The following is a 288358-nucleotide window of genomic DNA, read 5'->3' as shown; positions in this document are numbered from 1 at the left end:
TCTTGGTTTAGTATTTAGAGTTTATTATCATTAGTAGATTTCTTTATTGATATGGTTGCTCCTTTTTTTTATGTATAGATATATATTTTGTTTTTTCCTTTTTCTATTTCTGTGAGTGTGTATGTGTCGGCTTCTTTGTGTGACTTTGTCTGTATAGCTTTGATTTTACCATTTGTCCTAGCATTCTGAGAGTCCGTATTTGTTGTTGTTGTTGTTTTACTACAGTTTTTAGCGCTTCTTATCATTGGTGGATTTGTTTTTTGGTATGGTTGCTCTCTTCTTTTGTTCTTTCTTTTTTTGTTTTTTTTATTACTTTCAATTTTTTTATTTTTAATAATTTTTTTTATTTTAAATATTTTATTTTATTTATTTTTTTAAATTTTTTTCTCCCTTTTCTTCTGAGCTGTGTGGCTGACAGGGTCTTGGTGCTCTGGTCGGGTGTCAAGCCTGTGCCTCTGAGGTGGGAGAGCCAAGTTCAGGGCATGGGTCCAACAGAGACCTCCAGGGAAAATGTAATATCAAACGACAAAAGGTCTCGCAGACATCTGCATCTCAATGCTAAGACCCAGCTCCACTCAACGACAAGCAAGCAACAGTGCTGGACACCCAATCCCAAACAACTAGCAAGACAGGAACACAACCCTACCCATTAGCAGAGAGGCTGCCTAAAATTATAAAAAGGTCACAGACACCCCAAACCACACCACCGGATGTGCACCTGCCCACCAGAAAGACAAGATCCAGCCTCATCCACTAGAACACAGGCACTAGTCCCCTCCACCTGGAAGCCTACACAGCCCACCGAACCAAGCTTAGCCAGTTGGAGCAGACATCGAAAACAGCCTGCAAAAAGTAGACCCCAAACATGGTAAATTAAGCAAAATGAGAAGACAGAGAAATACACAGCAGATGAAGGAGCAAGGCAAAAACCCACCAGACCAAACAAATGAAGAGGAAATAGGCAGTCTACCTGAAAAGGATTTTGCAGTACTGATAGTAAAGATAATACAAAATCTTGTAAGTAGAATAGAGAAAATACAAGAAATGTTTAACAAGGACCTAGAAGAACTAAAGAGCAAACAAACAATGATGAACAACACAATAAATGAAATTAAAATTTCTCTAGAAGGAATCAATAGCAGAATAACTGAGGCAGAAGAACGGATAAGTGACTTGGAAGATAAAAGAGTGGAACTAACTACCACAGAGTAGAATAAAGAAAAAAGAATGAAAAGAATTGAGGACAGTCTCAGAGACCTCTGGGACAACACTAAACGCAACAACATTCGAATTATAGGGGTCCCAGAAGGAGAAGAGAAGAGAAAGGGTCTGAGAAAATATTTGAAGAGATTATAGTTGAAAAATTCCCTAATATGGGAAAGGAAACAGTCAATGAGGTCCAGGAAGCACAGAGAGTCCCATACAGGATAAATCCAAGGAGAAACATGCCAAGACACATATTAATCAAACTATCAAAAATTAAATACAAAGAAAAAATATTAAAAGCAGCTAGGAAAAAGCAACAAATAACATACAAGAGAATCCCCATAAGGTTAACAGCTGATCTTTCAGCAGAAACCCTGCAAGCCAGAAGGGAGTGGCAGGACATATTTAAAGTGATGAAAGGGAAGAATCTACAATAAAAATTGCTCTAATCAGCAAAGATGGCATTCAGATTTGATGGAGAAATTAAAGCCTTTACAGACAAGCAAAAGCTAAAACAATTCAGCATCACTAAACCAGCTTTATAAAAAAATGCTAAAGGAACTTCTCTAGGCAGGAAACACAAGAGAAGGGAAAGACCTACAATAACAAACCCAAAACAATTAAGAAAATGGTAATAGTAACACACATATCGATAATCACCTTAAATGTAAATGGATTAAATGCTTCAACCAAAAGACATAGACTGGCTGAATGGATACAAAAACAAGACCCATATATATGCTGCCTACAAGAGACCCACGTCAGTCCTAGGAACACATACAGACTGAATGTGAGGGGATGGAAAAAGATATTCCATGTAAATGGAAATCAAAAGAAAGCTGGAGTAGGAATTCTCGTATCAGACAAAATAGACTTTGAAATAAAGACTATTACAAGAGACAAAGAAGGACACAACATAATCATCAAGGGATCAATCTACGAAGAAGATATAACAATTGTAAATATTTATGCACCCAACATAGGAGCACCTCAATACATAAGGCAAATGCTAAGAGCCATAAAAGGGGAAATCGACAGTAACACACTCATAGTAGGGGACCTTAACACCTCATTTTCACAATGGACAGATCATCAAAAATAAAAAAAATAAGGAAACACAAGTTTTAAATGATACATTAAACAAGATGGAGTTAATTGATATTTATGGGACATTCCATTCAAAAATAACAGAATACACTTTCTCCTCAAGTGCTCATGGAACATTCTCCAGGACAGATCATATCTAGGGTCACAAAGCAAGCCTTGGTAAATTTAAGAAAACTGAAATCATATCAAGTATCTTTTCAAACCACAACACTATGAGACTAGATATCAATTACAAGAAAAAATCTGTAAAAAATTCAAACACATGGAGGCTAAACACTACACTACATAATAACCAAGAGATCACTAAAGAAATCAAAGAGGAAATCAAAAAATATGTAGAAACAAATGACAATGAAAACACGACAACCCAAAACCTATCGGCTTCAGCAAAAGCAGTTCTAAGAAGGAAGTTTATACCAATACCATCCTACCTCAAGAAATAAGAAACATCTCAAATAAACAACCTAACCTTACATCTAAAGCAATTAGACAAAGAAGAACAAAAAAAAAAACCCCAACGATAGCAGAAGGAAAGATATCATAAAGATCAGATCAGAAATAAATAAAAAAGAAATGAAGAAAACAATAGCAAAGATCAATAAAACTAAAAGCTGGTTCTTTGAGAAGATAAACAAAATTGATAAACCATTAGCCAGACTCATCAAGACAAAAAGGGGGAAGACTCAAATCAACAGAATTAGAAATAAAAAAGGAGAAGCAACAACTGACACTGCAGAAATGCAAAAGATCAAGAGAGATTACTACAAGCAACTATATGACAATAAAATGGACAACCTTGAAGAAATACACAATTTCATAGAAAAGGACAACCTTCTGAGACTGAATAACGAAGAAACAGAAAATATAAGCAGACCAATCACAAGCACTGAAATTGAAACTGTGATTAAAAGTCTTCCAACAAACAAAAGCCCAGGTCCAGATGGCTTCACATGCGAATTCTATCAAATATTTAGAGAAGAACTAACACCTATCCTTCTCAAACTCTTCCAAAATATAGCAGAGAGAGGAAGACTCGCAAACTCATTCTACGAGGCCACCAGCACCCTGATACCAAAACCAGAAAAAGATGTCACAAAAAATGAAAACTATAGGCCAATATCACCGATGAACATAGATGCAAAAATCCTCAACAAAACACTAGCAAACAGAATACAACAATACATTAAAAGAATCATGCACCATGATCAAGTGGGGTTTATCCCAGGAAGGCAAGGATTCTTCAATATATGCAAATCAATCAATGTGATAAATCACGTTAACAAACTGAAGGTGAAAAACCATATGATCATCTCAAAAGATGCAGAAAAAGCTTTTGTCAAAATTCAACACCGATTTATGATACAATCCTCCAGAAAGTATGCATAGAGGAAACATACCATAACATAATAAATGCCATATATGATAAACCCACAGCCAATATCTTTCTCAATGGTGAAAAGCTGAAACCTTTTCCACTAAGATCAGGAACAAGACAAGGTTGTCCATTCTCATCACTATTATTCAACATAGTTTTGGAAGTTTTAGCTACAGCAATCAGAGAAGAAAAAGAAATAAAAGGAATCCAAATCAGAAAAGAATAATTAAAGCTGTCTTTACCTCTGTTTGCAGATGACATGGTACTATACATAGAGAATCCTGAAGATGCTACCAGAAAACTACTAGAGCTAATCAATGAATCTGGTAAAGTAGCAGGATACAAAATTAATGCACAGAAATCTCTTGCATTCCTATACACTAACGATGAAAAATCTGAAAGAGAAATTAAGGAAACACTCCCATTTATCATTGCAACAAAAAGAATAAAGTACCTAGTAATAAACCTACCTAAGGAGACAAAAGACCTGTATGCAGAAAACTATAAGACAGTGATGAAAGAAATTAAAGATGATACAAACAGATGGAGAGATATACCATGTTCTTGGATTGGAAGACTCAATATTGTGAAAATGACTATACTACCCAAAGCAATCTATAGATTCAATGCAATCCCTATCAAAATACCCATGGCATTTTTCACAGAACTACAACAGAAAATGTTACAATTTGTATAGAAACACAAAAGACCCCGAATAGCCAAAGCAATCTTGAGAAAGCAAAACGGAGCTGGGATAATCATGTTCCCAGACTTCAGACTATACTAAAAAGCTACAGTAATCAAGACAATATGGTACTGGCACAAAAACAGAAATATAGATCAATGGAACAGGATAGAAAGCCCAGAGATAAACCCACGCACATATGGTCACCTTATTTTTGATAATGGAGGCAAGAATATAAAATGGACAAAAGACAGCCTCTTCAATAAGTGGTGCTGGGAAAACTGGACAGCTACATGTAAAAGAATGAAATTAGAACACTCCCTATCACCATACACAAAAATTAACTCAAAATGGATTAAAGAACTAAATGTAAGGCCAGACATTATCAAACTCTTAGAGGAAAACATAGGCAGAACACTTTATGACATAAATCACAGCAAGATCCTTTTTGACCCAACTCCTAGAGAAAGAGAAATAAACACAAAAATAAACAAATGGGACTGAATGAAAATTTAAAGCTTTTGCACAGCAAAGGAAACCATAAACAAGATGAAAAGACAACCCTCAGAATGGAAGAAAGTATTTGCAAAGGAAGCAGCTGACAAAGGATTAATCTCCAAAATATACAAGCACCTCATGGAGCTCAATATCCAAAAAACAAACAACCCAATCCAAAAATGGGCAGAAGGCCTAAATAGACATTTCTCCAAAGAAGATATACAGATTGCCAACAAACACATGAAAGAATGATCAACATCACTAAACATTAGCGAAATGCAAATCAAAACTACAATGAGGTATCACCTCACACCAGTCAGAATGGTCATCATCAAAAAATCTACAAACAATAAATGCTGGAGAGGGTATGGAGAAAAGGGAACCCTCTTGCACTGTTGGTGGAATGTAAATTGATACAGCCACTATGGAGAACAGTATGGAGGTTCCTTAAAAAACTAAAAATAGAACTACCATATGACCCAGCAATCCCACTACTGGGCATATACCCTGAGAAAAACCATAATTCAAAGAGTCATGTACCACAATATTCATTGCAGCACTATTTACCATAGCCAGGATATTGAAGCAACCTAAGTGTCCAACAATAGATGAATGGATAAAGAAGATGTGGCACATATATCCAATGGAATATTAGTCAGCCATAAAAAGAAACGAAATTGAGTTATTTGTAGTGAGGTGGATGGACTTAGCGTCCGTCATACAGAGTGAAGTCAGAAAGAAAAAAACAAATACCATATGGTAACACATGTATATGGAAACTAAAAAAAAAAGAAAAAAAATTGTTCTGAGGAACCTAGGGGCAGGACAGGAATAAAGACGCAGACATAGAGAATGGACTTGTGGACCTGCGGAGGGAGAAGGGTAAGCTGGGACGAACTGAGAGTGTGGCATGGACTTATATATACTACCAAATATAAAATAGATATCTAGTGGGAAGCAGCCGCAGAGCACAGGGAGATCAACTCAGTGCTTTGTGACCACCTAGAAGGATGGGATGGGGAGGGTGGGAGGGAGACGCAAGAGGGAGGGGATATGGGGATATATGTATACATATAGCTGATTCACTTTGCTATATAGCAGAATCTAACACACCATTGTAAAGCAATTATACCCCAATAAAGACGTTAAAAAAAAAAGGGGGCTATTATCTTAAAGAATCAAGGACCTGTGTGAACTACTCTCAGTAGGATAGCCACCCAAAGACAAGTTGTCTTCTCCCTAGCACATGCAATAGTCATTTCCACTTTGAAGCTAAGGATCATGATGTTTCATCTGCTCACAATTACTCTATCTTCCTTCATCTTCTTATTCACAACCGGTGATGCTTGCCTTTCTTCTAGGACCCACTCAGGCTCTACTTTCTCAATGACTGGCCTCAAAATGCATTAATGTTCAGGAACATTCACTTTATTTCATATGTCTTCAAAAGTTCTACCTGGACATTTCCCTCACAATGTCCATCAATTCCTTGACTTTCAATTATGTTTACCCTAATGATGAATTTAAAGATATGGGAGAATTATACTCTTCAAATTGAAGCTGAGGTCACTGTCTACCACCAAGGGTACTGAAATTTGCCATATCTGATTATAAAAATATATCTTAACCTGGAGAAATCCAGGGATCCTTAAGGGCTGGCAGTGAGGAAAGTAGAAATAGGTGTATCTCAACAAGGAGCCAGTGAAAAAGTGAACACACCATTGTCAGATTGAAATGTAGAACCCAGTCTAAATTTGTACTTTAAACACAGGGCCAGGAAGTTGAAAGTTAATAATGGAGCCAGGTTTTGATGAGGCAGTGAATCATTAAAACCAAGGATGTAGACAAGAAACAGCTCAGATTGCTTCTTGTATGGATGGACTATAGTACAGTGGTGGTGGGTCTTAAAATTTAGTTCAAGACAGTCCATATTGAGGGCTGAAACCAGCCTATATTCAAGCATTTCTCAATGCAATTGAGTTCTATATTTTCTAATGGGAAACTAAACAATTATAACCAGGAGATGGAACTAATATTACCTGAATGCCTTCTATATGCCAAGCACTTTCTACATGTCATTTCCACTAACTCTCTCATTGGCTTATGATATAGATTATATTAACTCCATTTAACAAAATAAGAAGCTGAAGTTCAGAGAGGTTAAGTGATTTGTCAACACTAGTAAGTGACGTATCTGCAACAGGTGATTTTGTCCAACTCCAAAGTACGTTTTATTCCCACTACTCTAGTTTGTCTATCTATGAGGGAGTTATCTCAAGGAATAAGGTATATTTATTTCTTGTTTGTGGTCAGATAGACATACGTTCGCGCAAAGCATCATTGCCTCATGTCTCATGTTTGCATGTTTATGTGTTTGACTGTTTTAATCTGAGGTTAAAGCTCCAACCTCTAAATCTTTGGTTTGGAATGCCTCTTCTCAGCATCAGTTCCTGACTTTTCTGTTTAACATTTATAGAAATTAATTTCAATACAAATGAGACAAATGAGTGTGTGTGTGTGTGTGTGTGTGTGTAAATAATTACAGTAATGTCAAAACAAACTGATAAAGGAATTAATATGACCTGCATATACTGGACATCAGTTTAGCCAAATATTTTTGCAAGAAGAAGCAGCAAATTAAGCAGCCACCCTCTTCTTCCACCTCCTGCTTTTATTCCAGGACCTTTTATTATCCCCCTGGTGATTTTGAAAGCAGCTATAAAGTTTCAGGTAGTCCGCCTTTACCTAGGTATTCCCCAGCCTCTGAATTGCTTTACAGATTCTGGATGGATCTGTCACAAAATGAACACAAATAGAATGAAATTAATAAATAGAGATTAAAATTGGTTAAAAATACTACTATAATGCTGTAATAGTGTCAACCCATTCCTTCCCCAGCAACCAGAGATTACAGTTGCTTGAAAAAACAATAAAAAATAAATATCATGCTTTAGAACCTTTGGGAAGTAGCTAAATCTTCACAAAGCAAATGTTTCTAGAGAAACCTTTGGGTACAATGAGACTTTTGGAAAAAATAATTTGATCCAGTTTCTTTTTATAGATTCTCACCATGGGGAAGGGATGATTTCTGCTACCATCATGCTCACCTGGGATGAAGGAAGACTAGAGTTTGCTAGCAAGCCCTGTTACAACTACGGTTATATCTTCCTTGCATTCTTATGATGAGACTGTTTTTATATGGTGAACATATTCCAAATGTAAACAAAGAAAAATTATGCTGAAAGCTGCTAATGTTAAGTTTAGAGCTTGCAGAAAATATCAGCTAGTGAAGAACAGCTGCCAGAATAAGACACTTGTACTCATAGAGATGATTTTTCTTATAAAATTTGAAAGAAATTGTAATGATGAATCATGAGCCCTGATATAAATAAATTATGACTGCAAACTGCCAGATACAGAAATATTCTCATTAAAGTCCATTGTCTTTGAAGACAAAATTGCCTCATTTATTATTTCAGTAGACTCAATCCAATTTAGAACAATTAAAGCCCGCATTATCAAGCATGCTTGATATGCACCGAAAATACATTAAAAAGAGAAACAGGTGCTGTTCCAATTTAATAGGATCAATCACTGACTATCTACTCTATGAAGCATGCAACTTTGTTGTGGAAACAATTTAGAGAGTCTCACTGAATGGATGCCAATTTCCAATCAGCCTAGGACAATGTGGCATTATCCTACGCCAACTGGTTCATTCATTCATTTATTCATTTGTTCAATCAACCTTCTACATTTCTACTGCACCCATTTACAGACAAAGCAATTGGCCAAGCATGATAGGAAATGCAAAGATGATAAAAGCATTGTCATTTAAACTCATGTGTATTCTCTAGGAGAGTTGAAATATTGGGTGGGCCAAAAAGTGCCTTTGGTTTTGTAAGTAAAAATAAAAGACACATTTTTCATTTTTGCCAAGAACTTTATTGAACAACATATTCACCCTTTTGTTCCACTACCTTCTGCCATTTTTCAGGCAACTTCCCAAAACTTTTTATCTTTTTTGAGCAAAGAACTATTCCAGGTGCCTTTTACAGTCTTCCAGGGAACTGAAATTTTTTCCATTAAGAGAATTTTGGAAAGACCAAAGTTAATGGAAATCCAAAGGTGAAATGTCTGGTGAATACGGCGGATGAATCAGAACATCCCAGCCAAGCTGTAAGGTTTTGCCTGGTCATCAAAGAAACATGCGGTCTTGCATTATCCTGATGGAAGATTATGCATTTTCTGTTGACTAATTCTGGACGCTTTTCATTGAGTGCCACTTTCAGTTGGTCTAATTGGGAGCAGTACTTGTTGGAATTAATCATTTGGTTTTCTGGAAGGAGCTCCTAATAGAGGTCTCCCCTCCAATCCAACCATATACACATCACCTTTTTTGGATGAAGACCAGCCTTTGGTGTGGTTGGTGGTGGTTCATTTCACTTGCCCCATGATCTCTTCCATTCCACATTGTTGTAGAGTATCCACTTTTCATCACCCATCACAATTTGTTTTAAAAACAGAATGTTTTCATTACATTTCAGTAGAGAATCGCATGCCGAAATGTGCTCAAGAAGATTCTTCTCGCTTAACTTATGTGGAACCCAAATGTCAAAGCGATTCACATAACCAAGCTGGTGCAAATGATTTTCAATGCTTGATTTGGATACTTTGCGTATGTCAGCTATCTCCTGCGTGGTATAACGTTGATTGTTTGCAATTATTGTTTCGATTTGATTGCTATCAACTTCAACTGGTCTACCCAACCATGGAGCATCGTCCAGCAAGAAATCTCCAGAACAAAACTTCGCAAACCACTTTTGACACGTTCAATCAGTTACAGCACCTTCTCCATACAGCGCACAAATCTTTTTGTGTGTTTCAGTTGCGTTTTTACCTTTCTTGAAATAATGAAGCATAATATGCCAAAAATGTTGTTTTCTTCCATCTTCAGTATTAAAATGACTACACAAAAATTCACCAATTTTGATGTCTTTTTAAAATGCACGCTGATATGACAGCTGTCACATACAATCTAACAAAATTGTTTCATATGAAGTTAAAGACAACGAAGTGCTACTAGAGCCATCTTACGGAAAAAAACTGAACGAACCTTTTGGCACACCCAGTATATGTACTGAAATAAAGGTAATTTAAGATTGAAACTGAGTTACATATGTAGTGCCAAGAAGTTGAAAGGAAGGGAAACTAAGTTTTTGATTGAAGAGGCCAGGGGAACCTATCAGAAATTGACATTATGTTAACTGGGGACTGAAGATTATAAGATTACTACATTTTTTTAATATTAAAGAAGAATATTACAGGTGGAACCAAGAGTGGAAAACAGAGCAAAGAGGGAGTAACAGTGAAGAGTTCAATCTAGAATGATGGAGAATTTAAAGAAATTTGTGGTAGATAAGACTGAAAAAGTCAGCCAGATCAGAAGTTTAAAATCAAGCAAATGGTTCTAGATTCATATTAGGCACAACTGAGAGTGTGTAAACATATTAATGATGTGATCAGAATGAGCAGGAGTGTATAGGAAGTTATGCATGTTCTAAGTACTGGGGTAAACTTTAAAAGAATAAAAACAGGGCTTCCCTGGTGGTACAGTGGTTGAGAGTCCGCCTGCCGATGCAGAGGACACGGGTTCATGCCCCGGTCCGGGAAGATCCCACATGCCGCAGAGCGGCTGGGCCCGTGAGCCATGGCCGCTGAGCCTGTGCGTCCGGAGCCTGTGCTCCGCAACGGGAGAGGCCACACAGTGAGAGGCCCGCGTACCGCAAAAAAAAAAAAAAAAAAAAAAAAAAAAAGAATAAAAACAGTATATACTTCTAAATTAATATGTGGAGAAGTGGGGTATAATGGTAAAAAATATACAATCAATCTGAAAGCAAAGAAAAAAGTAACAAATTTTTAAATTAATTAATTTAAATGGAATGTTAATAAAAATAATATACAATAAAATTGTGGAATTAATTAAAAATACACATATTAGAAAAAGTAAAAAATTTGGAAATTAAAGAACTTAGCTGCCAGAATTCACAAAAATAGCAGATACACCTGGAGAATGTTGAGGGGAGAAAATCATAGACATGACACTTACTTATAAAATAAAAAAGAAACAATGGTAAGGATAAACAAAATTCATATTTTGAAATATCTAATTAAAATGACATAATTCTGGTAGGAGTGAACAGTAAGAATGTGAGAGAAGGTTTAAATGACCAAAGTCAGAAGAGACAAAGCAAACATTGCTACAGGTTTTTCAGATATTAAACAAACCAACCAATGAAAGGGTATTATGAAGCATTTTATGCCAAAAATCAGAAAATGTATATTAAATGGATTCCCTGAACAGTTTTCAATTTGCCACGAATATCATATGCTAAGTATAAAGGACTGTGCCTTTAAGACCCAAGTAGACTATCATCTCTTGGCCAATTAAGATCCCCCACAAAACTCTAGGTAACAAAACTTTCGAGGAAATTATTTCCTAGACTGATCAGCAGCCAGCCTTTGCCTGTGGGTCTTATTATCTTGATAGTTTCTGTTAGTTTAGAGTTTTAATTTTCCTACAGACCTTTATGTTTACACTTCCAACAATATTACAGTTATTTCCCTGTGGACAGGCAGGACTGTGAGACCAAAGCAGGTAAGGTGACCAACTATCTGGTTTGTTCCAAACACTCCCTGATGTAACCCTCATAGTCCCACCTCTTGCAAAACCCTCAGTCCCACAAAAACTGGGGCTATGATCATCCTTGAAGTAGGATGATATGTATTTTTAGAAACTGTGGTTTCTGCTATGGAAAAACACGTTAAATATATCTATAAATATTAATAACTAATATTTTAAGGTGTAATGAATATGAAATAGTGCTCATCAATCTTACCTGTTCTAATGCTTTTCAAGTCAAATTATTTACTTTTTTGAGATCTCCTTTTGTAATTTGGTGTATTGCAACATCTAATTATATAAATACTCAAATATTTAGTGAATCCCTCACTTGGTAACCTAGGAAATTTAAATTTTTCTTCACAAAATCTCTGTGCATGTACGCTGCCCTGAAAATATCCATACAAGTTATCAGTGGAATAGCTAGCATTCAGACAAATGTATCTGCCATTTATCACATCTGACTGAGGAATGAGCTTCATTAAATGTTACTGACTTTGCCTTCTGAAATGTTCCATCTTGATCACCTCTTCCTACCTCCTGTGAGAAACAACGAAACAGTATGTTCATTTTAAAGCTCCCGGAAAACTCAGCAAGAGGTGAAAATTCAAGGGCTTTTGTGCTTCTAATTTTTATTTAGGCAATGGAGAGGGTTATTCATATAGACTACTTCTCACCACAGGATGGAGAAGATCCCTTTTTAATATGACATTACTAAACACAATGAGAAAAAAACCATACAGGAAAGATTCTATAAATGATTCTGTGGGATATGTGATAATATGGAAAAGAGGTCCTGATATATTACTAAGTGGAAAAAATAAGGAGATTATAAAGCGGTGTGTGAATTCTGATCTTGTTTTTTTTAATATATGTATAAGTGTGTTACCAAGTCTGTAAGAAAATTCACCTAGGTGTTAACATGTTATTTATTGCTAAGAGGTGTGATGTAACTGGAGAATTTTACGAAATTCATTTTGCTTCTCTATTGTTAAAAGTCTATAATTCATATAGTTTTATATAAAAATAATGAAAATTACTCGACTAACCAAATTATAAAAATTACTCATTTCTGAATATTTGCATGACTAATTCAAAGCAATACGGTATCATCCAAAGTGCACTGGATAACCAATCAGGTGACTTTAATCCAAATTCTGGCTCTAGTTCTTAGTGACTATGTAAAAAAGGTGAGCCTTAGATTTCTAGGGGGCTTAGATTTCTCATTTGCAGAAATTAAAATGTCTCATATGGTTTCTGGAATATGAAATGAGATTACATATGCAAAGATACTTTGAAAGCGCAACTGCTTTTTAAATACCTAACATTGTTTTGAAATAATTGCTATTTGTGGTTTTTTGGCTGGATTCAATTTTCTTAGATTAAGATTTAAGTTTACTGCTGGCTGCTTTGTATATTTGAAAGAAAAAATTTGAAAGCTATTTTAAAATACAGAAAACTTCGTATAAAAAGTCTTTAGTTAAATCCTTAGTGGAGAATAATATGTTCCCAATAAGGTATACATGTATTCCTTTCCTTAATTTTTTTTATTTTTTAAATTTTTGGCTGCGTTGGGTTTTCGTTGCTGCACATGGGCTTTCTCTAGTTGTGGCAAGCGGGGGCTACTCTTAGTTGCAGCGCGCAGGCTTCTCATTGCGGTGGCTTCTCTTGCTACGGAGCATGGGCTTCAGTAATTGCAGTGCATGGGCTCAGTAGTTGCAGCATGCGGGCTCTAGGGCATGCGGGGTTCAGTAGTTGTGGCTCGCCGCCTCTGGAGCACAGGCTCACTAGTTATGGCGCACGGGCTTAGTTGCTCCCCAGCATGTGGGATCTTCCCGGACCAGGGATCAAACCCATGTCCCCTGAACTGGTAGGCGGACTCTTAACAACTGTGCCACCAGGAAGTCCCATATTCCTTTTTTTAAAAAATCCTAAGTATATTCTCAAAAGGTATTTTTCCAAGCATTATGTATTTTTTCTATTTTGAATATATGAATGAATAATTATTTCACAGAGCTATATGGTTTTAAAACAAAAATGAATCAGATTAATTTAGATATTTTTATTCACTATCAGATTAGCAAGAAAACTGTATGGAAATTTGAAATACGTTCCCAAATTTCTTTGAAATTTTTGTCTTAAAAAATAACTATCACATCTTCCACAACCACGTTACTTGGTACTACTGGTAGAGACGGGGATGGCTGTGCCATTTGTCCTACTGTGCATGTGTTTAACTCCAAGTGAACATAGATATATTATGCAATGAAGCCTTGGTTTTATAAATATTTAGGAGAAATATTTTGAGAATCTGGTCCCCAGGCTGTTGAATGGCAAATTTTTTTTAATTCAGGCTGATTTTACTGGTTATAACCATAATGTCTCTCTCAACCTCATGTCTATTTCAGCTTTTAATATTCTAGATCTATAGCAAAAAAACTCATGTCTTCTGATTTTATGCTTTTCCCTAATAATTGGTCAACAACATGTATTTGTATGCAGAGGAATTAGAGTACTTCACTAATTGTGAGAATAAAAAGAAACAGAATGTGAGGTTACTGCCATTTACAAGTCACAGATCTATAAAACAGTCAGATTTCCCCATGTAATTAAGGAGAAAACATCCTAAAGATTTTCTTTTTCCTGGTAGTCTACTGATATTGATTCAGTGCTTCACTGAATCTCAAGAGTTCATCCTCTATCCCATTATTCACCTTTCTACAGAGTATATATATAGCCCTGATTGTGTTATGTCTAATTTAGGTTCTAAACTTGCTGGTCTGGGACTAAATCTGAATTCCTTATGCAGAGGGGAGCTGTGTCAAATGGAGATATTTGAAGATGCTGAAACTCCTAAGATGCTGTTTATGTGGTCTCTAAGCCATGTTCACTAGAGACACTTCCCAGCGGTATTTTATCAGATTCCCACTAATTGACAAAAGTTGAGAGCTGGATTGCCATGTTTCTTGATGTTTATACAAACTCAAATCTACTCAATAACCTAAGTAAATATTCTTTCCACCTTGTAAAGAGTTCTTTCTGATTAAAAGCATGTCCCTAACATGATGTAGAGGTGACGCTATATTCATTAGAGAAAAATGGTGAAATGTTTCCACCCCCATCTCTATCTCTAAATATTTAGCAGAAATCTTGATGATGCAAAGTAGCTTTTCACACTGTCCTAAAATCCTTCATCTGCACTAATTTTTACCCTTTGGTAATGTGCCATTTGATTCTCTTTCATGCTTAAAATAGAATTGCATTGAAAAGGAACAAACATGGGTGGTTACAATTAATGATCTATTACTTGGGTATCTGAGCATAAAGAGACTTCATGACTCAAGGGAATAAAGAAAAGTACAAATGAACACTTTTAATCACAGCCCAATTATACTTGTCCAGGAACACTGTATTGTTTATAGAAAGTTTCTTGAATACCACATTACTGTTTGAAAATTAAGTCCTTTTTTCTTTTCAGATGTATCTCATATTTCATTTCTTTGCAGTGTTATGCATTTATCTCTCTTCATGCTGGAACGCATGACTAGCAATAGCATCAATAAACCACATATGAAAGAATCACTAGAGATCCATGAAGTAAAAGAGAGAAAATTTCACAGCGATATTCCCTGTGCCTAGAACAGCACCTGGCACTTAGCTGAATAAACGAACTCATCATACTCCATTTGCCTCCTGTACTCCAGGGATACTATACACTGTTTAAATTCAATATATGTATTTTCCATATGGGTGAACTCAGCTTAAAGATATCCTACATGCCTAGCTTTTCATCAACAGATGCTCACACTTTTTATTGTAACTTTTTAAATTTAAGTTTTTTCTTAGGTTGTGCCTACTCAGCTATATTCATTGGCCATTCCACAGGTAATATTGGTTTTATGAATTAATCATATTATTCATAAAGTTTTGCATGGTTTTAATAGATTCTTTGAAGCTGTGCAGTTTAATCCTCAGTCTTGACCTACTATAACTATCTAAAAATCCTCTTTGAGTACTTTGTGCAAAAATCTTTCTAAGCAATTTTGGTGAAATGTTACCACTCAGTGGAATGCAAGCAGGCGAGTCAGACATTTTTCTCACTGTTAAGCATTCAAGATGGGGGCTTATTCACAATGTTAGTACTCTGTTTGCAAAAGAAGGCCCAGATATAAAGTGAATATTTTAAAAATAGAAACCAAATTTAATATATAGAGTAAGAACAGGTAATATACCTATCCTGTTCTTTAGCCCTTAGAAATCTTTGTGTTTATTCAATGATACTGTAAAAAACAGAATTTGTGTAAATTTGGCAAACACAATGTCCTATACATTCTCTAAAATAGAATACATGCGCCTCTCAAAAAGAACTATTTGAAACATGACTAGAAAATGGAAGAGTCTCTTTTCAATTTTCAGAACCTCCCATTAGATGTGTGCTACACAAAGGCAGCCGGGTTTCAAGCCTCGGATTTAGGAAGAAATTGTCTTCACTGACCCTGTGAATTACAATGCCTAAAGGTTCAGTCTTCTTTGACATTTGGTTAACAGTTTATAAAATCTTCATCTTTTATTTCTGATATGGACTAGTTGTATCATGAAATGAAAGCTGTGTTTCGTACTCTAAGGGATACAGAGATGACATGGTTAGCTTTCCTTAGGTGATATCCTGTAAAGAGAGAGGCCATGTAGAGAGAGAATATTTATGTACTACTGAATATAGAAAATGCCAACAACGTGCCAGAGAGTCCAGAGAAGGAAAAGGACGAGTCTCCTGGTAAACATCTCAGAAGCATCTGAATTTAGTGATGAATGGATTGGGAAAGGATTAATGAACATTGTAGTAGGCATGCCAAAAGAATCTCGTGTTTAGGAGAAGAAACTGGTACAAATAAAATCACAGAGGTGTGAAAGAATCATGGACCACATTCAGAAAAATAACAAGAAGCTAACCTAAAGGAAACATAGCCCTAGAGAAGTTGAAAAATGAAGAGACTAAATGACATCCATAAATATGTATGTGCCTTCTATAAATCAGGAAATGAAAATAACTGCTTGGGCATTGCATACAGATATCTCTGTATGAAAATATCCACATGTGAGTGCAGGAAATGTGGAGAGAAAAAATGACTGCATCTGAAATAGGTCAGCTGATTACGCAGCACCTGGCAAAACCTTGGTTCATAAGCTTATTTTGGAAAGTTTTCATTCTGTCCAAAGGAAAGGATAAGAAGGGATGCAACAAAGGAGACTGAAAGGTCTGAAAATAGCTTGGTACTTTGCCAGAGAGTGAAGCAATGCAAGTAAATGTGGAAAAATGAGAAGAAAAGGAAAGACTGAATATTCTAGAGTAATAGCATCAATTCTGTACAAACTCAACAGTCTACTACAACCAGAACTATGGACAGATTTATCAGGAAGAGTGATTTGCAAATGTCAATTTGAAAAAAGTGGCCTGTATGCCCCTTGCATAAATAAGGTTCATTAATTACAAACACTGATTCTTCTCACAAGTTATTTATATGAACCTAAAAACAACCTAGTTAAAGAGCTAGGGGAAATTTTCTTACCATCCAGAAAGAGAGGTTGTGATATTCTTGCTTTTTTTTGTTGTTAGTGTATAAAGTTGTTATTCACAAAAATGCAAGTGTAGCTCTCAACGAATTAAGTGGAGGGAGATGAAACTTCCCTGAAGTACTCTGCAGGTGAGAATGACCCTAAGTTAAAGCCCAACCCAAATTCACATACCAGTACTGTTTTGATAATAACTATGCCTGTCTCTCAGCTCTCCAAACTAATTACTTTCCATATTAGTAAAGAGAATTGCCTAAGAGTTAGAGAAATCCATCCCCACCCCATCACTCTTATATTGACGTAAAAATGTTCTCAGTTTAAAATAAGGTGCCAAAAGAAAGAAAAAGTCTCAGAATCCCACAATTCAGAATAAAATTTGGGGAGTATATAGACTATCAAATGTTCAATCCAATCAATAGAAAATGAAAATTAAATATTTCACATATATATGTGTTCAATTTTGTACAAATGTGAAGTTCCTGGTAAAGACTTACTGAAAAACACAGTGAAAATTAGAAAAGAAAAAAAAAAAATCCTCACTTGCATGAACTCTTTCGGCTGAAGCAGTATTTACTTTTCAACTATGCTAACAATGGAACATATCTATGAACCACTGAAAACATTAATGCAGTAAACCTTCACTAATTAAAGTAAAGAAAGAAGAGGAAAAGGAAGCACTGCCATGAGTAGAAATAATTCCAAATTGTATAACGATTTTAGAAGAAACAGATTTTCCAATTACTCTTCATTTTAGAGATGAGACTATGAAAGATCACATCAATGTAAAGAAAATATGGTAATAATTTCATGTGATATTCACACACAGCTGATATAAATTATTATCCAATATTTATTTTGTTTAAAACATTCCTTAAAATGAGCACCCAACAGTACATTTCATATATTACACAGAGGTGTGTTTCTTTGAGAAATTGCTATCAATATAGTAGTATGATTATTACATTATTTCAGGTTGCATATTATTGATTTCAAAGTTAAATATTTTAAAAGTTCAGATGATAATTGCACTTTTAATATTTAAAAATTATATATTTCTTGTTCTTCATACAAACTTTTCATTAACGAAATTGAAATTGAATTTGGGGAGATACACTAGTCCAAGGAAAGAAGGAAAACTATGCAAGCGGCCACGTTTCAACAAAGGATATGCAAGTAACAAACATCAGCGAAAAATTCTGAATAATCAATAGTCTGTAAATATCAGCCAAGGCCTCAGTTTCTTGACTTGAAGATTAAGAGACCCTGGAATAAAATCTGTGTTTTTATGCCAACTCTGCACATTTCTTATCAGTAGAGAGACAGTCTGTAGATTAAAATGAGCACTCTGATGCCAGACCACCTGGGTTTAAATCCTGGCTCTGCCAGATACTGGCTGTAGAGTCTTAGGCACAGGGCCTGCCAAGCCATGCTGGAGTCAGACAAAAATGAAAATGTCTCTATGTACATGTATCTAAATATTCCTCCCTATTCTGAACCAAGCAGAGAAAGTTAATACAGCTTTTATATGTATACACACACATAGGTCTTATAGATATACTGTATATATGAGTTTATATATATATACACGTGTGTATGTGTGTATGTGTATAGATAGACGATAGATACATAGAGATATATCTCTGAATTACCAAATCCATTTGAACACCACTGTCAACCTTCATGAACGTGCCCAGCAAGAGGACATGACAACCACGCACACTCAGGGAATTGATTGGAAACACCTGCTCTGGTTGTACAATCTGTACAATCACACTGGGTCATAAGACAAACACAACCTGTCTTTATTTTAAATTTGGATATTTTGCTTATCATGGATTTATTTTTTGATTTTTAATTCATTGCTTTAAATATTATTAATGTAGATTATTGGGTTTGTAGGCATTATTACATTTTTCACGAGAGTAAAGTGCCTCACTTGACTCAGCTACTTCTCGTCCCTATTTAGACAAGTTATTTAACTGTTCTGTACCTTATTTTCTTCATCTAAAAATGAGTTAATGCTTAGAAAGCACTTAGAACAGTATTTGCCAGCACTTAGTATGTACATAAAAGATGTTATCATTATATTATTATTCCATTAACCTTTTAATTAATATGTCTACTATTATTTTTAGAAGACTTGATTTTCCAAGGAATAGCTTCCTGGAGTTCTTCATTTACTGGAAATATGACTCAAAGTAGAACTGACCTCAGAACAAAGATTAGGATTATAAGGAGACAATATAGCCATTCTTAGCATGTCCTCAACATGCATAAGAAACAGACTGTAGGCTATTGGATTTTCATAAAAGTCCCTGGTCATAGCTCCTGAGAATTTAATGGAAGAAATACAACAAAGCTTAGAAAGAAGCAGAGGAATCAACCTCTCCTTCTGGGAACATTCTCCCAACAGGTTCTTTTTAAATATTTTCAAAGTGTATGTGATGATGTGATAATTACTAATACTATGATGGAAAGATATTAGAGGAAGGAGTATGAAAGCAAGAAAATGACACACCTAAAGAAGGTAAAGTCTAGGCTTCTTCTATGGGCTTAGCTACCTCTTCCTGCCCCCAAGCCATCCAGGCTCAGGGATGTCAGAGCCTGGCTAGGCTTCTGTGGAAGAATTAGAATTCAGGCCCTTCCCTTTGGGGAAAACAGGCTCTATGACATGATTATCAGCCTGACAAGAACATTTAGTGTAATGTCAAATAAGATATTGTTTTCCAACAGCTTCTACAGGGAAATATATTATTCTTAAGAATTTAGACAGAAATAAAAGTGTTATTTATGTTTTCTGGCAGATCTTATTTCTTTATTTTCTGCACTTTGAATAGCAGAGTTCCCTTTCATGAATATTCTAATCAGGTTGAAGATTACAGCCATAGCAGAGAGTTCCCCACAAATGGCAATACCCGAGTAGAGTAAAGCAACAAATATCTGCCTTTGGCAGCAGGAGAAACTTCTGATTTTTCATAAATAGCTCCAGTGCATCTTGGGTATTCATATCAGGAACCCTAGACAGTTTTAAAGAAAGAACTGTCATGTTTTGCTTCCACATTTGCCATTACACCAGGCTGAGTTTTATATTATCTGGCTGTTCTCTCAGTAATTAGATCATTTAAATATATGAAAAATGTAAACTAGGACTCTACTGCTTCTAAAAGAATGAACTAACCTTGTGAATGACTGAATAAATGAATGACCCATTGACAGAAAAAGTACAAAAGTCTGACATGTTTTCTTATTCTTGACACCACCTGTTAATCTTCCTTGGCAATAAAACCTTCTCAGTGAAAAGGACAATTTTTTGACTGGTAAAAATAAAATTAGCCTAAAATGTCACTGGAACATTTTTGAACTGGGAAAAATATGCCAACTTGAGGAAACATTTTTCTGTCAAATATTTAGCTAGAAGAAATGACAGAACCAGCGAATAATAAAAAGCTCCACATTTTTAAATAATAGAGAAAATGTTCTGAACACCTAAAAGTATACAGGAGAGGTTTGCAGAAAATCAATTACCTTTAAATAATCATTTAAAACAGCCATTTACATTAAAGTCATTCAGTATAGATTCATAAGGGGTGTGTGCCCTAATGATAGTGTTTAATTAATACTGCTTCTTACCCTTTGTGGCAGATAATGAGTTGAAGTTTTTAAACATATGAAATTACATAGCAAATCGATGTGTTTTCTGAATAGTTACTTCATGGATATGGACAAATCAAATACGTTTTATCCTCTGTACACATTCAAGGTTATATATATATATTATATAATTATATATATTATTCATATAATATATGTATATATTACTTTCCATATGGTAGACATACAATAGGAGTTTAGTAATAAATATAACATACTCTCTGTTCTAAATTAATTTATATCCCAAAGAAGGGGACACCCAGGCAATTACAAGGCCACCTGACATGTGCTGTGACAGCACCTAGGAAAAATTAATCTTGGCATGAATGGGTAAGGAAAGTTTTCTTGGTGTACATAATGGCTAGAAGAATCATAACAAATGAGAAGCTAATTAAAAGTCTGATTAATAAGTAGATAAGAATATCCCTAAAAATCTCAAATTGTGTTAAACATGCCAATTGTGGTGCTTGTTACAACGACAGGGTCTTTTAAGAGAAACCACCCCAATCCATTTGTCAAAGCTACAGCTGTGGCCCAAGTGCACCCATTTTCTGGACTCCACTGTGGCCTCTGCCCTGGCCTGGCAGGGTGACCTCTACAATAACAATGAGACGTCAATCTTGTCACTGCTCTTTAAAAAGTAAAACAGTTGGCAGTTTGAAAAGCTGCCCAGAGAAAGACCAAGAGAGAGAATAGAAGACATACGTAATCTGAGATTGTAAGAAAATACACAATGGATGTTGGTAAAATCTCTGTGTAGATACCAAGTTGAGGGTGAGGCAAAAGAGAAGCAGTGTCAGAAAAAGTAACTGCTGAGCCAAAGGCAGAAGAAAAGAAAGAAGGTCTCAGCTTTGGGTCTAGTTTTAGTCTCCATACGACCCTCTCACTTCAATCTCCCTCACGTTTCCTAAATTCCCTGCCTCCTGACTGATCGTTGAAATAACTTTCCAATATTTAAAGTAACGTGAGTGTCAGTCCCTTGAAGCCAAATAGGTCTAACTCTAACAGAAGTTATCAGCCTTCATTATAATCTATAGAAATGTATTTTAAGATCCCCAAATCATTTAAATTACCTTACTGAGAATACATTTTAAGGAAAGGGAGAAAAAAAGAAAGCTTAAAACAATAAAGATGTGGGACAAGATCACATAACTTAGATTAAGGGAGATTATATGTGTTCAATCTTATTTGTAAAAGGAGAGGAAACATATCTCTTGGTAATATCTTGGTGCACACACTGACATTTAAATGGGTATGGAAGAACCACGTTTATACTGAGTTCCTGCTCACTGGTCAAAACTGCTAGGCATCACCTCGGAAAATGGCTCTGCAGTTCATCTGGCCAATCTGCATAAAAATATCAATTATCATGGTCCAGTGACCACATATTTTCCACAGATGCTTTGAAGTTGTCATAACAAATGAAACATTGAGTTTCTCACTTAAGTAGACAGAGACAGGCTCACTCCTGATGCTTGTTTATTTAGCCTCAAAGGGTAAGAGAAGGGAAATGGATTGACATTGAGCAACTACTGTGTTATACGCTGGGTGCTTTTCATTGGCCATTTTACCTAATCCCAACAGTACCTCCATGATTTAGTGTATCCTTTCTCTGCAGATGGAAACAGTGACATCAGAGAATTGTCCAGAGGTCACATTATTGGCATTTGAACTCAAGTCTGCCTAGCTCCAAATCACCTATACCATGCTGCCTCCCAAACTCCTGGACAGATTTTCCATTTTCATGCTTTGTTTAGCCTCCACAAATTGCTTTATCCTGAAACGCTAGAGACAAAGGGCACCAGGAACTGAGGTTGCCACTATGGGTCACACAGGCACAACCATGACACTGAAGAAGGAGATGTTTGAAAAGAGACTAGAGAATGTTTAGCTACTGTGGACAGACTCTGCTGGGGTGACTATTAAGTCTGCATATAGAAATTCTCATCTAAGAAGGGAAGACTCATAATCCAACACAAGCCAAACACTTTTGGATAATGGCTGTTACAAGTTAAAAAATGCATATATTACTCCCTCAACTTTCCCTCCCTTCTCTAAAGAGAGAAGAAAGGGAATAGGATAGTCTTTCTTTTCCATTTTTCCTGTTTTACACTGACAATGTCCCTATGTCTGTGAGGGTAGGGAGACACAGTCAGTCTTGCCCAAGCCTATCCCTTGAACTCTATGTTCTGGCTCCCAATTCTGGGGAACAAGAATTTGGGCAGGGTACAGTCAGTATGGCCTGTCTCTGTACCATGATAGCTAGGTTTCATCTAGGTAGCACAAATGTCAGGATATGGCTGAGACAGCCACATGTCTTGGACTTCAGTTCTTTCCCACGTGGCATGTTCTGGGTCTGGGAAGTCCAGGATGACTACCTCACACTCATCACTGGTATCTGGACTTAGGCGGCAGAACAACTGGCAAATAACCAGTATTGCTTTCTTTTTGTATATCCTCTCCACAAGACCATTTTGGAATTCCTCACCAAGATGGTCTCAGGTAATTGGACTTCTTTTTTTTTTTAATTTATTTTATTTTCGGCTGCGTTGGGGCACGCGGGCTTTTCTCTAGTTGCAGAGAGCAGGGGCTACTCTTTGTTGCGGTGCATGGCTTCTCATTGCAGCAGCTTCTCTTGTTGTGGAGCACTGGCTCTAGGTGCATGGGCTTCAGTAGTTGTGGCACTCGGGTTCAGTAGTTGTGACTCGCAGGCTCAACAGAGTGCCGGCTCGGTAGTTGTGGCGCATGGACTTAGTTGCTCCGTGGCATGTGGGATCTTCCCAGACCAGGGCTTGAACCCGTGTCCCCTGCATTGACAGGTGGATTCTTAACCACTGCGCCACCAGGGAAGCCCAGGTAATTGGACTTCTAATGTGGTGTCCAGTTTCCCCTAAAGAGAGCATTTCAAGGGACAAGAAGTAAAACACAGCAGATTATTAAAGCCTGAATCTAGAAACTGGTGAGACTTCTGCTCTAGTCTGTTGGTCAAAGAAGTCATAGGACTCACTCATATTCAATGGAGGTGATATAGACCACCCCTCTCAATGGAGAGGTTGTTCAAAGTGCGTTGTTAAAACTGCCATACCTTATTTCCTGCAACTTTTCCCTCCATTCTGCCTGTTTCACTATTAGTATGGATTCCTGACTTAATGAATATTTTTAAACTTCTTTTAAAAATTAAGAACCTACTATGTACTACTCACTGTACTAATATGACAAGGGAATGAAATAGTGTACATAATTGATGGTTCTACCCATTACTAACTTAGTATCTTTGTAACAAATCTATTAAGCAATTCACGTCTCCTTCCCTGATCCATTTTTGTCATCTGTAATAAATATATATGACTGGGATGTTTTGACAACTAAATGAGATAAAACAAGTAAATTGCCTAACACAGTTCCTGGTATAAACTAGATTGTAAATTGTCAACCTTCCCTTCCCTAAATTAGAGTTAGTTGTGGTTTATGTGTGTAGTTTGGGTATCATAAGTGTGATTTGAGGATGGAGAAAAAGGGAAAGTAAAATTTTATTTTGTCAATGCCAGTATCATAACAGAAATAGAATCCTTCATGCTCCATTTCTAGGGAGTATGGAGTAGTAATGGATGGGTTTATTTGAGGACATTGAGAACCCAGCAAATATACCATCATTGAATAAGGGCATGAGAGAAGGAGCTTCTGAAAATACTCAAATACTAATAATTATTTGGGTCTAATACACTGTGTTGGCTTATGCACAGTTCTTTTCTTTTTTATTACAGTCTTCTTACATTATAGTGATTTTAGGTACAAATGAGTCCAAGTATTTTTTTACACTTTAGTATCTACAATTAAAGAATAGAGAGCCTACATATTTATTTTATTCTGTTTTCTACAGGACTTATTATTGTGGTACTTCACACATAGTAAGAACTCAATAATTAATTGGTCAAACTCCTAAGGCTTTTTACTTTTGGTAAATGGCAATAAGACATGAATAACATTGGGCTTCCCTGGTGGCGCAGTGGTTGAGAGTCTGCCTGCCGATGCAGGGGACATGGGTTTGTGCTCCAGTCCAGGAAGATCCCACATGCCGCGGAGTGGCTAGGCCCGTGAGCCATGGCCGCTGAGCCTGCGTCCAGAGCCTGTGCTCCGCAACGGGAGGGGCCACAACAGTGAGAGACCCGCGTACAGCAAAAAAAAAAAAAAAAAAAAAAAGACATGAATAACATTAATCTAGATACTGTATGACTTTGCAGAAATGGATATATTTCTCGATGATAAGGTGCACAGTTTCATAGGTACAAGTTAAAGCTCTACGATATCCACTGGATTGATACTGAAAAACTGTAATATTCTTCCTCCAGCATAAATTCATTTTTATAAACAGACAATTTGATCATGCATAAACAAGTCTGAATTGCTTCCTTGCTTTTTATTTTCAAATTTAATAGTGTGGATTCCTATGGTTTGCATAATTTGTAACTAAAGACATTTGCCTAAAAGAAAAGTAACTTTCTGATGAAATTCCAGTTATTGTATAAATTTAATATATACATTTTGTATCACAAAACTCATTTCACAATTTCTTATTATTGAAAATTTAATTATGAGATGTAGACTTTAGGAATAATGTGTATCATTTATTTCCAAACCATGAAAGAGCCATTAAAACAATGTAATTTTTATATTTCAAGAATATTTTTAGTGTGTGTACATAGCTTCCACAACCACAAAAATCACATCAGCATGAAGCAGAAAATAGAAAATTTTAGGTAAAGTAAAAAGAATATTAAAAGAAAATTTTTATTATTAAATTTTCTTACATAGGCTGTGACTTGCTACCTTTCTGTGGTATTTTTTTTTTAATTAGTCCAATTCTATATGGGGTATATAGAAAATTTAGCTGTCATTGAGATATTGAAATACAGGAGTCTACTATTTAACAAATGAAATGCTAAGCAATGAAAATGGACTAATAATTTTGAGGGTTTTTATTTGTAGTATCTGTCAATTAGAATGAATGCTCCTATTGACAATTAGTAATAATGTAATCCTTTTAACTGATATTTTAAAACTTAAGTTACATAATAAAATTATTTATTTAATAGAAAAAAGAGATTAAACATGGACACTGTCAAGCAGAAATCAGATGATAACGTTAGGAATATTATAAGGGAATCCTTTCCATTACTAGACATGTGTTCCCTCTAATTCTATGAAACATTCACAATACACTGGCTAATGAACACTATATGAAATTTAAACATAGTTCCTGCCTAATAATTATCTAAAATAATTTATATGAAAAATCATCCTCTTATTTAACTAAAAAATTGTTGGTATGCCAGAAACAAGATGATTAATGTAGAAGGAATTGCTAAGAGCCTTGAAATGGCTGGGTTACAATTACAGAAATATGACCCTGAGTCTAAAATACAAATAGAATTGCACATAATCAAAGTGTTTTCTATTTGAATCCGAATTTTTAGAAACCAGGTCAACTGTACCTAGCAGTTTTCTGTTGAGTCCAAAGAGACTTACTTCAGCTGAGTCTGTCATTGTTAGTTTTCATAAGTGAAAAATGTGCCTTTCACTGTCCCCTCATTCCTGTTGTTCACTCACTTTTAGATAAACTATTCAAATACCACCAGAGCTACTAAAATTGAGAATTCAAAAACAAATGTCAGTCCTAAACAATGAATTAATCTACACCTTTTTTCCCCAGCTTTTTTGAGGTGTAGCAAATATACAAAAACTGCATATATTTAATGTATCCATTTTCATGAGTTTGGACATATGCATACACCTGTTATATCATCACCAAAATCAAGGTAATAAATACATCTGGTACCTCCAAAAGATTAATAACACCTAATATGATGTCTACCCTCTTGAGTTTTAGAATGCACCACATTGTGTTAATTATAGGCACAGTTTTATAGCAAATCTTTTGAACTTATTCATCTTGTATAACTGTGATTTCAGACCCACTGAACAACAAGTCCCTACTGCCCCCTACATCCAACCCCTGGCAACCACCCGTCTACTCTCTATTTCTATGAGCTTGATTATTTTATGTACTTCATATAAGTGAAATCATGAAGTATTATCTTTCTATGACTGTTATTTCACGTTAGAGTAACGTCTTCCAAGTCCATCCGTGTTGTCACAAATGGTAGAATTTCCTTCGTTTTTAAAGCTGAAGAATATTTTCATTGATTTTTTCTATTGTTTTCTTGGTCTCTATGCCATTTATTTCTGCTCTGATATTTACGATTTCTTTCCTTCTGCTAACTTTGGGTTTTGTTTGTTCTTCTTTGTTTAGTTGCTTTAAGTGTAAGGTTAAGTTGCTTATTTGTGATTTTTCTTGTTTCCTGAGTAAGACTGTATTGACTTTCTAAGACTTACCTCTTAGAAATGCCTTTGCTGCATTCCATAGGTTTTGGATCATTGTACTTTCACTTGCATTTGTCTCTAGGTATTTTTTGATTTCCTCTTTGCTGGTTCTTTGACCAGATAAACAAAATTGATAAATCTTTATTGAGACTCATCAAGAAAAAGATGGAGAGGGCTCAAATCAATAAAATTAGAAATGAAAAAGGAGAAGTTACAACAGACATCACAGAAATACAAAGGATCATCAGAGACTACTATATGCCAATAAAATGGATAACCTGGAAGAAATGGACAAATTCTTAGAAAGGTACACTCTCCCAACACTGAACCAGGAAGAAATAGAAAATATGAACAGACCAATCACAAGCATTGAAACTGAAACTGTGATTTAAAAAATACTCCCAACAAACAGAAGTCCAGGACCAGATGGCTTCACAGGTGAATTCTATCAAACACTTAGAGAAGAGTTAACACCTATTCTTCTCAAACTATTCCAAAAAATTGCAGAGGAAGGAATACTCCCAAACTCATTCTATGAGGCCACCATCACCCTGATACCAAAACCAGACAATGATATCACCAAAAAAAGAAAATTACAGGCCAATATCACTGATGAACATAGACACAAAAATCCTCAACAAAAATACTAGCAATCTGAATCCAACAATACACTAAAAGAATCATACACCATGATCAAGTGGGATTTATCACAGGGGTGCAAGGATTTTTCAATATTGGCAAATCAATCAGTGTGTACACCACATCAACAAATTGAAGAATAAAAACCATATGATTATCTCAATTGATGCAGAAAAAGCTTTTGACAAAATTCAACACCTATTTGTGATTAAAAAAACTCTCTAGAAAGTGGGCATAGAGGGAATATACCTCAACATAATAAAGGCCATATATGACAAACCTACAGCTAACATCATAATCTATGGTGAAATGCTGAAAGCATTTCCTCTAAGTTTAGGAACAAGACAAGGATGTCAACTCTCTCCACTTTTATTCAACATAGTTATGGAAGTCCTAGCCTAGCCATGGCAATCAGAGAAGAAAAAGAAATAAAAGGAATCCAAATTGGAAAAGAAGAAGTAAAACTCTATTTGCAGATGACATGATACTATACATAGAAAATCCTAAAGATGCTACCAGGAAACTACTAGAGCTAATCGATGAATTTGGTAAAGTTGCAGGATACAAAGTTAATACACAGAAATCTGTTGCATTTCTATACACTAACAACAAAAGACCAGAAATAGAAACTAAAGAAACAATCCCATTTACCACCACATCAAAAAGAATAAAATACCTAGGAATAAACCTACCCAAAGAGACAAAAGACCTGTACTCTGAAAACTATAAGACGCTGATGAAAGAAATCAAAGACTACACAAACAGATGGAAAGATATACCATGTACTTGGATTGGAAGAATCAATATTGCTAAAGTGACTATACTACCCAAGGCAATCTACAGATTCAACACAATCCCTATCAAATTACCAATGGCATTTTTCACATAACTAGATCAAAAAATCTTAAAATTTATACGGAGACACAAAAGATCTCAAATAGCCAAAGCAATCTTGAGAAAGAAAAACTGAGCTGGAGAAATCAGGCTCCCTGATTTCAGACTATACTACAAAGCTACAGTCATCAAAACAGTATGGTGCTGTCACAAAAGCAGAAATATAGATCAATGGAACAAGATAGAAAGCCCAGAAATAAACCCACTCGCCTATGGTCAATTGATCCATGACCAAGGAGGCAAGACTATACAACAGAGAAAAGACAGCTTCTTCAATAAATGGTGCTGGGAAAACTGTATAGCTACATGTAAAAGAAATGGAACTAGAACATTCTAACACCATACACAAAAATGAAACTCAAAATGGATTAAAGACCTAAATGTAAGACCAGATACTACAAAACTCTTAGAGGAAAACATAGGCAGAACCTTCTTTGACATAAAGCGCAGCAATATCTTTTTTGATCCTTCTCCCAGAGTAATGGAAATAAAAACAAATGGAACATAATTAAACTCAAAAGTTTTTGCACAGCAAAGGAAACCACAAACAAAATGAGAAGACAACCCACAGAATGGGAGAAAATATTCACAAACGATGAGACCGACGAGGGATTAGTCTCCAAAAATTACAAACAGCTCATGTGTCTCAATATCCAAAAAACAAACAACCCAATCAAAAAAATGGGCAGAAGACCTAAATAGACATTTCTCCAAAGAAGACATACAGAAGGCCAACAGGGACGTGAAAAGATGCTCAACATCACTAATTATTAGAGAAATGCAAATCAAAAAACTACAATGAGATATCACCTCACACCAGTCAGAATGGCCATCATCAAAAAATCTACAAACAATAAATGCTGCAGAGGGTGTGGAGAAAAGGGAATCCTCTTACACTGTTGGTGGGAATGTAAATTCACCCAGCCACTATGGAGAACAGTATGGAGGTTCTTTAAAACAGTGGTCCCCAACCTTATTGGCACCAGGGACTGGTTTCTTGGAAGACAATTTTTTCACAGACCAGGGGGAGGGGGGATGGTTCAGGTGGTAATGTGAGTGATGGGGAGTGATGGGAAGTGGGAAATGAAACTTCTCTCGCTCGCCCACTGCTCACCTCCTGCTGTGCAGCCTGGTTCTTAACAGGCTGTGGACTGGTACCGGTCTATGGCCTAGGGGTTGGTGACCCCTGCTTTAAAGAACTAAAAACTGAACTACCATATGATCCAGCAATTCCACTCCTGGGCATATATCCAGAGAAAAACGTGGTTCAGAAGGATACATGACCCCAATGTTCATTGCAACACTGTTTATAATAACCAAGGCATGGAAACAACCTAAATGTCCATTGACAGATGAATGGATAAAGATGTGGTACATATATACAATGGAATATTACTCAGCCATTAAAAAGAATGAAATAATGCCATTTGCAGCAACATGGATGGACCTGGAGATTATCATACTAAGTGAAGTAAGTCACACAGAGAAAGACAAACATCATATGATATCACGTATATGTGGAATCTAAAAAAAAATACAGAATGAATTTACTTATTAAACAGAAACAGACTCACAGACTTAGAGAATGAACTTATGGTTACCAATGGGGAGGGGTAGCAGGGAGGGATAGACTGGGAGTTTGGAATTGACATGTACATACTGCTATATTTAAAATAGATAACCAACAAGGAACTACTGTAAATAAATAAATATAAAGCTGAAGAATATTCCATTGTATGTATCTACCACAGTTTCTTTATCCATTCATCGATCAGTGGACATTTAGCTTGTTTCTATATCTTAACTATTGTGAATAATGCTGCAATAAATATGACAGTGCAGATATTTCTTTGAGATATTGATACCAATTCTTTTGGATAAACACCCAGGAGTGGGATTGCTGGATCATGTGGTAGTCTTATTTTTCATTTTTTTGAGGAACCTGTATACTGTATTCCACAGTGGCTGCACCATTTTACATTCCCACAGTGTACCAGGTTTCCAATTTCTCTATGTCTTTACCAACATTTGTTGTCTTTTGTTTGGGGGCATTTAAAAAATTTTTTTAAATTTTTTGTTGAGGTATGGCTGATTTACAATGTTGTGTTGGTTTCTGGCATATGACAAAGTGGTTCAGTTATATATATATATAAAATTTTTCATATTCTTTTTTATTATGGTTTATTACAGATATTGAATATAGCTCCATGTGCTATACAGTAGGACCTTGTTGTCTATTTTTATATAGTAGCTTGTATCTGCTTATCTCAAACTCATAATTTATCCCTCCCCACCCCCTTTGCCCTTTGGTAACCATAAGTTTGTTTTCTATGTCTGTGAGTCTGTTTCTGTTTTGTGCAGCCACTATGGAAGACAGTATGGATTTTCCTTAAAAAACTAAAAATAGAGTGAGCATATGATCCAACAATTCCCCTCTGGGCATATATCTGGAGGAACTCTAATTCAAAAAGATACATGCACCCCAAGGTTCACAGTAGCATTATTTACAATAGCCAAGATGTGGAAGCAACCGAAGTATCCATCAACAGATGAATGGATAAAGAAGATGTGGTGCATATATACAATGGAATACTACTCAGCCATAAAAAAGAATGAAATAATGCCATTTGCAGTGACATGGATGGACCTAGAGATTATCATACTAAGTGAAGTAAGTCAGACAGAGAAAGACAAATACCATATGATATCACTTATATGTGGAATCTAAAATATGATACAAATGAACTTATCTTTTGTAGAGTTTGTTTTTGATGACAGGTGTGAAGAGGTATCTTATTGTGGTTTTGATTTTCTTCTCTCTGAATGTTAGTGATGTTAAGCAACAACAAATTATAACTGCGAGAGAAACATGAAATACCTCCTGTGACCATGAGATGTCACAAATATAATACTAAGATTGACTGTTAAATGCCAACTCCCTTTACTAGTACAAGGGAAGTGCTTTTATTTATATTGCACACAATTATGTCCCTTGGCAACATGAAACAAAACTCAACCATTATAATGTCTCCTTAGCACTGAGAAAAAAAAAAATGTGGCATGTCCCTGGAACTGATCCCTGAAAAGCAAGAGAAAGTCCAAATATTTGATTGAAAACAAAAAGGAAAAATAAAGTTGTATTGTAACAAAGAGAGATTGAATTGCAGGCAGTGCTCCAATTTGTAGCTAAAACCATTTGGAATATATGCTCTTAAAATTCAGCCAATTGCTCCTTTAAATTGAAAAATGCTTTGAAGACAATGGTAGAATGAAGTAAGTAAGATTTAGGTAAGTAAAATGTCTGTTATGTTCTTGGAGAAACTAGACTGATATAAATGAAGCAGTTAGAAAATCTAGGATAGTTTGTGATTTGGTGCTAAACTATTTAGTACAAACTAAACTCCTAGGTCCCTAGGAGTTCAAGAAAAGGAAGAATTAATGTAGCATAACATGACTTTTGAAGACTCCAGAGGCTTGAACTCTGAGTCTTAAAGATGACTAGAATTTGGAGAAGAAAAAAAGAGTCAGAGATGTTTTTATACATCTTCTGGATGGAAAAGAGTCTGTGGGAGAAAAAAGAAAGAAGGTAACTAATTTTTTCATATGTATAATATCTTGGTTTGCTTATCAATAAAAAAAGAAGAATTTTATAAAATTGTTGTGAAAATTTAAGGGTGACAATATGTGCAAAGTATTAATACTATGTCTGAGACATTTAAGTCTAAGAACTTAATAAGACAACTGGCTTAATAGGATTTCTTCAATTAAGAACCAGCTTAATATGAGCAGCCAGTGTTAACTAGTTGCCACATATAAAAAACTAAATATGTTTTCTGTTAGGTAGCTGAGTTTTCTGTTACTAAAAGTGACAGAAGCTATTTGATTATTTATTAGATCAGTGTGTGAAGCAATGTCAGTGTTGGGTGGAAGTTGGATTGATTGATTTCTACCAGTTCTTCCTTTAATCTTGCATTCTTCGAGTTAGTATAGCTCTATTATGGATCAGCCTGATGTTTCCTGAGAATAAGAACCATCCTTAAGCTCTGGAATAGACTGGACAAAACAGTGTTTCTTATGACAAACTTCCTCAGAAACTTACAGCATTTACTTTGCTGAACTGCTGTGTGTCTTTACTTTGCTGAACTGGTGTGTGTGTGTGTGTGTGTGTGTGTGTGTGTGTGTGTGTGTGTGTGTGTGTGTGTGTGTGTGTGTGTGTGTGTGTGTGTGTGTGTGTGTGTGTGTGTGTGTGTGTGTGTGTGTGTGTGTGTGTTAGTGGGGGAGATGATTACTAAGAGAGAATTATTGTTTGGGGTTGAATCTACATTTTTAGAGGGAAATGGTTCAGTTCTACATTAAGCACTGACTAAAATTTTTCCTCTCCATTTTATCCAGATTTATTTTCATAACATTGAAAATGTTTTTCTAGACTCCTTTCAGAAACAACTAGTCTAAGAAAAAAATCATGATGTGATTAAAAATGTCTAAATATGAATAAAAACTCTTCTTGATTAAGTACAATAATTAAATGACCTACTCACAAATTGAATTAATGAATACATTTCACACGGATCCTTATTGAAAAACCTGGGGTTTCAAATATTTGTATTTATTTTATTGAACATAGCCTAATAGGTTTCTAGTTTTATATGACACACATATAAGATAGCTATATCCAGTTTCCAAATAGGACATGACTTTAATTATAATTCCAGAATTCCATGTCAGTAAGGGATTCATTGATAATATGTCTAATATGGATTACCATATTCAACAGAATATTATAATATTAATCCAAATATAAAAAAACTGCAGTTAGGAGCTATGAAGACTTAATTCACTGTTCTCTTTTTTACTTACAAAAGAGAGGAATTTTCTAATAAAAATTTATTATGGTGTCAAGGTATTAACGACAATAATACACCATGGAAAAAATCTTAAGCAATACTTTTTTTAAGTTAATATGAAGTATAGATGAAAAGAATGCTCTAGGTTAGAGGTATATGAACTTTTTTCTTTACGGGGCCAGATGGTAAATATTTTAGGCTCTGTGGGCCATATGTCTCTGTTGCAACTACTGAATTCAGCCATAGCTAACTGAAGAAAATACATAGATGCATAGGTGTAGCAATGTTATAATAAAACCTTATTTACAAAAGCAAGTGGTGAACCAGATGGATTTGGCCCACAGGCCTTAGTTTACCTTAGTTCACTTAAGGTGAGCAGTTAAACATATTTCTTATACAAAATAATGGATCCTTAGATCCATAGTTTGAGTAGTATATTCTGCCAAATCCCTGAGGGTTTAGTTGGGAGGAAAGGTGTTTTCTTCAGATACTTGTACACCAAGGCCTCAAGGGTTTCTCTGCCATAAGCTAAGACTCCCTTTTTAGAAGTAAATGCTTGACTAAGTCTGCAGAAACCTCTTTAGAAACTAGACTCTCACAATTAGAAAACATGGAGGAAGAAAAACACAGCTGCATAGGGTGCTGTGGACCGGTAATCAGTGGAATTGCTGGTTATTTTCTGTGAGGACAATAGATCTTAATTTAGTTCTGCTATCTTCTCCGATCTTTATGCTACATACTCATCTTTATCCTAGAATAGCGTATACTGAGTATAACATTGCTGCTTTATCAAAATTCCATGATAGGTATATTTTTTGAGGTTGATTTGGCTGTTAGAATTTAAATGTTTCGTGATGTCAAAAAAAAAAATTCTTTAAAACTCCCTTATCCTAGATTCTGTGTTATGAGTCTATAATATCTCTTTCAATGTCTCCTAACACAGAACCACAGGCTCCCAGGAACTTAGGAAAAGCTTTCACAGCATAAAGAGGTAGAATTTTTATTTGAACTAAAAATAAGATCCTGTTGAATAGAATATATTTAACAGGATAAAGGATAATCTTTCTCTCACCTCTGGACAAGAGAAAACATCTTGATGTATATCCTTCTGTCATTTGAAATGACTCTTATTCCATATTAGAAATATTTCAACCAATTTCCTGCTGTTGACATAAAGGTCATTTCCAATTACTTACTAAACCAAGTAATGTTATGATGAATATTTGTACACAAATCTTGAATGCCAAAGATAATTCCTAGAAGTAGAATACATCAGACTGATATTTTGAGGCCTTTCTATGCAACTTTGGATCAGTACAGGATATTTTTGTTTTAATTTTGCCATTTTAACATACAATAATGGTAATTGAATGGTTTTTATATCCATATTGAATTGAGTTTAAATTTTATATGTTTACTTTCCATTTGCATTCCTTTGTCTGAAGATTTATTCTTCCAACCAATGCTTGTCATCATCCACTTGTGCCAAATACATCAGAGGGTCCTGGAAAATACAAGACTGCTATTCCTCTAGGAGTCTAACTTGTGGTGTATATGTCTGTCAACTGATCAACAAATATTTACTGAGGGTCTTCAAAGCACTGAGTATATAGCAATGTATAAGACAGAAAAGGTCTTTGTTCTGAGGCGGTAAGAGAATGATATAAAACACAGTGAGTTAATATATATTTCAGATATTAATTCTACAGAGTAATATGGTAGAGGACAAGCAGATACAGTGAGGTGTGGAAGGGGAAACCTGCTTTATTTAGAGGAGTCTGATGAGGCAGCATTTAAGTTGAGACGAATGATTATAGTCATGTTAAAATCTAACTGGAGTATCATCCAGCTTGGTGAAAAAAAATTACAAAAGGTTCTGAGATAGGAGTGAATTTTCTATCCTGGAGGGTCAGAAACACAACCAATGAGTCTAGAGTATGAAGAACAAGGTAGTGAACAGAGGGGAACGAAATCACAAAGTTAGGCAGTGAACAGATCATGCTGGATCTTGTAGGTTAACGTAAGAAGCTGGATTTTTATTTTAAATATAATAGGAACCTATTGGACAATTTTGAGTAGGGAAGTGATAAGAAAGGGGCTGATAAATTGTTAGAAGATGGAGTAAAATGATTAGAAACCTTGATGAACTAGCAGATCTGGTGGACAAAATAAATTCATAAAGTTAAAGATACAAGATTGATCTCAATGCTTTTGGAGGTCATATATTTACAGTGTGTCCATGGTGTGGCTACTTGAAGTGAAGTCGAGGTAGAATTCATTGTATCTGAGGAGGTCAAAGAACTTTGATGGGACATACAAAATGACATTGAAGTGAGAGAGGATATCAGGCCTCAGAAGGGAGAAAGGATGAGAGGCAGGTGTACGTGATGTGATAACAATAGAAGATAATCAAAGATGTTAACCAACAGAATGTGCCATAGCTAATTAGCATAAGGGTTCATTACATGATGGTGAAGATGGATGAGTGATCAACTGGAAATATAAAATGTGAGCTGGGAGAATACCACCTTACCTGGCATTTCTATAGTACATAGCTGTTAGTGGAGCATGGATCTTCAACTTGATATGGCTGAAGGGGTCATGTATTCTGGGAACCAGCATATTTTATTTATAGCAAGAAGCAGCAGTCTGTTCTGCAATGAGACTGAAAAATGAAGGGAACACAGTTCCCTAGGAACGCAAGTGTCTGAGGCACTTTAAGAGGGCTTGGGATGAATGAGAAGTGGAGAAGGAGATTCAATAAGTGTAAAAGAATGAGTTTGTAAGAATGGGTTATAATTGACTTTGATTAGGTTCCAAACAGAAGTTATTATAAAACCTTCACATAAAGCATAAAAATAAAATTATCTCAGGACTCTCATCTCGTGGTGAAGACAGCCACAGGTCTTAATACCAAAAGGATTCAGGTTTTTATTCATGTATTATTTATTATTAAAAACCACTGAGGGCTTCCCTGGTGGCACAGTGGTTGAGAGTCCGCCTGCCGATGCAGGGGACACGGGTTCGTGCCCCAGTCCGGGAGGATTCCACATGCCGCGGAGCGCCTGGGCCCGTGAGCCATGGCTGCTGAGCCTGCGCGTCCGGAGCCTGTGCTCCGCAACGGGAGAGGCCGCAACAGTGAGAGGCCCGCGTACCGAAAAAAAAAAAAACAAACATTGAAGCATTTGCCAGGCACCGCTGGGTGCTAGAATTATAAAACAAATAAGAATCGATCCTTTTCCTCAAGAGGCTTACTGTCTAGTAGAAAGAGGCAGAATGCATTTTCTAAAAGTGTATGTAAAGTAACTAAGTATGTGTAAATTCATAAAATATTAATCATCTTTTTTTGCTCTAAGATCAAAAGTTCTTATTTTTAGTATTTCAGGAACTTCATACTACAATAATATTTGCTAAGTAGTGCAGAATTCTAGGCTGAATTTCACACTGGGTATGGCATATAGAGGGCAATGAAGTATGTATTTATGAAAGGTCTTAAGCAAGGGACTTTTGTATAGAGAATCTTCCAAGACAAATCTCAAATATACCTGGATCAGGAGCCAGGTCTTCCTGCCCAGTCCTGCCCTTTACAGTGCAAATGTCCTGTTATATTATTTAAGGATGGTTTGGTCCCTATTCAGAGAAAACTGAGTAAGGTTGTTTGCTTAAAATGTACGCTGGACGTGTCAGAAGTAGTCAGATTTTGTCATGCACTTATTTTATGACAGATCCAGGCCATAGACATGAAGCTTGGCAAGTGCCTTATAAATTAGAGCTGTGCTGAAGCCTACAGCAATGCTAACTGTAGGCTAACTCAAGCCCACCTTCCAAATATTCTTGCAAAAATAAAAATGATAGTTACCTAACACAGGAAAGGAAAAAGCAATTCCTCCAAAACACTGTCAAAGCATCCAATAACAGTCTTAGATTTTTAATTAATCTGCTTTATTTCTCTTTTTAACAAACCTAAAACTGTCACTATTAATAGAAAACCATGTAATATTATGTAATGCTTTTCTTTAAAGTTTAACCAGCCCTAATTCTAAAGTCCTGGCACAGTTTTTATTTGACAAAATTTCACCCCAAAGAAATGCGATGCTAATGTCACTCTTTGCTTCATTTTGAATATTGATTTGGTAATCTTTATATTCTAAATGGAAATGTTCTGCATTATCTGTATTCTACCTTCTAAGAGGGCAGAAAGGAAAATGCCATCATTACTTAGAAGTAATGTCTCTCTTCATTCACTAATTTAGAATAATTGTTCAGTATTATTAAGAGACACTTCATTATAATGGCAATAAAGGTTCCAGTATAAATCTAATATTCAAACTAGAAAGAAATCTGTAATAAATCAATGAAAGATTTTTTCACCTCAGACAGTGTGACACATGAGCCCATGTGTTTCAACAGTAGATTAAACTTTCACTATTATATAAAATTTATATAAACTCTTATAGCACCATTTATTTATAATTTGTGAATAGTATAAAAAAATACAATAAATCCAAAAAGTCCCAAAGAATTTTGATTATCTATTTTTTAAATTACCAAAATTTTCTTCACTTTTGGGTAATTAATTATCATGGACTTATTATACATTCTTATTGACTTTCACAACTTTCATATTCTTTCTAGGAAATACTTGCCAGTACATGATTCCCCTCAGACTACTAAGAAGATGAATTTCTCTTTTCCTGGCCTAGCGCTGCAGAATAGCTTCTATGGGCAAACTTGAAGCTTTTGTAATTATTCAATTCCAAAATTCCTTAGTAAAAAAGCATGTTGCAGTCAATATAAACAATTTTTAAAATATGGTGCTTAAGGTAGAATCATTTACTTTGTAATTGTATGGACAAATATGAAATAATGGCAATAATTCTAATTGTCCAGCCCTATGAACCCAGTATACGGGTACAAAAGTTTTCTCATAATAGTGTTGAGGAGAGCATATTACATCTAGATTCTGAAACATTTTCTTCCAAAACAATAGTATGAACAGAGGTCTGATTTATTTCAAAATGAAGAACCTTCCCAAGAGAAATACTTCCATAAAGCTTTATCTTTTTGGTGAAGATAGATAAACAAAGACATAGAAAATGATATGAAGAAATTTTTTTAAATAAGAAAAATAAAACTAGGATCTTGCAATTCTCAGCATGATGGGAAAACTGTGCCCTTATAGCTGTGCTGAAGCCTACAGCAATGCCTTTGAACTCGAGCCCACCTTCCAAATATTCTTGCAAAAATAAAAATGAAGTTATCCACACAGGAATGAAAAAACAATTCCTCCAAGAAACTGTGTCAATTATCCAATAATAGGAGCTAGGAACTGGACAAGATATATGAAACAACTTTTTTCGGACACTGGACAAAATGCAACTCAGAACTCTAATCCTTGAGCTAAGAGAAACAAATGAGATGATCGCTATGGTCACCCTGTCTTTCTGCCTACAACTACATTCCAGACCACGTGAAGGCAAAGGGAATCCAAGCAGAGCATAGTTGTATCACTGAATTTAGGAGATAGAGAATCTAGTTTGGGAAGGCTGAGAAGAGCTTCAGAAATTTGAACGGAGGTTGCCTTGAGTCTTTGGATGAACACTAAGTTGTGCATGACCAGGTTTAAGCTCCATAAGGCTCATCAAAGAATACCATGGAGCTGTAAACTTAGCCATTCCCAAGGCTCTCACAGGACAGAGAGATACTCAAATTCCAAACCGAGTAGAGGAACTTTAGTGAGTAACCAAGCATTCATTAGAGACCCAAGAAGGTCATAAAAGGGCCCAAGAAGGTCATACTTTAGTAAAAGGGCTAAGATGGTTTAGTAAAAGGGCTAAGATGGTTAGGGGTTACAGCTATTCTAAATGCATCCTAACAAATGTTAAAATCTTCAAAAAAGCAAGTTGACCCAAGATTAACTTAAATTATTGTAAAACAAAACAAAATGCCCAAAATCTTTAAAGAAGAACAACCAAATCCAGACATCAGACAATTTAATATTTACAATACTCAGCATACAATAGAACCTTATTAGACAAGGCAAAAGGCAGGAAAATGTGAGCAATAACCAGGAGAATGACCAATCATTAGAAATAGACACAGACGTGACAACAATGGTAGAATTAACAGATAGTTTTAAAAAACTATCATAGTTATGTTTAAGAACTTAAAGAAAAATATGAATATAATGAGAAACAAAATATATTTATAAAACCAAATGGAACTTTTAGAGATGGAAAAATACCTGAAAAAAAATTTACTGGATGGGTTTAATATCAGATTAGACGCTGTAGAAAACAATAAAAGACTCTCCAAAGGTAAACATAAAGAAAAAAAAGGTTGAAAAAGTAAAAAAAAGCCTAAGTGGCATGTAGAACAATATCAGGCAGTCTAAAATTCTGTGGTTCGAATCACAGAAGGAGAGAAAGGAGATTCGATGGTGAAAATATTTGAAGAAATAATAAGTTTACATTCAGAAGATTAGATTTCTATCGACTTCTTTTTAGATATAATGCAAACCAGAAGAAAATGGAATAGATTTATAATGCTGAATGAAAACAACATTAAATTAAAATTTAATATCCAGCAAAAATACTTTAAAGAAATAAAGTTGATACAGAGACATTTTCAGAAAAAACAAAAGATGAGGGAATTAATCGCCAACAGCCTTGCACTACAAGGTGTGCTAAAAGGAAGTCTTCTGGCTGAAGGAAAATAATCCCAGATAGAAGATCAGATCTACACCAAAAAAATTTAAAATTCCAAAAATGGTAAATTAAAAATAAGACTTTCATTTCTTGTTTTATAATTTATTTAAAAGATAATAAAACATCTGCTATTTTACACATTCACCACAAAAGTTTATTAAGTGGAAACTGGAAAGAGAGTGTTTAGTTTAAAATATGCAAGTTTCAATATCAGAAACAACCAAGCAAAATCTGACTTCATGGACTTGGTCAGGCTATTTTAAGTGGAGGAAAAGTAAAAAGAAAAATTAAGACAGGAATTAATTTGCAAATTTTGAAAACCAAAACTCAAGTCTTTTCACAACATGGCCTCAAACTAATTTTCTAGAGTTATCCCTCGCCATTTCCCAACATGTTACAGAGAGTTCATGCCTTCTGTATTGTTTTTATTGGTTATACTTTCTCAGCACTTCTTGATATTCTCACTACCTAGAATGAAAATTTCACTAGCTCAACAACCTTTAAATGTCTCCTCTTAGCCCAAACCTATCTATTATTTGAGGTCTGTTTCAAAAGTGACTTCCTCCATGGAGCCTTTCTTAATTCTCCTTGACAAAAATAATAGCCTCTTTTTTGAACCTCATGATACATTGTAAGAAACTCTTATACACATGGTCTGTGTTTATATTACTTTTGTGCTCAGCTCATCTTCATTGGTCAGGCACAAGCAGAGAACGTACCTTTCTTACTGTGGTACCATCTATCTCATGCAAGATGAAAAGGGAATTAACATTTACTGAGTACCTACAATGCATCTTCAGGGAACTAATCATTTGAGAAATACTTATCTCTATCACAACCCAAAGAAATGGGAATTAATATTCCTGTTTTACACATGATGAAATAAAACCTGTGTAACTTGTCCAATATCACATAAATACGAAGGCAAAGCCAGAAGGATAACCTGTGATTCTATGACTATGAAGCATAGTTTTATTTCACTAAATATTCTATATAATTAACTGGCAAAAATAAATACAAACAACAGTTTCAGTTCAGGTAAGTTGTTAATGTACTAAGTATTTCAAAGATAAAAAGAAGGAAGGAAGGGGGTGGAGGAAAGGAAAGAAGGGGGAAGGGAGAGAGGAAAAAGAAAGTAAGAAAAGAAAGGAGGAGGGAGAGAGGGAGGAAAATGGCAGAAGTGGAGGAAGATGCTAACACATATTTCAAGCAGAAATGCCAAGCATTTTCGTTTAGAACATTTCATATAGAATACCCAAGGGAGTACAAAAGGATAAATCAAAGTAACTTTCAGCTCAATACAAGACAGCCATCTTCTAGGGGAAAAAAAAAAAAAAAAGCCAAGCTACTACTAAAACTGACAATTGTAGAGATAAAATTTCTATTGATTTAGATTTCTTAGAGTTAGAGTAAGTACCATGAATAAACAATGCCCTGAATTGCTGCTGGCAACTCCAAAAGCCATCTTATGAATGCCTGAACGAGAAAATATATTTATTTCAAGTAGATCAACTTTCTTCAACAGATGTTGCATATATATATATAATTAGATCTACATCCTTGGAATTAGCATGATGATGATGAGAGGACTTTTATTTTGTTAATAAAATACACACATTAGTTAAAGCCTTAGTTACTACAAAAATGTCAGGAACACTTTTGTGCTATGAAGCCTCAAAGAATATTATTTCTTGCTCAATGACAGTAAATTTTTAGATAAATAAAGCCATGGTCTCCACCTGTTCTTTTAAACAAATGGTTTGGAGCAAGTATCGCATAAGTTGTTAAAATATTCACAAGTATTATTTGTGTATGTAATCTATGTCTATTTATGTGTGTATACATATATTTACAAAAACATACATATATATACAAATGTAGAATAAATCTATTTACAAATACCTCTGAATCTTGCTACAGAACAATATAAAAATGCTGGAGATTACCTACGTTGATAGATACATATCACTGCCAATAAAAACAGTTGCATGATTTACTAACATACTTCAAAAAGTAAAATGCGCAGGTGTTATTAACCTCCATTTTGGTCACATTAAGTCACAGACGTGCATTGTGATGACCACCACCAATGCTCTGTAGAAATGCGTTAAGTGCTTAGGCATATGAAGTTAATATCTAAAAGATGTATACATCTCATAAAAATACATATGTAAATCTCTCCCTGAAGGACATTAACAGAGTTTCTCCAATATGAAATTTTAGGATATTGAACCATTTAAGAAATGTGTTTACTAAGGCTCTCTCTTCAACATACATTCCAAAGTGGTTCATAATAACAATAATTAAAATTTAAAACAATGATGATCTTCAATAATAGGAAGCAATTATTGAGGTAATAATCTGTGGAAGATAACTTCAAGCAGCTAACAGCAAAGGCAAAATTATAGGGACTGAATAATAGTAGTAATCAAATGAACAATTTCTCTACTAAAAATGCTTATTTCACGGCAGCCTGGTTAATTAATATTGTTGGCTGCAAATCAATTAAAAAAACAAACAAGTATATTAGCTAAAATAATTAAGCAGAACACCTTTCAAAATAACTGAGAAAACTATTCCTGAGCATCACACAAAAGACTCAGCTGACAAATATTTGTGGAAACATATCTCAATCAGGTAAGTAGATAAGAGATTTAGATGCAGTGGTGAATTATGGATCATAATGCTAATTGATATAGTTTGCATCACGTCACAAATATTACCTAATGTTTAACCTCCATGAGATCAGTGACTTTGTTTACCACTACATTCACAGATCTAGCACTTGTGCATTGTACTTCATTTCACTGAACAACATGTAGCCCAGAAGGAACTGGAAAGCTTAACGTATGCGTTAAATGTTCCTTTTGATGTTTCACTGTAGCACTGCACAGTAAAGTTTTATAGGTTCTATGAAAACAGTAATTCAGATTCTGGTCTAACTATCTTTATAACCTTAATTTTTGTTCTCATTTATGGCATAGTCATCTTGGGAATTCTTATTACAAAATTTAATTGCTGAAGCAACAGAGCAATTCAGAAGCAAAGATGTTCAACCCATCAAAAAGGTTTGTGCTGCAGAGGGCAGAGGAAAGGCAGGAACCTCTTTATGTTCATTCATGTGGTCTTAAGAACTGACACATTCTGTCTGGTATCATAAATTCCTTGCCACTAGAGCCAACGGAGGTCTTATGTTAAACCAGGTTAGTTCTCTTACCTGTTCAAAAATGTCCCTAGCCCCAGCTCTAATACGTACGCTCAAGATTTCATGAAAAATGAGTTGTCAAAGCTACCAGCTCCTTGAATATGATAAATAGGCAAGAGATGAATACTGGGACTTCCCTGGTGATGCAGTGGTTAAGAATCCGCCTGCCAATGCAACACGGATTTGAGCCCTGGTCCAGGAAGATCCCACAGGCTGCAGAGCAACTAAGCCCATGCACCACAAGTACTGAGCCTACGCTCTAGAGCCTGCGAGCCACAGCTACTGAAGCCTGCACGCCACACCTACTGAAGACCACGCGCCTAGAGGCCATGCTCTGCAACAACAGAAGCCACCGCAATGAGAAGCCCATGCACCACAACGAAGAGTAGCCTCCGCTGGCCACAACTGGAGAAAGCACGAGGGCAGCAATGAAGACCCAACGCAGCCAAAAATAAATAAATAAACAAACAAACAAATAAAAATAAAACTTAAAAGAAGATGAATATTGTCAATGATTATGGGATTAAATTTTTTTTAAGAATATTAAAAAGGTCTTAGAAGAATTCTGTCCTAAAAAGAAAAAAAAAGAAATAACAGACTCAAGATAAGTGAGTAAAGACATTCATCACTGAAGTTAAGGGGCAGATCAAGAAAAGTGATGACCGCAGGAGAGGCTGAAATAAAATAAAAATACAAAGGTAAATTTTTGATTCAATATCTTGTAACTAGCTAGCTCTAGCTCATATGTGTAAAAACAACGTGGGAGAGACCAGGATAAATGTGGTGATCTATGGTGCCTGGTTCTGGAACTTCAAAATTCTTCTGTATTTTTTAATGCTTCAATTAGATGTGAAGGGCAACAAGTGGTACAGTAAGTGTCAGGGTTGAATGAAGAAATTATGTTATATGTATTATCCAGGATACATATAAAACTTCCTGCGATTTCTCTTTTTAAAAATCAATATTCCAGGTCATGTGAAATAAAATGACTGGGATAGACTCCCAGTTGGCATTCTGGTTTTCTATTCCTGGATTGGAAATGTCAGGGCTGAGCTATGTGTTGAGTCTTGTCTGCTTCTCTCTATGAATAAGAGAATAGTATAAAGAAAACAGCTTTCTTGAAGTTAATGGAAAGGAAAGGTGATTAAAGAAAGCAACTTAGGGGCTTCCCTGGTGGCGCAGTGGTTGGGAGTCCGCCTGCCGATGCAGGGGACACAGGTTCGTGACCCGGTCCGGGACAATCCCACATGCCGCGGCGCGGCTGGAACCGTGAGCCATGGCCGCTGAGTCTGCGCTCCGCGGAGAGAGAGGCCACAACAGTGAGAGGCCCGCGTACTACAGAAAAAAAAGAAAAAAGAAAAAAAGAAAGCAACCCAAGAAGGAACAGTCCAGGTTCCTGAGATCTAGCCAGGGAACAGTAAACAACCAAGGTGTCACCATCTCCAGTTACATGAAACAGAGCCTGTTGCCAAAGATTCCAAGGATGATTCAGATCCTTTGGGAGAATTCAGTCTTTGAATAAAGAAATATTGCTCTATCTTTTGAGTTATTTGATACATATAATCTCAGCTTTGAGACATAGAACAGTCACATAATCCTGGATTTTCTGAGTCAGTGACAAATTAAAATTTTCTGTTGTTGATGTGCGTGCCCTAGGTTTGGACTCAGGAAATAATGTCCCCTTGAACCTGACATCACTGGCATTAAAAAAGCCCTACCTTAACTCAGTCAGGGCAGGGAAAGGAAGAAGGGGTTTTCTTAGAGTTCTAAGTCCCACACCAATTTTTAGCTTCTTAAAAGAAAGGACACAGACTTTGAAATATCACAGAGATCAGGATAGTGAAGAGGTTGGCAGAGAATATGGATTATTTTTAGATAAAGAATATTTGCATACCTTTATCTTATTTATTATCATCGGAGCAGTTAGAAAAGACCCTAAAATAAGCGTAGAAATTGAGAGCAGACATAATATAAATGCACCTGCTTTTATCTCTTCCATTCACTTGTTATACTGTGTGAATGTATGTGTGTATATGTGTGTTTTCTCAGCATTTCCCCCACTATATTGTGAGCGTTCTTCAGGTAGGGGTATATTTTTAAATATCTTTATGTTCTAGAGCCTGATTTAGAATAGGTACTTAATAAACGCATATTTGTTGCATCAATGCATGCATACTTGAATGAATGAATGCTATTCCCAAGACAGAAAGATTAAATAAAACAAAACTTACATTCGTTTTAGCTAACATGCTTAACTACCGTGGTGAAGAAGATAAAATCTTGGCTTTTAAATTGGAATGTAATTTGTTTCTCTAGCTCGGATGTAGGAAGCAGTAGGGGTCTAGGCTTGGAATCGTTGCCTAGCTTATCACTGCTTATCACTAATAAGGAAAGGTCTCAGAGACAGACCTGAAGAAAGGATTCTAAACCACTGTAGCACAGAATTTATTTTCTAGCTCAGGTACAGTTAATTCTTGATTATTTAATTCAGCTTCATGATCTGGTTTATGACTAGCTGTGGACTACAGGGCTTGCCTACGAGGAACGTAGAGCAAGCAATATTCTCTATTTGCCTTATTCAGTCAAGCCTTTGCACCCCTCTCTGCTACACTCAGTGCCGAAAACGTAAAGCTGAGTCAGCTCTTTAAAGGAAGAGGTGAAAAGAAAGGCATATGGAAAACATGGAGCCAAAAAACCTGCTTGTCTGGAAGCAGGTCAGGTATGGGGAAAAGCCACATGAAACAAAGATGGCCACTCTGGATGCTTCTGGGAGCTAATTTCACCCAATGGAACTGTGTCACTCACTTAGCTTAAAAGCTGGAGAAGCTTGCATTGCTTATACCAACTCAAGGCCTTCAGACTGGGTGTATCTGACAGACATGTTTTCTTAGGTCTATTCACTATTAGCCTTCATAGTATTTTAAAACTATGGTTTATCAACAGTTACGATTTGGATTTGGGATACTTCACAAACAAAATGTGTAAGTCTACATTTCTTGAAAAATTGGAAGTTGTGGCAACACTGGGTGATTACAGTTTGTGCTTTGTAGTAGCCACTTTAGATAATAAAATATTCTCCAGTCTACCACAATCCTCATCACTCCTAAATAATCAAATGACTGTCAGGTCAGGACTCCTTTCTGGTATACGAAGGTAAGACTGAGGCAGTGGTATGCTGGAGCTGGCTAGTTCTGGCTCAAGAGAAAGAGTATGCACGTCTCTTCCAAATTTCAGGTTCAATGGCACCTTGCTGGTAGCTTGAACGGTCAGGTTCTTTAGCCAACCTTGGAGACCAGTTGTTAAACATTTATCAGTGCACCTCTGGACTGAGGTGAAATGAAGAGCAGCTGCAATTCACAAAGCCTCTTCAGTTAACATATGTTACCTGCTTTATAGAAAAAAAATCACGATCCACAATAAAAATATACCGAATCTATCATGATTGACCTCTATACTTATTTTTTAAGCATAATATCAAATGCTCCATTCCAGCCCTACTGAACTGTTTGCTATATCTAAGATGGAACACCATTTTTTCTTTGTTTCTTTGTAAATATTGTTCCCTTTTTCTGGAATAACCTTTCCATCTTCTCCATCTGACCAGTGCCTACCTGTCCTCTAAGATTCAACTCAGGTAACATCTTCTGCTGAGTTATCTCTTTAACTGGCTTCCATCTCTGTGCACTTGAACATGGAGCACATTTTTCTAATAGTTGTTCAACGTTTGGCCATTGCCTCTTTGATTGTCTCTTTCCCCTCCTGGACTTTGTGCCACTTGAGAATGGAGTTTTGCTTTTTTTTTTTTTTAATATGCTTATAGAAAGAGACCTGTTTTCCAGTAAACATTCAATAAAAGTTTCTTAATTTTAATATTTAAGAATATGAATTTCTTTGTATTTTGAGACATTTAATGCCTGCTTGTTCTAGCTATTAGTACTTGCTGTCTGTTGATCAAAATGTGACTCTCAAGCCTTAAACACTGGAGATAAGTTATGGTGAGGGGTTAGAATGGCAGAGAAGAGAAATAGCGTGGGTCACCAAGACCACAAGGCTCTCAGTAACTGACTGAATCAGAACGCTAGCCCAAGGTTACTAACAACAAATCCAATCTTTCCACTGGTTGCCAGCTTTCCTTTAATCCTACTATTTAATCTTATTACTCCAGTGTTTTCTCCCCACTGCTAAAAATTCCAGCACTGGTATTATCGTCTTCCTAAAGGCACTGAGATTCAATAAATAATGTAGATACCTAATTTTATAATTTAACACCTTAAATTTCTACTTATGAGTCCATTTCCACCTTTCCTGGAGTTCCTCACAGACATCCCCTATCATCATCTTATCATTGAGATTTATTGATATCGTTTCATTTACCAACTGCCCTTTTCAATTTCTGTCAGAGGCAGATGTTCAATCTGGCATCTTCCCCAGCTACAATCAATGTACATAATGCCACAGCTCCTTGATTGGCTTCAAAACATTTTCCTGTCTACAGAAAGGAAGACAGTTTAAGGTTTCTGATGGCACATTTCAAGTGATGCTGCTTAATTCGTCTCCAGTTCTCAATATCTTGGTTGTCTTATACTGATCTTTAAAAACAGACTCTCTGATGTTACAAGCTGAAAAGTGGTCCCAAAGAAAAGGAGATTAAAACCATGATGGTGCAGTATAGATACTGGACATCCTATTGCACTATGAGTACTAAAATGAATATGTAGGAGAAAAATGTAGATGTTTTGGCCCTGAGAAGTTAGATAACACCTGCTAGGTGATAAAGTTGTTTACTGTGTTTGTTCTTACTTTCCTATTCAGTTTTTTAAAAAAACTGCTCTTAATGTAAAAAGGTAATGATTTTCTTGGCAGTACTTATATATGATATTCATGATCCATAAGAAAAATTATCAATTAAAGAATGTTTTTAGAATAATTGTTATATGGATTCTCTTATGCTGAATTAAAACAAATTGTTCCAAACACACTTAACAAAATAAATGTCATTTATCCAAGACCTTTATAAATTTCTCAAATAGTGTTTTCATTTTTTTAATTTTTAAATTTTACATATTTTATTTTTTTAACATCTTTATTGGAATATAATTGCTTTACAATGGTGTGTTAGTTTCTGCTGTATAACAAAGTGAATCAGCTATACATATACATATATCCCCATACCTCCTCCCTCTTGCATCTCCCTCCACGTGAAAAATTTTTTTAAAAAAGAACAAGAAAAAAAAGAGAAAAATAGGAATTAAAAAAAATCAGGTAGTGTTTTTAAATGATTTTACTTATAATAAAATGTGCAATCTATCTTCATTGAAATATTTCCATTAATATTTTCATATGAATGCTGTTGTCATTTTTATCATTTCTTTGCTGTCCATTGATCAAGTACATACAGCAAAGCCAATGTTTTTGCCATTCTCCATTGAGTTTGGCTCTGCTCTGACTCCTCCTCCCTCCCCAACTTCTGAGACAATTAAACCAAGACTACCTTAAAACTTCAGCTGTAGTTGATGAATTTTGAAAATGGGGTAACTTTTAAGAGAACTTTTTCACAAAAATCATAATAGAAAACACACAAGTGATTTTTTTAAAAATTCCTCTAGCTTCTAGAGCTGTGTTCACTTTGCTCACTTGTTATAAATTGTTATTTTTTTAGGTAGATTAAAGCAACCTGGTATTTGGAAAGTCTAATAGACTGGCTTTTCCATTTCTACTGTTCTATTTAAAGGTATTTTAAAGAATTTTTAGCAGTATTTGTACCACAGGGGATCCAGGATATATTAGGAAGGTGGAATGAGGTAAGTGTTTCTCAAAGTGACAGTTATAAGTGAGTAAGACATAGGGAGATGAGTCACTTGGTCATCATATTGATGTGCATTCTTTGAGGACATAGATCGTAAATTTGAAGGAGAAGGGCGATGCATTTCTGCAAATGGATGGTGCATAAGTCTCTAAAATGCTCCTTGAAATAAATGGGACACAAAGGAGGTTGCTTTACCCTAAAATGATCTCACCTCCAATCTTAGCAGATTTCAGCATTCTTGAGACTTCCGGACTACCCTCTTAGATCAGTGTGTCTCTAAGGCGGTAGGCAATGGGGTACTGACTGGATGAGAACCAGAGGCCTTAATCAAGTCACTCTAAGCAAGCAGGTTACTCTATTAACTGTGCCATCTGTAAAATAGACCTTGTTGAAGAAAAATGTTCACAGATCTCAAAAATCCTGTGACATACAACACTGCAATGCAGCCTCAAACCAAAAGCCATTCTATTTTCTTCATAGACCGCTGTCTCAGAAGCTAGTGGAAAATATTCCAGTAAAACATCTAGTAATTCCTGAAAATTCTGGTGCTGTATATACATTATGTTTTTATATGATAAGGCACTAAGCATGTAGGTTAGGTCTCAGTAAAATTCGTAATTGGTTTATTGCCAGAAGAAATTGGCAAACACATATAAATACACAGAATTTTGAATTTCATCTTTGCTACTTAAGATTTTCATCTTAGCTAAATAACCTTGGCCATCTCACAAAACTCCTCTGAGTTTCATTTTCTTCCTTCTATAAAGTGGAAAGAACAATCCCAATTCTGACTATATCATGGGTTATTAAAAGTAAATTGAACAAGGTAAAAAAACTAGCTATTATATTACCTAGGGATGACTTGTGTATATGAGTAGAAACCAAGAGTCTCTCATAAGCAGTGAATTGCTTCACTGGCATGCTCAGAAGAGGGGCTGATTTTTAAGTGAGTTCATTCATTCATTTACTCACTCAAGCCACACTGATATATTTCAAATATTATACCAAGGTGGAGGATACTGAGATACATAAAGCACCTCCTGTACCTTCAAGACAGGTATAGTGCAGAAAGGGTTGTAGGCTCAGCTCCTTGTGGGCCACAGATATATTTTGTTGGTTAGCACAGTTTAAAGTTTGATTTAGAAGACATTTTAATATACTCTCCAGTTAGCCACATGCTCAACCACTTCCTTTCTTCTTACATTAACCCACTTTATTCAAACATAATATATGTATTTGCCTCCCAAAGTTCATGTGATAGAGGTGTGATACAGGCATGATACTCCTTGCCTTAGCCAAATGAGCACCGTAGTATAGACGCCTTATTAATTTTGTTGTTTGACTCTCAGGCTACTTTCAAGAATGCATGTTCCCATGCAAGCTGTTGGAATAACATTCAGATCATTCTTTCTTATAAATGTGCCCCAAAAGCCTTTTTTTCCATTTTTCTTCTGGATCATGCATATCTCTAAATATCTCTTAGATTTTCTGTATTTCATTATAGTTTTGCTGAAACATAGCCCTGCCATACAGGGTATGCTTCTGTTACATTCTTCTGAGGCCTGTATTTCCCTCAAACTCAACAAAGTGAAATCTTCACTACTAGACTAGTTTACTCTTTAGTATTTGCTCCCTCTTCTGAATTCTTGTAGCATTCTTAATGCCTATACCAGTCATTTGGGAATGGAACCACATTTGGAAACATTTCTTTAGCTACTTCATATCTTTCTAAAACTGCTTTGTTTATTTTTTGAGAACAGGCACTGGGTGTTACATTCTCTTGTTTCCAGACCTTCTCCTAGTGAAATCTTGGTGAAGTATATTAACAAATAAGCAGTGAAGGATGACACAACTCAAAATGTTACCTCAAATACATAGGTCTAATAATGTACATGGCACAGTTATATGAAATATAAAATTATATATAGTAAAAATTACTCTTAATTCTCAGAAGCAACAGAATCAACTAAGAGTAACTTGTATGTCTACTTTATTCATCCTTAAGCACAAACAACCACCAAAAAAATAAAAAGCTCCAAACTCTCACTCCATAGTTACCTGCAATAGCAATTATAATAATATTATCTGTGGTGCTATATTATACATTAGTTTTCCTGGAGGGCTAGCCTTATCTTCTGTTGCACTTGAGAACCTCTTGATTTTATGTATAAACTTATTTTTCTGAGGCTAAGTGTCTTTACCTTATAAAATCACACTTTAATGCCTCTGGAAATAAAGCTTGTTGTGAGAAACTGTATGGAAACCTAGAGACTATTATCTTAATAGTTTCACCTGATACATAGCTATATAGTCCAGTGCAACCTGAGTCTCCATGTAATTCCTAGGAGACTACATTACTTTGATGTGCAAGATTTTAAGACTACATTTAACGATGCTCAGGCAAGTCAGTTATCCTTTGTGGCTTTATGCCGCGAAAGACTGGCCTCTTTTGGTACACATTCATTTTTCTTTCATTTTCTTTAATGGCTCACTGCATGCTGGTCAGATATTCTCAAAATGATTTCCAAGTAGAAAAAATGTAGATTTGGGATCTTTTATAAATGTCCCCAAAATGGAATGATATTTTTATATATAAATTGAAAAGAATTAGCAGAAAGTGAAATTATTACTGAAGAAGCATTGAACTTCAAATGAGAACATCAAAATTTGGCTTCCAGGGACTTCCCTGTTGGCACAGTGGTTAAGAATCTGCCTGCCAATGCAGGGGACACAGGTTCAAGCCCTGGTCTGGAAAAACCCCACATGCCGCGGAGCAACTAAGCCCATGAGCCACAACTACTGAGCCCACGTGCCACAACTACTGAAGCCTGCACGCCTACAGCCTGTGCTCTGCAACAAGAGAAGCCACCTCAATGAGGAGACCGCGTACCACAATGAAGAGCAGCCCCCACTCGCAGCAACTAGAGAAAGCCCGCACACAGTAACTAAGACCGAATGCAGCCAAAAATAAATAAATAAATAAATTTATTTTTTAAAAAATGGCTTCCAGTTTTGTTAGTTAATAATGATAAAACTTTGGTTGACTACCTTTTCTGAATTTAATTTTCCTATCCAGGTAGTATGATAATTATAATCCTACCACTCGTTAAGAGTAATTGAGAGGATCAAATAAAATATTTTAAGTGAAGAGATTTGCAAACTTTTAAACACTACACAAATGTCATGGTATAATTGCTAAGCATGAATAATGATTGCTAGAGCCTCATACTTGGCACCATTAATTCTTGCATAGCCACAGGACAAGCCATTGTTGATGGAAATAATCAATAAACAAACTATAATAGGAATAGGAAAGAGTTTTATTTGAACCAAACTGAGGACAATAAGCCAGGAAGACACAGATTCAAGAAACTCTGGACTACAAAATGAGGGAGGCTTATAAAAGGCAAAACCTGCAAAATTACGTAGACTATTTTTCAAGAATTAGGATTGGAGCTGGCAAAAAGTAAGGGTGCTTATTAAACAAGGATTGCTTGGGGTCCGAAATGGTTGCATAGTTACAAGGGGTGAACTTGAGAGCATAAGCTTGCAGCTAGCAGCTGCTAGCAATATTGTTTTAAGAATGCCTTGCCGCTAGCAGCTGCTAGCAATATTGTTTTAAGAATGCCTTGCCGTGTCCTTGAGTTTGATATAGTTCAGAAAATTCATGTTCTCAGTGATGCAGGAACATGTCTGAAACCATATCCACAATGGCCACCCAGCTCCATTCTGAATGCCTGAACAAGTTACTCCATTTTGATTTTTAAATGCACTCTTTTCTTTAATGGTTAAAACAGATACACAATGAATGTTTAATAGGCTACAAAACAGGTTGTTCTAGTTGCAAAAACTTTAGGTTAAAGCATGTATAATTCATAATGCCTTCCCTATACCTCAATAGCAGAAAATTCCTTCCATCACCACACAGTATGGGAGTTGAGTGTACTGACTGACCGGTGGAATTATGCAGAGTCAAAATACAGTTTTGAATACATGAGAAAGAGGCCAGAGTTAGATATCTGAATGGTGAATAATCAGAACAAAGTAATTTTGAGAATAAGTTCAAAACCAGGAAATTCCATGTGAGAAAGCAGCAGATAGTACGTGAACAAATAAATAATACAGTGGTGGTGGTTGTGATTCTAACCTAAATTTTCAATCAGCATACAAAATTCAGATAATCTATCCAAGTAGAAATGGAGCAAATAATCAACAAAGAGCTAAGAGCTATGCATTTGGTAGCAGTCAAGGCAAGCAGATAAGCAGCTGGCATTCATGTAATCTCACAATAAAATTTCAATCTAGTCATGATAACATTAAAGTTGATTGGAAAAGATCCAATTATTAGAATGATTGGTTAATCAACAAGAAAGAAAATGGAAAAGGAGTTTTGTTTGTTTGGGTTGTTTAAAGTAGTATATTGCAGTGGTTAAACAATATAGCTAAAATCTCTGTTGGACAAACCACAAGGCAGATTTGACTTTTGGTCATGTAGCAATGGCCAAAAGAATCTCTTTACTTCTTACCAGCCACACTCTCAAAATTTAGGCTGCTACTTGCATATATTTCAGGATGAGACCAAGGATGGCATTAATAGGCTAATCTACTAGTATTAGAGGAGTTTCATGCAACTCCATTGTATTTTGTATCTTTAGAGAGCTCACCTTGTATTCACTGAGAAATCAATCTAAGCAGCATACAAGGCTGTAAAATTAAACCTGTGATAAAAGCTATGTCAAAAAGCTGGTGATACTATTAAACTTCTAAATTGGGCATTTACTTGCTTGTATATGCCAGGGAAATTTCCCTAAGCAAGTAATAACCGAATTAAAATATGAAGAAAAAAGAAATTAAGTGGTGGGGAAGATGAAATCGGCAGGAAGCATTCAAACAGAGGAACAGTATAACCTCTTCAAAGGTAAATATCTTCTCCCATTCAGTATAGGCAGCCTTTGTGTTTTGTTGATAGTTACCTTATTTGCAAATGATATGTCTGTTAAGAGGTTAATAGCCAATAAAGAACTCGTACAACTCAACATCGAAAAAACAAACACTGTGATAAAAAATGGGCAGTGGACTTGAATAGACATTTTTCCAAAGAAGATATACTGATGGCCAACAGGCACATGACACGATGCTCAACATCACTAATCATCAAGGAAATGCAGCTCAAAACCATAATGAGATATCACCTCACATCTGTCAGAATGGCTGTCATCAAAGGCAGGAAATTACAAGTGCTGGGGAGGGTGTGGAGAAAAGGGAACTCTAGAACACTGCTGGGGGGAATATAAATTGGTGCCACTATGGGAAGCAGTATGGAGGTTCCTCAAAAACCTAAAAAAGAGCTACCATATGATCCTGCAATTTCACTCGGGTATTTATCCAAAAAAATGAAAACATTAATTTGAAATGATATATGCACCCCAGTGTTCATCGCGGCATTATTGACAACAGCCAAGATATGGAAGCAATCTAAGTGTTCAGTGACAGATTAATGGATTAAGACGATGTGGTAAATAGATATTACTCAACCGTAAAAAAAAAAAATGAAATCTCTCCATTTGCAAGAACATGAATGGGCCTGGAGGATATTACACCTAGTGAAATAAGTTAAACAGGGAAAGACAAACGCTACATTTTTTCACTTATATGTGAAATCTAAAAAACAAAACAAGGAATAAAATAATAGAAACAGGGGGAAAGGAACTTCAAAATGGCGGAGGAGTAAGACGCGGAGATCACCTTCCTCCCCACAAATACATCAGAAATACATCTACATGTGGAACAACTCCTACAGAACACCTACTGAACGCTGGCAGAAGACCTCAGACCTCTCAAAAGGCAAGAAACTCCCCCACGTACCTGGGTAGGGCAAAAGAAAAAACAGACACAAAGAATAGGGACGGGACCCACACTAGGGGGAGGGAGTCGTGAAGGAGGAAATGTTTCCACACACTAGGAAGCCCCTTCGCGAGCGGAGACTGCGGATGGCGAAGGGGGAAAGCTTCAGAGCCACGGAGGAAAGCACAGCAAGAGGGGTGCGGAGGGCAAAGCGGGGAGATACCCGCACAGAGAATTGGTGCCGACCAGCACTCACCAGCCCGAGAGGCTTGTCTGCTCACGCGCCGGGGCGGGCAGGGGCTGGGAGCTGAGGCTCGGGCTTCGGAGGTCGGATGCCGGGAGCCGGGAGAGGACTGGGGTTGGCGGCGTGAACACAGCCTGCAGGGGGTTAGTGCGCCACGGCTAGCCGGGAGGGAGTCCGGGAAAACGTCTAGAGCTGCCGAAGAGGCAAGAGACTTTTTCTTACCTCTTTGTTTCCTGGTGCGCGAGGAGAGGGGATTAAGAACGCTGCTTAAAGGAGTTCCAGAGACGGGCGCGAGCCGCGGCTATCAGCGCGGACCCCAGAAACGGCCATGAGACGCTAAGCCTGCTGCTGCCGCCACCAAGAAGCCTGCGAGCAAGCACAGGTCACCATCCACAACTCCCCGCCCGGAAGCCTGTGCAGCGTGCCACTTCCAGGGTCATGTGATCCAGGGACCACTTCCGCCGGAGAACGCACGGCGCGCCTCAGGCTGGTGCAACGTCACGCCGGCCGGCGCAGGCTCGCCCCGCCTCCGTACCCCTCCCTCCTCGCGGGCTGAGTGAACCAGAGCTCCTGAAGCAGCTGCTGTTTTAACCCCGTCCTGTCTGAGCGAAGAACAGATGCCCTCAGGCGACCTACACGCAGAGGCGGGGCCAAATCTAAAGCTGAGCCCCGGGAGCTGTGGGAACAAAGAAGAGAAAGGGAAATCTCTCCCAGCAGCCTCAGAAGCAACGGATTAAATCTCCACAATCAACTTGATGTACCCTGCATCTGTGGAATACCTGAATAGACAACGAATCATCCCAAATTGAGGAGGTGGACTTGGGAGCAACGATATATTTTTTTTTCCCTTTTTCTCTTTTTGTGAGTGTGTATGTGTATGCTTCTGTGTGTGATTTTGTCTGTATAGCTTTGCCTTTACCATTTGTCCTAGGGTTCTGTCGGCCTGTTTTTTATTTTTTTTATTAAAAATTTTTTTTCTTTATAATTATTTTTATTTTAATAACTATTTTATTTTACTTTATTTTATTTTATCTTCGTCTTTCTTTCTTTTTTTCCTCCCTTTTATTCTGAGCCATGTGGAGGACAGGCTCTTTGTACTACAGCCAGGCATCAGGGCAGTGCCACTGAGGTGGGAGAGCCACGTTCAGGACACTGGTCCACAAAAGACCTCGCAGCTCCACATAATACTAAGCGGCGAAAAACTCCCAGAGATCTCCATCTCAACGCCAAGACCCAGCTCCACTCAACAACGAGCAAGCTACAGTGCTGGACACCCTATGCAAAACAACTAGCAAGATAGGAACACAGCCCCACCCATTAGCACAGAGGCTGACTAAAATCATAATAAGGCCACAGACACCCCAAACCACAACACCAGATGTGGACCTGCCCACCAGAAAGACAAGATCCAGCCTCATCAACCAACACAGGCACTAGTCCCCTCCACCGGGAAGCCTACACAACCCACTGAACCAACCTTAGCCACTGGGGACAGACACCAAAAACAACGGGAACAACGAACCTGCAGCCTGCGAAAAGGAGATCCCAAACACAGTAAGTTAAGCAAAATGAGAAGACAAAGAAACACACAGCAGATGAAGGAGCAAGACAAAAATCCACCAGACCTAACAAATGAAGAGGAAATAGGCAGTCTACCTGAAAAAGAATTGAGAATAATGACAGTAAAGATGATCCAAAATCTTGGAAATAGAATGGAGAAAATATAAGAAATGTTGAACGGGTTGCCCTGATGGCACAGTGGTTGAGAATCTGCCTCCCAATGCAGGGGACATAGGTTCGAGCCCTGGTCAGGGAAGATCCCACATGCCGCGGAGCAACTGGGCCCGTGAGCCACAACTACTGAGCCTGCGCGTCTGGAGCCTGTGCTCCACAACAGGAGAGGCCACGACAGTGAGAGGCCCATGCACCGTGATGAAGAGTAGCCCCTGCTTGCCACAACTAGAGAAAGCCCTCGCACAGAAACGAAGAACCAACACAGCCAAAAACAAATAAATATATTTTAAAAAAAAAGATCAGGAACAAGACAAGGTGCCCACTCTCACCACTATTATTCAATATAGTTTTGGAAGTTTTAGCTACAGCAATCAAAGAAAAATAAATAAAAGGAATCCAAACTGGAAAAGAAGAAGTAAAGCTGTCACTGTTTGCAGATGACATGATACTATACATAGAGAATCCTAAAGATGCTACCAGAAAACTCCTAGAGCTAATCAATGAATTTGGTAAAGTAGCAGGATACAAAATTAATGCACAGAAATCTCTTGTATTCCTTTACACTAATGATGAAAAATCTGAAAGTGAAATTAAGGAAACACTCCCATTTACCACTGCAACAAAAAGAATAAAATATCTAGGAATAAACTACCTAAGGAGAAAAAAGACCTGTATGCAGGAAATTGTACGACACTGATGAAAGAAATTAAAGATGATGCAAATAGTTGGAGAGATATACCATGTTCTTGGATTGGAAGAATCAACATTTTGAAAATGACTCTACTACCCAAAGCAATCTATAGATTCAATGCAATCCCTATCAAACTACCCATGGCATTTTTCACAGAACTAGAACAAAAAATTTCGCAGTGTGTATGGAAACACAAAAGAACCCAAATAACCAAAGCAACCTTGAGAAAGAAAAACGGAGCTGGAGGAATCAGGCTCCCTGACTTTAGACTACACTACAAAGCTACAGTAATCAAGACAGCACAGTACTGGCACAGAAACAGAAATATAGATCAAGGAAAAGGATAGAAAGCCCAGAGATAAACCCACGCACATATGGTCACCTTATCTTTGATAAAGGAGGCAAGAATATACAGTGGAGAAAACATAGCCTCTTCAATAAGTGGTGTTGGGAAAACTGGACAGCTACATGTAAAAAAATGAAATTAGAACACACCCTAACCCCATACACAAAAATAAACTCAAAATGGATTAAAGAACTAAATATAAGGCCAGACACCATCAAACTCTTAGAGGAAAACATAGGCAGAACACGCTATGACATAAATCACAGCAAGATCCTTTTTGACCCACCTCCTAGAGAAATGGAAATAAACACAAAAATAAACAAATGGGACCTAATGAAACTTAAAAGCTTTTGCACAGCAAAGGAAACCATAAACAAGATGAAAAGACAACCCTCAGAATGGGAGAAAATATTTGCAAATGAAGCAACTGACACAGGATTAATCTCCAAAATGTACAAGCAGCTCGTGCAGCTCAATATTAAAAAAACAAACAACCCAAACCAAAAATGGGCAGAAGACCTATACAGACATTTCTCCAAAGAAGATATGCAGATTGCCAACAGACACATGAAAGAATGCTCAACATCATTAATCATTAGAGAAATACAAATCAAAACTACAATGAGATATCATCTCACACCGGTCAGAATGGCCATCATCAAACTATCTACAAACAATAAATGTTGGAAAGGTTGTGGAGAAAAGGGAACCCTCTTGCACTGTTGGTGGGAATGTAAATTGATACAACCACTATGGAGAACAGTAGGGACATTCCTTAAAAAACTAAAAATAGAACTACCATACGACCCAGCAATCCCACTACTGGGCATATACCCTGAGAAAAACCATAATTCAAAAAGAGTCATGTACCGAAATGTTCATTGCAGCTCTATTTACAATAGCCAGGACATGGAAGCAACCAAAGTGTCCATCAACAGAGAATGGATGAAGAAGATGTGGCACATATATGCAATGGAATATTACTCAGCCATAAAAAGGAACGAAACTGAGTTATTTGTAGTGTGGTGGATGGACCTAGCGACTGTCATACAGAGTGAAGTAAGTCAGAAAGAGAAAAACAAATACCATATGCTAACACATATATATGGAATTTAAAAAAAAATTGGTCATGAATAACCTAGGGGCAAGATGGGAATAAAGATGCATACCTACTAAAGCATGCAGTTGAGGATACGGGGAGGGGGAAGGGTAAGCTGGGACAAAGTGAGAGAGTGGCATGGACATGTATACACTACCAAACGTAAAATAGATAGATAGTGGGAAGCAGCCACATAGCACAGGGAGATCAGCTCAGTGCTTTGTGACCACCTAGAGGGGTGGGACAGGGAGGGTGGGAGGGAGGGAGATGCAAGAGGGAAGAGATATGGGGACATATGTATATGTATAACTGATTCACTTTGTTATGAAGCAGAAATTAACACACCATTGTAAAGCAATTATACTCCAACAAAGATGTTAAAAAAAATAGAAACAAACTCACAAATAGAGATAAGAAATTAGTGGTTGCCAGAGGGGAGGGGCATGTTGGTGATGAGCAAAATATGTGAAGAGGATTAAAAGGTACAAACCAGTTATAAAATAAATAAGTCACAGATATGTAAGGTACAGCACAGGGAATACAGTCAACAATATTATAATAACTTTGGGTTTTTTTGTATGCTATATCCTTGCACTTTATTTATTTTATGTATTTAATATATTTATATTATTGAAGTATAGTTTATTTACAATGTTGTTTTAGTTTTAGATATACAGCAACGTGATTTAGTTATGTGTATATATATATTTATATATATATATATGTTATTTTTCATATTCTTTTACCTTACAGGTTATTATAAAATATTGAATATAGTTCCCTGTGCTATACTGTAGGTCCTTGTTGGTTATCTATTTTATATATAGTAGTGTGCATATGTTAATCCCAAACTCCTAATTTATCCCTCCCCCCACTTTTTCTCTTTGGTAACCATAAATTTGCTTTCTATGTCTGTGGGTCTATTTCTGTTGTATAAGTTCATTTGTATCTTTTTTTAGATTCCACATATAAGCGATATCATATGATATTTGTCTTTCTCTGTCTCGCTTATTCACTTAGTATGATAATCTATAATAACTTTGAATGGTGTGTAATCTGTAAAAATGTCAAATCACTATGTTATACTACTGATATTAATATATTAAAGTCAACTATACTTCAAACAAACAAACAAATAATCAAAAAAAATGTTAAGTAAGGCTAGAGTTCTGATAGCAAAGGGAAAAATGGAGAAAAATGAAGCTGTGAAGGTAAGGTCAGGTCTGGAAGGCCTTGTTTATGGGCCCTGCCAAATATGTTGGAACATTTGAAGTTTTAAAACAAGAGATCATATGTCTAAGTTTACATACCATACAGCATGTGGCTTCAGTGTGAAGAAGAAATTTAATGATGCAACACTGGTTTTGGGGACAATTGCAGTAGGAAGGAGACAATACTGTGTTGACTAGGGCAATGGCAGTGGAGATGGAGAGAAGACCGATTTGAGAAATATTTAGGACGTAAAATCTATTCACAGTGCTGACTTCTACATTGGAGGAAAGGAGAGGGCAATGGAAATTTATGTTGGAAACAGTGGAAGAGATCCAACTTAGGGGGACAATAGTGAGTTCATAGATGTTGACTTACAGGTGCCTTTGAGGCATCCAATTAAGGATATTGGAACCCTAGTTGGAAATATATTTCTGGAGTTCAGAAATTTCAGGATGATATAAATTTCTCAGTGATTTGCATATGTTCGATAGTAGAATGGTTGAATTGCATTCAGACCTGTTTTAATTTGGTGATCACTTTGCTGTGTTGTGGTACAATGTGGCTAGTGTTGCCAAATCTGGCTCCCTGTGCACCAATGCCAAATCAAAATACGGAGACAGAGAATTGGAAGATAAGAAATAGAGAGGCTTTTTATTTTCTTTGCCAGGCAAAGGGAAGACACAGTAGGCTAGAGCCTCAAGAACTGTGCCTCACCTTCCTGGGGAATTACAGGGATTCTTAATGGGGAGTTTGCAGTCCAAAGTGACTGATAAGGATCAAAATGGTGAAGGTCTTGCATTCTTCTTCTTGCATTATTTCAAAATAGTCATCGCTGGAGTCAGGCAACCCGGTAATTGGGTCCTTAGCCTCTGGGTTATCGGTCTACGACCTCCCCTCTGAAATGTAAACAGCTACACGGGTGATTTGCTACAAGAGTTTATAGGGAGAGTAAAGAGTAAATACCAGGTACAGGATGTAAATTATTTAAATTACACAGGGTTAGGGGTGACAGATTAGCTTTGTGAAGGACAAATCTAACTACAGACACAACAGATTTGTAACAGTTAAAATAAAACTAGGACTGATTAACTCAGGCCAGTTTATGTTTCTTCTCTAGCCTGTTCACTGTTCCCTTTATTTTCCTGGTTATCAGGAGAGGAAAAACCTCATTTCTATTTTTGCTGCAACACTAGTCTCAACAGTATGTGACTGGTGAAGTGCATTTACTGAGAAAGCGAGTGGTTGAACTTATTCTCAGTTGGGGGTTTGTTTGATGCATGTGACAAAACAGCCGAAGAGGCCAAGGAATTGAGAGTATTATCAAGAGTGTGTTGAAATATGGATAGTAGACTCTAATGAAATTGGAGATATTTGAAGTCAGGGAAGAAGTACAGGGGATCAGTGGCCTTGAGAGACCAATGAAGTCATAGATCAAAGCAGCTAGAATGGGAGAAGTTTTGAGATCAGAGTGTGATGCGCTTTAATTCTGACTGAAAATGAAATAGTTACAGGTGGCAGCAAGATGCCCCCTCAGAATGAATGAGGTGGTGGAGCGGAAAGGAAACTCATTGGTAGTGAGGTCAAAGAGCTGGGGAGCTGCATGTTGAACATTCCATGCCCTCAAAGCAATGATGAAGAGAAAGAATGAATTGTTATGCAAATAAAAACACAAAGACTTGACTTGCATACTATTTCCTTGCTTAAGAATATCAAAGAAACTAGAGCATATTCTGTTCCAGGAACTTTAAAAACATTATCACAATAAACACTTTGGGGTGTCTCAGTTTTTGATTTCAGTGCCAAATATTTGTACATAAGAACCTAGTGCTTTTGGATATTTCACATTTTCGCTGATATTACATACTTGTCTCTCATTATCACACACACAAAAAAGCCCAGAAAATATAGCACAGAAAAATATCTATTTTGACAGTTTTGATCATTAAGAAGCAGTGACAACAGTCACAAGATATTTCCTAGTAGGCTCTTGGATAGAGAAAGGAAATGTAATTAAGATGTTGAATAATTTAATGATGTACTAATAATTTAATGGTATACTCTCTAGAGCATACCTACTTTTACTGTGGTTGCTATTTCCAGATCCTATTTTCCAGCCAGCGATTTTTTCATGAGTTGTGATATTCACTTGAAACCTTAATCATTCTCAGAGATCCAGCTTTAAAATGGAAGCTAGGGCTTTTCCCTCTACCTGAAGCTCACTTGAAAGAACTACAGCTGCTGTCAACTGCTTTCAAGAATTATGGAGGGCAGGCCAAGGGAAAGCCTTAAGAATAATGTAATAGTTGCTTTTTGTTTGTTTTTTAAAGGCACTGGTTATCCAGACTTTCCCTAAGAAAATTTCAGTGCTGAATTTTCAGGCCCCAGATTAAGATGCTGGTTAGATGCACAGTATGATCTAGGTAAGACTCTCTAATAAAGACCCTATCATTGTAAAATGAACCATAGACAGCATCTAAAATAGTGTAACTACAAAGTAGGAAGCAAAATTTTAATACTCAAAACTCTAATTTGAAGAGTTCTATTAATTAAATTTCAATTTGTTTTTAATGTTATTCTACTGAATTTATTTACCAAATTCTACAATTTTTACCTTTATTTACCAAATTCTATCATTTTTACCTAACTGTACACACACTTTTACCTTTGTTCCTGACTTTAAAACATAATCCTCATTCACTCCCAATTTGCACCCTCAAATTTGTCTCTATCGGTCTCCTGGCTATATCATTGTTTCCATGCAGTCTTTACTTTATGATATTTCCCAAAGTGACTCTTTAATTTTGCAAATGCTTTCCTGCCCCAAAGGGAAGATACAATGATTGATCTCATTCCATTCCACCATTGTTTTTCAAGCTGTAGCAGAATAATTTCCCCCCATAGATACATATGTGATAATTCCAGGAACCTATGAATATGTTATGTTATAATACATGGCAAAGGGAATTAAAGTTATAAATGGAATTACATTTACTAATCAGCTGATTTTAAAGTAGAGAGATTATTCTAGGTTATGCCAATGTAATTGCGAAGGTCCTTCGAAGTAAAGGAGGCAGAAGAGTGTCAGAGTCAGAGATATTTAGTGATGCTACACTGCTTGATTTGAGGATGCAGGAAGGGGCTTTGAGCCAAGGAATACAGGTGGCCTCTAGAAGCTATAAAAGGCAAAGAAAGAAATTTCCTTCCAGACACCTTAGAAGGAACACAGCCCTGCCAGCACCTTGACTGTAGCCCCGAAAGTCCCACTTTAAACTTCTGATCTCCAGAACTGTAATATAAGTTTGTGTTTTTTAAATCACTGCATTTGTGAAAATTTGTTACAGTGTAAAGGTAAACTACTACACAAGCTTTTACTTATGTGTCTGTCAGCAATTTTCAGCTTCTGAATTCTCACCTTCATTAACAACTCGCACAGATTCTCCACCCACATCAGTGACTGGCATTGTTATCAAATCCGCACCAGTTAGTGCACAGTAGATAGGGTTTTCCATTACTCAGTGGCAATATCCTGAAATAAAAGCACTCCCATAAAGGAAACATTGGAAAACCCAGCATTAGAGATGACAGAGCTTCCAGTAAAGCTGCAGTGAAGGATCACTTTGCTTAACCTCTGCTCATATCACTCACCAGGCTTTCTCATCTACAGGGCTGTTTTTCCCATATTCCCAGATCCTCTTCTCTTAGTGCTTACCAGATCCAGAGTCAAACCCATTTGAATGTACCTATATGTTTGCCCCAAAGTCTGTATCTAGGATTCCTCCTAGGACTGTAATATCCCTTATTGTTGTTGCTAATTAAAACAGCTCGTGAAGTATCTCTTCCTCCTAGGTAGTTCACAACTAATTGGAGGAGATACATTGGTCATCTAACTAATTTGTCTAAATAAATAACAATTTCCCAAAGGCATATAACTTCCAATTATTTCTAATAATAATCTGAATTATTGGTCCTGACTAGTCCTGAGTGTTAAAAAGATGGAAAAGACTAGTCTGAAGATGAGAAAATCTGAATGATATGATATTTCTAAAGGATAAAGTTTTAAATTTGTATCATTGACCTAATTATGTTGCAGCTCTCAAGTACTGAACTATTTTTCTTAAAATGATGTCAAAGTTATGAGCAACCTATCAATGTTTCTATGCTTATAGATGCTTCTAGTGTGAAAAAAATAGCTTGTCCTCCTAAAAAAAAGAAAAAGTTGAATATCCTTCTGGAATGTTACTCATTTTCTCATCATGTTTTTTCTTTCTGAGAAAGTAGAAAATTAAGTTTGTGTGCCCAGAGATGGCAATTTCTAAGTTAATGAACAACCAATTGGTTGGGTTTTTATTTATGAAACTGATGTATGTAGTACATAGTAAACATACTTGTCTACATCTGTAGATTTTTGTTTTTTGGGTTTTTTTAATTCCCTCCCTCTTGCGCCTCCCTCCCACCCTCCCTATCCCACTCTCTATGTCGTTGCAAAGCACCCAGCTGATCTACCTGTGCTATGCTGCTGTTCCTACTAGTTAATTATTTTACATTTGGTAGTGTATATATGTCGATGCTACTCTCACTTCACCCCAGCTTCACCCTCCCACCCCATGTCCTCAAGTCCATTCTTTATGTCTACTTCATTATTCCTGTCCTGCCACTATGTTCATCAGTATCATTTTTTTTTTTAAATTCCATATATATGTGTTACCATATGGTATTTGTTTTTCTCTTTCTGACTTACTTCACTCTGTATGACAGACTCTAGGTCCATCCACCTCACTACAGATAACTCAATTTCATTTCTTTTTAGGGCTGAGTAATATTGCATTGTACGTATGTGCCACATCTTCTTTATCTATTCATCTGTCGATGGACATTTAGGTTGCTTCCATGTCCTGGCTATTGTAAATAGAGCTGCAATGAACATTGTGGTACATGACTCTTTTTGAATTATGGTTTTCTCAGGGTATATGCCCAGTAGTGGGATTGTTGGGTCATATGGTAGTTCTATGTCTAGTTTTTTAAGCAACCTCCATACTGTTCTCCATAGTGGTTGTATCAATTTACATTCTCACCTACTGTGCAGGAGGGTTCCCTTTCCTCCACACCCTCTCCAACATTTATTGTTTGTAGATTTTTTGATGATGGCCATTCTGACAGTTGTGAGGTGATATCTCATTGTAGTTTTGATTTGTATTTCTCTAATAATTAGTGATGTTTAGCATCTTTTCATGTGCCTCTTGACCATCTGCATGTCTTCTTTGCTGAAATGTCTATTTAGGTCTTCCACCCATTTTTTAATTGGATTGTATGTTTTTTTGATATTGAGCTCCATGTGCTGTTTGCATATTTTGGAGATTAATCCTTTGTCTGTTGTTTCAGTTGCAAATATTTTCTCCCATTCTGAGGGTTGTCTTTTCATCTTGTTTATGGTTTCTTTTGCTGTGCAAAGGCTTTTAAGTTTCATTAAGTCCCATTTGTTTATTTTTGTTTTTATTTCCATTGCTCTAGAAGGTGGGTCAAAAAAGATCTTGCTGTGGTTTATGTCAAAGAGTGTTTTTCCTATATTTTCCTCTAAGAGTTTTATAGTGTCCAGTCTTACATTTAGGTCTTTAATCCATTTGGAGTTTATTTTTGTGTATGGTATTAGGTACTGTTTTAATTTCATTCTTTTACATGTAGCTGTCCAGTTTTCGCAGCACCACTTATTGAAGAGGCTGTCTTTCCTCCATTGTATGTTCTTGCCTCTTTTGTCATAAGTTAGGTCACCATATGTGTGTGGGTTTACCTCTGGGCTTTCTATCCTGTACCAATTATCTATATTTCTGTTTTTGTGCCAGTACCATACTGTCTTGATTATAGTTTGCAGTATAGTTTGAAGTCAGGGAGCCTGATTCATCCAGCTCCATTTTTATTTCTCAAGATTGCTTTGAATATTTAGGGTCTTTTGTGTTTCCATATGAATTGTAAAATATTTTGTTCTAATTCTGTGAAGAATGCCATTGGTAGTTCAATAGGGATTGCATTGAATCTGCAGATTGTTTTGGGTAGTATAGTCATTTTCACAATATTGATTCTTCCAATCCAAGAACGTGGTATATTTCTCCATCTGTTTATGTCATCTTTCATTTCTTTCAGTAGTATTTTATAGTTTTCTGAATGCAAGTGTTTCACCTCCTTACATAGGTTTATTCCTAGGTATTTTATTCTTTTTGTTGCAATTGTAAATGGGATTGTTTCCTTAATTTCTCTTTCAGATTTTTCATCATTAGGGTATAGGAATGCAAGAGATTTCTGTGCATTCATTTTGTATCCTGCAACCTTACCAACTTCATTGATGAGCTTTAGTAGTTATTGGTGACATCTTTAGGATTTTCTATATACAATATCATATCATCTGCAAAGAGTGACAGTTTTACTACTATGCTCTAGCATCTGTAGGCAAAAGCGCTGCATTATGGAACATGGATAGGGGTTTGAGAGATGCATTCTTTAAAAATTAGCAGTAAAAATAAACATAGTAATCAATTTTTTCACCTTTCAACTCAAAAGCCCCAAATTCACAGGCGGAATGTTTTAATTAGAAAACAAGGATAAAATAAACAGATTACCTTGAAGGACTATCATGAAAACCATTACCCTGATTGTGTACCTCAGAGTATACTTTCAAAATCTATTTGGAAGAATTAATATATTGATGATCCAATTAGAAAATGCATGGTTTTGGAATGTCCTTTTGGTGAAAAGGAAATGCCATGCCATAGTTTACAGGAAACATGAGGGATAATGAAACCAACACCAAAATAAATAAATAAGCAAGCAAGTAATTCTTGCCACCAAATATGGGCTATATTCCTCAGATTGATGATGAACCTTTTTAAAAGGTTAACTTTTTTTTAACATTTTTAGAAAGGTTAAAAAAGAAAAGGTCTTTCTGAGAAACACAATTTCACAATATTTTAAGAGATATTTTCTTCTGGGCTGGTAGCCTTTGAAAGAATCCATCAGGTTGTCAAGTCAGGATGAAATAAACCCGGATCAAATGGAAAAACAACAAAGCCTAGCAAAAATATTCTGAATCTTCTCTTATTACTCTTTCTTCTGGAAAGTTCAAGCAAATAATATTAGCTTTATTCTATTTGTGGAAAACAGCTATCCACTTACAATAGTTACACATTGAAAAATATTGAAAAGTAAAATGACTTGTTTTTCATTATTTTAAGTAAACATTGTACTGTTTTACTGATAGCCTTACCCCTATGGCCAAACATGAGAGAGAGAAAGACAGAGAGAGAGGGAGGGAGGGAGAGAGAGAGAAAGAGAGAGAAACACAGGTGAATACTGTGCCTGTATGGAACTGGGTTGTGGCAGTTTGATGGTTTAAATAAAAATGTCCAAAAGTCAGGTCTTTTTACCTATGTATAGATAACCATTGTGCCTAAATAAACTTTTCAAGAGGAATATTTGATGCCCAATGACCTCATCTGAACTGCCACGTAAACCAATATCCTTTATATTCTGTTTGTAAAAATGGAGCTCATATAAGGCTCACAATTTTGCCATTCTGAGTCATTAAACAGTCCACAACACTTGAGATAAAGAGTTTTTAGAAAATAAGCATATTATCTGTCTTTATACCATATTATTTCAGTAGTCAAGATTCCTTCATTTTTTTATGAAGCTTCATATATGCCACACAATATAAGCAATGTTTCATTATTACTCAAAGTTTCCTACTGCAATTTGGAAATAAAATTATTTGTGTCCACCTTAGGGGTAAATGTAGCTTCTTACGTTTTCACTTACAGAATTGAATGGCCCTAAATCCTTTGAAATTTAAATAACTTCAATAGCTAGAATATTAATTTCATTTTTGAGAACTCATACTCTTGAAGGGAAAGACCACTAATGCCAAATATGGTATTGATATATTGCCCACAGGATTATAAAACAAATTTGCTTCTGGGTTACATAATCAACTACAAATTTGGGGAAATTTCCCTTTTGGCTACTACCATACATTTCTGTAGCCTCCAAACCAGAGAAGGATTTAAGGAACATTAGGAAAAATAAGACTAATTTGGATCTAAAAATTGCATCGTTAAATCATGGCATAAAAAAGATCCAACTTTTATTCAATTATGCTCCAACAGTATAAATCTACTTAAAGTGAAAAAAAGGCCTAGAATATGATCTTTAAATATTTCATGTTGGCTCTATGTTATATTCTTTTCATGAACAGGTGAGAACATTAGCAGTTATTTTGGGTTGTTCTGTCAATTAATTGTAATACAAAAATCAGTGCTTTGGGGGCTTCCCTGGTGGCGCAGTGGTTGAGAGTCCGCCTGCCGATGCAGGGGACACAGGTTTGTGCCCCAGTCCGGGAAAGATCCCATATGCCGCAGAGCGGCTGCGCCCGTGGGCCATGGCTGCTGAACCTGCGCGTTCGGAGCCATTGCTCCGCAATGCGAGAGGCCACAACAGTGAGAGGCCCGCGTACCGCGAAAAAAAAAAAAAAAAAATCAGTGCTTTGGGAGAAGACCAAGGAGCTGATGATTTGTGTTGCTTTTTTTAACAGCCAATTTGAGAGTTTTTAAAATTTTTTAAATATTAAGGTTTTATTTAAATTTTATTAAAGTGATTAATGTTTTTAAGTAGTTGTGTTCTAGAGCATCAGCTTCACAAAGGAAACAGTCTTTAATCTGTTTTGTTCACTGACACCAAAGCACTTAGGAGAGTACCTGTAAAATAGTAAGCAATCAGTAAATATTTTTACCATACCCTGAACTAAAGTCACCACATACGCAACAGAATTTGCAGAAAATAGTCATCTCTCTGATCTTTGGACATTAACCTACCAGTGTTTGTTTATTATATTCAGATTTATGTAAATAAAGTGTATTTTATTTAATAAGAATATAATGAACATTTGGGAATATTTTTTTTTTCTAACTTTTTTCTTTTTGGTGTCAGATATCAGAAATTCAAAATATAATATTACAATATGCGTTCAATATTACATTCAAATTACTTCTCAATTTTATTTTAAGTTCAAGCTATGCATCTTAAAGAGCAAAAGATTTATAATTATCTCAGCAATTCACATCAAGAGAGACAGTTTTCTAAAGTTGAAATCTCAAAAGATAAAGGTCTTTAAATTTTGCCTTTGAGGGTACTTCCATTTATAAAAACAATGTACTTGAACGTTTTATGTAGCACAATTTGGATATAGGAGGGATTTTGCTTCTGGCTTAGGTTTACACCTGCCATTCCCACCCCACCCCCATCCTTGCCCACGTCAAGAAAATGATAGCTCTGATTCTTTAGTGAATATTGCTTTCTCAAAGAAAATGACACAAGCTAAGGCATCTGGTTCTGTCATGTCTTTTGTTTTGTTTCAGAATAAAGCTATCAAGACTTGAGAATAAACTGCAAATTGAAAACTAAAACGGTCCTTTAAAAAATGCATGCCTAAAAATTATACCCTTTTTATCATTGATATTTAATACAGAAACTCTAGATACTGCTTTGTAAGCCCAGAGTTTATTCATATGAATATATATAACATAATCCTAGGTAAAAGAGAGTGAGTGCATGTTTTATTAGTAATGTGGTAATGTAAAGAGAGAAGTTGCATAATTAAATTATTCCATTCCTTAGAATATTTCATTCCTCCATTAGCAACAAATTTTATTTTTATAGTGTTGAGGGTTTTTTTTTATAGTTTATATATATGAATGTGTTGGAAAAATGCTAAAGAAATGTATTTCATGTAGTTTTATTCAGTCACAAATATTGGAAGAGTTCGCTTATCTAGTATGTCGTTTCTTTGTTAAGTAGGACATGATCACCATTCTGATATTATCTCAGAAAAGAACAAACACAAAGTCTTGTGTTACTGTTGTTGTTAACAACATTGGCCACTGCTTCCCCCCTTCCCAAGCTAAATGAGGGCATTGTTTTCCATTTTCACAGTATTGTGAGAAATGACTAAGAGAATAACCATGTTATTAAAACCATTACTTGAACCAGTTCAGAATAAAACTTCCTCCTAATGTGAAAAATAAACAGATAATTCCACTTTTGTGGATTTGGTATTTTCTAAAGAATTCTTAATAGACTAGGGAAGTACCAACACCACCCAAAGATCATGTCTAATTTTGGGTGGTCTTAGTGTGACCTGGGGGTAATCTTGGAATCTCTTAAGCCTACTTTGCAGAATTAAATAGAAATTATATATACATATAATATTTTTATATTATTCAGGAAATATGCTAAGACTTTCCAATCATATTGAAACTTTAAATTACCAAAGAGATTCTGCCGACTTCTATTTGCTGTTATAAAATGTAAATACCTCCATCTCTGAGATTTAGTCTGTAAACAATTTTTTAAAAACCATTAAAAGTATGTTCATGTTGATGCCAGGATGAATTTGAAAGGAAGATTTCATTATCTTTAAAGGCAATTGGAAATGGGTTTAGAAACTGTTGTCAAAATTTTGTCCCATGTCTATCACATACAAAAACATCAACACTAGAGAAAAAATTACAAGTTACTACACTATAAAAATTCTTTGTAAAAAAAAAAAGTAATAATAATTATAATCATAATTGCAGTTCACATTTACTGAGCAGAATCTCTGGATACAATACTGTGCTAAGCATATTACATGCATTTTCTCATTCAAAATTCATGACAAAATTATGTTGTAGATATTATTCTCAGAAGTTTACAAGTTTCTATGAAATTTATAGTTTAAATTACTTGTCCTAAATCATATAGCTAGTAAAGGATGAGAACAAGATTCCAACTCAAATTTACTTTGACTCTAAATACCATTTGATTTACCATAGGTTAAGTAGGTTTATCTACAAAGCACAGTAGGACTTAATTACTTGTGCTAATTAAGGGGAGAGGGCACCAGAGGAGATCTGTAAAGTGAATTTCTGATCCTGGGAGTTAATTCTGGCATTGCTGTTGAAAAAGTTTAGATAAATATAAAGAGGTTTAAAATAGAGTAACCATAGAATCTGTGGCAAATTGAAGTTTAATCCAGATAGTTATTAGTGTCCAAGAAGGTCCAGACCAATAGGTGAGGCAGGGCTGCAAGAGGTCCAGGGACAATGGTGAACACTGTGTCTACCATATCCTAGAGACTCTGTGAGGCCCTGGAGATACTGAACAAAGGAACCAAAGAAAAGAATAAATTGTTGACTATAGAGAGGTAAAAAGAAGCCAAATGATAAAATGTCTTAAATGGCAAGCTTAAAAGTTTGCATTTTACTCTGATGTTGATAGATGTACAACTAGGAAAGAACATAGTGAGATACAAATTTCAGAAAAATGAGTCTTACTAACAGTTCAATTTTTTTTGTTTGTTTGTTTTTTTGCAGTACGCGGGCCTCTGACTGTTGTGGCCTCTCCCGTTGCGGAGCACAGGCTCCGGACGCGCAGGCTCAGCGCCCATGGCTCACGGGCCCAGCCGCTCCGCGGCATGTGGGATCTTCCTGGACCGGGGCACGAACCCGTGTCCCCTGCATCAGCAGGCGGACTCTCAACCACTGCACCACCGGGGAAGCCCATAACAGTTCAATTTAATAAATATGTATTGAGATTCTTCAGTGAGCCTGGTAGGGTGCCAAGCAGTAGAAATAGAGTGATGAATGCCTGCTGGGAGACTCCAAGGGACAGTGTCCAGAAAAAGAGCAGATCTAATTAGATCATTTTATCATATTTTTGGCAGTAAAATGAAAAGACATGAATGGCAGCAACTTACCAGTTTACTTACAGCTGCCTTTCAGTTTAATCCTTTCAAAAAAGGAAACTTAACTGTTTCAAAAAAGGAAAGGAGCTGATTTTTATTCATTTTCAAATTATATTTATGATATTATTAAAATCTTCTAAAGATTTATTTCAAAATTAAAGTGACTAACAGAGTGGTTGGAATTCCTCCCCACTCCTGCCCAACCCATGTACGTCCTCAAAGTTTTTTTTTTTTTCTGTGATTCACCACAACTTATAATATCTACCAAGGAACTGTTAAAGACAAATTGCGTGGTACTAGTTAGGCAGGGAAGATTTTATTTAAGACTACTGCAATAAAGGAAAGAGATGGAACTCAACTACACTGAAACAAAAGTGGTAGAGATTTTAAGCCCCGGGGTGAGCTAGTGAAAAGTACCAGAGGACATTAGAGGGGAGTTTGGTTAATGTGATTCGGCCATCGGTGTTTGCTAATTGGCACTTAAGAAAGTTAGGCTCCTACCTTCCCACAGAGTTAGAGGTGCTATCTTTCATGATTATTACATTTCAGAGAAATGGCTCCCGGGCCCTTGAGAAAGATATTCCTGGGTTGTAGAACTGGCAAGAGCTAGGAGAAGACTTACACTTCCAAGGGGCAGAGAAAGAATTTACACTAGCAAGTTTTCAAAAGTAAATGCTCTAAGAAAAAGGTTGTCAGGGGCCGATGGCCAGGAAGAAACATGTTTTGTGGACTTGAGGGGAATGTTAAGGCATCTTGGTCATAACCATCAGTTGGCAATTCAAAAGATAACATTCGTGTCATGAAACAGTCTCATAGTTAAACCTAGTTTAGTTGGATGAAGGATTATTCAATGGTGTGAGGCTGTAGAAGTTACTGCCTATGGCTCTCAAGTGAACCACTTAGGTCAGAAGATGCTTTCTAAGGAGTAATTCTGTGTGTCCTTTTTCCACAGGTCCAACACACCGCATGTCAACACAAGAACATTTGGTGCCAAGAAAAGATGATATTAAAGGCAAATAATCTTATTTCCCCTTAATATTTTGACACTCAATGTTATGGTTGTTATGCATTATCAGTTCTAAAAAACAAGTAGGTAGATCTGAGCCTGAAGAAATTTAATTTTGGAAAATAAACCTTATAATGATATTTTTCCTAGGAATCTCATTTGTGTCATTAAGGAGTTTCACATTAAAAGGCAGTGTGTTCTCAGTAGTACTCTGTCATGTGGTGCTCTTATAATAAATTTTTAAAAACTTGTACAAATACATTTTACACAAATCAAAACAAATATAAAGCTAGTGGTATTTTATATTTTGACAGTCATCAGTTGGTTCTGAAAACATTTAACCTTAACATTAATGTAAAAGTAAAGAAAGGATATTTCTTTGTCAAAACTGAAAGAAGCAAATAAAAACAGAGCATCTAAGAGAAAATTGTCTAAATTCATTCTTCGTTAGGGAATGTGAAAATTGATGGTCTCTTCTCTAGCCCCCTGTGATGTAATGCAAACCTTTCAAGGTCTCCAGTGAAAAGAATGTCTGGTCCTTTTGTGCAGAATTTATTCTAACATGGCTTATGAAGCAGAATTACATAATTATTCCTTTACCTTTGACTTGTCCTTTTGTTTATTTCACACTAAATGACCTTGCTTCAGGCAATATTCACCGTTTGCTGCTCTATCTTTGGCTTTTCTTTGTCTCTGAATATCCAGCGGTATATACGTGTGTTTTAATCATTACTATCTTAGGTTCTGATGCTCTCTATCAGCCATCTGTCCAGAATTCCCATGATTTTTTTAATCTTCCTGCCAGCACCCAGTGTGATAAGGAACAGCTACTGCAACAGGAGTAAACATCATTGTAGAGTGTTTAAACTGGTGCCCTTTGTTTCCAGAGAGACCAAATTACTGGTAAAATGTGAGCTCTCAGGGAAAAAAAGAAAAAAATAAAGAAATATACATTCAGTCCTTAGGTACTGCCTTCATGCTTAATCCTTTGCAATAAAATTACAGGTTTTGTTTTGTTTTATTTTTGATCAGAAAATTAGGCATATCTTTAAGTAATATACTTTCTCTTGGCCATTAAGAAAGAATTGGTTTTAAATAAGAGTTCAGTTCATTGCTAACAGATCTCAAAAGGAAATAAAGACACTGAGCCCATTGATTAAAGAAAGGTTTAATCAAAGGTTTCAGAAACTACCACCTTCAAATTACATTAAGAATCCTTTCATATGCTAGCTGTTTCATGTCACTATTCACCACTCCTAAGATAAATGTGAATTTTTCACTAATGCCAAAGAAATTTTAATCATTTTGGTGTGACGACAACACTTCCTGGCTCATAGACAAATGTCTAAGTGTTTATCAAATTTATAACAAAAATCAAAAAATTGAGTTTCCCTCAAAAATAAGTTACTTGATCTTGAGTTACATGGTATGTCCTTAAATCATTTTTTATTATAAGAAATATACTGAGAAATGAAGATTTAAACTCTATGGATTTATAATACATGCACAAAAAATTTTTTAAATGGCTCCTCAAATTTGGAATCACATTTAAGGACTATGGAAAAAAAAAAAGAATTTCCTAATGAAGTACTTGGTTGGTCTGCTAGTAAAAGACTAGCTATACAGTAAATAGGGGCATGATATTTCTAAACTCTATAATAGCTTAATTCATGCTAATTTTTTGTTTGTTCTGTTACATTTGTTAATAATATATATGCTAAGTCTTTTTTAAAAACAGTGTATGTCTAGGACTCATCTCCAGATATAATTTCAAAAGTTTAGAGTTGAGCGCTGGCATTAGTTTTTTTAAAGGACACCAACAGTTTTTCTGATGCAGAGCCAGAATTAGAGATCAACATAGTAGATGAAGTTTTCAATGCTAGGAATGATGTCTTACTCATCTGTGTTGCCCTGGGATGCTTCCATGAACATGCACATAGTTAGAACACCGTACATGAGAGAGAATGAACAGAGGCTAGAAAGGTAGTAGGCCAAATTGCAGCATGACTTGAATGATAGGTTAAATACACACACACACACACACATACACACACACACACACACGAACACACACATGAGTATTATAAAGTAAAAATAACAAAAGGGAAAAAAGGCAAATTGATAAAACAAAAACATTTGATTTGTTGAGTGGAAAATTATGGAATTATAGTTAATTTTTTAAACTTTTTTGATTTCTATAAGAGCTTTTACTATTTTTTGTAAAAAAAAATTACTTTTACAGAGAAAAATCTGTTGGTGGATAATCAATCAACATATTTACAGCTTGAAGTGAAGTGACAGATTTATAAATAACTCCTGTGTGGTTCACATGATTGACAGTAAGAAGATGAATTAGGAGAAAAGTAGTTCTGATAAATGTGTCAGGGGACCAAATAAAAAAAAAAATGAGTGTAAATAGCAGCAGCTGTGCACCTTGGTATTTACCCAGATGAATTGAAAACATATGCCCACACAAAACCTGAACACAAATGTTTGTAACAGCTTTATTCATAATTGCCAAAACTTGGAAGCAACCCAGCAACTTCAGTAGGTGACTGGATAAACTATGGTACATCCAGACAATGGAATATTATTCAGCACTAAAAAGAAATAAGCTATCAGGCCATGAAAAAACATGGAGCAACCTTAAGCGCGTACCACTGAGAGAAAGAAGCCAATCTAAGACTACATCCTATATGATTATAACTGTATGACATCTAGAAAAGACAAAACCAGGAAGACAATAAAAAGATTAGTGGTTGCCAAGATGAGGGGAGGGGTAAATAGAGCACAGAGGATTTCTAGGGCAGTGAAATTATTCTTCAATAATTGATTCCTGTCATTAGACATTTATCAAGTTCCATAGAATGTACAACACCAAGAACGAACTCTTGGGCTTCCCTGGTGGCGCAGTGGTTGAGAGTCCGCCTGCCAACGCAGGGGATACGGGTTCGTGTCCCGGTCCGGGTAGATCCCACATGCCGCAGAGCGGCTGGGCCCGTGAGCCATGGGCGCTGAGCCTGCGCGTCCGGAGCCTGTGCTCCGCAATGGGAGAGGCCACAACAGTGAGAGGCCCGCGTACCGAAAAAAAAAAAAAAGAATGAACTCTAATGTAAACTATGGACTTTGGATAATGATGCATCAATGCAGGTTCATCACTTGTAACAAATATCACTGGTGTAGGATACAGATAGTCGGGGATGTTGTGCGTGGTGAGGGGCAGGGGATAAATGGGGACTCTGTACTTTTTGCTTAATTTTGCTGTGAATCTAAAACTGCTCTAAAATATAGTTCATTTCTTAAAAATTGAGTGCTAGGTACCTGGGATCCTCAATGGAAAATCCATAGTCTTTGAACATTTTAATGTTCAAAATGCATATTCAGTGATCTGTCACTTTGCTGTGACAGTTTGATAAGTAAAAAAAGAAATCATGTAATACTAATTCAATTAAATTATTTAATTTTTAGACAATAATGAAAACAATTATTTTAGGGGAGAACAGGAAGTAACAAAATTTAAGATGAATATTAATGACACAGCAACCATGTTAGAGAAAATTTGTATAAATCTATAGTTTAATAGTGTCCGAGTATTTAAACAATTCATTAAATTTTGGCAGGGGAAATTGGAAGGAAGGATGACAATTTTTTTCAGTAAGGAAAATTTTAAACCACATATTTTAATCATCATAAACTGCTAAGGATTTCAATTTTTTAACAGATTCATTTAGCTCTAAATGTCTTCAAGCATGTTATAAATCCTCCAAAGTCCCTGCTTGGTACTATAGCCTTTTAATATATTCATTGTCTCTTTCCAAGTTAAGTTCGCTGTTGCTATTCAATTCATCTGTCTTGTGATTTATTTCAAAGATAAAATGAATATCTTCACTTTTCATTCATGGCTATTTAACCTTGATTTTTTAATCAAAATTTGATGTCAATTATCTATTAAAATGTATTCTTTCCCCATCCTACATATTTTTCCCTTTCTACAGTAAATCCTACATCCTGACACAATCATTAAAAACTTTTTATCAGTAATTATATTTAGACAGATTTCCTTTTCTGAATCTCAGTTTCTTAATAGTCTCTTAATAATCAACACTGAGCACTTTTAGACCTAGAAAAGATTCTGTTGATGCATTATGGGAAAGTGTTGGATTACCCAACCTTATTTCTCTTTTCCATTTTACCTTTCCTCTAATCCTGTTGGCATCATAGAATTTACAGGATAAATTTACACATAACCCCCCAATACAAATGGAATGTCAGCTATGTGTGGTGCGCTGCTGAAACAGTGGTCCATTACCCAAAAGTGAGACAGAAGCCATCTTTGGAAGGTAAGTATTTACAACAAGAGGCTCAGTAAATATTTAAACCATAATAAACTATGACAGGGGAAATTATCTGTGGCACAGTTTTGCCTCTGTGATCCTTCACTTCACCACCAATAAAATGAAAACAAAAAATATTTACCTCCAGAATCTCTGTGATGATTAAGTTGGAAAGTGTAAGTGAAAATTCAGTATTAGTCATAAAATGCCATATAAAAATCAAATACCATAATAATTCATAATTTTACCACTTCTGAATCATAAGAGAAAAAAGCACTTAGAAAAGGAAGACACATGCCTAAGACTTAAATGAAAATGTGAGCTATTATGTTTATAAATCCTTTCATCTCAAATTTTTTATAATGTATGAGTATTAGGTTTGGTATCATGATGCATAAAAATAGTAAAGCCTGTTGAAAACTCCAAAACAAAGAGAAGAGCCAAGAAAAGAATATGAAGAATTTAATCAGATAGGATTCAAGTTTATCCCCAGCTTATTTGCCTTTTATTCTTCATTTCAGTTATTTACATTTCCATCAATTATCAACAAGGATGTGCATGCACCTTGAGATGTTCACAAAAGGTCCACGATACAGAGGTTCATAATTAGGTTATATGTTATATTCAGAATCCCAGGGGAACTAATAGATTCTGGAAATACTGATTAAGCAAGACGAAGAATTCTTATACGGTTTCAACTGCAACATATTTAAAGACAAGTACAAGCTTAATTTGCCACAAAACACAAAAAAGTAATTGATTGAAGAATATCTCTTTTATGCAAAATATACATTTTAGGATATAATTCAATTAATATTCTACTATATACTGACATTGTTCCTTGATCATTTAATAAAAAAATACTCTCATTGCCAGAATTTTATTTTTTGTCATATTAATAATTGAGGTAACAATGACAAAACACTTAAACTATAAGTAATATTAGTGAGTTTTTTAAGTCAAACAATTTTTCAGAACTTAAACAAATGTGGGATTCAAAATAGGTCAGTTTTGATAAATAGGCACTGAAAATTTCACAACGTAACCTGACAAGCTGATCATATAAGTGGTTTATTAAAAAAATGATACAGTTAGTGTTTGTGGATCCAACCAACAAAGGAGAAATAAGGGAAATTAAGACAGACCTATACTACACCAATATCACTGCTTTTATGATTCACAGCACAATCTACTGCAACTCCATGAGGTGGTAATTCACAGAGGTATGGGCCTTACTTGAAGCTCCAGAGATGTTGATCATGAATTTGGCTTCCTTTGACGTGAGATGGCCAAAGCTGTTGATCCATGCACACACGCTGGTATTTACAGTTGTTTCATGGACGCTGGCCAGTCCACAAGCAGACCACTCATATGGGGAGCACCAAATGAGTTCCATCCACAGTTCTTTTACGAACTTTTAATGCCTCATGAAGACGGGAGGATCTCTTCCAAGTGCAACCTGGTCACATCAGGGCACATTCAGCAGCAGAAATCTGTTTCCAGTACAGTCCTTGGTATGGCTAAATTCCACAGTCCCTTTTTCAGCAGTCAAAAATCCATGATAAATTCTGTACAACACTGCAGTCAATAACAGCAGCACCAGACAGTATATTAATTTCTTTACCATAAAGCTGTGTGTAATTATAACTTTCTATGTGTGGTGTTATCAAAAGCATCACTGAATTTCTAAATATCAGATGTTTATGTCTGAGTAAATACATTGCTGTACAAGGTCTTTGACATGCAGATCATGCTCTAGGACTTAGGAATATAAAGTAGTACTTGTTATGTGGCCAATCATAAAAGTGGCAATTATCTTCCTAACTGAAAATAAACATGAGCATTAGGAATTAGCAGTCTCTAGGATCCTAAATGCCTCAGAAATATTGTTTATCTCTCAATTTATAGTATGACATTTTTCCTCCCTCTCATGCCCAGTACACCAGACACACTACTGCTATTGCATTTGTAGGGATGTGTAAACAGAATTTCTTCCACTTGGACTGAATAAGACACCCTGGGGGTTTCATTGGAGTGAACAAGCAGAGAGGCTTGTTCCAAGTAACCAAAGAAGGCAAGGGGCAGGGGAGAAGACCCAGTACTAAAATCATGAACACCTTATCAAGGCATTTCTGTGCTTCATGGAGACAGATGGCATATACACTTAAGACAGGGAGCTAAGACAAACGGACAGAACAACATACAGGACAAAGCACCTGATTAAATACTGCCTGAAAATCTGATTAATCCCGTGAGTCAGAAATTTAAGGCTGGTCAAGAAAGCTTCCCGTGAACAACAATGCTCCTTGTTGTTTGCAAAAAAAATAATAATTAAAATAAAGGAAGGGGGTAAAAATGACAAGAGCTTTGAATGATATTTGGCACTCTGCCTCTGAAAATGATGACAAATTCTGGGATTTAAAAAAAATATATGACTCTAGTACCAAGCAGCAATTCCTATCTAAACAATGCAAGCCTGGCTGGCAGTTACCTTTCTCTCATGTTTTGTGCCTTCCCCAAGCCATTAAGTAAGAGATCTGGCCTCAGCTTGCGTGTAACCAGTAATGACAACCTCTTTGCAGTTATCTGTGTGCAAACAACCAGAGATATTCAGAACTCCAATACAGCATTTTGGAACAAAAGTAAATCAATCAAGAAATTAAATCTTTTAAAACAAATATTTTTTTCAAAGAATAAGAAAAAAAATATGTCAGGGAGAAACTCGCCCTCCATGCCCCACAATTCAACATGCAGAACAGTCGACCAGTACTTTCACATCAGCAGGATGGTTCAATGCAAGTACACATATCCCGAGCCATCCATGGTCCCCGAACTTTGTGACATTGCTTTCAGGTGATAGAGACAAGATGGTCCATGCAAATGAGCTGACCAAAGTCATGTTGTGAGCAATCAAAATAGAATCCCAGACATCTTCAGAATGGTTTAGAGAGTCACAAGAAATGAAGTTCCCATGAAGTGGTTGGCATTTGGAAGCACACTGGTTTAAATATATCTCCCTGAAGATATGTTTATGTATTAGGGTACTGGCCAATATCTGATGCTATCTGTCATTTTATTGCAAAAGGAGATCAGGGCAATTAATATGGAGAAGTAGTAGCACTACCAGGATAAGATTCATTTAAAGCCAGGATAAGATTTGTTGGCTACCCAAATGGCATTTCTGATTTCAGATAGTAGTATCATGCAGGATTGGTACTGTATTAATGGAGCTTGGAGTAAGTCTATGTTTAATTATTTCCATTATGGGATAAACAGTACTTGAATTAAGACAATTAAGCCGACTGATGCAGTTTGGTTTACAAGATAGATGGGATGGGAGATCGAGAGCGCCTCAGAGGACAAGGAGAGTTGTAGGGTGATGTTACTGGAGAGAGCCTCAGAGCATTGCCTGCCAAGCCCGCTATGTTGTTTAAGCTTCGGGATTTTTCATATCCTTTTATGAAAAAATGCACAGACATCAGTTGAATTCAACCAGAAAATAGACAAAGACAAACAATATCATGCAGGGTAATCAAAAGTGCTATTTTTGAGCTCAAAGAATTTGTTTACAAAGAATTCAATATTGAGACAATTTACAACTCTAAAAAAAAAAAAAAATGAAGCTCACTGTAGTTGTCACTTCCAAAAGATTAAACCAGCTATCACAAATTACTGTTGCAATACTTCAAAATCTATTTGTTCGCAGATTACAGTCTGTATTGATGTAATTTTGGCATACACAATATCAGAAAGCTTTTAAGAATCAGGCAAAGCAACTTAAGTAAGATATAAATTTGGCAAATATTTTTAAATTTCAGAATATGTTCCTTAAAAAAAAAATGAGCTATTTTTTCTCTTTTCACTTTTTATTATTACTAAGCTAATAAAGCATGCTTAACTTTAAGTGGACAACTCTTTTCCAGCATATTTAATCTTCCAGCCTTATGGGGTTAAAAGGATGATTCCTAAATAATGGTTTTTAATGCCATTATCTAGATGATGTAGAATGAATGCCCATTTCTAATCCCTTGTATTTAAAAAAAAAAGTAAAAAAAAAAAAAAAAAGAAAAGAAATGAATATAAATTGAGTCATAATTTTAGTAAATTAAAGTCTGATTTTGATTATATATTTTCAGCTGACTCTCCCCTGCCAGGAATTGAGAACAATTTGATCTTAATCCACCTTTTCTTTCTATTATCGTGCATTCTAATCTTTTGTTCATGATCATCATGAATTTACAGAATGAAAGATACTTCCCACAAGCTCTAACCTATTGATTTGCCTTAGCTACTCAAGCAACACCCCATCAAGGTCACCTTTGGAAGGATTCATATATTGCAGTATTTTTTATTAGGAAAGATTAGAGGCAGGTAAATGAGGAAGGGAGTACCTAGTATAAAGTTAGAAGTAAAATTGTCTTAAAAGCCAGGCAACTATTAACTGAAAAAGTAGTTATACTATACAGCTTAGCAAATAAATGTTCTGACAGCTCCACTGAAAAAAGTGTTGTAGATAGGAAAACTAAATAGCTCTACTGTGGGGTAAGATTGGAATAATAGGAACCTCTCCCTACATATACACCCACAAACTTTCAGCAGATTAGATGTCTTCTTTGATATTTTGTAGATGGAAATTTATGTCCTCCATTAACTACAATGAAGTTCTCTAGGACATAATTTCTGCTAATTATCTGCCTATATATTTTGTTAGTATTTTGAGCTATAAAGCATGGGAGGTGGTATATATTTCGTTCTCCTTTGGTAGCTAATGGAGTAGTTAATGGGAGAATGTCTTAAATAATTAAAAAGGAATTGCAAGTCATTTTTTCTTACATAGGGATCTTCACGTGCCTGGAGGGCTAGTTATCACTACTCTTCTGTAATGCGATTGGAAATATAACTGGAAATTGTAGAAAGAATAATTTATACAAGTTGACTTGGATTTTTAGTGTAACCGAAAAATGTAAACTAGACTATAAACATTGATTGGTTTTGATTAAAAGCAAACTAGTGAATATGTATGAAACAAAGAGGTTGTTAACAACTAAAATTCATCCTTATAAAAATGTACCTTTTGTCCTCACTGTCACCATGTTCTCTATAAGACTTCCAAAAAGGTAAAAAATCTGTTTGACAATTTACATTAATCATGCTAGTTACATGTAAATCTTGGTTGCCATTCTCAATGTTTACTTTTCTGAATTATAGTTATTAACATAAATATTATTTATTCTATTTATAGGTCTTTTATTTTTAATAACTATGATTTCAATGTCCATTTGAGAAGGCTTCCCTTATAATTTAGTAACAAGTATTTAATTAGTAAAATTATAAGTTATTCATATAAATATATTGTTCCTTTATTCTGGAGGTTCATTTATGAACAGAAAATTTGATAAAATTTTGCCTTATCAAACTTCTACTGAATGGAATGACTAAAAATATAATTCATGAGAATAAACAATGTTGAACCCAATACATGGTATACACTTTATACAGCTTTTAAGAGCACATATTAGTTTGGGACAGTATTGAAACTTCCTATTCATGTACTATCAATGGGTATGTTTGTGTTCATGTAAAATGATTTCATAAAACTACTATATAAATAAAAACACAGGTTCTAAGTTTTGGGAGTTTACTCTTTTAGGGAATCCACATGTTTTCTTAATGTATGCCCAACTACATTTACATTTGTTGATAGAAAAATAATACAATGGGAATCCAGTCATTTATCTCATGTACATAGGGGAGAATTTTCATAACTCTAAAATCAGGTTAAGGTAGAAACCAATTTGAAAGGCCAGGAAGAAATCATATAGGAAATAAATATCTGAGTAGGAGTAATAGGAGACATCTCTAATCTACATAAAGGAAAAAGGAGAAGAAATGAATGGATTTCTAATAGACATGACAAAATAAGACACTGAGAAGATTAAGTGAAATTAGCCAGAAATGTTATCAGACCTAGGAAAAGAACACAAATCTGCAAAAGAATTGGGCAAGAATGAAAACGAAGTTGATTATGGTGAGAAATGACAAAGAATAAAAAGCTCATAGATGAGTTTTCAAAGATGTTCTCACTGATAGAATTTGTATTTGTGAAATAAGATTGAATGTATGGTTTTCTCATATAAACTGAATATCTTATGAATTGCTTTGCTCATGAAAGTTTGCTATTTTATGGAAAAATTATATTTATATAGTGCTTTATAACTTGCAGTCCTTTTTCAAATGTGATCCCCTTTGACAGTTTAAAATTCAAAATATTTTCTAACCTAGAAAAAAAAATTCTATCTAGATCCTTAAACATGTAACCCTAGTATAAATATTGCATGTGATACTTTATTGAATGATGCTCAAAATGCACATAAATCTAACCACATATTACATAAAAATACATATATACATATATAAGTATATATGTATATACACGTATAGTGATTTAAGATTACAATGCACTTAAAATACTATGTTCTATATTATTAGTTAGATATTATTATTTAATATATGTACATATATTTTGCTCAAATACTATGACAGAATATTAACTATCTTTATAAAATATTTAAAAATTGTTGTAACATGATATTTAAATGTAAAATAGCAAAAAATCAAATAAATCTATTAAGATGATTGAAATACATTTTGGTGCAAGGGATAGAGGTAGAGATTGAAAGTTCTTAGAATGAAGAAGGATTTAAAATATTACATATTAAAGAAACAAAAGAAGAGTCCTTTGTCTTCTCTTTCACGACTCACAGGTATGGAGACAGAAAGAACAATGTAAAGTGCTCAGAAGAAATGAAAGAGAAGCACAACATGGGTAATGAGCTATTTCAAAGAAAGCAGTCATCACAAAATAAATATTTTAGGCTTAAAATGGTAAAGTATTCAATAGGAAGAAACTGCAATGAATAGCAAATAAGCACAATATTTTAAAAATGCACTTGCACTAACGTGAAAGTTTTGGAGTGGCTTTTCGTTCAAATTCAGTCAACTGCATAAGAAATTATTATTTCTTCATAAGAAATTAATAGTTCTTTCTCTATTCTGTCAATAAACAGAGAAAAATAACCATGACACTAAAGCCACTGGAATTCTCAAAGTAGGAGGTAATCTAAGAGCATACCAGCACTTTGACAATGGTGGGTTATAAGTGTCACAAAACTATTTCTTAAGGAGAAGAAAAGGGTCCAATTGTTGGTTCGTAAAATTTACTAAAACAAAAACAAAGACAAAAACTAGCACCTAAGGAATAGTCATAGATGCCTGGCACAATCTAGGGAAATGAAACTGTGCTGGAGTGGAGCTTCAGTATCTTGTTATATTCCTTAACAAAGATGTCTGTCCGATACAATGTATTCATTCAACAAATATTTATTAAGTATCTTCTATGTGCCACGTACTGTTCAGTGTCAATTAAAAAAATAATAAACTTAGAATTATTACTGCCCTGAAGAAAAATTCCATCAGTACATTTTGTAAGTACACAAGTAGCCTTTCCAGTGATTGGGTATATTGTTCTATATGGCTGAGGATCTTGTACCTTAGCAACCTTCTGACATTCAGGTAAACCACTAGGAAAAGTGGCCCAAATACTGGATAAGAGACAACTAGAGTACGTTTAATGTTTTACTTTGAAAAAAGCTTTATTATTGTTTTAAATTATTAATTACTTATCAAATATATGCATAGTGTCAACTAGTGAGTTTAATTCATTGTAGGAAAAAAGATAACTTTTAAAGACTGCTGAATCCATTGTATTAAAGTAATTAGACGAGTGACTTAATTTTTAAATACTTCATTACAATTCTGCCCATAGACAAATGAAAAAACAAAATGTAAAAAAAAAAAGAAGGGTGAAATGCCTTTTAGATATGACAATCAAGTCGGCTGTTATGATATGTATTTTTAAATGTTTATAAAGAGAGAAGATATGATGAGGAAAAGAGCACCATGATTGCACAGTTGCTCCTAGAAAATGATGAAAGAGCATTTTACAGCACTCCATATATTTGCAGCATTTAATTGCTAAGTCACCTGTTAGGATCTGATTAAATGCATGCCTACCTTTCCTGATCCCTCCATCAGAAGCACACGTGTAATCACCTGTCGTCAGTAGGAAACATGTTTCCCCTCTTCTGTGTTTGTCTCTGGTACTAGAGCGTCTGATGGGGAGCCTTTCTGGGGGTGATAATGGCGGCTCACTTCCTGTACTGTCGTCACCTGATAACACTGGTCACAGCACCATGCCCATTGACAGACAGTGATGGATGAGGAAATGAGACAGTACAAAGAGTTTACGCCGAATGTCCATAGTACAGTCACTCGATATACAAAACACAATAATCACATCATGATAAGAAAAAGAATTTTCATCACTCATTACAAAAAATTTATGTGGAGCAAAATGGAAATGTACTGAAAAGGAGAGAAATGTTGTTTGGGAAATTTTAACTTCATTTTGGATTTTATCTAATAGGACAATAACTTTTACAAAATTAATGTGAATTCAAAATAAGTGTGATAATGAAGTAGCACACAAGTTAATATCTTTCCATTTTTGACGTGTTATCTAGTTAATGCAAATAGACATCTTTGAAAGTGGAGCCTACTGAAGGAAAAACTCCTAAGTAAATATTTGTCTTTGCAGTGCTTTAAGACGCATGCTTTTATTATTTTCTGAAAGTAATTTTCCCCAATAAATTGTAATGAAAATAATCCTGAAGTTCACAAACTTCATGTCCAGGTTCTCTATTTTGAGGTGACATAATATTTTTGAGCATACCAGTGGAAAAAGATCAACTTCTCAAATGCCCTTGAAACAACTGTTTACTTCTATATGTTTTTGCCAAAGACTTTCACATCCTATCAGCCTAGATACTAACTTATAACAATGTTTGCCCAGGCTGAGAGTGTGTCCTCATTTCCATGCCCTTCATACGGGCTCTGCGCAAGTACGTGAGAGCAGTCTAATGAGAGCAGTAACACCAACTAAATTTCATCTTTCATAAAGACATTCCTGGCGTAACAATTCTCAGATACATATTGACAGAATTTGCAAAACAATCTACTAAATAAACATAAGGACTGCGAATAAAATCTTTGAAAAAGCAGTTCAGTTCCAGCCAGTTTTTTTTTTTTCCATGTACCCCATAATAACTTTTGGAAGCTAAGGAGGGAACCTGTGAAAATGTCACTTGCCTTTTCTGTTTGTTTGTTTCCTTGCTTGCTTTGTTTAATTGTTGTTATTTCTAAATAACGCAAAATTATTCACATGGGATTCTAGTAAGTCATTTTTCTACAAGAAAAAGTTAAGGTATATGCATATACCTTAACTTTTCATAGTGGACAAAATCTAAATTGTGTAAACTACAAAATATTTCATCTGTAGTAGACATAATAGACTAGAGATGACACTATTGACTATCACTTTGGCAAACTGAATGTCAGCCTACAATCAACCCTAGATTATTTATGACAATAGAGAGGAGTAGCAATTCAACTAATTCAAGCAGTAAATCATCCAAAACTGAGTTCTGGGAGGGAACAAAGCCCAATGCAGAGTGCATAAAAAAGGAAATCCACAGAGAAATTCAACCTTGCCATTGATTAGCCAAAGCAGATCATCTAGCCCCTGAATAATGTTGGGCTGATTATATTACATAGCACCTTACCCAATCCAAAGGGATTATATTGAAATATCCTAATTTAAGAATAATGAAAACTTAATGAACCCTCCGTAATATTACTGAGGAAGCTATTTACTTTGAAAAGGGACATCTTACATATCACCTCTTTGGTGTTTAGGCCTTTGAAATGTAAACGTCCATTCTTCTTACATATCTTCTTCTTGTGAATTAGGTTAAAATGCATGGCCCCATGTGGCAGAGATAAAACTGAGACAAACACGCCAAGCCAAATGATATGGAGATCAACATTTTGAGAATGAAGGATGGAAAATGTCCAGTATCGTACCATCACATCGTGCAGGGAAACAAAGAAACATTGGCACAAAAGCAACAAACAGGCAAAAGAAAATATTGGTACCATCAGCAAAGGGCATTCCCACTAAAGCAGGAGAGCTCTATAGCCAGCTATGCAGACTTCTACTTAGGATTCATTTAGAAAAGCTATAATCTAGCTATCTACAAGCCTGACACAAACAAATTTTTTGTGAAGGGGTAGAATGGAAAACTCATGAAAATTTGCGGAAAATGAGAATGCTTGCCTTCTATTTCAGGGACATACTGGTCTATAAAGTATTTAATGGCATGCATTTGAAATCGTGCCTTACCTGATCTGTTATGTTCCGGAAGCCGATTGTCTTTGCCCAGACACGTGTCACCCTGTGTGCTATTACAGGCCATATTTAATTCTGTCTTGCAAAATGTAGGCGAGGTTGCCTGAGGGGCAGGAGGGATGTGCTTCTTTCTTTTTCTTGGAAGTTTCTGCTTCGCCATTGCCAAGGAGTAGTACATTCCAAAATTGTTGACAATGACAGGCACCGGCATGGCTATTGTCAGTACTCCAGCCAGAGCACACAGGGCTCCCACAAGCATCCCTGACCACGTTTGGGGGTACATATCTCCATAGCCCAAGGTAGTCATGGTCACTACAGCCCACCAGAACCCAATAGGAATGTTTTTGAACTGCGTGTGCTCACTAGCTGAAGGGTCATTGGGTTGAGCTCCTACTCTCTCCGCATAGTAGATCATAGTAGCAAATATCAAAACTCCTAGAGCCAGGAAGATGATCAGCAGCAAAAATTCATTAGTACTTGCTCGAAGCGTGTGTCCAAGCACCCTCAGACCTACAAAATGGCGGGTGAGCTTGAAGATTCTCAGGATCCTGACAAACCTGACCACCCTGAGGAAGCCAAGTACATCTTTAGCAGCTTTGGATGACAGCCCACTGAGTCCCACCTCTAAGTAGAAGGGTAGGATGGCCACAAAGTCAATGATATTCAAGAGGTTTTTGATGAATTCAAGTTTATTGGGGGAAAAAACAATACGGACTAAAAATTCAAAAGTAAACCATACCACGCACACTCCTTCTACATACGTCAAGGCAGGATCTGTTTCGATTTCATACTGTAGAACGACACTTGTGCCATTGATGACTGGTTCTGTCTTGTTTTTAACAATATTGAAAGCTTCGTGTGTCTCCAGGCAAAAAGTTGTGATTGAAACCAGGATGAAGAATAAAGAAGCAAAAGCAATAAACTGTAGAGAAAAAAAAAAAAAAAGAAATAAAAGAAGAAACACAGAGTGATCTAAACATAATATATTTCAATCCAAATCTAAATGTATCAATTCCTGTAGTAGAAAAAGTATAAACATATATTTGAAGATTTCACTTGGCATGTTTCTCAAGTGTAAGAAGACGTGTAGGGAACATTCATTAGAGTTGCACTGATGATATGTTTCAAGTTCTGTTTTCAGCTTATATAGGCAAAAAGTTTTGATTTATGTTGGAAAATAATTTGACTCTTTTGTGTAAGACACTATACCTGTGAAAAGAGCATAAAAATCCTTGCAAAAGAATGTTAAAGGGCAACAGGCTGAAAAAAAAATAAATGTAGACAATGGCTCCAGATATTTTTTACCATCCTAGAGATCTTCACATATTAGATCAAGATTTACAACCATAAATAAAAGGTACAGTCCACACTGATAGAAATTTGGTAGCCACCCATATTTAACTGTAGGTTTCTTCTATAATGTTCAGATTGTCATGAGGTATGAACATGAAAAAAAAAAATTTGAGCTATGTTACCATTTATATTATATCAACTTAAGGCAGAGTCTTGTCCAAAAAAGCAAATCTAGGAAGAGGAGGCATCGAGACTGAAGAGAGAGAAAGAGTTAAGGAACAAATTAAAAGGCAGTCTTCTTCCTGTCCTGAAAAAGAACTCCAAATGTTAAAGTAATATGTTATAAAGTTGCAGGATTTTTTTTAAATTCAACATTTCTTTGGTCAATAATATATGAATACACACCTACTAATACAGAATAATAATAAAAGCTCTCACTTATATAGTTCTTACTAGCGCCAGACAGTCTTCAAAGCAATTTACGTAATTAACTCACGTCAACACTCATAACAACACTACACCAACACCTTTTACAGTCATAGAGTTTGTCACTTCTCCAAAGTCATAAGATTACAAAGTGATAGACCTGAGACACTAACTTGGTAAGTTTTGCCCCCGATTCTGTTCGCATAACTACCAAACTCTCAAATGTAGAATACAAATATGTTGAAACCTTTATTTATCTTGGGATCACATACTTCTTAATATTAAAGATCTGAAAACTTGAAACCCAGTTGTTTTAGTAAATGGCACTGTTGCCATTTGTCACCACCAGAGGCTTTCAAAGAAGCTGGCAGATTTCTGGTGCTCTCTGATAACGCTCTTAGATTGAGCATGCTTAATGAATACCAAGAGACTATTCCTTGAATGTCTAAACAAATGAATTATTCAGCAGGAGGGGGTCATCAGTCAAGTGGAGGGAGGCCATTATTTAGAAATAATAGGGTATATCCCAAACCCAAAGCTCTTCCCTAATATCCTGCATCTCAACCATGACACTGAAAAGATCTAAGTTTCAAGAAGAGATTGAAACCACCTCTTTTTTTGCCCCTGGTTGATCTTCAATGGACGAGATATACAGATCTCGCCAAATACATAAGAGATACACAAAAAGACTAAAAAAAAAAAAAAACAAAAAACTTTGACCTGAGATTATCTGCTTTAAAGAACTACACAAATACCTGTGAATAAACAAAGCAACGGAATAGTTTCTAAATATACACAATTCTAAGACACAAAACTTTAGAAACCAAAAATTGTCTGTTTTTATGTCATTGGAACTTGCATTTATAAATATTTTTTTAGCATAATTTAAAGAACTACATGATGATTTTTGTATTTGTATTATTCTTCATTGTAATCTTTATAACTCAGTATATCTTTAGCTTTTAAAGACTTTGTAAATCTGCTGGAGTGTGATAGTACTATAATCGGAAACTAAAAAGAGTATAAAGAATGGAAACAAACTTTGATATTCCTGGAAATATACAACATTCATCTTAGAAGTACCTCATTATTTTGCTTAAAAATCAGCTTGATAGGTCATTTTTTATTTATAAAGGCTAAGGACACTAGGTATGGTCTAGAACAAGAGTTGTAACTGAGAACCAAAGTATGCTTCATAATAACACGGTAGGAAATTGGAAGTTGGCCTCTATCAGCCTGCAAGTGAGGACCTTGGAAGGAAGTTGAATTCTGAAGAGAAGGAAGTGGAAAATGTCTCTAAAGTGAAGGAGGAGAGGTCCATAATATGAGCACAAACAGTTGAGAAATCCCCCCACAGGTACAGCAGCAGAACTTTGGGAGACCAATGGAGAATATTAAATTCTAAGATGATGCTTGCTCTGTTAGGCCTTCAACAAAAGGTGGTTGTACAAAACAGCTTGGTGTTGAAGGTGCTTTGAGTAATGAAGGCATTGGACCATGGGAGAACAAAAAGAGGACATCAGTCAACCACGAGAGGCAAAATACGTACTGAGATTCAAAACCACAAGAGAGTAACAAATAAAAGTAAAACGTAATAAGGAGAAATGCAGCTCCCAATAAAGTCCTTGGAGATATTGGGAGACAGAGCTTCCCATGGAATGAAGAATAGGGTCTCAGTTTATTAGGAACTTAGTTTGAGTATCAAATGAAAGGGTGACTCCAGAAACCTTGAAGATCTAGAATTATCCAGAGGCCACATTTGGATTCCTTTAGCAAGGAACTTGTGTACTTTACCTGAACTTAAATCTAAGAGTCTTGGATATAGAAAATGTCTTCTTTTGTTCCTGACTCACTGAGTTAAGCCGAGATGGGTAAATATGAGGTTAGATTGAATAATATTTTTTAAAAATTAAAAAGGAAATAAATGGGGAAAAAGAAGGTTTTATTTGTTTTTCCTCTTCACTGAACTGGGAACTGTTTAAGGACTGGAATGATGTCATATTCATTTCTGTACCTCCTGCTTCTGTCACAGTAGTTAGTATTTAGTATGGCTGGATGGAAGAATAGAAGGATGGAAAAATTAATAAAAGAATGAATAAATTAACAAAATAAGGTAGACTATATTCTAATGAGGATAAAAATGATGTGAAAAAAGGAAAAAAGGAAATAAAAAGAAATGAAAAATGAAAGTCTGCATATTGAAGCAAAAAAGCCAAATTTACAGCTGAAGCAAACTGAATTGGCTCACAGGTCCAAATGTTGCCAATGTTAGCTTCCATTCATTCTGTTAATGAAGTTTGTATCTTACCAGGGAGTTGGGGAAGAAACTTATACTGCCATCTTTCTCTTCCTTTTCCCCTGTGATAAGACCACAGACTCCTACAAGCATTAAATGAAAATAAAAAGAGGCATGTTAAATACTAATTAAAATGTTAGAAAGCTTTCCAGACAAAATGTAGCATGTTGACTGAATTCACAGAACTGATATTTCACCCAAGGCAGTTTCAGACTGGGAATATCCTACTAAAATATTGGCTTGTGCGTCCAGTGAGTAGTTACTTTTTCCCCATAAGCTCAGTGCCCATGCTTAGCAACATAGAGTGCCCCAAACTCTCTCTCTCTCTCCTTTTTTTTTCCAATTAGCAATTATGAAGTAGAAGTCCTCAAGGTCCAGATTCTACATAGAAGGTATTAGGTCAATCAACCTCGAAGCAAACATTCAAGTAGAATCTCCAGGTATATATAATAGGCTGAGAGAAACAGGGGGAAAGTGTGGTATATTTTTATGTTTCATCATTTTCTCTTTCAGGTTAGCATTAAAATATATGTAACTGAACTCAACAACTAACATTCTCTAACACCATACACAAAAATAAACTCAGAATGGATTAAAAACCTAAATGTAAGGCCAGATACTATGAAACTCCTAGAGGAAAACATAGGCAGAACATTTTATTTTTTTATTAGAACTATTCTTTTTTTCTTCTAGTTTTATTGAGATATAATTGAAGAACACTCTTTGACATAAATCACTGCAATATTTTTTTGGATCCATGCTAATGTAAAGGAAATAAAAGCATAAATAAACAAATAGGACCTAATTAAACTTAAAAGCTTTTGAACAGCAAAGGAAACCATTGACAAAACGAAAAGATGACCTAATGAATGGGAGAAAGTACTTACAAAAGATATGAACAATAAAGGATTAATATCTTACATATATAAACAACTCCTACAACTCAACATAGAAAAAACAAACAACTCAATTTAAAAATGGGCAGAAAAACTGAATAGACATTTTTCCAAAGAGAAAATGCAGATGGGTAACAGGCACATGAAAAGATGATCAACATCACTAATCATCAGGGAAATGCAAATCAAAACCACATGAAATATCACCTCACACCTGTCAGAATGGCTACCATCAAAACACAAATAACAAGTGTTGGGAAGGATGTGGAGAAAAGGGAACCCTTCTATATTGTTGGTGGGAATGTAAATGGGTGCAGCTGCAGTGGAAAACAGTGGAGGTTTCTCAAAAAACTAAAAATAGAACTATCATATGACTCAGCAATTCCATTCCTGGATATATATCCAAAAAAAAGAAAACCCAAAACATTAATTCAAAAAGCTACATGCACCCCAATGTTCATAGCAGCGTTATTTACCATTGCCAAGATATGGAAGCAACCTAAGTGTCCATCAACAGATGAATGGATAAAGAAGATGTGGTGTAGAGATACACACACACACACACACACACACACACACACACACACACACACACACACACAATAGAATACTACTCAGCCATAAAAAAGAATAAAATTTTGCCATTTGCAAAAACATGGGTGGTCTTATAGGGCATTATGCTAAGTGAAATAAGTAAAACAGAGAAAGACAAATACTATATGATACCACTTATATGTCAAATCTAAAAAATTCAACTAGTGAATATAAAAAAACAGAAGCAGACTCACAGATATAAAGAACAGACTAGTGGTTACCAGTGGGGAGAGGAAGGGGGGAGGGGCAATATATAGGGGTAGGGATCAAGAACTACAAACTATTAGGTATAAAATAAGCAACAAAGATATACTGTATAATACAGGGAATATAGGCAATATTTTATAATAATTGTAAATGGGTATAAACTTAAAAAAGTGTGAATCACTATATTGTACACCTGTAACTTATATAATATTGTACAGCAACTATACTTCAATAATAAATAGCTAGCTAGCTAAATAAATAAATAAATAAAATTGAACTCAATAACTAATTCAAAAGCTCCAGAACTTACAAACATAATGAGAACAAGACTCATTAAGTGACCCTTCTCCATGCTTCCCTAGCCCAGGATCACTGATGATATTGTAGCAATTTTCACACACTTTTGTTACTGATTCTACATGCCCACAAGTTCTTCAAAGAGAAGAATTTAACATCTATCCTTAGAGCCAAGGATAAGGCCTAACCCATGACAAGAAGTAGGTGCTCAGTTCTTATGAAATTAGTAAAGCAGCACTTTTAAAAATATTTGTTACATAAAAATTCTGTTGGCCACAACACGGAATCTCTCTTTAAAAGTCACTTCTTATCAATTCACAGTCAGAAATATGGACCTTCATTGCAAAACTTAAAGGGAGAAAAAATCTGAAGAAAAATTAAATTCACCTCTATTTTTTAATGAAAGTCAATGAGATAATTTAATACTTGGAAATAAACTATGAGAAGATTTTTAAGACAAGTTACTTAAACATATGCTAAGGAATTTGTTTTCACAATCCCACATGAGGTACACCTGTTTTTAGTTTGTATTTTGAGAGCTTAAATGAAATCAATACACGAGAAGAGCAAGGACTTCCAATGATGAAGTATCAGAGCGCATAGTGCCTCCTGATCCAAAACCTCCACTTTTAGAAATTTACTCGGGTAAAATATGTATATAAAAGTACAAGGATATATGTAGGGCATTAATTTAAGCATTACTTGTACCCGAAGAGACCCAGAAAAATGTAAATATTCCTAGTCATTGTATTGTCATAAAATCGCATCACAAAGAATGATGTAGTTCAATACATACTGACACAGAATGATCACTAATGAAACATATTAAACAACAACAAGTGGCTCATAGTAAATACTAAGTATCTGATTCTATTCTAAATGGCTGTGGCACAACAATACACAGAGTCCAATCCCATTTCTTTCTTTATGTACAACTAGTGTATGCAAATAAATAGAAACACTATATTCTCAGCAGTGGTGATGTCTGGGTATAAGAGTGGCCTCAGGTGAGTGTGTTGCTAATGGAGAATCATAACTGATTTTATAAATGCCTGCAAAGTTTACATGTTTCACAAAATTTTTATCATGTATTTTAAGTTTAATTTTAAAACAAAATTCAAAGAAAGTAATGACCAAGAGAGGATACCTGGATCTTCATTCTCAATGACCATTAAGCTGATTTTATTTGTCCATAGAAATTATACATTTGCAAATTTCCTTCTTTTCTACAGCACCTGAAACTCAGCAGATGCTCTTAATTATGTACTATTCAAGTCCCTTGTGCTACTTTTGCCGTAATTAACAAGTGTGGTGGTGGTTACAGAAATGTGGTCTCTAGAGAGAGAAAAAGTCTCTTTCATTAGTAAGTCTATCCTCAAAGGCCAACCAAACAGGGAAAACTAGAGACCAGTGTCTGCTGGTTCCATGCAGAGTTGACAATTACTTTGACCTCTTTTGAAGCTGGTAAAATCAATTTCTCTTCATCCAAGTTTCACCATTTAAAAGCAGTTCCACAAACTTAACTGCATTTATTGTACTGAATTAGATTGAAGAAAGCTGATCACACACATGGTTACTAAACTCAGAAATCAGTGAAGAAGATTAAGCTACAGGTAACTGTACATAATCATGTGTGTGTTTATAACAAGTTATATGTTTTATGTCTATATCTACATATAAAATGTGTTATATGTATGGATATATGTGTATTATACACAGTAGGTATAGATTAAATATAGACACAAATATATTATATAGATAGGCATAGAAACAGACAAAAAACCCAAAAGACATAGAACAATATAAGATTTAGATTCTGTAAATCAAGAAAATATACCCCAATATTTCTTTTGGCTACTGAGACTTATGTGGCCCCTAATAAATATCTTCAATCATGTTTTTGGTACCTTTATCCAATATATATACCATTCTCCTACATTTTTTTTTTCTATGCCACAGACTGATTTCATTGAAATTTTAGTTGTTTGTTTACAGTCAAGGCCTATCCACTCACACCCAAGTATAATTTTCCAGGATACAGGCAAGAGAGGCCTGTACATAATATTAGTTTTATCATATTGGATTGTTATATTCAAAGTTAGGGAACTAGAATTAAAAGTCATCAAATATGAATATACAATATCATTTACTTCTCTAAGTCTCACAATGAAATGTAAAGTGTACAATTAACATACTTCATGAAAATAATTTTTATAACTGTTTCATTAGACTGAAGAAAAATTCTATACCTTTTGAGTCATAAGAATAACAGATTATATATAGTCATTTCACACCATAAACATGAATTGTATACCCTAAATTCCAATTATTGAAAACTCTCCCCAAACCAGATTTTCCATCTTTAGCATATATTAATTTGTCTTAAATTTATTTTTTAAATGATTCAGTTTGTCTTGAAATGATATGATGTACACCACCATGATCTAGGATTTTACATAGGGGGCACATTTTAAGCCCTATGTACCCCAGTATATCTTTCCTTAGACCAGCAATTACTTTCCAAAATGAATTATTTAAGGATCCTTGATTTTACTCAGTTGAAAGTGAGAGAGATTAAGGGAGGATTAGTTGAAGGTGAAGGGAGGTGACTAGCTTTCAAACACCTGCCAAAGATTCACTGACTCATAAATCTGTTTCTTTCAACACTACGGTGCTGTGGTTAAAACACACTCTACCCAGTGACATGAATGGCTGTCTACCCTGCAGTGTCACCTCTGCTGTACATCACAGAGTGTCCCAAGCTTCGGTCTCAAATACATTGTTCTCTTTTTGCCATATCTGCTTGCTCAGTAATTCTTTCTATAAACGGGACCTGTGCCAAGGTAACTGGGTCCTGAGAGTCTTCCAAGCCCAGGCATAGCTCCAATGGATCTGGCCGTTCCACAAACAGATTAACATATTTGTTAGGGCTTTAGTATTCCCTCCTCCTCAAGATGATTTTTTTTTAGTGGACATCTGCTCTTCCTTGCTACAAAGCCTGTGTCAGGACCTTCCAGTCCACTCTAGTCTACCTCCACAGGTATCCCTATGTGGATAGAGGACACTAGAGTTTCAGTTCCTCCTCTACCTGAAGATCTTGGGCATCTTGCAAATAGTTCAAATTCTTCCCAGAGGGCAGAGGCAAATTTTCTATATTCCACAAAACAAAAGCCTATGTGTAACTTGTAATTTCGTTACGAGACGCAGAAAACCATATTTAAAATCAGGAGGGGATTGATTGGCTGTGTAATTGGAAACCCAGTAGGGTCGACCTTAATGCTGCTTGCCTTAGCGATTTAACTATATCAACAGCTATCAAAGTGTGGCCTGGGGACTTCTGGCGGTCCTCAGAACCTTGTTTGGGTCTACAAAATCAAAATTAGCTTTGTAATGATATTAAAATGATTTTTGCCTTTCTCATTGTCACACCAGTTTACAGGGAAGTTTTCCAGAAGCTACATGACATGTAGTATTACAACAGACTGAATGCACAAGGAGATATGAGAATCCAGACATCTTCTATTAAGTCAGACATGAAAGAGATTTGCAAAAATGTAAAACAATGCCACTCTTCTCACTTTATTTTTTCTCTTTCAGAGATGCTATTCTTTTTAAAAATTTATTTTTTATTAAAAATACATTTGCTCACATCACTGAGTTACATCCTAATCCAGGAAAATAGATATCTCCTGACCCTTCTATATATAGCTAATAGGACCCAACAGTGACTCTATACAAGATCACAAGGTCTCCAATGTGATTTTCAATACAATTAGCTGCTTTACTAGATAAAAAACCATGCATTTGTCATATTAACACTTTTAAAGCTGTCATGAATGAACTGAACTCTAACCAAAGGAATTCTCGGTATTTACAGAAATCTGGAATAATCAGAAATATCTGCGTCCACAGTTTAAATATTGAAATCTCTGGAAATCTGGTAATCTCATCTACTTCCACAATTCCAACTGCCATCAATGCATGAAATGTCAATCTTCAGGTTATACCTTTTCTTTGTGATTTATAATCATAATTCTCCAAATCCATACAGTTCTTCAGTCTCAGTAAATTAACAAATAATATGGAGGTAATCAGAACAATGGCTCTATTAGTCCAGGTTCTCCAGAGAAACAGAATCAATAGGATATTTATAGTATATAAAAAGGGATTTATTATGAGGGATTGGCTCACAAGATTACAGAGGTTGAGAAGTCCCATGATCTACTGTCTGCCCCCTGAAGGCTTAGAAAAGCCAGTGGTGTAGTCCCAGTCCAAGCTTGATGGCCTCAGAACCAGGGCAGCCAATGATGTAAGTCCCAGTCTGAGTCTGATGGTCCAAGAACCAGGAGTGCCAATGTTCGGGGGCAGGAGAAGATAAACGCCTCTGCTCAAGCAGAGAGAACTAATTCACCCTTCTGTTTTTTTGGCCCTCAGCAGAGTGGATGATGCCCACCCTCACTGGTGAGGGGATCTTTACTCAAGTGGACGGACTCAAATGCTAATCTCTTCCAGAAACCCTCATAGACACATCCAGAAATAATGTTTTACCAGTTATCAGGGCATCCCTAGCCCAGTCAAACTGACACATGAAATTAACCATCACACTATTATACATTTTATTATTGAAGATTTTAAAGGAACTTCAAACTTTACCTGCCTAATATACTGCTCAAATCTGATCTTCCTGTTCCCTTATATTTTCTGTTATTATTATTTTTGTGTGTGTGTGGTACGCGGCCCTCTCACTGTTGCGGCATCTCCCGTTGCGGAGCACAGGCTCCGGACGCACAGGCTCAGCGGCCATGGCTCACGGGCCCAGCCGCTCTGCGGCACGTGGGATCTTCCCGGACCAGGGCACGAACCCGCGTCCCCTGCATCGGCAGGCGGACTCTCAACCACTGCACCACCAGGGAAGCCCTATTTTCTGTTACTTTGACCATCATTTACCCATTAACCAGCTTGGTACCTAGATTCCTTATTTATTTTCCCAACACCTTTGGCTGTTGAATCACTGAATTGTGTAGATTCTCAGACTTGAAATACCTCTAGTTAGTATTCTTCTCCCTTCTCTCCATTCCCAATGTCAGTGGCTTATCTTTTAATTTTCCTTTAATTAGCTTGTCTTGGATTACTAGGAATAAGCGCTCCTTTAAGGGAACAAATGTGATTATGTCACTCATCTGCTTAAAATAATTTAATGGCTCCCAATTACAGGATAACACACAACGTTCTTAGTATGTCATTCAAGAAATTTCTTTATGTGGACCTTACACACCTTTCTGCTGTGAACCTCACCATCTTCTATGATGTACGATGCCTTTGTACATGCAGTTCTTCTGTCTGAAATACACCTCTTTGCTTTGTGTGACTGGCAAAGAACTACTTAACATTCAAGACTCAACTCAGAGATCACTTAGTCTTTGAAAGAAATCCCTGAAATCTAAGGCAAAATTAAGCACTTTCTTGTTAGGTTCCTATTCATATCTCTACTATAGCACTTCCCTCATTTCTGTAATATTTTATTTTTTCTCCTTTGGTTGAACACAAGCTTGTGACAGCAGGAATTTTTATTCCTATTTTATGTCAATGGTACTGAGTAGTGCTTAATAAATATTGACAATAGCAGACTATGGCCACGCCAAACAAAGTTTAACACAACTTTGGTTCACTTATTTACACCCAACCACTTCCCCCAAATGGATGTTTAAGAAGGCTTATGAAAACAACAAACATAATAGATTAGGAAGAAAAGTATAAACTAAGACTAATAAGGGACTAATAAGGGAACTAATAAGGGAACAGATTGTCAGTTTGAGTGACAAGAGCAGGACAAAGCAAGATAATGCTTCAAGGAAGAGGGATTAACAATGCCAATTTCTGCAGAGTTCAAAGAAGATAAAAATGGAGAAAGGACTTTTGAATGAGATAATTAGGCCATCCTTAGTTTCCCTTGATTAAACACTTTTAGTGAAGAAATAGGAGAGAATCCAGATTGCAAGGGATTAACAAACTAGTGGGTGCTGAAAAGTACGAGTCGCAAACACACACACACACACACACACACACACACACACATACACACACACATTACTGCATTCACAAGGGTAAGCCAGTTTTATTCATAGAGATCATTACCAATTTTTAATTTTTTGGCTTTATGTGCTATAAGAATAAACAAAATGGGCCAATTCTAGAAAATATAAAAAGTTATTCAGCTAATACAGCACCAGACCATAATTCTGAAATTGTGAAGATAAGAGCTTAGTAATGAAAGCTAATACCAAACATTCCCAAGTACTATAAAACTGTCTAAATCATAGACATTTTCTATCCATAACCAATCAGCAAAATATGGTAACTACACAATTGTTTTATACTGTTTTTAACTAATTCTACCTCCCAAATCTAATTCGGTGTCCGTTGTCCTCAGAGACATCAGGAAACTAAGAAATTCCAGGCTATGCCACCAATGACAGTTTATATGATTAATAAGTGATACTTTAAAAAACTAGGGATAGTTTTAAGATGCCAAAAGCAACACTGCCTTTGTCATTTAAAAATAGCAACCAAAAAACAATAAAAATAACAATCTAAAACCAAAGCAATAATAATATTAACAGGTAAAATTCAGTGAGGGCATCTGTCCTAAAAAAATAATTTGCATCTCTTCTAATCCTGCAAACATATTGCACAGTGGATTCCACTAACCCATTTTAAAGAAAAGTGAACCGAGGTGTAGAGATTAAGGTCAAAGCTCTCTGTTTTGTAACATATATTGCTTCTCTGAATTCACCTTTTTTTCAACACAAGAATCTTAAACCCTACTGAACACAAATATTTAGAAAATAAATATTACAGTATTCCAATAAATAGCATTTTATACACATATATGCATGCAGACACTCATGCACGCACACATGCTAAACTTTTTTCAAGAATAGTGCAAAAGCAGCAAAGCCAGGAAAATGAAATTCCTAAGCTTTATTCCTGATTTATCTTATGGATCTTTATATATAGTACTTTTTCAAGGTCCTTATAAAATAACTGATATAATAACCAAATGCTGATTCTACATAAGCAAAAATAACTAAGAAAACAGGTGTCAGGATAGAAAGCAATTGTGCGTTCATTACTTGGACAAAGTCAACTATACATTTTGTTCCTAAAGTATCTAAAAATGTCTGAAACTTGCATGAATGGACATGTATGAGCTGGGTTCTCCTCCTTTACATACTTTTTTTTTTGCGGTACGCGGGCCTCTCACTGTTGTGGCCTCTCCCGTTGTGGAGCACAAGCTCCGGACGCGCAGGCTCAGTGGCCATGGCTCACAGGCCCAGCTGCTCCGCGGCATGTGGGATCTTCCCGGACCGGGTTATGAACCCGCGTCCCCTGCATCGGCAGGCGGACTCTCAACCACTGCGCCACCAGGGAAGCCCTCCTTTACATACTTTTAAAAAATATATCTTCTAGCTAGAGAAAGAAATGGTGGTTTTCACAGATTATTTAGCTCATTTCAGAGCTTCCAAAGCAAGGTTTACAGGATTTGCCCTTGATACAGAGACAACAGAAGGGAAGCTTCTGAATATTTAATAGAGCTAGAAAATCCTACAGTTAATATTCTCTTGAGCTTGCACAATGCTGACTTAGAAAGAAACCCAAAGTATCTCTTTTCCACACTGTAGAATCTTAAAAATGCTGTAAGCCCTAAAATGACACTCACAACTTGAATTGCTTTCATTCTTAAAGGTAAAACATTTCTTTTAAAATATGTGCTAAAAGTTTTAGTCAATCAGGAAAAGAGAACTGTGACTGTGCTTTAGGTTTTTGTTAACATCCCATTTTTTATTACCTTATTTCTTCTTTTTAGAACTTCAACCATTTGGCAACAGCCCAAATTTTATCTAGGTTTTGTTTTATTTCGTTCTGCTTTGTCATTTTTGTTTTGTTTTGTTTGCATCAGGGACACATTTTAGGAATACTAAGCAAATCAGCCATCTAATGCCATTTAACAGTTTTTGCATATCCAACAGGCTTTGTTGATTTTGATTTTGCAAATGTGAAAATTTCTTTAAGACAGGATAAGCTTTTGAAAGAACTAGGACTGGAGAAGGACCCCCCGTACCTAAAAGTCCGTCTCAAATGGTTATAGTAATCCTTCATGGGATGTTTTTAATGACTTACAGTTTTCTTTCTTGTCTGTTCTATAATTTTGTTGGTTGTGCAAGAGTCTAATTCAATTCAATAAATATTTCTTGTTCAACTATTAAGTTGAAGGCTCTCTGCCCTGAGATTCTGGAGAAACCACAAGTTCTTATGTACAAAGAGCATTAATCTATTTGGGGGGAAAGATAAAAAGAAATAAATGCCTCAAATAAAGGTAGAAATTGTTCATTCAATAAGAAAGAGACAAAATGTTTAAAAGTCAGCCATCCACTCACTTCAGTCTGTCTTCCATTCATATTTCTCCAATTACAGCAGCCGGCTCTTGTAGAGGTCATCAGTTGCAAGTCAGTGGCCAATTCCAATGGATATTTTTATGTTCTCACTCTCAGAATCAGTAAACACTAAAGGTCCTCTCCCTTTGAGACACTCTCACTAAATGATTTTCCACGTTCTTCTGATTTTCACCCTACTTCTCTGGACAATACTCTCAGTTTTCTTTGCTACTTCCTCTCTTCCACTTGATCTCCAAATGATAGAACAACATACAACTTGGCTCCAGATCCCTTTCTATATTTAGGCGACCTGATATGGTCCAGTGATTAAAACCTACATCCATTTGCTTCTGGTTCCAAATTTATATTCCCAGCCCTGACCTCGCTGAGCTCTAGACTGCATTCTTGCTCAGTTGCTTTCTTGTCATTGTCACTGGACATGGTGTCAAGTAGGTTCACCAAATTTTAAAATTTCTTTCCTCTCAAATCTGTTCTTCCCTTCATCTTCTTTATCTCAGTAGATGGAACACAAGTCAAAACTGAGAGGTCATCTTGGCGCCTCCCTTTCCTCCTCACTTCAGAGTCTAATTCACTAACACACTGGAATCCAAGTGACAATCATCTCTTTGAGAAATCACTACAGCCTTCTAATTAATCTCCTTGCTCCCATGCTTCCAGACATGAAAGTCATAATTATCTACTGCTATGTGAATATTACCCCGAAACTCAGCAACTTAAAACAACAGATATTTATTATCCCAATTTCAACAGTCAGGGTGGGTCTGGGTGGGTTCTGACTCAGAGCCTCTCATGAGGTTGTAGTCAAGATTTCAGCCAGCAGCTGTGGTCACCTAAGGTTTAACTGGGGCTGGCAGATCTATTTCTAAGGTAGCACACTCACAGTCTGTTGGTAGGAGACCTAAGTTCCTACTGTCTATTGAGAGAAGGCCCCAGTTTCTTACCATGTGGGCCTTTCCATAGGGCTCCTTGAGTGCCTTCATAACATCACAACGTGTCAGCTGCCCACACCAGAGTGAGGAATCCAAGAGACAGAAAGAACAAGGAAGGAAAGGTGATGTCTTTTATGACCTAGTCTCAGAAGTTACTTTATGTACCATCACTTTCTCCACATTCTATTTGTCAGAAACAAATCACTAAATCCAGCCCACATTCAAAAGGGAGAAATCAAACACTGCCTTTTGAAGGGAGAAATATCAAGAATTAGAGGAATATTTTAAAAGTACCACAGCCTTCCTTTGCCCAGAGTGCAGGGCCTCTACATAAAACAGCTCCAAGGCCATCGAATAACATATGGAGAGTGGAATTAAAGGGTTCTGAAAATGATTAATTCAAGAACTGTGAGTTTCTGCAGATATTGATTCAGAGAATAGCATTTACTAAAAGAAATCTAGGTGAAAAAGTCTAATGTTGACAAGAGGGATTGGAAGAGGTTCAAAAATTCTGTGGGTAATTTCAGTGAAAAGGGATGGCCTAAATGCATAAACTACAGGGGCCAACTTTACTTCAAATAAGGAAAGCTTCAAAACATGGTATGAACTTGGCAGCAGGGAGGAAAGTGAAAAGTACTTTTCAAGGCATGGCAAAAGCAGGCACTGCTAATTAAAAGCAATCTCAGGAAAAGTTAGGTTTCACTTAGGCAAGGAGGTAGAAGAATGATAGGAAAATGAACTATAATCTGGGTTTATTAGTCTGGTCTAGCTGCCATAACAGAATACCACAGGCTAGGTAACTTAAACTAGGGGCCCCCAACCCCCGGGCTGCAGACCGTAGCCTGTTAAGAACGGGGCCACACAGCAGGAGGTGAGCGGCAGGCCAGCAAGCAAAGCTTCTTCTGCCGCTCCCCATTGCTCACATTACTACCTGAACCATCCCCTACATCGTTCTCATTACTGCCTGAAGCGTCCCAACCCCCCATCCCCCGACCCAGTCCCTGGAAAAATTGTCTTCCACGAAACCGGTCCCTGGTGCCAAAAAGGTTGGGAACCACTGACTTAAATAAAATAACAGAAATTTATTTCCTTGCAGTTCTGGAGGCTAGAAGTCCAAGATTAAGGCAGGTTGTTTCTGGTAAGACCACTCTTCCTGGCTTGTAGATAGCTACCTTCTCCCTGTGTCCTTACGTGGTCTTTCTTTTATGTGTGCTCATTCCTGGTATTTCTTCCTCTTCTTATAATAAGGTATCAGCCTTATTGGACTAGGGCCCCACCCTTATGCCTCATTTAACCTTAATTACTCCCTTAAAGGCTGTGTCTCCAAATACAGTCACATTGACAGTTAGGACTTCAACATATGAATTTGCAGGGTGAGCAAGAGACACAATTCAGTCCATAATACTGAATTAGTTAATTTATACTCAAAATGGACTGTGGGTTTCTTGGGACCAGGTGAAAGAAGAGAAGAACATCATGGTCCAGGTTGCTGTAGGCACAGGAAGGAGTTAGAATAGATGCTAAGAAGGTGGAAACGTACAATGGGGAAGGAGATCTGAAAGCAAGGACGCAGAGTCAGATTCAGGAGTGAGGGGTAACTGAGGAATAGTGGGGTGTTGTTCTCGAAGCAAGAAAAAATTGCAGGCAGTGCAATGAGATAGAGAAAACTCTATATTAAGTGAGTATTATGAGAAGTTGGAAATTAGAAGTTATTCAATGTTCAATTTATATATTAGAAATTAGGCTTGAATTGGTGCCAAATTATCAGCCTTCTCAGAGCACCCACCTGCCTTTTCTGATACTGGAAGGGCAATTATTCTGCACACAAAAATGATTTTCAAAACCCAGAATGAAAGAAGGAGGAACTTGATAGGAGTGTGTTAGCAACAGGTTGAGGATGGAAGGGGGAGCAGAGCTGAATAAGCCGTAACTTGTCATGTCATGAACTAAATCACCTCAAATACTTCATTCAATAAACAATCATTGAGTCATTGGTGGTAATTCAAGAAAATGTTTGAGATCCTTAAGTTTCTTTTTATACATTTTGGCAGAACATGCATATGGACCAGAGACAGGACAAATCCTTTCACAATTTATGATAAACATGTTCAGGCATGTGAGAAGCTGGATGAGAAAAATTAGATGCAGAGGCAAGACTAATCAAGTATGTCTACACTTCCTTAGCTTGCCAATGTATTAATTTTCACAGTCAATTATTATTTTTCCCAACAAATGATTCATAATAATTTGGATGAACTTTGAAACACTACAACTAAAATTACATAGTTTTTACTTTCTTGGTGTTATAAAAGTGATTTCTTAATTATAAGTTCCTAACATGGGGATATAATAAAAAATCTTCCCATCATGTTTGACACTTTTATTAAATTATTAAAACTAGACTGATTCCAAGATAGATAAATACCAAGAAGCAAAAATTGATATGTATGTCACTTAATCTCTCTTAAATTCCATTTTGGAATAATTTCATTAGCTCCTTTGTTCCTTTATTCCATTACGTTACTACTCTAAGGTGCTACATGCAATGTCTCTTTTTGGATTCTAAAAGATTGTAAAACCAAAAAAAAAACCACATTGGATAAGCAATATCACCTCCCCATAATACCTTTATCTTTCACGATGCAGCTCCATGTTATGGCTGTGACTATTTTAATAAGGTGTCCCAATTTTTCTTGAAACAATTATAACTTTTCATTTCCTGGAAAAAACCTTGAGTACACTAAATTCTTCTGATCAAGAAGTATATATTAAGTGTTTCACATAATTGTATTAGGAAGACAATAAATATTTCTCTAAATATATGCATTATAGAGAAGATACAGAAATGATGCCTAATTTTTTGTTACTGTGTTTATTAGATTACAATTTCTTTCCATTGAATTTTTGCTCGCTGTTGTCAGCAGTGGCAATTGTTTTTCAATAAGGTAGATGTTTTGAAAAGTGGACTTAGAAATGACAATAGAAATTATGCTCAAAAATGTCATTTCCAAGTTATTTCTTATGACAGGGTGTATAGCCTTTTAACTTTGAATTTAACCGATCAGAAAATGTTCTCTTGTTTTAAATTTTGAAGTTGCATGCTTGAATTTTGTAGACTTAACCCTCCATTGAAGTATGCCATTTACAACTTTTACACCAGGCAAAACGTTTTGGTATGCATTATTTAGATTGTGAGTGTATACACTCCATTATATACACATGTGTGTGTAGCATAGGACCAACAAATATCATACAAAAGTTATATAAAACTTATGAAATTGTGTGTATATTTCCCCAAATAACATAGGCAACTAGATAGGTGGAAAAGAGAAACTAATATCAGTGAATTTCTTCACCATCTGAACATCTAATAATCTTTATTCACTAATTTGATTTTCTTATTAGCTAGCATTTACATTATAAAATACAAAATTAAATATAATTATCAGTACTTGAAAAATGGATTTCAGTGGTAACGCAAGACTGAATCACTGGTATTCAAAGAATCCCTAGTAGGGATGCAAACAGTAACAATCAATATTTTTTTGGCTCAGTTTCTTCAAAGGACCCCAACAGCAGTGCAAATGTAGTCATTCAGTGTGTTGGTATGCCTCAGTGAAGCCCCAGTCTGACCTAATTCTAACTTTTTAGAAATTGATAACCATGTGATTTTACTTAAATTTAATTATTTATAGTTTTTATAAATTTTATAACATTATAAATATGTATGATATTGCCAGTTATTCATTTTCTCTAAATTTTATTTTTATAACTGCTCAAAAACAGCATTTGATCAGGCTTCTCGTGACTTTCTTAAGTAAAATCATATTCATCTTTTCAATTTGCTATTGATCCCATTTGCACCAATTTTTTAAAAATGTGAAATATATTATCAAAATCTTATCTTAAAACACAATATCAAATATCTATTAAAAATAAGACATTATTCTTCTTTTATAGAAATATAAGAATAATTCAAGAAGACCTAACTTTATAGTAATATTTTCTTTTCAGCCATCTTTATCATTTTTTGATTTCTTTACCATTTATTTGGCACTATTTTTTATAGTTAGCCAATGTCTAATGTGTCACAATAAAACGTATAGTTTACTTTAGGTTATGTTATAAATTTTGTTTTTATATGATGTCTAATACAGTAAAGATTAATATTTTCCTACAAGACAAAGCTTAAACTATAATGTGCTCCTCACACCATTGGAAGAAATAGTAATTTTTTTTTTCAACAGAGCAAGATCAATCATAAGTTGGATTATACGAATGTCACAACCTTTGTCTAAATTAAAATTTCCTAGATAATTTAAGCCTTTGGACTATAATGCTACTCAGTTGAAATAATTCATTTGCATATAAAAATGAAAGATTTGGATAATATCCAAATCAAATAACTCACTTAACTTCAATTAATGTTACTGAAATAAACAGCACTCTGTTACTACTTGAATGATGTAGTTATATTACATGGACCTGATTTTAAGCCATGTGTTCTTTCTCCTTAAGTAATCATTCACCATTTAATAAATAAGCTTAAAATATTAATTTCAATAAATCTAACATATTTGGGACCTGGAATTGACCTATGTATTCTTGTTCTTACTAGTTAATTGAAAATAAAGATTTCCAAATTTAACAAGATGTGGTTTAAAAGTGATATTGTTACCTTAAATATACCAAGGAAATATATTCCAATTAGTTTTTATCTGTTACAAATTGATAGAAAAGGAAATTTTAGACTTTAAAAAAACTTTAAAAGCTTTTTGTCTAACCTCTTCAATTTATGGATGAAAAAAGCCTAAGAAGTTAGGTCTCACGTCCAGAGTCACCTAGATAGTTTATGGCAAAGTCTCTAACTCACCAAGGTATTTACATACAGTTATTTTTTAAATTTTACACACAAGTAAACAGATAAATTATAAAACAATGTAGTATATTATGTCCTATTTGAGAAATTCATTATATGTGCATTTAACCAATACTTTTTGAACACCTACAATAGGTAAGACCCATGATAGATCAGATATAACATGATCAGATATAACGTGATATAACATGACAGATATAAATGGAGTTCTATGGGAATGGAGAGACAGAAAAGGTAAATTCTTCCTGGGGGAATATGGAAAGGCTTCACTGTGGAGAAAATATTAGACTCCACCTACTTCTTTAAAAAGCTTTCCCTGACTCTCTTCTGCATGGCTAGTTGTGTTAGAAGAAGAATCATACCCCAAATCCTATGGCAGCACTGAAAATAGATTCTAATCTTTAGCTACCTGCTCTAAATATATAAAGATCTGAAAAAGCATCACTATGGAGAATATATTCAAAAGTAGTAGCTACTATCACTGTAACTCCCTGTGTCATTGATTAGCTACTCCCTTCCTGGGTTTCCATGATATTCTATCAGTCAATATCTCTCACATTCTCCTTACAGACTGTGAACTCTTTCGGAGCAGAGGAAATCATTTTTTCTTTATATTCTCAGTCTTATGCACATAGAGAGCCCCTACAAAACTTCTGTTAAACTAAAGTAAACTGGGTCTAACGGGATGATCACAGTGTTTACCTCTTAAGCAAAGAAGCTGGAAAATGACTTCCCAGGGAAGGAAAAAATGTGGAAGAGGTACAGAGTTTTAAAAGACTCTACTAAGGGCTTCCCTGGTGGCGCAGTGGTTGAGAGTCCGCCTGCCGATGCAGAGAACACGGGTTCGTGCCCCGGTCTGGGAAGATCCCACATGCCGCGGAGCGGCTGGGCCCGTGAGCCTGCGCGTCCGGAGCCTGTGCTCCGCGACGGGACAGGCCACGACAGTGAGAGGCCCGCGTACCGCAAAAAAAAAATAAGACTCTACTAAGCCTGAGGTAGAGTTTAGTCAATTATGCATACTTGGAGGGGTAAACCATGGTATGGAAAGTGGGGGCATGTTACTTGTGAAGTAAATGATGGGTGATGAGTTGGATCTAAATAGGGAATGGTCTTAGATGCCATAATAAACATTGTGTGTTTTTCTGTTCACCACAGGTATCCAAGGAAAGTTTTAAGCACGGTAGTGACATAATCAATCTTTATTTTTTAATAAATTTTAATTAATAAGAAGGAAGGAATTTGGAGAATAAAAACTAAATAGAGTATATTCTAATCAACTAAGCAAGAGAAGACAAGGGCATGGGTTAAAGCCATAGCAGCAGCCATCAGGATGGAGTAAGGAAATAGGTTCAAGATATATGTCTGAGGTGAAACAAACAAAATGTACAGATATATTCTGTTAGGAATTATTTAATGAGGTCAATTTGTAGAAAGCAGAAGTTAGAAATTATAAGAGGTGAAGCTATCCAGACAAATTAAGTGTGCTTTACTCCTATGGGAATTGTCTACTGACAGAATGATTATATTTGTACTGATAAGTTTAATTTTCAAAAACCCAAAGGAGGAATAAAATTTGAGGAGTAGAGTGTTATTAACAGTTACAAATATCAGGGAGAAATAAAAGAAAACTTAAGATGGGTCTTTGGACTTCCGCAATGGGAGGTGATCAGTGACCAGAATGGGAATCTTTTCAAGGGAGTATTGGGCCCAGAAGCAAACTAGGTTTAGGAAAGACTGGCATAGAAGAAAGAAGGGCTAACTCTTCTTCACAAAACTCACCATAACAGGAAAGCAAAACGCTGAAGGGGAGGAAGAGTTAAAGGAAGGTCTGTTTGTCTTTGCTTGGTTTTTGCTCTTCTTTTAGAAGATATTTTGAGTATGAATACTCAAAATAGGCAGAAAGAAAGAAATCAGTGGAAAGGAAGAGCTTGAATATACAGGAGTAAGCACACTTCTCTGTGAAAATATCTTCAAGAATTAAAATAAAGGACCATTGAAACATGTCAAAAGAACTAAAACATAGCTTCACTTTTATATAATCTAAAAATCAAAATGATTTCCAGCTCAGGCTTAGTGTACTGTTTCTGTTGAATGATTCCAGTGGGCCAAAATTTCACTATACAATATGGCTGTTGCACAATGACTACTGTGGACAAATTTCAGTGGTTTACAAAGATCTTATTTCTGTTCTTCCAATCTGATCATAACTGGGCTTAATTAACCATTCTTTATTACCAAATACTGAAAAAAGGGGAAAGGAAGTCCCTTTATTGGGTATAACAAGAAAAGGAAAGCATTCCTTTCCACCTTCAGCCTCTGGGTAGAAGCTTCTTGCAGACCTAGGGGATAAATGAAGCTTCAAGACCATAACGAGTTATCTTCTCTATGCCTCAGCTAAACTGTCTGCATCTTTCCTATTTCAGGGAGACCCAGAGGAGTACAGGTGGGCCTCAGAGGATCAATTTTTGAGGCTGTAAAGTCAACTTCAGTAGCCCCCACTATACATCAAGAAAACAATAAACAGGATCTAAGTGACTCCTCTGCAACAAATTTCACAAGTGGGAGACTTCTCTCTCTGGCTCCTTTATTCATGTATAGAACTGTGGCTGTTAACAATCATTAGCTAAGCTCTATGAGCTAACTTAAGAAAATGCACTTAATCAATAAAAGAATATTAATAAATAAGATTATTCTTCTTGCTAGTATAAGAAATATTTTATGATACATTTTTAGACAAAGAATAGTCACTCTTTAACTTGCATAATATTAAAAATTGCAAAGGCAAATTCTTTCAAGGAGAATTAAATATTTTCAGAGAAAAATTCCCACACAGTCTGATACCTACATTGCCATTTTATCTCAATCCTCAAGGTGATATTCACAAATAGGACTTAAAAAAATCCTTTACATATTCTTAAATACAGAATTATAAAATGATAATATACAAATGTGTAAATGCATTTATAATACATTTAATTTATATGTACCCTTTATAAGATGTCTTTTAATTTATATGTACCCTTTATAAGATGTCTTTTAATTTAGTTTAAAAGAAAATGACTTTATAAATTATAAATACTGATTAAAACAGCATTTGTGGGAAATAAATGGAGAGTACAAGTATTCTGAAAAACTTATTCTTCAGACTAAGGTGCTAAAATGTACTCATAGGACATAAAAATATAGGGAGAAAATTACATTTTAAAAATACAAGCTTTAAAATTAATAGTCTATTTTATTAGCAACAGATGTATTCTTCACATTAATTCTTATATTTATTTTGCTAAGTTCTTTATTTTCATCTTTCTCATGGTTTTCCTGTACCTAACCACACTTTCATGGTATAATAGAAAATAAATTTTATAGGACTGGAGTAGAATCATATCTTCACCATTTACTATCTGTGTAACTCTGGCCATTAGTGGCCCACTTGAAGAAGAGAGATAATAAACTCTTTATATAGTTACTATTTGAGCTTCAAAATTATCTGATCTATGTAAAAGGCACTGCATAATGCCAGGGTCTCTGCTAGCATAAGATGTCTTGAAAGCAATTTAAATAAACATTGGCTCTGGGCAGACTAATTTCTAAAAATGCTTCCGTGCTTCACCAAAGTCTCATGGTTTAAGGAACTGAGAGAGGGGATTTCAGATCCCCACTTATACCCCATGACAGGAGCCATTACATGCAGCACAACCTGCAAAACCTAAATCAGAGTCCTTAACATTTACTAAGGAGGTACTTAATAAATATTATGTTTCATTCCCCTCTTCTTCTTAGACACACCAGGTTTATGAATAAAGAAGTATGCTAAAAATATTGGTACACTTTTTAAAAATTTATGTTTTTAATATAAACACTTCAAAAGGAAACCCAACACAATCTTTGTTATCTTAAATGGTTAGGTTCATAACTTATTCTTATTGGAAGTTATCCTATGTACCTCATGCACATATGTGCCTCAAAGAATTAGAAAACAATGAACTATGCTTCCTACTAAAAGTATACTCCACCAGATAAACCTCTTTTGTCCTTCAGCAGACACTTACGAATACTCTATTGATAATTCCTCAGGGCTGTCATCATGAAAACAATTAACCCTCTATCCAAGTGAGAGTTAGCTAAGGTGCTGGTTAACAGAATGCCAGATACAGAGATTTTGTTTATATAAATCTCTTTCAAATGAAAGCTCAGTAGGGGTATTCCTTAAAATAATGTCAACTTGATATATGTAACATAGCTGATATAGAATTAATATGTCATGGAGCTGGTTGTGAAGTTGCATATTGCTCTCTTTGTCTTTCTGTTGACGCCCCTGTTACCTAACTGTTCATAGCTGTTACTAGACATCATGTCATCAAAAGGGAGAAGAATTAAAGTGACCTTGACATTTGTGGGCACTGTGGCAAGACAATGTGATATCTAATTTGATTCAATTAAGGTTTAAAATTATGCTAATCACTGGTAAATAGATTCAACATAGATGATTCAAACTGATATTTATGGAAATAAAACCAAATAATGGTAAAAAGGAAAGAAATTTATTCTTCTATAATTACAAAAAAATACTTCAGAAATATATCCTTCAAGAAGATCCTTCTTGAGGTCCTTCAGGAAGTCCTATTAAGTGCATGTGTTAAGATGCTTAATCTCCCCACATAGCTGAAGTTTTAAAAATGGATAACATCTGGGAAACCCAAAGATATGAAACATCAGGATATTTAAAAGGGAAAACCAATAGAAAAATCAAGTAAGTCCTATATGCAAAAGGTCATTTTATGATTAGCATTTCAGGAACTCTTTTATAGTACACAAAAATTTCTCTGGAATTTGCTGAATGCCTGGGAATGACAACCTTAACTTGCAATTTTCTTTTGCTTGTCAGTTTCAATCAGACCTTTAATGCTATTTCAGTAAAGGGTTTTGAACCAAAGATCTTGAAATGGCTTTGGTCTGACATGATTTTAAAACACAAATCTGTCAAAACTGTCAAATAAATATAACTTGTAGACTATTAGGGGATTTAGGATCTTTCGATAAGACAGTTTCTACTGATGTGGGCAGAATGGTGCCCATTCAAAGGACTAGAAATACATCCCTCATTACAAAAATGACTGTTTATGTTGAAGAAAAACAAGTCTGATCTAATCTGCTTGAGTCCAGGCTCATTTCTTTTTTTTTTTTCCCTCTATACATGTAATATTACATTAGTTTCAAGTAGGTACAAATGATTTATTTTGAGTATTTTGTTTGTTTCTTTGCTTAATGCACAATTAGAAATGCTGCACCTAAATTTAGGAGACTGTGAATTATTCACATAAACTATATGCAACTAAGATATCTCTTTAGAGAAGGAAGAATATAAAATTCCATAAATACGGAAATAGATGACTTTCGAATGCCTCTATTAAATAAACCATGGAAATGATTTAAAATTCCAGAGAGCATATAAATTTACAGGCTACCTAGATCTAGGTAGTAATTATCCTTAAGATGTTGCTATGCCTCTCAACTGATGATCTTTAACTCAATAAATCCAAATAAAACTAGAGGTACTTAACCTAATTAAAGTTGCCATTTTGTATTGTAGGTCTTCCTAAACATTCTGGACAAGTGACTTTTCCCTATGTCAATTTCACATATAGTAGCACTTCTATTTTTTGTCTGCCTATTGAAATTGTAAGCATTTTGAGAGGAAAGGTGGCTCATAAAAAATAACAGCCAACAGAAAAATAGATTTAGAGTTGAAGATAGTGGTTTGGTTTTAGGATTGTCATAAGAATCTATTTAAATAAAAAAGAAAATCTGTTACTTTATTAGTTATAAGAGAAATTAAGTAGGGAATCAGCAAGCTGGGAAAGGGAGGCTAACCAAAGCTGGCTCACGGATGTTCCTTTTGCCAGTTGCGTAAAGTCACTGTTGAAATTCTGCAAAACTCATCAGTGGCCAGCTTCCAGGGTAGAAAGTGTAGAGCGGTCCCACAGACAGATTTGAGGCCAACGACAGGGAGGAGGGGAAGAGGGGAGAGTCATACATAGCCTGGTTTCTCTCTCTAGAATGCTCTCTCTGATACCAAAATCTTAATGAAGTTGCTACTACTTCACCAATTCTGCTTTCCTTGCCCTTCTGGAAACTTAACATCAAATCAAGTTGTCTCAAGGCAATAACTGCATTAACACTTTTAGTTTCAGCCTCATTTAGAGTTTTGGTCTCAGTCTGTCACTGAAGTCTTGACCTCTTGGGTCCTGTGTGTAATTCAGGATTTGGATATGATCTTGGAGACCACTTTCAAGTTCAAAAGTATCCGCCTGGTCTAAGAACTGAGCCTCGCTCAGCTCTTATTCATTTCATAAACATTAATTATAGACCTACATTTTTGCAAACATTAGATATGAGATACTGATACCACAAAGATGTATATGATATATTCTCTACCTCAAAGAGACTGAAATGCTAAACAAGTGAGATGGGTAAGATAATACTTATTGTAAAGGTATAAGTGTGTTTGAGAAACACCGTGTGCCTATAGAAGCACAGAAGGAGGCCTAACTCAGGAGGACAGGGAAGGTTCACTTGAACCAAAGTCCAGATCACTGAAGGAGGGAAAGGTGTTCCTGGATCAAGAAAGAGAAGGAATAGAAATGTTAGAAAGCAACATATGTAGTATTATTGAGCGACAGTTTTATGCGGAGGAGCAGAAGAATGTGAGTCTAGAAAGATCAGACAAAAAAGAAATAATTTAGGAACGTAAATTGAATCTACAGACTTTGAACTCTAAGCCCAAAATAATACTGAAGGTCTGTGCAAGACAGTGATAGATCTTCTATACTCTGATTAAAACGTGAAGTAACCAAAAGTCTTTGTTTTGTTTTGTTTTGTTCTCTTGTTTTATCTATTTATCCTAAACCCCACCCAACCAGGCCAATGTTGGTGGTTAAACTCTGCTCTGGTCAAGAGATGCTATGATTCCTCCTCACATTATCCCTTCAGAAGAAAACACCCCTTCAGGATCTGAATAATCTCCTTAATCTCTCTGTAGGAAAGGTGAATGTTTCCAAACATTAAATACAAGTCTCAGGAGAACAAAATGCAAAAGTTCCTCAGCATGTATACCTTCTAATCTGAAGACTGAAAGGGAATTAATGGAAGCCTCTTTAGAAGAAAAACACATAGCCAGTCTGGAATCTGTTGGGGTTGAGTAGAAGGCAGATGACAGCTATGATTGTATTATTGGTTTCCAAAATGTTAAAGTTTTGACCTAAATGTTGAAACTCCTGACTTCATAATTTTAAAAAACTGATGGAATTATGGCTGCATTCATGCTCTAAATAAAATAAACTATATACCATTACTTACATTAATAACTTAAGAAGTATACCTAGGAAGAGGTACAGTATAGAGTCTTTTTCCACATCCTTTTACAAGTTTATTTTAATATCTTATTTTCCAGCTATATATATCTATTTCTCTCTACCTAGCCAAATATATCACAAGCATTATTGAGTTCCAATAAAGCTTAAGAGTAAGATTTTTTGTGGTTTGAAATAGCTCCAAATTTAATCTAATCAATGAAAAAACCATGTCAATTCATAAAAATTTTAGTTTCACCAACTTTTAATAATAGATTTATTACATCAATAGTACACCTTGCTAATGCCAGTGCTAGTTTCATTAGTATTTGCTGAGAAAAAAACCACTTTTGTCCTAATTATTTAAGTGAAAAGGCAACCATATCTCTATGATAAACCCCATTAAAGTCAATTTTCTAAGACTTAATAAATTCTTATTTTTACAGATCTAAATGACTCACACAATAGTTACTTTCCACACATGGTCATTTTGGTAATATCTCATCACATGCTGTCTGACGAAATTTGTTTGTTTCCTAATGGGATATTCCATGGCTCCTAGTAACTTTAAATGAGAAAACAAGGTAAGGTTTCTGATGCAAATCAACTTCGTGGCAGTACTCATTTGTTCTTTTATTGTTTAGTCCATTTTAACCTTGAAGGAGAAAAATTTCCTCTCTTGTAAAGCATTCCAAGAGACACCTTAATTTGTAACCACGGATCTGTCAGCTGTCTTATAATATATTTATTCATATGGTAACCATTAGAATTTTAGAAGGGAAGTCTAGGTTTATTTAGGCAATGTCCTTTGTTAGACTATCTAAGTAATGACACAGTAAGACCTCCAAAATGTATTACACAAATTTACAAGTAAAGGGGCAAATGAGTTGAAACCCCACTTCCTCTGGTACTTCTGAAAGGAAAGCAGGATGGAGAGTAGAACATTTAAGAGCAGAAATACATAGTATCCAGGTATCCCAGTAGGAGGCTGGTGTTGCAAAAAGATAGTACATGTTCAGTTACTCTCTGAGTTATAAGAGAAGACCCCTGATTATCCTTATTATTACATTCCCCTTTCTACTTCAGAACTCAAGCTCTCTGGCTGTATTATTCTTGTCACTTGTATTCATACTTTGTGTTGTTACTTCCATTTTTGGGTGACTATGGTTAATAACACAAAATACATTCAGCCCATCTTAGGTAGCTTGTATATAATATTCATTAGGCAGAATGGTCAAGAATAAGAAACCATAAACCGTGAATAAGTGCTAGGAAAAAGTAGTCTGAATAAAGATTTCACAGGCTCAGAAAACCAGAGTAGTGGGTAGTGGGAGACCAACCCTGGTTGGAGGGCACTTTATTATAACTTGTTTTCAGGACATATAAATACAAAGGAGTTTAACTTCTGGCTTCGCTCAAACTTATGCTTTTGAACATTCAGTTCAACATTTCCAAATAAACCTATATTCTATCATTGTAATGACTTCCAAGAAAATGTGATACTGGCATAGAGAATACAGAATGACTTGTTGAATGGTGATAGCAATTTCCTTCAGTGCAATCAGCCTTCATCATCATAATAGTCAACACATATGGAAAGCTCTTACTACATAACAAGCACGGTTCTAAGTTCTGTACATGTGTCAACCCCTGTAATCCTCGAGGAAATCCTTCATTCTATAAATGAGTGAAGCACATAGACATTCACTTGTGCAAATTCACATAGGTAGGGCTGGGATTCCAATCTAGTCAGTCAGCTTCTATATTAACCAGGAGAGTAAATCTGGTAAGCAAAAGGAATGACGTGAAGGTATAGTGAGAATACTTCTAACATCCCTGCTATATTAGAGTTTCAGCGGTCTTCACTTAAGATGGTCTTTGAATACCACAAGTTAATTAACTTGGGTATGACTAGAGAATACCTAAGTCATGGTAGCATAAATTTCTGTAGATTCTATCTATACCCAGGTTTAATGTAAGAGCACAGAGAATTTTATTAAAGTGTATTTTCTTACTTCACTGAGATAAACATGTACTAAACACAAAAGCTTCATATTTTACCATGAGAAGCTGAAATTAGACTAGGAGAGCAGAGAAAACTAGAATTATATGTTTTACATAGATCCTAAAATACATAACACCAAATGGTGTTTGCAACTTAGAGAAAATGTTTGTGGTGTTGTGGGTAAGAGTATATAGGAATATGTTAAACCATATTTATGGTCTGTGCCTCTTCCACTGTTAAACATGAAGAAAGATCAAAGCTTTGATCTTTCCTATGGACACATTTCCAAATGCCTTAGAGCTACAATTTCTCCATGATTCCCCAGAAATTCTCCAGTGCCCTACCTTAGGGAATGCAATTGTCTTCATCCCTGAATAGAAAGATTATATGTAAAATTTCAATTTCAAAAGGAAAAAAGTTCAACTGTGAAAAACAATCTAAGGTCTCAAGATCTTAAGAATCGTTATATTTACTGTAATTGGCATGTAACACATATGAAGGAATATTTTGTTGACTAAATGAATGAGTGAATGAATAAATGTATACTGAACCCCTTTGGTAGTATATCTATGTGTTTAAAATGGGTATGTTTGTATGAGTGTATAGACGCTTATAAACTGATCATCATAACTAACTGCAAGGTAAATCTTATCATGCATCATAAAAATAAGCAGTCTCTACAAAAGGCCAGAATTCTAACAGAAATAAAACAAACACTCAGTTACTGAACATCAAAATCTGGAATAAGTCTAAGCATCTAAATGGCTAGCTGAATTTTACAGCTCTTAGAGTTTCTCAATATAAGATAACCAAATAATCAAAAGTTAAGATAATTCTCTGACATATTTTTTAACATTTTAGAGATAGAGAGAGGGGAAAAGTATAGCATCCCTCTTTGATACAAAGCATTTCTTTCGTTGATGCAACTCTTTTACCGGGGACAATGTGTTTTCCTGTTCTTGTCTCTGAAGACTTTCTGCATTTCATCAGCAATGAGAATAAAGAGGAATAAATGAGATGCTAGATTTGGCAGTGACTGTAAGAGAAGGAGGCTGGGTCAATGACTGTAATTGTTCTTCAGTAGAGACTTTCTTCCAATCAGTTTAATTTTACATGAAATTTTTCCTTTTTTAATTTAAAAATATATTGCTCTGTTCTTTCTATTTTCTTGCTCAATCTCAGGATCAATTCTGTTGGCAATGAATTACTCGTCCAAAACAACTTAAGAATTTCACTGAAAGTAATTTTTAAAAATCAAAAATGTAGAAAAAGTAATTAAATAACATGCTACGACAGAAAAAGATGCACTGTGCAAATAATCCTTTATCTGTGGCATTGTGCACCAAGATTGAGGATTAGAAACTGTCTTGTCTTGAATATGTGAGCAAGGGAATGTGTGTATTCACCATCACGCATAAGCTCCACTTAGAGTGGTAATATAGAAGAAAAAGCAAAACACTAAGAAACTACTCAAGTTGTCTCTTGATATAAACCAAATAGCCATGCATAAAGGGAACAGAGAGTTCATTCCAACTTTAGAGCTTCAGATTTACAACAAAAACAAAAGGCATTTTTGAACACATATAACATCTCTATAAATGGAAATGTTATACTGGGCTAGAATCGTACTAAATTACACATAACAGATCAATTTTTAAGATACGATTATCCTTGAAGAAATATATTGTGAAAATAAACAAAGGAAACCTCATTTAAAAACAAATGAACAAACATAACTAAACAGAAATAGAGACATAGATATAGAGAACAAACAGGTAGTTACCAGAGGGGAGAGGGTGGAGAGAGGAGAGAAATAGGTGAGGGAGATTAACAGGTACAAACTTTGACCTACAAAATAAATGAGTCACATATGTGAAATGTATAGTATGGGAAATATAGTCAATAATTATATATCTTTGTACGGTGACAGATGACAACTAGACTTAACACAGTGATCATTTTGAAATGTATAGAAACATGGAATCAGTATATTATGTACCAGAAACTAACATAATGTTGTAGATCAACTAACACTTCAAAAACAAACAAATTCGTAGAAAAAGAGGTCAGATACATGGTTACCATAGTCAGGGGGTGTGGAGGGAAGGAGGCATTGGATGAAGGTTGTCAAAAGTTACAAAATTCCAGTTATAAGATAAATAAGTACTAGGGATGTACCGTAGAACATGATAAATATGATTAATACAGCTGCATGTTATATATGAAAGTTGTTAAGACAGTAAATCCTAAGAGTTCTCATCAAAATATCTTTTTTCTATTTCTTTAATGTTGTATCTGTATAAGATGATGGATGTTCACTGTACTTATTGTGGTAATCATTTCATGTGTGTGTAGGTCAAATCATTGTGCTGTGTACCTTAAACTTGTACAGTGCTGTATGTCAATTATATCTCCATAAAACTAGAAGAAAAAAATTTAAATTAAAGTCAGGAAGCTCTGAGGGGGAACTCTCACACACACATCACTCACCACAGCTTGCCGACCCCAGCAGGAAGAAAGATTCCCTTCTGACCCATCAACAACAAGCTTCCCACCACCTGCAGCTGATGAAGAGCCATCCCAGCCTCCCCAGTTTCCTCCTAATACCTGTTGAAGGCTGACCTCCCATTTGTCTCCTCGGACTTGCTTATGGTTCAGCATAGTTTGCATGGCCCAAATTGCAATTCCTCTGATCTTCCCAAATAAACTCATTTTGCTGGTAAAATAACTGGCTCTTCTGTTTTTTCAAGGTCAACAAACTCAAGCAATGGCTCTACGCTGAAGCTTCCCCTGGTCCCTTTCACACGCAGACCCTCTCTCTAACCCTCTGTCCTCCGGCCGTGTGCCAGACCCCCACTCCCACACACACAGGCAGAGCACTGAGATATGTGCCTATACTAGAATTTCATTCCTAGGTAGTTGTTTGAGTTTGTATTTGACCACCCCCATGATGGCATAACCCTCAGCACATAGTGCAGGGCTGAGTCACATTAACTGACAAAAATTGATGGGTCCATTATGGCTTCTCAATCTTCTCATGGCAAATTCCTCCCTGAAAGAAGATATGCTAGCACAGGGTAAAATCAGTGGTTTTCAGAATGCCTTTCTCTTGTCTGTAATTATATTCTATAGCCTCCCTGTAACTCTACACACTGTCTTCAGTATCCATTCTATCAGAAGTGTAACTTTAACGAGTTTTCCCCAATAATCTCTAAACTTCCTGGAACAGCATTCAAACTAAACCAAGTCCCATCCCAGAGAATTTTTTTTTTTTTCACATCACGACTCGGGTACGTCAACACACTTATTTTGACCTTAAAAGCCCCTTTGGCAGAAGACAAGATTTATAAAGATAGTAAAGTGTAATAATACGACCTGAGACTGACTTGACCAACCTCAAAATACTTTTTTTCTATAGATTTACAGCTTTCTTGTAATAATTTGGTTGCTGGGGAATAGTTTGCTAAATATTTTATCTACAAACAGCCTGATTCACTTCTTGTAATAAATGTCCTCAGCTATCTTGGAAAATGCTAGCAATAAAAATTTCCATTGCCGGTAACGGAGTCATGCCTATATAATTGTTTGAAAAATATAAAAAGACTATGAGAACTATTTATACCTAAGAAAAGAAAAGCATAAATGCTTCAGTGGAAACACACAAATTAAAAATCATGACGCACATCTGCTAAGTTTAGAAAACAAATATAACACATGTTAGTAGACATCCTTTGATATAATTGTTCAGTACCTAGAAGCCTGTGCTGGACCCAAAGCCAATACCATGTGGACCGGACCTTTTTACTGGTTTCTACTCACACGCATCTTCAAAATGATTACGTTACAAAACTAAGTTGATTCCAGTTTCCTGGACGTATGCATTTCCATAGAATCTCTTGAGAACCACTTAATTTCTGCTCAAGCTTGAAGAAGTTGCCTTTTTGCTAAGTATTTTCAGAATGTGTGAAAGAGGCACAATAATACTTATTTCTTACTATTACCTCAGTGGTGTGAAGATTAATTAAAAGCACTGTTTGCTGACAACTTTGAAAAGTGCTATATAAACACAAGGTATTACAATTTTGAGGAGTAAGAAATTATCTTAGGGAAGTTTTAAATCCTGGAAACAAATGATACATCAGAAGGCATTGTAATCATCTATAAATTCATGAAATAATAATAATTTTACTTAAAATTACAGAATGACAATGGAAGTGAGATTTCTACACCTGACCCTGCCACTACCACCAACACCAGTTTTTTGTGTAAAAGAAAAAACTTTCATAGATAACAGCCTCTAGAAAAATACAATGAATAGCACTCTTATCACACAGATGAAGAAAGGACAGACATTATTTATTAAGCACTATATTATATACCAGATACTTTGCCAGTTGTTTTTACGTAGTAATCTCATTTGAGACTTACAACAATCCTTAATGTAAATGGGTATAGTTTTAATTATTTCAGAGGTGATGAAACAGTCTCAAGCATGTTCAATAATGTGCTCAAATCAAACAGCTTTTAACTACCAGAGCTAGGATTTCCAACCAGGTCTTCTGCTCTTTGCATTTCAACATGTTGTGAGTATTTATTTTTAATGGTCATTGACCAAGATATAGTTAATATTTCTACCATTTAATGAGAATTTAAACTTCTAAAATTAGAGAGATTGCTCTATATAAGTGTAGACACTTCCTTACGAGGGAGTGGTTATCACCTGTGTGCAGGTAGATACTGCCCTGTGTGTAGGTACATAATTAAAATTTAGTTGGCACTACCACTGTGTAGAAAGACAATTCAGATTGTTAATATCACATGTAAAATGAAAAGACAATTAACAACCTAAGAAGAAAATGACATTTGCAACATATGTGACATCGATTAGCATACTTAATATGTGAAAAACTCTACTTTTTCAATTAATTATACAATTTTTTAAGGTGAAACATGAGTCAAAGAACACAATCAGTGAATTCACAGAGAAGAAATACAAATTCCATGTGTGTTTTTTAATGTTTAGCTTCACTTATACTAAAACAACGCAATTCAAACAACATTTGCTGCCAATCAAATACATTTTTGAGCCAATGTTTATAAAATTCAGGGATGTTTATTCCTCCGGTTGGAGTATAAACTGGTACAACATTTCAGAAGATTTTAATGTAATCTATAATATAAGCCCCAAATCTTAAAAATTTAATTTCTATTTGATCCAGAAATTCTTTTAGAAAATCAACTAAAGGAATTAAGCTTCAATGTGTCAAAATTTTTTGCTATGAGAATATTCATTGCGGTGCTGCTTTTCATAGTAAAAATATGGACATTACCTCAGTAAAGGTAATAAATAAAGAATAATTTAGGTAAATCCTGGGGCATTCATATATTGAACTTCTTTGTAACCAATTAAAACGGTATTCTGGAAAAATACTTAATGATATGAAAAAAATGTTCACAAATTAACTGAAAAAAAACTCAGTGTACAAATTAGTATTGAGGATGATTCTATTTTGTTTATATAAAGACAGCATACATTTCATTTTTGCATCCAGAGATAGAGATATCTATATAGAGAGATGGAAAGACATCTGTACAATAGAGATAGAACCAGAGAGAAAATGAGAGAGACAGAGACAGATATACCTACCAAGATGGACATGGAAGTAAAATAAAGATAGAGATATCTACACAGAGTAATAAAATATATTTATAGTGATAAAATTACAGATTCAGAAATACATAGACATAGGTATGCATATATATTTATATGCATACCTATATCTATATACAGCAAAAGTTTAGAAGTGGTTATCTATAGGTAGTGAGGATTAGATTTTTTTTCTTCTGTTTATCTGTCTTATTTTGCTTAAAAATTTAGAATTAAAAAAATTAATATGTAATATTTTCTTTAAAAAAGTCATTTGTAAAGACAAAAAAATTATGAATAAAGGTCAGCATCATCTTACCAAGAAGAGTATCATTGTTGTTTTCTGTTAGCTGTTTTAATTCATAGAGAGCAGAAAAAAATCAATACCCTTTTAGACTTCTCCAATCACAACTTATTTCTGTTTGTTAATTTTATCGGTAATTAATTAGCATCATATTTAAAATTTTTCAGGTTTGCAAAAAAAATCCTTAGAGACAACCACCCTGGGTGCATTAAACTGGTCAATGTGTGGAGAATGTAGTTAGTTAGTAGTTAACTTGATAAAATTAATAAGGGTACATGTTAAAGCCAAAAGAGAATAATAAATTAGAAGTCATGAAAATAAGAGCTACAATCCTACTTCGTTATTCACTAGGCACAAAGCCTTGAAATATTTCCTAAAAATTTCTATACCTCATTTACTTCATTTATAAAATTGGGCTAAAAATAACTGCCCTTCTACCTTAACAGATATATGTAAATACTGACTCTGGCAGTACACATAAAATCTAAGAAAGTTTATATAAGTATTACAATCAGTGTGATTATTACTATTTAAAAATAAACCAGGAAACTTACAATGTGAGTTAATTGTCCTGTCTGTTAATCAGTACAAAATACTTAAATTTAGCATTTTTAACCCTTTAAGAAGATATTTTACTATAATAAATACATGATTTACTAATGTTTTTCTTACTCTTTTCTTATAGACTAGAAATGTTCTGTACTGCAATTAGTAAAAATTCAGAAACATCAAGACATATAAAATAAAATGACAGTTAAATTCAATGAATTTAATTCATTTTTATTCCCTCTATACTGTATTCTCAAACCAAGTGGAATATGTAAGCACCGACATTGCTAAATTGGATACACCCTTTTAATTAGAATCCTCTGTTTAATTTTTGATTTGAGTGTTTCATACTTCTCTTGAAGTATCCTAGAATTAAACCACTTCGAGTGTGTTCACAAAGAAAGTTGGAAAATGTGGACATGAAAGTAATTCACCCAAAAGTATCTAAGGAGCATCTTCTTTACCAAATACAATACGAAAAGGAAACCTTGCTCTCCAGGAGTTCATAATCTAATTGATTTTATATCTATATCTATCTATCTGGCTATCTAATAAATAAAATACACACACACATAAATACACCAGTTAAATATGAGAAACAGTAGGATTTTAAGCCCCCCCCCAAATACCATAAGAATTAATAAAAATAAGACCTCGTCCTAGTTCTAGTATTTTTAGATGATTAAAATAATTACCACCCCTATGCTCTTACAATTAGGGAGTGGCGGAGCTAGGATTCAAACATTCGTCATCAGAAGTCAGAGCCTACACTCTTACCATCTACAGAGATATTTGAAAATTCCATTAACTCTCTTAGGTCACATATATCTTAGTGTCTTTAAGAGTCATTTTTCAAATAATAAGTGTCTCTAGGAAGTTTATTGGTCCAGTAAAAGGTCTTTATTACCAGTCTCTCACACTAGTACTCCTAAAGATAGACTCCTTTTAACTGATTATGATCACTTATCTAGTAACTTCCTAAATTCTCATATCTCAAAATACAAATAACAAGAAAATTAGAAAATTAAAGATGAACTTAAAGTTGTGCCATTAATGCAATGGTTGTGATGGAAGAATATTACATTAAGATTCAAAAGACCTGATTTCCCACTCTCTAAACATTTCTTGGTGAAATTCCTTTTCTGCTGAAGGTATCAGCCTAACTCATGCCCATGCTGGTTCTAAAATTTATAATTTTAATATAATTCAGCTTTTTTAGATAAATATATTTTCCACCTTCAGTATGCTCCATTCATATTCTAGGAACGATTTAGGGTGCAAGAAGTATCAATCGTGACTGTAAAATTTCTCTACCCCAAAATTCAAGAAGCCATCATTTTGCTCTAAAACTACTGGGAAGGGCTTTTGCTGGCGTGCGTGTTGGGTGGGGTGGGAGAAAGAGTGGAGGGGGCAATGGGTGAGAAACCTGGTCATTAGAAGACATGATTTTGTGCCAAATATGCCACACGTGGCTCAACAAAAAGGAAACCGTCAAAATACTTCCTCTGTACCAAGTTCTTTGCTATGTATTGGGGATGCAAGGATAAATGACGCTGTGTTAGTCTTTGCGCTTACGAGGCTTTGGAGTTTGAGAAGGAAAACACATAACAAATCATTATTATTCTATGTGAGAAGCACCATATGAAAGAATGTTCAAAGTGTTGAACCACTTATCTTCACAGTAACCTTGAGTTAAAATAGTTAATGTTTGCATCCCCATATTAAAGGTAGCATTGGCGTTTGGAGGTGTAGCAGGATTCTTCTAAGGCCTAAGAGCTAACTGAAAGCAAAATCATGATGAGACTTTTCATCTGTAACATTCACCTTAGCATTAGTGCACTCCCTGTCTTCCTGTTAGTAAAAATAATATTCTAGAGGTTTAGATTTATAAACCCTTTGGCTATTATTTTAGATATGTAAAGTAATATTAGCTGGCGGTCTCAGCATCATTTTATAAGCAATTGTGCCTACAATTGGTCATTTCAATAATTTTTAAAGCTCTAATAATTGTGTAAAGACATTATACATTTTTTGATTAATTAATATTTTGTAGTTCTTTCATTATTTTGAGGTTCATGACCTTTATCACCCAAGGAAATTACCATTTGGTTTTTCTTTTTGATGCCCATGACCTTAGTTCCACTTGTCCCCATTAAACTCTTTCAAATTAAATCTTGGGGAAACCCAGGGCAGCACTGCTAGTTACTTTGCAGATCCCCATCCATGGGCACATGTTACCATGGAGTATAATAATGCAAAGCCTGGGCACGGGCTGGGAGTGGACCAGGCATGAGAACGTGAAGATAGGCCTGTGGAAAGCTGCGTCTTCCCCCAATAATCTGACTGAAGTGTTTCAAATGAAACCCTTTGGCCACCAGTACCATCCTCTTCCTTTTTCCTTAAGCTCTTGATTGCCCCAAGTGACAGAACCAAAAGTTTCATGGTAACAGAAATTAGCCTAATACTTGAGTGACAGGCTTTTTATTTGGTGGATCTGGGTTTATATCCAGTCTATGACACTTATCAGCTGTATAACATTGGGCAGCATTTTTATCTCTCACCTGTGAACTGGAGGTTAAAACACTATTGATCCAATAGGATAATTATGAGGATTAAATGAGGCAATGAACATAAGTGTTTAGCACACTGTCTGGCATATAGTGAAATCAATGGAATTTAGCAAATTGTACAAAGATGAAGTTCTAAGTTTCAATTTCCACATCTGTGAAATGTAAGTAAAAATAATTTATCCCATAAGCTTTGAGAATTTAATGAGGTAATGCATGAGAGCATTTCACCTGGTGTCAGGTCTATAATATGAGCTCAGTAAATGTGAACTCTTAATATATTGCACAAGCATAAAGTTAAAGTGGAAGCTCTCTTAACCTCTAATTAATTAATAGCCTAGATTAACCAAAAATTCTGTTCTTTGTGTAAAACATATGAGCTGATGTCCAAAGGATCCAAACAGCATGGCTAGTGACACACCCTCTAACTATGGTAATCATAGGCCTCAGTTTGTCCAGGACTGTCATAATTTATATTTTCTTTTACTCTCAAAAGCTTCTAGGCATGGATGATAAATTACATGCCTACTCTACAAGTACACCCATGCCCTCCATACACGCCAGAAAATTTGTATGCTCTCCAAGTACTCTCTGCATTAGTCTGCAGTGCTGTTTTTGCAGATTTTCCTTATTATTGTAAATTCATAATTCAATTAAGTTTTATAAAGACTGATAAAGATGTTATGGAATTAAATATAATTTAATTAAAAATCTACATAAACTAATGAAAAATTCTACAGCATTGGACATGAGAGAGGAAAAGGAAGATCAGGAAGGGGGACTAGAGAGTTTTTGAAAATGTAGAAGCTCCCACACTCATTACTTCCCAAGTTTAAGTGCTTGCTCTCATTCACAGAAATTCAAAGTAAAAACTGTAGAGAATGAAAAAAAGAAAATGTGAAATGTGTCACTGGATTCATAAATACGTTTCCATTATACCTCAAAATAACCTTGCAAGGAAATAATTTGTCTAAGTCCACTAGTAAACAACAGTGCTGAATCACAAACCTAAATGTGTCTGAAACAGAACACTTTGCTCTCAGTAGCTAGATAATAGCTTCCGCCACCCCATAACGAAGATACAGTATGTAAAGGCTAGAGCAAGCAAAAAAATGTGATATCTTTTGAATGGAAGCCCAAAAAGCTTAATTTGCTAATTCTGGAAGACTGACTACTTAACTGATTATAAGTTAAGGATACATCCTTATGCTCTATGTCAGCATTCCATTGATATAGACATAGATATAGATATTTTTAATTGCAAAAGGAAAAAGTGAACAGAGATTGGGTACATCCTGGTGATTTATTTTCTGTTAATATTCTACTGAAAATTAAGTGCCTGTATAATTCTGCTGTAACACACTAAAGGAATATATTTAATCTGCAGTCCATCAATGCATAAACTTTTATGTTAAATAAGAAACTGCCATTGTATTCTCAACATTCACTATGTCATACTCCTAAATTGATATCTTCTATTAGAGCTCTATGTAATATAACTATAAAATAGACTCTAGTTGCATCAGTAATTGAATTGGGCTCTGCTTTGAAAGATTATCTTAATTATAGTGAAACTAGGGAAATAAAAATGCAACCTAGGTAGATTTAAAGTACAATTTATGAATTTTAAAACATTGAACACTGCTTTACCTACAGGTTTCATTAATGTCAATGGGAGATGTGCAGCTAAAAGAACATGCAACATTTAACAATTTTACATTTAACTGGGCACTTTTTTCCGTTTTCCTTATCAGTGATGAATTTGGTGGAATATTGCAAATGGAATTGTGGTCTACAAATTGTTAATAATGCACTCTGTTTTAGATTTAAATATGTGCTTAAAATATGGATAAAATATCTAGATTTATACATTATGAATATAAATTATAAATATCTAAATTTATAAATAAGATATTTAATATATTACATAAAATTCACTCTCACCAGCCATGTTTCAAGTAGTCAGTAAATACATGTGCTTAGTGGCTGCCATATAGGGAAGTGCAGATATGAAACAGCTATTGGAGAGCCACTAAATAGGTTTTAGAATCAAACTATTTTTAGCTTTCACTTTTCCATGCATAAAAGTCCAGTTTGTGACTTTCTAATAAATGAGAATGGATTTTTTAAAATAATATAGTGTCATTATTATTAATAAACCAGGGAGGTTTTGAATACTACCTTATAAGGAGCTCCAAATCCTCATTTCAATAGCCTGACATATCTGTCAGAAGTTTCTAAATATCCTCAAACTCATTGCTTTTGGAAACTCTACTTATCTGCCATACACAGTTCTCCAAGGTTTCTGTTTCCCTTCTTCCTCTATTTATGTTTATGGTACCACCATCTCCAAAGCCATGTCAACATAATCTTCAAAATCATGTCTCTGATTTCTTACTCTTCCTCTCCTCATACCTCTAAAATGGTCACAGCGCTATTTCTTCAATCACGTAATTCTTTTTTGTCTTTTCCTCCTCTCTACCCTCATGCACTCTTATCAACCTTTTTCTCACTTTAATCTATCTTCCAAACAAAAGCCACAGCAGCCTTACTAGAACACAGATAATATGACAGATCCAACTACAAAATGAAAGGCAAACTCCTGAGAATAGCTTTAAGGAACTTCATAAACCCTTACACATGCTACTGCTGCCCCTGACAATGGCTTGGTGACCCCTGCTGGCATATTTTGAAACCTTTTCCAAATACCTGAAAATAAGTTCAAGGTCTTTAATCTTTGTGACCCTCGTTCTTCTGTCATAAAGTGAGGGAAAGAATATTTACAGGACTTCCCTGGTGGTCCAGTGGTTAAGAATTGGTCTTGCGATGTAGGGGACGCCAGTTCCATCCCTGGTCGGGGAGCTAAGATCCCACATACCGCGGGGTAACTAAGCCCGCACACCACAACTACGGAGCCCACGTGCTCTGGAGCCGGTGCACCAAAGCTAGAGAGAAGCCCACACACCGCAACAAAAGATCCCGGGTGCCACAACTAAGACCCGACGCAGTCAATAAATAAATAAATATTTTTTTAAAAAAAACAATATTTACTTTCAGGGATACTTTAGAGCTTAAAATTAGGGATAATTTAGAGCTTAAAATTAAGCCACGTAATAAATTGCTGCTGTTTATATCATCATCATCTTCTTCAACATCATCATTCATTTGGCTCTAACCTCCACATTTCTGGTTGCATTTTCAAAGAAGTCTGCATAGACAAATTGCTAAAGATCCCTATGTTTCATTTCACTGGTGAAGAAAAATAGGTCAGACAAGGCACCATGCACTTGCCATGACCAATCGTATCACTAGGGTGTAGCCTCAGGATACCAATGACCTTCTCATTACTACTAAAAGTTACTCAAAGGCTGTTGAAGCCTAATGCTATAAATGACTTTAAATTGTTTTTATAAGACTTCTGAATTTAGTGCAAAAATTTTCATTGTACTTCATCTACCTCTTGATGCAAAGATTGCATCTGAAGCCTGCATGCGCTCAGACACATTACAATACCGAGTCTATCCAGTTGGTAATGTTACCACATTACTACTAAATAAAAATGACTGGAATATTGTTACTATAAGGCTTATCTAAATCTTCATTCTTTTCTGTTTCTTCCAGTTTTATTGAGATAAAATTGACATACAGCACTATAGAAATTTCAGGTGTACAGCATAATGGTTTGACTTATATACATCATGAAATGATACCACAATGAGTATAGTGAACACCATCATCTCATATAGACACAACATTAAAAAAATAGAAAATAATATTGTTTCCTTGTGATGAAAACTCTTGGGATTTACTCTCTTAACAACTTTCACATAAAATATACAGCAGTGTTAATTACATTAATCATGTGTTGTACATTACATCCTTAGTACTTATTTTTCTTATAACTGGAAGTTTGTACCTTTTGACAACCTTCACCAATTTTCATTCTTCACTTTCATTTGAGCTTTTTAATTCTTTGAGTTTATTTTTTTTAGCTCTTCATGCAGCAACAATTTAGGAACAGTCATTAATAAAATAGCTGCCTTTTGATTTAATAAAGGCAACTTGTTATTAACAAAAGCATCAAATTTGCTGAAAGATCGTAACATCTTTGTGAGGCTGTCCTAGCAAGTGAATCCTCTTGAATCTCAGCTTTCCTCACACAACAGTCTTATTTTGAAAAAACATTTAAAAATGCTTAAAAAGCAATTTATAAAATAAGAGGTCCTTAAAATAGAACTTTTATCCTCATAAAAAATAGGTGTAAAGTCAAGTATTAAGTTACTCTAATTAAAAGGTCTTCAGTTTCTATAATGCAAACTATGTGTTTGTGTCATTTTGTTTTTGAAACAAAGTTTAGAAGTTTTTAGAATATGTGGAGAATCCTCTCTCACTGGTGGTAAAAATATTTATGGTTATTTTTGAGAACCATAACAGAACAGAATGCCATAAGGACTGTAGGTAAATATAAAGTTGTGTCCTTTATTACTCAGCCATAAAAAGAAACAAAATTGAGTTATTTGTAGTGAGGTGGATGGACCTAGAGTCTGTCATACAGAGTGATGTAAGTCAGAAAGAGAAAAACAGATACCGTATGCTAACACATATATATGGAATCTAAAAAAAAAAAAAAGGTTCTGAAGAACCTAGGAGCAGGACAGAAATAAAGACGCAGACGTAGAGAATGGACTTGACACAGGGAGAGGGAAGGGTAAGCTGGGACGAAGTGAGAGAGTGGCATGAACATATATACACTACCAGATGTAAAACAGATAGCTAGTGGGAAGCAGCTGCATAGCACAGGGAGGTAAGATCAGTGCTTTGTGACCACCTAGGATGGGGAGGGTGGGAGGGAGGCGCAAGAGGGAGGGGATATGGGGATATATGTATATGTATATGTATAGCTGATTCACTTTGTTACACAGCAGAAACTAACACATCATTGTAAAGCAATTATACTCCAATAAAGATGTTTAAAAAAATTTTTTTTAAAAATATATGCTGGGCTTCCCTGGTGGCGCAGTGGTTGGGAGTCCGCCTGCCGATGCAGGGCACACGGGTTCGTGCCCCGGTCCGGGAGGATCCCACATGCCGCGGAGCGGCTGAGCCCGTGAGCCATGGCCGCTGAGCCTGCGCGTCCGGAGCCTGTGCTCCGCAGCGGGAGAGGCCACAACAGTGAGAGGCCTGCGTACCGCAAAAAAAAAAAAAAAAAAAAAGATATATGCAAATACTATCCACTTTGGTTATAAGACAGAACTTATAAGATCTCAATTATTTTGTCATTTATGGCAAATGTTCAACAACTCAATTGTGGTTACTAGCTAATTGAGGGAAATAATGTACATGTTGCACTTTTGTATGATTTCCCTCAAATACCAACATTATTTCGTTATATCATGTGCCTCAAAATGTGCTCCTTGGATCAACTGTATCAGATCCACCTGAAATGCTTGTTTGAAATACAAATGCCTTGGAGAATTTGAATTCTGGAGGCAGTGCCTGATCTGCATTTTAACAATCTCCTCAGATAACTCCTAGGTATTCAAAATTTAAAAACACCGCACTATATTTTTTAGAGTGAAAGAAATTAAATGACAAAGCCAAAGGCAGACGAAAGGCCACGTGGCCCATCTCCATCCTCTCCTCTAAATCACACTGAACAATTGGAAGTCCTTACTTTAGGATATAGTCAGCATGCATAATTACCCTGTAGCATAACAGATCTGGTTTTCAAATTTTCTTGACAAAGTTTTGATAGTTTAAATAGGAAAACAGACGGTTGCTTATATATCCAACGTAAATTTATTTGTAAAATATCTTAATCAGTGTAAGCGTAGCACTTCTCTGGAGGGAAAGCTTACTTTTCATTGCCTTGCAAACATATTCAAATATATTTTACTCAAGTTTGCATTAAAATTCATTGATGACAACTTGTATAAATATCTTCAAGGCAAATTGAACAAAGATATCTATTCCTGAAAAATGAGACTCTCCCTTGGGAAAGTGATGATTATGATAATCAGTTGCACAAAACTCTAAACAATAATGATAAAAAAATTAAAATAGTATGGTTAAGGAAAATAAAAGAATAATTGTCAATCTTCCCTTCCCTTACCTCTTCATATTTCTGTCACAGTCTCTAAAGGAAACACATATCAAATATCACATTTAGTCCTGAAGAAAACATTCTTTGAATAAAAGGCACAAATTAATAGCTATGCTCACAATTAAACCTAATATGTGGATAAGCTTATCATATGCCAGAAGTCATTCTTGCATATATTGTTCAATCAGTTCATCACATATCTTTATCACAAGAATGACGCTAACTTTAAAAGGTCATGAACCCTGTATGTGGTTGTAATTTGACCTTCAGTTTTTTTAATTGGTTGAATAGCTATCTGTTCCTTCCCCTATACTTGAAACGTCTAAAAAAATTAGGATAGGGAGTGGAAAGAAACCAATACAGCAATTGAAATTGTTCCTTTATATCGTTTTATGAATTCATAGATCCAAAATACTTTGGCAACCATACATAAAAAGAAATGTGTATATTCGGATGGAATGGCAGCAATTCATAAATTAAATGAAATTCAGGAAAGTCTTCTTTTAAAATTTGTTCTCTTTTTTCACCATAACAATTGTCTCAGTAGTGTCAACTCTGCATATGTTACAGGATCAGTTTATGTCCATAAAAAGAAAAAATTATATTAAAATATTAAATATTATATTAAAATATGTTCCTTCTCTCATGTGTTTGTGAAAAATCAATCTCTGTAAGAAGCTAATGGCCCAACAAGCCTGATTTCTCCAGATGCAACATCTATTCTTTAGACCTTTTCACCACTGATTGGTCACCCATGGATTTGTGGAAGATTAAAAAACTTGAAGCTCTTTTTTAGTTTACTCAGGGATAGAAGCACTAATTTCATCTAGAAGTATAGACAATAACATAATAGAAGTAAATTATTCTTAAATTAAAAGGGCTAATGAAGTTGTCAAAGATACTTAATTTACAGCGCAGCCTCCTAGGTATGGAGAACCCAGCACAACTTGACTCTGACTAGAGCTTATTGCACTAATTTTGCTTTAATTTAAATGACCAGTGGCAACTAAGACCCATGGTTACCCATAAAAGATTCAAGCTTTTCTGAAAAAGATTAATTTATAATCCTTATTATTTCCAGTTAGTAAACATATATGTACTGACCAGCAAGAAACCGATAATGTGAGCCTGCTTTACTAGAAGGTTCCACTTTAAGAGTGCAGTTTAGTACATTTTGAATGTATAATAATGCATAATCTCAGTGTAGTGTTTTATTAGGTCCTCCTTTTAAAATTTTAGTTATTTTCCAGTTCACAAAAAAGCAAACTCTTGCCCCCCAATTGGGTTAAGTTTCAGAATACCAGTCCTGCTTACATTTAGTGACTAGTTCACAGTTTGGGTGGGGTGGGTACAACTTTCTGCTTGTTAAAAGTAAAGTTAAATATGATTTTTCTTTTAAAGTTGTCTTTTGATTTTTCAATTAAATAAAATTTAAACATACATAAATTACATATTAAAAATTATCTATTCCATCTATATTAACATCAAATATTCAGTCAACTAATATTTTATGAATGGGCCGCCAAAACACATTGTTACCAAGATAATACATAGTTGAATGAATTGTCATTCTCAAGTTGAGTGAAGTAATAGCCTATTTGTTAAAGGTGATATAGCAGAATTATTCTCCTCTTGTCTGCTTATAAAGAAATACACCTATTCTCATATTGTCTTAGCTTAAAAGTTGAACCTGAATAGCAAAAGTCTCCTCCGCCCCTTCATAATTATGTTCAGTAATATTTTGCCTTCTCATTTAAATCAATTATATATATAACCCTTCTCTTATCCAGGGAAATGTCCGACTCATAAAATCCTTGTTCCTGTTCAGCAAGAACTTTCACCTTTCTAACAGCAAGGTTTCCATAAGGGCAATTCAAGCAGACATTGAGAAGTTTCCAGGAAGTTTTAATTGAATCAGAACTGATAAAGATTAATTAGCTACATCTGTCCTCATGACAGTCCTGATGTGGGAACAATAATCAAATAAAAACTCTGTCAACAGAAATGGTCAGTGATAAAGACTTACTGAATCTCTCTATCTCAAATGCAAATCCCCACTGCAAAGACATTACAGAAAATGAAGTTACAATGAGATAGAGAATAAGTGACCTGCTGTGCTTGGAAACAGACCAATGCAGTCTAGGAACATCTAGCTCTTTTAAAAGTAACAATGGGTAAAACCAGAAATTAATAACACCTAATGTCCCCTTGATAGAACAAAGTCTTAAAGGCATCATGCTTCACATAGATTGGACTATACATTGTCAGCACATTTATATACTGAAGGAAGATCTGTGTTTATTCATCTCTGATTTATAGATAACAGAAGAAGTGTAAAGGAGAAATATAAGGATGGAGAATGATTTATAGCTGATCATTAACAAAGAAAATTACACAACCATACTTTCCGCTCTCATGTCCAATTTATGATTTTAATCATTAAGTTGTTCCTCAGTGCTGGCAGGAAATTCTACTGTAATCTTTTAGCCACCTTAAAATGCATGGGTGTATTTGCACAAGGCCCACACTTAGGAACCATGCTTGGTTTTATGCATAGCTGTCACTGTCTTGAATTTTTTAATAATTTAACAGGACTCTGACATTTTGTGTTGCCTGTGCGGTCTCTAGTCAAATCTCTCTTATATTCCTCTACTTTTGCATATAATTATTATTGCTTCCTTTTATTATTCCAGTGTCTTCTCCTTTCTTGCTCTCAGTTTGATGGTTTGGGTATATTATTTTACTAAAAAGAAAATGAAAGCAATCAAAAGAGAAATTCCACCTCCTCATGCAACCATATTCAGCAACCTAGCTACATCTATACACATATAAACTTGGGTCTCCTCCTGTTACACTGAATGAATGTTTCTTTATTTTATCTAAAGCCACCTAACCCACAGGGAACATGACTCCTACTTAATGCCTGGTCTAGTCAATCCCATGACAGGACAGTAAATCTGCCTAATTCTGGAAGGCAGTATTAGGAAACCCATTTTGCCCTTGCACATGAACTACATTCCCCATTTCCACCTTTAATACTACTAGAGGTAATATGTTGGGATCTCTGTCTATTCATTCTTTGTCTTATTTTTTGGGACAAAAAAATTTTTAATGTTGTTTATAAGAGTCCCTCAAAGACCTCAACCGCAATCACTTAATAAATATTTGTTGAAGGAATGAATGAGTGAAGCTAATCATGTTCTTAAATATTTGTTTGCTTAATCTACCAAGTAACCTTAATTTTTAAAAAATTTCCTAATTTTTACTTCCTTACCATAATTATGATGTTTTATTCTTATTCCATTAGATAGTAATGTGGATGGGTACAGGAATCTATTTCAAGTAATATTGGGGTGCTCAAATAATTTACTTGAGAAAGTAATTTAGAATGGCTTTTGGTAAAATAGTAAAGTTATGGATGACTCTATAGAATTCAGATTTCACCCTCTCCCTACAACAGGCCATCTACAGCTTGGCTGAAGTCCTTAATTTTCTCCATATACCATAATGGACAAATCCCACAATTTGCACTCCTGTTACACCACTTCCAACCAAATCAAACACAAACAGCTCAGCTCAATTTTATTTCCTTTAGAAATAAAGATAAACGTTCATTTCCCATGATTATAGGAGATTTAAACTGAGAAGAATGAATTAGATTAATGTTTTCTAATATTGTTGATTTCATGAAAATATTTTAGGAACAGACTTGGGGAATTTCAAACCAGTCTGAACCATTGGTTTAAATTACTACCTTCTGCCTACTCAAGTTCTGTAGTAGGAAAGCTTATTATTTACATTATTTAATATTTCATGAAAATATTTTAGGAACAGACTTTAGAAAATATTTTAAGAACAGATTTTCTCCACTTGGGGAAGTGGAGAAAATAGGAAAGAATCCCAGTGAATTCCCCACTTTCTACCAGAGCAACTCTGTATTTATCTTCCTTATTCATTGCGTTTTCTCATAACATTTAAGATATTCTTCTGCTAAAAATTGTCTAAGTCCACTTACAGTTCTAAGTGATTAAATAAAATATTTTTGTTGAGTATGGGAAAAAAGCATATGGTCAATTTGTTACTCAAAGGATCTTTATCAAAGAAAGAAATGGTATATTTCTTCAGAAGAAAGACTGAATGACAAAAGGCAAGTGATTATGTAATTACAGGAGAAAAAGGATGAGTAGTAAACAACAAAAGAATAAGAAAAAGTAGCAGAAGCACATATTCATCCCTACTATCATTAACCTACTATCCTTAAGCACATAGAAAATGGGTTTACCCAGATTTAGGAATTTGAAAAAATTCTGCAATTCATAGATTGAGAGATGAATTTAAAATCAAATGTAACTCATAATGTTTAGTGCATAAATAATATCCTCATTAGTTTCAGGCCTTTAAGGAATTTCCACTTTAATATTATAGAGAATAATTTAATTTATATAAATATAAAACTAAAAATAGAACTACCTTTTGACCAAGCAATTCCACTCCTGGGTATATATCTCAAAAAACCAAAAACACTAATTTGAAGATACATATGCCCCAATGTTCATAGCAGCATTATTTACAATTGCCAAGATATGGATGGAACCTAAGTGTCCATAAACAGATGAATGGATAAAGAAGATGTGATGTATGTATGTATTATATATATATTATATATAATATATATATATACATATACCTACAATGGAATACTACTCAGCCATAAAAAGAATGAAATTTGGCCATTTGCAACAGCATGGATGGATTTGGAGGGTATTATGCTTAGTGAAATAAGTCAGACAGAAAGACAAATATTGTATGATATCACTGATATGTAAAATCCAAAAACTGCAACAAACTAATGAATATAACAAAAAAGAAACAGAGTCACAGATATAGAGAACAAACTAGTGGTTACCAGTGGGGAGAGGAACGGGACAGGAGCAATGTAGGGGTAAGGGATTAAGAGGTATAAACCATTGTGTATAATATAAGTTACAAGGACATATTGTACAACACAGGGAGTATGGCCAATATTTTATAATAACTAAATAGAGTATAACTTCAAAAATTGTGAATCATTATATTAAACACCTGAACTTATATAATATTTTACATCCACTGTACTTCAATAAAAATAAGTAGCTAGGGACTTCCCTGGTGGCTCAGTGGTTAAGAATCTGCCTGCCAATGCAGGGGACATGGGTTCAAGCCCTGGTCCAGGAATATCCCACATGATGCGGAACAACTAAGCCCCTGTATCACAACTACTGAGCCCACGTGCCACAATTACTGACACCCGCGCGCCTAGAGCCCATGCTCTGCAACAAAAGAAGCCTCCACAATAAGCCCGTGCACCACAAGAGAGTAGCCCTCACTTGCTGCAACTAGAGAAAGCCCACCAACAAAGACCCAACGCAGCCAAAAAAATAATCAATTAATTAAAAAACCCAAGAAAACAAAAACATGAGATAGTACTTCACATCCATTAGGAGGGCTAAAGTTAAAAAAAAAAAAGTAACTAAATAAAGAAAGAATGAGATATGTTCATGCAAAAGCCTGTACATGAATGCCTATATCAGCTTTTATTTTATTTCTAAAACTTGGAAATTACCAAGATATCCTTCAATAAGTGAATGGATAAACTGTGGTACATGCGTACGATGGAATATTACTCAATGATTTTTAAAATGAGCTATCAAACCAGAAAAAGACATGGAAGAAACTTCAATGCAAATTGCTAAAAGGCCAAACTATATAGAGAGTAAAAAGATCAATAGTCCCAGGAGTTAGGGGGAGGAAGGGAAGGATGAACAGATGGAGCATAGGGGATTTTTAGCACAGTGAATATACTCTGTGTGATATTATAATGGTGGATATATGTCATCATATATTTGTCAAAACTGTAGAATGTACAACACAAAGAGCAAGTGTGAACTGAGGACTTTAAATAATAATAATGTATCAATATTGGCCCATCAATTGTAACAAATGTACCACTTTAATGCAAGATGTGGAAATGGGAAGAGAGGAGGGGAGAAGCATATGGGAACTCTGTACTTTCTGCTCAATTTTTCTGAAAACCTAAACTGCTCAAAGATAAATAAAGTCTATTTTTAAGGTCCATAAAAATGAGAAGAGAAAATAAAAGTACAGTAGTGAAGTAATTCTACCTTATAAAAAAAGCATTAGAAGCCTATATATAGCATGATTTTTAACAACAAGGACTTTGAAGAGAGCTCAACCAGCATTTCAATTGAAGCTTTGCTGTTTACCACCTGTTTGACCTTGGGAAAAAAAGTTTCAACCTCTCAAAAACTAAGTTTCATCATTTACAAAATAGAGGTGATATTTGTACCTATTTCCCTCCCTTTGCTTTTTCTTAATATGAAATATTCAAAAAACTAGTAATGTCCTTTTATTTGTTCTTTTGGAAATAAAAGCAGCATCAAGTTATGAAATGGTTCAGTTTGAACCACTGTTTTAAATTACTACCTTCTGTCTATTCAAGTTCTGTAGTAGGAAAGCTTATTATTTACATTATTATGAATATGTGCAATTCAGAAGTCTTGCTCATTTTCAAGCCTTAAAGAAGTGGTGAATTTATAGCAATAAGGCTCCAATCTGAACTTCATTAAGTAGAGGCAGTTCTCATCCAGATAAGGGCAACTTAAGGACATGATTATCTTATTGAATATTTCATATTAAAACACATCACCATGGGCTTCCCTGGTGGCGCAGTGGTTAAGAGTCCGCCTGCCGATGCAGGGGACACGGGTTCGTGCCCCGGTCCGGGAAGATCCCACATGCCGCGGAGCGGCTGGGCCCGTGAGCCATGGCCGCTGAGCCTGCGCGTCCGGAGCCTGTGCTCCGCAATGGGAGAGGCCACAGCAGTGAGAGGCCCGCGTACCGCAAAAAAAAAAAAAAAAAAACACCAGCATTTAATAGAAGAGAAGTTTGCTTCTGTTCTTCCTAATAAGAAGTATGAGAAGCCCTTTAAGTACTTACATGTTTTACTGGGCGCTTATATTACTGTGCAATCTGTTGCTATTTGTAAAGTATTTATCTCACATTACTTCGGTTGATTCAGGTTTTATTTCCATGGAGAACTACAGAGAAGCTTTTCGAACATTCTAAAACTATCTTAAATCTGCTTTCTCTGTGGAATTCTTAAATTGTGTTGGTCTGGTACAAGGAATTATTTCTCAGAAATCATACTGGAAGAATTCTGAAGCTATACAAAACCATAAGCCAAGCGTGGTCTGAGAAAGGATAAGAGAGCTGTTGATCCAGAGTGGGGCTTTGCCCTCAGAGAACTTGGGCAGATTCTGTTCTCAGTGTCCTGCTGATTCATTGTTTGACCTCTCTCAAGAACTATTCCTCGCTACGGGAAGAAAACGAGCAAAAGTTGTCAACATCTTCTACATTCTTTAATGACAACTTATGAATTAATAACCTTACCTTATGATACAAATCTGAAGCAGAAATATTGCTAAGAAATGCAAAGCATTATTATTATTTATGCAAAATGTGATAAGAAAACTGGAATGTATTAATTCGAAAAATTACGAGTAGTGTCTAGAGGGCTGGCACATATGCAAGGTGCCATTTGTGCTGAGATAAATTTACTTTCTATTTCTAAGATGCAAATGAGAGAAACAAATTGAATATTTCACACACAAACACACAACTGTACAAGGCATCCAGGGATTTTGGAGTTGAATTTAGTTCAAAGTCAAATAAAGTTCAATTTTTGTACATTTTGCTTTGTTTTGTCCATGAAAGGCCCAGCTGCTTGTCCAGCTGTTTATCAGTCATTCTCGATCATAGCTTTATTAGTGTGATTCTGTACTCCTGCTATATCCTTTGCAACTAAAAATTGTAGACATATATTTTCTTTGTTTGAGGGTCATACAGAAAAGCTTCTGACTCGATGAACACGAAGATTATAAAGAAGACATTGTTTAAAGATTCTTATACAAAAATATGGCATTTATAAGAATTCAACCCTGATTGGGTTATTATGGCTTTCTTAGATAGTTGTTGAATGACCAATCATCTCAAGATAAACAACTCAGCTTGTGCTCAAATACTAGATTTCTATTATTCCCACTTCAATCTCAAGTCTCTATTGAATAACTTCAAATTAACAAACAAACAAAATATATCACAAGAAAGAATGTCATGTTTCTTAAGACCTATAATATTTGTCAGAATGAATAAAACAAAACACTTGCTGTGGAAAAGTGAAGCAATAGACCAGGATCAGAAGAGCTTTCTCTGACCCCAAATGATGCTGTGATCTTTGGAAACTATCTGGACCTCCATTTACACATAACAATTGAGAATAGACTAGATGAATGTTTTTTCAAATTGTATTCCAGAACCTCTGGGTTCTATGAAGGTATTGTAGGGGAAGGTTAAGGTTACAAAAAAAGGAGAAAGAAAAGTTCGCATGGGTAGAATTTTCACTCCCCTTTTCATTAGAATCACTCTGCGCTTATTTTTCTTATTCTTGGGGATTATCATAAGATTTAATTTAATAAAAATGTTTCCTTTTCTACACATGCTTTAAATAATTAGATTATTTCTATAGTCTTTTTTATATCTACCAGCCAAACTAGAAAAAAAATTCAATGAATTTTAGACAAATCCTGATCAGCCTGTTCCTCAAACAGGTCTACATCAGAAGTTTGCCCCTCCTTTGGTTTATCTGTTGTTATTATGGTATTATGTACTTACTGTGCATGTCCACACAGCAAAACATATTCTAGCAATCCAAACCACCTGTAAAAGGCAGTAAGAAAATGTAAAACTCCATGAATCAATAAAGCTCCCTAAAGATATTACAAAAGAATATATAACTTTGCATACTGAATATAGAACTATTTTACGTGGAAATAATATTAATATAAAATGTATGTACAGCACACGTATTTTTGGGTATCATGAAGTACTGTATTTTCTTTTTTTATGAATCATATTGCTACTACCATTTCAGGGGTCCCCCTTCTTTACTGATTAGAGAGACTATACATTTAGAAAGTCTTAATGTAGTATATTCACAGTGATTATAAAAAATCCCAACTTATAGCACAAAAACTTGACTGCACTTATTTTTAATACATTTTTGTCTTAGGAAAAAACTTGACAAATCTAAGTATTAAATTAATATTCCTTATTCTTCTTAGATCATGAACTACAAGCTCTGTAGAAGCAGTTAATGATAAAGGTGAAATTAGGAGTTTAAGTAATCAGGTATCAAGAGAAATACAACATGAAAAATAGTAGGAATTATGAAGCAGTAAAAGTGTTTAAATAAAGCAGATCTCCAAAATCATATATAAATATCAACTCAATTTGGATAATAGACTTAAATGTAAGAGCAAAACTACACAACTTCTAGAAGAAAATACGTTAAAAAAATCTTTTTGAGGGCTTCCCTGGTGGAGCAGTGGTTGAGAGTCCACCTGCTGATGTAGGGGACACGGGTTCATGCCCCGGTCCAGGAAGATCCCATCTGCCGTGGAGCGGCTAGGCCCATGAGGCATGGCTGCTGAGCCTGTGCATCCGGAGCCTGTGCTCCACAACAGGAGAGGCCACAACAGTGAGAGGCCTGAGTACTGCAAAAAAAAAAAAAAAAAAAAAAAATCTTTTTGAAATTCTGTTAGACTCACCCTTAGATAGGACACAAAATTCAGGACTTATGAAGATAAATACATAAATAGGACTTTATCAGAAGTAAAAATCTTCTGTTTCCTGTTTTCATGCTAAAAACATGGCACGAGAGGCAACAAACTATAAGAAAATATTTACAAAATACATTATCAGTTAAAGAACTTGTATCTACAATATGTAAAGAACACTTATAACTCAATAATTTGAAAACCAACAGTCCAATCTAAAAAGGAACAAAAGATTTGAACAGACACTTCACCAAACAAGAGAATAGGCACATGAAAAATGCTCAATATTATTAGTCATCAGGGAAATGCAAATTAAACCACAATGAGCCAACTACTAGAATGGCTAAAATTAAAACGAAACAAAAAAAGACAATACAAATTTCTGACAAGGATGCAGTAAAATTGAAACGCTCAAAAATTTCCTAGTGAGAGTGCAAAATGTTACAACTTCTTTGGAAACCAGTTTGACAGTTTCTTATAAGGTCACAAGCATATCTACTATACAACCCAATAATTCATAGGGTAATTACCCAAGAGAAATGGAAACTTGTGTCAAACAAGGTCCTGTACACAAATTCTTCACTCACAATTGCCAAAAACTGGAAACAACCCAAACTTCCAACAACAGATAAATGGATAAACACATTGTGAAGATCCATACAGTGGAAACCTATACAGCAATAAAAAGCAACAACACTAATGAATATCAAAAGCATTGTGCTGACTGAAAGAAGCCAGACACAAAAGAGTACACACTGTGTGATTCTATCTATTTGACATGTGGAATAGGGAGAGCAGTGATTTCCAGGGGCTGAGATGGCTGGGAGCGATGAAGGAAGAAAGATTGAACGTAAAAGGGCATCACACTTTGGAGTAATGGAAATCTTCTATATTTTGATTGAGGTGCTGCTTCCAACTGTATACATTCACCAGAAATCATCAAACTCTGACCTGGAAAGGGTGCTCTTTTAAAATGAAAATTATACTTCAATAAACATCTTTTCAAAAAATAGATCTATGCTAATTGTGGTTTAACAATAAAGGGCTAGTTTTTAAAAAGTCATTATAGAAAGATATGCATAGATATAGGATTCATGGAATATTTCAGTTTACTCAGAGCTTTTCAGTATCACTTTAGAGAACCATGTGTGATTTGAACTTCCTTGGCAAAACCTAGAACAAAAACAAGAAAAAAAAGAAAGATAAAAAGATACCTCCAAACAAACAAGAAAAGCTGGAAGGAAGAAACTTGTAAGACAATAAATGTTGGGACCTATAACACATATTAAAAGAGCAGTAGGGCTTTAGGTAGCACAAATTCTCAGGGCTCCTATCTCAATTAACTCTGTAGTGCCTCTCATACCACACTTCCTTTCCTGTGGCCCTTCCTGGCTGCTGAGAATGGAAGAGCATCTTCTTATGGGATTTGCTAATCCCCCCACTCCTCAATTCTTAAGCAATAGCCCAGAGGGCCCTCCAAGTCAGACCAGAGTTCTAAGAGTAAGCAATATGTCTATGTTGTGTTTTATTTTTAAGATCAAAGAGTTGTCTCTTAATGGAGCTAATTAGGGGAAGTACAGAAAAAATTAGGTTTATAACATGGTGAACTTTCAGTTTTCAGAACGTGCCACTGCCCATGGAACATATCCCCTCCCATACAGGTTTACTGATAATGGATCTTTTAATAGAGAACAAAGCCTTCAATTTTATAAGATAATGTGTTTCAAATAGGAATCTATGGAATGCAATGTTTTGATCTGAACTTTTCCGATATGATATAAAAATTTGTAACTAACACTTTCCTCAGCGCAGGTCTTCATAGCTGGAGGAAGAGCACTGGGGCGTGAGATGCCTCCACTGAGTGCAAGCCTGACAGACAAAGCCTGGACGCCAAGAGGTGAAATTGAGAATGTCAAGACACATTCCAGCTTTTCCTAAGAGGGTGCTGAATTGCTTGCAAAATAATCTCCAAGGGCAAATCATAAGCTCTCTAAATGAAAATGATTAAAAGGGTTAAATCTAACTCCATGGAAAACAAGCCAAAGAATGTAATTGGAAATTTCCAACCATGAGTCAGACGAGATGTATGGGTTCTATATCCACTATTATGGTTCCCAAAAGTGTAGGGTTTTTTCTTTCCTTATTGTTATGTAGAATTATTAAGGAAAGCCTACGATTTGTCCTTATACATTTTCTTGAAACCTGAAAATATAGCCACTCATAAAATTCCACCAGTAACTTTCTATAAGATATCAAAGCAAGGACAGCAGTTATATGTTCTGGGGATTGGTCCTTCTTCTTCAGTGCCACAGTTGCTGAGTAATTGATTTACTTAGTATCAACCATTCTGTAGGACATTCTACTGGGTTACAAAAGATGTTACGAAAAACCCAAACGAACTTTTTGGCCAATCCAATATATCTGTTACCTCATTTGCTTATTATACTAGATCTCTATGGTACAAAAATACCCCCATTTAAAAATGAGGTGGATAAAATTTAACATTAGTAACCTAAATCCACACAGCTAGTGGGAGAACTGGAACTACAAATCAGATTCCAAAACCCACACTAATTGTACAACGTGACATTCATATACAGGGATCAGTACAATGTGTTCCCCACAAAACAGGAAGTGAAAGAAACAATACTAATAATTAAGTATAATCAAACTAGTTCTATGACCACCATTATATCAATATATTTTACTTCTGAGCATAGTTGTTTTTTTTTAACATCTTTATTGGAGTATAATTGCTTTACAATGTTGTGTTAGTTTCTGCTGTATAAAAAAGTGAATCAGTTATATGTATACACATATCCCCATATCCCCTCCCTCTTGCGCCTCCCTCCCACCCTCCCTATCCCACCTCTCTAGGTGGTTACAAAGCACAAAGCTGATCTCCCCTTGCTATACAGCTGCTTCCCATTAGCTATCTAGTTTACATTTGGTAGTGTGTATAAGTCCATGCTATTCTTTCACTTCGTCCCAGCTTACTTCCTCCTCCCTGTGTCCTCAAGTCCATTCTCTACATCTGTGTCTTTATTCCTGTCCTGCCCCTAGGTTCCTCAGAACCATTTTTTTTTTTTTAGATTCCATATATATGTGTTAGCATACGGTATTTGTTTTTCTCTTTCTGACTTACTTCACTCTGTATGACAGACTCTAGGTCCATCCACCTCACTACAAATAACTCAATTTCATTTCTTTTCATGGCTGAGTAATATTCCATTGTATATATGTGCCACATCTTCTTTATCCATTCATCTGTCAATAGACACTTAGGTTGCTTCCATGTCCTGGCTATTGTAAATAGAGCTGCAATGAACATTGTGGTACATGACTCTTTTTGAGTTATGGTTTTCTCAGGGTATATGCCCAGTAGTGGGATTGCTGGGTCATATGGTAGTTCTATTTTTAGTTTTTTAAGGAATCTCCATACTGTTCTCCATAGAGGTTGTATCAATTTACATTCCCACCAACAGTGCAAGAGGGTTCCCTTTTCTCCACACCCTCTCCCGCATTTATTGTTTGTAGATTTTTTGATGATGGCCATTCTGACTGGTGTGAGGTGATACCTCATTGTAGCTTTGATTTGCATTTCTCTAATGATTAGTGATGTTGAGCATTCTTTCATATGTTTGTTGGCAATCTGTATATCTTCTTTGGAGAAGTGTCTATTTAGGTCTTCTGCCCATTTTTGGATTGGGTTTTTTGTTTTTTTGATATTGAGCTGCACGAGCTGCTTGAATATTTTGGAGATTAATCCTTTGTCAGTTGCTTCGTTTGCAAATATTTTCTTCCATTCTGAGGGTTCTCTTTTCATCTTCTTTATGTTTTCCCTTGCTGTGCAAAAGCTTTTAAGTTTCATTAGGTCCCATTTGTTTATTTTTGTTTTTATTTCCATTTCTCTAGGAGGTGGGTTAAAAAGGATCTTGCTGTGATTTATGTCATAGAGTGTTCTGCCTATGTTTTCCTCTAAGAGTTTTACAGTGTCTAGCCTTACATTTAGGTCTTTAATCCATTTTGAGTTTATTTTTGTGTATGGTGTTAGGAAGTGTTCTAATTTCATTCTTTTACACCAACCTGAGCATCGTTTTGAAACATGTCTAATTCACATATCAATTTAATAATAATAATACTCCTTGTGCAGTATATATACAGGTAAGGAAACTGATGGGATAATTAAGTAACTTGTCTAAGGTCATACAAAGTAAATGATAGAGCCAGGATTCAAACCTAGACAGTATGACTCCAGTCTCAAGAATCTTACTACTAGCTTGAACGGCCCTTTAAGTAATAAAAGCATGTTCTATATATTAATGGCAATTATTATAATCCATTAATTCAACAAACATTTTTTGAGTGCCTACCTTATGTCAGGTCTTGATCTATGTGCCTGAGATGAAGCTAGAATCAAAACATATCAAGGTCCCTGACCTCAGGGAGGCTGTATTCCAGTGGGAAAGTCAGAAAATAGCCGTCATCAATAAGTAAAATATATGGCATGTCAGTGCTTTAGAGAAAAAAATGTAAATAAGTGAAATAAGAAAGTCTAGGTGTATAGGAAGTGAAGATTTCCTATTGATATTTTAAATGTCACTACAGAGATGACATTTAAAGAGAGAGCTGCAGGAGGTGAATGTGTGTAACATGTAGATGCCTGGGGGAAGAGCATTCTAGCCAAGGGAACAGCAACTGCAAGGGTCCCAAGGCCAAAAAATGCTTAACCTCTATGAGTAACATCAAGAATACCAGTGTGGCAGGAGCAGTATGAACAAAGGAATAGACTAACAGAAGTGAAGTCAGAGATAAATGGAAACCTAGGTCCAAAGAACCTTGGAAGGACTTTGGCTTTTACTTTAAGAGTAATGAGATGCCATTTTTGGATTTTGAGCTGAAAGGTGTTTTGGTCAAGAATGGACTAAGAGGGGAAATGTCAAGGCAGGAAGATCCGTTAGAAGGTTATTGTACAAAAACAGGTAAGATGATAGTGGTTTGGATTTGGCTAGTGGTGGTGGAGATAGAGAGAAGTATCAAATTCCAGATATATTTTGAAGGCAGAGCAAATAGAATTTCCTGAGGAATAGGATATAGGAAGTAAAAGAAGAGAAAGAGGTTAAATTTGACTCCTGTGTTTTGGAGTCACAGGATAAAGTTGCCATATCTTGAGATGGGGAAGGCTTTTAGAGAAGCTGGTTTAGAGCTTACCAGAATTTCATCTGGGGTCATGTTAAGTCTGCAATGATGACTATATGGCAACAGGAAGAGGATGTCAATTACAGCAGTTGAATACAAGACTGCAGAGTTTGGAGAAGAGGACTATATGCATGAACATATAGATGGAATTTAAATTTCTTAGACTGGAAGAGATCACCAAAGGGGGAACTAGAGAGAGTAAAATTTTGAGGACCTATCTCCTAGAGACTCAATCATTAGGACATTGGGCAGAGGAGAAAACAGCAGACGAGACTGAGAAGGAGCAAAGAGAAGGTCAAGGGGAAATCAGATGACCTGTAAACCAATGTTTCAAGCAAGATGGAATGATCAATTGTGTGAAATGCTGTTGATAAGTGTTAGTGTTGCCAAGGATTAATGATTTCATCTTAGTTTTCACCTTAGTTTTAGCAATTAGAGGACTTCGGTTACCTTGAAAAGAGCAGTCTCTGTGAAATTGAGGGCTGAAAGCCTGAGAGTGGTAGATTCAAGCAAGACTAGTAAAATGGAGAATGTAGAGAGAAAAAATGGGCAACTCTTTTGAGAAAATTTTCTGTAAAAGAGCAGAGAAGTAAGGTGGTGGCAGGAAGAAATTATAGTATGTTTCTATGCTGATGAAAATTATTCCAGGGTAAGAGAAAAAGCAATGATAAACGAGAGAGAAGGGAGAATTGCTGGAGAGGTGTCACTGAGGAGAGGAGATGAACTGGATTTACTGAACAAGAGGAGAGATCGTTATCAGATGGGAAATGGGAAAGTTCATTCATGGAAACAGGAGGGAAAGCAAAGGATGTGGATATGGCTAATGGATGCAGACAGGTGGCTAGAAGCACATGTAGGTTTCTTTCAGATTGGTACTATTTTCTCAACAAAATATGAAGTGAATAAAATATACTACAAATACAATCACCACTAATATTGACTGAGCATCAGCTATGTAGCAGGCACAGAGCTGGGTCCAGTAATTATGTGATTTAATACATCTTTTAGTTTAGATATTATCCTTACATTACTATGGTGTAAGCTGATGTCAGCAACAAAACAATTTATATATTCGATTTCAAAAATATATTTTTAATTCCACACATGTTAATATTTAAAGAAAGCCAAGAGTAATCAAACAACAATATATACTAAAAAATAGTAGTTTTTTGAATCAAGTCAATTTTCTGTCAGCAACTTTAAAGTTGTCTTTTTTTCTTTCATAATAAGAAGATAAACCAAAAAATAATATAACATAGGGATGTGAATAGAGTTGAAAGAGTAGGAAAAATCACTCGTTATGAAAAGCTTTTCTTATAAAGTTCATTATAAAATCAAAAACATATAGAAATCAAATAATATTTTCCATCTTCTATGTATTATCTGAAATGTTTAGTCGATTTTATTAACTTCTGTCAGAAAAAGAAAAATTTCTCTAAGACTAATCTCCGATTAATGACATGGCCACTCAATCTTCTCGGGTCTTTGCTAGATTTATGTTTTCAGCTGAAGAGCAGAAGGAAAACATGAAGTGTGTCTTTTTATTTGAATATGTTTCTTGCAAATATCTTTCATATAACACAGCTATAATTTTTAAGTTTAAAAATCAGAAGAGTAAAAGGAATGTGATGATGACAACCATAAAGAATATAAATTTTAGAATAAGTTGTAAGAGCAAACAAAGAAAAAATAAGGCCCAGATCATTGATTTTTACCTTTTCTAAACTATCAGGAAAAACTGCAAAAGAATTACTTTTACCTGATGCATATTAAAACACAGAGCTCTCCAGATACTCTTATTTTCTGAAAGTACCAAGCAGAATCCTGCATATAAACCTAATTTACTTTTAAATTCTGTATTCATATCACAAAAGATGAAAAAGAAAATTAAAAAACAAAACAGGGAAGAGAAAGAAGACAATTGCAGAGTAGAAAATAAAGTCACCAGAACTGTCCTTAGGCCTACGACCTCTGAGAGCTGACACATTACTTCAGTCAATAGTGAAAAAGAATGTTTGCTGAATAAATCAATCAATAAACATTGAGCAGATATTTGGAACAGCATTTTGGGTTATTTTCCACTTACCTCTTTAGAAAATGACCTCTCCGAAGCTAACTGAATATATCCAAGAAAAATTAATTAACAGCCTGAATCTTGACTCAGAATGACTAGTGGTTTAAAAAGCTGATATGCAATAGACCAATGTGACCTTGGGCAAGCTGATTAACCTCTCCAATCTTTAGTTTCCACATCCATCAAATAAGAAAATATATATATTTTTTAATTTAATGAGTTATTATAGGGTAACTTGTGATAATATAAATAAACAGCATTCAGGAAGTGGTCTGGAACAAAACAAAATGAAATGTCTGCTGCCATGATTATGACCTCGTATAGCCTTTCCCAACCTCACTGTGATGATATATTTCTCCCTTCTATTTCATAATTTTTAATAGGTTCAGAAACATCCATGTCCATTCTTTAGGCATCCCACCACCCCAACTACTTAGTTCCTTATATTATCATATGACAGTGAATTTGAGAACAAATTTAATTAAAAATTAGAGGAGGAAAGAACAGTGACTAAAATTTGGTTCTGATTATAGATATATAAAATAATTACTAATATTTGAATATTTTTGTTTACCCTATCTTTTCTATGACTATTGAACTGAAGACTATTTAGGGGCAAGAAAAGGAGATGTTGCCATCTTTTCCCTTTTACGCCTCGACAGCTTCTAGAACAATTTCTCTACTATTGCTGCTTATCCATTTCACCTTAGAAGCAATTATTTTAAAAATACATTTAGAATTGGGACTACTGTTTACCATGACCAAGCCTTTAACTGCCCTTATCCATTCCAAAACAGCTGCTAAATTTCATAAAGCCAGCAATTAAAATTTGCTCCCCCAAACCCTCACAGCTTCTTGTAAATGGATTCTGCTTAATTCCATTCTAAACCAAATAAGAAATAGTGTTTTCATGAATCCAATGTGGTAGTTTCAAGGCTGAGATAGTTTTGTTGGGCATGGAAATTTAAGCATTTTTTCTCAGAAGTTCAACTGAAATCAAGCTATCAGATACAGCCATTTAACTTTACAGTAAATACCATCCCTAGTATCTAGCAATACTTTCACATATGTGCTAGAAGGAAAGAAGGGAATATTATAGCAACTTTCACAATTTTTCTGCAATTAAGTTCAGGGTAACTCAGAAAGTAAGACAGTCACCTATTGGAAAGAGTACAAAGTTTAAAGTCCAGACAAACTGCAGACAAAATCTAAGCCACTTACTCATGCAACTGTGAGAGGGTTACTTATTTATCTAAGCCTCAGTTTCCTCACTTAAAGTGGGGCAACTATTACATATCTAGTGCGATTGATGTGGTGATTAAAAGTAGATAATGCTCGACACATAGTAAACCCCATAAAAGGTATTATCTTTCATGTAAAACTGATCAATCTTATAGAAAGATCTGGGAGATTCTGGAGAGGCAGTGTCTCCTAAACTTTACCTTAATGCTCCCACCATACTCTCTCTTGCTCTATGGTTCAAGACAGCAGTCACTGAAGACAAACTGTTTACTCTCCTCTGTGTTTTGATGGGAGTCCAGAAACCACTGGTCTGGGATGATTCTTTGGACCTTCATACACCCAGAAATAACCTCATCCTTGAAAATCTGTGAGTTATTTTAGGGAAGTCATGCTTATGTGGGGTCTGAGAACCTACAGAGAAGCCATAATTGGAGCTACATTGCTAACGGTCTTTGAAGTTCGTGGAGTATTAAAGCTTACATTGCACTCCAGCAGGTCTAGGAGCACCCAAGAAGTTCCTTCATGGTGCCTCATCAGATTTCAAGTCCCCTGTCTATTCACCACAGGCCTAAAGGAACAAAAATCATTTGGGCTCCCTTTCCTGGTTGGCCAGCACTTACAGGACCCTAATAATCTGATCTGATGGCTACCAACAAGCAATGGAACCCAGAAACCTCTGGGAGGACTTTCAGGTAGATGATCCCAAACTGAAGGCTTTGAAAAAATTCACTAAGAAGAGTCTGATGATGACTTGAAACTAGTAGAAAACAATAAGACTATATAAAGATATCTTTTAAATCTTAAAAAATAATCCGGAATTTTAAAAACATTCAGTAAAGGAAATGAGAGAGAAGATGACAACGTTTAGGGAAAGATCAATGAACAGGAATATCTCAAAACATACAAAAAATGATACTAGAATATAAAAAGTCATGGGAGAACAGTTAAGAGTCTGAAGGAAAAATACAGGAGGTTTGATATGCAAGTAATAAGAATTTAAGGGCTTCCCTGGTGGTGCAGTGGTTAGGAATCTGCCTGCCAATGCAGGGGACACAGGTTTGAGCCCTAGTTCGGGAAGATCTCCCATGCCGCAGAAAAACTAAACCCGTGCGTCACAACTACTGAGCCTGCACTCTAGAGCCCACGAACCACAACTACTGAGCTTGAGCGCCTAGACGCCGTGCTCCGCAGCAAGAGAAGCCACTGCAATGAGAAGCCCGCACACCGCAAGGAAGAGCAGCCCCTGCTCGCCACAACTAGAGAAAGCCCACACACAGTAACGAAGAGCCAACACAGCAAAAAAAACAAAAGTATGGAAAATTGCTTATTTTTTTTTTAAACATCTTTAATGGAGCATAATTGCTTTACAATGGTGTGTTAGCTTCTGCTTTATAACAAAGTGAATCAGCTATACATATACATATATCCCCATATCCCTTCCCTCTTGCATCTCCCTCCCTCCCACCCTCCTTATCCCACACCTGGGAGAATTGCTTCTTAAAAAAAAAGAAAAAGAATTTCAGATGAAGGAAAAGGAACAGTTGGAGGAGGGAGAATAATCAAGCCAACAATAGACAAAACGTTTTATCAACTGAAGAAACATTTGAACTGCAGATTGAAAAGATTCACCACGTCTCAGAAAAGACTAATGAAAAAAACATATTTTTATAAGTACTCTGGTAAATTATCCCAAATTCCTAAAATGAGGTAAATTCTTTTAAGCTTCCATACAAAGTAACTTTCACAATAAAAAGAATCAGAGTAGCATTCAAACTCATCTGAAATCCCAGAAGGTAAAAGAAGTTCATATTCACAGGCCCCTGAGAAAGGACTGTAATCAATAACCCATACCCAGATGAGACAGCTGTCACCTGGGAAAAGAAAAGAAGTATATCTCTGGATACACAGGGAATCTGAGCTTATGTCACTCACGTATTCCCATTTGCAGAAAATATGAGAAGGTACCAAATATCAACTGAGCAAGACTGGAGACCTTGGGATCAGAAAAGGTGAAGGGAAGAATGGGAAGACAGGAACCTCGTAAAGCACACAGATAAGTCAACAGAGATGATAGCCATGATAAGGCTGATGATTGATATGTTATGTTGTAAATATGCATTCTTTTTTGGAAATATTTTAATGTAATGTTTTTAGTTATAAAGTATGTTACATATATAAAAGCTATAAAGAATATTCACGAACCAAACACCTAACTACTCCAATACCTTGATTGTAGGCTACAATACCTCTGCCTTACTGTATCAGCAGAGACCACTATCATTTTCTTGCTTTTTTGAGTTTATGTTTTAAAAAATATATATGTATATTTCTATATGATACATTCTTTGCTTTTCTTGTTTTTAAGATTTATAAAAACTGGTGTCAGACTAGGCAATTTTCTAGACCTTACTTTTTATGCAGTAATATGCTCATTAAGTCCATGAATATTTTTATGTAGATAATCTGCTTTCACTGCAGGATATAATCCACCGCATGAACCCACTGCACAGTTTGTCTATTTTTTTTGTTGGAGAAACCTGGTCGTTAGCAGTTACAAACAGCGTTGATATAAGCAATTCTATTTATATTTCCTGGTGCAATAGTTTCTCTAGAAAACATACCAAGATAAATATATCAATTTTTTGTATATTAATAAATATATGTTCTACAAGGTAATGCCAATTTCATTGTCACCAGTAGTGTATGAGTTTTCACTGAAAGTTGTCAAGATTTGGCATTGTCACTAAGTAATGAGTCTTAAAAGCTAGTGACACATTAAAAGAGAAAACTTATTAAGTCTGGAATTAAGAATATTAAGGTATCTCCTCAAAATCTAGAGACTTGAAGTGATTTAGGGAAAGATGGGAAATATATGCATTTTTAAAATATGTGCATTTAAATATGCATTTTGTGGACAGAGGCACATTATACTTGTTTCATTTTTTAAATAATAATCACAAAATATGAATATAAAAACTAATGATTAGGGCTTCCCTGGTGGCGCAGTGGTTGAGAGTCCACCTGCTGATGCAGAGGACGTGGGTTCGTGCCCCGGTCCAGGAAGATCCCACGTGCCGCGGAGCGGCTGGGCCCGTGAGCCATGGCCGCTGAGCCTGTGCGTCCGGAGCCTGTGCTCCGCGACGGGAGAGGCCACAACAGTGAGAGGCCCGCATACCGCAAAAAAAAAAAAAAAAAAAAAAAACCAAAAAACTAATGGTTAGAATGGGAATGTAAGCACCAGCAGAAATGAAAGATATATTAAAAGCTCTAAATTTATCAATTTAGACAGAAGAAATTCCCTATCAGTTTATAAAATAAGAAATAAGAATGAAGATAACTAGAAAAATTCAGAGAGCAGAATTAAAAATCATGCAATAAAGCTATCATTAGTTACATTAAACGTGACTGACTTGACTGCTGCTTTCCCCTATTACAGAAGAGGGGCCGAAAAAAAAGCACAAAAAAAACCCCTCTGTTGTTTTTTCTTTAAAAGTACACATAAAACAAAAAGTCTAAAAATAAAATGAGGGTCAGCTATTAGACAAATGCAAATAGAAGCAAAGCAGAAGTGACAATATCAGTAAAGTAGAATTTAAAGTCAAAGCATCAAATAGGACAAGAGGCATGTAATGTAATCATAAAGATGCAACTTACAAAGTTCTTCTATAAACTCTGCAGTTAAATATAAAAACTCGAACTTACTCAAAGTACAAGGTGACCTTGATAAACAATTATAGTGTGAGATGCTAATTTACATCTTTCTGAATAGAACAGAATACAGAGCAAAAACATTTGTTAAGGAATGAGGGGTCTGAAAAATATGACCAAAAATCTCAGTTATGTTGATTTATATTTTCTATCCATCTCTGTATCTATCTAATTATGTCTTATACTGTAAGCACTGAAATTCTTTTCATGTCTTATGACCAAGGAATATTTACAAAAATGCATCACGTACTTAGGAATTAAAAATATTCAGTATACTTTACAAAGAATAAATCAACCAGTAAACTTAGAAATGATAAAATCAATAGAGTAATTTTTCCTTACAATTGCATCCAACTGATCAAGAAAAATATGTACTTATTCTTCAAATAAAAGGCCACAAAATAGAAAATATATTAATGTCTATTATTAATCAATCAACCAATAAACTTAGCAATGAATTAATTGTAACCATACAAAGAATGAATACTGATAAAAGTCACCATGCCAAAAGCTAAAAACTTGAAAATGTGAGAGATATTGCTAACAAATGCCTATGGTATACAGATATTCAGTTTTTTCTTGACAATCAGCCTTGCCTTGATATTCAAATAATAGGAATCAACCAATAAACTTAGAAATGATAAAAAGACAACTAAAAATCTTATTACAATGGCATTTTCTAAATGTTTTCTTAACCCTTGAGTCAAAGAAATAACCAAAACTAAATTTACAAAATGTATTTTAAGGGCTTCCCTGGTGGTGCAGTGGTTGAGAGTCTGCCTGCTGATGCAGGGGACACGGGTTCGTGCCCCGGTCCGCGAGGATCCCACATGCCGCAGAGCGCCTGGGCCCGTGAGCCATGGACGCTTATCCTGCGCGTCCGGAGCCTGTGCTCCGCAACGGGAGAGGCCACAACAGTGAGAGGCCCGCGTACCGCAAAAAAAAAAAAAAAAAAAAGAAAAAATGTATTTTTATAAAGATTTATTTTAGAAAGAGCTAAAGATCTACTCAGAGGAAATCTGATAGACTTGAGTATCATCATTATTAATAAGTAGGAACTGAAAAAAATAACTTAGTGCTCATCTTAAGAAACTGGAAGGTAAAAAAGTAAATGAATGAATAAACCAGTAAAGTAAGAAGATGTAATTAAATACAGGTAAATACAGTTGGCCCTCCATATCTGCGGGTTCTGTATCTGCAGATTCAACCAACTACAGATTAAAAGTATTCAAAAATACAAAATTCCAGAAAGTTCCAAAAAGCAAAACTTGAATTTGCTACAAGCCAGCAACTATTTACTTAGCATTTACTTGTATTTGCAACTATTTACATAGTATTAGGTATTATAAGTAATCTAGAGATGATTTAAAGTATACAGGAAGATGTGCATTGGTTGTATGCAAATACTACACCATTTTATATAAGGAACTTGGGCATCTGCAGATTTTGGTATCTGTGGGGGTCCTGGAACCAATCCCCCACAGATACTGAGGGATGACTACACTAAAATAAAAGAAATAAAAAAGGAACTTCTACTTTCCAAACTGTCTTTTAGTATTTCATTCTAGCTGCCTTTATCATCATTGTCCTTTAATCACATTTTACAGTTAACTACCATAACACTCATAATAATAAAGAGCCTGGAGTTTTTAGAGAGATGGTCATAATTCATCATTGTTACATTAGTTCACTAGAACAGGTCACAAATGCAAATGCCTAAAGAATTCAGGTAATTGACATAATTAAGTACATCAAGACAGGTCGGGGTATAGTAGGGAAAGATGTGCACTGCTGTGAATTGGAACACACAGGCTGATCACAGTGCTTCAGGGAAACACTGCCATGTGGGAGTGTGGGCCAGTGCAGCATATCTTCCAACTTTTCAGAAGATGCCTATTAACTCAATTTTGTTTTATTTTGTTTTGCTTTTACGTGAAATTACTTGGAAACTAACTAAAAAAATTTTAAATACAGTGAGGAACTATGCTATGTGAACTAAAACTGGTTGGCCCAATAAAACAGATCTACAGCTAAAGTCAGTCCATGGGTGACTTGTTAATCACCCTCTTCCTTACAGCCAAAATCTAATGTTCCCTAGGGTATTAGAGCAAACACATAAACAGGAAACACAGCGATTTCATTTTTAAAGTTCCTCGACAAACTACCCCATCAGTGTTGTGTGAAAAATTAGACACTTTTAAAATACTCTCATCGTTTAAAAAATAAACAATCTATAGACAAGATGAAATTATGAAAATATTGAATTCTCCATCCAATTCACACTAGATTTTGCATCTTTAATTTTTAGAAACCTTTTCTATTAAAATACAAAATGTCTGTTATAATTTCTTTTATAAATTTTTAAAAAAATTTTATTTTGTATTGGAGTATAGTTGATTAACAATGTTGTATTAGTTTCAGGCATACAGCAAAGTGATTCAGTTATACATATATATGTACCTATTCTTTTTCAAATTCTTTTACCATTTAGGTTATTACAGAATATTGAGCAGAGTTCTCTGTGCTATACAGTGTTATAATTTCTTTTTGATTAAGTTTATTTATAACTTTATGTAACATGAAAAAAAATGAACTACCACAAAAGATTGCTAATATCTTAAAAAAGAGTATCCAATTCTATTCTTTGCTTATGAAAATTATTCATAATTCACAAATTATTCTCCAACTATCATATATTAAGAAAAGAACAATATTTCAACTGAAGTTTTCTGAATTAATGCCTCCTTGATAGCAATGACTACTGAAGATTACATTTAGTTTAATAGAACTTCTAAGAACCAAAAGATTTTTTACATTTTCCAATTTTTTATGCTTTTCTTGTTAACCCTTCCTACAATCGGCCTGTCCCCATGTGTTTTATTACTACCTCAAGTCTGGCCATTCCATGTTAATTCTATCTCATTTAAAAATTCTACTATGTTCTACATTTTCCCCTGTTTTCTCCGTTTTTTACTTCTCTTTGAGCCAATATCATCTTCTTTTCCTCCTCAACTGCAAGTTCCTACGTATTTTCTCCACTTACTTGTACAATTGGAATGTACAATCAATGCAAGCCTGAACTTTGTTAATAGACAATATTGCCCAGAAGTGGGCATAGCACAAGTACCACAAAACATAACAAGCCACCAAACTACATAGCAGCCGTAAAATTAAGCATAAGGAGACCAACAGTCTAACAGAAATCTTAAGTACATAACTTTTGACTTAACTGTAACAATACAAAAGATGAATACTGATAAAAAGTCACCATGGCAAAACTAAAAATTTGAAAACGTGGGAGATACTGCTAAAAAACGCCTAGAGTATACAAGTATTACTTCTTTCCTTAACAATCAGCATTGCCTTGATATTCAAATAATAGGAAATTGAAATGCTATAGAAAATTCTCAAATCTACACAAAGCAGAATCAAGTTAGTATAAGTAGGAAACCTGTATTCATTTTACTATTTATCTCAAAAGATAAGCAATAAGTAACCATCCGTAGTTCAGAAGACATCAAAATTAAGAAGCACGTTATATGGTAGAAAAGGATGCTTATAATTATATATATACCAATATTTGAACATCTGGAATGTTCAAAGTGAGTATATACATATGACAGTGCCTGCTACTTGATGAATTTAATTGCTTTAAAATCAATGTACTGACACTAATCAAAATTTCCATACCAAGGGATTTGGAGCAGTAAGGTGAATGTACTTAATTTTCATAAGAAAAGATCTCAGCATTATCTCTTGAAGGTTGAATTCCCAAACTTGATCCCAAATGTATTAGTCATTTGGATATGCAGTCTGTGATCAACCGAATATTAAACCCACTATTTCCCCTGCACAGTAGTCCCCCTTATCTGTGGGGGATACATTCCAAGATTCCCAGTAGATGCCTGAACTGAAGACAGTATCAAATCCTATATTCACTATGCTTTTTCTTATGAAAAAGTTTAATTTATAAATTAATCATGATAAGAGATGAGCAACAATAATAAATAATAAAATAGGACAATTATAACAATCTACAGGTATAAAAGTTATGTGAATGTGGTCTCTCTATCTTTCTCAAAATATTGTATTGTACAAATTTCTTTTTTTTTTTTTTAAAGAAGATGTTGGGGGTAGAGTTTATTAATTTATTTTTGCTGTGTTGGGTCTTCATTTCTGTGCGAGGGCTTTCTCCAGTTGCAGCAAGCGGGGGCCACTCTTCATTGCGGTGCACGGGCCTCTCACTATCGCGGCCTCTCTTGTTGTGGAGCACAGGCTCCAGACACGCAGGCTCAGTAGTTGTGGGTCACGGGCCTAGTTGCTCCGCGGCATGTGGGATCCTCCCAGACCAGGGCTCGAAACCGTGTCCCCTGCATTAGCAGGCAGATTCTCAACCACTGCGCCACCAGGGAAGCCCTGGCTTAGTTATTTTAAATCTAGTTTTCCTTACCCAATGGAACTCCCTGCCACACACATATTTGTGTATGAAAGTTTAATTTCATACATAAATCAAAAGAAAAATCAGACAGTTTAATTACTCTAACTCACATTTGAACTTCATTCAGCTAAATTTTTAATTTGAAGCAGAATGAAAGACTTATGAAATCTGATGGAATAATATGTAAAGCAATCAACCAAAATGAGAGTTCAGAGAGTCAAAACCAGCTATGAACAGATATCACTAAACAAATAAATCCAAAAGGTTAAGATAAAATTGTAGATAGTTGCCAGCTTCAATCTTTCCCCTTTTTTGTACCCTATGGCCAACTTGTCAGCAAATATGGTGGGTTCTTTTTCCTAAGTATCTTGCAGGCGTTATTAATTTAGTTAATGAATATATAGAGAGTATTTAATAAATACCAGATACTGTTTTAGCAGCAAATACATAGTAGTGAGCAAAATAGACTAAGTCTTGCCCTCTTGAGTCTGTGTTTTATAATGTACTGCTGCTATTGGTATAAGCACGATCAAGAAAATTATATCAGGACAAGAAAATGTTAGAGGATAATATTTCAGATTGGGGATTACAACCCATAGAGGTAACATTCGATCAAAGTGTAAGTGATGTGTGGAACTGAGCCTTCCTCCAGGTATGTTCAAAGGACCTGGAATCCTCTCTGTATCTAGAGTTACTTACATCTTCTGTTTCCTTTATCTGTACATTTGCTTGTATTGTTCCCTCTCTAAAATGCCCACCACCCTTTTTGCTGCTTTTTAGAATCCAATCAGTTTCTTGCATGCTTCCATGACCCTGTCTCAAAAAACTCCAGTCAATACTCAACTTCTGTCTTTCATGGCCAGCTATCCCACGTACTGTGATCTGCACCAAATGTCACTGAACTTAGAATCTAAAAGAGAAAAGAAGTGATACTTATAGAACTTCTAATATGAACCAGGATCCCTGCCCATAGCCTTTTACGTATTATCTCACTAAATATTCATGATACTTCTATAAGGTAGGTATTACTATTCAGTTTTACAGATGAGGGAACTGACCTTCTGAGAGATTCTGACCACACAGCTATTAAATGGCAAAGCCAAAATCCATACCCAGTTTTATACAATTTCATATATTTAATTTTATTTATTTATTTATTTATACTCCTCCATCAAAACAGTTTGTCCCATGTCTTTTTTCCAAGTTAAGGAGTTAGATGATTTTCAGTGCTTTTGCCTGGAGTTCTGTTGGGTTTCTCCTCTACGTATTAAATTCTTCAGGGCTCAGTATGATACAATGCCTTTCCAAATTAGTTAAGGTACACTTGGAATCAAAATTGCACAGATTGGAACCTGTTTCTTTCTTTACTTGTGTGATTCTTAATCCTTTTTCTAAACAAAATTATTTAAGAATCTAAAGCAAGCTCTAGACACTCTCCCCAGAAAAATAATGAATACAATTACATTACAATTACAATTGTGCACACCTGAAACTCATCCCTGGACTCCTTGCTCTGAATGCATCTATTTAAACTACCCAAGAAAATTATCTATTCCTTGAGAACAGCAGCTATGATTTATTTTCTCTTGAGCTCCCTGCAGTGCCTGGTACAGTGCTGAACAAATATACTAAGTGACTTGCCTGTCAAAGAATCTTGTGCTTTGGATTACGCAAAGTGATAGGTTTTCAGCATAAACTCATCTAATTCCAGTTTGCAAAATAAGAAAGTTGGATGCATTTTGCAGAACCCAAAGATCAGGGGATTATAACTTTAAAAAGGGAGCACAATAGAGTTCAACCCCACTGTTTTGAGGTCATTGAGCTGTGAATTCTGAACCTGGCTGCAGAATCTAGATTTTTTTTCCCTTTTTTTTAAAAATTAATTTTTATTGGAGTATAGTTGATTTACAATGTTGTGTTAGTTACTGCTGTACTGTAAAATGAATCAGTTATACATATACATAGAACCACTTTTTTTTAGATTCTATTCCCACATAGGTCATTGCAGAGTATTGAGTAGAGTTCCCTGTGCTATACAGTAGGTTCTTATTAGTTATTATTCTCTATATAGTAGTGTGTATATGTCAATGCCAATCTCCCAATTTATCCCTCCCACACTCTCTTTCCCTCTTGGTAACCATAAGTTTGTTTTCTACATCCATGACTCTATTTCTGTTTTGTAAATAGGTTCATTTGTACCATTTTTTCTAGATTCCACATATAAGTGATATCATATGATATTTATCTTTCTCTGTCTGACTTACTTCACTCAGTATGACAATCTCTGGGTCCATCCACATTGCTGTATATGGCATTGTTTCTTTCTTTTTTATGGCTAAGCAATATTCCCTCGTATATATAGCACAGCTTCTTTATCCATTCATCTGTCGATGGACATTTATGTTGCTTCTATGTCCTGGCTATTGTAAATAGTGCTTCAATGAACACTGGGGTGCATGTTTCTTTTTGAATTATGGTTTTCTCTGGCTATATGCCCAGTAGTGGGATTGCTGGGTTGTATGGTAGTTCTATTTTTAGCTTTTTAAGGAACCTCCATACTGTTCTCCATAGTGGCTGTACCAATTTACATTCCCACCAACAGTGTAGGAGGGTTCCCTTTTCTCTACACCCTCTCCAGCATTTATTGTTTGTAGACTTTTTGATGATGGCCATTCTGACCTGTATGAGGTGACGCCTCATTGTAGTTTTGATTTGCATTTCTCTAATAATTAGTGATGTTGAGCATCTTTTCATGTGCCTCTTGGCCATCTGTATGCCCATCTATCCCTCCATTTCCCTTCAGACATTCCTCTTAAGCATGTAAATCCAGATTTTGTAGACATACAGAAGAAGGGATAGATGGGCTCAAGTGGGACTCACACTCCCTTCCTCAAAGAGAGTATCAGATGAATATTTCCACCTGGTTATATTTTTGGACTTGCTCATTATAAAATAATAACAAAAATAAAGCAAAGGGAAATATTATTAGATTTCAAAAAGAAGACTATAAAGGCAGCTACTAAGAATCACTGTTAGGAATTCTTCCAATTCACATAGTATCATCTTCTTATTCAGATTCAAGTGAAATGAACATTCTGAGGGAACTGGCTGACTATACATATTCCAGCAGAGGAAAATACTGTAAGAGCAAACCAACATTTAAAAATAGCCAAATAAGAACAGTAGGAATAAGAGACAAAGCACCATATTTTATCCTGAAATTCAGGTCACTAGATAACAAAACAATATTTAAAAGTGGAACAAAACAGTAATAAATGTAGGAAATGTTGAGCTGCAAGATGGCCCCTTTCCTAACATCCTCTGTCTTGGCAACGTCAGCCCATATGCTGCACCCACTTTCCTTAGTAGACTCCACAGACTGACCCCCATAGACATGTCTCCAACTCACGGTTGATACAACTTTTTCCCTGCAGCCCATCCACCTCCAAAAAAACCGGATTTGCCTTAATTATCTAGCAGTAAAGGGTGGTATCTCACTTGCTTCAGCTATAATTCCCAGCTTAGCATAAGAAAACTTTCCTTTACAATTGCTCTCCCTAAAATTCCATTCACATAGCAAAACAATTTTTCTTCTGTTTTGGGCACAGTTACTCCCTGACTCTTGTTATCACTGGTAATTGAGGTTTTTTTTGTTTGTTTGTTTGTTTTTTGCATGGCAGTTTTTAAATAAAGAAGAAGAAAGAGAAAACAAAAAGAAAGGAATGACTTCCAGATTTAATTACACATTTACCTCCATACATTGAGAAGTTTCTGGGTGTAAAAGCTTAATGTTTTTCGTTCTTTCTAATGCTCTGAGAAGGTTTTGTTTTGAATTCATTTTGCCTGCTCCTTTCAAAATATACAAAGGAGAAAATCTGCACAAGATACAGGCTGCCCTGTCAACAGGCTGGCCCTGTATTGCTTTTATTATCTTGACTGCAGCCTCCAAAAAGACAGCAGACAATTTATATAATCTACCCATAACAACTGTTCACCCTCCCCCGCCCTCCAAAAGAACTGTTATGCTGACTTTTTTCTTTTGTGGTAATTGTTAGAACCATGGATAGTCTCAGAATGTCCAAATTACTTTTATGGTCAAATGCTATTTTTCTACATAACCAAGCACTGCAGACTACAGTTTTAATCATTATTCTTTAACCAAGGTAATACTGAAGAGAGTTCAGGGAATTTTTTTAAAAAACAAGGAAATCAGCAATAATTGAGAACAAACTAAAAATTAGAGCTTCTAGGTTTGCAAAGATAAAGCAGAGAGGTAAATAATCAAATTTTAAATTCATGCAATACCTAAATAATAGTAATAACACATGTAAGAATAGCATATATACACTCTCTTATAGTGAACTGTTAATATGGACATTTAACTATCATCCTCAGCAGTTTTTTATGAATATCATATGAGTTAATGCTTAAAAGTGTTTAAAACAATGCATTACATAATTTAGGGCAATGAAGCTGGGTATTACATACCACAAACTGAATGGTACCCCTGGAGTTGTACAAAGCAGTGATCCTGCATAGTGATCAACATGTGTCAAAGTTATTTGTCTATGTCCTTGCCTACCTCACTGCATGGTGCTCTCTTCAAAACAGGCCCTATCCTTCATCATTGTACCTCAGTCCTAACACAAGGCCTTAAAAGGTGAATGCTAACATTTTCAGAGTGTTACAAAATCCCTGGGAATTAGAGCAGATAATTATTATTTTCCGCAGATAAATCAAGAAGCCAAATCTCAGAAAGGATAAGTGAATTAGGAACTTTCAGTTAAATGATCATTGGTCATTTACAAAGCACCATTTCTGAATACTATGGTGTGCCAGATTCCAAGGGCACAGCCAAGGATAACACATAACTGTTACCGTATAGTAGCTAACATTCCACTGGGGAGAAACAGATGATGAGCATGTAAGCAAATAAAAGAACTTCAGATACTACTGATAAGAAAAAAGAATAAGGTGGGGTCGTAGGGTCTAGAGTGGGTTGGTTGGCAGGTTTACAACCTGCCCTGTTGGAAGAGGTGACCTTTGCATTTCAACCTCAATGCTGAGAAGGCTGCCCTGGAGAAAGCAACCCAAGCAGAAGGAGATCAAGGATCAAGACCTGAAACAAGCTGGCAAGGAGTAATAAGAAACCCAGAGTGGCTGGAATATTGTGAGTAAGCAGGAGATTTTAGGAAGAAGGCAGAAGGAAAGGCTGGGCATTATAAGTCATGGTCAGGAGGGGAGACTTTATTCTGGTTACACTGGAAATCCATTAGATGGTTTTAAGCAGGGAAGCAGTGGGATACAATTTAAACTTTAGAAAATGTACTCAAGCTAATATATAGAAAATAAGGTAAGAAAAGGGCTAAAAGTTCAGTTAAGGGCCCAGTACAGTAATCCAGGAAAGAGATTATGCTTTGCATTACATCCCTTTCTACCACAGTGAGAGAAAGAACTTCTAACTAGACAGAATGTACTGAATGAATATGATAGCCCAAATTTTATGCCTTACAGGCACAGGAACTTCCTTACAAGCCAGATATGACCTGCACCTTACTTTTTAACAAGTTCACTGTAAGTTACCAGGCCTTACAAGAGTCCAGCTAAATCACAGTGAGACACTGAAATTACAAAGAACAAAGCAATGCACCAATTACACTGAAATGTTCTGTGGAATGTGTTTGCTGGATATCCCCTCCCATTGTATCCTTCCAGGCCTTTTCATTTCACTCGATGGCCCTTTTGAATAGATTAATATTAAATGCACAACTTAGTAACTGCAAGGTGGATCTTGAAGCTGCTCACATTTGTTTTCAGGAATACAGCAAAAACTCGCTGCAGAGACTGCCGAATGAGCCATTTCACAAATAAGTTCAAAATTTAGGTTTTCTTTAAAAAGTGGCTTTGACCAAACCAAGTCACAACTAGGGAGATAGATATCCTCTATCTCTAATAGAGATAGTGAAAAGAGTTTGGTTAAAGATAACTAATATTATATGTCACTTCACTATTTGGAAAGTGCTTTTCCATACAATGCCTCATATGATCCTCAAACAATCACTGTGATGTAGGATAATAATAATTATTATTATCTCTAATACAGAGATGAATAAACAAGTTCTGAGAAGTTAGTGACTTAACCAAGAATCCTCAGCCAGTAACTGGTCAACTAGGTCAGAACTTGAAGCCAGTTCTTCTGTCGTTCAAGGTCATGCTAGTTCCATCACTCTACTCAAGCTTGCATTTAGAAAACGTTGTCTTTCCCCAGAAAGCTGCTTAGTGCTGGGGGGTAAGAACACAGGCTCTGAGGTCAGATGTACCTCCAGGGATCTATAAGCCGACTCTTCTACATCATTGGCAACCTCTCTGTGTCTAAATGTTTCCAATTTAGTCTCTTATGAGCTTCAGTTGAATAGTTCCAGCCATCTGCATTTACGAGATGTTCAGAATAACTCACTTCCCATTAACCCCAAATATTCTATCATTTTAACAGTTGCAGAGACTCCACAATATGGCAGCAGTGTCTCGTCAATATTCAGGATTGATTTATGTTGGAGCACAGACCATAGGTTCCTGGGCATTCTGGCAGTCAGGCTTGGCAGACACAGTACCCTAACCTGGCCTCTCACCAGGAGCCTTAGCCTCCCCCGTGCTGGCCTCCTTTGACCCCATATTCTAAATCAAGCAGGATTTACAGCTGGGATTGCATGCAGCGGCGCTTCTTTATAATGCCATGCCTTGAGCCCAGCCAGTTCTTTTCACAGCTGGAACGAATTCATATGCTATATCTTATGTCTTAGGGAATGGCACCCTTTTAAGCTTCTGAAGCTGCATGGACTGAAGCCACAAATGAGGCCAAAGCCGTCAAAGGAATGTCCCGATCCCCAAATGCAAAAGTGCTAAATTTGATGAAAGACTCTGGCAACAAGGAGAGTCTTTTACAAAACCTTCCTTGGCATTTGGTTATTAATTACCCTGCCAGGAAAGGCAGTCACTTGGTGGTCCTCAGAAAGCGTCTCTTTAAGAGGAATTGTGGGAATTACCTGAGAGGGGCTCCATGTATGTCTTTTCAGAAGACTTTAAGATTATGCTCTCATTTCTTAGCTGCATACATCTTTTCATTTCCTTTTAATCATTGTAACATTTTTTTCCTTAAACACTAGCTCTGATTATAAAACCACAAAAGAATTACTTTATGTATTTTTCAACAGTAGGTGATGCTGTATTTTATCCCCTTGTCTGAGTTAATATGGAACTTCACCAACAGCAGCCTACTGTACAGTGCAGGCTTCTTTCTACTCTAGTCCTCTGTGTACACCTCTCTCTGGGCCACATGACCCACAGTGCCAAGACTGGCCATGGATACCTTCTATTTTTCTATTCCTAGCCTTTATGATGTTTCCAGTTCTTAATTCATCTCACCCCTAGTTCCTAATACTACACACTTCTATAACCAATGCTGTTGACTTCCCCATTTGGTTCTTAAATACAGAGCTGATTTCAATGGATTTCCTACTTATTATACCTGCTTTGTTTTCAAAATTCTCCCTTTTGGGATTCATAGACAAGCCAAGTCTTCTCTCTACTGAGTCAGCTGATTTAGGACAATTTGCTTACAAGTCCTTTTTCTCATTTTACAATTAGCTACTGAGCACAGGGCCAGGCATAAGGTGAGATGCTAAGAACATAGCAGTGAAAAATAGACATGATTCCTGCCCTCAGGAAAGAGAGGATGCTAAGCCAGTAATCACACATATAACCAGAGAATGAAAGTTGTGATATGTGCTAGTAAAAAATATCGGAGGTGGGAGGGAGTCAGGGAAAGCCCCTGAAGAAGTGATTGTCTTTGTCACGGGACCATAAGCACTCTTCTTTGTTTAATTGCACTTTTTTTATGAGCTGTTGAAATCAGAATGTTGTATTAGTTTGGTTAATATTCAGCATGTGATTCAGATACTCTGCAGCTGTGCCTGGAGAGCTTGGTCTTATTTCTTCTGGAATTTCCAATGGAACAGAAGCATTCATTTCCCACGACCGTATTTGATGGATTAAAATAAGTGCAGCTCATTTGTCAGCTCAGTTGTAATGTCAGAGTAAAATTCTGCATTCCATTTCTGATATTCACTGGGATCCTTGGCTACCTCCACTGTATAAAGGAGAAAAGTGAAGTCCTTTTGTGCTTCAGTGATCTCATCCAAAGGACTCCACAAGTTCATGATGGGGAAAAGGTCAGAACACATAGCTCTGGGCTATTAGCTCCTTGAGCACTGACTCAGCCTCTAAAGTGAGTGACCAGAAGCATCACATGGAGGCTGCTGCGGACACTGCTCGAGTCACACTAAGTACTTTGGCCCCAACCAAAGTACTTAGAAGGATGGTACACTGAAAGAGAAGGAGCATCTGGGGAAATAATAGCCATGTTCCACCACCATCAAGGCAAGAACATTAGTCTTCTTGCCAGAAAAATGGAGCTATCTCTGCCCTCCCTAGACTCATGGACAGTAGAGTTTACTTGTTAGTGTGAAGGGAGATGAGAAATAGCAGCTATTTTATACAGTCATGACCACCCTACAAAAATCATCATCCAAGTCTTATAGCAAGCCTATAGGATATGAAATCTTGTTTTACAGATGCGGAAACTGAGTCCCAGAGCCATTTATGTGGTGGAGAAAAACAGCACTCATTTTAGTACCCACATAGGTGGGAATCCAAAGCTGCCACATTTCCCATTACACCTACCAATGTTGAAAAATAGGGTATGAATTTAAAGAGTTAAGTTTGTTGTAATATATGTACTATTTTCCGTTAAATTTCCTTGATGAGTGCCCTTTTTTGTATGTTGACTTATCAACAGAAAGTTTTGTTTTTAAAAAGTCAGAAGAACAGGAAACAGAACTTCAAAGCTGAAGGTTCTGACCTTCAACATACTTGGGTTTTTATCCTGGCTCTGCTGCTCATTAGACATTTTGTCACCTATAAACTCAGGTCAATAACTGTATGTTTCTATTAGGATTTTTCAAGTATTGTATTGAATGATGTAGACTTATTTCTTGACTCAATGTCTGGCACACACTCAGGAAATGTTAGCTATCTTTATAGTCTATATTCACATGAGTGAAATTGTTTCTTGAAGCTGTGTTAAGTGACTTTGAAAGAGCTCAGCTAACTGAGCATACATCATGACACATTTTCAATAAAATCTCAGTTCTACAGTACATATCCTAAGGGTCTTTAAACTTTGTATTCCATTGCTTAAATCTCAACCTTCTAGAGAACTTAGCTCACACATCCTTAAAGCAAAACATAAGAACAGCCTGTAATAAGTAGATGACAGATTCAGAATCCAAAGACCAAAGTTCAAGTCCCAGTTCTTCCCATCTGTGGCTGTGTGATGTACGACATTCATTTAATCCTTATGAACTGATCACTAATCCTATATTTAAGATAAGGAAAATAGGATTCACCTCTTCCACATGGCTTCAGTATCAAAGTAAATCATTGCCGAAATAGGAAAATCTATTAGGTATATTTTTTGGTAAGTAAAACAGAAAAATTCAAGGACTGAATGTTCTTATTTGATCTGTTAGGCCAAATAAGCACTAATACAATTAAAAGGCATCAAAGTAAACCAGGAAGTACAAACATTCTTTTGTTCATCTATGGAATATTCATTATCTTCTAACATTTGCTAATATTGTATAATGAAATATCAGATACTAGTTAAAACCAGAAAGCTGGAAAAATATCAGATAGTGCTGTAGGTCATAGTTTTACTAAAAGAAATTTAATCTTTGAAACTCAGATTTATATTAATCAGAGGATATTTTAATTCAGGTCTTAGGCCAATCTGCCTTGATAATTTATAAAGATATTTTATCAAGTATTATATTTTTTAAATTGAGAGTTTAGCAAATCCTCGATGAAATAAAATCCCTACCTAACTAGATCAGATAATTATATTAAATTAAATATATTTCTTCAAAAGCAAGTACAAATTTTGTAGAAAAAAGTGAAGATTGGTATATAGGTCTTGCTCATTTTTAAAGGATGAATGTTTCTCTAACATCATTATATAAACTTAAGGTACCACTTTAGGACAAAAATGAAAGCAGTTGCATAAGATTTCAGCTTCAAATTTGGGTGTAAGAGAAACACACATGACAAAATATTCTTTTTTTAAGGCAGTTTTTACTGCGTATTAAGCCTAAACATTAAGTTTATTTTAATTGGCGCAGAATCAATGACATATAAATCTTAGAGTATCATTTGAAACCAATTCTATTCTTAATAGTACTAAAATAGATACAATGAAATACTTTTCTTCTAATTAAATGTTTTAAAAATACACTTCATGAGAAGAGCAAAACAAACAGATTGGTATCCACCCACCATTCTAAGCTTCTCTATGAATCCCAAAAGGGAGAATTCCCAAGTACCTCTTTTGGGGCTGAATAGTCAGTGAGTTTGTAATCCTTACTTCTACCTGAGGTTCTCTTCCCTAATCATTCATTAGGAATGAATGCAAAGGAAACCAATACAGCAACATCCCCTCCTTCCTTTCATGTGGGAACAACACGATTTTATCTGAGGACACAGTTTAAGGTCTTGATTCTAGACCAATTAAGTCAAGGGTTAAAAGGTACCAGATTCCCTGACCTGCATGTCAGTCCAATACAATCTGAGTACAGTTCTTCCTCTGGGGTATGCACCCCTCCACACTTCTTTCTCCTTCAATTCTTTCTTACCATGGTGAAACCCTTAGGGATCTGATGGTCTTAGAAATCCCAGGAATCAATGAGCACCTCTCAGAATCACATAGAAATCAGGAGAAACTTCAGAATCAGCAGCGTTTGGAACACTGGATCTAGAGGAAGCTGACCGGAGGAGGTTGCAAAGGCTACTTGTCAAAACCCAAAACTGAATACCACTTTTGCAACACGGTGGAGCTATCCTTCAGTAAACACTACACTCTCTAAAGTCTTATATGTTCCCCATTCATCTAGTGAAGGGAATAAAATTTCACCTAAGGTCGCTAAAGGAAGCAAGTACAAAATTCCACTAAGAGTCCAAACCTTTCAATTCTTGCTACATGAAATTTGATTACCTTCTGTATACAGAATTTGGTTCTGTATGAACTTAAATCATCCTCATTCCCCTGAATCAATTTTCACCTTGTGTATAACTCCAGAAGAGAAAACAATCTGTCCTCTACTGATCAATTTTTATGCTTCAAAAAAACCCAAAGGTATGACTATTCATACTTCACAAAACATATCCAAGGGAGTTAAACACCCCCAAATGCCTTTACACTATAATTTTTTAAGTTAAAAGTCTGCAAGTTTACTTGATCATAATCTTTAGCTCTATGAGGATTTACTATATAGAAGTTTTATAGCTTCACTGAGGCCAGAACAAGAGTTTAGATTTCAATGAGAAGGTTTTTATGAGATATAAATATGAATTGATGGTAGAGGAGGCCTTTAAGATGCTTTAATAAGTGATTAAGAATTAATTATCTGGGCTTCCCTGGTGGTGCAGTGGTTGAGAGTCCGCCTGCAGATGCAGGGGACGCGGGTTCGTGCTCCAGTCTGGGAAGATCCCACGTGCCGCGGAGCGGCTGGGCCCGTGAGCCATGGCCGCTGAGCCTGCGCGCCCGGAGCCTGTGCTCCACAGCGGGAGAGGCCACAGCAGTGAGAGGCCCGCGTACCGCAAAAAAAAAAAAAAAAAAAGAATTAATTATCGGAGATAGTTTAAATATTTAATCATACATAGAGACAAAAAAATGAGCTCTGAGGATCCTTTGCAGAACTATGATTCTATAGAAATGGGCCATGACACAGTTGAGTTTTTGAAGATAAAGATGTTTTCTACATATCAAAGAAGGATTAAAGATGTAGAATTTGCATATATTGTGATTAAATCTCTATCTCCTACCAGGTTCATAAAACTTTAAAAATAAAAAATATTTTGCAACATTCTGTGAAGAAGTTCATAATCTTCCCACTGAAATTTACCATCCTTGATATCTTTATTACTATTCCTATTGAGGAGACATTAATCAAAATACATCAAATGTTGTGGGCAAATATGATGACCAAGCTGGCAAAGAACATCAAAGAGGTTCATATGATTGGTGTATAGTCCACCATGGCGGGAATAACTATGCCATTTGTCAAACTCATGAGGCTACCATTCTCCTGCAGCAAGTTTTTCACAGTGTGGGTGATAAACAGATTAACAAAGCATGCAAAGGTACACATCTAAATTGAATGTTTTGGAAAATAATTTTGAAGTCTTGAACTTGAGCCAAAATCAGACCAACCTATTTTAGCCAATCAACCAACAGTTTAGGGTTCCATGATTATACTGTTATTCTTCTTAACAGAAACTTACCAATATAGTTACAATCAAGAGTAATCAACTGTGTTTCTCAGCAGAAGAACCAAACTAAGTGAAGAAAAGAGGAGCAGATGCTTCTTAGCTGCACTATTTGCATATCCTTATGAAATGGTGCAATCAGAAAATAATCATTCTGAATATGAACCATAGCTTCAGTTTCAATAACACCTTTTGTAAGGTATTTAGCCAAGACTATTAGAATGTGTAGGGTCAGTCATGGGAAGAATTTTTACAGAGAGAAATTTTATGTCATTGCCATTTGGTGCACCAAACACCCCTTCTGTACTCCTTTAACCCTTTTGTATGCAGTGTTATCAAACTTATACATACTCAGGCTACCGGCTAGCACCCTCAAACTAAATTCACTTATTTTTCTCATTCCTCATCAGAATTCTCCCTTTCCTAGAAACATGCATTGGAAAATAAAGTGTTCAAATAAAATTTCTACTTGAATATTACCCTTAGGAAACGAGACAGATAGATAGATACATAAATAGATAGATAGATATAGACATGGAGAGAGACATTTCATTTTGCTCCTTATAATAATACTGAAACATGGCAATCATTCTCTTCCTTTTAAATGATAAGGGAAATAAGGCCAAGAGATGGATATCTAGCAAGCTGTGAACCCGAAACTGAAACCCAAGTCCCTCTTCTCTCAAACTCAAGACCTTACTACTACACAAAATAGTAAGGAAATTAATCTTTATAGCCTAGCCCAGTGTTACATGAACTAGTTTTAAAGAATATTTGTTGCATTGAAGGAGGTCAAACTGAGTTAGTGTGTCATCTCACTTATAATAATTTGCATTTTAAAAGAAAATAGCTTGGTAAATTAAGTCCTTAAAACAGGAAAATGAATTTCCAATGTTGAAATATCAGCATTAATTTATTCATTCACACACTCATTCAACAAACCCTTACTGAACACTGTACAATGTGCCAGTCACTGTATAAGCTGTTAAGGGTACAACTTGAATAGGTTATTTTTACATCTCTAAGTATTTTATGTCAGGGGATATAGAAAATTAAACACCACTGATTACAATGGAGTGATATATAATACATGAGGTTTACACAGGATGCCATGGAAACAAAAGGAGTTTGGAGAAAACATTCTACAAAGGTTTCATGTGTAATGTGACAAATGAGCTGAGTTTTGTAGGATTCGGAAGTTGGTGATATGAGAGGGAGGATGCTCCAGACACTTAGGACTGTGTGAAGAAGGCACAGGTGTGAAACAGCCTGAGACAAGGAAGGAATCACAAGCCATTCAAAATGGCTCTAGATGATGCGCAAGGCTCAATGTAGAGGTTTAAAATGAAGGGTCATGGTCATGGGCTAAAGCTGAAGTTTCTGAACTTTATCTTGAATCCTATGGGGACATCAAAGGATTATAAACAAGAAAGTTCAGGATAAGGATTTTGTTACAAAAAAGATTACTCTAGCAGTAGGAAGATTATAAATATGCCTTTGGAGAAGCATTTGGGGGCAGGAAGGATTTCCCGGTGTTCTTAAATCACATGGTTGAGAGTTAATTCTTCAAAATTACCCAGATATATTAAAAGAAAAACTCATGTATAATAACCAAACATTTCAACAAACTTTCCATCATGCCTACTAAAACACTGCTGTATTAAGCATTCCGTACTCTACAGTATACCATTGTATATTATACTGTATATTGTATGTACTGTATATTGTTAAAGACTTTTGCTTTCTAGTTTGTCTCAGTTAATGTTTTGGGTTTGGCACTTGTCCCAAAGATTTATAAATGAGAACTCACCATGGAAATTACAGAAAACAGGTAGTAACAATCTTACTGTTCTAGTGAAAGCCACACTTTAACAAAGTGAGAATTAGTAGCTACATAACAACGCTAGTTGAAAATGTAGCTGGATTAAATTCAAACAATATAGAAAATTATAGGATCTCTCACTTGCTTTCAGAGAAAAAGGTCAGTTCTCCAACTGCTGACAGGAAGAGAAAAAGGAGCTTGATATTTAAGGAAAATTGCCTATGGCTTTATAGAACCATGGAGAAAACTGGTAGTCTCAGTGGTCTGTTTTATTTGTTTTGTGATGGTTTGGAAATAATAATTGAACATGTCAATTGGAAAATATAAAGAAAAAGCATAGGGAAAAAAACTAGTCCTTTATTGAGTAATCAAAACACATAGATTCTCATTCCCAAACTGGAAAGCTTTAAAGAGGATGATGAGGGCTTCCCTGGTGGCGCAGTGGTTGAGTCTGCCTATTGATGCAGGGGACACGGGTTCGTGCCCCGGTCCGGGAAGATCCCACATGCCGCGGAGTGGCTGGGCCCTTGAGCCATGACCGCTGAGCCTACGCGTCCGGAGCCTGTGCTCTGCAACGGGAGAGGCCACAACTGTGAGAGGCCCGCGTATAGCAAAAAAAAAAAAAAAAAAAAAAAAAAAAAGAGGATGATGAGGCAAATATACACACTGCCCTTAGGAATGAAAATAATAAAGACTAGAAATGATGGAGAAGTAAAAAAAAGGGAGAGCAAACCATATTTGTCTATAAAAAGGAGGCAAGTGAAAAAGAATTTAACATTTGAAAAAAAAAGCAGATGTGAGCATGTTTGGAAGACAAATATAATGAGAAGAAAGTTGAGTCCATTAAAAAAAAACTCAAGGGAATATTTCTATCTCACAGCTCAATGTACCTTTTCAAATAAATTATCAATTATGGAATTGCTAATGGAATTCCTTTCTTATCTTTAAGTAAAATATTAAAATTTTTTCATGGCATTTACCTGGAGAGGAACGAAGACTATAATCATCTAAAAATATATGGATATGACTTTTCTCTAAACTAAGACAGAAACATGTCAAGCCAAAACCATTATTATTTCATTAATAAAGGACATAATGATGAAAAATTTCTCAATATTAAAGTGGTGTAGCAATGAAAATGTCTAGTAATATAATAGGATGTCCCAGCTTCAAACACAATTTCACAGAAAATTCGTATTACAGAGTACACTCTACGGTCTATTTTCTATTATTTTCTCATAATTAGTCTACTTTTCTTACTATAATATCTTTAGCCCCCAAATATTTACAATTTAGATTTTTAAATGGGCATTGGAATGATAAAGGAAAATCTTCAGCATAATAACCATAAAATTAGTCAATAAAAGATGTTCAGTCCTCTGTGGCCCATGTTGGAAATCTGTTCTATTATACTCATTCATAAGTAGAAATATATTCAACATAGAAAAAGACAAATGCATGTAATTATCTAAGCCATTTCTGCAGAACACTATCAGTGATCAAAACAATGTGAGGACTGAAGGGTGTAAATAAATTCTTACAAGCCAGCTTCATATTCAGCATACTTTCAAACATGCCAGGGTAGTGGACCTTTCAAAGTTCCTCATAATTTCATGATCCCAACACCTAGTTTACAAAATCAGTTAAAACAGCAAGTCAACAAACTCTACCATTAAATAGGTGTTGTTTAAATCAATTAATGCTTAGAGAATGAAAGTCCCTTGTACTTTTAAGTGTAAGCACCTACTCTCCCCATTTACAGACTCAAAGAAAATGTTGTTACCAAAAAGAGTAGCTCATATTTGCACTTCAGGAATTTTAGACTTTAACATTTATGCATACTCAATACCAGTCTTCTTTGTTAATAGGAAAAGAAAACCTATCTAGGGTTTTGTCTTTCAAATCCTACAAGAGAAAAATAATAGATATTCAAGCCTCAAGAGGGTTTTCAGACCCTGGTGATGTTATTCAAAAAGGAGTTAAGCTTTAAACTAATTAATTTCATATAGGAGGCAAAGAGAAATGTATACAATCAGATAATCACCAGTGGTGAGTCCCATTGTCTATTGATTCATGCTTTATTTACTTCCATGTTTTCTCTGGAGAAGATGCAATTAGCCTCTCACCTGCTAATCAAATGTGTGGCTTCATGCCTCTCGGCATTTCCATTTATAGATTCATGAAACTAAGGTCAGATTGTCACCAACTTGAAAATCCTCTTCAATGACTTCTACAAGTGAAATTATTATCCAGGTAGCAGAAATAGCTTTTTTTTTTTTTTTAAAGAAAACCTGAAGAGTCATAGGAGATATTTTATTTTTTTATTAAAATATGGTTGACGTACAATATAATGCTAGTTTCAGGTATACCACACAGTGATTCGACATTTACATACATTAGAAAATAATCACCATGGTAAGTCTAATAAACATCTGTCTCCATGCAAAGTAATTACAACATTACTGACAATATTCCTATATTGTATATTATATCCCTGTGGCTTATTTATTTTATAACTGGAGGATTGTACCTCTTAATCCTCTCATCTATTTCTCCCTCTCACCCTCTTCCCCTCTGGCGACCACTTGTTTGTTCTCTGTATCTATATGTCTGTTTTGGTTTTGGTTTTGTTTCTTTGTTTTGTTTTTCAGGTTCCACATATAAGTGAGATCATACGGTATTTGTCTTTCTCTGTCTGACTTATTTCACTTAGCCTAATACCATCTAGATCATCCATATTGTTGCAAATAGCAATATTTAATTCTTTTTTATGGCTGAGTAATATTCCATTATGTATAAATATAAATATTCACATATACACCACACACACATATATATACTACACTTAATCCATTCATTGATCAGTGGGCACTTATGTTGCTTCCATATCTTGGCTATTATAAATAATGCTGCAATGAACATTGGGGTTCATTTATATTTTTGAATTAGTGTTTTTGTTTTCTTCAGATAAATACCCATAAGTTAAATTTATGGATTGCAGTTCTATATTTAATGTTTTGAGGAACCTCCAGACTGTTTTCCATAGTGGTTGCACCAATTTACAATCCCACCAACAGTGCACAAAGGTTCCTTTTTCTCCACATCCTCTCCAACACTTATTACTTTTTTTCTTTTTGAAGATAACCATTCCAACAAGTGTGAGGTGTATCTCATTGTGGTTTTGATTTGCATTACCCAATGATTTATGGTGTTGAGCATTTTTCCATGTGTCTGTTGGCCATCTGTATGTCTTCTTTGGAAAAATGTCTAGTCAGGCCCTTTGCCCATTTTTTAATTGAATTTTTTTCATGTTGAGTTGTAAGAGTTCTTTGTGTGTTTTGGATATTAACCCCTTATTGGATATATTGTTTGCTAATATCTTCTAATCAGTAGGCTGCCTTTTCCTTTTGTTGATAGTTTCCATCACTGTACAAAAGCTTTTTAGTTTGGTGTAGTCCCATTTGTTTATTTTTGCTTTTGTTTCTCTTGCCTGAGGAGGCAGATCTAAACAAATATTGCTAGGACCTATTTCAAAGAGTTTACTATCTTTATTTCCAGAAGTTTTAGAGTATCAGGTTTTACATTTAAGTCTTTAACCTATTTTGACTTTATTTTTGTATATGGTGTGAAGATAGTCCAGTTTGATTCTTTTGTATGTACCTATCTATTTTTCCCAACACCATTTGTAGAAGAGGCTGTTTTTCCCTCCGTTGTATATTTTTGCCTCCTTTGTCACAGATTAATTGACCATATAAATGTGAGTATTTCTGGGCTCTCTATTCTGTTCCATTGACCTATGTGTCTGTTTATGTGTCAGTATCATATTGTTTTGATAAGTGTAGCTTTGTAGTTTAGTTTGAGATAAGGGAGCATGACCCCTCCAGCTTGTTCTTCTTTCTCAAGATTACTTTTGCTATTTGGGGTCTTTTGTGTTTCCATAAAAATTTTAGAATTATTTGTTACAGTTCTGTGAAAAAATTCCTTTGGTATAGGACTGCATTGAATCTGTAGATTGCTTTGCATAGTATGGTCATTTTAACAATATTAATTCTTCCAATCTATGAGCATGACATCTTTCCATTTGTATTGTCTTCAGTTTTCTTATCAATGTCTTATGGTTTTCAGATTTGACCTTTTTGGTTAGATTTATTCCTAGGTATTTTATTATTTTTGATGCAATTGTAAACTGAATTGTTTTCTTAATTTCTTTTTTTTTTTTGCCGTACGAGGGCCTCTCACTGTTGTGGCCTCTCCTGTTGTGGAGCACAGGCTCCGGATGCGCAGGCTCAGTGGCCATGGCTTACGGGCCCAGCCGCTCCACAGCATGTGGGATTTTCCTGGACTGGGGCACGAATCCGTGTCCCCTGCATCGGCAGGCGGACTCTCAACCACAGCGCCACCAGGGAAGCCTTAATTTCTATTTTTGATAGTTTGTTATTAGTGTATGGAAAGACAAAAGATTTCTGTATATTAATTTTGTATCCTGAAACTTTACTGAATTCATTTATTAGCTCTAATAGTTTTTTGGTAGTATCTTTAGGATTTTCTATATGTGGTATCATGTCATCTGAAAACAGTTTTACTTCTTTCTTTCCAGTGTGGATTCCTTTTATTTTTTAATCTGATTGCTGTACCTAGGACTTCCAATACTATGTTGAATAAAAGTGGCATGAGTGGGCATCCTTGCCTTGTTCCTGTTCTTAGACAAAATGTTTTTAGCTTTACATTGTTAAGTATGATGTTGGCTATGGGTTTATCATATAGAGCCTTTATTATATTGAGGTATGTTCTCTCTATACCCACTTTGCTGAGAGCTTTTATTATAAGAGGATGTAGAATTGTGTCAAAAGTTTTTTCTGCGTCTCTTGAGGTAATCATATGATTTTTATTTTTCAATTTATTAATGTAGTCTATTACATTGATTGATTTGCAAATATTAACTCATCCTTGCATCTGTGGTATAAATCCCAGTTAATCATGGTGCATGATCCTTTTAATGTGTTGTTGAATTCAATTTGCTAATATTTTGTTAAGGATTTTTGCATCTCTGCTGATTAGTGATATTGGTCTGTAATTTTATTGTTGTAGTTTGTCTGGTTTTAGTATCAGGATGATGCTGGCTTCATAGAATGAGTTCAGAAGCATTCCTTCCTCTTCAATTTTTTGGAACAGTTTAAGAAGGTATGTGTTAACTCTTCTTTAAATATATTTTTTTTAATTCACCTGTGAAACAGTCTGGTTCTGAACTTGTTTGTTGGGAGTTTTCTTTCTCTTTCATTAATGTTTCAATTTCACTACTGGTAATCTGTCTGTTCATATTTTATATTTCTTCCTGATTTAGTCTTGGGAGATTGTACATTTCTAGGAATTTATCCATTTTTTCTAGGTTATCCATTTTATTGGCATATAGCTGTACACAGTAATCTCTTACGATCCTTGGTATTTCTGCAGTGTCAGTTGTATATTCTCTTTTGTTTCTAATTTTATTTATCTAGGCCATCTCTTTTTTTTCCTGCTGAGACTGGCTAAAGGTTTATCAATTTTGTTTATCTTTTCAAAGAACTAGCTCTTAGTTTCATTGACTTATTCTTTTTTTTTGTCTCTATTTCATTATTTTGCTTTGATCTTTATTATTTCTTTCCTTCTACTAACTTTGGGTTTTGTTTGTTCTTCTTTTTGCTAGGTCCTTTAGGTGTAAATTTAGATTGTTTTTTTTTTTTTTTTTACATCTTTATTGGAGTATAATTGCTTTACAATGGTGTGTTAGTTTCTGCTTTATAACAAAGTGAATCAGTTATACATATACATATGTTCCCATATCTCTTCCCTCTTGCATCTCCCTCCCTCCCACCCTCCTTATCCCACCCCTCTAGGTGGTCGTAAAGCACCTAGCTGATCTCCCTGTGCTATGCGGCTGCTTCCCACTAGCTATCTACCTTACATTTGGTAGTGTATATATGTCCATGCCTCTCTCTCGCTTTGTCACAGCTTTTCTTGATTCCTGAGGCAGGCTTGTATCACTATAAACTTCCCTCTTAAAACCATTTCTGCTGCATCCTTTACATTTTGGATTGTCCTGTTTCCATTTTCATTTGATTCCAGGTATTTTTCAATTTCTTCTTTGATTTTTTCAGTGACCTATAGGTTGTTTGGTAGCATGTTGTTTAGACTCCACATGTTTGCAGTGTTTGCCGTTTTTTTCTTGTAGTTGATTTCTAGTCTCATAGCATTGTGGTCAGAAAAGATGGTTGACATGATTTCAATCTTCTTAAATTTATTGAGGCTTATTTGTTGCTTAGCGTGTAATCTATTCTGGAGAATTTTCTACATGCACTTGAAAAAAATGTGTATTCTGCTCTTTTTGGATGAAATTTTCTGTATATATCTATTAACTCTACCTGGTCTAATTTGTTATGTAAGACCAGTGTTTCCTTACTGATTTTCTGTCTGAAAATCTGCCTATTGATATAAGTAGGGAGAAAACCATTTAAAGCATGAATCACACTGAGGTTGCCAAGATGTCAACTTGAAATTCTCAAAAGCTAGTTATACTTGCTCTCTCTCATGGTTATATACTTCACCCATAACTCTCGCAAAACTACTATCTTATAAATGCAGGCTATGGATCTCAAAGGGAAATGGGAAAATAGTGGCAGATCAGCACAAACAAGCACATCAACACCATGGGATGAACAACTCCTCTTGGAACATATGTTTCAGCCAGGGAGTCAGGGCACTAACATTCTATGAAAGAGTCCCACTATAACTCTGCCATGGTTGCCAGTTAGCCTCAGTAACAAGTCAGCACATATATCCACTGATAGTTTTCATGGATAAAGTGGCTTACATTGAGCTCACTTTTCCCTACCACTCAGTTTACTAAGTGCCGAATATTAAATAATAGAGAGCATTGTGCTTTCACTGATGTTTATATTTTGACTCTTGCCCACATTCTAATTTCCTTAAGGGCAAGACTGTGTTCTCGCTGTTTTGGCTCCCTTTTCAATGTATACCACACTGCTTGATGCACAAGAAGTGTTTAATATATACACCTTGAAATAAAGGAAAGTGAATAGAGAAAACAGAAAAGGCACTGAGAGAAGAAATAAAATGATTTTCTGTAATCTGTACCACTATATGGAAATCATGCAGAAAAAATGGGGATAGGAAGTGTTCGCTAGAAACAGAACATTCTGAATGGTCCTGATAATCATTATACTAATAAGATATCTGTAGAATGCTATGATGCCTAAGAGCTTACTGTACTTTAATATATTTTAGAAGGCTGAAAAAATTATGGCAGAATAGGAATTTGATCACATATTTGCTTGACTGTGTAAATAACTTACCTAAAGACATATGCAGAAATAAATCTCATGCATAGTCCTAAAATCATTAAGTCTATATAACACTATTTAAGTTCTGTGTAGTATCCATGATATGCCAGTAGGCTTAATTTTCAAAAGTATGGGAATGGTCCTAAACAGTTCTGAGGTGCTTATAACACATTTTCAGTCTTAGTTCGTATACCTGTATTAAAGTGCAAACACCACACAAATATTTATATCTTTCAAGTCTTTAACCTCAGTTAGGTCTTTCTCCTCCATGTTTATTTAATACTTTGATCATAGCACTCATTATTGTATTATAATAATTTATTTATATGTTGTTCTTTTCTGCTACTCCACAAATTTTTAAAGTATCTTTTTCCAGTGTATCTCTCTCATCTCAGGACTTAACAGTCCTGAGATAGGCCCACAATAGCTCTACGCAAAAATGAATGATGTGATTAAGTAATCAAAATTGAGCACATATTTTGTATTAGAATCAGTATTAGGAAATGTTAGGGCTATAAATATGAAGCCATGTAAGTCATGACTTAAATGAGCTTACAGAGATTATTATAACATAGAAAGCGATAAAACCATCAACAAGAAATTATTGTAAGGATGTGGGAAGAACTAATTCATCTGCATCGATGTGGATATTGAAAGCATATGCTATCCATATTTGTGAGGGCAAGAATTTTTTATTTGACTTGGATACTTTCACTTTTAAAATCATATAGGGATTTTCATATCTTGTGAAAGATCTCCTACTAAAAAAACAATGCATATGCTGGACAGGTAAAGTGAGGTAGGAAAGCCACATAGGGAAGCTCAGATTTAGTTTGCCCTAGAATCCACTTTAGTTCATTGGCAATTCTGAATGAACGACCAATATCTTCCATTCACAGATAAAATCATTTCCATCTGTTGTGCCTTCTAAATTATTGCTGCTTGGATGCACCAGTGCAATTATGTGTAGAATACCCTTCAGGATATAGCTAGAATAAACGTATGTTGAGAAAAGACCTAAAGCTTCAGAGCAGTTGGGGTACTTTGTATGTTTCCACCAAAATAAACAAGACTAGATGATTATAAATTTTCAGATGTGCAATGCAACAAGTCAGCTAGAATGCCTCAAATAAATACAAAATGACTCACAGCCTATGGAAGGGAATATTTCACAAGGAAGATGACCAAAATTTTTATTGATATCTTGGTATATTTGGTTTTCAACATATATGCAGAAATCAAAAGGTTAATGTAAACATTATGATAATTTCTCACAGATCTTATCCTCAAATATTAATTACATTCTTTATAGTTCACTCTTAGTAAAATTTTTGGATAATCAGGATCTCTTTTTCAAAATAGAGGACTTCTGAAAGCAATGGCATGTAACTGTGATTGTAGCAGGCAGAATGAACTCCTCAGTGTCTTCAGAGTTGTGAATATGTTACCTTACATAACAACAAGGATTTTGCAAATGTAATTAAGATTATAGACACTAAAATACAGAGATTATTCTGGATTATCTGAGTGGATCCAAACTAATCAGATGAGTCATTAAAAGCAGAGAGCTTTCTCTGGCTGGAGGTAGAGAGATGAAGTAGAAGAAAAGTTAGAGATATTCAAAGCATGAAAGAAACTCAACTCATCATTGCTGGAGTGGGGCTATATAGAAAGTTTAAGGAAGTCAGCCAGCCTCTAGGAGCAAAAATGGTCCCCTGACTGACAGCCAGTAAAGAAAGGAAAACCTCTGTTCTACAACTGCATGGAACTTAATTTGGCCAACACGTGAATGAGACAGAATCTTCTGCAGAGCCTCCAGATAAGTAACCAGCCCAGGTGACATTTTGCTTTCAGCCTTGAGAGATCTTGAACAATGGACCCAGATGAGGTATGCTCTACACGGATTTCTGACACATGAATCTGTGAGATAATAAATAGATGTTGTTTTAAGGTTGCTAGGATTGTGGTCAGTTGTTACAGCAACAATAAAAAACTAATACAGAAGCCCTGGCTCTGGAGTCAAGACTCTCTATGTTCAAATTCCAGCCCTACCACAAAGATATAATCTCAGAAAATTTACTAATCAACTTGTATAAGTTTTCTAATCAACCTTGCAAGTCAATCAGCCTCTACAACTAAGCATAACATTAGGAAAATTATGTCTCCATGCTAACGCTCTGTATTTTCACCTGGAAAGTTAATTTAATAAAAGCAATACCTTCCTCATAGCTTTATTGGGAGTACCGTTGAGATACTGCAAGTAACATTGTTAGCCTAGTGCTTGGTCTAAAATATATGCTCAATAAATATTAGCTATTTCTATTTAAAATCAAATGCAACTGAAATATTTAGCTGGATGTGTAAGTGTCTGTAATTTACCTTGAAATGTATCAAAAATAAGCAGATTGATGGATAGACATTGGGTTGGATAAATGGATAGATATGTGACAAACCAAGTATAATATATTGTTAATGGCAGAAGGGAGGTGGTGGATACATGGATGCTTACTGTGAAATTGCTTCAATTTTTTTATGCTTGGCAATTTTTATTACAAAAGCATTGGAACAAAACAAAATTCTGCCAGTGGCGTTTGACCAAGAAAACATCCTATGTTAAGGTGAAACAGATAGTTGTTATTATTAGCAAAATTACAAGTTTTGAGAAGAAACCTTCATTTTCACCCTTGCTTTTTCTCTCTGCCCTATCTGTCTCTGAGATGTTAAGAGAATCAAATTATAAAAGGGAAGCAAATTCTCAATGCAAAATAAAAGTGCTATATGGTATATTTTTATTATTCAATTAATAATTCTTCACAAAGTGAAGTGACACATTGAATGTTCTAAAATAGGCTTATTAAATCAAATTAAATGATTCTGCAACACTGCTGAAGAAATGTAACATAAATTTAATGACAGCTCCCCTGCTAATCCATGCTTCCTGTCACTGCATTATCACTGCTGCTCGGCATTGCTCTCATTAATTCCCTACTGACTCCCTCTCACATTGAATCTCTAGTTGATGAATTAGCATGTGAGGTTGTTTTGAATCCTGAATCACTGTAAATTCTGAATTATTAAAGAAAAATTAATAAAGTTACTACAAGATTGACTGTAGTCTTTATCAAATGTATTATACACCTCACTTTTATCCAGACACCAAAAAGCTTAATAATTCTTCTTTTAATAGTTAGTTACCTGTAACCAAAGATTTTTATTTTCATTTATTATAGATGGTTTGGTTAAGGGTTCTGAAATTGTAAATATCTTAGCATGACCCCTACCACTCATGTGCAGACTGTATACAAAATTTCTACCATTTAGCAGTTGGCTTTTCATATGAGTATTCTTATATAAAATGGCAAACTTTTCCTTTCAGATTTTACTAACTCTGATATAATTTTGAAATTTAGTACCAAAAAATATAGTCTAGGCCTTATATATGAGTGAAATGGATACTAAACCTGGAAAGTTAGGATAAAGTTTATAGGCTTTAATAATCAAGTGATAATTACAAAATTCAGTCTATGTAATGCATGTTCTGGATACTATAAGAATTGATAAATAAATGAGTACAACACCAGACTGCAAAAGCAAGTCAAGATGAAAAAGTATAAGCACTGGATTTGATAGTCACCTGGTTCCTATCAATAATCCTCAGAATAATACTCAGTAGACCTAGTTCTAGTATAACATAGAAAAAAAGATGATGTGTACTCATTTCAAGATACATGTGGAGAAAACTAATTTAAATTGACATTTTTCTAATTCATCAACTAATAAATTAGTTGCTCTCCCAGATGAATAGGGGAAAGGATATTTCTAGTGTTTATATTACAGTGATTATGATTGATTATTCATTAGATTTTCTTTAAAATATACATTCCCACAATCAGCTAAAATGTAAAGACAAATTTTAACCCCAAGGACAATATATTTCATCATAATTAAAGTAGTGTTAAGGAAACCCATTGATTCTATGAAGTTCAACTTGATCATAATGAGCAAAAATAACCTAGCTGCTAAAAACTGAATGCAGATGCTGTTCAATTTTTCAAATGTACTCCTAGTTTAAACCACAATTCACTTGTACAGGGACCCTTAGGACCAACTCAGTAATCATTCTGTATGTAGAAAGATAGCACATAGAAGCCAAGTGAATCAGCTCTATTCCTAGCTCAGGAACATTAATTCTACAAATAGTAAATAAGTAGGGAGGGCAAGGGGCAAAGCAGAACCCTAAGAGAGTACTGACCCCAGAAACACCTTCAGCCAGTGAGTTGGGGAAAGCCATGGGATAAACATACCGGTGATATCGTCCTGTCTTTAGTCACATTTTCGCATGAATAGTAGCAAAGCTAACATCAGAGCCAGATGTATTTGAATTATAATTAGTACCTCTGCATTTGAACTAGGTGATAGCTTAATTTCTCTCAGTATCAGTTAGATGGACCATTCAAAATTGGATAATTGAGGATCATTTCATGCAGGAATGGGGGGCTATTTATACAGTTGTAGGAAAGGTTCAGGAAATTCGTGAAGGATGCTGAATCACCTGAAGTTGGCAACAGCAGAAAGTGGTTACTATCCCTAGGCCTGAAGACCAATGAAGGGACAGTGTCAGGGAGAGCTGCAGCTACAGGGGAGAAACCTTTGGTCAAGGGATACAGCTATTACCAAATTAAGATCCAGCAAGGAGGGAAATACGGAGACTTCTGGCCTTCCTCTGGTCTCTTGTCAATACTTCCAACTGGCTGAAACCTACTGGGATACAAAGAGCAAGGAAGGAGCCCACTGAAGACATCTCTAGGAGAGGGAGGTGGGGAAGAGGACCTGAGAGGCAAACAAAGATATCCTACATGTTTCTAATTGCCCAAAATGACTCATTCTTTTAAATAGTACATAAGAGAGGGATGAGCAAAAATATTAAGAAGGAAGCAAAACATGGCAGTAGAGCTCTCTACTGCTCTCCCCCAGAGGCTAAGTCAAGTGGTTCAATACTCAGCCCTCTCCCAAAGTGGTAAAATATTGAACTGAAATGGTAAAATAGATCTGTTCCCCATCTGAGTGGAAAGCATTCATGTTTTTACCAGAAAGAGTGATATTAGCTGTAGAATTTTCTTATATGCACTTTAACTGATTGAGTATATTTTCTTTTATCCCTAATTTGTGGAAAATCTTTATCATGAATTGTCATTGCTTTTTTTTTTCATCTATTGTGAAAATTATATCATTTTCTTTTGTCATTTTGTTAATAAGGTGAATTACATTGTTTCATTTTCAAATGTTAAAACTACTTTGCATTCTTGGGGTAAATATCAGTTGGTCAGGATATATATTTTTAATATACTGTTAAATCCAATTTTCTGATATTTGATAATGATTGTTCACCAGAGATATTGATCTGTAGTTTTCTTAGTTTGTAATTTCTTTTATTTTGAATCTGCATTAAACTGGCCTCATAAAATGAAGTAGGGAACATTGCCTCCTCTTCTATTTTCCAGAAACGTTCTTGAAGAACTGATATTATTTCTTCCTAAAATGATTTATAGTCTCTATCAGTGAGGGTATCTGGGTCTGGTATGTTTTGATAGAAAGATTATTTTTAGGTATAAATTTAATTTCTTTAATAAATTTTGGGCTATTCATACTATAAATTTATTTTAATGATAATTTTATGTAAATAATTCACATCTAATACAATTCACCATTTGAAGTGTACAGTTCAATAGTATTTAGTATATTTACACAGTGTGCAACCATAACCATTATCTAATTTTAGGACATTTTTATCACTCCACAAAGAAATTCCATACTCATTAGCAAACATTTCCCATTTCATCTTCCGCTCAGTCAGATGACAACTACTAATCTAATTTTTGTCTCTATGGATTTACCGATTTGGGATATTTTATATAAATGGATCATACAATATATTTATGGTGTTTGCTTTTTATTTAACATCTTTATTGGAGTATAATTGCTTAACAATGGTGTGTTGGTTTCTGCTTTATAGCAAAGTAAATCAGCATAACATATACATATATATATATATATATATCCCCATATGCTCCCTCTTGAGTCTCCCTCCCAACCTCCCTATCCCACCCCTCTAGGTGGTCACAAAGTCCCGAGCTGATATCCCTGTGCTATGCAGCTGCTTCTCACTAGCTATCTATTTTACATTTGGTAGTGTGTATATATGTCCAAGCCACTCTCCCACTTCGTCCCAGCTTACCCTTCTCTCTCTCTGTGTCCTCAACTCCATTCTCTATGTCTGTGTCAATCCTGTCCTGCCCCTAGGTTCTTCAGAACCATTTTCTTTTTTTTGCATTCCATATATATGTGTAAGCATACTGTGTTTTTCTCTTTCTGACTTACTTCACTCTGTATGACAGACGCTAGGTCGACCCACCTCATTACAAATAACTCAATTTTGTTTCCTTTTATGGCTGAGTACTATTCCATTGTATATATGTGCCACATCTTCTTTATCCATTCATATGTCGATGGACACTTACATGTCCATGGATGCTTCCATGTCCTGGCTATTGTAAATAGAGCTGCAATGAACATTGTTGTACATGACTCTTTTTGAACTATGGTTTTCTCAGGGTATATGCCCAGTACTAGGATTGCTAGGTCATATAGTAGTTTATTTTTAGTTCTTTAAGGAACCTCCATACTGTTGTCCAGGTGGCTGTATCAATTTACATTCCCACCAACAGTGCAAGAGTGTTCCCTTTTCTCCACATCCGTTCCAGTATTTACTATTTGTAGATTTTTTTGATGATGGCCATTCTGACTGGTGTGAGGAGATACCTCATTGTAGTTTTGATTTTATTTCCCTAATGATTATTGAGGTTGAGCATCCTTTCATGTGTTTGTTGGCAATCTGCATATCTTCTTTGGAGATATGTCTATTTAGGTCTTCTGTCCATTTTTGGATTGCATTGTTTGTTTTTTTGATATTGAGCTGCAAGAGCTGCTTGTAAATTTTGGAGATTAATCCTTTGTCAGTTACTTCATTTGCAAATATTTTCTCCCATTCTGAGGGTTGTCTTTTCATCTTGTTTATAGTTTCCTTTGCCGTGTAAAAGCTTTTAAGTTTCATCAGGTCCATTTGTTTATTTTTGTTTTTATTTCCATTTCTCTAGGAGGTGGGTCAAAAATGATCTTGCTGTGATTTTCATCATACAGTGTTCAGCCTATGTTTACCTCTAAAAGTTTTATAGTGTCTGGCCTTACATTTAGGTCTTTAATCCATTTTGAGTTTATTTTTGTTTATGGTGTTAGGGAGTGTTCTAATTTCATTCTTTTACATGTAGCTGTCCAGTTTTCCCAGCACCACTTATTGAAGAGGCTGTCTTTTCTCCAATGTGTATTCTTGCCTCCTTTATCAAAAACAAGGTGACCATATGTGCATGGGTTTATCTCTGGGCTTTCTATCCTGTTCCATTTGTCTATATTTCTGTTTTTGTGCCAGTACCATACTGTCTTGATTACTGTAGCTTTGTAGTATAGTCTGATGCCAGGGAGCCTGATTCGTTCTTCTTTCTCAAGATTGCTTTGGCTATTCGGGTCCTTTGCGTTTCCATACAAATTGTTAAATTTTTTTTTCTAGTTCTGTGAAAAATGCCATTGGTAGCTTGATAGGGATTGCATTGAATCTGTAGATTGCTTTCGGTAGTATAATCATTTTCACAATGTTGATTCTTCCAATCCAAGAACATGGTATATATCTCTCCATCTGTTTGTATCATCTTTAATTTTTTTCATCAGTGTCTTATAGTTTTCTGCATATAGGGTTTTTCCCTCTTTGGGTAGGTTTATTCCTAGGTATTTTATTCTTTATGTTGCAGTGGTAAATGGGAGTGTTTCTTTAATTTCTCTTTCAGATTTTTCACCATTAGTGTATAGGAATGCAAGAGATTTCTGTGCATTAATTTTGTATCCTGCTCTTTTACCAAATTCATTGATTAGTTCTAGTAGTTTTCTGGTAGCATCTTTAGGATTCTCTATGTATAGTATCAGGTCATCTACAAACAGTGACAGTTTTACTTCTTCTTTTCCAATTTGGATTACTTTTTTTCTTTTTCTTCTCTGACTGCTGTGGCGAAAAGTTCCAAAACTATGTTGAATAATAGTGGTGAGGGTGGGCAAACTTGTCTTGTTCCTGATCGTAGGGGAAACGGTTTCAGTTTTTCACCATTGAGAACAATGTTGGCTGTGGTTCTCTAAATGTTTGGTAGAATTCACCTGTGAAGCCATCTGGTCCTGGGCTTTTGTTTGTTGGAAAATTTTTAACCACAGTTTCGATTTCAGTGCTTGTGATTGGACTGTTTATATTTTCTATTTCTTCCTGGTTCAGTCTCCGAAGGTCATGCTTTTCTAAAAATTTGTCCATTTCTTCCAGGTTGTCCATTTTATTGGCGTATAGTTGTTTTTAGTAATCTCTCATGATCCCTAGTATTTCTGCAGTGTCAGTTATTACTTCTCCTTTTTCATTTCTAATTCTATTGATTTGAGTCTTTTCTTGATAACTCAGGTTAATGGTTTACCAATTTTGTTTATCTTCTCAAAGAACTAGCTTTTAGTTTTATTGATATTTGCTATTGTTTTCTTCATTTCTTTTCCATTTATTTCTGGTCTGATTTTTATGATTTCTTTCCTTCTGCTAACTTTGGGATTTTTTTAGTTCTTCTTTCTCTAAATGCTTTAGGTGTAAGGTTATGTTGTTTATTTGAGATGTGTGTTGTTTCTTGAGGTAGGATTGTATTGCTATAAACTTCTCTCTTAGCACTGCTTTTGCTGCATTCTATAGGTTTTGGGTCATGTTTTCATTGTCATTTGTTTCTAGGTATTTTTTTTTTTTTTTTGCAGTACACGGTCCTCTCACTGCTGTAGCCTCTCCCGTTGCGGAGTACAGGCTCTGGACACGCAGGCTCAGCTGCCATGACTCACAGGCCCAGCCGCTCCGTGGCATGTGGTATCCTCCCGGACCAGGGCATGAACCCATGTCCCCTGCATCAACAGGTGGACTCTCAACCACTGCGCCACCCGGGAAGCCCTCTAGGTATTTTTAAATTTCCTCTTTGATTTCTTCAGTGATCTCTTGGTTATTTAGTAGTGTAATGTTTAGCCTCCATGTGTTTGTGTTCTTTAAAGTTTTTTTCCTGTAATTGATATCCAGTCTCATAGCGTAGTGATCGGAAAAGGTACTTGATACGATTTCAATTTTATTAAATTTACCAAGGCTTGATTTGTGACCCAAGATAGGATCTATCCTAGAGAATGTTCCATGAGCACTTGAAAGGAAAGTGTATTCTGTTGTTTTGGATGGAATGTTCTTTAAATATCAAATAAGTCCATCGTTTTTAATGTGTCATTTACAGCTTTTGTTTCCTTATTTATTTTCATTTTGGATGATCTGTCCATTGGTGAAAGTGGGGTGTTAAAATCCCCTACTATGATTGTGTTACTGTCGATTTCCCCTTTCGTGGCTGCTAGCATTTGTCTTAGGTATTGAGGTGCTCCTATGTTGAGTGCATAAATATTTACAGTTGTTATATCTTCTCCTTGGATTGATCCCTTGATCATTATGTAGTGTCCTTCTTTGTCTCCTGTAATAGTGTTTATTTTAAAGTCTATTTTCTCTGATATGAGAATTGCTACTCCAGCTTTCTTTTGATTTCCATTTGCATGGAATACCTTTTTCCAGCCCCTCACTTTCAGTGTGTATGTGTCTCTAGGTCTGAAGTGGGTCTCTTGTAGACAGCATATATATGGGTCTTGTTTTTGTATCCATTCAGCCAGTCTGTGTCTTTTGGTGGGAGCATTTAATACATTTACATTTAAGGTAATTATCGATATGTATGCTCCTATTACCATTTTCTTAATTGTTTTGGGTTTGTTATTGTAGGTTTTTTCCTTCACTTGTTTTTCCTGCCTAGTGAAGTTCCTTTAGCATTTGTTGTAAAGCTGGTTTGGTGGTGCTGAATTCTCTTAGCTTTTGCTTGTCTGTAAAGGTTTTAATTTCTCCGTCAAATCTGAATGAGATCCTTGGTGGGTAGAATAATCTTGGTTGTGGCTTTTTCCCTTTCAGCACTTTAAATATGTCCTGCCACTCCCTTCTGGCTTGCAGAGTCTCTGCTGAAAGATCAACTGTTAATCTTATGGGATTCCTTTGTATGTTATTTGTTGCTTTTACCTTGCTGCCTTTAATATTTTTTCTTTGTATTTAATTTTTGATAGTTTGATTAATATGTGTCTTTGCATGTTTCTCCTTGGGTTTATCCTGTATGGGACTCTCTGCACTTCCTAGACTTGATTGACTATTTCCTTTCTCATATTAGAGAAGTTTTCAACTGTAATTTCTTCAAATGTTTTCTTGGTCTTTTTATTTTCTCTTCTTCTTCTGGAACCCCTATAATGCGAATGTTGGTGCGTTTAATGTTGTCCCAGAAATCTCTGAGATTTTCCTCAATCCTTTTCATTCTTTTTTCTTTATTCTCCTCTGCAGTAGTTATTTCCACTATTTATCTTCCAGGTCACTTATCCGTTCTTCTACCTCAGTTATTCTGCTATTGATTCCTTCTAGAGAATTTTTAATTTCCTTTATTGTGTTGTTTATCATTGTTTGTTTGCTCTTTAGTTCTTTTAGGTCCTTGTTAAAGGTTTCTTGTATTTTCTCCATTCTATTTCTAAGATTTTGGATCATCTTTACTACCATTACTCTGAATTCTTCTTCAGGTAGACTGCCTATTTCCTCTTCATTTGTTTGGTCTGGTGGGTTTTTACCTTGTTCTTCATCTGCTGTTTATTTCTCTGTCTTCTAATTTTGCTTAACTTACTGTGTTTGGGTCTCATTTTTGCAGGCTGCAGGTTCGTAGTTCCCATTGTTTTAGGTGTCTGCCCACAGTGGGTAAGGTTGGTTCAGTGGGTTGTGTAGGCTTCCTGGTGGAGGGGACTGGTGCCTGTGTTCTGGTGGATGAGGCTGGATCTTGTCTTTCTGGTGGGTAGGACCATGTCTGGTGATGTGTTTTGGGTTGTCTGTGACCTTATTATGATTTTAGGCAGCCTCTCTTCTAAAGGGTGGGGTTGCCCTCCTGTCTTGCTAGTTGTTTGGCATAGGGCGTCCAGCACTGTAGCTTGCTGGTCGTTGAGTAGAGCTGGGTCTTATTGTTGAGATGGAGATGTCTGGTAGAGCTTTCGCTGTTTGATATTACTTGGAGTCAGGAGGTCTCTGGTGGACCAATGTCCTGAACTCGGCTCTCCCACTTCAGAGCCTCAGTCCTGACATCCAGCCAGTGCACCAAGATCCTGTCAGCCACACGGCTCAGAAGAAAATGGAGAAGGAAAGAAAGAAAGAAAAAAGTAAATAAAATAAATAAAGCAAAATAAGATAATGAAAATAAAAAATATTATTAAAAATAAAAAAAATCAAAAGTAATAAAAAAAGAAAGAAAGAAGAGAGCAATCAAACCAAAAACCAAATCCACCAATGATAACAAGAGCTAAAAACTATCCAAAAAAAAGGACAGACAGAACCCTAGGACAAATGGTAAAAGCAAAGCTATGCAGACAAAATCACACAAAGAAGCATACACATACACACTCACAAAAGGAGAAAAAGGAAATATATATATATATCTATACATAAAAAAAAGGGAGAAAACAAATCAACGAACAAATCTACCAATGATAGTAAACTCTAAATACTAAACTAAGATAAACATAAAACCAGAAACAAATTGGATGTCGAAAGCAAACCCAAGTCTACAGTTGCTCCCAAAGTCCACCACCTCAAGTTTGGGATGATTCGTTGTCTATTCGGGTATTCCACAAATGCAGGGTACATCAAGTTGATTGTGGAGATTTAATCCACTGCTCCTGAGGCTGCTGGGAGAAATTTCCCTTTCTCTTCTTTGTTCGCACAGCTCCTGAGGTTCAGTTTTGGATTTGGCCCTGCCTCTGCGTGTAGGTTGCCTGAGGGCGTCTGTTCTTCGTTCAGACAAGACGGGGTTAAAGGATCGGCTGATTAGGGGGCTCCAGTTCATTCAGGCCGGGGGAGGAAGTGGTACAGAATGTGGGGCGAACCTGTGGCGGCAGAGTCTGGCATGACGTTGCAACAGCCTGAGGCATGCCGTGTGTTCTCTCAGGGAAATTGTCCCTGATTCACAGGACCCTGGCAGTGGCTTGATGCACAGCTTCCTGGGAGGGGAGGTGTGGAGAGTGACCTGTGCTTGCACACAGGCTTCTTGGTGGCTGCAGCAGCAGCCTTACTGTCTCATGCCCGTCTCTGGGGTCCGTGATGATAGCTGAGGCTTGCACCTGTCTCTGTTGCCCGTTTGGGCGGTGCTCTGAATCCAGTCTCCTCGAGCACCCCGAAACAATGGTCTCTTGCCTCTTAGGCAGGTCCAGACATTTTCCCGGACTCCCTCCCGGCTAGCTGTGGTGCACTAGCCCCCTTCAGGCAGTGTTCACGCCGCCAATTCCAGTCCTCTCCCTGGGGTCCGATATCTGAAGCCGAAGCCCGAGCCTCAGCTCCCAGTCCCTACCGCCCCAGCGGGTGAGCAGAAAAGCCTCTCGGGCTGGTGAGTGCTGGTCAGCACCGATCCTCTGTGCGGGAATCTCTCCGCTTTGCCCTCTGCACTCCTGTTGCTGAGCTCTCCTCCGTGGCTCCAAAGCTTCCCTCCTGCCCACCTCCTGTCTTCGCCAGTGAAGGGGCTTCCTAGTGTGTGGAAACTTTTCCTCCTTCACAGCTCCCTCTCAGAGGTGCAGGTTCCATCCCTATTCTTTTGTCTTTGTTTTTTCTTTTGCCCTACCCGGGTACGAGGGGAGTTTCTTGCCTTCTGGGAAGTCTGAGGTCTTCTGCCAGCGTTCACTAGGTGTTCTGTAGGAGTTGTTCCACATGTAGATGTATTTCTGATGATTTGTAGGGAGGAAGGTGATCTCCATGTCTTACTCCTCCACCATCTTGAAGGTCTCCTGGTGTTTTGTATATGGCTTCTTTCACTTAGCATAAAGTGTTCACTGTTCATCCATGTCATAACACATATCAGTACTTCATTCATTTCTATGACCAAATCATACCACATTTTATTTAGCCTTCCATCAGTTGATGGGCATCTGGGTTGTTTCCACTTTTTGTTTATTATGAATAATGCTGCTATAAACACTCATGTCTCCATTTTTGTGTAGACAAATGTTTTCAGTTCTCTTGGGTATATAGCTAGGAGTGAAACTGCTAAGTTATATAGTAACTCTGTGTTTAACCAGTTGAGGAAGTACCAAACTCTTTTTTCAAAGTGGCTACATTCTACATTTTCACCAACAATGTATGAAGGTTCCAATTTCTCCGGTATCCTCATCAATACTACTTATTGTCCATTTTTTCTATTACAGACATCCTAATAGATGTAGAGTGGTTATATCTCATTGTGGTTTCGATTTGTATTTCCCTAATGACTGATGACATTGAACATCTTTTGGTGTGCTTATTGGCCATTTGTAAATCTTCTTTGGAGAAATTTCTATTCAGATCCTGTGCCCATCAATAAATTTATACTTATCCTTTTTGTTACTGAGTTGTAAGAGTTCTCTATGTATCATGGAAACCAGTCCCTTAACAGATATATAGTTTGAAAATATTTTATTTAAATATGTGGGTTATCCTTTTTACTTTCTTATGACTTAATTTTCACTGTATTTATTTTGTTATGTTTCACTGATTTTTCCCCCTGATTATTGGGCTGTATTATCCTACTTCTTTGTGACTCTTGGTGATTCTATTGAATTCCCTGTGTATTAGGTCTTTCCATTCTTCATTGTTGGAACATGAGCTATGCCCAGTCTCATGTGGCCTTTGGGATTTTTCCACCTTCCACCTTCCAGTAGTTCTTTCCCTGCATATGCAAATGAGTACTCAACCAAAAATTGAAAGAAACTCCTTTGCATATGTCTGAGACAATCTGTGCAGTTACACCCTCTTTCATATTTTGCTCTGCAAATTACAGCAGCCCTGACATCCCCACGCATTAGACTCTGTATCCTCTACTGAAAGAGATTATTGGGTTCTTTTTGAATTCTTTCTCTTTGCCTGTGGCCTGGAAACTATCTCCAGGGAATCATCTGGGGCCATGGTAGAACTCACTTTCCTTCTCTCAGGGATCACTACCCTGTGGCCTGGAAATAGTTAAATTAGGAGAAAATCCAGAGTTTGGAAAATGTGTTTAGAAAGTCATTAATTCCATACTAAGAAATTTACCTCTACTATTTTTATTGTTTTGTGTTGTTTTTCCTAAAAAGGAACATAATCAGTTAGTTATGTGATGAGAAAATCACCAAGTAACAGTGTAATAGATGGATTACAGGGCAAAAGTTATGATTGGGGCCTAAAACAGGGTGAAAACTTGAAATATTGCATTTAAAAATCACTCTAGAAATACTTATTCTGATGGGTATACCACTGACTCTGGAGAATGACACAAAGGAAGAAGTTCATGATCATGCGAGGTTTTGTAGCTTAAGAAAATTGGTGATAATGATTCTAGAGAAAGCATTAAGGAATGCAAAAGAAGGAAGAATATTTTTTATAGGGGAGGAAGCTAAATAGTTAAAATCAGGATATACACTGTTAGGCACTCTATGTGATACAAAGCTACATGTATTAAAACCCCAAAATGTTTCTCTTTGACATCTGTGGGTACTGTATATTATTTGGTTATCCTATATTATATAATGGGAAAAGGTTGGAATTTGGTAAGCAATGAATTTGGTGAGCCTTATCTAAAGCCTCATTCATTAGTAATTTCCTTACCATAATAATTGCCCAATTGTCGATCATCTGTTTTAATTGCAGCACAATTCAATTCTGGATGCATCAAAATTCTGCTTTGAAACCAGTGTGGATCAGCTTTCATCTCCCTTGAGTCTATTTGTGAGGTTTTGGCAGAAGTGTCAGTATACCTAAAGAGAGTGTTGGAATTTTTGAACAAACTAAATTAAAAGATGACTCTTACTCAAGCAGATTCTTAAAGCAATGTTAAGACAAAATTATAAAATAAAATCTTCTTTTCCAACAGGAAAAGAATTTTGAAAGATATTCTGGGCAAAAGCAAAATAAGGAAATAAAGCGTATGTGCCAGGGGTTGGATAATTCCCCAAACTGTAATATCTTCTTTTCTAAATGCAACAGGCACTGCAAGTTAGCTCCTGTATCGAATGAGGACTATAATTCATAAAAATTGCCCTGATCTAAATTTTTGTCCCTTATCAAAGGAAAATGAGTTCAACCAATATTTAGACTGGAGTGCCAAAACCTTTCCCTGATTAATCAGCTGTTCATTTCTGGCTGCAAGGCTCCTTTAGAGATTTTCAATATGTGTAAGAGCCATGGAGACATACATTTACAGATCATGATCTTTTAAACAAATGATGAGAATTTCAGCAATACTGTACTACAGACATCCAACAGTGATTTTTTTTTTTTTGTAGTTTTCTATTTGACTGGCTTTTATTCCCCCTAGAACTCCTACTGGCTGGAGAAGTACGAACATTTGTTAAAAGTTATAAATGACTTCCTGATTTCATCAATCACTGAAGAAATATCTATTTGGATCTACCTTTAGAAATAAAAAGTATTAAATTAATATTTTCAGCTTTAAAGAACGTACAAGACTCAATAACTTCAAATAAAACAACTTGTACAAGTTTATAGAAAAGGAAATGATTTTGTCCAGTATTTGTCTTTCATGCTTAAAAATGTCTTCAAGATCTGGCTACTAGCATCATACAAATTAAGATGTGTGTTACAGAATGATTTATAAACCAAGTATTGATATTGCTTGAGTATTGTTTATGTAGGGGGTTTTGTAGCTAAGCTCAGAGCTCAATGGCATTACTTCCCCATCATTTAGGATAGATGAACATTCATTGCAATTAATGATGTCTATAAAAGGAAAGTTTTCAAGAATCCACTCAAACCAATTCCAAAGTTTACACTAAGACACTACCAGGAAAACCTTCCTTACGTACCCTTTCATATTTCCAATGCTAGAATTGAATCATTTTCCTCAATTTTCTCTCAGTTGAGATGACTAATAATATCACTTTTTTCTGTGAGACTTCTGCAACAATTGAAGATCAGTCACTGAGCTCCACATCTATTGGAGCTCCAATTTTATTGGTTACCATTTTAGGCAAACAGCATGGATATGGCCCAGTGGGGTGGGTGGGGGGAAATAAGACCCAGAAATATAAGAAATAGATTCTGGCTCTGTCTCTATAAATTTGAGCACATATTTTGATTTCTCTGTAATTCATTCTTTGATAAAATGGGAATACATTCATCCAACAAATATTATAGAACCTATAACCTGTGCAAGAAACTGGGCTAGACAGCCGCGACGTAGTGATAAACCAAGCAGACATGGCTCTTGCCTTAAGCAGAATAGTTGGGATGAACAACTAAAATAATAATAATAGTAATAAACAAAAAACAGAAAGAAAAGGAAAATGGTGGCAGAGGTGAAGGGATACAAGAGTACTACAAGAGCATATAATAATGGGTGTTTGTTAATATTTATCCTAATTTCCTCAAACAAATAAAATTTGTCATACAAATGAAAGGTGTCTATTATTATCTTCAATGGTGATTAAAATGTGCCTGGACAGTTGTCAGTCACCTGGCAAGTCAGCCATTATCCACTTAAAATGGTATAATTAAAATTAAAGCATAATGAACTGTCTGTAATAAACATCAAGTGATTACTTGTTGAATAAAGTATTGTGATACTCCAAATATATAATTATATTATGTTTCTGCTCATACCATGAAAGCATATGATTAATAGACACACGTGAATTTTTTATAACACAGAAGTTCTGATATCTGTATTCTCTGAAACAAGAAAAATGCAGTTCTATTGGGCATAAATTATTATTTTTTAAACATGATGTTAGAATGGCAGAAAAATAAGCGTGGATATCTTTGTGATGACTTAAAAATGATTCAATGTCTAAGTTCATTGTTGGAAGCTGTTGCAATGTACATAAATATGTACTGCACATATTTATAACATTGCCAGTCCCAACCCATCCATAGACATAAAGGACCTTATTATTCTCCTTTCATGGACCAATCCAATGTTTTGGGTTAGACTCAGAATGGATTTTGCAAGGCACTAAGATTATAAATTCTTTTAAAGTAGCATCAGTCTTTCTAGAAACAACTATTCACAGATAATTTATTGATACAATTATAATCATTTTATAATACAGGAAGTTTCTTAAAGCTTACCCTTAGAAAACACTTTCAGTCTAATACTAAATGCAATGTTCATTTGCAAGTAACAAAATCACATTTGCTTTAAATGTTCTAAAATTCTGATTCAAACTGGGGTTCTCCCCAGTTAGTCTGATTAACCGGGTTTCATATAATTATAATTACACTCGCAAAAAAGAATGGCTTCTAGTAAACTTATTCATAACTAATATCAGACCATTTTTCTCTAAAGAAATACAAAATATTTTCCTATTTGCTCTCTCAAATGTTACACAGCCCAAGTCACTAAGTAAAAATTATACTGATTCTTATGACCTAGGGTCACAAATACTTGTTTTCCTTAGAACCCCTAGCCACATAGGGATTAGTTACATAGCAAATGGGAATAAGTCCAGGACAAAACAGATGGAGAGTAGCTGGGTTCATTAGGCAACATTCCAGGTGTTTGTTTCTGGCAAAAATGTCACTGAATCCCTGACCATTATGTCCTCACAGTTCTGCTTGAATGTGATAATGGCAGTAGTTAAATTAATGTGTCCTCTTTGCTACAGGGCAGGTCTGTGTTATTTCAATCAGACATTCAAACATTTACCGCATGGAGACTCAATGTCCAACTTTCCTCATATTAAAGTCCTAAAATTCTCTCTAGAGAAAATAAGAGAGATAAAGAAATAGCTAGCTAAACAAACAAATGCTTATATCCAAACTTCAGACATCTTTCTGAAAATAAGTATTTTTAGTCCAAGAGAGAATTTATGAACTAAGAAATACTGTAGATGTTACAGCAGTAGTTTTATAATTGCAGAACTTTTGATAGAGCTTATTATTGAAAATCAAAGGAAGAAATGTAAGGACATTCTACATTTGTACTGTGGCAAATGGCTTCCCTTCTCCACACATCACAGAATTGTGGCTATCACAATGGACATGATCTCTGTCCACTCATTTCCTCAGACCAATGACTTAGCTTAGCTCTTTAAAATAATTGGCTCATTGTAATTCCCCAATTTCGGTCATTAATTATGTACAAGGGATAATTGCACCCTACCTGTACCCTGAGCATGTTGATATTCTAATTTAACATGTTTCTTCTTTGACAAGTGTGTAATCTATCGAGAAAAAACTAAGCATTTTTCATTATATACATTAAACTTAGCTTCAGCTCCTTTAATTTCCAGTTAAGATTAACCTGTCAATTTAAGAGGAAAGGTGCACCTCCAGTTAAGATTAATCTGTAATTTAAGCACTCAGATCTCCCCATATCATCTAGGACTCAGTGCCATCTATTATGCTTTCTCTCTTTTATATATATAACCATTCTCTTCACTGCCATCAAAATAATAGCTTACTCTAGCTGTCTGCCTTTTTTTTCTTTCAACTCACTACAGTAAGTTTCTTCCAAAAATGCCTTTGCCAAAGTCACCAGTGATCACCTAATATTTAAATCTAATGGACTCTTTTAGGGTTTTTCTTCTCTCTTTGGCCCTCAGGATACTGTCTCACCTAGATCTTTCCTATCTCACTGATCATTCCTTTTAAGTCTCCAGCAGTAGGCTTTTTTTCCTTTTTGTCTTTTATAAATACTAATTTCTCAAGGATCCCGTCCTCAACTCGTTTCACACACTGCATGCACCACCTGGAGAATCATATAACCTGCTGGTTTTATCCACCATCACTACAATAACGGCTTTTTACAACTGCATCAGTGTGTTCCTGGCTTCCCCCCAAAGTCCCAGGATCTTGTGTTCAGTTGCGAATAGTCTGTATATTTTTTGTTATTGTTGTTTATCTGTCATAACTAAATTCTTTATAAGACCAAGGAAAAAACTGGACTAATCATATTTCTGAAAAAATCGTATGGATAAAAGAAATGATGACATGGTCAAATCCATTAAAAATAGCAGGATTATGATTAATATTTTGTCCCAGTGCACTGTTTTTACATATATCTTTATGCTGAAACATTTCTGCACAGATCACTCTTATTTCTGAATGAAGAAAACTTTACAGTCAATATGATCTTTTAAAAAAGGATATAACTGAGACATAAAGTTAGCTTAAATTTCCTTCCTCAGTTCACATTTCCACTAGCACATCTCCATCCATCAAATATCCTCACCTCTTCAGCATGGGAAGGAACAGAGTGCCAATACCTCTGATTTAACCTTGGTACACAAAAATGTGCCTGTTAGCAGTTTACATTTATTTTAATAGCTATGAAAATGAAAATACAGTGTTGAGTTCATTTTCTAAAGAGAAAAATCTAATTCATGAAGATTATGAGCATTGCTGAAAGCCCACTATGGGAATGTAGTGGCTGCTTAGAATGGGTTGTCATTAATCAGTAGTGACCCATGCTGTGCCCTCATGTGGAATGACTCACTGATATGGACATAAACACAATCCTGCTAATTCCATTTTTAAAAGCAATGCTTATTTTAGGAGGACTGCATATCTGGACTATTTCTTGACATGAGAGAACAGCAACCACCTGAATTTTTGCTGTTGCATTTTGTCTTTGCCAAGGGAAAAAATATCCACTGTTTAGTCATTTGCTTGTCTTGTATCCACTATAAAAAACTTTATCACTTAATTGTTCTCACTATCTTTATCATAGGTCTTAAAATATTGTTTATACACATGTGTGACTTACCAATACCAATTAGAAGATAACAAAAATATAATTATATCTGAGTTTATGAAACCAAGGTTTAGGCCATTTCAGAATCACCTGGATGCTTTTCTAAAAACAAAACAAAACAAAAACAGATTCCTGGATCCCCCAGGAAATCCACTGAGTCAGAAGATTTTCAGTTAAGTAAGAGTCTATGTTTTAATAGACTTCCCAGGTCATCCTTATGCACACTAAAGTTGAAAACAAGACATTTTCATTGCTTTTACTAAGTTGACTTTGAACAAGAAACCAGAAAGAACGACTGAAAGCAGAGGAGGTTGTCAAAAATGTTTCACTTTTTAAAAAAATGGGATCCTATTTAGAAAAGGTTCAAGGAGATTCCTGCCTGTGCTCCTCACCTGAGAAAAAGCCAAGGCAATGAAGGCATTCTAGCATGATGTCCTAGAGACCTCGGGACCTAACAAATCATATTATTTACTGTCTACATCTTTAAGAGCAGCTTGACTGCCTTTGCTCTCTTTAGAGTTAAAATAACCAATTCACTTCACTTCCTTCTGCTGCACAAAAATCAGTCACTTCAAGCATCCAAGTTGGCCCAGATATAATAATAAGGCCATGCCTTGAAAAGGAAATGAAAAAGAATAAAACATGAACCAAAATTTTACCTCTTCCTCAAAGGAAGCTGTGAATTATGGTTAGAAATAAGCTGATAAAATTGTAAGCAATGTTCTACTTTAAAAACAGCAGCAAGTGAAATACAATTTGGCAGCCAGGAAGAGCACAAAATTCTCTCAAAAAAAGAGATCATGACTGAGGGTGAAACTTTCTTATGTGAACAAAACTTTCTGTGTAAATTTAGTTCCACTCTAACTGCTATTCCACATCCATAAGGACTACCCTCACTCAGGTTTTCTCTCTTTTCCTCTAAGTGTATGTTCTGATGGTGGCTAATACAACTCTTCTCCAGCACTGAGGAAGAAATGTCTTAGCAGAAATATAGCTACTTTTTCAAATATAAAATAAAATAATTTTGACCTTGGAAATATGATTCATATTTTGTCCTAGAATTTTAAAAAATGTCTAAAGAACCTTATTATAACATAATTATTAGACTTTGTTTTTCTTCTAAATCTGCTGAAGGAATTAATAAAGTATCATACAAGAAAACCTAATAGCAACCTTATAGATTCCTCATGTATAAAATTGAGACAACGAAATCTTCTCTAACTGCTTCACAGAGTTGATATCCCCACATGCTTCAAATAGCAATATGTGTATCAGTTGCCTATTGCTGTGTAACAAATCACCCTGAAATTTAGGCGTCTAAACAAAAACCATCTATTGACTTAGTATTCTGCTTTGGAATGGAGTCTTCTAATCGTCTCCCCTATGTTCACTCATGAGAGGGATCTGTCAGGCATGAATGGTCCACAGCGGTCTCACTCACATGTCTGGTGTTTCACTGGGACTTTTGTTCTGGGCACTTTTGCTCTTCTCCATGTAACTTCTCCAGCATGTTCCAAAAGAGCAAGTCACAATGTGCAAGCATCTCTCAAGCCTCTGCTTGCATCACACAGATGAATATCCAGTTGGCTAAAGTCACATGACCAGCCCTAGAGTCACTATGGGTGTGATTCATTAGGGATAGTTATTATCACAATCTAACAAAAATGTATTACAGTTATTTAGTAACTATAAAGAATCATATGAGTATAAGAATTATAACATTCAAAACAGTAAAGTAGTAAAAGTATAATAAAAATAGTAAAAAAAAATTATAAAAGTAAACTTGGACTAAGTCTATCAATGCCATCCACCCTTGACCATTGACCTTGTTTCCTACAATGCAGTAAATCTGATAGATTCAAATTTCATCAATTTTAAAAATACCCTTTGAAGTACATGTCGGTGGAAACACATTTGAAATACATATCTGCTCAAGAATAAAGGACCAAAAGGCAGGCAGACAGAAAAAGATATCTGCTACTTAATAGGCAAAAAAGAAAAAAAAAACCTTAGACAAACGAATAATCACAAACTCAGTGAAATAAAAGTTAGAAGTAGAGATATATAATCTATAATTGCTTAAAAAATTGAATGACTGGGACTTCCCTGATGGTCCAGTGGTAAAGAATCGGCCTTACAATGCAGGGGACGCAGGTTCGATCCCTGGACAGGGAACTAAGATCTCACATGTCACGGGGCAACTAAGCCAGCATGCTGCAACTACTGAGCTTGCGTGCCTCAACTAGGGAGCCTGCATGCTGCAAACTACAGAGCCCACACGCCCTGGAGCCTGCGTGCCACAACTAGAGAAGAGAAAACCCACACGCCACACCTGGAGAGAAGCCCGTGCGCCACAAGGAAAGATCCTGCATGCCTCAGCGAAGATCCCGCATGCCTCAACTAAGACCCGATGCAGCCAAAAATAAAGAATAAATAAATAAATAAATAAATAAATCTTTAAAAATCATGGAATGATTAATGTCACAGACCCAGAAAGACGAGAAAAAAAAAAAAGAGAGATTGTTTATCTCCTCTAGAACACCATTTAATGCCATTCTAAAGAGAAAACTATGCTTTAAAAAAAAGTGAAGAAAAAGTTCCATCTCTTCCATTAGCTCCACTCAGTAGTCTCTCAGTGAGGGAAAGACATTTCTTGCATCCAACCTATGTTACTCATGCTAAAACTTGCCCTTATTAGCTTTGCCCCTGTGTCTGGGCAATCCTCGTGAAAACTGGTTACCGCCTTCACACAACCACATAACCCTCCATTCACCAGAGTGCTGTTCTAATGACATCTCTTTTTTTTTTTCCCTTCTGTAAACTAAATTTCAGTTTTCTAAACTGTTCCTCAAGATGTTTTATCTTCAAACCCTTGAATCACTTTCGCTGTACTCTTCTAAATCGTCTCAAAAATTTCAACATTCATCTCAAGGGAGTGAGGCTCCTTCATCTTAGGTTAAGATTAGCCAGAGACAACTATAATGCAGTTAACATCTCCAACCTTAGATTGTCTGGAGGATTAAATAAACTGATACAGTTTCTTAGAATGAGCTTAAATAGTAACTAGTATAAAATATGTTAGCAAGCAGTAATTATAGTAGCTGCTGGGCACATTAATTTTAAACCTTCTCGGGTATGGGCATTTTTACTAACAGTATGTACTATATTACTGACTAATATGGAGCTTCTCAGCCACTATGGCTACTAGCTCTTCTTCACTTTTATTCAGACTGAATAGGTGATTTCCCATTTGAGCATTCCATTTTTTAAAAATTTACTCAATTATCAAAGTCATTCAGAATTTGAATCTATCTTCTCACTTTTAAAGCAATTTTTCCATGTTTGAGTAAGGTTGTGACTAATGTAAATTTATGTTGTGGATTCAGTGAGCTCTGAAGTCCTGAGAAGGAGTTGGAAGAAGGACATTACTCTTTAGCAGGTGTTACTATGTATCTGAGGAGAAAATAATTGTATGCTTTGAAGGATCATCTGATTTAATTCCAATAACAATAAATAATAGCTAACATGTTTTGAGCATTTACTATGTACCATACTGTGCTATACAATTTACATGAATTATTTCTTTTATCCTCACAAAATTATAATGCTGTAGTAGGTACTTATACTGTATACTTATACAAATGAGGAAGTTCAGTTTTAGATAGGCTGAGTGACTTGCCTAATGCTGCATACCTTTTAGGTGTCAATGTCTGAATTAAGTCCAGGTCAGACTCTAGAAACTGAATTTCTAATCCTTAAATAAATTTCCTGTACAACTGCCACAAAAAAGTCTTGTAAGAGAGTTATTAGCTCTATTTCGTAGGTGAATAGATTGAGACAAGGAAAAGTTAAATAACTTATCCAAAATCCACCATAAATGGCAAATTAAATATTTGAACCCAGGGCAGTCTGGCTTCAGGATAAAACAACAACAACAAAATAGTTAAAACAACTGTGATTCCAGAAAGCACAAATCCGCAAATGTAAATTTCTTGTTACGCTATCCGGGTAGACTTGTCCTTCACAAGTCCAACTTTAAGTTTTGAAAAGAAAACGATAGAAACAATGAAAGCTGTATGCTAAACAGTTTTTAAAGCTCTCTTGAATATAGGGTCTCACTGACAACTTCAGTCAAGTAAGCGAGCACATGGCATCCAGCGTGACAAACCACCCCCAAAACTTAGTGGCTTAAAACAGCAGTCATTTATTTTGCTCATGGATCTGCAGTTTTGAGATGAACAGGCCACTTCTGTTCCATGTGGCATCAGCTGTTGGAGGTTTGAACAGGGGCTAGACGGTCTATTTTCAAGATGGTTCTTTAGCCTGAAGATAGGTGCAGACTGTCAGCTGGGACCTCAGCCAGGGATATTAAGCCCCTTCCTGGACTGCTTGGGTTCTCTCGTGGCATGGTAGCTGGGTCCCAGAGGAACTACACAGAGGTGGTATTACCTTTAAAGAGTTAGCCTGGGAAGTCAAATAGTGACACTTTGCTGTAGTCACAAGTCAGGCTGCCCATATTCAAAGGATGGAAACATGGCCACCCACCTCTTGGGAGGAGTGTCAAAGTGATAAAGTAATTAAACTCTTGCACTCATTTTACTTTAAAAGCTACAGTCCTTTAACTCTAATTAATAACTTTAGTCCCACTCTCAACTCTCAGATCAACTCTGTCTCTAGTAAAGAGGATGTACAAAGCCCTGCTGAAGCAGTTCAGTGGCTTTGCGAAGAGTCAGACCTGCAGGCCTATAGAAGCAGTCATGCTGTTCAAAGAACACTCATCTGGGAAATCAGGCAATCCAAGATATCATTCCAGGAGTTTCCTTAATCCTGTTTTATGATTAAGGACTCTACAGGCCTTAGTTTCCTCATATGTAAAATGGCTGTTGATCTAGGTGACCTCCAAAACCTCTGAGATTTATGATAAAAGTAACTCCTTACCTACGCATTCTCCCATACTTATGTCCCATACCTCATGTTCTAGTGCTCACCCAGATACAGAATTTGTCTGCCTCTGAAAATCTACCTCTGTGACTAGGCACCTAGTACCTGGTCCTACAACCCTCTCAGAGGACAGCCTGCCTTCCAGGGTTTCCATCACATGTAACTCTGTCACTCAGCTGTCCCAAGTGACTAGGATGGTAGAGGCTAGGTTTGGTAACTGATCTGGATGAGGTCCTAGCAGCCTGCTCCTTAGGTAGATTGACTTGTCAGAGATTTATCTTCAGATTCACTTCTGCATACCTTTCCCTGAAGTAGCAGGCCCCATCCTTGATCCCCTGCTCTCCTTGATCTTCACACGCCCAAGAAGGTTCTAGGAGAAATCTCTGATTTTCTGGCTTAGAATTCCCCAGTGCCATCTGTTCTTGGGTTCTCATGTTTATTTTATATTCCTTTCTCTTTCCATCACTGCCTTTAACAAAAGTGTCTAGTGAGTTCTTGTAGATTTCACCTTGATTTTTGCTTCTTTTTGCAAAAATAGTAGCAAAAACCTTCCCCAAAGTTTCCATAAGTCAGCTTGAAAACTCCTATTATGCATGATATATTTTGATGGGAGTCTTAATTATATAAAACTAATTTAAGTGTCAGCAATATTTTTTCTAATATGAATGTAGACATACTTTTCATCTGATAATAAAAATGACACAGAAGGTAAAGAATTATCGTGTGGGAGTAAAGATTGTCTAAGAAAACATTGCACTTCATGGTGAATACCCATTTTTATAAGACTGACATTGCATTAATAATTATAATAGTTTTACTTGTCACTGAAACAAAAAAAGGAGAATATTAGTTTTATTGTACAAAGATAAGAGTCATCAAATGTATTGTCTGTGAGTATAACTATTATTTTTTTAATTATCATCTGTTTTTTAATTACTATGTGCTAGTATCCACAGGGAACTAAATATTCTGGAATTCAAGTTATCGAAAGACATGGCTGTTATCCCCAAACATCCTTAAAAAGAAACAAATCTATGACTCATTGTCACATGTAAATTTAACAAAGTCCCAATTCAATCCTTTGCATGGCTAGTAAAAAAGTAAATGAGATAACCTCCATCCAAACTGACAAAACTTTAGAGCTCTTCTATGGCTGACATCCAATCTGTACCAATTATTCACTTAAAATGAGCTCTCAGGAAATGCTTTTCCTCCTTGACTTGCTTTTAAACTATGCATGCTTAGGTCAGGAGGTCTGCCTTGCCCTAGTTGTATGGATAACATAGAGTATGTGTTTTGTTTTTTCCTTCTGGATATATCTTCCTAATGTTAAAAATAGTCATTTGAATCAAAAAATTAACTTGGTGACTATGATTTTAATATTTCCACTTAGCATATTAAAAGAAAAAAGATTTCTTATGTGTTTTATGTTGCATTTTATAGGTAAAATAAAATTGCATTATTTAATTGTTTTTACCAAAAAAATAATGCAAGTTCACTGGCAAACACTGCTGTAGTTTTATAGTTTCTCATCAAACTTTGGTCCAATTCTTCAAAGAACAGTGAAATCTTTTTTTGGCTTAATTCTCTTTAATATCTATCTAGGGAAGAAAGAATGAATCAGCATTGCCAATTCAGTTTTTTTGCCTCAATTTCAACTCAACTGTTTGAGGATTTCCTGTCTGCCAATGCAAACATTTTTAAAGCTGCGTTATTTCTTACAAAACTTCTTATGTCTCATGGCATTTCACGATGTCAATGAGTGTGAAAAGCTTTTTGATAACTGAGTTACTAAAAAAAAAAAAACGATCCTTGGTGGAAATTGAAAATTGATATCATCTTATCACTGTCTACCAGAATATTAAAATGTGAACTGCAAGTGATGAATGACCAATTTCCAGGAACTTAATGAATCAAGGATGTAATTTAAGGAAATCTTTATCTAGTCATTAAAAAAGGTAATGGTGTGGAAAAGTTGGAGGAACCGTGTGTGTGTGAAGTATGCATTTTATTTCATGGTTTTCCCACTTACTCTACTCCTTGTATTAATAATATTGTGTAGAAAATAAGCAAATCCTGCATCTACACATTTTCATTCACAGATCAAGACTGTATACTGTCTACTTCTCATTACCTTTTAGTCTTCTGAAGATCACATATTTTCCTCTCCTCCAAAAATTATTCTGTAATATGGTAAAAACCAAGAAAATGTACACCATTTAAAAATGGATAGAACCTACATCTCTGGAAGTTCTACTTTACTAGTCTTCTAAGCCATACAAACGAAAAAAAGCAATCACTAGTTGTGGCATGTCTTTCCACAGATATTCTAGCTCAAATCTCATATTAGTCATCTTTAATCTTCATTAGTGCTCCACATTTGTGAGTGAAATAGCGAATATTTGTTTTAATTTATGTTTTGACCTGTGTCCCAGAATTTAAAATACTCATTGGAAGACATTTAATTATCTGCTAAGAAATAAAAAATCAAGTTTAATTACCTAATAATGTTTTAAAAGGAAGATAATAAATCAAAATACATACATATGTTTATTACGTTTGGACAGAAAAATCTCAACACCTTCTTACTCAAATCATGGGCATCATAACTAAGAGGTGCAAATGAGGATTACTGAGAAAATTCAGTTAGAATTCCCATTTTATTCAACAAGCAGATACAGTGCTATTGAAACACTAAATTTAAATATCTTTAGGTTGGGCAAAAACTTTTTAATTGACCACGGTGCCCTCATATCTTACTATAACCCACTGCCTATTATCTGCCTGACCCCTGAAGGCACTTGATCACAACAAACTCAAATATAAACCAAAATACTGCACCTCTATCCAGAGTCTACTAGAGCTCACTTCTGCTAAGTATTTATTTCTGTTTGGCTTTGTGCTATTACCTATGTTACTTTTTTAGAAAATCAGAAAATCATTCAGTTTCAATTATTCAGATGATTCATAAAAATAAAATAACTTCAATGACCTCTGCTTAACAGTTTATTCCTTTTTCACTACATCCTCATCGTCCACACTAACACATTGTATAGTCTCTAGTAATAGTGAGCTTAGAGTTCTATATTATATTGCTCTGCACAAAATGCTATGCTTTTATAAACTATTATCACCACCATCTCCAACTTATTAACTTGGTAAATGCCTATTAAAATATCAAGACCATTCTTTTCTTAAAATTTATTTATTTATTTATTTTTGGCTGCATTGGGTCTTAGTTGCAGCACGCAGGACCTTTTGTTGCAGTGTGCCCGTTCTTCATTGCAGCACTTGGGCTTCTCTCTAGTTGTGGCACATGGGCTCCAGAGCACGTGGGCTCTGTAGTTACGACATGCAGGCTCTCTAGCTCTGGCATGCGGGCTCAGTAGTTGTGACGGGCAGGCTTAGTTGCCCTGCGGCATATGGGATCTTAGTTCCCCTACCAGGGATCAAACCTGTGTTCCCTGCATCGGAGGGCAGATTCTTAACCACTGGACCACCAGGGAAGTCCCTCAAGACCACTATTAAAATTTCCTTGATTCTCACAGGCAGATTGAGTTGATCCTTCCTCTAAGCACCATTAATATGTACATGTATTTCGAGGTATGTAGTTATTTGATTGCATGGCTATCCATTTACTTAACTGTGAGCTTCATCAAAGCAGGAACATCCCAAGTGCTTTGAGCAATTCTTGGGACATAGTTAGCATTCAAGAAATAATTTTCAAAACAAGGAATGAATTGTTACATAAATAATATCCTCAATCTTCCAAGTCACTTAAAGAATGAATATTTGTAATGTAAATGCATTGTAAATTAGTAAATGTATTGTCATTTAAGAAAATTGGATTCTGAAGCCATACTGTCTGGGTGCTAAATCTGATGTGGCTGCAAAGTTAACTGTGTAAATATGGGTAAATATGAGCTACTCAGACTTTCTGACCTCGGTTTTCTCATATATAAAACAGGTATTAAAAAGTACCTTCTTCAAAGGGTCATGATGAGGACTGAGTAAATAAATTTTAAAAACATAGAACAGTCCCTAGCACATAGAACTGCTCAACAAAAGTTAGCTACTTTTACTACTGAACCTAAGCATAGAAATAATGCCTTTTTATGGACACCATAAACATATCATTCATAAAAGAAAACAAATGAAACTGTGTAATCCTCACAATTCTTTGATTTTGTTTTTTTTTCGGATTTTTTGTGTGTGTTTCTTTGTGGTATGCGGGCCTCTCACTTCTGTGGCCTCTCCCGCAACAAAGAGTAGCCCCTCCTGTTGCAGAGCACAGGCTCTGTACACGCAGGCTCAGCGGCCATGGCTCACGGGCCCAGCCGCTCCACGGCATGTGGGATCTTCCCGGACCGGGGCACGAACTCATGTCCCCTGCATCGGCAGGCGGACTCTCAAACACTGCGCCACCAGGGAAGCCCAGATTTTTAACAGAAGTTTTAAAAATTCTGTAAAGTCTTACTGGCCAAGCATATCTTCACATATACATATGAAATACTGGCTTCAACAACAACAAAATATATTACATGACCACATTACTCTAATAAAGATTTTATATATAAATAATATATATAAATTATATATATTTATATATTATAAATTATTTATATATTATATTGTTTAATATAAATAATATATCAACACTTTATACATTCACTTTTAATGTTATGACCCTCTGAATATCAACACTTCACTAAATTTTACTTCATTCACTAAATTTGTCTTCATATGGTTACAAGAATAAAATGCACCTTATAACAGCAACTCAGCTATGTAAAACATAACCTTCAAAACCCTACAGTAAAATTAGGGGTAAAATCAATCTTGTATGCATTTGTAGTCCCTAAATTAACACCCAGGATATCTAGTTCCATCTGTACGGTGGATTATATACCCTGCCTGATGCTCCTTACTGAGGAATTAAAATTATATATAAGAGTGTGTATGCATGTGTGTGTAATAAATGTTATTTTGAACACATCACTGAGCTCATGCAAAAAATACAAAAGAGGAAGCAAGAGCTCTGGGGGATGAGCAAATACCAAAGATGATTTTTACCTGGACAATTTTTACCTGAAGCCAAAAGACTTTGAGCTTCCATTGTGATTACTGCACAAAAGGACAAGAGTGGTAAAACCTGAGGTTCTCACAATGCAGGGAAACTAATAAGAAGATTAAGTACAGGAGAAATAAACCCTTCCATTTGGAAAGATACATGACTGTCTAGCTGCTGGATGTGGGTGAAGAAAAATTAAAATTTCTCCTGAGGATCTGTAGCCACAGATTAGTTTTCAACCAGGTCTGCAGTTGGGATTCACACTATCTGTTTAGACCCAAGATCCTCATGTAGAGAATGTCAAGGTGTCCTGGGTTGGTGCACTGCCATATGACTCGCAGAAACAAATATAAAATCACTCTGGAAGAGCTCAACTTCAAAGCAGACCTCAAAGAATCCCCACTGGTAAAAATTCCAAGATAAATGAATAGGTCACAGTCAAAATTCACAACCTGTGCCAAAACGAGAACAAGCAGAATGTAATATATAGATAGACAGAAGAGGGAAGGAGAGCAGGAGGGAGGGAGAGCGAAAGTAGATTAGATAGTTGGATATACAGATAAATAAATAATACACAAATTAAAATAGACAATGGATTATGGAATAATCATATACTTATTTAACACATTTAAAGCAATTAAAATCCTAAATAAAATATGTTTGATAATATGACCAGGTATCAAGAATATTTGAAAAAAACCAGAACTTACAGAAATGGAAAATATAGTAAAGAAATTAAAAACTTATTGGACGGATCAACTAAATGCATTAGTTTAAGTGAAAATTAGTGAACCACAATAAACACCTGAGATATTATCCAGAATATAATGCAAAGGGTTAAAGAGAAGGAAAATATGATAAAGAGAATATGAGACATGGAGTGGAAGAAAATCTAATGTATGTATAATTATAGCCAATAAAGAGAAAGGGGAGCAAGTGCTATTCAAAAAGATAATCCTGAAGACATTTCCAAGACTATGGTTAAAGACTCAATCCTCAGATCCAGGAAGCTCAATGAATCCTAAGCAGAAAAATAAAAAGAGATACAGCTAAAATAAAAAGTACCAAAATGAATGGGAAGATCTTAATATCCGTGAGAGAGAAAAATAGAAACAATCTTCAAAAGAATGATTATTAAAATAATTGCTGGTTTTTGAACAATAGAATCCAGATAAAAATGGATCCCTTGCTTTACTGAGAACAAACAATGGTTAACACAGTTCTATTTCCAGTATTGTAGATTTCAAGTCATATTCAAACAAGTAATAAATGAGAAAGTATAGTACCAAAAGACCCTCACTGAAAGAATTTTCATCTATATCCTTCAGGCCGAAGGAAAATTATCTCAGATGTGAGATTTGAGATGTAAAAAAGAATGGTAAGATAATATATTAATAAATATTTGGGTAAATTTAAACAAACATTCATTGTCTACATTAGCAGTAAAAATCACTAATTGTATGTTTGTGTGGGGTAGAGGGTAAATAGGCTACAATTAAGATACTGAGCCATAATAATACATAAGTTGTTATAAGAGTGTTCAAGATAAGGAATTCTAAGGTATTTGATTTGTTGCAGAGAAACATGGCATAAGAATTTAGAGGCCCCAAGTAAAGTATTCCTGCTGTATGTCCTAAGGTAGCCACTAGAAAAAGTCATAGTCCACATAACTTCCAAAAATTAGAGGAGAAATATACAATAAGAAAAATAAATTTGAAAACTCAATTTATCTCAAAAGACTGCGGCAAGGGTAGGGGTGAGGGTGGGGCAAAGGGAGAGCGGGGAAAACAGCAACAATAAACATGGATGAATTTCAAAATATTATGTTGAGATAAAGTCAAAAGAAAAGAAATACTTGGAAAGGGGGAAGATGGCAGAAGAGTAAGACGCGGAGATCACCTTCCTCCCCACAAATACATCAGAAATACATCTACACGTGGAACAACTCCTACAGAACACCCACTGAACGCTGGCAGAAGACCTCAGACCTCCCAAAAGGCAAGAAACTCCCCATGTACCTGGGTAGGGCAAAAGAAAAAAGAAAAAACAGAGACAAAAGAATAGGGACGGGACCTGCACCAGTGGGAAGGAGCCGTGAAGGAGGAAAGGTTTCCACACACTAGAAGCCCCTTCGTGGGCGGAGACTGCGGGTGGCGGAGGGGGGAAGCTTCGGTGCTGTGGAGGAGAGCGCAGAAACCGGGGTGCAGAGGGCAAAGCGGAGAGATTCGTGCACAGAGGGTCGGTGCCGACCAGCACTCACCAGCCTGAAAGGCTTGTCTGGTCACCCACTGGGGTGGGCGGGACTGGGAGCTGAGGCTTGGGCTTTGGTCGGATCGCAGGGAGAGGACTGGCGGCGTGACCACAGCCTGAAGGGGATAGTTCACCACGGCTAGCCTGGAGGGAGTCCGGGAAAAAATCTGGGCCTGCCGAAGAGGCAATAGACTTTTTCTTCCCTCTTTGTTTCCTGGTGCGCAAGGAGAGGGGATTAACAGCGCTGCTTAAAGGAGCTCCAGAGATGGGCGCGAGCTGCCGCTATCAGCGCGGACCCCAGAGATGGGCATGAGATGCTAAGGCCGCTGCTGCTGCCCCCAAGAAGCCTGTGTGCAAGCACAGGTCACTATCCACACCTCCCCTTCCGGGAGCCTGTGCAGCACGCCACTGCTAGGGCCCCGTGATCCAGGGACAACTTCCCCGGGAGAACGCACGGCGCGCCTCAGGCTGGTGCAATGTCACACCGGCCTCTGCCACCGCAGGCTCCCCCCGCATCTGAACCCCTCCCTCCCCCTGGCCTGTGTGAGCCAGAGACCCCGAAGCAGCTGCCCTTTAACCCCGTCCTGTCTGAGCGAAGAACAGACGCCCTCAGGCGATCTACACGCAGAGGCGGGGCCAAATCTAAAGCTGAACCCTGGTAGCTGTGCAAACAAAGAAGAGAAAGGGAAATCTCTCCCAGCAGCCTCAGGAGCAGCGGATTAAATCTCCACAATCAACTTGATGTACCCTGCGTCGGTGGAATATCTGAACAGACAACGAATCATCCCAAATTGAGGAAGTGGACTTTGAGAGCAAGATATATTATGTTTTCCCCTCTTCCTCTTTTTGTGAGTGTGTATGTGTATGCTTCTGTGTGAGATTTTGTCTGTATAGCTTTGCTTTCACCATTTGTCCTAGGGTTCTATCCATCCATTTGTTTGTTTTTTTTCTGTTTTTTTGTTTGTTTTTTTAAAAAAAAATTATTTTTCTTAATAATTATTTCTTATTTTAATAACCTTATTTTATTTTATCCCCTTTCTTTCTTTCTTTCTTTCTTTCTTTCTTTCTACTTTTTCTCACTTTTATTCTGAGCTGTGTGGATGAAAGGCGCTTGGTGCTGCAGCCAGGAGTCAGTGCTGTGCCTCTGATGTGGGAGAGCCAACTTCAGGACACTGGTCCACAAAAGACCTCCCAGCTCCACATAATATCAAATGGCGAAAATCTCCCAGAGATCTCCATCTCAACACCAACACCCGGCTTCACTAAATGACCAGCAAGCTACAGTGCTGGACACCCTATGCCAAACAACTAGCAAGACAGGAACACAACCCCACCCATTAGCAGAGAGGCTGCCTAAAATCATAATAAGGATACAGACACCCCAAAACACACCACCAGACGTGGACCTGCCCACCAGAAAGACAAGATCCAGCCTCATCCACCAGAACACAGGCACTAGTCTCCTCCACCAGGAAGTCTACACAATCCACTGAACCAACCTTAGCCACTGGGGACGGACACAAAAACAACGGGAACTATGAACCTGCAGCCTGCGAAAGGAGACCCCAAACACAGTAAATTCAGCAAAATGAGAAGACAGAAAAACACACAGCAGATGAAGGAGCAAGATAAAAACCCACCAGACCTAACAAATGAAGAGGAAATAGGCAGTCTACCTGAAAAAGAATTCAGAAAAATGATAGTAAAGATGATCCAAAATCTTGGAAATAGAATAGAGAAAATATAAGAAACATTTAACAAAGACCTAGAAGAACCAAAGAGGAAACAAGCAATGATGAACAACACAATAAATGAAATTTAAAATACTCTAGAAGGGATCAATAGCAGAATAACTGAGGCAGAAGAACGGATAAGTGACCTGGAAGATAAAATAGTGGAAATAACTACTGCAGAGCAGAATAAAGAAAAAAGAATGAAAAGAACTGAGGACAGTCTCAGAGACTTCTTGGACAACATTAAATGCACCAACATTCAAATTATAGGGGTCCCAGAAGAAGAAGAGAAAAAGAAAGGGACTGAGAAAATATTTGAAGAGATTATAGTTGAAAATCTCCCTAATATGGGAAAGGAAAGAGTTAATCAAGTCCAGGAAGCAGAAAGAGTCCCATACAGGATAAATCCAATGAGAAACACGCCAAGACACATATTAATCAAACTATCAAAAATTAAATACAAAGAAAACATATTAAAAGCAGCAAGAGAAAAACAACAAATAACACACAAGGGAATCCACATAAGGTTAAGAGCTGATCTTTCAGCAGAAACTCTGCAAGCCAGAAGGGACTGGCAGGACATATTGAAAGTGATGAAAGAGAAAAACCTACAACCAAGATTACTCTACCCAGCAAGGATCTCATTCAGATTTGATGGACAAATTAAAACCTTTATAGACAAGGAAAAGCTGAGAGAGTTCACCACCACCAAACCAGCTTTACAACAAATGCTAAAGGAACTTCTCTAGGCAAGAAACACAAGAGAAGGAAAAGACCTACAATAACAAACCCAAAACAATTAAGAAAATGGGAATAGGAACATACATATCGATAATTACCTTAAATGTAAATGTATTAAATGCTCCCACCAAAAGACACAGACTGGCTGAATGGATACAAAAACAAGACCCATATATATGCTATCTACAAGAGACCCACTTCAGACCTAGGGGGCACATACAGACTGAAAGTGAGGGGATGGTAAAAGATATTCCATGCAAATGGAAATCAAAAGAAAGCTGGAGTAGCAATTCTCATATCAGACAAAATAGACTTTAAAATAAAGACTATTACAAGAGACAAAGAAGGACACTACATAATGATCAAGGGATCGATCCAAGAAGAAGATATAACAATTGTAAATATTTATGCACCCAAAATAGGAGCACCTCAATACATAAGGCATATACTAACAGCCATAAAAGGGGAAATCGACAGTAACACATTCATAGTAGGGGACTTTAATACCCCACTTTCACCAATGGACAGATCATCCAAAATGAAAATAAATAAGGAAACACAAGCTTTAAATGATACATTAAACAAGATGGACTTAATTGATATTTATAAGACATTCCATTCGAAAACAACAGAATACACATTTTCCTCAAGTGCTCATGGAACATTCTCCAGGATAGACCATATCTAGGGTCACAAATCAAGCCTTGGTAAATTTAAGAAAATTGAAATTGTATCAAGTATCTTTTCCAACGACAACGCTTTGAGACTAGATATCAATTACAGGAAAAGATCTGTAAAAAATACAAACACATGGAAGCTAAACAATACACTACTGAAAAACGAAGTGATCACTGAAGAAATCAAAGAGGAAATCAAAAAATACGTAGAAACAAATGAAAATGGATACTCGACCACCTAAAACCGATGCGATGTAGCAAAAGCAGTTCTAAGAGGGAAGTTTATAGCAATACAATCCTACCTTAAGTAACAGGAAACATCTCGAATAAACAACCTAACCTTGCACCTAAAGCAATTAGAGAAAGAAGAACAAAAAAACCCCAAAGTTAGCAGAAGGAAGGAAATCATAAAGATCAGATCAGAAATAAATGAAAAAGAAATGAAGGAAATGATAGCAAAGATCAATAAAACTAAAAGTTGTTTTTTTGAGAAGATAAACAAAACTGATAAACCATTAGCCAGACTCAACAAGAAAAAAAGGGAAAAGACTCAAATCAATAGAATTAGAAATGAAAAAGGAGAGGTAACAACTGACACTGCAGAAATAAAAGAGATCGTGAGAGATTACTACAAGCAACTCTATGTCAACAAAATGGACAACTTGGAAGATATGGACAAATTCTTAGAAATGCACAACCTGCCAAGACTGAATCAGGAAGAAATGCAAAATATGAACAGACCAATCACAAGCACTGAAATTGAAACTGTGATTAAAAATATTCCAACAGGGCTTCCCTGGTGGTGCAGTGGTTGAGAGTCTGCCTGCCGATGCAGGGGACACAGGTTCGTGCCCCTGTCTGGGAAGATCCCACATGCCATGGAGTGGCTGGGCGGGTGAGCCACGGCTGCTGAGCCTGCGCGTCCGGAGCCTGTGCTCCACAATGGGAGAGGCCACAATGGTGAGAGGCCTGCGTACCACAAAAAAAACAAACAAACAATCTTCCAACAAACAAAAGCCCAGGACCAGATGGCTTCACAGGCGAATTCTATGAAACATTTAGAGAAGAGCTAACACCTATCCTCCTCAAACTCTTCCAAAATATAACAGAGGGAGGAACACTCCCAAACTCATTCTACGAGGCCACCATCACTCTGATACCAAAACCAGACAAAGATGTCACAAAGAAAGAAAACTACAGGTTAATATCACTGATGAACATAGATTCAAAAATCCTCAACAAAATACTAGCAAACAGAATCCAACAGCACATTAAAAGGATCATACAACCATGGTCAAATGAGGTTTGTCCCAGGAATGCAAGGATTCTTCAATATACACAAATCAATCAACGTTATACACCATATTAACAAACTGAAGGAGAAAATCCATATGATCATCTCAATAGATGCAGAGAAAGCTTTTGACAAAATTCAACACCCATTTATGATAAAAACCCTGCAGAATGTAGGCATAGAGGGAACTTTCCTCAACATAATAAAGGCCATATATGACAAACTCACAGCCAACATCGCCCTCAATGGTGAAAAACTGAAAGAATTTCCACTAAGATCAGGAACAAGACAAGGTTGCCCACTCTCACCACTCTTATTCAACATAGTTTTGGAAGTTTTAGCCACAGCAATCAGAGAAGAAAAGGAAATAAAAGGAATCCAAATTGGAAAAGAAGAAGTAAAGCTGTCACTGTTTGCAGATGACATGATACTACACATAGAGAATCCTAAAGATGCTACCAGAATACTACTAGAGCTAATCAATGGATTTGGTAATGTAGCAGGGTACAAAATAAATGCACAGAAATCTCTGGCATTCCTATACACTAATGATGAAAAATCTGAAAGTAAAATTAAGAAAACACTCCCATTTACCATTGCAACAAAAAGATTAAAATATCTAGGAATAAACTACCTAAGGAGACAAAAGACCTGTATGCAGAAAATTATACGACACTGATGAAAGAAGTTAAAGATTATTCAAATAGATGGAGAGATATACCATGTTCTTGGACTGGAAGAATCAACATTGTGAAAATGACTCTACTACCCAAAGCAATCTACAGATTCAATACAATCCTTATCAAACTACCAATGGCATTTTTCACAGACATAGAACAAAAAATTTCACAATTTGTATGGAAACACAAAATACCCCGAATAGCCAAAGCAATCTTGAGAAAGAAAAACGGAGCTGGAGGAATCAGGCTCCCTGACTTCAGACTACACTACAAAGCTACAGTAATCAAGACAGTATGGTACTGGCACAAAAAGAGAACTATAGATCAATGGAACAAGATTGAAAGCCCAGAGATAAACCCATGAACATATGGTCACCTTATCTTTGATAAAGGAGACAGGAATGTACAGTGGAGAAAGGACAGCCTCTTCAATAAGTGGTGCTGGGAAAACTGGACAGCTACATGTAAAAGTATGATATTAGAACACTCCCTAACACCATACACAAAAATAAGCTCAAAATGGATTAAAGACCTAAATGTAAGGCCAGAAACTATCAAACTCTTAGAGGAAAACATAGGCAGAACACTCTATGACATAACTCACAGCAAGGTCCTTTTTGACTCACCTCCTAGAGAAATGGAAATAAAAACAAAAATAAACAAATGGGACCTAATGAAACTTAAAAGGTTTTGCACAGCAAAGAAACCATAAACAAGACCAAAAGACAACCCTCAGAATGGGAGAGAATATTTGCAAATGAAGCAACTGACAAAGGATTAATCTCCAAAATTTACAAGCAGCTCATGCAGCTCAATAACAAAAAGACAAACAACCCAATCCAAAAATGGGCCTAAAACCTAAATAGACATTTCTCCAAAGAAGATATACAGATTGCCAACACACACATGAAAGAATGCTCAACATCATTAATCATTAGAGAAATGCAAATCAAAACTAAAATGAGATATCATCTCACCCCAGTCAGAATGGCCATCATCTAAAAATCTAGAAACAGTAAATGCTGGAGAGGGTGTGGAGAAAAGGGAACCCTCTTGCACTGCTGGTGGGAATGTGAATTGGTACAGCCACTATGGAGAACAGTATGGAGGTTCCTTAGAAATCTACAAACAGAACTACCATATGACCCCGCAATCCCATTACTGGGCATATACCCTGAGAAAACCATAATTCAAAAAGAGTCATGTACCACAATGTTCATTGCAGCTCTATTTACAATAGCCAGGACATGGAATCAACCTAAGTGTCCATGAACAGATGAATGGATAAAGAAGATGTGGCACATATATACAATGGAACATTACTCAGCCATGAAAAGAAACGAAATTGAGTTATTTGTAGTGAGGTGGATGGACCTAGAGTCTGTCATACAGAGTGAAGTAAGTCAGAAAGAGAAAAACAAATACCATATGCTAACACATATATATGGAATCTAAGAAAAAAAAATGGTCATGAAGAACCTAGGGGCAAGACAGGAATAAAGACACAGACCTACTAGAGAATGGACTTGAGGATATGGGGAGGGGGAAGGGTAAGCTGCGACAAAGTGAGAGAGTGGCATTGACATATATACACTACCAAATGTAAGGTAGATAGCTAGTGGGAAGCAGCCGCATAGCACAGGGAGATCAGCTCGGTGCTTTGTGACCACCTAGAGGGGTGGGATAGGGAGGGTGGGAGGGATATGCAAGAGGGAAGAGATATGGCAACATATGTATATGTATAACTGATTCACTTTGTTACAAAGCAGAAACTAACACACCATTGTAAGGCAATTATACTCCAATAAAGATGCTAAAAAGAAAAGAAAAGAAAAGTGAAGAAATACTTTTCATTTATTTAGAGTTCACAATAGGTCAACAGTAAACCATATGTTGTAGAGATGCATTTAAAAGAACTGTGACTTGGAATAATAGACATTTTGAGGAAGATACAGTGGTATGTGATGGGACAGGGGTCATGGAGGGTTCTTAGCATACAAGCAATTGTCCATTTCTTAGTCTCAGTGATGTGACAATGATGTTTTTCATTTTTTTCTGAAGTATGCATATAACTTTACACACTCATATAGGAATGGTGTATTTCACAATAAAAACGTTTTACTATCAGGACTCTTCATAAAGGAAACTTACTTTCATTCCATTGAGTAGTTTCATGAGAGAATTGACCGGGTAGAGCACATTGAAGTAGATGATTCCTTGGGGTCCATCGTAATATTTAATTATTTAGCAAAACGTACAATTACTGCATTTGTCGTATCAGGAGAAATAATTGTGGAAGATTTAGATGGGAGCATCTGAAAGACTGGCATCTCAAACCAGCCGTATTCTTGAGATAAAACTGGCTGTTGCAGAGAGAGCAGCTGAGATCCGGGAGGCCTTAGTTGAGATCTCCTTTCCAAGGATCATCACACCTGTCCTCACAGTTGTCTATATACAGACTCCCAGCCTGATTCTCTCTTGGAGGTTCAGGGGCTCTCATATTATGCAACTTTTACACCTTGGCAAATGTCAAGGCATTAGGACTCTTAGTTTCTGGCATTTGTGACGTGTGGAGGATAAGCGACGATAAATCAGACGGACTAAATTTCCCAATCCCATCTGGTACTGCTGCTGCATAGATAGATGGAATCATGGTTTAAAAAAGAAATCTGACTGGCAATGGTGTGTCCTGAGTCATGAAATGTGTGAGCTGGTCACCCAAATAAGCAGGAGAGGAAAACTCACTTAAAGCTTTTATAATTCTGAGCTATTTTTGTTTGATGTCATTTTATAAATCATATGGTACTGGTGCTATAAAACTAAATACACAGTATATAAATAGATAATAGAGAAGTCTGTGGTTTTCTACAATAGTTACAACACGGCAACTGCTATGTGATATTTCTTTCACATTTTAAGCATTTTGAAAAACTAATATTTCCTCTGTTAATTGTTCTGTCTTTATTGTCTCTATCAAGAAGTACTTTTCAAGTTCCAACACACTTTTTCACTGATATGCCATGCTGTGTGCTAAGTATAAAGAGAGTTTCAAAACTATCACCAAACACTTTGGAGCTCACACAAGTTCAGGGCAAATAAAGACACTAGATTCAATCCTGTCTTCCAACTCTCTTTCAAGAAAATTTCCCCTCTCCTGCACAAGCCCCTGGTTCAAATATGCAATAACAACTATCAATGCACAAATTGGGTTAGGGCCGATTATATAAATTGAGGAAATTGTATTCTATGATGCCTGTAATGAAGCCATGTTCCCTCATGCACTTCACTATTGAATAGCTGATTTGGGGGCAGAGGAACAAAGTAGAAACAAAGAAAAACTGAGAATAGCTGTGATTCTTTTTTCCCCCAAAAGCTAGTCTCAAATCCAGTTTTAAACAAATGTCAGGGACAAGAAAGGCAAAGAAAAATAAACTCACATCATTCAAGGGAATAAACTCAGCACCAGCATGATTGCACAAAGATGGAGTCCCAACCAATTAATGTAGATTTCCTTCAAAGTTAGAGTTCATAGCTGAGAAATTAGGACTATATGAAGATAATGTGTGTTTATGTTGGCAAGGCTTTATAGCTAATCCTGGCATATGAGTTCATATGCTGTATTTACCCACTGATGATAGAAAACAAGAGGGCTTGTTAAGACTGCAGGTGACCCTAACTTGAAAGGGTGCTTAGCAAGGAGGAAGACGGGACAAGAATTAATAAGTTAAACATTGCCAAGCAGTTGAAGAGAAGCAGAGCACCATTACATAATGACAAGGTTAGGAAGGTTCAAGTCACTGGGCTAAGTGCTTTAGATATAGTTTATCATTTCTTCTTGCAATAAGGCTTCAAGGTAGGTAACATTCACAGAAGAGGGCAATATGAAATCCCAAAGAAATAGGACTACTTATATCTGAAAAAGGAGAAAATGTCATCAGGGAGCATCAACAAAAAATAAGTACCTATGATGCAGCACTATGTATATTTTAAAAGTGGAGTTAGGCTTCAACTTTTAGAAAAAATGTTCTAAAGGTCTGATTTCAGGTCACCAAGAGTAGTAGTTGTATATTACTTCCTCGTAGTTTTTGAGGATGGAGATGTCATAGACAGTGCAGACATCTAGGAAATGCCAGTTGGATATATCTATAGCGGCTAGGTATAGCACCAAGGTCAAAAGCACAGGATTTAGAGCAGTGGTCAGCAAACTATGACCCACAGACAAAAGCTGACACTCCTGCCCATTTTTGGGGCAGTCCACAAGCTAAGAATGGCTTATACATTCTTAAGTGGTTGAAAAATGTGAAAACAAAAATAATATTTCAGCACACATGAGAGTTATGACACTTGCAGTCTAAAATCTTCACCATCTGGCCCTTTACAGAGAAAGTTTTCCATCCCTGCTCTGAGTTGTTGGGTCTTGAATTCAAATCCTGATTTATGTTTAGCTAAACTCAATTTCTTTAAACCTCATGTCTTCATCTTTAAATGATACCTACCTTGAAGGTTTATTGTGAAACAAAATGGTAAACTATCTAAAGCACTTAACCTAGTATCTTGCACATAATAAAACTCAAAAAAAGTATAGATACCCTGCTCAGATAAGTCTAAGCTCCTTATGTAACTTTACAGCCTACCAATTGTATAATATGTCATGGGTTCCATAAGCCCATTTAGAATTTTTCAATATCATTATCATACCCAAATAAGTCTACCATGTGGTCCTTTTCCAGGAAAATGGCCAGTGTGTTTATGAGCCAGGCGGTGGTTTAGCTAAAACTAAAGTTCTGTAAGGTATCACCTATTCCATATAAATCAACTTAATTTCAGAAATATTTATTGAGAGTCCACCATGGTCCAGGGACAATCCTAGGTGCTACCCTGGTTCCTCCCTGTGCAGAGCCTGATGGTTGCATTCTCCCTTCTTCCTCACTGACAGAACTTCAGTTTTGTAGGGGTAGCAATGTGCCCAGCTAAAGCAAAGCACTACATTTTCCTACTTACTTTGAAGGTAGGGATGATTGTGGTAATGAGAAGTAAGTGGGAATCACTGAGTAGATCCATTTTTCGATGGATAGCTCCTTCTGCTTTTTGTTCTTAGTTTGTGCCCTTCCGCCTCCCTGAACTGTGGGCATCATGGCTGGAGCTCTAGCAGTCATTTTGTGGTTATGGGAGAAAGGCTTAAAAATTTGCAGAAACCTAGGCTTTGACATCCTTGAGCTGCTGAACCAGCAATGCTCTATCTCAAGACTTCTTGGTAAATCAGAAAAATAAAGCCTTTAATTTGTCTTTTGGTTTCTCTGTTTCTTATAGCCAAATCCAATCTTAACTAATATATCCACCCTCAAGGAGTTCTTTGATCCACATACTTCTTTGGGTCTAGGCATCCAAATATCAAGACTACACTTTAGTTATTTTAATCAGCTTCTGGTCATTTATGCCTGAGTAATATTATGTAATCTACCAGCACCAATCATCAAAAGTGAGGGAAAAAGATAAAGAAATAGGGAAAAGGAATCTGAGATGCTGAACTTTAAATGAGACTCCCTGCCAGCTGACTACCGACAGGGGTGATCTTAATTGATATCTCTGATTTGGGAGCTTGAACTCTATCCTGCAAATCAGCAATATAATTACTTTATCACTTAGAGACATTTTCAATGGAAACTTCAAACTTCATAAACCTTTGGTTCATCCACTCCCCTGGAAACTTCTCTCTCTTACAATGACTAGATTAAATGACAGGGAGGCTTTATTAATGTCAAGTCCATCTAAGTCATAACTCACTCAGGCAGGTCACTGATTCAAGTTACATTTGAATTTGGCCAATCTTTGTCATTAATCTGATCCTATGGACCTAACTTACACAATTTACATTTGAAGTCAATAGAAGTCAGTGGGAGACTTATTTATGTTTTCTCACACAGGGTTCGGTAATGAATACATAAGTTTTTACCAATCTTTTAGTTTATCAATTTATTGTCTGAATCTAAGTCTGTCATCCACCAAACCCAAGCTGTGAAATGGAACAGTAATAAAATAGTGTTGCTTTATAAGCCAAAAAACTGTAGTTCTAATTTTCTGAACTTATAGAATCTAACTTTTAACCTTAATTGAAAGTGGGAAAAAAGTTACTGACACAACTTTGCTGCCCACCTTTAGTAAGAAGTAAACCATACGTATATTTGGAAATCATTCACTATATCACTGAAGATTATATTTTCAGATATGCTTCAAAGAGGAAAAAAGGAAGCAGCCATACATTTTTAGTTAATGGCAAAAACAAAGTAACAGTCTATATCCTCTGATCTTTACATTGGGTAGAGCCTTGGTTTTCCTTACCAAGAGGGCCTGGTGCTTTGAAATCCAAACCAAGGGTTTTTCATGGTTATGACATTTCCTTAAAAAAAAAAAAATCAATCTGGCTTTTCAAGCACTGGAAACAGGGTCTTGTGAAATGTTGAAACCATAACAAGGCTTCAACCAACAAAGTTACTTTGATTTTTTTTGCCCAAAAACCTTCCCAGAAGCTTCATCTGAAAATGGATCTAGTAACACTTCAAAGGCAAAGGCCACATAAGAGGCGTTTTATTAACAGCAGGGCTATCTTCTACAGATTTAATTTTAGTCCCCTGAGACTTTGAATATAATCAAGTCATAGAGTCAATACTGAGCAAAATTTAATTTGGTCTTGTCCTAATCAGACCCAAGAAATGAAACAGGAATGACAAAAATTCTTATTTAAAAGGCTTAGAAATATGGGGTGAAAATGTGACCTTTATTCACAACTCAAACACTTTACCCATTGTACTATGGCATGGAATGTGCTCTTTCTATTAATAAATCCAGAATTATAACCAACTTCTAAAGCAGGATCCAATCTGCAAAAACATGAAGGTGATTTGTTCGGAAACAGCATGCTTTTCGGATAATATCGTTGTCAAATGCACGTTGAGATCTTCTCTATTCAGATCCTCATTTGCTAAATCATAAGATAAATGTACTCAAGGCTTCATTAAGATATAAAAGAAATACATGCATTTAACATCTCAGTTAAATGCATTATCATAGTTTCACAAGTGATATGTATGGTAGGTGATAATAATCACAAGAAACAGTTTTAAAACATGCAGTATAACTTTCAAGTACATTATTGATTTGAAAATTTTGCATCTCCCATGAAAAGCAAATGAGACAAAAACAACTTTACTGGAATTTGTGTCTATTCTTAAACAGGAAATACAATAAAATTAAAAATAAAAACGGAATAAGTTTCATTCCTGTTTATTACTAGGTTGTGTGAGGTGGCAAACCTACATATTTGGGTTTTAACAAGCCCACATCATTAAAGGTTTTAGACACATCCATAAATTAGATCTCATGTTTCAGAGATTAACAGATAATATCTTAAAGTATAAACTCAGGACTGCTTTTGCTTTTGATAAAAGCCTGATGGCAACAACAATAAATATTATGTAGAACTTTGTATTTTCAGAGTTAAACCAAAGTATCAAATCTAAACTATTGTTGTAAACATCTGTGGATTCATCCCACAAGCACACTTTAAAATGTACTGATATCTACTCAATTAGGAACTAATTTTACCCAAAGCCATATAGGAAGCTACTTTCAAGTAGTAGTCCCAAAACAAAGAGTTCAAATGAATAACAATAATCTGTCAAGTGGAGCACACTGATATCACTTAAATGAAAACTTCATTTTATCGAACATCAGGGTCTTTTATAGAATAAAGTTCTGCAAAGTTTGAACAACATGAAGTTAACGCATCCTGATTTCTGCTCAGCAGGGAAGTTTATTGCCTTTTCTCCTCCAGCAATGTAAAGAAAGAAAAGAAAAGAAAAGAAAACACCTTGGTAAAATTTATAGTTCTGGCAAGTTTTACAGTCTAGATCTGTCACATACACTCACGGAGGTTGTCCGCTGCCCAATTCTAGAGACTTGAATGTGAATTGCAACCCCCTGGAGTCATGTAATGCTGTTTCTAACTGGTAAATACATTTTAACTCTAAATTTTCTTACTAAGAAAAAACAGCCTTGTTCCCCTACCCATAGTAGATTACTATGACTTAAAGTGTAGAGGGGGAGAGGCACTGGCAATTAAGAAGCAATATCCAGGCAGAGATACGAAAACATGCTTAAGAAGGGAAGTGATACCGTTAATAGAACTGAAATCTTACAGTAACTAAATTCCTTCAAAGTTGTGAATTCTGTGCTTATAATATTCCCAACCTGTACACCATCCAACATTCATCAGCCAAGAATGACTGGACCCACGATGAGTAGAGTGCTATGTGAGGTTCTATTTGGGATTATAGAAAATAAACAAAGACATTCCAGTCATGTTCTCATTCTCTGTTATAGACTGAATGCCTGTGTCCCTGCAAAATTCGTACGTTGAAACTTAACCCTGAGTGTGATGGTATTTGGAGATGGGGCCTTTGGGAAGTGATTAGATCATAAGAATGGAGCCCTCATGAATAGAATTAGTGCCCTTATAAAACAGACCCCAGAGATATCCCTTGCCCCTTTCACCATGTAAGGACACTGAGAAGATGGCTATCTATGAACCGGGAAGCAGACTCTCATCAGACACCTCTTTCTGCCAGCACCTTGATCTTGGACTTCCTAGGCTCCAGAACTGTGAGAAATGAATTTCTGTCACTTACGGGCCACCACTGCTATATTTTTGTTATAGCAGTCCGAACAGACTTAGATACCCCCTCTCTCTCGCTCTCTCTGATAGTGAGTCTCTCTGTATGACCAACTATTCCACTGAGCCAGTTTACCTGTCTCAAAACTAAACCTTTTGTTAAAAAAATTAATGTTTTATAAACATCTTTCTAAAATGTATTAAATACAGCTTCTTCAACAGAATGCTTGACCTCAGTTTCTTCACTTATTAAAGATTTAGGTTATATGGACTCCAAGGTCTGCTTTTCAAGTTTTTCTAAATGATCAGGGTTTGCTGCTTTCAACCTAATGATAACTCTTTTCCATGACATCCTGAAGCCACCAGGGTTAGCTCAAGTTTATTAAATCATATGCACACTTACACACAACCAAGCCTGCTTAAAACTCCACGAAAAGAGGCTTGTCCTGTGCAGTGTTAGATTTTGAGGAGAAAGAACAGACTTAATGACACCTGTGTTGCCTCATCATCAGAAAACCTCTTTCTCCCTTTCTTTTAGCTTCATTTTTCAGAAGAGGTAACTTCACCCGCTCTGCCTACTTGCAGATTAGTGGAAGAAAATATTTCCAGCTCCTTTAGCAGCCCCCATCTCAAGACACTCACATGGGAGGTATATTTTACTAGAGATTTAAAAGGCTGACGCCACAACCTACTTCCTCTTTATTTCCTGTAAATAAAGGTAGGAGGATATCGCTTACAATTTGTCCTCACAAAGCCGACCTATTTAACTCGTTGTAAAAGTGGATCTGCAGATCCAGACCTGTCTCTCTCTCCCCATGCTGGCAAGCCTGAGCATGTGAGTCTGTTTTCAGTTCAGGGGAAGATAACATGCTCCATTTGCCTCAAAACCTAAGGCTCATATTGTAGCTTCCCTGAGAAGCCCAGCAAGGAGGGAGAGAGGGGATAAGGAGGAGGTGAAAGAAGAAAAGTAGGAGTTGCTGTCATCCTGTGCTTTTCCATTAATCACTAAAGCTGATATTTTATTTCCTTTTTGTCTGCAATTCCTTGACCAGAAACCCCAAAGTAAAAAGGATTGATAGGTCATCTCCAGGTAAAAGAGATGTTACTGTGAAATCACTGCAGGGAATAAACAAAGAGTTGTTGGGAGAAACCTAATTTTTCAAGTGGGATACCTAAGCCAAGAGTCTACCAGATGGAGAAAAAGAACACTTCTCACTGGGAACAGATGCATTTAGTTTCTACACATTAATAATTTGTTCTAATACCAGTCACTTACAGTTGAAAAATTCTGAGCATTAAATATAGCATTAAGCACACACATAGGTCTATGGATTGTTAAACTTCAAAATATGAGATAGGTATATAGCCCATATAAGAAATATCTATTGCTTCTTACTCATTCCAACCATTTCTGCTCCATTTGTTTTTTAAAAAGCTGTTGACATAATCTTTTTTTTTTTTTTTTTGCGGTATGCAGGCCTCTCACTGTTGTGGCCTCTCCCACTGCAGAGCACAGGCTCCGGATGCACAGGCTCAGCGGCCATGGCTCACGGGCCCAGCCGCTCTGCGGCATGTGGAATCTCCCCGGACCGGGGCACGAACCCGTGTCCCCTGCATCGGCAGGTGGACTCTCAACCACTGCGCCACCAGGGAAGCCCTGTTGACATAATCTTGAATGTAATTTAGAAAATCTCACCATTACACTTGGAGAACTGCAACGTCAATGATTTGAAAAATATAGATTACATTAAGTAGAAGGAAAGATGAGTTATTTTCCTGAAACCTAAAAATTTGAAACGCTAAGTGTTTGTATTACAACACTTATAGTTTTGCTCGACTTCTCCAAACTGTGACCCCATTTCAAAACTGCCGTCAGACTTCCTGCAAAGATTGTTGCTGCTACTGTGACGCAAACCCCAGTTATTCTAAAACTACCTTGGGGAAAATCTCACACTCCCCTTGATTGGAATTTGCAAGAAAAATATGAAAGAAGGGCAACAGAATGATACCTGAACTCAGGAATTCTCAAAACTCTCAAAAAGAATTGCCTTTAATACCTGACTTAAGCTCCCTCTTGTATAACCGGCTTTTCTTTGGTCATTTGAGGAGAACACAAGCCCAGCCTCTGAACATTATTAGCCTCACACTTACTTGTTGTTGTATTTTTAAAATATATTTTCAGTGGAGGAAATGGTTTGGACTTAGTGTGTGTGTTGACCCTTCTTATGTTCACTCAGCCCAATGCAGCACACCACCATCTAAACCGAATTTGATTCACTTCATTTTGAACAATAAATCAGCATCCACTTTAGGGACTACTCTGGTTATATTATCACATGACTATCCTGGGGTATCACAGGTCAAATTATACTCTCAGCTCCAAACATATTCTAATACATTTCACACTGTGCCCTAACGAGAAAATTCTGGTTCCTGGAAACAATTCGAATTTCTGATCCTTTGCCAGTAGCCACTGTCCCTGCAGGCTTTCACTTAATGCATTTGGGCATAACTGTTGATCCTTAACTGGAGGGCATTCCTCTGGACTAAACAGCTACCAGGTAGAATTTGGGTAATGGAACCACCAGTCATGTGCAAGAAGAACATAAATGTTCTCCGGGTAAGTCAATTTGAGTCCCTTAAACATGGACCTGTAATAAATGTTTTGTTTCCCCTCCCAAATCTATTTTTTATTTATGAGGACACCCAATAGTATGGCACCTGGAGTTTTCTATGTATTATTCATAGGTCAGAAATGATTGAAATGAAAGTATCTTCATCTGCATGAATTATTCAAAAATTTTGTTGGATATTCATTAATACTTCGAAAGCCCATTTAAAAAACTCTGTCAAGTTTTCAATTATGTGCTTCCCTAACTTCACCACCAAAAGATCTATCAGGGGCTTCTCTGGTGGTGCAGTGGTTGGGAGTCCGCCTGCCGATGCAGGGGACACGAGTTCATAGCCCTGGTCCGGGAAGATCCCACATGCCGGGAGCGGCTGGGCCCGTGAGCCATGGTCGCTGAGCCTGCGCGTCCGGAGCCTGTGCTCCGCAACGGGAAAGGCCGCGACAGTGAGAGGCCCGCGCACCGCGATGAAGAGTGGCCCCCGCTTGCCGCAACTGGAGAAAGCCCTTGCACAGAAACGAAGACCCAACACAGCCAAAAATAAATAAATAAAAAATAAAAATAAAGGAATTCCCTTAAAAAAAATTTAAAAAAAAAAAAAAAGATCTATCAACCTACTGCAGTTATAACAATTATTCTTAGGCCAAGCCATGACTGCTACACATACTTAAATTCCTATTCTATTTCTCAGTGATTATAACTTGTTCAGGTCAAGATAGTGAACTTGTACATTTCCTAGTAGTGTCCCCCAAATCCATGGGGCCCATGTATGAAAATTCTAAGGGAAACTGAAAAAATGAAGTCTGCATTGTTATCTTTGAGTCTGATTAGAAGTGTTTATAATATCTATCCTTTAATGATTCTTTTCCCATATTTTATCAGTGGACTAAATGGAAAATCTCAATAGGACTAAAAACAGTAAAGAGATTGAAGTAGTAATTTTAAAAAACTATCTCCCCAACAAAAACAAACAAACAAAAAGCCTAACCTATAGTTTCACTAGTGAACTCCACCAAACATTTAAAAAATTAATACCAATCCCTCACAAATTATTCAAAAATAGAAGAGAAAGGAACACTTTCCAATCCATTCTGTGAGGCCATTATTGCCCTAATACCCAAACCAGAAAAAGACATCACACACACATACACACACACACACACACACACACACACTCATACACACACACTACAGAACAATACTCCCTAAAAATATAGACCAAAAAAAAAAAAAAAAGTCCTCGACAAAATACTAGAAAACTGAATTGAGTAAAATATAAAAAGGATTATATATCATGACCAAGTGGATTTATCCCAGCAATACAAGGCTAGATTAAATCTATTAAAATTTAATAAAATTTAAAAATTAATCACTGTAATACATTCTATTAATAGAATATAGGACAAAAACCACATGATCATCTTAACTAATATAGAAAAAGGCATTTGACAAAATCCAACACTCTTTCATGATAAAAAACACAAAAAAATCTAGGAATAGAGGGCACTTCCTCATCTTGATAAAGGGCATTAAGAAACCCCTTATAGGGCTTCCCTGGTGGCGCAGTGGTTGAGAGTCCGCCTGCCGATGCAGGGGACACGGGTTCGTGCCCCGGTCCGGGAGGATCCCACATACCGCGGAGCAGCTGGGCCCGTGAGCCATGGCCGCTGAGCCTGCGCGTCCGGAGCCTGTGCTCCGCAACAGGAGAGGCCACAGCGGTGAGAGGCCCGCCTACCACAAAAAAAAGAAAGAAAGAAAGAAAGAAACCCCTTATATTTAATGGCAAAAGCCTAAGATCAGGAATAGTCCAGTACCAGGAACAAGACAAGAATGTCCACTCTTGCCACTTCTATTCAACATTAAACTGGAGGTCCTAACCAGAAAAATTATGCAAGAAAAAAATAAAAGGCGTTCGAATTGGAAAAGTATTTACAGATGACATATCATGCTAATAAGGAATCCACTGAAAAAAAATTATAACATAAACAATTTGAGCAAGTGTTCAGGATACAAGATAAATATACAAAAATCAACTTGCATTTTTATACACCAGCCATGAACAAACCAAAAATAAAATTCAGAAGGCAATTCCATTTAAAATAGCATCAAAAATACTTGAGAATAAATTTAATAAAGGAAGTACAAGATTCATACATTGAAAATTACAAATATTTTAAAAGAAATAAAAAATTTCTAAAAAATGGAAAGATAACCCATGTTCATGGACTAGAAGACTTAATATTGTTAAGATGGCAATACTTCCCAAATGATCTACAGACTCAACAAAATGCCACCTGCCTTTTTTGCAGACATTGATAAGCTGATACTAAAATTAATTTGGAAATTCAAGGGAACTAGGACAGCCAAAGTAATTCTGAGAAAGAACAAAGTTGGAGGACTCATACTTCTTAATTACAAAACTATAGTAACCAAGAGAGTGTAGTATAAAGATAGCCATATTAATCAATGGAGTAGGATTGAGATTCTAAAAATAAACCCTTATATTTACAGTCAGTTAATTTTTGACAAGAGTGTTAAGACAATACAATGGGGGAAATGATTGTCTTTTCAACATGTGGTGCTGGGATATCCACATGCAAAGAAGGAAGTTAGTTCTTTAACTTGGACCCTATACAAAACTTAACTCCAAATGGATAATAGACCTAAGTGTAAGAGTGAAACTATAAAACTCTTAAACATAGGAGTAAATCTCTGTGGTCTGGAGTTAGGTAATGGCTTTTTAGATGCTACACAAGTGCACAGAACAGTGCCTGGCATACAGTTGGGTCTTATTTCTTTATTTTTCTAAATCCAGCTAAATCATATTTATTGTTTCTTTTTATCTGTAATTATTAGAAATTTGAATATTGTATTCCTAGGTGTGTTTAATTTTCTCAGGGTTCTCTGAACTTCTTTTTTTAATTAATTTTTATTGGAATATAGTTGATTTACAATGTTGTGTTAGTTTCTGCTGTACAGCAAAGTGAATCAGTTATACATATACATATATCCACTCTTTTTTAGATTCTTTTCCCATATAGGTCACTACAGAGTATTGAGTAGAGTTCCCTGTGCTACACAGTAGGTCCTTATTAGTTATCTATTTTATATATAGCAGTGTGTATATGTCAATCCCAATCTCCTAATTTATCCCCCTGCCCTTCCCCCTTGGTAATCATAAGTTTGCTTTCTACATCTGTGACTCTGTCTTGTAAATAAGTTCATTTGTACAATTTTTTTAGATTCCACATATAAGCAATATCATATGATATTTGTCTTTGATTTCCTTCACTCAGTATGACAATCTCTAGGTCCATCCATGTTGCTACAAATGGCATTATTTCTTTCTTTTTCATGGCTGAGTAATATTCCCTTGTATATATATATACCACATCTTCTTTATCCATTCATCTGTTTATGGACATTTAGGTTGCTTCCATGTCCTAGCTATAGTGCTGCAATGAACATTGGGGAACATGTATCTTTTTGAATTATGGTTTTCTCTGGATATATGCCAAGGATTGGGATTGGTGGATCATATGGTAGCTATATTTTTGTTTTTTAAGGAATCTCCATACGGTTCTCCATAGTGGCTACACCAATTTACATTCCCACCAACAACGTAGGAGTGTTCCCTTTTCTCCACACCCTCTTCACCATTTATTGTTTGTAGAATTTTTGATGACCATTCTGACCAGTATGAGGTGATATCTCATTGTAGTTTTGATTTGTATTTCTCCAATAATTAGTGATGTCGAGCATTTTTCATGTGCTTTTGAACCTAAGTTTTACCAGTTTTAGAAAATCCTCAGCCACTATCACTTTAAATACTGTTTCTTTCATTCACTCCCCTCTCTTTCTAGTACTCTAGTTTCCAAAGTTTACACCATTTATTATGCCCCAAATATCTATTAAGTTTTTTTCTGTTCTTTTTATTCTTTTTCCCCTCTGTGTTCCAGATGTGTTTTTTATTGATCTGCCTTTTGATTTCATTAAACCTGTGTTCTGATATCTCTAATTGTTTTTAATCCAAACTAATGAGTTCCTAAGTTTAGCATTAGTAGAATATCCACTTGACTCTCTCTGATGGTTTGAAAGTCTATATAAAATTCTCCATTTTTCAAATTTCATCTTTTTAAAATTCATATTTCTTTTATTTTTTAAATATGTCCATTGTAGTTAAAGTTCTTGTCTGCTAACCCTACTGTGTGAATTATCTGTGTGTCTGCTTCTACCGTCTAATAATTTTCCCTTGATTTTCTTGCCTTTTCACTTGTCTTTTAAGTTTTCATTTATATATCAAAAATTGTATATTTAAGAAAGAAAACATAGGCTGAAGTTGAAAATCTCTTCCTCAGAGCAGTTTCATCCTTTCCACAGTTAGGCAGATAGTTTGAGGGGTTAAATACTTAATCCAGTAAGGATCTGCAATAGATCAGGGATATTTTGCATTGTCTGTACAATTCAATACATCTCTGATTTAAATGTCTAATGGTGAGACTTGTAGAATGTTTATTTCAGGCCTCTCCCTCTAGAAGGATTTTGTTGCATCAGCAGTGAGACAGTGTACAAGATTTCACTCTGCTTTTCCTACCCAAGATTAATCTCAATTTTACAAATGTTATGATTTTTATCATTGATCCATTAAATCCTCATAACCCTGAGAGGAAACCCAGCAAGAGAATTATTAAAAACTTTCCCCAAATTACTCATCCATTAGTGACGGAGCTGACATTTGGACAAAGAAAATCTAGATTTAGGGACCATGCTCTTAACCATTACACATCTATTACTGCCTTTCACAAATGCTCTAAATGTTCAAAAATGGAAATTTGTTAAATAATGTAGCTTTCTAAGGAATATTATGTAACCATTAAAATTACCATGTAGATCTATATTCAGGCAGAAATGAGAGTATATATATATTGTAAAGTAAAAAAAGAGCGAGAGAGAACAAAACTGTATATTATATGGTTTAATTTTTTGTAAAATAAAACAGTGTAGTATGTGCATTCATGTACATGTGAACATATGAAAAATATAAAAAAATATACATCCAAATAATAATGGTGGTTATCAGCAAGCATAGGGCAATGGGTGAATTTTTACTCTATTATCTGTTTTGTTTTTTCTCCTTTTGTTCCTATTTAGCAACAAGGATGTTTTACTGTTTAATTTTTTCATTTGTAAAATAAAATTCATTTAATAAAAAAGAGTAAATTGATGGATTAAAAATCTAACATTTTTCTCAAAAATATAAAATAAAAGTTCCTGATGGGTCACATTTTCCTCTTTAGAAATAATGATAATTACAAGCTAGGAACCATTCATAAATATAACACACAAAAAGAAAATCATAGGTAAATACTGGAATGACACAGTGAGAAAGCTCTACAGACAAAATAACCTTGAGGTTAACATATGTAAAGACACATGAAATTAGAAATAAACAAAGGTTGATAACTAGAGTTGTCTTAGCAGAGAGGTCTTTCACCGATCTGAGTTGTAATTGATGCATTGTGTTTACAGCTCTACACTTTGGGCATTTCTGTTTTCTTAAAAGTACCATGAGAAAGACTGAGTTATTAAATCATGCATTCCACAGGATAAATTTTTTATTATTTTCACTTTTTAAATCCTCTTTCTTTTCAGATAACTCCTATTTTATATAGAATTTAATCAGCATCTCAAGATTGTCTGACATCTTGATGGCCTTTAATCTATAATGCATAAGAAAAGTTATCTTAAATCCTCAATCATCATTTCCAATTTTGCTTTAATCTCTACATTTTATCTTCCATATTTGAATGATAACTCTTTGTTAAAAATGTATTATATGAGATTGCTAAAGACCAAAATGAGTTCCACATCCAAGTGATTTGGAATACCTGTCTCCAAAAATCTAATCTCTTCTTGCTGTTCATCATTTACCCTCCTGTAATTGACAAAATGAATGCTGGTTTTTGTTTTTTTCAATGAATGATTTGAGAAAACTGAAAGTCATGGTTATGTTGGGCAAATCAATCAAGCACTGGAGAAGAAAAAATTCTTTAATGACTTTTATATCTCTCTTTTTGAGTATTTACTATGCGTAAGTCTAGTAGGTATACGTGGTAAATATATTCGATAAGAAATAATAATGGACTGTTTATTATGCACTTGTCTATTTACCAGGTATTGTGTTTAGTCCTTTACTAAAGCAAAATAAGAGCACTAGCCCTGTTTTCAAACTAGAAAACTAAGTCAGAGAAGCTGATTGCCCAAGGTCATAAAGGAGCTAGAAAGTGGTGGTACCAGGCTGCAGAAACAGAGAGTTGGTTTAACTCCTATGCTCTATAATTTTAAACTGCATTGTTTCCATACAAACAATAAGTTTCACGTAAACTTGCTAGGAAAATATAATTAAGTAGAAACCAAAACACAATGGTTTTGAGATTCAAAAATGATAAATATAATCGTTTGACTTTCTTTAATTTTGACAACCGCGTTTTCTGTTTAAAACCATATCAGCAGAAGGAGAATTGCTCAAATATTTTTTAAAATGTTTATTCCCTCATCATACTTATTCCCAAATAATTCTGTATAAGTAGGGGTTGTAAATAATGTAATAATGTATACTTAATGTATGAGTGGGGGTTGTACATAACGTATGACTGGCTAGAACCTAGAATCTGTCCAAATGTATTTAATTCAGCCAAAATCAATATTAAAAATCTGTTTCAATATTTTTGGAAGAAAAGTTTACACAATCTTCATTTAAAGATTCTCTTACTTGGTTTAAGCCATTGCTATGACTATTTGTAAAGATTTGCTCACAAATATAATGCAAATAATAAGACTAACAGAAAGGCTTTCCTTTGCAAAAGTCAAGTAGATGATGGTGGGTTTTTTTTTTTCGGTACGCGGAGCACAGGCTCCGGACGCGCAGGCCCAGCGGCCGTGGCCGACGGGCCAGGCCGCTCCGTGGCATGCGGGATCCTCCCGGACCGGGGCACGAACCCGCGCCCCCCGCATCGGCAGGCGGACTCCCAACCACTGTGCCACCAGGGAAGCCCAAGATGATGTTTTTAATCATCAATCTTCTGTTGAGATAGATGCCAGAAAGGAAAGAGCAAACATTTTTTGTCAAAGTTATCTCTCCACCAGGCAGTTAATTTACTATGTGTAGCCTCCATTTTTGAAACCCAGAAACCAGTGTGATCAAAAACAAATCATAGTAATTAAAATAATCTGTTTCAAGCATAAAGCTAATTGGGATTGCCTTTGTCTTTGGCCCTGATAGTCTTTCCCAGGTAAATCTCTACACTAGCACATAGCACGGTGCCTGGCACACAGTAAGCACTGAACAAAAATATTTTTGAATAAATGGATGAATCATTGACTATCACAAAATAGACGTAAGACTGCAACAACTCTGAAAAAACCAGTAGAATTAATTATAACCAATGAAATAGCACAAATTATTCAAAATGTATACAACAAGACTTTGAAGAATGATGTTCCATTAGTAGTGATAAGATAATATCATTTAGGGTGCAAAATAAAAATTCTCTTTTAAAATTTGTGAAATCAAAAGAAATATACACATAATTTGCTTAACCAACCAAACTTCATTTGTACTTTATCTTCTCTGGGCAACGAGGTAAAAAACCAGTTTGGAAAGAATTTTAACCAATACAATCACTTTCAGGGTATTTTCATTTCCTCTTCTTCTGAGTTTCATTTTTTTTAATATTCATAATATACGTAATCCTTCCCAACCAAAAAAAAGTCATTTTAAAGACAATAACTTCTTTAATATAGATTTTGATTGAATTTTGGTTAAATATTATTCTTCCTCATAGCTCTGACATTTTTCCAACCTAGTTCCTTAATTTAACTGGTAATCAAAATCATAGCAAACTTGAATATTCTAGATCATTGATTAAGCTTGATCAGAATTCTTAAAAATTATTAAACACACAACTAAACTGTCATAAAATGGGTGCTGATATATAAAACTAATTTTTCAAATGTTCTGAAATATAATAATTGGATGACTATCTTAATCACTTTTGATGCTCTCCATGGCACGTGGATTCCCCTAGTGAATATAAAATAAAGAGTAGCAAAAACCTATCTTATTTTGCCTCATTCTCACCACAAGAAAGATGAAAACTTTGCAGCACTGTTGCATAGTCTGAATCGCTTATTGAGATACAAATGAATTTTCCTTGACATAGTACATGTGTTGCCTCTGATCCACTCCTCAGATATGAAAGTGGTCATTTAAATCCAGTCTTCACTTAGAGTTTGAATCTCTCAAATTTCTTCCATTCCCCAATTCTTGGTATTTACTGAAATGTGTCTTCTCAGTTGTTAGAAAATGAAGTCTATTTCTGGCAGAAATCCACCAAAATTTGGTTATTTATCCCAAATGGATTCAAAAAGAAGTTTCCCATTTGAGTAGTCAACATATTTTCCTATATGTTCTATTGAATTAACTGTGGTTTTGTACACACGTGCTTGTGTGTGAACATCTGTTTGTCCGACCTGACTGAAAAGATAGCAGAAAAGAAAAAACTTAAGAAAAAGAAATTAATACCAGATTAATTCCTCCAAACTGGAGACAGCAGCAGTAAAGAGGTGCAAGGAGCAGAGAATCTGTAGTGTCCAGAAGCAGAGGAATCTGCTTCCTGCCTGCTACATAGTACTTCCAGGAAAACAGCCAGACAAATGAGAAGCAGAGGAGAGCCTGTGTACCTGAAGGACCATTGAAGACCACAACACTGGACATCTCAACAGCAATGTTCAGATGAAATCCCACCTTCACACAGGGCTGGGACTAGAGAGAGGTGAGTGAGGCACAAAAGGTAAGAACAATTCAACACACATGAATTGAAGTTCTACTCTCTGTCAATATAATCCTAAGCTCTGCCTCTCAAATAATTCATCCCAAAAGGATTAAATAAGTAGAAAGTGGTTAAAATAAGATAAATATCATTAGGGAATAACAAATAAATCCCTACGGGGCTCAAGAAAGGGGAGATTACACCTATGGGGAATTGTACATAGAGATTACACCTTTGGTGCTTTTCTCTACATAGTTCCACCCCCTCTTTCCCAGGACATAATAGAATTGAACTCTGGCTCCTCTTTAGTTGATGGGCCCAAAGGACTATTTCTGGCCAATGAGTTGCAAGTGGCAGTTATGTTTGTTACTTCCAGGCCAGAGCATTTAATTGCTCATGTGAGATTCTGCAAAGCTCTCTATTTTCCTCCTCTGGCATCGTAAGAAGCAACTTTGAAATGGTAGTCTCTGAAGAACTACAATTAATAGGGCTTCTCTGCTGCTCCATAAAGTATATGTAGTATAAGCAGGAAACAAAACTTTGTTGTCTAAAGTCTCAAAGACTCTGGAGTTTCATTTTACCTCGGCATAACAAAACCTAACCTGACAAAGTTCAGTGTTCAAGTACAGCTTATTAATAGGGTTGGCCAGATAAAATTCTGGACTCCCAGATGAATTTGAATTTTAATAAACAATGAAAAAATAGTAAACTGTGTCCCGTGCAGTATTTGGGACATAGTTATATTTTAAAGTATTCATTGTTTATCTGGAATTCAAATTTAATTGGACCTCCTATGTTTTTACTTGCTAAATTTGACAACCCTATTTATGAAGGCAGTGGATCTGTGACGAGTTTTAACTCATTAATAGAATTTTGACATGTAGGAAAGATAAGCAAATGCTCAGGTAAAGGGCCAAAGAGCAAAAAGTACAGAAGAACGGCCAAAGATCAGGAAGTCAGACTTAACTGAAATACTGTGTACCTGGGATGGCAGTTACCCTTGCATTTTGCTGTTTCTTAGGGTTCCATCCTTGGTACTACTCTCATTATTGTACATGCTTGCCCTAAGCACTGTCATCCACTCCAGCCGTCCTCTCATCTGAGCTGGAATGGGACAAGAAATGTAGGTTGGGCTGTAACTCACTTCTATAACCTCCTTTCTGTTGAGAGCCACCATGTCTTGCCTATATTCTTACAATAGTCCCCTAACCCTGACTCAGCCCTTGCTCCCAGCCCTACAATGTGTTTCACAATAATGACCACAGTAATCATTTTAAACAGAAGCCAGGTCATGTCACTCTTCTTGCTCAAATGTTTCAATAGTGTCTGGCTCAGAGTAAAATCTGAAGTCCTTATAATAGCCTGCAGGCCCTTCACACTCTGACTCCATTTACCGCTGCTCTCTTCCATCCCTGCGTCAGCCAAACAGCCTCCCTGGTGCTCCTCAAAGGCACCAGGCATACTTTCTAGTGTGAAACCTGTGCACTTGCCCACTGTCTTTATCTGAATACACTTTTCACATAATTTTTTTTTGCTCCACTTCCTGTCTTATTTCCTTCAGGCCTCTGCTCAAATATTCTCTTTCCACTGAAGCCCTTCTTCATAGTTATGACATTGAAGCCCTCATCTCGTCAAATATTTTTCTCCATACTTTTATCACCACATAATATACAGCATTTAATTATTCATTTATTTTCTATCTGCTCCCCCAATAAAATGTAAAATCCACAAGAGTAAAGGTTTTGTCTGCTTTGTTCATTTCTGCATCTCCAGTGCCCAAAACAGCAACTTGCACATAGAAGTTACTCAATATTTTTAAATGAATGAATGCATAAGTGCTGTGGAAGATAAGAATAGCCTTGGATGATTTGAAGTCAGTAAGCATGTTATCCGAGTTGTGCTTTAGCAAGATTAACAACATAGTGTAAGAGTAGTTGGCATACCCCGAATAAATAACTTTAGAAAACAACCTGAACCATAAAATAAGTGTACGGAAGTCTAATAAAGTTATGATTTTTTTTCCAAATGCCTCTTTCAATGTATTTTGTAAATACCTAACACAAAATTTTTTAAGAAAAATACATGCTCCAACTTTCCCAATGCCATAATCTTCCCATGAATAATCCATGCAGAGGAGATAGGAAGTTCATTGTGGAAGCTATTTCTGTAATATCAAAAGAGCAGCAGTGTGCAAATGGGAAGAATATGTAGGTAAGAGGTAACAGTAAGATAAACATTTTTAAACTCAGCAATCAATTGGATAACGAGAAAATTGCAGAAAAATTTTCAACATAACTGTGGAGTTTGAGACCCATGCGATTTCACTGAAAGTTGGAATTTTCAAGCCTTATGGGCACTCCTGCTTTATTTTAATCACCTACTGAATTCCATAATCTACTATCTCTTAGCAGACCATGTCCCAATCAACTTTGCTTATCCCTATCCCATATCAATGTTTAGCAAACTTTTTGCATTATTGCAAGAATATAAGCACAGTTTTGTGTTTTTGTTTTTGTTTTGTTTTGTTTTGCTGTACGCGGGCCTCTCACTGTTGTGGCCTCTCCCGTTGCAGAGCACAGGCTCCGGACGTGCAGGCTCAGTGGCCATGGCTCACGGGCCCAGCCGCTCCGCGGCATGGGGGATCTTCCTGGACCGGGGCACGAACCCGTGTCCCCTGCATCGACAGGTGGACTCTCAACCACTGCGCCACCAGGGAAGCCCCTAAGCACAGTTTTATTGTAACCTAATTTTCAATAAGTAGGGAAATTCTTCCATGAGATATGCTACTTTCATTTTATTAGTTTAATTTTAGATATTTATTATAATTTTATTTCAGCCATTATACTTTCTTATTCATAGTATTAAAAAATAATTAGTGTGATGATTTACCATTAAAACAGGTAAAGTAATATAAAAGTCTTAGAAAAAAATATAGGAGAATTGAACCATGACATTGGATATGGCAATTATTTCTTAGATATGACACCAAAAGCACAGTAAACAAATGAAAAACTAAATAAATTAGACTTTATCAAAATTAAAAACTTTTGTGCATCAAAAGATATTATCAACAGAATGAAAAGGCAACCCACAGAGTGAAAGAAATATTTTTCAAAGCATATATCTGACATGGGAATGATATCTAGAATACATAAGAAATCCTACAAGTCAACAACAACAAAAAAACCCACCTGATAAAAAAATGGGCAAGGGACTTGAATAGACATTCTCCAAAGAAGATATACAAATGGCCAATAAGCACATGACAAGATGCTGAACATCACTAGTCACTAGAGAAATGAAAATGAGAACCACAATGAGATACCAGCTTCACACTCATTTAAAATGGCTATTATCAGAGAAACAGAAAATAACAAGTGTTAGCAAGGAAGTGGAGATATTGGAAACCTTGGGTATTGCCGATGGGAACGTAAATGTGTGCAGCTGCTAAATGGTATGGTAATTTCTCACTAAATTAAACATAGAATTATCATATGATCCAGAAATTCCACTTCTGTGTATAGATCCAAACGAATTGAAAGCAGGGACTTGAATAGACAACTGTACACCCATGTCCACAGCAGCATTATTCACAATAGCCAAATATGAAGCAACCCAAGTGCCCACCCATAGATGAATGTATAAATGAAATGTGATACATACATACAATAGAATATCATTCAGCCTAAAAAGAGGAGGAAATTTTGACATGCTGTAACATGAATGAAAACTTCGGAACAGTATGTTAAGTGCAATAAGCCAGTCACAAAAGAACAAATATTGTATTATTCCTCTTATATGAGATTCCTAGAGTAGCCAAATCCATAGAGACAGAAAGTAGAATGGTGGTTGCCAGGGGTGGGGGAAAAATCAGATGGGGAGTTAGTGCTTAATGGGTACAGAGTTTCAGTTGGGGAGGATGAAAATGTTTTGGAGACAAATGGTGGTGAATGTTGCACAGCAGTGTGAATGTACTTAATACCATAAAACTGTACACACAAAAATTATTAAAATGGTGAATTTTACGTTATGTATATTTTACCATAATTTTTTTGAAAAAACAGATAAACTGTACCCAATGTACTGTACTCTACCAGATTCACACTTTTTGCAGCTTTGAATTCAAATCCTCTCATTAAAAAATACAAAAACTGGTAACAACACTATACACTGAAGAAAAATAATACAACATACCATATTCCATGGCAATGCCCATTAGTTGTCATCTTAGTGAGAAAGATGAGAATAAAGAGATTTGCCCTAATCTCCCTCTCCACCCCTGTCCACACTCATCTCTCTTCATTGAGAAAAATCTCCAAACCCAGATCATATAATTATGTAGTAATCTTTCCTCCTGATAAATTCTCTTTTTCTCAGTAATTTAATATATATGGTACAAGCCTTTAATATCCTCTCAAATGTCCTATTCAACTTCTCACCTGCTACCTTCATCATAAAAACCAAAACCGCAGACATAAACTGGCTCATCTCCTGACCCATTTAGAATTTTATCTACATTTAAACCTGATACACTGCAATTACCTTCATTCTCAGAGGATGAGTGATTCTTGTGTGATTCATTAATCCTTCCACTGGTATCAACTCATTTATTCATTTAGGAAATATTGAGAGTCTACTATAAGTCATTTCATTTTCTACCTTTTCCTTGACTCATTTCAAAAGCTATTTATCTTCTTTCTTTTCAATTTCTTGATCTCTCCTGGCTCTGAATATGTTCAAGTCATATCCAGCCTCAAACAGTATCCTCCCTTGAATCCAGATCCACAGTTCTCTGAATTTGCAGTTCTTTCTTACTAAAACTCTTTTACTTTCCTTTCTTAGACAATCTTCTTGAAATAATATTTTACACTAGACTTTACTATTTCCTCTCATCCCACTGGAATATGGAAGCTTCCCACACAGAAACTGCTCATCCAAAAGTCATCAATATCTCCATGTTGATAAACTGGATAGGCACGTTTCAGGCCTTATATTATTGGACTTCTAGACTGCACAGGTCACGCTGACCTTTGTTTGAATCCTTTGTAAATGTTTTACTCCCTTCGTTTGATGGTTGGCTCTCTCTTGGATGATGATATCTTACCTCCATGGCCATTATTTATCAAGCTACTTTGTGACTCTTCTCTGCCCACTCTTTACGTTTTGCCATCTCCTAGGGTTCTACTCTTGGGGTGGTATTCTCATTACTCTACATGCCTGTCCTGAACCCTCTAATATACTCCAGCCCTTACTCTCCCTGAGCCTCATGCATATGTTCAAATGCCTGATGGACACATGCATCTGCACGTCCCACAAACACATCAATTCAGCATGTCTAAATTGTATTTATCATCTTTTCTCACAATCTTAATTAATGACACCTGTCACTCAGACCAAAACTTGGGAGTTATCTGACTCTCTCTCTTTCACATAATCACTTTGACATCGTGTTAAGATCATGTCCTTAACACATTTCAAATCCAAGTCCCTTTTCCATATTCACTAGCACTGCCTTAACTGAATAATCATCATGGCCCCATAAATCACTAGTGGAGCCATCTACCTCCCAACTGCCATTCTTGCCTTAATTTCTATAAACCCATTCTCCTTACTACAGTAAGAGTGATCTATTGATCTGATTGAACTGTCTTTTCCACCACTTCAGTTAACAATGAATCCCTACCATCTCGACTTTGGAAACAGATAGAATGATTCATTTCAAATGATACTGTAAATTTATATAATCTCTTTGGATATTAATCTAGCAGTTCTTATTAAAGGGCATTAAAAATATTTGTGACCTCTGAAATAGCAGTCCAAGTCCTGAGAGTTTGTCAAAAAAATTCAAATGGAAAAAATGTGTATTTTCAAATATGTTCTTAACACTAATGCCTCAGTAATGTTCTCAATAATTTAATTCACAATAGTGAAAAAAGAAGTATATTGATGGGATAGTGTGTCTCTCAGAAAGCCTAAAGAGGAAGACTGCATCAATATGAAAGTGTTAAGAAAGTTAAGTAAAACATTTCTCCAAATTATTATACACGGAACTTCGACTTTACACATTGGAAAACAGGAAGAAATGAAAACAATTGTTTTAGAGTATAGTAGTTTGCTACAGCTGCTATGACAAAATACCACAGACTGGGTGACTTTAACAGCAGAAATTTATTTTCTCATAGTTCTGGAGGCTATAAGTCCAAGATCAAGGCATTGACAGGTTCAGTTTCTTCCATGACCTCTCTCCTTGACTTGCAGATGGCAACCTTCTCACTGGGTCCTCACATGGTTCTTTCTCTATTTGGTGTCTCTGTGTCCTAATTTCCTCTTCTTATAAGGATACCAATCACATTGGATTAAGGTCCACCCTATTGACCCCATTTTAACTTAACTGCCTCTTCAAAGTCCCTATCTCCAATGCAGTCACATTGTGAGGTACTGAGGGTTAGGGCTTCAACATGTGAATTGTGGAGGGCTACAATTCAGCCCATAACATAAAGTAATGGAATTATAGTTGAAATTTTTTTTATTATTTTGTCTTGTTAATATAATAATCAAGTGTTAACATAAAAACATAAAAACCAAGAGCTACTTTCCAAGAGGAGTTGCTATGGGATGAAGTGAGAATTAAGGAGAAGTTTTAATAAACTTACATTAGAGAATTTAATAAAATCTGATCTCTTCCCCTACTTCCTGGCAAAAAGAGCAATGAAGAAACACCAGGAAGAAGTAATGTTATTCCATGAATAGACACAGGGTTCAGGAAATGTGCTTTTAATCCTATAAGCTTACTGTGGAATATCAATAATATATATATATATTTTTTTAAAGAATTGTCAAAGCAGAAGGAAATTTGGGAATTGTGTAAATTAAAATTCTTTCAGCTGCAATAAGCAAGAAATACTGACTAAAACTGACTTAAAATATAGGAAAATTCATCTTAAACTTTATGCAAACCAGGAGTGGCTTCAAGGTTGGTTGACTCAGTAGCTCCCCTAATGACCAGGTTCCTTCAATTTTTCTGCTCTAAGATCCCTTGTACTCACTTCATCTTTCATCAAACAACTGTTTCAGTCATGATATCTGGACATAATATCATACAGAAAAGAAAAATTAAGTTCTAATCTTGAGGCAAACTCTTTAGAAGGAAGACAATTTCTCCAAAAGTTTCCTTGGAGACTTGCCCTAAAATTTCATTGTTTTATTGAACCATTCATTGACAAGAGAAATGGGATTGTTCTTGGATCATTCAGGTCCACCACTGTATCTGGGTTGGAGTCAACATCACCTGAGACATATAGCTGTATACAGAGAATGGTGTCTACCTGAAAAAAAATCAGAGTTATTTTATAAAGGAACAAAGTGGAGGACAGAGGTAAACAACAATGTTCCTTGTCTGCATATGAACACACTAAAGATGATATCCAGAGTTGCATATTAACACACTAAAGGTGATATGCAGACAGAGTAAAAACCTTGTCCAAGAATCGAGTGACAAGGCTTGCCATTGATGCCCATGTCTTCTGGAATGTGGAGTGCCCAATGAGAATACTGGTTAATCCTCTCAACTTTTGTAATACAATTATCCCCAGGAACACACTGAAGGCATGGCCCAGACGTGAAATACTAATGAAGTAGTCAAGACACTCTTCTACTTTCATCACAACCTACATCTAAGCTTAGCGATACAGTTCTACTGTACCATACAAATTAGTGTGGATGCATAGGCCTACTAGCTCTCACTAGAAACTAGGCCTTCCCAAAAAGAAATCAGGTGGTGGGTAAGAATTAAACTGGAAAATTGGTCCATGGGGATGGCAAAATGCTTCTTGAAGCTCTTAGTGTAATCGACATCAAATTCATTTAGCAGAGTTATGTTGGTGAAGGCAATGTGGAAAGTTCATTTCCTGACGTTGTGTTTTGTTGACTGTTAAAAATATTTTCAAACACTTCATTGTAGAATAAAAAGTACCCTAGATTTGGAGCAAGATATACCAAGTTTGGAAATTGGTTTCACAGCTTACCAACATTGTAAGTATGTAACTATTCAGAGCTCTGTAACCCTCAAATGGGAATTGAGTCAAACAGAATAATAAAAATAACAAAAATTCACCACCCTCCAAAAAAACACTGTCACAGAACTGTAGTAAAGAAAAATGGGATACCATAAATGAAAACATTTAGGAGCACAGCTTAGCACTAAGATACTTCTGCCTTTGATACAGAAGGATCCAAACTGCCAGGATGAAGCAAGCAATAGAGTTAAGGAATATATCCATCCCATCTATTCTTTAACAGTAATTACATTATATAGTTAGTATCACTGCCATTTCATAAAGGTGCAAGCATTTCAGACCTCCTTATTCAGAAAAGGAAAAAGGTCACGAACAGTAAAGTTCTGGGACAGATGAGCTAATAGATCAGGTAATAGGAACCCAGTGCATATTTTATCTTTAGGATTGAACGTTACATCCCTATAGGAAACAAACCAGAAGGAAATCTCACTTCAAGATTAATTATGATACACAGAAATACACTAAAGGAAAGAAGATAATGAAAGAGTAAGAATTAAATCCCATAATTCTAAAAAATTTTACCTACGTGTTCCAACAATATTTTTTTTCCAACAATATTTGATGTATATACTACTACAAAATTAAATCAGTTCTAAGGCTGAATCAGAGTACTAGTAAAAATTAGGCTTTCTGTAGGAAATGATACAGTGTTTTACTTGTCTAAACATTCAGAGGGCAAATAATTTTTAAAAAGTGAAAATAATTGCTCCTTAGAAAAAAGACCATTTATCATTTTTATCAATCTCAGTTTTCCTATTTTGGTTAAAATATAGAAGAAGAAATATGACAACTAGCTAAAGAAATGTTCCTTAAATCAGAGGACAAGAAGAAATTTACAAAGCATTAAAAAAAAAATCCCATGTAATTGGATATCAATTCCAATTATATGAGAAAAAAGATTTGAAGTCAATTTGATTTTTTCCCCCAGACCTACTAATGTATTTTGGTTAATTTATGCATGTACGTCTCCATGTAGTTGAATCGGTGCTATTAATTTCTAACGATGTGAAGCCTCTTTTATATGTTACGTTCATGTATAAACTAGTTCTATTTCATCACAAGTTATTTCTTGGTATAAGGAAAACTAATGAATTTGGTATGTTCAATTTATTGTTAAACACTCTCTATTCCAATTAAGTTTTTATTGTTTTTTTCTTTTGATTTCAAGGCATGCAAGCTGTTTATTATTTCTTATTTGATGTGTTGATTTGACTTGTTTTAATAATAGATTTTCACCCTTATAATGCCTATAATAAATGCAACCTGATTGTGGTAGATCAATGTTCTAATATCTTTAAATTCAATTTGCAAGTATTCCATTTAGTAATTTTGCATTCTATACTTGTAGGTAAGTTTGCTGTATAACGTTTACTCTGTCAGATTTAAAACTGGAAGATTTTCATACATTTACTTGGTATCCTTTTATAAAATCTTTTCTGATGCTCTGAAATAAATTATATATTGTGAAAATTACCATTTTTCAAAAGTTTAGAAGAACTTGTTATGAAACTAGTCAGGTTCAAGCCTTCTTAGTGTAACTTTTGGCAATTTTCAGGGTCTTCCATAGTTAATGTTTTTGATAATTCATGTCTTTCCAAAAACATAAATTTCTTCACAATTTTCTTATTTACTCACACATAGTTGCATACTTTTTGTTTTTCTTATAACTTGTTGAGTACAATGCTTCACAATAAATTCTTGAACAGAGAGCCTTTGTGGACAGTCTTCAATACTGAAGATAACGATCCTCAAGGTAAAGTAAGGAACGAACTTGACGAATTGGTTTTCAGGATTCCCATGGAAATGTAAGGCAAAACTCAAAAGTCAACTCATTTAATAATGACGCAGATGTAGAGAATGGACTTGAGGACATGGGGAGGGAGAAGGGTAAGCTGGGACGAAGTGAGAGAGTGGCATGGACATATATACACTACCAAATGTAAAATAGATAGCTAGTGGGAAGCAGCTGCATTGCACAGGGAGATCAGCTCAGTGCTTTGTAACCACCTAGGGGGGTGGGATACGGAGGGTGGGAGGGAGACGCAAGAGGGAGGAGATATGGGAATGTATGTATATGTATAAGCTGATTCACTTTGTTATACAGCAGAAACTAATACACAATTGTAAAGCAATTATACTCCAATAAAGATGTTTAAAAAAAAAGTCAGTTCATTTAAAATGCAACCAAGTTATGATCCCAGGTACGAGGATTGAGGACCTCATTTAAATTAAGAAAATAATAATTCCTTACCCTTATTTTAAGAATAATGAACTGTGTCCATAAAGTAAACTGGTTCGCTACTTCTAACAACAGTACTTTTTCACTTTTTCCAATGCTTAAATCGCCCTTTTTCCAGTCTCCTTCTGTCTACAGGACATACCTGCCTATCCACAGCAATGCAGCTGCGACCAATCCTATGCAGTACTGTAGAGCAGCAAAAACTGTTTACTACTTTTATCTCGGCCTTTGATTTCTGTCTCCTCCCTTAAGTATACCTGTCCACCTTTTCATGGCTGCTGAGGCCTCCCACTAGAGTACCTACCACTTGACCTTCTCCAAGCAGCCTCTTTCTCTCAATACTTTCATTCCAAGCAGTTCATCATTAAAGCACCATTTTTTGCAGAGAAGCAAAAGAGTACAACAGTGAAAAGTGCAGATCTGATGACATCACAGATATGGATTCAAACCCTTCTCAATGACTTTCCTGCTGTGTGAACACAGGCAAGTTATCAAACTTCATTATATCTCAATTTTTTCATCTATAAAATGAGGAACATTGTGCCAACATCACAGTTTTATCAAAATGATTAACAATAATAATTCTCTGAAGCATAGTTATAAGTGCTTTGCATTTCTTAAGTCATTTTATCTCCATTACAAGTCTATTAGGGAAATGTTACCTCTCTATTTTGAGATAAGAAAACTGAGGTAAAGGGAGGAAAAGACTAGTACCCAAAGGCATACAGGGGGTTAAAGAATAAACCTGAAATTCCAACCCCGGTAGTTTGTTTTTCAAATCCCTGCTCTTTCCACTCTGAAACAGCTGCCTCTCATGTATTAAAAAGGTGACGTGTGTCAGCACATAGTGCCCCACCTGACTCGTGGGAAGCACTGAATACGTGATACTTTCCAAGATCTTCAGTCTCTTACTCAAAACCCTTAGGGCCAGATGTACTTCAGAATTACGATTTTTTTTTTAGATTTTAGAAAGGCAATACAGTACCTTTAACACATGTTACATAATACGTCCAGCAGGGTCTGGGGCAGCACCCTATAATCAAGCATATTAATATTTCTGCAGCAATCCAAACATTCACACTAAGTGGGATAAATAAAGAAGACTATAAATAGCCTCACCTCACTTCAGGACAAGTTTTACTGCAAATCAGTTACTAAAAAATGTTCTTTTTCCAGAGCTTCCCCCTCTGCCCCAGGATTTGAGAATTGAGGACAATATATTGTGGGCTATTTTGTGCCAGGCACTGTACTGGGTGCTAGGGACACGTGATGTCTAACGGTAGATGATGAGAGACAGAATGAAGAAGTTATTCGGACCTTCTATCCCCAAACAGATTATTTTTTGCTTCTTACTTCTTCCAGACCCTCTCTGATGAAACAGTTAGCAATCTGATCACTAATTTGTTGTAGTGTTTGTAGCTAAAAAGAGCCCAACAATGTTACCCCTCTCAGGAAACATATTTATATGTTAACAGAGACATTCCAAAATCACAGTGCATTAATTGAAAGGAGTGACTCCACTACTAGAAGTTTTCTTACAAGTTTCATAATAAAGTAACATAATGCAGAGATTTCGGTGACCTTAGCTCAAATATTCCCCACAAACAGACTACTAATACATATATCTCAAACCTAGATTTGACAAATCCTTTGTGCTAAGTAGGAGCTTCTGTAACCATGATCATTTCTAAAACAAATTGTAGTTTATTATAGCAGATATCCACCATAATAAAAATATTTAAACTTTCTCTTCAGTGTCCAATCCAAAAAGTAAACAAATACAAAAACCACTGTGCCCAATGCACCAAAATTATGAGTCATACTCAGGAATAAAATAACCAGTGACTGGAAAGACCAGGAAACGACAAGATCCTAGAGATAAAAGCAAACTACATCTGAAATTGCTGTAAGGCTTTAATGTGTCTTTGAAATATTAGCTACACATTAGGAATTTCAGCATAATCATTATGCTTCTTTTCAAGTCCAACTGAATGATATCTTTTTCTTCTCACCATAAAGAGATGTAAGAATATGAAATGTCAGCTCCCCTTGAGATGGTCCCACAATAACTTTAGTAACAGAAATCTATTTTAACCTGGAATGTGAAAGTAAACTGAATAATATTCTTGTCTTAAAATATTTTGTTGATCAACAAAAAGTGAAGCTGCTACTATTTTCCAGTTAAAAAAATATAAGTAAAGTCCAGATTGTCCAATAAAAAGTTGCTTTGTTTTTAAGAAACTTGTAGTTCAAGTTTGCTATTCACTGTGTACACTTCTATAGGCAAACACTGTATGACAATTAGCCATGAAGGGGAAGTACACTAAGATGCTCAAACAGAAGAATCTTGCCTCGATTTGTGTAATTCCTCCTTCACTGGTTGTTCTTCCATTCTTGCCCTTGTCCTTTTATCCATCCTTAAGTGGCTTACCAGGCTCTCCACTATCTCCATCTGCCTTTGCAATCTCGCCACCCACTGTCCCTCTCAGATTCTCAGAGCTCCAGCCTTGCTCAGCTCCATTCTCTTCCTCAAGAGCATTGCACTCACCCCTCGTCCCCCTGACACCCTCCCTCTCATAGCTCATACACATTTCCTTCACACCCACTTCTCCTAATCCATACTCTTCCTTCAAAGGATGGACCTAGAGTCTGTCATACAGAGTGAAGTAAGTCAGAAAGAGAAAAACAAATACCATATGCTAACACATATATATGGAATCTAAAAAGAAAAAAAAAATGGTTCTGAAGAACCTAGGGGCAGAACAGGAAAGGAATAAAGACACAGACGTAGAGAATGGACGTGAGGACATGGGGAGGGGGAAGGATAAGCTGGGACGAAGTGAGAGAGTGGCATGGACTTATAAATACTACCAAATGTAAAATAGATAGCTAGTGGGAAGCAGCTGCATAGCACAGGGAGATCAGCTCTGCTTTGTGTCCACCTAGAGAGGTGGGATAGGGAGGGTGGGAGGGAGACTCAAGAGGGAGGAGATATGGGGACGTATGTATATGTATAGCTGATTCACTTTGTTATAAAGCAGAAACGAACACACCACTGTAGAACAATTATATTCCAATAAAGATGTTAAAAAAAATCTATAAAGTTTAATTCCTGTAGGTTTTCTCTGATTACCTTGGCTTGATTAAATCCACTTTCTATATGTTCCCTGTATACACACTGTTATAACACATCATATTTCCTTGTAATAATTGGTTCATGTTTTCTAAATGTAAATTCTATAAGGACTTGTGTAGCCCCATTAATGACACAGAGTCTTCCATTTTGTAGAAACACAAAATGAATAATTTTAATAATCATACATCCTTTTGTAGGAGCTGAACATTTTTTGCACTGTTCAAGAGCAGATACTTAGTAGTCCCAACTTCATCATCTAGTTGAGTCTCCACAGATGTCGATCGGCTAGGCTAAGGAAACCTGGGTTAATGGCACTGGATTTAATCACTAACAATAATATCAACCATTAGATAAGTACCTTCTATGTGAAGTCAATTTATATATTTTTCTCACTTAACCCTTACTACATCTCCCCTTTCAGCAGGGGAAGTGAGGTAACTCCCTGGAAATCAATAATTTAATTGGCAGAGCGGATATGTAAACCCAGGTCTAATTCTGCCAGGCACTTCTTTTTACCTTGCTTTACATTACCTGATAGAATGTGCTGCCACACAGCATTTTTTTCCTGAATTAAGGAAATGTAGGTAGGAGTCACCAGGCACAGTGATCTCTTTTAATTATCTCACAGCGATCTCTTTTAATTATCTCACAGCACCTAAGAAAGATTATATTCAAAATATTCATCTAGTCCTGTAAGACGCATTGATTAAAGAGACACACATATCTCAGTGCCTGCCTGCAAAATGATCTGTGAATCCACAGAGACAAAACAGAGTTTAAATACTTGTAGTGGTTACGTGCCCAATCCTCACTATTCAGAATCAGGGCTGATATTCTCATGGGAAATTTTTAGTATGTAAATATCCATTAATGGATACATGAATGCAGGCTATCTCTGAAGGGACAGAGGTATAGAGCTGGAAGGATATAGAGAACATATCTGGAATGTTAAGAGCAAATTCTACATCTGAAATGATGTAAGATCTGTCGAATTCTCATGGAAGAAATAGAATAATCAAGAGTTACAGGGCTTCCCTGGTGGCGCAGTGGTTGAGAGTCCACCTGCCGATGCAGGGGACGCGGGTTTGTGCCCCGGTCCGGGAAGATCCCACATGCCGCGGAGCGGCTGGGCCCATGAGCCATGGCCACTGAGCCTGCGCGTCCCGAGCCTGTGCTCCGCAACCGGAGAGGCCACAACAGTAAGAGGCCCGCGTATCGCCAAAAAAGAGTTACAAAAAAGACTTGATGTGTAACCCTTTATAGGAATGCTATAACAGATGCTATATTTAACCAGATAATAGAGGACAGAATTATGAAAGACATCTTTGGACTGGCACAATGGTAACACATTACTAAGTTTATGTGATTTATTAGTTTGCATACTTATTCAATTTGTATGTATTTCTGAAAACAGAATGCTATAAAATCTGCTATCTACTAAATAAATGTACTATCATAGTCTCCTATAAATGTTACTTTAGTTATTAATTTCAATTTCATTGTAATGCCAATAAAGAAAATAGAGGTATATCAGTGGAGTCACAGTACAAAAGAGGCTACAAATCCTAGACTATTGGAAATTTTCTTTAGGCGTCTCTGAGAATGATTCTTGGAGTTCTAGAACCATCTAGTGCGTTTTAAGGAAAAACACTGGGCTCTCCCTCACCATTCCTCTGTGCATCTGTACTCTACTCAAGCCAAAATGATTGCCTTGTGGGGCACTCAAACTCGAGACATTCTCAGTGTTGCCCCCTCTATGAAGAACATATTGCTTCTTACTCTTCTGCCTACTTTGAACCTGTCATTTGACTCAGCTCAGGTGTTGCCTTCTCAAGGAAACTTTTCCTGATTTTCAGGTCTGGTTAGATGCTCATCCTATGGGTTCTTAAGACATTCTGTGTATCTCTCTCATGAATTTACCAAACTGTGTAATTTGTTTACCTGTCTGCTGCACCTCCAAATCCCAGTTAGACTGTATGATTCTTCAGGCTAGAGATAATCTCCAGTACCAATATTACTTAGGAGGCATAAAGTTCAATAAATATCTAATCAATTAATAAATAAAAATTAAATTGGACACAATTTTTCTCACTGATAATTTCTCTCTGTGGTGTGCATTAGAGTTTAGACATTAGATGTGAGATTTTTGATAATTTACCTATTCCTTTAAAGCAGAAAGATTTACAGAATTCCCAACCTGCTACATCTTCAGGGCTAAGAGCTTCATTTGTGCACACTGCTATACCTTAGAAATGTGCTCTTTAAAACTGGTACATTCATATTTTTTATAAAGTTAACAAATGACCACTGTACAAAACTTAGAAACACGTAATCCTTTTAGGATGAAAAAGTAAATGATCTCAAATCTCTATAGCTCAGTTATATAAATAACTTTTCACTAATTCTCAGAATTCTTTTACCATATATTTAAGTTGCTAATAATATATGAAATAAGTAGAATTTAAACCTGCTACGAGAATATTTTATAAATAGTTTTCCATATTACTAAGATTTTTTCATACATATTATTTTTCACAGTACAGTAATATTTCATCATGTGGATTGTCATAATTTACATATATCTTTTATCTCCCTTTGATGGAAATTAAAGTTATTTCAAATTTTTCACTAATATAAAATAATTATTCAAGGAATATTTTTGTGCAAAGATTAGTTTCTTCATATTGAATACATTTTCTTATAATTCATCCTAAAAGTAAGATTACTAGATTGAGAAACAATCTTGGTTGTTTACAAAGTTGACAGCATTTCACTAGTCTTTTCTATGTTTGAAAGGTCTGCTGTTAAGCGTGAAGACATTCTTTTCATGTTACTTTTTTTTATTTTTTAGCTCTTGATTCCTTATTCTGTTATGGAATCATGTGATCAAACCCCTCAAATGTTATCTTGAATGGTGGCCAAACTCAAAGGCACACAGAGTTGAACCGAATCCTCATTTCATAAAATTTTCCCATTTCGGTCCTGCAGTTTAACTTAGATACCTGAATCACAGGTGTCATTTTCCTTTCATTAGCCATTTTAACACCTTTCCTGCAATATGTGACTCCACAGCAATGGCTTTAAAAACACACAAATCAAAACTCAGATAAGCAATGATATCATCTCCTTTTAAAAAAGTGCCCAAAGGACAGTATTTATGAAAGATACGCCTTGAAACTATATGTTTTGGGGAAGGAAATTGGAAGATAGGCAATTTTCCTTTTTGTTTTAAATGGGATTTCTCAGAGGCTTAATGCACAATGTGCACTGTGAATCGACAGGTGGAGATACAGTGTGACTCATTTCTCAAGCAGAATTTGTTTTTTATGATGCAGCATCTCAAAGGACTTGTGTACTGAAGAACACACTTCCTCTTGGGGAGATTATGCCCTTAGTATGACATTGCCATTGTTTAAAGCATTTTTAGAAATCCTCTGTTGGAAGCAACTCCAAGAGACAAGTTACCAAACACCAGAAAAATCAGTCTTACTGAATTACAGTTATAGCGTATGCTCTTTTGTTCCAACCTCTTTCTTTGTCCTTATTTTCTCGGCTGTATTCCTTCACCTGCCTATTCCTCACTTACTGAACCATGCGGAACTCACAGTGGGGCATGCTGACTCTGCTTGCAAGGAGAGTTATTTGCAGAAGAGACACAGTGAAGGCCAAAGGGAATGACTGTGGAACCAAACTGAAGGCAGAGACAAGATGCTACTTTGCCCCAAGTACATCATGGAACAGACTGTTTAATTTAACTGCCCACGGACTATTCCCTGCATGAAAATAGCACAACTAATAACATAAATATAATAACCTGAGAACTATAAAATAAAATTATGAGAAATCAAATTTCCAGAAGTTAGGAATGCATATACCCATATATTTTAAAACACACCTGAAATAAGACGCATCTCTATATAGCTCATTAGCAGTTACTGAGTTTTCCTCAAATAACATAGCCTTTATGAGCAATTATTTAGTAATAATCAAAAGTCTTCTTTTTTGCAATCATCATACGTTTCTTGAGTAAAATATACTAGGAAGAGACTATTAACATGCAAGCAGAAGTTGTATAAAAGCCAACAAGAAGAGAAAAAAATACAGGGATATGTTGGTCCAATAACGTTTGAATGAAAATGGTATTAAATTTTACCCTTTCTCCACCTCTGGGACCACAGAAATCACCTCTGGCAAGGACCCAACCATCTTTGTTGTTGTTCTGGCAGTGGTGTCACTGGACAGCTGGAGAAGTTATCTGTCTCTATTTGAACACTAACTGCTTCAAAAATTAGTGCTGAACTATCAATTATTTGATAGTTCAGGAGTGGAGAGAGTTGCCAGTGTGTGATGTTCTCCAATACCAGCAGTGTAACAATGCTCAAGAGTCCTCTGTTCCTTCTTGTCTGACAACCATCCCAGGGAGCCACTGAGCTGCGGGAAGAAAGGTTTCTAGTTGCTCCCCTCAGAGATGCATTTGCAGGTGAAGAAGTAGAAGTCTTTGGAGCACTGCATGCTGGGAAGTATACCTCACCACTTACAAAATAATCAGTGGCCAGTCTGTCAGGAAACACTTCTTTGAGGACCTTCTGTGTACCAGTCTGTCCTAGGCATCAGTAATTCACTAAACAAAAGTGATTTCAGGGCTTCCCTGGTGGCACAGTGGTTGAGAATCTGCCTGCCAATGCAGGGGACACAGGTTCGAGCTCTGGTCTGGGAAGATCCCACATGCGCGGAGCAACTAGCCCCATAAGCCACAATTACTGAGCCTGCGCGTCTGGAGCCTGTGCTCCGCAACAAGAGAGGCCGCGATAGTGAGAGGCCTGCGCACCGCAATGAAGAGTGGCCCCTGCTTGCCACCGCAATGAAGAGTGGCCCCTGCTTGCCACAACTAGAGAAAGCTCTCGCACAGAAACGAAGAGCCAACGCAGCCATAAATAAATAAATAAAAATTTAAAAAAATTTTTAAAAAGTAATTTCAGTCTCCCCTGTGCTTCATGATCTTTACTCCCTTCATGTCTTTCAGAGAAGCATGCAATGGTATCAGGAATATTATCTTACATCATTTCAACACAGGGTCTAAACTTAGTGGAATTATAGTCAAGGCAATGATAGAAAGTTGTCAGCTGTGCTCCAAAAGCTATTGACAAAAATGCAAATAATCTCGGAAACTCTCCCACAGCCTCCTGGATTTTCTACCTATGATCCAATGAAAAGAGGCTCTCCTGTCCCAAGATCTAGGGATACAACAAGCATTTGAAAGATGCCACCAATTATTAGACTAAAGATTTTGCACATCAGCCTGCTCTCAAGCTTCATATGATAATAGTTACCATTTACAGAAGGCTTACTTTATGTTAGGCATTCTGCTACACACATTAAATGCATTATCTCATTTAGTTCTCATATCATTTAATCCTCATAATACGCATCTTATGAGGAGGTTCTTTTACAAATAATGAGACAAAATCTTAAAGAAGTTAATTATATCATCCAAGGTCATGCAACTAATATGTCGTAGGGCCATATTCAAATCCAGCTCTGTCTGATGCCAAGATCTCTACTCTTAGCCACCACAATATGCTGCCTCTTAAGAGAGGTTATGCTAGAACATAAATGGATTAGGAGGAAATTCAGGACAATTCTGAATCTTGGCTGCAGAATACCAAGAAAACTGGAGACTAAAGGTGGAAGTAGAAGTGGAACTTGCAGAAAGAGATGTTCTTCTTGGGGCCAAGATTTGTTTAGTGCTCCTGCCTGTGCTTATAGCACAGGGAATTTCCCTATTCTCTTTTTTCTTCTACTTTCATTATTTCTAAATATGAGACAGAAACCACAGATTCTAGTGATCAAAATTGTGTATCCAAAAATTCTAAACGTAGCCAAGATAATTTTCATAGGTCAATGCAACAGAAAGATATCCTCAGATCTATGAATACCCACAAAAATATATCATACTCAACTCATTCTTAAAAAACAAATTTTAAAATATATAGCGTATCACAAAGAAGTGTTTCCAAATTGACTCAAAAATGAGAAATAATGACAGAAAGTAATAGTGGTCATTTTTTAAACAGATACAAATATATCTGAAAATTATGACCATAAATATAGTTACCAATTATATACATATAATAAAAATAAAAAATAAAAGATATATTAATCATAAAATGAATTATTGTTTACATATATGGCATATCCACAAAACCTAAAACAATAAACTGAAATACTATTTCTATCAATAAGGATTCAGTAAGATAACTATACATATGATTAATATACTAAAAGTAGTTCTTACTCATATGCCATCAATAACTAGTTAAAATGTAATGGAGAGCAAGATCCCATTCACAATACCAACTAAACATAAAATATATAGTATAATACTTGAAGTAAACACATAGGACATATATGAAGTAAACGATATAATTCTTTTTTGAGATGTAAAACCAGATTTGAATAAAATCAGAAGGTACTGTGTTCCTGATTACAAAGATTAAATATTGGATAAAAAAACTCTCTATACCCCTATGACTAAAATTATCTTAGAGGAAATAAAAATAAAATAATTATAGTAAATTTCTAATAGCCTTTGGGGGACAAAATGGCTATTTTCTTTTTTCGTCTATTATATACTCCCTTAATTGTCCATAATAAGAACACTTACTTTTATGATTTAAGACTACTTTTTATTTTAAAAATAGGGTTTCCTGGGCTTCCCCGGTGGCGCAGTGGTTAAGAATCCACCTGCCAATGCAGGGGACATGGGTTCGAGCCCTGGTCTGGGAAGATCCCACATGCCGCAGAGCAACTAAGCCCGTGCGCCACAACTACTGAGCCTGCGCTCTAGAGCCCGCGAGCCACAACTACTGAGCCCACGTGCCACAACTACTGAAGCCCGTGTGCCTAGAGCCCATGCTCCGCAACAAGAGAAGCCACCGCAATGAGAAGCCCGCGCACCGCAACAAAGAGTAGCCCCTGCTTGCCACAACTAGAGAAAGCCCGCGCACAACAGTGAAGATCCAACACAGCCAAAAATAAATAAATAAAATAAATTTATAAATAATAAATTAAAAAGAAAAATAGGGCTTCCCTGGTGGCGCAGTGGTTGAGAGTTCGCCTGCCGATGCAGGGGACATGGGTTCGTGTCCCGGTCTGGGAAGATCCCATGTGCCGCGGAGCGGCTGGGCCTGTGAGCCATGGCCACTGAGCCTGAGCATCCGGAGCCTGTGCTCCGCAACGGGAGAGGCCATGACAGTGAGAGGCCCGTGTACCGCAAAAAATAAATAAATAAATAAACTACAATGATCCCCTATCTTAAAAACATAAATTTGTCCTAAAATTATTCTGTTTTGAATACTATGATTTATTTTATAATTTTTATTTTATCTACTATCTCACAATGGTTTTTCCTAAAAACAATAAAGTTTTACTTGATGTCTATAATATATACAATATATTTGTATAAATGAAGGCTTTTCCAATTCCTTCTATTTGCATGACCACTATAATGTATATATGTTTCTTTAAATGTCTTTCTCAGTCTTCATATTTGCCATAATTTAGAGAGAATATCTGAGCATAATTAGGTTTTAGATGTAATGGTCTTCATTACTGCACTGGTTTGATAAACTGTATTCTAGGTAGCATGAGGAAAAAGTCACCTTGGATATTTCCATTATATTAAATGAAATGAGATAACAATACTCTGATGAATAAGAATCTTTTTTTTTTCTGTTCTCCTTGTCTAATTTTCTTGCTGCTACAACGTCCATTCTTCAGCGTCTTTTCTTAGAACACAGCACCCTTCACTGAAGGCCCCGTTTCCATGTAATAAGCAGGACAATCAGTGCCATCTATTATCGTCAGTCAGATGTTTCTCTGTAAAATAAGGACTAAGCATTTGGTCCCACTGGCAATGTCTCTGTGTAAAAAATTAAAGCACACTAATATGTAAACATTATTTCAGCTTGATGCTGTTACTTTATTGGGGAACTTTAAGTACCACAAACATCTGTTTAACCATCAATGTTCATGTTCTTACAAATGTATTTTCAGTGGACAGATGATAAATTAAAGTGTCACTGTTCTCCAAGTGATAATTTTCTAGGATTTTGTATTAATGTTAGTCTAACAAGCTTCTTATAGCAATGATAAAGTCACACACTACACGTCTGCTTTGAATTTCTTCACTAGGAATATATATTTGGGGACCAGAAGAGACAAAAAGTAGTTAAAGAAGGTGGGCCCAAAGAAGGTAAGAAGAAACAATGACTTTGTAGGAAAGAATCATAGAGGAATACATCCTTGTAGACAAGAGAACTAATGGAATTGTTCATATGGTAATAAAAACCCACTGAGAAAACTACCAGACACTGTGCATGACTCTGGAGAACAACAAGAAGAACGGAACGGTGCCTCTTCGCAGAAGTTCGTAACGAGTATGGGCAAGAAGTCTATATACATACAATCAAATTCTAGCGGAAGATAGTATACCTCATCTCCTTGACCACGTCTCATTAAAAGTGATGAAAAAATATCACAGGGATAGAAAACAGGAAACATTGCTATCACTGACCCAGAAATATTAAGATATAAAGCAAACAGAATTGAACGAATCGAGATGCAGATTCAGGGGAGAGGGAGAATGGAATTCAATACAGGTGCAAGAGGAAGCTTTTCTGGGAGTTGGTCCAATTCTTCCCACAGAGATCCAGAAGCCAGAGGAACCAGAGGCAACGGGCCCTAAGACAAGGAGCTGGCTGTGGGACAACTCCTTGGAAGTTCCTGAATTACTTTAGTGGCTGGCTACAGAATTTTCCCTCAGGATATAGCCAGCAAGAATAGCTCTCTAAATTATGTAGAGATTCAACAGTAGAGCAGACAGTTTCTATTAGGTGTGTTGGTGTGATAGAGAAAAGTAAAGTAAACTTCTTAGTACCTCAGATTTCCTCAAAGAGCATGCAGAAAAAGAAAAGAGAAAGGTCACCCTGCATTAACTGAAATTCACTAAATTTCTTTCCCCAAATACAGCTTCCTTTCTTAGGCCTTGAGAGGGTCCCTAGCTTGCCCACCTGCTCCTCCCTACACACCCTGAAGGGAATTCTTTGTTTCTGCATGATCCTGCCTATCTACCCACAAAACACTATAATCACCCCCACTCTCTTTCAAAGGAAAAGATATTTCAAGAAAATAAATACTATAAAAAAGAACAAAGGTGAAAGAATAGAAAAAAAATACCCATAGAGGGACCAGAGTTAATACCAGAAACGAGACAGAACTTTAAAAATTATTTAACTGGTATCTTCACAGAGATTCCTGAAGACACTCTATCCATTAAATGAGAACATACTGAAATGGAAAAGGAGAAGTCAGAAAATAAATGATTTACTGGATACTACAAAAATGTTGCCCAAATGGAAAAGTCAGTGTACTGGGTTAAATGGTATCAACCCACATGCATATTCACCCCAAACCTCAGAATGTCCTTATTTTGAAATAGCATCTTTGCAGAGGTATTGTAATTAGTTAAATTAAGATGCGGTCATACTGGGTTATTAAGGGCTATAATCCAAAAATTAGTGTCTTTATAAGAAGAGAAAACCGAGAGAGACACACAAGGAAGATCAGCTTGTGAAAAGGGTGGCAGAGATTGGAGTGACGTGTCTACAAATCGAGGAACACCAAAGATTGCCAGGAACCACCAGAAGCTAGGAGAGAGCCATGGAGCAGATTTTTCCCTCAAAACCTTCAAAAGAAACCAATCCTGCTGAGACCTGGATTTCAGACTTCTAGCCTCTAGAACTATGAGAGAATAAAGTTCTGTTGTTTCAAGACATCAAGTTTGTGGTAGTTTGCTACAACAACTCAGAGAAACTAATACAGCCAGTTAAATGCTGTAATACTGTATCTACAAAGTGATAGAGAAACTCAGAGGAAGAAATGAACTGCTTTTGAGAGAGTTTAGAAGGTGTCAAGTAAGACTTGATAATTATACAGGCTATTGAAAGATGACTGAATCAACTTGTTACATAGAGGAGGAGAAAGTATTCTAGGCTGTGAAAACAGTGCACAAATGTGCAACAGTGTGAATGCACCTCGTATTCAGGAATGGCAAAGCATGCAGTCTGACTGGTAGAGCTGTGAGAGCTATTATTATGTTTATGGATGATGGGCAGATTCTGGAGAGCCAGACTAAGGAAAATATAGTTTAATATGTAGCCAAAGGAAAGGGATAACAAGGTTGTAAGCAAGAAAATAGCATGGTACATTAATGCTTTAGAAGGAATTACTCTGCCTTGGATCTGAACACACCATCTTCTTCCCATTTTAACTCCTTTGGTGCCTGTTTTCATTTCTGCTTTTCTTCCTCACTACCTTTGCTCCTTCCTGGACTTTTATCTAAAGGAAATATTTATTTAAAGCAATTTAAAAGAGTATTTTAAAGCCACAGAATCTTATTGGTATTTTTTAAATCTCCAATTCACTTTAAGCTTCTAGCTTTGGAGTCTACATGAGCTACTATATTGAACTAGTCAGTTCCATTTCATAGAAATTATGCAAAAATTAATATTATTTTCTTGGGCTTTAAACCAAAAAAGCTGACATTTATTGTACAGAGGACTTCTTACTCCTCACCACCTTTTTATGGTGGTGAATTACTGCAACCAAAAAATTTAAGGGGCATACTCTGCATCTAATTTCACAACTATAAAATCTACGAAATAGCTATTAATAATCGAGTAATTGGTACTGAAGTATAAAAGATAAACCACAAAACATAATACAAAATATTATAGGGCTTCCCTGGTGGCGCAGTGGTTGAGAGTCCGCTTGCTGATGCAGGGGACACGGGTTTGTGCCCCAGTCCTGGAGGATCCCACATGCCGCAGAGCGGCTGGGCCCGTGAGCCATGGCCGCTGAGCCTGCGCGTCCGGAGCCTGTGCTCCGCAACGGGAGAGGCCACAACAGTGAGAGGCCCGCGTACCGGGGAAAAAAAAAAAAAAAAAAAAAAAAATATATATATATATATATATATATATATATGTTACAGTGTTAAATCCCATGAAAGAATAATTGTTGATTTCTCAAATCATATAACCACTGACTCTTGAATTAGAAAAAAGTCATAAAGTTTGTCTTGTTCCATTGTGCAAACAGAAACTAGGGAGACATTCTTGACGTCTCTCTCTGCCTCATTCACTGCATGTAATTAATAGACAATTCCACTTTAATTATGTTCATTTTACTTCATCCCTCTGGCCACTGTTTTAATTAAGATCACAGGTATCTCTGACCTGGATTACTGCAATAACATGCTAAACTGCAGCTCTTCTGAGAAACTTGTACTCATTTTCCCCAGCCCCATCCCCTCTTCAAGTATAAAGGTTTCAGAATAATATTCCCAATTACAAACATGCCTGCCATTGCTCTGCTTAAAATCCTTCAAAAGCTCCCCACTACCACCAGAGGAAGACCAGACCTTCTCAACAGAGCTTACCAAGCCTCTGGATCCAACCTCAGCTTCTGTCTCCTGCCCTATCTCCGCATCCCTCACGCAACGCTGTAGCTGTCCTGAATTATTTACAGTATCTTGCACAGGCCTTGCCTTCTTTCCCTTTTAGGACTTTGTTTCAGCTCTTCTCTCTAAAAAGTCTGGCTATTTCCTCCTCTTCATCTTCTGGTACCAACAGAGGCATATTTCCTCCAGGAAGTCTTTTTCCCACCTTGGCAAGACTACGTTAACTTCTACTGGAGCTCTCCTGACACTGCACTATCATTTCCCTTCTGTTCTCCTCCAGGACACCACAGCTCCTTAAAGGCGGGAAATATGCCTTTACCTTGCCACTCGTAAAATGCCTGGTATATAATACATACACATTAGATATTGTTCTAATTAATCACCCTTTATTCATTAGGGATAGAATTACTCCTACAATTTTCTGGACAGTAATCCAAGACCCATACGAAAAATCTCAGGAACAGACAACTTATTTTTTTATGAACATTCTAAATGCTAGAAAGTTCCCTTAAGGTGGGCTATTGTAACCACGCTATCTCCCAAAATAAGCAATGCTTGTCGTAAAGAATAGTGATGATGATGACGATGATGATAATAATATTACAGCTAAAATTTAGAGAACCAGGCACTATTCTGGCTTCTGAACATGACTATGCTCAATCCACCCTTCTAACGATTCCTTGAGTCAGATAAAATTATTATCTCCCCAGTCCAGATGAAAAGAGGGAGGCTTAAAGAAGCAACTTTGTGAAAGTTATACAGCAAGCAAGTGGTACAGTCAGGATTCGAACTCAGCCAACTGAGTTTTGATTCACACCACTTCACTTCACATTAATTCACTCCCATCTCAAAACCAACTGTCAGCTAGTCCTTCAACTCTTTGGCCTGAAAAAGAGCTGTAGTAAAAATGATATTAATAATAATAATAAAATTAAAAAATAAAAACCTAGTTAACTTTGTTTTAAACTAGTCTCTGAGTTCATCTGTCCATGGAACTCTTTTGAGGGGCAACATCTGTTAACACCCTGAAGAGCTGCAGATCTAGAAAACACACTTTGATACTGGTCCAAGCATGATTATTATCTTAATTCACTGTTAAATTGTATTTGCTTTGGCAGCAGTCACATCACAGTACTGTCATGTACTGGGTCAGTAGCCAACTACAACCCCAAAGATGTTCATCTTATCTGAATCCTATCCAAATCCTACTGCAGTGAGACCCGGGAAGTAAAAATTTTAGTCATCATCTTAAATTATTCCTATCTAAGTTTCAGAACCACTATTTTGGAATAAACTGAGATAACAGTGTTTATTCCTGCCCTGGACTGAATATCCATCTCATTAGAAAATCTCATTTATAAGCCCAGAAGCCCTCTCTTCCTCTGAAGCCTGTTTTCCTGCCTTCTGATCCTTTTATTACCCCATATAACATGGCATGGTATTCTCTGTCAAACTTCCATGTTTGCACACTACTCTGTTAACCTAATCCTTGATTGCTGGGAAAAACTTTCTCTTGCGCGTTAACTAAAATCTCATCTCCTCTGTATAGGAGACTGGGTCCTTCCCAAATCTGTGTGTCCACACTATACCAATATCTCTATTATAGTGTTAATGCATTATATTGTAACTATGGACATACAGTTGTTCTTTTCCAATAGAATACAAGCATCTTGAAGGTAAATGCCAAATTTTAACCGTTGCATTCTCAGTACTAACCTAGTTTTGGCCAATAGTTGAAGCTCAATAACTGTCAGCAGAGAGATTCAAAGGCATTTGAAAACTTTCATCTTTGATGCTTCCAGTTTGTTTAGCTGAGAAAAATGTACTAATACCTGGTGACGGCATACTACTTCATCAACCAAGTGATGCAAGCCAAGGTAGAGGAAACACAAAATGTTGTTGACAAAGAAACCTAGCAGTGAAGCACAAAGTCAAGTACTCAAAAGGAAAGTTACCAAGAAATCACCTATATAGAGAAATTTAAGATGAATTAAATCCATGATTAATACATAAATAGAAAAATGAATAACTATTGAAAACAATCACTAAATTTAAAAAAAACTAAAGAACTGATAGTATGCACATGTTACAACTAAAAACTGAGCACTGGACTCTCAGGAGAAGGTGAAACAACTAAAGAATCCTGTTTCTGAATTAAGACTAATCCATTTTGAATGTCATTGCAGCCTATTAGTACATTAAAATGTATTTGATTTCATTAATTTGCATGAATTTTATATCTCTAGCATTGTACTCTAAATATCAAAGCACAGTCAACACCATTTTGAACCTAGGAATTAAGCATAAGCTCACAAATGTTCCTCCATCATGATACAAATATGATGGTTGTTCAACTTGATGCACCCACTAATCATTTTATATGACCCTCATAGGTCACTCAGGCCTGATAATAAAGTTCCAGCTAAAAAAAAAAAAAAAAGGCTACTTTAGATTCCATTTGCACAAAAAAAGGGCCAGCTAAATCTCTGTTCTGTCCATTTCCTACTCAATTTATATGAAAGATGGGTTTCATTAAGAGTATTTTAATAATTTTCATAATTGCCCTCTCGCTGTTCACCCCAAGAGAGAAGCAGGACAATTTAAACAGTAAATCAAACTATAATGATGCATTGTTCTGTTTTCCTAAATAACAATTTTATCCAAATTAACATATTGGGTTGGCCAAAAAATTCATTCGGGTTTTTCCATAACATCTTACTGAAAAATCCGAATGAACTTTTTGGCCAGCCTAATAGTAAGGAAGCTTCCTCTTGCTATGATTACTTTGCCATTGTTTCCAATACAGTTATTACACAATATTCACTTTTAGCAAATGGCATTTTATCCTTAATCAATAAACAGAAATATAAGCAACCCTATACCTGAATTTCTGTTGTATAATTTACAAACACAGATACAAAATTTACAGAAATTCTGAATAATCTGTCCCTTTCATTAAGCCCAATCTGACAAACTACTCAATGAATAATTTTATATTCGTCCAAATTGTTTTTGCTTAAACATAATTCATAAACATGTCTTAAATTTAGAATTAACAATATTATTTGGATATCATGACAATATTATCTAGGATCACTTTATTTTATAAAAAAAAATTTGCATTTTATCATTTAGTGAATAACTTTCAAATTCTGGACAAAGTATTGGTGTAAAATAAGAGAATGTCTGTGGTCAAAAGGTGGCATATTTTCGTCACTTGGACTTTCCCCATGGAGACAACTCAAAGGAGAACACCTTCCGTTGCTGAGACTAAATCACATATCACTTGCCAAGAAGGGCTATCTTGACCTTTGCTCCAGTTTTTAAAGATATCAGCAACGTTGTCAGATACATAAAGAATGGCAAAGCTCCAAGATCTGATAGCAAACCCACCAGAGTATTCAAACAGAAAATGAAGATGACACTGAGGTGTCTGCATAGGATTTTCTTAATACATGAACACTGAGGAAATGTCAGATTACAAAGATGTCTCTATCATTATGAGCTTTCAGAAGAAAAGGTCAGTCAACTAACCATAGCAATTATGGAGTACTTTTTTCCCAATATTACCAGAAACTTCTTCTGTTTTGATTCCCATAAAATGCATTCTTTCAAATATTCCAAAAATTATAATGCTGCTTTACATCCCACCACAGGGAAGGAAACACCACCTTTGGATAACTGTCTACTAAAAGAAGGTTGAAGGAAAAGTTTTTCTGTCCTGTATTTGCTGACCTCAAACAATATATAATCTCATTTTCAGATCTTAAAAACCATTCCAAGTATCTTTCACTCTGATTTACCAGTTATTCCTGTGTAAAGCCAACCATGATCTGGTTAATTACATGTGAGAAAAGAATGTTCTATAAAACACATTAACCATCACCAATAGGTTGAACTAGGGCTGCATTTAAAAATTCCAAAGGCAATAAGTCCAATAAAAGTAGAAAAACATATTACAAAAGACACACACACACAAGGATAAAGGGAAAAAACAGGAGGTAAGTGCACAGGCAGGTTAGTTTTGAGGCTTTAAAGGTAGTAGAACAGTAAGATATAGAACTGGTAGAGAAGGCAGCAATGGAAGGATTCATCTGGAGGGGATCTGGAAATAGAGGGAATATCTAAAACAGTGACAATAGGACATGGAAGAGGACAGACCCTACCCCAACTAACATACTTACTGCTTCCCAGAAGCTAAAATCTGTGCACCTAACGTTAAACCCAACCCAGACTAAGCAATCAAGATTGAATGCGAAGAGCACCAGGGGTCAGAAGATTTAAATTCTAGCCCTGCTACTGTCACTAACTAGCCAAGGCTATGAACAAGCCAGCTGCTTTTTCTGTGAGTTGAGGTAACTGTGTCAGGTGATCACCAGTTTCCTTCCAATTCTAAGTCTCATGCACACTAGAAGTCTGTTTTATATACCAATCTCATTCAAAGAGTATATATTATATATATAAATATACACATGCACACATACAAATTAATATTCTCAATCAAAACTTTAAGCAATACTCCCATGAGTCTCTTCCTTCATTTATCCATATAAAAATTTTATAAACATATACAAACCCTGAGTGTGTATCTACAGTATGCCAGTGAATATATGTTTTTATGTAAATATGTATATACTGAAATAGAAAAACTATTTTTCCCAAAAGAGAAATATGGTGCTCTATATAATACCTACATATATTTCTCTTGAAATAGTCTTCATTAATGAGTACATTAAAATACAAGCTTATGAAGTGTGCTAGACAGCATACCATTCTCTATGCTCACTCTGATAGAGTGAGCTGTGAAAGAGATTAGGACTAAATAATTTGACACTATTTTGTAAACACTTCAATGTGTTAGGCATACCTGTAAATCCTCAAGTGAGTAAGACTTTCCCTTCTGTATAAGATACGGGAAGGGGAAAACGCTGGTGTCTTTGACAAGGCTCTATTCAAATGGAAATAAAACTGAGATTATCTAATCAGTTATCCTTGTGGGTGGATGGGTATACACCTGCACTGAATCTTAGACTTAGGAAATGACAGAGCCGATCATCTTTATGGGTTTCATGACAGAGCCACAGCAAAATGACTTCCTGAGATCAATATGTGGTTGAGAGAAAGCTGTTTTCAATGGAAACAAGAAGCTAGGAGCTAACCTGTTTCTATGGTAACCAGAGCAGCAGTTACCCAACAGCTGTAGGGAAAAAGAAGGGCAGAAAGTTAAAATGCAAAAAACAAAAGAAATCCATACTAGTTTACCCTATTAGGGTGATGGTCCCTAGAGTACAATCAAAACCAGTGCAGACATACTGTTCCCCCCACCCAAGGGATTTTTAGCAATCACTATCCTTATTTTTCCTCCAAACCTCAAAATCTTAGAGCTGGAAGGAAGTTTGGATACTTATCTAGTCCAGTGTGTCATCCCCATTTTTTTCTTTCAGAATAAGGCTGAAGGATATCAAGACTCAAGAAGATGAAGTAAATTCTTTAAGGTCACACAGCTAGTTGTGAAATCAAGGTTAGTGCCTAGGTCTCATGGATTCCAACTCAGGCATTTTTCCAATGCTGTTTCCATATATTCTCTACTTCTAGTCTCTTCTCCTCCCAACACCCACATTTTAGTCACTTTCTGAGAAAATATTGACTACAGAGTATTAAAATTAATCACCACCCTTCAACCTATGAGAAAAGCAAAAAAGCAATGCTATCCTGTCATAAAAAAAAAAAAAAAACTTGACTGCTCTTCCAAAAGAAAAGCCCTTCATACTTCAAAAAGAATTGAATTAAGTTTATATCATATATTGATGGTTATTGTTTAGATTATGTTGCCACTCTATATTTCCTTATGGAGATCTGTTTTTATATGTTATCAGTCCTTTAGTGTCCTTTACTATTTCATTCAGATATACTTTAAAGGTTGCCATAATAAAAAGGATAAATGATTCAGAATTTGAAAAATATATGAGATCTAAAAACTGCATTTACTTTATTTGCAGTAGTAAAAATAAATAGTAATGATACATATTTCTAATGGGAAAGGTTGACCTGCATTTCTTTATAAACCTACACATTTCCTTGTTTTCAGTTGCTTTGAAAATAAGCTTCTTGACAGAGAAGAAAAATTTCCTTGACTCTCATTTAGTATTGTTAACTCAGTTCTACAGATGAACTCTTGGGAAAATATAACAGAAAAAAGTCATACCTAATCTGTCCAGCTATTCACCTTTGGCATGCCTAATGCCCGAGCAATGGATCAGATCACCTAGTTTGTGATAAAATACACTACTGAAAATACAATTCTATTAGAGTTACCTGTTTTTTTAAAATTATATGTTGAATGAGGCACTCTTTGATCTTATCCAATGCTCAGAATATAAGAATAAAATTAATTTGTGAACTATACAATTAGTGGCCTGGAAAAGGTCAAAGGACACTTAGATGCTTATACAGCAAATGCAAACACACCAGACTATTACACCAAACTCTTTTTAGGGGCCTGAAGTTTGGATTTGCATTGTCATATGGTTGGTCATAACTTGTAATTAAAATGCAAGGGATGAAGACACTCGACCACACTGCAAATAATTCAGTTGTTTGGTATATGTACATCGTTTAACATATTCTTCAATAATGCTGCAGAAAGAGAGTGTATAAATCACTTTGAAAAACAGAAAAATCAAGATTGAAAAAGCCTAACATTTTCACATAATAAAATAAAGACTAACAATACCTTAAGACCATCATTTCTTTTTTTTTTTTTTTGGTCACCCCCTGCAGCTTGTGGGATGTTAGTTCCCCAACCAGGGATTGAACCCTGGGCCCTCTGCAGTGAAAGCACGGGCGTCTTAACCAGTGGGTCGCCAGGGAATTTCTGAGACCATCATTTCTAGATGGAATATTTTCCTGCACATCTAGGCAATATTTCTATGTGAGATTTTTTTTTGAGGAAAACATCTATAATATTTCTGGAATTTTGTTTGTTGTTATTTTGTTGCATTTTTAATTGAATAGATAATGTTTTAGGAGATATCTTATTATAAATAGAGTGGCGAGCTTATTGAGGGCAAAGCACTATATCTTCTCATGCATTCCCAGTAGCTTACATAGTTTCTGGTACAGTGACTGCATAATCAGTATTCACTGACTAAATAAACATTCTAAAATTTTAATAATTAAGAGCAATATTTTATAAACAAGCTATATTTGACCATTAATTCTTTTAACTGGAGCAAGGCTCACAAAACAAGAATTAATACACTTTCTTTCTTTAATCTTAATATATGACTCAAATTGTCTTTGCCTTATTATAATTTTTTAAAATTAAACGTTACACTTAAAGCTAGCAAATAGCTACTTAGATAATTTCTCTCCTGTTTTGTCTGGTGCTTTGAGGTAGAGGAAAAAATGGCCCATAGAAAGTAAATTACATATTTGTAATTCTGAATCCAATTCTAGATATTTAAGTTTAAATTTTAATAGTTTTAAGGAGTATATTTTAGTAATGCTGTGGAAATAAACAATTTAAAATACTAATAAAGTATATTTTCAAGATTATAAAAATGGTGGATTCACTATCATAATCCAAGTATAGTCAGGATTATCTGCATATAGTGGTATATAGATAAAGGTCTGGAGAACATATACGAAGTGATCCAGACCCACACCAAAAAGCCAACATCTTAAATATGGTTCTATGGCAGTTTTTTTGTTTTGTTTTGTTTTTCTTTTCTAAAATTCTCTTTGAGAGTAAAAAAAAAAAAAAAAAAAAAAAAAAGGTCTATCAGGTAATCAAAGATACACATGCTGCCAAGGAAGGGCCACACTCTAGACCAGAACCTAATTCAATCACTTTCCCTCCTTCTCCCAAAAAATAAGTGAAAAGAAGAGGGAGATCTAATATAACCACTCTTAGCTCTGTAATATTGGGAAATTTTGCGCTTATATTATCTTTCAAACTTCTAAAAAATCTAGAAGTTCTATTAAAGAATTTCTGCCTGGTGCCTGTTCACTTACTATTATATGCCTTCATAGGAAAGCGCATACAAGCTTCATTTCCTTCTAAAACTTAGACATTAAATTGGAAATACACAATGCAGAACATTTTTACAAAAACATCTATGCCTCCTTGTTTTTTACTATTTGTAAGTATCACTCAATGGCATCAACGGAATAATCTCACCTTTTCTTTCCTGATCTCATTTTCTGAACAACAGGTTTCCATGACAACTTATATTTAAATTTTTATAAATTTCTATTTTGGAATACTATTCTTAAGGATACAATTCATAAATGAAAAGTATAAACTTATTTACCAAGTTAACCTGAACAATTTAGACCTCTCAAATATGTATTTACATCATAAATTAAAAGTAATAGAGGAGGGGGAAATGCCAACCAAAACAAAAGGCAAAAATACAATGTTGTAGAATTCAATTAATTATCCAGTTCCTATCACTCTTGTTTCAGTCTGCCACTTTAGATCATAAAAGTTAGAAATTAAACATGTCTATTATAAAATTGAGCCAATCTCCTCAATGTTGGGAAAGGATAAGGACAATGTTGAAACAGGTGTAACAAATTGAAAATAGAATTTGGACAGTTAAAATTGTTCATCTCAAGTATATCAATAAAAGATGAACTAATGTAAAATGAAAAGTAAGAGGGCTTATAAAAGTTAAATACTTCTATTAAGAATGAGACTTGTGACAGTAAGACCACAGCTAAAACAAACCACTTCATAATTGATTTTATGTCTCCTAGAATCATGTCCATGCAAAATATAATTTCATCCAGTGACCTCCCAATGTAATTCTATTTATCAAAGTAGTCAGATAACATTGTCTGTCAAGCATCTGAACTAAAAGTGTCCATATAAAAATATTAAATCACATTTAAATAGAATGGTGACTTCTGAGTATTCTTCAGGCAACCCCTAATAATTTGAAAAGGGATTTTCTTGAAGACAAGTCCCACAAATGTTAGCCAATCTGAACAAAAAGGAAAACATTACATATCAAGTGGTCAATAAAAATGGAAAGTTAAAACAGGCTTCATTTTAAGAAAACTGGAATCCCATATTTGCACTCTAATGTTGGGTGGTACAGCCAAAGACCTGGAAAAATATATATATATATATATACACACATATGTCATAGATGACCTTTCAAAGTTAGAATTCTAGTGACTGTCCTATGCTGCATTAAATCTCAAGAGCAACACTATATGCAGAGATTTCACAAGCCAGACAGTCAGTTATAATCAGTGGTTGTGGTGGAAAGGGCCTGGGGGGGATGTCATGAGACCTCCAGCATAATTTTGGCTCTGCTAATAACTCGCTGTATGACCTTGGCCCTCACTTAGTATCTGCAGTCTTCATTTTCCTCATCTACAAAATACAGGGTCCTCACGAGGTGATCTCAAAGAAATTTTCCAGGTCTATGATTCTGAGCTGATTCTGCTTCTAATGGCTCTTTGACCTTGTATTAATCTCTAATCTATCTGTGTTCTTTTCCTCACCTAAAAGGGATGCAGGTCAAATCCTTAATATTACTACAATGAAATCTTAGTAAGATTTAAAAAAAAACTATTTTCAGTTCAATAGTCTAGCCATTGACCAATAATCAATAGAATCAATTACCATAGCAATAATAAAAACTGAACATCTTAAAGTTTTTGCTGTGCAACCTGGTCTACAATAAAATGTATTCTATTATTATGAGGAAAGATAATAAAACTTCCTGTCTTTTTTTGTACCACATAAAATAAGAAAATTATAGGATGAGTCTGAAAACAAATGCAGATTATCTTTTTAGCTGCCAAGTGGAAAGAGCACTGTAGCACTCGGCTGAAATCCAAAACAACAGAGGTAAGGGTCATGAGTCTATGATTTAACTTAAATAAATAATATGCACTTTTTTTCCCCTGAATGCCAACTCTTGCTGAATTTATAGAATGGTCTTAGAAGGAAGATTTCAGAGTTGAAGTTAGTAATTCTACATTCAAATATGAGAACATGGGCATACTAGAATTTATGTATGCATTTAAATACCAGATCCCATAAAGTAGCAATGCTTTAAATTGTCTCTTTGATATTCTATTTCAAATTGAAAACAAAACATATCCTCAGACTTCTACTAAAGTGGTATCAGAAGCACATCTTCTGACATGTTATCAGCTGCACAACATCTCAGATGCAGAGACTTCTGACATTCAGGGAAACACAATAATGAGGATATAGCCAAAGTTAAGCTGGGAGAATTCCCATTCTGCCCAAGGGGAATCTTTTCTGGGTGTCAGAAGCAAACCAGACACATGCAGTTACAAAGATTTAACTAAATACAGTACTCTGTTCTCACATATAATTAAAAACCATTCACATACTGTATAATTTTGGGTTGTTTATATTTCTTTTCTTTCCTTTAAAACTAGAGAAACCATTATTAGTTACTTTTATAATCTCTTCATTGGGATTTTGAAGAATTAATCGTGGGTATCAAGGACTAAATTTAAACTGTCACTCAAGCTAAAGACTGAAAAGAAAAATTGAGGATGGGATCACAATCTATAGAGTATAATAAAGTTGCCTACAATCTAAATTACCCAGTCTTTAATTTAGAGACTCCCACTAAACCAGGATCACCAAAGTGACCAATTGGCGTTCAACCTGTAGAAAACACAGATACAGCACAAGGGGAAAGGCATCAGACTCCAAAATTCACTGTGCAGGTGGGCTATCCCGTCAACTCACGGGGACAAGCAAACCCAGCACTGCTCTCTCTTGGAAGGACACAGGCGCAAACAACATTCGGGAGATTTTCACAAAATGAACCTCCTGGCACACCCTCTCCCGGCCCAACCACGGACATATATTCCATTTCTCCTCTACTGTCCTCAGATTAGATCCCTAATTGGAGCCACTGCTCTGGGGGAGTCAGGTGCGCAGCAGTGTCAGGTCTCACTGTAAAGGTCCAATAGTGATGACCAGAGGCCTGAAGGGCCATCCGAGCTAAAGAAAACGTTGGAACAAGAGTTAGAAAAAGAAACTCAACAGAAAGTGTGATAGCGGTTTCAGAACAGGGGTCCGGACAGACTCGCCCAGAGTAGCCGACATTTGCCCTTTCGGTCCCATCTGCTGAAGTAAATCTCAGTTGCAGTTGAGGAGGAGAGGAGGGGGATGCTGGGGGGCGGGGGGTAGGGAGCAGGGAGGATCGGGGCCAGAGTCCCTGAGTTTACCCTGCACGGGAGGGGCCCCTCGTCTCCTGGTTAGGGAACCCTGTTCTCTTCTCCCCCTGCCCCCATCCCAGAGGCCTCGGCGGAAAAGAACAGGAAGTTGCGGAAGGAGTTGGGAGAAGTTGGCGCAGCAGGGAAGGGGGCGACTCTGGCCTTACCCTGGCGGCTCTGGACGAGTAGGGGTCCTCAAAGAGGGCCCACATGCGGGGCTGCAGCCTCCTCCAGCGGCCGGACTTGCCGTCGGGGCCCCCCAGGCCCGCGGCGTCCTCAATGCCAAGCCTCTTGGCCGCCAGGTCCTCGTCGTCGCCAGGGTCGCCGCCGATGAGGTCGGGGGTCTCGAAGATGTCGAGCGCCTCTTCGGCGTCGCGGTGTTGCCGGTAAGTCATCCAGCAGCAGGGCTCCACGTCGGTCTCGTCGATGCCCCAGAAGGCCAGCTCCTCCTCGAACAGCGGCCCGCACACGTCGGCGGGGCAGTGCAGCTTGCCGGTGCGGTAGTAGTTGAGCACATAGGCGAAGACGCCCGGGTGCCGGTCGAAGAAGAACTCGCGGCTGCCCCGGGGGTAGTCGCCGCCGCCGCGGACGCTGCAGTTGCCCGCGCCGCCCTCGAAGCAGCCGCCCGGCCCGGGGGACAGCGGGGGCGGTCGCGGCGGCGGCGAGAGCGTAGGGGGCGACGGCTGCAGCTTGTCGCCCGCCGCCTTCAGGCAGTCGCCCTGGGGCTCGGAGGCGGCGAGAAGGGCCAGGCGCGTCCCGGGCAGGGTCTTGAGGGTGCTGCGGTAGGTTTCGTGCCGAGTGCCCCCGACATTGAGGATCACCCTCTCGTTGTTCTCGATCTTGCCCATCTCTGTGCCTTAGACATGACTGGGGGGAGGCGAACACAGCACCAAGTTAAAGATCTCGGCCGGCGGAGCCGCGCTGTGACTCCCACCCCCACTCCCAGCCCGAGAGTCCCAAGATGCAGGGTTGACAGAAAGGCGAGGGGCAAAGGGCCCTCCCAGGATGAGTTTGGCGCCCAGCCCTGTCCCCGCCTCAAGCATCATACCTTTCCCAGGTTTCTAGAGAACTGAGGAGATAGCAGTCTGAATCTTCCTTGACCTTCCTTGACACCTTTTACCCGCCTCACACCTTTCTCCCTCTGCTCTGTCTCCTTCATCTTTTCACCCTTCACCCTCTCTGCCCTCTGTCCTCTCTCAAGTCTCACCTGTTCCCAGCCCCTAACTCTCCCCCTCTCTCTCTCTCCCCAAACCCCTTATCTTTCCCTCCTAAGTCCTCCCCTCCCCCTCTCCCCACCCCCCGTCCTCTCCCAGTGCCCCGTCCCTTTCCTCCCTCATAGTCCGAGACCCTCTCCCTCCTACCCTCTCCGGGAGGCTGTTCCCTTAGGCAGGGAGTTCTCTCTGCCCAGGCAACTTGGCAGTGTTGGGTGAGAGACCCCCAGACTGGGCGGCGAGCCCCCACTAAACGCGTACTCTCGGTGAACTCTGGACAGCCCGCTGTTGCCGGCTCGCGGGGAGTGCCCCTTGCGCGACCTCTACTCCCCTTCCCGGGCCAGGCAAATAGACTGAACGCGGAAGTCAGAGCAAAAAAAAAGTCCCTGCTGGTGCCTTTCACCAGGGAGACCTCTCCCAAATTTCCTGATCCAATTTCCTTTTCACATTGCTGCTATTGTTGAAATTATTATTACTTGGGAAAGGAAACGACTGACTAGGATCCATTTTGGGGAGCAGAAGTGATAAGTACATCCCACCCCATCCCCCTTTCCCAAGAAATGCAAACGTCTTGCGGGCGGAGGGGTGCTTTCTAGGAGGAGCGAGGCCCGGGGAAAAGCTGCTGGAGGCACACCCCCTGCATCCCCGAGCTGGGAGTCCTGGCTGACAGTGTCCCCGTTTCCGATCTCCCAGCCACCTCTCCCCTGGGCTTCACCTCTCCAATCCTACTGCGGAACGGAGGGGGGATGCCTGCCTTGCAGGGTCAGCACGCCCTTCCCGGCAAATCAGCCCCTTGCCCTCCCGCCTCTAGGTACCTTAACGAGACCGAGAGAAAAGTGGTTCTGCTATGGTGTCCGAGTGGACGAGGTGCTCCGGGCAGCCGGACGGAGTCCCGACACCCAGCCGAGCCGCCCTTCTCCAACAAGAAACTACTTGTTGGCGTTTTTCGGGTTCGGGTGGCTGGGCCGCTTCCCGTGGCGCTGGGCTCGCGGAGACAGCCCCCGCCGGCCGCGCGCCGCGCCACCCGCCCTCATTGTGCGAGCTGCTGTGGGCTCGCTCCGCGCCAACCTCGGCGCCCAGAGTCACCATCGCGCGGGGCCGGGCGGACCATGGAGCTCGGGGCGGGTCCAGCCGACGCTCCGCGACCCAGCCGGGAGCCGGCAGAGAGCCGGCCTTGGCTGCCGCGGAGCTGACCCGAGGTCCGGAGAGCTCACCCACTCGAAGGTGAGACCACCCGGCTCCGACTTGGACCTGCAGGTCTCGCTTCTCCCCGCTAAGCAGCCGCTGCTGGAGCTGTCCCTTCCCCGCCGCTCGCCTTCAGCCCCCGCCGCCAAAGCCCAGAGCTCGGGGAACGGTGGGTGGTGGGTGGACCTGGGGAAGCTCTGTTGTACCAACCAGGTTCCTCTATTTTTCTTCAGTGAAGCTGTATTCCCACCCTCTCTGGAGCGTCTGTCTGCGTTATTTACACCCCACTGTCTACACCCTTTCTCTTCCTGCTGCCGCACCCCTCCCAACAAGTGAGAGAGAAAATCTAAGACAAAGTGCATTTTTTTTTTCTTAATGGCAGCTGAAGGGAGAGAGCTCTACTTACAGGTGACAAGTGTGTCCGGTTTCTCGCGTCTTATCCATGGCTCTGGCTTGTTCTTTTCAGTGAAATGTAGGTCTCCAGTCACCACATCATGGTTATATAAAACAAAACAAGTTTTAAAAGTTTATTCCAGGAACATAATGCTCTAGCAAGTAAAAATTCAGGTTTATCAGAAGCTAAAAAGACAAGCTACAGATATCCAAGTAACGAAGCAATGATCTCTTTAGCCAATTTCTCCCTTTCTCAAATTTTTATTGCACCTTGTATTAGTTTGCTAGGGCTGTCATAAAAAGCACCACAAACTGGATTGTTTAAACAGCAGAAATTTATTATCTCACAGTTCTGGAAGCTAGAAGTTCCAGATTAAGGTGTTGTCAGGGTTGGTTCCTTCTGAGGGTTGTGAGAAATGGACCTCTTCAAGGCCTTTCTCCTTGGCTTATAGATGGCTGTCTTCTCTCTGTGTCTCTTTACATCATTTTTCCTTTATGCATGCCTGTCTCTGTGAACAAATTTCTCCTTTATATACGAACACTAGTCGTATAGGATTAGGTGCCACCTTAATAATTTCATTTTAACTTGACACCTCTGTAAAGACCTTATCTCCAAATAAGATGGCATTCTGAGGTACTGGAGGTTAGGACTCCCACGTCTCTTTTTGGGGGGAGGGGAGGTTTGAGGGGAAGGCTGAGACACAGAGCAGCCCATATCAGACCTTACCACCAATGGATTATGTGTTTCTGTGTCTGTATTTCTAGAAAGAAAAGAAAGGAAGGAAGGAAGAGAGAGACCATAGTCCATGGAGATAGATTGATAGGCTTGAACTTGAAGTCCATGGAGTAGGTAAAACACCAGGTTTTATGTAGGAGGAAGTCTCTTTGAAAAACAGATACTGATATTGACATTATGGAAAGAGCAAGAGTTGTGAGTTACTAATGAAAAAGTTTTAGCAATATACAGGGCTGCAAGGCAGGCAATTAAATATAAACAATTCACTAAAGAAAACTACCTGTTATGACAGTAAATAACTAAACAAACTACAAAGTCTTTGGAAGGCCACTAATGTCTAGGAAACTAATGCAAGAAAATATGGTAAGTGTACATTTATAAGAAATTTACTAACAATATGACAGTAAATGTGTAATAATAACCTACCTAGCCTTGTGAAAATATAAATTTTACTAACAAAAAAATGTAAAGCTTAAATACTGAGGGAATGATTCTAGTTTTGCACACTGAGGCATTTCTAAAAGTAGCAGTGATAGTAAATTCCATTGCCAGAAAATTTACAAAGAAAAATTATGTTCAGATTCTAACATGCATTCTCATATTGTCTAGATAGTTCCTTATATAGCTTAATGTAAATTCAATAGGGAGAAAAAGGCATATGGTTTGCTTTAAAATAAATTAGTAATAGTAAGTGTAGTAGCAGCAGCATTTATATTTATAGATAGCATTTAGTGAGAGCTTACTATGTGCAAAATGCTTTACATAAATTACCCCTGTTAATTTAAATGGAGGAAGTATTCACACTAAATTACAAGACTTCCAGAAAGATAACTCCTACAGATGGCAGGAATCAATAATGAAAGCTTTTAGCTTGATAATGTTAAGTTTGTATTAGAAAGGCTCCATATAGAAACCAAAAGAAAAGTGAAAAATAATGCAAAGGACTCATGGGGGGAAAGGCGAAAACAAAGATCTAACGAATCAAGTTGAGTCTGAGGTTATATAAGCTCTCTGGAAATAATCACAATGGCAAAAGGATCATCTTTTAGAAGAATTCAGAATTTTCTTGTGATTCATAAAGAAATAGATGTGAAATTAGAGAAGATTTTGGATAAATTTGAAAATAAGAATGTGGGAAGGTAAAAGGATGAGATGTCCTTATCAATGGAGAATTGATAAATGAAACAGTGAATGAAATAACAGTCTCGCATTTTTTTTCCTGGTCATTATAAGAGGGGAAGATCCTAAGACAAATACCCAGGCTTCATTATATAAGACAGGAGAGAACAGAAAACCCCTCCAGCTAACTAACTCCATTGATCCTGCTGTAAAACACACATAAAAGTGTGTGGGACGGCGGGGAAGCAAACCTTTGAAAGATGGCAATGGAAAACTGAGAAGGAAAAAACAGTTGTGGTTTCCTTTGTTGGTCTGTGTAGAGCAAGGATTTAAAAGATGTATGGACATTACCTCTTGCAGAGAAGCAATTGAAATACTGCTTCCTTTATATCCTTGAGTCAGCATCACAGAAGGCTTCAGAAACTGTGCTACATCACCACCAGAAATGTGGATTGATCTCATAAAGCCACATTGTGACTGTCAGAATGACATACTTGTCAAATGTTAACACTTTAACAAATTAACTCTTTTAAAGTCCAGTATAATGATTATTTAAATATTATTCACCTTCAGAAAGCAACATATTCATAAGCAAAATTTCTCTGCAGTAAATTTTTAAGATGGCCAGAAGTTCCCATCCCCTCCTTTAGGTATGCCCCTTTGTAATGTGATTTTGCATCTGCTCCCATTAAGTCTGTTTCTCCAGCCCTTGAATCTATACAGGCTTTGTAACTTGCTTTGGCCAATAGAAAAAGTGCAAGTGATTTTTGTACCAGTTCAAAGCCTTGGCTTCAGAAGGTCTTGTGTGCTTCTGCTCTCTGTCTTTCTTGGAACCCTACCCTAGTGCTACAAGAACAAGCCTTAGCTGGCCTGCTTGATGATGAGAGACATATATACCATCACACACACACCCGGCCACACACACACACACACACACACACACACACACACACCTCTTTGGTACAAAGAAAAATAGTACTAGAAAACAAGTAAGAGGACATAATACAATAAGGATTTAAAAGAAATAAACCCCTAAAAGATATAAAGCACCCTGCACCAACAGCTAAAACTTCTCATCTCTGCCCCTGGAGGATACCCAGCTAATCTCCAGAAGTAGAACTGCCTTGCCCTTATACATGTGTCCAGAAGAGCTGTCCAGCTGAACCAAGCCCAGATGCACTGACCCACAGAATCAAGAACTAAAGAAAAGACTATGTAGAGACTATTAAGTTTTAGAATGGTTTGTTATACAAGCTGATTCATCCTCTAAGGTCCCTTCATCTGAAAAGTAAAAAACGAGCCTACTTACCTGACCTCTTAACAATAACTAACATTTATATCATGTATTGTGAATTCTAAAAAAACTAACAATATATGATATACATTTTCTTAAACGATAACTTTTTGAGAGGTAATATTTTACGGTGGTTGATTCCACAGGCCTTGGAGACAGATAAAATGGAGTTTATCTTCTGAGTGTCACTCGCTAGATGTCTGACCTAGAGAAAATTACCCATCTCCTTGAGCCTCAATTTTCTCTTCTATAGAATGAGGAAGATGACACTATAGTTACTATGGGAATTAAATGGCATAAGGCCAATAAAACACTTAAAAAGTTTCTGGCATATTTTAAGCATCTATGAATAGTAACTTTCACTGTCAAATGAGGACGAAGTCTCACCCCAAAATCACATAGTTACTAATTGGCAGAAGCAGGACCATAACCCGTATTTTCTGATGGCAATCCTAACTCTTATCTGTTATAGCATACTGCCTTGCTGAGAGGTCAAAACTAGCTCAAATACTGAATAGTCCATAACGATGTAATGAAACCAAAATTCTAGAATCCTTGCAATATGTCTGTATTCTTATCAAATTATTTTAATTTAAAAATATATGTATTAACCATCTTTTAATGACCTAGTTTATGCAATACACTTTTTTTTTACTATCCAACATAGTTACTTGTGACAATTATGATAAGATAGACCTAAATACAAAGAATTCATGGATTACTAGTTTTACAACTTGGTCATTTAATTTGTAAGAAATACATATTTGCATTGGTTATCAAGAGTCAGAGGCTCTGCATAAATACTCAGCATAACAACATAGACATTTAGCCAATTTGAGCTTACTGTATGCTTATAAAATTAATGTGCAAGAGTGCTAAGAAAAGGCATTTAGAAAGGATGAGAAAAATTTCCCACTAATATAGGATCATGTTGACTGATGACCATTAAAAGCAAGAGTTGAAAATAGCCTCTTGTTATGAAAAATTCTGGGTCATAGTCCTCTGTGCCAACCATTCATTTAAATAGATGATGATAGATAGATAGATAGATAGATAGGTAGGTAGATAGGTAGGTAAGCTTTGGTAAATGGAACAGCCCGTTATTCACGCTGCACTACTTGATGTCATTTTAACTTACAAATGGGTCAATTTGCAGTAGTTTCTCCTAGAGTAGCCAACTGTTTTACTGCTAAGGGTTAAATTATTGGCAGGTGCACTTTACTTCCTATTGTCCTTGTTCCTCAATAGGTCATGGATGCTAGATAAGATATTTCATTAAAATTTTATAATCTGTATTTTTAGTACTTTCCTGCCTTCTCCTGCTAATTATTTCATATCTGTATGGCTTACTCTACTACGTTGTATACATTTATAGATTCCCTCTCTTTATATGTTCTCCCTCTCCCCGGGCTGGAGAGTTCTATGCTTTAAAGTGCATCAGACTCCCCTAAGAAGCCTTTCAAAATGCAAGTCTCCACCCTGAGATTTTGATTCAGTTGGTTTGGTCTGCACCAGTTTCTGCAGTTGGAAATCTGTGGGGGTTTTTTTTATTTTTTTTGTTTTTTGTTTTGTTTGTTTGTTTGTTTTTAATTATTTTATTTTATTTATTTATTTTTGGCTGCATTGGGTCTTTGTTGCTGCGCGCGGTCTCTCTCCAGCTGCGGGAAGCGGGGGCTACTCTTCGTTGCGGTGCACGGGCCTCTGACTGCGGTGGCCTCTCTCGCTGCAGAGCACGGGCTCTAGGCGCACAGGCTCAGTAGCTGTGGCTCGCGCGCTCTAGAGCACAGGCTCGGTAGTTGTGGCGCACGGGCTTACCTGCTCCGCGGCATGTGGGATCCTCCCGGACCAGGGCTCGAACCCGTGTCCCCTGCATTGGCAGGCGGACTCCCAACCACTGCGCCACCAGGAAAGCCCGGAAATCTGTGTTTTTAAAAAGCATCCTACACTTTATGAAATGTGCATAGGAAGCTGTATGGAAGTGAATGTTTATAAATATGTAACAAGAAATTAGCTGAACATTGCATCTGCAGAATATATTAGAGAGGACTGGAGCAGGAAGGGAACTAACATTTATTAAGGACAAACTATAGACATATATATGTATTATTTTATTAGTATTACAGTAAGTCTAAGAAGCAAGTGTTGAAACACTTATTTTCTTCACATTAGGCCAGGGATTGTCAGAGTGATTAAGGAAAGAGAATTGTTAGCAACTGCAGTAGTCAAAACAATTTTAAGTACTTAAGAGCAAAATAAAAGGCCAAGAGCTTTAGATGTAACTCATTTGATCCTCAACCTATGATTTTACCAGCATTTTACTGATAAGGAGACTGAGATTTCGTAATTTTAAAATAACTTGCCCAGTGTCACATGACTAATAAGACACAGATGGTAACTTTCAAACACACAGGCATTTAATCTCAATGCTTGTGTCCTAGTCAGAGAATAAATAGTAGAGCCGTGATTTGAATATATGTAGAACCATGATTTGAATAGGAAATAGAAGAAAATAGACATAACAAAAAATAAATACCATATTTGAAGTATACCAATTGTATAGTGAATTGAAAACCCATTATCACAGTATCTCAGAGCTGTATCTCTTCCTTCTGTTTAATAAACAGCATACGAAAAAAAAGCAGAAATCAAAGTAGGGAAGTAAACCAGATTTTTAAGAAGGACTTTGTTTGGATTTATTTAATACAAGAGGAGAAGAATGGAAACGATGAGTCACAAATATTGTTTTGCAAAAGGTCGGAAATAATCTGGTGGGTTTCCCCAGGAAATAAAAGTATGAGCTCAAAGAATGAGGAAAGCTGAAAGAGACTTGCAATAAGACTAAAGCAAATATAAGCACACCATTTTAGCTTCATTATTTAGAAATAGAACTAGACAGGTAGGAAAACAGGCTTCTGAAAAGCTACCATATTCAGGTTTCAAACAGAATTGAGTGAAGTAAAAATAATATCAGGGCAAAGGAGCAGTTCTAAAAAGGAACCAGACAGAGACAAATATTATTGAAATTCTTCTTTAACCAGAGCATGGAAACCTGCTTTTCAATTTATTTTTATTTTTTTTTAAAGAAATGGAACTATGGGATAGCATAGAATATCATGCAATTTTGGGAACAGAGGTGAAAAATAGTTTAAAACTCCATATGAATTAGCATGACAAAATAACCTCTCAGAGAAAATGTTATGCCCCATACTGAAACACACAGTTAATTGTTTCCAAGAGATATAAAACACGTTTCAAATTTCTATCAAGAAAAAAAAAGAAAAACACGCATCAATTTTAACTCCGTAGTATGATATATAATCTTTAAAAGTCCAGTATTCTCTGAATGTCCTGAATCTTTTTTTATTGCCATAATTAAATTGGGACATTTAGTTAAATAGATTTAAGAGCATCTTTAGTTGATTTCATTTCATTACTGTGATGGGTGACACATTTATTAATGAAATATTAAACCAAGAGAATACTCACAATACATACTCCTCCCTAACCCTAAAAGCAATACTTTCTGCTTTTACTAGTAGTCATTTCAATTATTTTGTCCCCTTTTAGGCAATGACAAAAAAAAAAAAAGTATTAGGCAGTAGAACCAACTTAGAAAGCATAGTTGTGGGGGCTTCCCGGGTGGCGCAGTGTTTGAGAGTCCGCCTGCCGATGCAGGGGACACGGGTTCGTGCCCCGGTCCAGGAAGATTCCACATGCCGCGGAGCGGCTGGGCCCGTGAGCCATGGCCGCTGAGCCTGCACGTCCGGAGCCTGTGCTCCGCGACGGGAGAGGCCACAGCAGTGAGAGGCCCGCGTACTGCAACAAAAAAAAAAAAAAAAGAAAAGAAAGCAAGCAAGCATAGTGGTGGACAATAACCAAAAATAAAAAAATTGTCCCAAAGGCCTTGCAAACACAATACCTAGAACTAAACTCATCATCCATTATCTTCAATCCCCAATTCAGCTTTTCCAACTTCCTCCTGAAATCTATGAGTGGTATTGATATGCTCAAGCTAAAAACTTGGAAAATAAACATTCATGACTCAATCCCTTTCTATCTCACATCCAAGATCAACTCTGTCACCATGTTCAAAAAATTCTTTCTCCTAAGCAGCTTTCATGTCTGCTCACTTCCTTCCATTCTTAACTGTCCAGGCAGTCACCATGTGTTATCTGCATAATATCCACAGCTCCCTAACAGAGCTCTCTGCCCTCAGTATTGATACCAAAAAAAAAAAAAAAAATCTATTCTGCTTATTGCAGTCAAAATGGTCTTTCAGAGAATAAAGACACTCATGATGCCCTGCCCTATTTTATTACTTACCAATGGCTATTTCTTGCAATTAGGATAAACCCAAGTTCCTTAAGATGTCCCTGTCCATCTCACCTGGGTCATTTCTTTCTGACGCTTTCTCCTTCTTCGAACTACCTCAGGATAATTCTCAGATACCACTCCTTTTTCTTAGAACCTTCCCATCTCTCCTCGCATGTCTAACTGCTACTCAACGTTCAGATCTCAGTTTAAACATTATTATCTCCTCGCAGGCTTCCTCAGTCCTCTAAAATATGTTGTGTTCTGTGGATTCAGTACTATGCATATGCACATAGCATGCTTTATTTTCTCTATCGGGACACTTAGAAGTCAGAATTGCAATTACTTGTTTAATTGCTTATCTCCCATGCTAGACTATAAGGGCTGAAATCAAGGCTTTCTTGACTACAATTATATCCCCAATGCCCAGGTTAATGCCTGCTTTACAATGATCAATGATGAAGATAATGAAGATGATGATGATAATGAAATAACTGCAATGTTGACTATATTGCATTTGATGATTATAATTATATTATTGTGTAACTACCATCTTCCGGATTCTGGGTTAAATGATTTACATTTATTCCTCCGTTTAATTCTCACAACAATCCTTTAGTATATGTACTATGATTATTCCCATTTTAAAGTTAATGACTATTCCCATTTTAGAGGTAAAGTTATGTAGGTATAGAAAGGTTATTAAAATTGCCTGAAATCAAACCTCTAGTAACTGGAGGAAATAAGACTTGAATCCAGGTGTTTTGCCTGCAAAGGTTGTCTTTTTCAATAATATTTGTGTTGAATTTTATTGAATGTTGCAAGCCATGTGGAGGAAATTGCTCTTTATGAGTTTGAGTTTCTACAACCGAGAATTTTAGATACTGGATTCTTTTCCCATTGGATTTCTGATGATTCAATCTTACTCATTCACAGTGGAATCCTAGTGCTCTCAGCTCTGCTTCCTTTTCTTAAGAATTCTAAATGTATTATTTCCTTGGAAAATTACAAAACCCATAATATACAATACGTTTACAAAGTAAAAGGTTTTTAATGGGTATTCAGAAGTTTATAGATCGATGTCCTTCTAATTTTAAAATTAACTTAGTGACACTATTTTTCAATTAATGTCCTATTCTAATATGTCATCTATATTCAAAAAATAAGAGAAAATCTTCCAAAATATAAGGATGCTTCTCAGCCTGCTTCTTATCTGAAGCAGGTTAGAGTCCAAAAGCCTCTTTCATTTTGAACTTTCCCTGCCACTTTTAGCCCAATCTAATATAATTCTTTTTAAATCTTTGTGCATCAAATTAGGATCTATTCCATTAAACAAAAGATACATTCATATACTTTTTCTTCAAGCCCATCTAAATCTTGGGTTCCCTGTGAGGCTGCTAGGATACAAAACCCTTCACAGTCTTAGGAGTTCTATTGTTTTAACAGGGAAGGTCTATGTGGCATACCCTTAAATTCCTTAGATGGCTTTTGTCTAACTGAAAGTACCTATGAGATATACCAACTTATATCTTTTGAGGATTTTAACAAAGGATGCTACAGCCCTATCTGAATTTGATTTCTTACTTTGGTATTCTTTTGCTGGGAAAGATTGAGAAAAGAAACAGTTTTACTTTCAAATCCAGCAATTTCTGGTTCATGTAATTTCTCTAAATTCTGCTCAGAAATTTAGAGGCTTCTTCTTTGGTGCATCTCTTCTTCTCCTGTTTTATCACAGGCAGCAAAAAGAAGCCAGTTGTCACTTTGTACATTCTGCCTGAAAATCTCCCCTGCCAGATCTATGAGTTCATTAGGTTTCCTTTCTATTTCTCATGTGACCGTAGGCAACAGTACTGTCAAACTTTCTGCCACTACATAAAAAGAAACCTCTGTTTGCAATCTCCAGTAACATTTTCCTCACTTTCCTTCAAGCCCTCGCCAATGGTTTCCTCAAGGTTATTTCCAGCTTCCACTAACAGTCTCCTTGAGACCCTTTCAGCTTTGGTCTACCACTGGGTCCCAAAGCCAATGGAAAATGCTTTGGGCAGCAGTGCTACACTTCCAGAACCAAATTCTGTTCTGATTAGAGCTGCATCACAAACTACTCCAAAACTTTGTGGCTTAAAACCAGAGCCATCTTATTATTACCTCTAATGGTTTTGTGGGTCAGGTACCATGGCAAAGGATGGCTCATCCTTGCTCCATGATATCTGAGGCCTCAGATGGGAAGACTGAAATGACTGTGGTCTGGATCTGCTGAGACTGACTGAGAGTTTGCCATCTACATAGTCTCAGGGTCTTTTCATGGGATGTCTCCATGTAAGTTTTCCAGTATGGCAGCCCAGGGTAGTCATACACTTTACATTGAAGCTCAGGGCTGCAGAAGCAATAAATCCAATAGATCATGGTAGAAATGACAAGGATTCCTGTGATGATGCAAACCTAACCTTAAGCTCCAGTCCTAGTAGTTTTATTTCTATTCCATAATGTACTAAAACTAGTTCCTATCTTGAGACCATTTCAGTTACTGTTTCCTTTGCCTGAATTGCTATTTTTATGGATCTCTTCCTGGATTGCCCTTTATGTCATTCAAGTCTCTGCTCAGACTCATCATCACATGGAAATTGTCTTGACATGGTTACCTCCTGCATCAGTCACCCAGAATCCAGGGAAGCATGTCACTTTTCTTAATGTGATGCAGGGTGTGCAGCGGAGAGGTCAAAAAGAAAAAGAGAACCCTCTTTTGCAGGCGGTGAGATACTGCAATTACTTATGACTTTATTTTTTTCCTGACTTTTTTTTTCCCCTCCTTGAATCTTCGTGGTTTTATGAAAAGCAAAGTGATTCACAGTCTAATCATATACCCCTTTTTTTCTTGTCCTTCACCTAATAGGTTTGGGGAAGTAATAGAAGAAATAGAAGAAATAAGTTAGAATCCAGGCTTTAAAAAGTGGGGATGATAGAGCAGAATATTCAGCCCTAAAACCCCTCAACCTTCCTCCCATCAACTGTGTCAATTACCATCTTCCTGTTTTGTTTTACTCCCATACCCTGAGCAACAGCAATAATATATGAAGGATAGAGAAAATGTCCAGTATAAAACAAATGCTTACACATTTTTGTTCATTCAAATACTATTTCTTAAACTCTATCTCTCATCTGAACAATAGAACACCAAATGAAATTGCTAGTTTGGAAATTACATTAGACATACAAGGAAAAATTCTGACTTCAGTGGTTATAAGAAAGTACGATGTGTTGTGTTGTCATAGCAGATGCAAAAGAAATTATTAGAAAGTAATGCCTGGATCAACTTGGATGAACTCTCCCTCTAGGCAATAGAGGAAACTAGAAATTTAATTGTAGTCTTGTCCCTGTCTTAGAAATGTGCACTTTAAATCGCAAGGAAACATCATTAAACATCAAGTTTCATCACTTCCACCAGGATTTAGAAGCAAGTTAATTTCACATGCATTTTTTCTTAGTAAGGAAAATGTTTCCACAGAATCTACCTCATGGGAATCATACTAGAATTTATTACACAGTGAAAAAAAGCAATACAGAAATATCTTTGTGCAATTGCTAGACTAAAAAGCATAGGTGAAGCTAGTAACTTTGTATAATCCATTAAGAAAGTGTACCTGGAAGCCCCATTCTCAGGCTAGCAAACTAAAAGTCTTGACTCTCTTCCTATGAAGATAAAATTACTTTATTGGAGCACAAATACTTGCAATGAAAGTGGAATGATGGAACTCTGGCCAGAAAGGACAGCCAGAAATATAGTTTGTCAAATGATACTACAACATGTCCACTACACATATGTTACCCTGGAAGAGATAAGAGACCCCACAGGGCTTGAACATTTTACTTCCAGAAAAAAAGTGTCAGTTCGCACTTAACATATAATGTTAAGATTTTGTTTCTAATATCTAGGATAGCTGGTGAATGTTCTGATAGTTCACATTTTCAAGACATGTAGCAGT

The 288358-nt window shown here is 36.2% G+C and overlaps 1 protein-coding gene across 5 annotated transcripts; it reads right to left on the bottom strand.

The window, feature by feature from the left end:
• Positions 1-77971: 77971 nt before the first annotated feature.
• Positions 77972-276834, bottom strand: KCNC2 (potassium voltage-gated channel subfamily C member 2). 5 transcript variants are annotated; one of them, XR_012324289.1, is made up of 6 exons: positions 276156-276684; positions 274297-274996; positions 87826-88753; positions 85599-85763; positions 80017-80979; positions 77972-79103 (listed from the first exon to the last, which is right to left on the bottom strand). XR_012324289.1 is itself a non-coding variant. In XM_033866313.2 (5 exons), the coding sequence occupies exons 2-5, from the start codon at positions 274975-274977 to the stop codon at positions 80843-80845; spliced, it is 1911 nt and encodes a 636-aa protein (XP_033722204.2). In that variant the 5' UTR covers positions 274978-274996; positions 276736-276834; the 3' UTR covers positions 79150-80842. The 5 variants fall into 5 exon arrangements, 4 of the variants coding, with proteins under 4 accessions (XP_033722204.2, XP_019807603.2, XP_073644494.1 ...); XM_033866313.2 differs by lacking the exons at positions 77972-79103; positions 276156-276684 and adding an exon at positions 276736-276834 and having other exon boundaries at positions 79150-80979; XM_019952044.3 differs by lacking the exon at positions 77972-79103 and having other exon boundaries at positions 79150-80979.
• Positions 276835-288358: the final 11524 nt, after the last annotated feature.

Source organism: Tursiops truncatus, chromosome 11 (assembly GCF_011762595.2).
Source record: "Tursiops truncatus isolate mTurTru1 chromosome 11, mTurTru1.mat.Y, whole genome shotgun sequence".
In the NCBI taxonomy this organism is placed as follows: Eukaryota; Metazoa; Chordata; class Mammalia; order Artiodactyla; family Delphinidae; genus Tursiops; species Tursiops truncatus.
The sequence above is the reverse complement of the archived record's forward strand: the minus strand, read 5'-3'. Positions and strand labels throughout refer to the sequence as shown.

Bases quoted from the DNA above. Each gene is read 5' to 3' on its own strand.
- KCNC2 (XM_033866313.2), bottom strand. From the start codon at position 274,977: ATGGGCAAGATCGAGAACAACGAGAGGGTGATCCTCAATGTCGGGGGC. The intron at 88,754-274,296 runs GTAAGGCCAGAG...TTTTCTCTACAG, and splicing joins ACTCGTCCAGAGCCGCCAGG to TTTATTGCTTTTGCTTCTTT. The intron at 85,764-87,825 runs GTAAGGCACGAT...TGCTGTGACCAG, and splicing joins TCCGGAACATAACAGATCAG to TGTTATCAGGTGACGACAGT.